Here is a 216315-nt window from a genome sequence, read left to right as displayed (position 1 = left end):
TGAAGTAAGTAAATAGGATCCACATCTTACAGATGGTTATGCTGAGAAGTGACACTGACACTAAATTCCCATCTTTTCATGTATTTATACCTGCTCCTGTATTTTCCACTCCATGCATCTGATGAAGTGGGTTCTAACCCAAGAAAACTTATGCCCAAATAGTCTCTAAGGTGCCAAAAGAAATCCTCATTGTTTTTTATGGTAAATTGTTGCATTCAGAGTTTTTTCTTGCTCCAGGTCACATACTGAGTTAGATATGGAGCTGTGAATAGCACCCAACTGCAGAACTACAAAGACACATTTGGTCACAGTATAGCAGTAGGTAGCGTACCATAAGCAAAATAGCTGCAGCTGGTAGCAAAGCAGGAGAACACAGTGAAGTTTTAGAGCTTTCTTACTCCAGATCTGTAAGATTCTTTTTTATATTTTCCACTTCACAAGTAGAAAAACACAGAGGATGGGGTGGGAAAGTGGGCATGAAACTCCTGAAGTTTCAGCTGGATTCTCTCCACAGCTTTGAGGTCCTACCAAGCAGGCATAAGACTTCGCTTCTAAACACTGTGGAGGCTGGCATTCATAGGACTATCTTAATGCCTCACCACAGGGTGTTAGCCACCTCTGCAGTTTTGTTGGGCCCCAGGTACTGCTCCTGGCCCCTTTTTTCTGCTATAGACCTCAGTGCACCTGTACAGAACTCTTCCGTTCAAGGAGTTTTAAGTGCAAGCATATGGTAATGTTGCAAGCAGCACTAGCACAGTGGCAGATACTGGCTCAAATATCTGCTAGTTTTGAATGGGAGCTGAATTCCAGCTCCTGCCTCTCCTGTCCCAGCACAGTCTCTGAAATATTGAAGAGTCCAAGAGGAGATAAAGATATGCTCCAAAATACAGCAGCTTACAGAGCTGAGCCTTTTGCAAAGCCCTGCCTGCAATGGCAAGCTGTAGCACAAAGAGAAAACCCACCCAAATAAGTAAAGGCTCCTGAACCAAGGAGTGGTGAAACGCATTGCCTAGTGTGTGGCTTAATACAACTATTAATACCTGTATTTGGCTCCTAGATACTATGGAGAGAGGTGCTTTAAGAAATACACAATTAGTTAATACAGATAAGCTTCTGAGCCGGAGGTATGTCATTTTGGTACCACTGTCACCTTCAGCATGTGTAGGACCCATTGTATTCTTGTTGCCATTCCTTTGCTCCCCAACACAGAGTGGAAAGGAGCATACAGCCCTGAAGATTAAGAAAACACGTTACCAGCTTCCTAGAGACCATGTTTAAACATAATTCTTGCTAGAAAGGTGTTACCATGATTTAAAATATTATTAAAGATGGAACTTAGTGGTTTTATATGGTGGTTTATGGAATTTATATCTCTAATACCCCATCTGCCCTGGGGAAAGTGTTTTTTGTTTGGGGATCCTTTTGCAGCAGAGTAGTCCTAACAAAATTAATATACAGTTTGGATTTCAGAGCAGACAGGACTGAATCATGTTTTAAATCTGTTCTTAAACCATGCTAAAGTCTGGCACTAAGCAGAGCTGTAACATGGCTCAAAAAGATAGTGAAAACATAATCCAGTACCATCCATACTGAAAGCATGGTGTGTCAACCATATCAGAGGATTATTGTTTTTTATCTGGTTCCCTGCACAGTAGAACGTACAGTGTCTGTGGGACTTGGATATGGTTTACAATGAGATTTGAAATAGTTCTAGCACCCAGTAACACCTGTGTTTAAACACTTCCAACATGTTTATCCTGGGCTAAAGCAATTTTTAAAATCTTGTTATAACACGGAAAATGTTCAGACCTTGTTTGTTGGCAAAACCATGTCATAACCTGTTTTCAACAAAACTCCCTTTAAACTGTGCTTAAGCAACATCTGACAGTTTGCTCTGAGAACAGTAGATGAGGTTTAATTAGCTTTACAGCCATCTACATTACAATCAAATCAAAGGATACAGTTGCAACACAGTTCCAATGTGTAGTGTAAATATGACCTTAACTGTGTTCCCTAACTATTCTAAAACCTGGGACATGTGCTGAGTATCCTGACTTGGTTGTAATTGTAATGGAGACAAAACCTTAGGCAATATTCTGGGAGAAGCTTCTTAGTCCCAAAACCATACTTGTACTTTGTAAATTGGTACTTTCAATTTTTTTAAGCTTACCATAATTAAGACAAGTTTACTTGTCTAGTGCCCTATGTGCTCGTTAATGATTGCATTTAATAGTCCTTTTCAAAAATCTTCTCTTTGAAAAGGAATTTGGATTACACAATTATGGAAAACAAACCTGTTGCCATCAAGCATGAGCTAACACGTTATAGGACTCTATAGCTTACAGTGACTAAGCAGCACCTAGTTTTGTGGACCAGAAAAAGTTTTCAGTGATCATCCATACACATAAATTATGGAACACTGAACATTCTAGTTTGCTTAATGTTACGTCTATTTCTACAGGTTTCGGGAATAACTGAAAATGTCTGCCTTTTTTTAATCCTTGAATAAAAGCTTGTAAAATCAAAAAAGTTTTAGCATTTGAGACTGATTATAGTGGTGAATTCTAGCTTCCACTTATGGTTGTGTCACCACTTCTATTATAAACCCCATTTTTCATGCTTTTATAGAAATTGTATAGAAATTTGCTTCAGGGTGGATATTAATTTGACACAGAGACTTAGGACAGAAGCAAATACTTTTCCTAAGTAGTTTTGAGGTGGATTTTTTTTAACATCAGTTAGGATATTCTTAGGATATTCTAGCACAATTAGAAATTTACTATTGTAATTTTTTAAGTTTATATAATCCAAAATTGGCATTCATTAAAACAAAAAAGTTCATGTTTTTTAGTGAATTTACTGCTCTTGAAATTACTGGTTTGACAACTCTGGAGATCCAAATCCATAATGTATCCATATAACAAGGCAACAGTAGTGAAAACCTAAATAAAAGTGACATGATTTTCAGAGGTGCTGAACACCTGCATCTCAGCACATTTCAGCAAAGAATGTATAAGCATGTGCTTAAGTTCCATGGAAGTAAATGAGACAAGCACATGCCTAAAGGTAAGCATAAAGATGGACTACTGAATCAGGGGCTAAGTCTAAGGGAACACTTCTGAAAATCAGTCTCTTATTTAGGCACCTAAATATGTATTTAGGCATGTAACTTTGGGCACCCACATTTGAAAATATTGATCTACAACCACTCTCTGAGCCATCCAGTCCCTGAAAATAGCAAAGAACTGATACCAAGAGACCTGAATTTATTCTTGGTGCTGTCAAAGACTTTGACACCTACATATTGCTTATCTGTAAAATGGAGATAATACCCATCTAGTTTATAAGATTGTTATAAGGCTCAATTCATCCATGCTTTTAAGGCTCTTTAAAATTAGCAGATAGAAGTATAGAAATATAAATATCAGCTTTGTCTTCATTTATGTTTGTAGAGCACCTAGTATAAGGGAGTCCTGATTCAGACTGGATTTTATGGCAACTACAATAATATAAATATTAAATAATTATAGTTTTTCTTTTCATTAGTGATTAATTCAGAATATGATCATATGGTTTTCCTGGTATGTAATAAAGCTATGTTAGAATGTTGAGAGACTGAGATTTTAAAATTGGCTATTATATGTGCTTCACCTCTTCAATTTTCACAAAACGTTAAATACTGTCAGTATGTGACCAATTCGCCTTCATACCATTCAGAGTCATTGCAATCTATCTGGTCAATGGTTCATGAACTAAGAATGATTTAATCAATAGTTTGTAATGGACATCAGGCCAAAAAATGCATTTCTAAATAGCCCCTATAATTTAGAGTTTCAATTCACAGAGACATGATTCCAATAAATACAAGTGACAAGTGTATTGAATAAGTGATACCATTTGTCAAAATGGTGAAGTGTGATTTAGAGAACTGGTAGTGGGATTTAAATCCTTTTACCTCATGATCAGTGATTTGATTCTTGACCCAAATTGTTGTTAGTGACTGAGGGCTTGGCTACACTGGAGAGTTGCAGCGCTGGTGAGGGTGTTACAGCACTGCAACTCAGGATGTGGCCACACTTACAAAGCACAGCCAGCGCTGCAACTCCCTGCAACATTCATCAGCAAGGTCCTCAGCAGCTCGGGCTCCATTTGTAACAGAAATCGCACTTGTTGCATGCCTGGATGCTCTGCAAGGACGAGGCCCACACACACAGGTGAATTAATTGGCTTTAATGAAGGTTAAGTGACACACCCGCAACGGGAACTCCACACGTTGCTGCCACTAGCTTGGGGAGTCCAACGTCCGAACAGCTCGGTCAGGTGCGAAGTTCAATGCGCAAGCTCTAGCCCTTAGCAATTATAGCATCATGCTAATAGCATGCAAACTAACCTTTACATATGCAATAAGGGACTTTCCATCAGCAATGGCCGCCTCCCCTGGCCTCGGGCCAGGGACTTTCTGCAGACTTTCTGCAGTTCCCCAAAACACTAAGACTTCCCACACAGGGCAGTTTTAACCGGTTAGAAGCAGCAGCTGCTAGCAACTTCTGTCCGCTAATAACCTCTCCTTGAGAAAGCGCAAGCCCTAGCTTAAACCGTAACAATGTCTTCCGGGGTCCCCTACAGCTCTGCAGACTCACAATGCTGCCAAACTGCTCGGAATGTGTAGCAAAGCACCACGGGGCGTTGGAACAGGAAGCGGAAAGACCCGCACCCTTCCGTCCCCTTCCCACAAGCCACAGCGCCAAAATGGGACGAGGTGCTCTGTGGGATAGCTGCCCACAATGCACCACTCCCAACAGCGCTGCAAGTGCTGCAAATGTGGCCACACTGCAGCGCTGGTAGCTGTCAGTGTGGCCACACTGCAGCGCTGGCCCTACACAGCTGTACGAACACAGCTGTAACTACCAGCGCTGCAGAACTGTAAGTGTAGGCATGGCCTGAAAGTTGTTACTGTCTGATGGCTCTTTTTATCTGGGGCCTGAGTCCACTTCTCAGTGGACAGATTTCCACATTACGGTTGGCCAGTTTGCTGGCAGTCTTAGCAGAAAGGCCAGTTAAGACTAGGTGGATTTTCAGTCTGACTCACCCTTAGATTCCTAGATGTGGTCTGATAAAGAACAGCATTGAGGTACATTAATGGAGCTGTGCAAGGAACTTTGCAACTGCCTACAGTAGATAGGTTATTTCAGTTTCCAGCTGTGAAGAATCAGGCATCTTTCATGATCATTAAATTGATTTTAAAAATTGCATAGCAACATCCAGATCAAACCAACACCTTTTACAGATCTACTATATATTTTTAAAATAAATACACTATATATTTAGAGTTTGGGCTGAACTTCTGACTTGATCTCATCCTAAGCACTAACCTGTCCCACCAGTGTTACATGGTATATCAGGGGTGGTCAAACAGACTTGCCCACCGAGTCCCATCCAACAATCTTCAGAAGTTCACAAGCCAGGGCACACCTGCTGGGGACTGGGGCTCAGGTCTTCAGCCTCGCTCCTGCTGAAGCCTCAAGCCCCAGGAAGTATGTCCAACAGGCTGAAGCCCTGAGACTCCCCACCCTGCTGCTCCTGAGCTCCCCTCCTTCCCAGTCTAATAGGTGGAGAATGGGGGAGGGCCACCCCGTACTATACTATAACTTACACAATGCCTGGATAGGCTATAGCAGGGGTTCTCAGCTTTTTGTACTGGTGACCCCTTTCACATAGCAAGCCTCTGAGTGCGACCTCCTTATAAATTAACATTAAAAACACTTTTTTATGTATTTAACACCATTATAAATGCTGGATGTAAAGCAGGGCTTGGGGTGGAGGCTGACAGTTTGCAACCACCCATATAATAACCTCGTGAACCCCTGAGGGGTCCCAACCCCCAATTTGAGAACCCCTGCGCTATAGCAAATTAAGGTAAATGTTAAAGTGTAGTGTTTATAGCTATGAAAGTGTTATGCCTTGTGTGACAGAGTGACAATATGCTATAATATCCTCATAGACTCATAGACTCTAGGACTGGAAGGGACCTCGAGAGGTCATTGAGTCCAGTCCCCTGCCCTCATGGCAGGACCAAATACTGTCTAGACCATCCCTAATAGACATTTATCTAACCTACTCTTAAATATCTTCAGAGATGGAGATTCCACAACTTCCCTAGGCAATCTATTCCAGTGTTTAACTACCCTGACAGTTAGGAACTTTTTCCTAATGTCCAACCTAAATCTTTTCCTAAATCCAACCCTTGCTGCAGTTTAAGCCCATTGCTTCTTGTTCTATCATTGGAGGCTAAGGGCTTGTCTACATCAGAAAGTTGCAGCGCTGGTGAGGGAGTTACAGCGCTGCAACTTTGAAGGTGTACACATCTGCAGGGCACCACCAGCGCTGCAACTCCCTGTTTGCAGCGCTGGCCGTACTCCCGTTTTGTCTCGGGTGTAGAGGATCCAGCGCTGGTGATCCAGCGCTGGTAATCCAATGTAGACACTTACCAGCGCTTTTCTTGACCTCCGTGGAAGGAGGAAGCCTCTGGTAATCAAGCTGGTCTCCTTTCCCGGTTTGCTCTCTCGTTCCCGGAGCCCAGAGCAAGCAGGTCTCCTTCCCTGCGGTTTGCTGGGTGGCTCCGGGAACGCGAGAGCAAACCGCGGCGAAGCGGGTCTCCTTTCCCGGTTTGCTCTCTCGTTCCCAGAGCCCAGAGCAAGCAGGTCTCCTTCCCTGCGGTTTGCTGGGTGGCTCCGGGAACGAGAGAGCAAACCGCGGCGAAGCGGGTCTCCTTTCCCGGTTTGCTCTCTCGTTCCCAGAGCCCCGAGCAAGCAGGTCTCCTTCCCTGCGGTTTGCTGGGTGGCTCCGGGAACGCGAGAGCAAACCGCGGCGAAGCGGGTCTCCTTTCCCGGTTTGCTCTCTCGTTCCCAGAGCCCCGAGCAAGCAGGTCTCCTTCCCTGCGGTTTGCTGGGTGGCTCCGGGAACGCGAGAGCAAACCGCGGCGAAGCGGGTCTCCTTTCCCGGTTTGCTCTCGCGTTCCCGGAGCCCAGAGCAAGCAGGTCTCCTTCCCTGCGGTTTGCTGGGTGGCTCCGGGAACGAGAGAGCAAACCGCGGCGAAGCGGGTCTCCTTTCCCGGTTTGCTCTCTCGTTCCCAGAGCCCAGAGCAAGCAGGTCTCCTTCCCTGCGGTTTGCTGGGTGGCTCCGGGAACGAGAGAGCAAACCGCGGCGAAGCGGGTCTCCTTTCCCGGTTTGCTCTCTCGTTCCCAGAGCCCCGAGCAAGCAGGTCTCCTTCCCTGCGGTTTGCTGGGTGGCTCCGGGAACGCGAGAGCAAACCGCGGCGAAGCGGGTCTCCTTTCCCGGTTTGCTCTCGCGTTCCCGGAGCCCAGAGCAAGCAGGTCTCCTTCCCTGCGGTTTGCTGGGTGGCTCCGGGAACGAGAGAGCAAACCGCGGCGAAGCGGGTCTCCTTTCCCGGTTTGCTCTCTCGTTCCCAGAGCCCAGAGCAAGCAGGTCTCCTTCCCTGCGGTTTGCTGGGTGGCTCCGGGAACGAGAGAGCAAACCGCGGCGAAGCGGGTCTCCTTTCCCGGTTTGCTCTCTCGTTCCCCGAGCCCCGAGCAAGCAGGTCTCCTTCCCTGCGGTTTGCTGGGTGGCTCCGGGAACGCGAGAGCAAACCGCGGCGAAGCGGGTCTCCTTTCCCGGTTTGCTCTCTCGTTCCCAGAGCCCCGAGCAAGCAGGTCTCCTTCCCTGCGGTTTGCTGGGTGGCTCCGGGAACGAGAGAGCAAACCGCGGCGAAGCGGGTCTCCTTTCCCGGTTTGCTCTCTCGTTCCCGGAGCCCCGAGCAAGCAGGTCTCCTTCCCTGCGGTTTGCTGGGTGGCTCCGGGAACGAGAGAGCAAACCGCGGCGAAGCGGGTCTCCTTTCCCGGTTTGCTCTCTCGTTCCCAGAGCCCAGAGCAAGCAGGTCTCCTTCCCTGCGGTTTGCTGGGTGGCTCCGGGAACGCGAGAGCAAACCGCGGCGAAGCGGGTCTCCTTTCCCGGTTTGCTCTCTCGTTCCCGGAGCCCCGAGCAAGCAGGTCTCCTTCCCTGCGGTTTGCTGGGTGGCTCCGGGAACGCGAGAGCAAACCGCGGCGAAGCGGGTCTCCTTTCCCGGTTTGCTCTCTCGTTCCCGGAGCCCCGAGCAAGCAGGTCTCCTTCCCTGCGGTTTGCTGGGTGGCTCCGGGAACGCGAGAGCAAACCGCGGCGAAGCGGGTCTCCTTTCCCGGTTTGCTCTCTCGTTCCCGGAGCCCCGAGCAAGCAGGTCTCCTTCCCTGCGGTTTGCTGGGTGGCTCCGGGAACGCGAGAGCAAACCGCGGCGAAGCGGGTCTCCTTTCCCGGTTTGCTCTCGCGTTCCCGGAACCCCCCTTGAAGCCGCCCAACAGCGCTGCAGTGTGGCCACATCTAACACCACTTGCAGCGCTGGTTGCTGTAAGTGTGGCCACTCTGCAGCGCTGGCCCTATACAGCTGTACTAATACAGCTGTAACAACCAGCGCTGCAAAACTTTAGATGTAGACATGGCCTAAGATGAACAAGTTTTCTCCCTCCTCCTGATGACACCCTTTTAGATACCTGAAAACTGCTATCATGTCCCCTCTCAGTCTTCTCTTTTCCAAACTAAACAAACCCAATCCTGAACAAACCTGATGGAATCAAGATCAACTTTATTGAATTAAGTTATTGAATATATATTATTTTGAATAATAACTTTGGTTTACATTGTATTAAAAATGCAATTGTGGATGTGTTATTGTGGCATTGTATGTACCTTCTCCAGTAGGGAGGAGGATGCTAATGTAATTCCTTCATTATCAGCCTTTTAAAGCCACGCCCCTGGAAAGGTCCAAATATACTAATTCAAATTGTATTCTCCAGGGACTAACATACAAAGAAAGGATTGTTCGATAAATAGCCTGGCTCAGGGCCTTCTTCCTCATCCAGAAAATGAACATAACTCTTGATCCATGGAGGGCCCCAATCCATAGGGTAGGCTTGGAAGGATTGAACCGACTGAGTACTTGTTCTCAGCTGAAGCCATGATGAACTTGTGACCACAAAGAAAATTCCTTGGGTGCAGTGTTGAAGGATTACTCCTGCTAGAACCCCTGTTAAAGCTGGGGTGACATCTGGTGAGCTTATTAGCAAGCGTGTAGGGTTTTTAATTGTATTTAATATGTTTTCTCTGTAGTGCTTTTACCCTAATAATAAAATTAGTCTTGCATAAAAAGAGCTGTGTGATGCCTTATAAATGTAGCAATTACGTCTCTAAACCATCTCTGAGGAGAAAGCGAGCAAGTGTCCGTGGGCAACCTGTCTGTGCTGGGACTAACAGTGAAGCCAAGGAACTGTGCAGCCTAGAGGTACCCCAGTCAAAAGGGAGAGAGATGTGGGTCTCCACTCAAGAAAGGCAATGGCTGGGGAGCAGGAAGCCTAGAAGTGGGTGCCTTTGCCGGACCACTTAGGGGAAATACAGGTGCAGTTGCCCTGAAATATAACACTTTGTAGTGCACTAGTAAATTTCTGACCCACTCTTCCTGTGTTCAGAGTTTAGTTGCTAGTTTGTTGCTGGAGCTGAGCTCCTTATGGATTGTCAGATAATGTACATGCTGTTTGTTCTCATGGAGACTTTTCTTTCTTGTTTAGCTTTTCACTTAAACTAAAAGTCATTCATACCAAATGTCTCTACTTGCTCTTTGACTGGAGCCCACACAAAGGAACCAGAATCTGCTTCACTTTACATCTGTCACCACATTGACTTTTGTGTGGTTGTAAGTGGGCCCTAATTCTGCAACTCACAGCCTGATCCAGTCTCCTCTACTGGGAGTGGATTGGAGCAGGAGACAACTCATAGTTGTTCCCTACCCCAGCAGCTAGCAGGCTTGAATGTTATAAGGTGTGTATTACAGTTTTTCCTTTATCTTAAATATCATTGACACCATTACATAGAGTGCAGCTCTTATTGATACTGATTATTTTAGAATTCACAAAAAAATACAGTATGGGCCTAATAAAAATTATAACAGATTCTTAAATACAGTATCTTTTTTTTTTACACTAAAATTCCAACTTTATGTGCAGCTCAGGCATTAGTAATTTATAGCCGTACAAAAGAACTGAAGACTTAGCTTTATAATGTCATAATGTAACTGTCATAATTATTTATAATTTCTTTCTCATACTAAATCCATGAGCATTATGCTAACAGAGGTATTCATAGCCTCACTCCACTGGAACTCATTTATAGTAACTATGAACAGCATAAATAGAATATCTTTGTGGGTTTGCTCTTATTGCAATCACAGCATTGCTGTGGCCATGTAACTTGCCAAACTCCCCTTCTGACTGACGGTACTTCTAAAAAACATTGCTGTTCGAGCATTATTACTTTCTTTCCAGGCCTAGGGAATCACCTAGTGGGAGCAGTAGAAAATTTTCATGAGCTAGTTCATGTTACTAACATTAAATTATTGAGTTGCATTTATGTAATATATTACTGACAATCAAATAGAAATGCTAAGATTTTAGCAGGAGTTTTGGGATAATACAATATTAATTTTAACTAAAAGTTACATTAAAGTTACAAGGGAATATTTTCCTATGTTCATAACTAAGGTTGTAAGTCTTTCACGGAGGTCATAGAAGTCACAGATTCTGTGACTTTCCAGGACCTCTGTGACTTCTGCAGCAGCCGGTGAGTCTGACACCAGGACCACTGGGGCGATCCCAGGGCCAGCTGCACCAGCCACTGCTCAGGTGACCCTGGGCAGCTGGTCCGAGGTGCTGCCCCGGAGCAGCGGTCTAGGAGTAGTAGCAGGGGCAGGGCCCCGGGCCACCCCCTACCCTCAGCAGGATCCTGCCCCCCACAGCAGCAGTGGTGGCACGTCAGAGCCTCCCTCCTCCTCTGCCTCCAGAGCAGCAGCAGCCACTGGAGATCCCTCCCCTGAGTACCTAAGTTTTAGCCGGGGTATTTATATAGTACAAGTCATGGACAGGTCACAGGGCAGACCATGTCTTTTTGTTTACTGCCCATGACTTGTTCATGACTTTTACTAAAAATACCCATGACTAAATTGTAGCCTTATTCATAGCTATTCACAGTAATTTTACCTAAAAGTTATCAGATTTTTCCATACTTTTTTAAGGTGAAAGCAGGAACCATAAGACATTATATAACACGCTAAATGGAAAGTTCCAAAACAAAGAAATACATGTTAGCCCACATAACAAAGTTAAAAGATTAATCAAATCACCCACTATCACAGCGGTTCTCAGCCAGGGGCCCGGAGCCCCCGGGGAACCGCAAGCAGGTTTCAGGGGTCTGCCAAAATAAACCAGAGAGCAGGATCAGCGTTAGACTCCCTGGGGGTTAGGGTACAAAGCCGAAGCCCAAGCCATGTGGGGCTGAAGCCAAAGCCCAAGCAGCTCAGCTTTGCACGGCTTCCTGTGATGTGGGGCCACATACAATTGCCCTGTTTGCTACCCCTTAACGCCAGCCCTGTCTGTTAATCTACCAGCTATGCAGAAAAACACAGGTGGGCCACAGAGGTTTTTATGGCATGTTGTGGGGCTTTAGAAAGAAAAAGCTTGAGAACCCCTGCACTATCATACATACTGGCTAGATCACAGGCTTAGTTTCTAGTCCCACTGCTACACAATTCACTATATGACCTTAGACAAGTCATGTAACCTCACTAACCTCTATACAGTAGAACCTCAGAGTTATGAACACCTGGGAAATGGAGGTTATTTGTAATTCTGCAATGTTCATAACTCTGAACAAAACGTTATGGTTGTTCTTTCAAACGTTTACAACTGAACATTGACTTAATACAATTTTGAAACTTCTATACAGAAGAAAAATGCTGCTCTTAATCATCTTAATTTAAGTGAAACAAGCACAGAAAGAGTTTCCTTACCCAGGGGTGGCAGGTTTGTATAATTCATGGTGGTTCCAGAACAGGTTCAAGTCCCGTCCCGTCCCCCGCCACCCCACCACCACACACACCTGCCTAAGGCTCTGAGAGGGAGTTTGGAGGAAGTTTAGGTGCAGGCTCTGAGAGGAAGTTTGAGTGCAGGAGGGGTGTGGGCTCTGGGAGGGTGTTTGGGTGCTGGGTGCAGGCTCCGGGCTGGGACAGGGGATTGGGGTGCGGGAGGGGTGTTAGGGTGCTGGATGTGGGCTCTGGGCTGGGACAGAGGGCTAGGATATGAGAGGGGTTGTAGGGCATGGGGCTCAGCTGAAGATGATGAGGTTTGGGTGCAGCAGGCAGGCTGCCTTGGGGTTGGGGCAGGGAGCCAGAGAGGAGGATTCCCCCAGACCTCTCCCTGCTGGCAGCAGCGAGCTCTGAGGGTGATGGGGGCCCCTCCCCAGCTCCCCCAGCATGATACTCACCCAAGTCCCCCCAGGCTGTTGCTCAGGATGTCCAGCCAGGATAAGCCCCCACTGGAGTCAACTCGGAGTCTCCTGCTGGGCAGTGGCCATGCGCCTCCTCCCTCCACAGGTGCAGCAGCCGCCTCAATTTGCCCCCGGCACCACTCCCTTGTAGCCTGCTGCAGCAGCAGCCAGTGAGGTAGCACAGCGTGGAACTGCAGGGGGCAACCACCCGCTGCCCAGGGCAGGTAGAGATGCTCTGGGGAAGGGGCACAGGGGGGGCAGCAGGCAGGGCCGGGGGAGAGACCCGGCCCCAAACATTGAAAAAGCTGGGTCCCCTGGGCCCTGAATTTGCTGGAGCCGGGGCACCATGGGCCCATACTACTCACTGCCCCGTCCTTACTTTGTCAATTTTTTTTTAAAACTTTCCCTTTATTTTTTAGTAGTTTACATATAACACACTACTGTACTGTACAGTATTTGCCTTTTTTTTTTTTTTTTTGGTCTCTGCTGCCTGATTGCGTTCTTCCTATTCCAAATGAGGTGTGTGGTTGTCAGTCAGTTTGTAACTCTGGTGTTTGTAACGCTGAGGTTCTATTGTGCTAGGAAATTTTACTAATGCTGTCCAGTAGGTTGTTCTCAATGGTGCTAGGACTGAACTAAATACTACAATATAACAGATGTGCACATTTTTACTACTTAATGTGCGCACACAGTCTATATTAATACCTCCATTAGTGTTAGCACCAGTGCTGTTTGGGAATACTAGGTGAGAAATTTGCTGACTGAGATGCACCCAAAGGGTGCAAACAAACCAGGATTCAGAATTATTTAACTGCAAGTGCACACTGGACCTAGTCATGTTCAGAACCATTTCTGAAACTTATGGTTGACCTTTGCTTGAACCAAGTCTTTTGGATACAGTGTTGGAAACAGTTTGTTTCTGTCTATCATCATTGATTAAGGTAGCTCCCAGAGGCCTCAAACAGGATCAGCCCCCTGATGTACTAAACCAGAGGTGGGCAAACTACGGCCCGTGGACCACATCCTGCCCGCGGGACCCTCCTGCCTGACCCCTGAACTCCTGGCCCAGGAGGCTAGCCCCTGGCCCCTCGGCCCACTGTACCCTCTCCCCCACGGCCTCAGCTCACCTGCCACAGGCACAATGCTCTGGGCAGTGGGGCTGCAAGCTCCTGGGGCAACGCAGCTGCAGAGCCCAGCCTGACCCAGTTCTCTGTGCTGCACTGTGGCATGGCTGGTGCCAGCCAGGCAGCGCGGCTGTACTGCTGCCAGCCACCGGCGCTCCAGACAGCGCGGTAAGGGGGCAGGGAGCAAGGGGGGGTTGGATAGAGGGCAGGGGAGTTCAGGGTGGTGGTCAGGGGGCGGGGATGCAGATAGGGGTTGGGGCAGTGAAGAGAGTGGGGAACAGGGCTTGAATGGGGGCAGGGGTCCCAGGGGATCAATCAGGAATGAGAGGAGAGGTTGGATGGGGTGGCAGGGGGGAAGTCAGAGGCAGGGGTTCTGGGGGCTATCAAGGGACAGGGATATACAATAACCTGTAGGAGAGCACTTCAACCTCCCTGGCCACACTATAGAAGACCTTAAGGTGGCCATCCTGCAGCAAAAAAACTTCAGGACCAGACTTCAAAGAGAAACTGCTGAGCTTGAGTTCATCTGCAAATTTGACACCATCAGCTCAGGATTGAACAAAGACTGTGAATGGCTTGCCAACTACAGAACCAGTTTCTCCTCTCTTGGTTTTCACACCTCAACTGCTTGAACAAGGCCTCATCCTTCCTGACTGAACTGACCTCGTTATCTCTAGCTTGCTTGCTAGCATATATATACCTGCCCCTGGATATTTCCACCACATGCATCTGAAGAAGTGGGTATTCACCCACGAAAGCTCATGCTCCAAAACGTCTGTTAGTCTATAAGGTGCCACAGGATTCTTTGCTGCTTTTAAGGGACAGGGAGTGGATGAGGCAGGAGTCCCAGGGGGGTAATCAGGGAACGGGGGGATTGGATGGGGTAAGAGTCCAGGGGGAGTGTCAGGGGGTGAGAAGCGGGGGGGCGGTGGATAGGGGGTGGGGCCAGGACATGCCTGGCCATTTGGGGAGGCACAGCCTCCCCTAACTGGCCCTCCATACAATTTCCGAAACCCGATGTGGCCCTCAGGCCAAAAAGTTTGCCTGCCCCTGCACTGCACAAACAGAGAAAGATGTGGTTCCTGCTGCAGAGGGAGATTACGCTAGCACAGGGGTTCTCAAACTGGGGGTCGGGACCCCTCAGGGGGTCGTGAGGTCATTATATGGGGGGGGTCGTAAGCTGTCAACCTCCACCCCAAACCCTGCTTGCCTCCAGCATTTATAATGGTGTTAAATATATTAAAAAGTGTGTTTAATTTATTGGGGGGGGGTCGCACTCAGAGGCTTGCAATGCGAAAGGGGTCACCAGTAAAAAAAGTTTGAGACCCGTTGCACTAGCACTTAAACTGTTAACATCAGTGCAGCTGACCTAGCTGCTGATGAATGCAGAGTGCGCCAGTGTAAACAAGGCGTCTATGACTCAGATTCCACATCTGTAAAAGACAGATAACATTTATCCACTTTTGTAAAGTGCTTTTGAGAAAAGTGCTATACAAATGCAAAGTATTAGGCTTTGTCAACACAGGAAATGTTTTCAGTGTAGCCTAAGGTGTGAATGTAAACAAATATTGTTATAGCTGTACAACACCCTGTAGATGCTCTTATTCCAGTGTGTGTGCCTTTTTCAGCTCAGCTCACCCTGACCCCTTGCCCTGAGCCCCCCTGCTGCACCCTGCACCCCTTCCCAGAACCCACCGCACCCCAACCCCCTGCCCTGAGCCCTCCCCGCACCCCTCACCCCCCCATACCCCTCACCCCAACTCCCTGCCCTGAGCCCCCACCACACTGCACACCCCTCCTGCACCCCCTGGGGGCGGTGAGGGAGTGGAGTTGGGGTGGGCATTGCTGGGAAGGGGTTGGAATGGGAGCAGGGAAGGCATGGGAAGAGGCAGGGCAGGGATGGGACCAAGGATGGCAAGGTGGGGGTGTCAGTAAATGCAGTGCTTGGCCCAATGTACTAGTCCTCACGTGGCCCTTGTGGTCATTTGAGTTTGAGACCCCTGATGTAAAGTATAGTGAAGAGTCAGCACAGCTTTCTTAGTAACTTGTATTGTGGGGATGTGTTTCCCCCCCATTAAACAGGCATTAGAGGAAGGAAAGAAAGACGTAAGGAAAGGAAAGGAATAGGCACAGCTTCTCACCTGTCTAGCCAAGATCAGCAGGCTTTGTAGGCACCATGCTAGATAGCTGATCTTTATGCAAGAGTCTCATTGAGATAAGTAGGAGTCCAACTGCAGGATTAACCCTGGTTGTGTGGTGTGGTGTGAAGTGGGGGAGGAATGTGCACAGTTAGAATAGACGCATCGCTCACTACCCTGTACCATAACATTTCCATGCTGCCTTTCCTCTGCCTGCCGCCCCACAGAACACAGCGCTGGTTCGCTGAGCGATCTACCATCCCATTAGCCACACTGGGTGACGTGTTGCTTCCGAACCTCCCTAATAAACCAGTAACTCCCCCTTCCATTGCTACTACTGCTGCTGCTTTTTCATTTGTGTCTGCAGCCTGCGGGCAGCATCGGAGCCAATCACACGCCACCCTCCTCCCACAACAGCCAATGGAGTTTGAATAATTCCGAATTCACCAATCTAAGGAGTTCGGCGCTGCTGTTTGAGCCCATTGGTCCAACGGGGAGGGCTGGTTCGTGAGAGGCTGCGCTAGTGACCAATCAGCGCTATCCTGGGGGGTGTGTGTGTGTGTGTGTGTGTAAGTGTAACTGACTGTGTGGCGGCGGTTGTTCGAACCTCAGCGCTGGGGAAGGGATCGGGAGCTGGGACTTGGCAGCCCCGGGCGCTGTGGTGAGTGTGAGGCGGGGAGGGACAATGGCCCCGCTCTCCCGGCGCGGGAAGCCGCTGGTCCCTTCCCTGGAGCCCTGCCGCGCGCAGCGCTCTGGGATCCGTGGCTGCGCGCTTCTGTGGGGCAGCGCCTCTGCGCGGAGCGGAACATGTTGCTAGGAGCCTCATGGTGAGGGGGCCGTGGAGGTGGTTGGATAAGGGGGGGCAGTCAGGGGACAGGGAGCAGGATGGGGGTGGTGGTTAGAGGCAGGGGGTCTCGGGGGGGCAGTCAGAGAGCGGGGGGGTTGGATGGGGCATGGAAGTCCGGGGATCTGTCAGGGGGCGGGGGGTGGATAGCGGACAGGGAGCAAGGAGAGTCCGGAGGGGAGCAATCGGGGGGGGGGCCCTCTGGAGGGGGTGGTCCGGTGACAAGGAGCTGGGGTGTGTGTGGATAAGTTGGGAGTTGTGGGGGTGGCCTGTCAGGAGGCAGGGGTGTGGAGAGGGGTTGTGGCAGGCAGGGAACAAGGGGGGTTGTACGCGTCGGGAGTTTGGGGGGGGGGTTCCTGTCAGGGGAAGGGAAGCAGCTGGATAGGCATGGGAGTCCTGGGGGTCTGGCTGGGAGCAGGGGTGTGGATAAGGGTTGGGGCAGTCAGGGGACAGGTAGGGGTTAGGGTCCTATGGAGGCAGTCGGGTTAAGGAGCAGGGAGGCTTAGATGGGGGTGGGGTCCCAGGAGGGGGTAGTCAGGACAAGGAGTGGGGGGGTTGGGGATTCGGAGGGGGGCGGGAAGGAGGAGGGAGTGGATGGGGGCGGGGCTAGGGCAGGGCTCCCTGGGTGCACACCCTAATGAAATGTGCTCCGCACCCCTATCTGACCATGTGGCGGCAGCTTTTCGAACCTCAGTGCTGGGGAAGGGAGTGGAGTCAGGGACCCAGCAGTCCCAGGCGCTGCAGTGACTGTGGGGTGGGGAGGGGAGACAGGCGCTGTCTCCTGTTGGGGTTTGGAGAGGGACGGGAGCATGGGGGGAGGGGTGAAGGAGCAGGCACTGGTCCCCATGCAGGCAGCAGGGCTGGTGGGCGCCTCAGCCTGGCCCTTCTCCTCCTGTCTGGGTCACCCAATGTGGCTCTGGCTGCTCACCTGTGGGCACCGCTAGGTCTCTGGCCTGTTCTCCCCAGGTGCTCAGAGGTAACTTCCTACCCCTCCCCCTGTCTCTGGGCTATGCTTTAGGCTTTGTCCCTAAAGACAACGGGTGGGGGTGTTTGCCCAGCATCAGCTTGGCTCTGCCAAGCACCAGCTGTGTATAAATCAATCTCCCTGAGACACCCTCTGCAGCCCTGGCTTCAGCTGTGTGTGTAAATGTGGCCCATAGCAGGCCACCTGTGCTCACAGGAAGTGTGCTGTGCTGGGCCAGCCTGCACGGGGCACTGGCCAGTAGGAGCAGATTTGCAGCAGACACTCCATAGCAAGTGCCAGCAGGTCACTGTTTCTCAAGCCCCCTTGTGTACACTGCTGCTTGAAAAACTGTTTGTGTGCAGATCTCTTTGTTTAGCATCTTCTGATGCCTGTTGCACTGTGTTTTCTTGTGACTGCTGTCAACTGTTGTAAGGAAACTTCTTTATTTGCAGCAAATGGTGAGCATTTTGGCCTGCTGATAGGATGTTAACCTTTTTTTTTCTGCTGCCACCTTGGATAACTTGTCCAGAGTCTTTACAAGTTTGTATGCTTAGGGTCAGGGTGCGGTTTATTAAATTGTTGAGGATTTCACTTTAGATCTTCATGGAAACCCTCCCGGAATGTCTGGATGTTCTGGGATAAGGCTCACTGGTAGAGCTGAGGAGACAGCTAATCTAGAGCAAGTCTTTGCTAGGGTTTTATAACACATGTAACCCCAGCCCTGAGGCATTGCTTAAGACTTCTCTCTGTTGCTTGCCTCTTGGAATGGCTTCTCACCTCAAGAGTATGAGTCTTGTGGGCTCGTCTGCCGGCCCCACACCGCAGCTTAGCTGTGACTCCACTCTCACCCCCAGCCTCTGCCCCTGGCTGTGGCACTGCTTCTGGCGCCAGACCCTGCCCTCCAGCTGCAGCCCCAGCCTCAGCCACCTTACCCCTGTACACATCCCCTCTCCCTGCCTCCCCGCCCCCCCCCCCCCCCAATCAGAGCTGCAGCTCCATGCCTGGCCCCAGCTCTGGGAGGATTGGGGGGCAGGGTGTGCAACCCTCAAAAGTTTGGGGACTGCTGCTCTATCCTATAATTTCAGTGTCTTTTTAAAGATTCTGCAAACTTGCATGATCCTCCTCACTGTCTGCTATCTCTGACAGAATCATGGAACCTGCACAGCTCTGCAGTATTGTCATAAGCATTGCAAGCACAGGATGCACAATCCTCCAGTATTTCCAGAGCCATAAGAAGAATCGAATCAGTGTGGAACATGACTTTCTTGGAGGACAGATTGCTGTGGGGCATAGTGAGAACCAATTTAAGGTGGTTGGTGGTGTGTTTGGAACACTGGTTCTGAGGCTGAGAAATGAACATTAACTGGTGAGATTGTATTGTAATTCAGGTTTGGGATGACTAGCAGTGGCTGCAGAACTTTTGGATGTGCAAGGCCACATTGCTGGATCTATGGGCTGAGCTCATCTCAGCCCTCCAGTGCAAGGAGACCAAAATTAGAGCTGTACTGACAGTGGAGAAATGAGTGGTGATTGTGCTGTGGAAACTTGTAACACTGGATTGTTGTTGGCCAGTGGGAAATCATTTTGGAGTCGGAAAATCCATTGTTGAGGCCCTTGTCATGTAAGTATAGAGGGCCATTTGTCATCTCCTGTGCTGGACTATGACTCTTGGCAATGTGCAGGACGTAGTGGATGGATTTGCAGCAGTGGGGTTCCCAATCTATGGTGAGATGATAGATGGCACGCATATCCTTGCCACAGAGTATATCAACAGAAAGGGCTACCTTTGTATGGTTGTGCAAGCATTGGTGGGTCATCAGAAATGCTTCACCGACATCAGTGTTGCCTGGTCAGGGAAGATACATGATGCTTGCATTGTTAAGAACACAGGACTGTTAAAAGTTACGATCAGGGACTTTCTTGACTGGCAGATTACTATTGGCAATATTGAAATGTGAATAGTGATATTGGGGGGGACCCAACCTACCCCTTGCTCCCTTGGCTCATGAAGCCATCCACCTGGACAGCATCCAGGAAAGATTCAGCTACTAGGTCAGCATGTGCAGAATGACAGTTGAATGGGGGCTTGTCTACATCACAAAGTTGCAGCGCTGGTGAGGGAGTTACAGCGCTGCAACTTAGGAGGTGTACACATCTGCAGGGCATCACCAGCGCTGCAACTCCCTGTTTGCAGCGCTGGCCGTACTCCCGTTTTTTCTTGGGTGTAGAGGATCCAGCGCTGGTGATCCAGCGCTGGTAATCAAGTGTAGACACTTACCAGCGCTTTTCTTGACCTCCGTGGAATAAGCAGGTATCCCAGCATACCTGAGGAAGCCTCTGGTAATCAAGCTGGTCTCCTTCCCCCGTTTGCTCTCGCGTTCCCCGAACCCCCGAGCAAGCAGGTCTCCTTCCCTGCGGTTTGCAGGGTGGTTCGGGGAACGCGAGAGCAAACCGCGGCGAAGCTGGTCTCCTTCCCCGGTTTGCTCTCGCGTTCCCCGAACCCCCGAGCAAGCAGGTCTCCTTCCCTGCGGTTTGCAGGGTGGTTCGGGGAACGCGAGAGCAAACCGCGGCGAAGCTGGTCTCCTTCCCCGGTTTGCTCTCGCGTTCCCCGAACCCCCCTTGAAGCCGCCAACAGCGCTGCAGTGTGGCCACATCTAACACCACTTGCAGCGCTGGTTGCTGTAAGTGTGGCCACTCTGCAGCGCAGGCCCTATACAGCTGTACTAATACAGCTGTAACAACCAGCGCTGCAAAATTGTAGATGTAGACATACCCTGGGTTTTGGTAGATAGAAGGGGTGCTGGTGCTGGGTAATCACAAGATTGGATCTCGGTGTGTGTGTGGGGGAGGGGGTCAGTCCTAGTGATTTAGCTGACTGCTGTGTCTTGCATAATATCCATGAAGCAAAGAGGGGAAAGTTGCTACTAGGATGGTGCTGGAGTGGCTGATTGAGTTTGAATAGCTAGACACAAAGGCTTTTAGCATTCAGAGTGAAGCTGTATGGATCAGGGAGGCTTTCAAAGAGCACTTTAACAGTGAGCCATAGTAATACGTTGTGTACTGTGCTCTATCTGGTCCTGCTATTTTGGAGCCTGTTGGGAATTATGTGGTGCTTGCTGTACATCTATAAATATTACACTATCAGTGCACTTCTTAATTTTGCAGTGCTTGCTGTACACTTATGATTTTTACACTGTCACTGATCCTATTAACTGTCACTCTGTACACTAACAAATAAGCTACTCAGGTGTTCTATGGGTGTGGAGGGGAAACCTCTCAATGCTGCAACAGCAGCAGCTTCAGATAAAACACACAGGTACCATTGTTGATATACAATAGAATCTTAGAGTTATGAACTGACCAGGCAACCACACGCCTCATTTGAAACTGGAAGTTCACAATCGGGCAGCAACAGAGACAAAAATAAAAGGCAAATACAGTTAAGTAGTGTGTTAAATGTAAACTAAAAAAAAAAAAGGAAAGCAGCATTTTAATCCCGCATAATAAAATTTCAAAGCTGTATTAGTCAATGTTCAGCTGTAAACTTCTGAAAGAACAAGCGTAACATTTTGTTCAGCATTAAACATTTCAGAGTTACAGACAACCTCCATTCCTGAGGTGTTATACCTCTGAGGTTCTACTGTAATCACAATGGAAAGTTCAAGTTCTAATTCAGAACTCCCTTCCCATGCTCCCCTAAAGTTTTAAACAAGATGTACTTATTTAGAGAGCTTGTGCACGGCGTCGCTCAGTGCAACAGGCATGATGACTACAGCTTACTTTGGTTAGGGAATTGCTCGGTTGCATGAAACTGAGTTTATGGTGATGCTATTGAATACTGGCACCATTTTCTACAGGTGGTGGTGATTTTTAGGTGATCTCACTCCTGAGGATAACAAATAGAAAGCACAGCTGCTGCTGGTGTTCTGGAGCTGTCCATGTGTTCCTAGCCTGGGTACTGCAATGATGCCTGCCAAAGTTATCACTGACTGGCATGGGAAAGCATGAGGAAGAAATAAGACTTCCATCCCAAACTTTCAGCAGAGGATTAAAACTTTAACTGAGAAACTCTTCACTGTGCTGTCTCAGGAGGACACAAAGAACTGTCCCTTTGTACATGCACAACTAGGTCGACAGAAGACAGCTTGCATCAGCCTAACTTTTTAGTGTACACCAGACCCAAGAGTGTGTTTTCATTTGGTAGTACAATAGCTTCTCATCTGATTTCCTGGCAATTATTTGCAGTGCTTCATAACTGGTACACTTTTCTCTCTCTCAAAATACAGTTCTGCTTGAAGAAACAGGTCATCCTACAGTTGCGTCAATATATGCAGCCGTGGAATGCATGTTTACATTTGAGTGTTTGCCCCATGCTGGCAGAAACAGTGCTTGCAAAATCAGCTATTTTGCTTTCTGAAAACTGTAAAACTTGTAAAGAGAAAAGCACAGCAGACACCTAAAATGAAGGTATAATTTTTCTCAGCAGAGAAAACGAGGCTTTCAGAGTGAACACGTGTGTGTTAGTGTTTCGCATGGATAGCAACACATCAATGGAATGATCTTTAACAAACTGTTTTTGTGTGATCATAAAAATAACATAGTAGGAGGCATCTTTCTGAAATGCCTCAAGTGTTGGACCAGTAGAGTAAAAATTATCCCTGTTAGAGATGGAAGTCACTTGCCTTTCTCCAACTTATTTTAATAAGGCTATGTCTGCACTAGCACTTTTGTCAATAAAACTTTTGTTGGTCAGGGATATGAGGAAAACATACCCCTGACCAAGATACGTTTCACCGACAAAAGTGCCGATGTGGACCGCGCTATGTCGGTGGGATACACACTCCCACTGACCTAGCTACTACTGCTTATTGGGGGTGTTTTAATTATCCTGACAGGAGAATTCTTTGCTGTCTGCATAGAGCAGCTGCATGGGAGATCTTATAAGGTTTCTAGTATGGATATTGCTTATGGAAGCAGAAAGTCAAATTAGAAGTTATGCTCCAGATAGAAATTGCTAACCATGATTCAAGATGCCGGAATGTGATCCAACATTACAACAGTTTCATAGAGTAAAATTCTTTCTAGCCCTGTCTGAATTATTATGAAAGTGAGGAGTAATTTTTAAATACATATTCTTTACTGCATTCAACTAATAAAAATAAAAAATTTGAATCCTAAGCCTTTTAAAAATCAGTTGTAGTAATGTTCTCCTTGTGTTTCAGGTTCAGTGATATACACTTTGTATTAAGGAAAAAAGCAGATATAAAATGAGCTGGGTTGTAGAGGAGTGGAAAGAAGGCCTTTCCCCAAGGGCCCTTCAGAAGATTCAAGAGCTTGAAAGTCAACTAGACAAGCTGAAAAAAGAACGACAGCAAAGACAGTTTCAGCTTGAATCGCTGGAAGCAGCTTTGCAAAAGCAAAAGCAGAAGGTAATAGTCTTAATGCACCATGTAACTTTTAATGCATTTTTGTTCTACTCGTATCTATTCAGAGTGCTGCTGCAAAGATTCTCCTACCTGTCATTTTGACCATGTCACCTCTCTTGGCACCCTTCCATTCTGTATTGCAATAAACAAGCTGCCTGTCTTCATTTCCAAGCTCCTTCATGGCCTACTTCATCCTAGGTATCCTTTTTTTAATTCACTGCTGAAATGTCAACTTCAGCCTCCTATCGGCCTATAACACATCTATTTGTTAAATTTTTCAACAAGCATCTTTGTGCTTTCTCCCATGCTGACTGTCAACTTATGCTTGGGAGGAGCTCCCCATAGCCATCTGCAAAGTCCACTCATCTTCTTTCAAAGCTCTCCTTACAACTCTCCTTTGCTGTGATCCCTACAAAAAACTTGACAACAGTTAGGCCAGAAGTTGGCAACCTTTTAGAAGTGGTGTGCTGAGTCTTCATTTATTCACTCTAATTTAAGGTTTCGCATGCCACTAATACATTTTAACGTTTTTAGAAGGTCTCTTTCTATGTCTATAATATATAACTAAACTATTATGGTATGTAAAGTAAATAAAGTTCTTAAAATGTTTAAGAAGCTTCATTTAAAATTAAATTAAAATGCAGATCTTATCAGTTTAGTGTGATCCTTGCCCTTCCTTTTCCTTGCTGTGTTTTCCAATATCTGGCACATATTTTGATATTTTAAGCTGCGCATAGGTTTCTGAGTGATCAGTTGTTAACGGGCTCCGAGAAGGACAGATTGCATGTGTGAAAATACTTGTTCATACAGGTATGTGGTTCCAAGTGCTGAAAGCACTGCAAACACAATTTTCTTCAAACAGTTAAATTTCACTGGTAGGGATGTCCAGCAGGTCAGAATAAAGGCCCCATGATCTCTCTTGGTAGCTTCAAGTACATTCCTCAGATCTGCAAACTTTGATGCCCACAATTCTGAGCTTTTTAACTAAATCAGCTGCATTTCAAAATTTTCAACACCCATCCACTGAAATACAGACAAATCCAAGTCACTTTTGTTGAACTTTTCAGGTTTAATTAGAAAAGAAAGCATTGGGCCAAATCGCTGGAAATCTTGACATCTGTCAGAAAATTCTGATTCCTGTTCTTGCATGTACATTCTAATCTCAACGTCAAATGCAGTGCGCTGTTCCACATGGTATGATAGTGATGTAAGCAGCAAATCAGGACTTAAAAATATTCCAGCACAGTGGCGCTGGAACAATTTAAGGTGGAGGTGATGAGCTGTGCCCCTTCTTGCCCTGTCTGCACCCCTCACTACCCCAGGCTGGGGCCAGTGGGCCACAGCTGGAGGCGGCTGCAGAGCCCCGAACTGGTGGCTGGGGCCCCAGCCTGGTAGTAGAGCCCCCCGGACTGGTGGCCAGGACCCGGAGCCAGCAGCAGACTGAGCAGGGCTGGCGGCTGGTACCCAAAGCCAGCAGCAGAGCCCCTGGGACTGGTGGCCAGGACCCGGTCAATGTCAGTGCCAATGAAAATCCGCTTGCTTGCTGCCTTTGGAACGCGTGCCATAGGTTGCCTACCCCTGAGTTAGGCTGTATTCTCAGTACACAAGCCACCTATGCTAGTGACCAATGTTGTCTCATTGTTTCCTTGTACTCTCCCCTTTTTCCTTGTCTTGTACTTAAATTGTAAGCTCTTTTGGGTAGGGACCGTCTTTTAATTTTATCTGTGCAGCTCCTGAAATGGTGGGGTCTTGGTCCATGACGAGGGCTCCTAGGTGCTATGGTAATAGCAAACAGTCATTTATACAATGTGTGTAGAATGCTGTGCAAACATTAATTTTATGAGGCACAGTGGGGGGAGGCAAAAAAATTTAATACCTTTTTATGGAAATTGTTTTGATAAATTGATTGTACAAGGTGCTTTATAAAACAAATTATTTCTACAAATGAACATGTGTGAACATGTCACTTTGTGTAAAATGTAATTTTTATAAACATACCAAAATTGTCATGCTGATAATTTACACCCAGTTTCTCATATCAGATGTTCATTGGTATTTTGTGAAGGATTAGCTCAACTTTGTTTGTACCCAGCAAAAGGCTCATTCAGATTGACACAAACTTGTCTGTATGGGCATGGTGGTTTCAAAGTACTGCAGTACACTCTGTTGCAATGGCCTATTAAAAATTGCTGCTTTTATTTTTGTAGGTTCCTAGGCCGGAAGGGACCACTGTGATCATCCATTCTGATCTTTTTATATAACAAAAATAACAGAACCTCCTAGAAATAATTCCTAGAGCAGATCTTTTAGAGAAACATCCAATCTCAACTTGAAAATTTAAAATTATGTACCACAGTAATAATTCCCCACTTATGCATCAGCATAGTTTGAACCCCAAATATTCATCATTGTAGCACAGACTGCTCTTGCTTGAGCTAAAAGGACTAACTCTTAGGTGAAGAACCTACAATTTAATCAGGGCTTTAGTCACAAAAAAGCCATAACACCTAGGTTTTTAGCTGATAAGATTAATATCTGCATAACGTCTTTGCTGCCATCAGAAATTGCCATACCATTAAAATGTAGAGTACCTACTAGCAGTTTTTTATGCTAATACTTACACTGTGAGCAGTGAATTGACACCTGTGTAAGGTAGTGAAGGAAAATTACACTAGCCCACTATCCAGGCCTTGCTGTGTATTCGGTCTTAAACTGTCACTGGCCTCTTGTTCTGGTAGTGCTTTTTTGGGACAATTCTAAGTCTAGTATCTCAAACTATCAGGGATAGGAATGTATGCTGTATACCTTGCAAAGGCTGGGAATATCAAATCTGTTTTCCAATGCTACATAACACAACACAGATCATGAGAGAGAGGATCTTGAAATTGTATTATTCTGATTACTATCTTACATCCGTGCTTCAAATCAGACATGGCTATTCTAGATGCTATCTTGAGGAAATGCAACTTGAGCATTGATCTCTAACTCTAGTCATTCAGGAAATACTGGTTGCTAACACTGACTGATCACCATCTTGCTCCTCTCCCTTCAAATCTGAGTCATGTGGCTTTTAAGTTTAACTCTTCTGAATGATGTGCAAGGGCTGTAAGCACTTTATTGGTCTGGATAGGTGCTTTTTATAACCAATACACTCTTCGAAGAACAGATGTGGGGCCACTTGTTAGAGAAATTAGATGACTTGTGGTGACTATGTATTTTGATTTTAAATGTTATACAGGGAAGGCGTCTTTTCAAAAATGTAATATGGGCATTGATAGAATAGCAAAATAGTTTTGTGCGTAACTGAAATTTTCAGTGCTGTCTGGCGTCTGAAATGTAGTGAATAAAAATATTCAAATACCACTTTTTTTTTATAGAGCAGAATTTGTTTCTTTTGTAAGTGCTCTCCACACTGCACTTTGAATAAAGATGTTTATTCCTAGGCTTGATCAAAATCTAAAAATAAGATTTTTTTTTAAAATTGACCGATCAAATTAGGTTGAAAATGAAAAAAATGAAGGCGCAACACTAAAAAGAGAAAACCAGAGCTTGATGGAATTGTGTGATAATCTTGAGAAAACAAAGCAGAAAATTTCACATGATCTTCAAGTAAAAGAATCACAAGTTAATTATCAAGCGGGACAACTAACTTCAAGCAAGAAACAAATTGAAAGACTAGAACAGGAACTTAAACGGTGAGACCTTACTGTTGTCCTTTAACTTTAAGTGTGACTGTTATCCCATTTAAGTATTATTTTGCTTAGACATGTAAATAACTGTCAAATTACTGTCTTTGTCCACTTTATCTTATTTTAATTTAACTATATTCCATATTTTAAAGAAGTTTGTGTTTGTGGCCAAAATTTTCAAACCTGGGTGCCTAAAACAAGGCTCCTAAGTCCCATGTTTAGGCCTCTAAATAAAGTGGTTTGATTATCTGACATAATGCACACCTGAAACTCCCACTAAGCCCCGTGGAATTCATAGGTACTCAGCACATTTCAGTATTTGGTCTTTTCTTTGTTGGGCTAAGAAGTTGTTTTTCAAACCTGTTAGCTTAACAGGATTGAAAAAAATATATGTACTTTTTGCCTGTCAAGATAAGACCTTTCATATAAGTGCCTAAATATGGACTTAGAAGCCTAAGGCCTTGCTTACACTTGAAAGTTGTCTTAGATAAATTTTGCTTTCTTCTTCTTCGAGTCCTTGTTTACGGCCATTCTGTGTTAGGTGTGCACATGACACGTACACAAGTGTCGGAAACTTTTTTTCCTTTAGCGGCTCCAGGCTGGTCCCCCGCTGGCCCGATCCCCTCCAGTTCCTTACCGTCCATGGTGTCGTTGGAAAAACCTCTTGCTCTCTTAGGAGAAGCAATCCCGTAGCCTTAGAAGTACATAGCTGTTATCAGTTGGTTAGCATTTCATTGTTGTTGGACACTAATAGATTAGGTGCTTGGAGGATTCCAGCACCTGCCCCAGGCCATGGGGCATGCCATAGGCCCAAGGATTTAAGGCTTGCGCCACGTGCCGCAAGCCTATGCCAGTTAGTGACCCCCACGACTCCTGTCCATATTGCCTAGGGGAAGCTCACCAAACAGAGAAGTGTAAGATCTGCAAGGCCTTTAAGCTGAGAACAGAGAAAGAGACTTTCGCTTAAAGCAGTTGCTGATGAGGGCCGCGCTGCAGCTATCGGACCTGAAACACCCAAAGTTGGTCCCAACCTCCTTGGTGCGGAGCGCTCCGGAGTCATTAAGAGACCCAATACCAGCCAAGCACCATAAGCCATCGGCCTTGGGACACCATAGTAGGCCCCAGCAGCGCTCATCTTCCCTGGTGTAGCCCAAGGCAAGATCAAAGGAGGGGCGCGGACACTCCCCGCAAAGGAGGCCAGCGCCATATCAGGCCCCGGGTACCGGGAAGAGCGAGATGGACACTGCACTGACTTTGGCACTGATGCCGCAAGTCCCTCAGTCCAGCCAGATGTGAACTCAGTGCCGATGAAGGGCTTGAGGGCGTAATAGATGAGCCCTCCACACCTGACACCTGTGAGACTGCAAAAGACCTCATCAAATTGTTGAAGGCGAGCCCCTTCCTGGCCAGGGAGAAGTCTCCGGCAGCTGGGCCCAGGGTGCCGTTGAAGGGAAAGCCGGCAATGGTGCACCCCTTGAGGTCACCATCCTGGCACCGCTCCCAGTGTTGGTCCCAGTTGAGCTCAGAGTTGGTAGATTCCCAGTTACCCTTGACTGCCAGAGGCGAGTCAACGCGTGCATTTAGTGCAGGACACATGGCGCTTCCTGGCACACCCCATCCTCGGGACTGGCACCAGGAGGAGAGGAGCCGGGAGTCGCTGAGGGCTCCCAGAAGGCACCTGTCTCGGTCCAGAGAGCAGCAGTACGGGTCCTGCTCCTGATCAGCAAGAAGCGGATTGTCAGCTTTCTGCCAACACAGATTGACAGCACCGCTATGGCCTTCGCACTCCGGCATCACCGGAGTCTGGTGCCGACTTGGGCCGATACAGCTACCCACAATGGGCTCCAGAAAGCAGGGTGGTAACAACAATGGGGACCACCAGGGCACTGGCCCTTCTGGACCATTTGGGCCTACTACCCAGCGTTAAGGTGCTCCCTCTAAGGCCAGCTACTCAGTACTGTGGTCCCGGTCCCTGCACCAACGCTCTTCTGTAATGGAAGCTACCATGTCCAAGCCATCTGCAGCCTCGCCGAGTGAGAAACTGGAGAGCCCGGCACCATGCCCAGTGCCGCCCCCTGGCCACCAGCCCCAGCCGGAACCCCTTCCCTTGAGGGAGAGGGACCAGGGTGACCAGCTGGAGGAAGCTGAGCAACTGCCAACTTCCTCGTCATCCCCGGATGAAGCGGTAGCAGGCACGGCGGTAACAGGACCTCCGCCAATAGATCATAAAGCCCACGAAGAGCTGCTAGTTAAGGTGGTCCATAACTTGGAATTGCAAGCCGAGGAGACGGTTGAGCAGGAGGACCCCATGGTGGACATTCTGAACCCAGAAGATCCATCCAGAATAGCACTCCTGCTCATTAAGACCATTCAGTCTAATTACATGACTATATGGCAGACCCTGGCATCCAGCGCACCAATAGCCAAGGGTGTGGAGCACAGATACTTCATCCCATCAAAAGGATACAACTTATTAATCTGCCACCCAAGCCCATGTTCCCTGGTAGTCTCGACGGTAAACGAGAGAGTGCCATGGGCAAAAGGCTCTGGCCTCCAAGGCCAAGGAGGCAAAATGCCTTGACCTGTTTTGGCAGGAAGGTGTATTTGTCAGGGGGCCTTCAGTTGAGGATTGCTAACCGCCAGGCTATCCTCAACAGGCATAACTTCAACTCCTGGATGGCAGTGGGGAAGTTTAGGGACAACTTCCCACAGGGCTCCCACCAGGAGTTCACGGCCCTAGTGGAGAAAGGCAGGGCCGTAGCGAAAACCTCCCTCCAAGCTTCCTTGGGCTCAGTGGCTGCGGCTGCCAGGACAGTCGTGTCTGGCATGGTCATGCGGTGCTCAGCGTGGCTTCAGGAGTCAGGTCTCCTGCCAGAGGTCCAGAATTCGGTCCAGGACCTTCCCTTCGAAGGGTCTGGACTCTTTTCGGACCAGACGGACACAAAGCTGCATAGCCTGAAGGACTCTAGAGCTACACTCAAGTTGCTGGGTATGCACACCCCGGTGACTCAGAGGAAGCCCTTTAAGCCATAGCCTCCTCCCCAGCGCCAGTACCAGCCTCATCCTCCACAGGAGCCTTACCTCAGGCGAGGCAGACTCAACAGGAGGCGGCGCAATAATAACAATAACTCCAATAGGCCAGAGCCAAGGCCAGCGTAAATCTCAGCCGGGCTCTAAGCCAGGCTTTTGAAGGTGCGCTTGAGGAAAGCATATCAGATCAACTACTGGATCCATCCCCTTGTTTCCTCATCCACCAGTCCCGCTTCTCCCGTGAGTGGTCCAGCATTATGTTGGACCGTTGGGTGTTACACATGGTGTGAAGCGAGTACACACTACAGGTTTTCCTTCCTGCCGACCCCCCCACCCCCCTTCCCTATCCCTGTTCAAAGACCCTTCTCACAAGTATCTCCAAGATAATAAGGAGGTTCACTCGCTCCTAGAGGTAGAGGCAGTACAGATAGTACCCTTAGCCCTAAGAGAGAGAGGTTTCTGCTTCTGCTATTTCCTCATCCCCAAGGCCAAAGGGGGCCTTCGACCCATTCTAGACCTGTGTGGGCTCAACAGGTTCCTAGTCAAGGTCCAGTTCTGCATGGTCTCTCTGGGCACCATCATCTCTTCCCTGGATCCAGGAGACTGGTACGCTGCCCTCAACATGAAGAATGCGTATTTTCATATCACCATCCACCCAGCACATCGCCAATTTCTGCTCTTCACCATAAACCAAGAACATTATCAGTTTGCTGTTTTACCGTTTGGCCTAGCTGCGGCCCCACAGGCATTCACAAAAGGTGTGGTGATGGTGGTGGCATTCTTTCGGAGGCAGAGGATTCGAGTTTACCCGTACCTCGACGAATGGCTCCTGGTGGGTCAGTCCAAAGAAGAGGTTCGGTCCCATGTGCAGATGGCCCTGAGTCTATTCTGCAAGCTTGGGCTTCTGGTCAACGTTTCCAGGTCCACTCTCGTGCCAAAGCAGAGAGTGGAGTTCATAGGGGCAGTCCTGGACATGGTACAGGAAAGGACGAGCCTTCCAGAATCGCAAATCCAGGCCATCCAACAAGCAGTGAACTCTGTGTCAGTTCCCCACTACAACGGGGATGTTGCCTGTGGCTTCTAAGCCACATGGCAGCTTGCACACATGTGGTCAAGCATGCCAGACTGAGAATCAGGACTCTGCAGGCTTGGCTCGCCTGTGTATACCACCCAGGCAGGGACCCTCTAGACTTGATAGTGACAGCCTCGGGGGACATTCTGGACTACCTGATGTGGTGGCAGTCCCAGACCGCGGTTTACGAAGGCATTCCCTTTGCCGCACAACAGCCAGACTTGATGCTGGTAACAGATGCATGAGACCTCGGATGGGGGGCTCACTTGGGGGACCTCAGGAACTAGGGCATGTGGTTGGGGGCAGAGCAATCGCTCCATATCAACGTGAAGGAGCTCAGGGTAGTTCGTTTAGCGTGCCAGACCTTTCACACCACTCTGAGTGGTCACTGCATGACAGTCCTGACAGACAACATGACCGCCATGTTTTACATAAACAAGCAGGGCAGAGCCTGTTCCTCCCTGCTCTGCCACGAGGCTCTCCTCCTCTGGAACTTTTTGCATAGCTCACACAATTAACCTACAGGCAGTGTATCTCCTGGGGGAGCAAAACAGGATGGAGGACCACCTCAGCAGGTCTTACTGCATGCACGAGTGGACGCTCAGAGCAGACATCGTGCTATCGCTCTTCCAGAAGTGGGGTTTTTCCCCGGGTGGACCTGTTCGCTACCGAGGGTAACACCCAGTGCCTGCAGTTCTGCTTGTTCCATGGTTGCAGCCCGGGCTCAATAGCCAATGCATTCGCAATTCCTTCCCCTGGTGCACAAGGTACTGCTCGAGGTGCGCAGGGACAGGGTTTCGATCATTCTCATTGCCCCGGCCTGGGCCTGCCAGCACTGGTTCACCACACTCCTGGAGTTGTCGGTGGAGGCCCCAATAACCCTGCCCCTATGCCAGGACCTCGTTACAGAGGGAGGCTTCTCCACCTCGACCTGTAATTGCTGCTTCTGACAGCATGGAAGCTATGTGGTTAAATGCTTTGGAGAGCCAGTGCTGCCTGTGCAGCAGGTTCTGTTTGGTAGTAGGAAGCCCTCTATCAGGGCGACTTACTTGGCTAAGTAGAAGTGGTTCTCGTGCTGGTGTGGATCACAACAGGTGCAGCCGCACCAGGCCCCAGTGCCGGCCATTCTAGAATACCTACTGCACCTCAAGCAGCAAGGGCTGGCCCTGTCCTCTATTAAGGTGCACCTGGTGGCTATCTCAGCCTTCCTTCCAGGGTTTTCAGGCAGCTTGGTTTTCTCCCGCCAAATGGTGGGGCGATTCCTCAAAGGTCTGGAAAGGATGTTCCCTTACTTGCACCCCCCAGTCCCTCCATGGAATCTCAGCTTAGCCCTTTCTGAGCTCATGGGGTCCCCTGTTCGAGCCCCTGGCTACCTGCTCCCTCCTCCACCTTTCCTGGAAGGTGGCATTCCTGGTGACCATCAGCTCGGCCAGAAGGGTATCTGAGCTGAGGGCTCTCACTTCAGAGCCGCCATACACTGTGTTTCACAAACACAAGATGCAGCTCCACCCACACCCTAAGTTCCTCCCAAAGGTGGTTTCACAATTCCATCTGGGCCAGGACATTTGTCTGCTGGTGTTTTTTCCCAAACCCCATGCGGACCTGAGTCACCGCAGCCTGCACATCCTGGATGTCCACCGAGCATTGGCATTCTACTTGGAGCGTACCAAGTCCTTTTGTAAATCTATGCAGCTGTTCGTAGTCGTAGCTGAGCAGATGCGAGGCCTTCTGGTGTTGGCGCAGCGAATCTCGTCATGGAGTACGAACTGCATTCGGGTGTGTTTATGACCTCGCTGGTGTCCCGGCTCCGGCAGTCACGGCCCACTAGACCAGAGTGCAGGCAGCTTCCGTGGCTTTCCTGGCACAGGTCCCTATCCAGGAGATCTGCAGGACAGCCACCTGGTCATTGGTGCACACCTTACGACCCACTATGCAGTCAACAGCAGGCACGAGAGCATGCGGCAGTTGACAAGGTGGTCCTCCGATCGATTGTCTCGTGACTCCTACCCTTACAAGGTAAGCTTGTAATTCACCTAATGTGGAATGGACATGAACAAGCACTCAAAGAAAGAATGGTTACTTTACCTTTTCGTGACTGTTGTTCTTCGAGATGTGTTGTTCACATCCATTCCACCACCCACTCTCCTACCCCTCTGTCAGAGTCTCTGGCAAGAAAGAACTGGAAGGGGTTGGGCCACCGGGGGTATATATACACAGTGCAGTGGAACCATTCTGGCGAGGCCCCACTGGCCCGCTAGGAGCTGCTAAGGCAAAAAATTTCCGACACTCGTGCACACGACGCACACATACCTAATGTGGAATGTACGTGAATAACACATCTCCTCCAAGAACAACAGTTACAAAAGGGTAAGTAACCATTCTTGTTTTATAGCATAGCTTGGTGTGTGTCCACTTTTAATTTTCTCTAATCCAACAAAACAACCTGCTTTTTTCCAGCATTAATTATTTCTCTTTTCAGAATGACATAAGTCCCCTGCAAGTATAGTTCTCATGGATGCATACATATCAGTATAAGCAATCCTCTAGCTTCAATCCCACAATGCAACTTTCCATTCCAGAGTGACTGTGTGTCTGGTAGTACTCTTGAACTCCACTGTCCAGGGTACAGAGACCTGGAAGTTGTCCTTACCTCGCTTTTAAATGTTTCTTCGCAGCAACATCTGTTCCTGTTCCCTGTTGCATTTTCACTGAATATAGCTTCCTAGGTCAGTCTCATGTTACTGTCTATTCCAAGAGGGCAGTGTTCAGTTTCCCTGCACTATGGGGGAAGGAGCATGTGTAGGCACAGCCACAGCACTCTTGAGGGAACAAGAATATTTACAGCAATTTGGTGAAGGCTGTATCAGAACTCAACCACCACACAAAGGAAAAGGAGTTGAGGCAGTGGTACCAGAAGGTGAAGAACAGATGAATTTTGGAGCCACCTGCATGACCTGTCTCATAGTGAGCTATATTCTGGAGGGACCCACCTCCTCTCTAACCCTGTGGGCACTCTGCGTCCTGGTGACGACAAGGAAATCCCTTCCCTGGAGTAATGGATGAGCGAGAGGTATCTGGCCCTCACCAGGAAGGTGGGGACAAAGAGGGATACAGCAAGTTGAGTGACAACCAGGAGCTGTTTCATACCTAGCCATGACGTGTATCAATGTTTCCTGTGTGGGCAAAGGCAGACTGTGATAGGTGAAAGTGGTTAATATCCCATTAAATAAACTATTGTCTGCTGATATGCATTAACTTTTGGCAAATGCATACTTGTGTGCTTACATTGTCAGTTCTTGCCAGAAGTGAAGTGGTATTTCCCACATATCCTCTGCATACCCCCCACTGTGGCTGCAACAATCAACCATTACTCCACATTCCCCACTTTGTCTGTCGCCCATAAGAGATGCTCTGGTGCAGGTTTTTACATTCTCAACCCTCCCAAATTGAACTGCCCCTCACCTAGTTTTTGTCAGAAGCTGTACCCAAATCTAGATCTAGTGCTCATATTATAATCAAATCTTCCTCTCAGAAAGACAGACTAGCATACAGTGTACTGAAAACATCTCTTTAAATCATTATTTTTACTGCAAAGATTCTAACTGCACTAGCAGCACGTGGCAGAATTGTTTGTAGCAAAGTCAATGAGGCAGAATTGACAATAACTGGCTTGATAAAGTTGATATCCTAGGATTACAAGTATGTACAGAATCTGTACACACACATAGTTATCTAATAGCACTTAAAGGCATTACATGTAGCTTGGCAAGGTACTATAACCCATGAATAGAAACATAGTGCACTCAAGGCTTAGAAAATTGATACAGCACTGCAAGGGTACTGATCTGATGGCAGTATCTACAGTGTGGAAAGTCAGCCTGAATTGCAAGTGCATACATACCACTTGGATCAGATAGACCTACCACAAAGGGGAGACACCTTGAATTTTAAACGTTTCAAGGAACACTATGGTCAGAGACAAAGAAAAGAAGCAAGTAAACGCATGTCAGTTGGTACGCCATCAGTTGGTGTCTTGCTGTAATTTGAGATACAAACAGAGCAGCCTGTTAATTTTTACACACAAAGCTTTCTGGGCACAATTTCACAGAAGACTTGCCCAAACATTATGTTGAAGGTACGCTTTGGTCAGCCCACCATGATATGGCACATTCCCCATGCCACTTTGCCAGGCCCTCTGAGGGGAATTATTGCAGAAAACAGCGTGGCTGCATACTTCCATGGGCAGATTAAGACTTTTTCTTAAACAGCTCTTTCTTTGCCACTTTGGGATCATCAAGGAGCATGACTTCCTGAAATAAGTGCCGTTATCTTTATTGAATACTATCCTTTTTATATATCTGAATGAACCCCCTCCCCTTCCCAAGGCATTGGGATAAGAAACCCTGATCTACTCTCCATGTAAGGTCTAGCACTCATTATGCTTTAGTAGTTTGGAGGCAATCCACATAGGTATGCTGTTCAGGGTGGGCAAATCTGAGTAGCTGCAATGTTATGTCAGGAAAGGATGCCTCCCTTCCTCTCTACCTAACAGCTCTCTGTTTATCCCTAAGGGTATGTCTACACTGTGGGATTATTCCAATTTTACAGAAACCAGTTTTTTAAAACAGAGTGTATAAAGTCGAGTGCACTTAGCCACACTAAGCACATTAATTCAGTGGTGTGCGTCCATGTACTGAGGCTAGCGTTGATTTCTGGAGCATTGCACTGTGGGAAGCTATCTCATAGTTCCTGCAGTCTCCCCTGCCCATTGGAATTCTGGGTTGAGATCACAATGCATGATGGAGCAAAAACAGTGTCGCGGGTGATTCTGGGTAAATGTCATTACTCAATCCTTCCTCCATGAAAGCAACGACAGACAATCATTTCACGCACTTTTTCTCTGGATTGCCCTGGCAGATGCCATAGCATGGTAACCATGGAGTCCATTTAGCCTTTTTTCACTGTCACTGTATGTCTACTGGATGCTGCTGACAGATGCGGTACTGCAGTGCTACACAGCAGCATTCATTTGCCTTTGCCAGGTAGCAGAGACGGTTACCAGCCCTATTGCACCGTCTGCTGCTTTGGAAATTGGCAATGATGGTTACCAGTTATATTGTACCGTCTGCTTCTGTCATGGGTGCTTCTAGCTGGCCTCGCTGAGGTCAGCCGGGGGCACGTGGACAAAAATGAGAATGACACCTCAGGTCATTCCCTTCTTTATGTTTTGTCTAAAAATAGAGTCAGTCCTGCCTAGAATATGGGGCAAGTCTACTAGAGAACCAGAGAGCACAGCTGCTTCAGGTCAGAGCCCCAGATATCCCGCAGAAATGATGAGCTGCATGCCATTCTCAGGGGTGCCCCTGCAACAACCCCACCCGTTGCTTCCCTCCTCCCACACCCGTCCTGGGCTACCATGGCAGTTAGTCCCCCATTTGTGTGATGAAGTAATAAAGAATGCAGGAATACGAAACACTGACTTTTTAGTGAGATGAAATGAGGGGGAGGCAGCCTCCAGCTGCTATGATATTCCAGGCAGGACATCTCCATTACTCATTAAAAGGTGGTGAGGAGAGGAGCACAGCCTCCCACTGCTATGATAGTCCAGAATTTCCATTAGATATGAAGGGGGGGGAGGGAGAGGAGAAGGGCTCAGCCTTCAGCTCCTATAATGAGAACGGTTACCAGCCCTATTGCACCATCTGCCAGGACTGAATCTCCAGGACACGAAGCTTAAAGCCATTTTTGCCCAGGCGCTCCCGGCCGACCTTACCAAGGCCAGCCAGGAGCACTCACAGGATGATGACGAGGACAGCTATCAGTCATATTGTACCGTACCATCTGCCACCGGGGCGGGGAGAGGATGCTGCTGTTTAGCGCTGCAGCACCCCGTCTACCAGCAGCATCCAGTAGACATATGGTAACATTGAAAAGAGGCGAGGAACGATTTTTTCCCTTTTCTTTGAGGGGGGAAGGGAGGGTAAATTGGTGACATATTCCCTGAACCACTGGTGACAATGTTTTTGACTCTTCAGGCATTGGGAGCTTAGCCAAGAATGCAAATACTTTTCGGAGACTGCAGGAACTGTGGGATAGCTCGAGTCCTCGGTCCCTCCTCCCTCCCTCCATGAGCGTCCATTTGATTCTTTGGCTTTCCGTTACGCTTGTCACACAGCACTGTGTTGAGTCCCTGCTGTAGCCTCTGTCTATCATAGCCTGGAGTTTTTTTCAAATGCTTTGGCATTTTGTCTTCTGGAACGGAGCTCTGATAGAACAGATTTGTCTCCCCATACAGTGATCAGATCCAGTATTTCCCGTACGGTCCATGCTGGAGCTCTTTTTGGATTTGGGACTGCATGGCCACCTGTGCTGATCAGCGCTCCACGCTGGGCAAACAGGAAATGAAATTCAAAAATTCGCGAGGCTTTTCTTGTCTACTTGCCCAGTGCATCCGAGTTCAGATCACTTTCCAGAGCAGTCACAATGGTGCACTGTGGGATACCGCCTGGAGGCCAATACTGTCGAATTGCAGCCACACTAACCCTAATCTGATATGTCAATACTGATTTCAGCACTACTCCCCTCGTCGGGGAAGAGTACGGAAATCGGTTTTAAGAGCCCTTTATATCAACATAAAGGGCTTCGTTGTGTGGACAGGTGCAGGGTTAAATCGGTTTAACGCTGCTAAATTCGGTATAAACATGTAGTGTAGACCAGGCCTAAGCTTGAGAGTGAGGCTCTCCTCAAGATTCTCCCTAATACCTGCACAGCTGTCTGGTCACTGTCAGAGCCAAGAGGAAGTACACAGAGAGAGACATTCTCTGTGAGGTTCTGCAGGTCTAAAAGTGAAATGCAAGGGCAGTAAGGCAGTGGTGTGAACAGCAGCTGAAGGAGTAGAGGGAGGACAAAGATGCAAAAAGAAATGCTGCTGCTGATCCAGCTGCTCAAATGAATTGTTGATCAATTATTGATTAAGAATCTCACTGCATTAGTTCACCCACTCCAAAGCATGGATAAATATGGGGTGTTGGCAGGGATCGTAGACACCTCATCCCCTTGTGCCAGTTCCCGCTGTACTCTACTCCCATGGACAACGTCTCAGGGAACAAAGAACTTTGATTACACATACAGTCATCTGTGATGCACTGACATCCAGTCTGCATATTGTACCTGTACCTAGGCAAGGTATATAGCTAGTAAAGTCAATTATCAGTTATCTTTTTTTTGTATGTCAAGCTTGCCATAGTGGTAGTAAAGTACATACTTGAAAGCTGGTGCAACTTTATTTTGACTTTTTGGTATTGCAGTGCTAGAAAATAATACAACTAGAAAGTCTTCCGTACTTCTGTAATTTACATGCACTGACTTTTTTTAGAAGTGCCTTTATTTAATCTACATATACACCACCTGTACTACACTGATGGTCATAGAAAAATTGAAAGTCTTCCATACTTCAATAACAAATTCTTTAAAAGTCGTGAATGTCACAAATTCCACACTTGTTCTATTAATAGTTTCATAGAAACAGGGTTAGGCTATTAGCTACTGTCGAAGTCAGCTTTTAAAGCTTCCTTTACCTGAACCGCATTAGCAATGCAACTGTTAGCTAGCCTATTTCAGATCCAGCCTGTCCACCTCACTCATCCACCCTGGCAAGAGGGTCTCTCAGAGAGTGCTGCATGCTGGGCATTGCATAAGAACAGAATGTTTTACTTGTTGATATGGAGCTTTAACATAAGACCCCTCCACTTATCTTGTTCTCTTCCAGCTGTGCCCACTTCACATTCCTTCTTCAGTTGCATAAGTGAGAGTCAAATCTTTCCTTGCTTCTGTCCAGCTTGCTAGTGTGTGGTTTCTTGAGGCAGAGAATTAACGGTAGGCAGTTTCCATAAACTGATTGACATGGAAATGTCATTAATTCCAGTTGGATGGAGTGGGGAGTCTGCTTTCAATATGTAATATAAAACCATGGGTGTCCTGAATTTCTCTGAACCAGCCAGTGTTTGTCAGTAACGTGTCCCTTGTGATCTACCACGGCATGCATAAATTTTGACGGTTTCGTTGTTTAGATGCTTATACGTTGGGCAGGGGGAGTACATAATGTGGATATTTCCCACCTATAACCCCAGCACATTGAGGGAAACCCAGCTTATTGAATTTTTTTCTTTTTTGCACGATTGTCTAGCCTAACTACCCTGTACAGTAGGGTATGCATTATTGTCTTGCATACCTCAGTGATGAGTGTCCTTACCATTGATTTTTTTTTTTTGTAACACCAAATTGATTACCCCACTAATTGATAGCAAACTGGTGGTGTAAGATTCCATAAGGCAGTCACCATTTGTTTCCCCACTGTAGGGTAACTCACTTTGCTGTTCCTGTGCTGGGGGAGTGGGCCAAGCTGAGCATGTAATTCTAGGAATGAACTTCTGCATCTTAAAGTACTAGAACCACTGATTGTCCCACCACCCATTAGACAGGCTCAAACCTGCCACTCCACCAAATGTGGTGGTTCCATGAATAGCCTCTGCATTTGTTTTCCAGTTATTCTCAATTGAGTCTTTGAATGCTGAGTCTTTGGGAATATAGCACTAGAGTACTTAGCCAGAGTGCAGCACGTTTTTTGCCAATACAACGCAATGCTATGTAGACATCATGCCACCAGAAGTGGCAGAGTGTAAAATGCACTTTACCAAAATAGTTTTGGCAGTGTCACCATGACAACAGGATTTTTATCACTGCAACTTTCTAGTGCAACTTTTTAGAGAGACAGGCTTGAAAATGTTGACCTAACACTAACTTTATCACTTATTAATAGAATATAATGAGTTTGGAGCTTATATGACCGTTAGGGGGATTGTTGTGCGTATAGCAGTAGCTTCATAAAATGAAATCTTAATAAAGCAATTTAATTATGAACATTGGGGGAGTCTGCCTACATACAGTTTACAAATTGTTTGATATTGGGGATCCTATGTCAGACTGCAAACTCCATTTTGAATGTGGGTCTTTTAGCCTCTGTCTTTTTACCTCCATCTTGGACTAAAATTCCAAGTGATGAGGGCATGGGGCTATCTATGATAGGCTGTTAAACTTTGATGATCATTTAAATGGAGCACCCTGGGACAAACCAAGGGCTACCATCTAGGCCAAACTAGTTTTTCAAAATCTGATTTCTAGGAGTTCTGATAACTAAGCAACAGAATCTGTGGTAAGGTACTTTAATTAGCTGATGAGGCTGATTGGGAGTCACCTGACAAAGGGGAGGAAGGAGGTAATAAAAGAGAGTCTCTACATGGGAAAAGGGGGCAAGGAGAGAAAAGACCACAGATACTCCATGATTCAGGGTAGAAACCATGTGCAGGAGGGCAGAGCAAGAGGAAGAATCCTGAACTAGAGGACTCTGATCTCAGTCCAAAGAATGCTCTAAGAGTGATGAGGAAATTGCGGCAGGGAATTGTGTATATGATTTTTTTTTTTTTTTGTCCAGGTAGTATACTTGCTGTGCTTGCTAATAGAGAGTGTTTTTTGGGAACCCTTGTAAAGTCTGTGTTCGACTATCACAGAGGTTCTCAAACTATTGTTCTGGTGACCCTTTTCACATAGCAAGCCTCTGAGTGCAACCCCCACCCACCATAAATTAAAAACACTTAATATATTTAACACTATTATAAATGCTGGAGGCAAAGCGGGTTTTGAGGTGGAGGCTTACAGCTCACGCCTGTAATAATCTCGCAGCCCCCTGATAAGTCCCAAACTCCAGTTTGAGAACCCCTGAACTACCACATGTCACTGGAGCTGTGAACTGTGTACCCAGAGTGCCCACAATGTTGGAGCTCTGGGAAAAGGGTGTGTTTAAGTCTGCAGGGTCAGTGCTGGCCTGGGTGCCTAAGACAGCTAGGTTGTGTGGTCCTAATTCTGTCAAGTGGAACTGAGAGCCTGTGCCCTGGAAGTGTACCAGAGAAGCCAAGGGCAAAAACAGTTGCTGCAGCCTATTCAGGCCAAGGAAAGCTTAAGAGCACAAATCAAGCATATTGGGACCCAAACACAGCAGTCTTGCGAATGTCCAGCAGAGGGAGCTTTATTAGAACTGTGACCCATCTTATTATAATCATTGTAATTGCTTTTCATCCATGTGTCCTTTTTGTGTATAATTTTTAGTTTTGAGTCTTCTGAAATATTAAGCCTTGAGTGTATATAACACAATTGTCTCTCTCATATAAGAGAAAATTTAAATAAACAAATATCACTAGAAGTGAAAGTAGATTCCAATATTTATTTGAAGGTGTCATTATAATCTAGAATTGATCTATAAATGTTTTAGTGATATCTTTATTGTACCAAATTTTGTATTTCTTGAATAACCAAAATTGCCATTCAATGTTCATTTTGGGCTCTTAATGTGTGATCGGGCCCTGTTTCTTTCTGTAACTAATTCCTTGCACTTCTAATTCTCTTTTAAACAGGTACAAATCTGAACTTGAGAGAAGTCAGCAAACATTGATTACAGGAGACTTATCACTCAGTAGTACACCACAGAAGAACTTTACTGCTCCTTTAACACCAAATCAAAATCACAATGGTAATTTTCCCCCCTTATCTAATAAGCAATTGAATAAAATGTAAATTCCTTTGAAACTACATGTCATTCCAGAAGCATAAAAGAAAACAAAAGGTGAATGAAGAAAACAGCTGACCTTGTGTTTCTCTTATAATCTATAATTTTCCAATATTTGAAAATTAATTCCCATGATTGAATATGTAGGAGTTCAAGTGAGCATGGTTTGTGAGTCCAAGACTATGCTTTGTCTTGATTCAGGGGAGGGTACAAATGCGGATACTAATATGGACATAACACGTACATCCTAACTAATTATGTTCTATAACAAAATATTCAGGTGAAGTTTTCATTCAAAATAATTGAAATGCAGTTTTACGGGCTGGTGAATCGGGGGCTTGAGGGATTTAGTAGTAAGTGCTCAGAGTTCAAAATGCTTACCAGAGACAATGTACCATCACACAATTTCCTTGAGTTTAGGGTTGTGAAATTCAGAATCGGCAATACAAAACAGAAAAATTTCATGGACACCAAAACAAGATTTTGCCAAAAACTTCAATTTGGCAACCTGCCTAACGAGTTGGAGATCAGTTCTTGTTCTCCTTTGAAAGCTGAGATTTCAGATGCTTTCTGAAGATGCAAAGCATTTTGGCTATGGTGTTGCTTGAGAAAGTGGCTGCTACAGTTATGTAGGAATTAAAGTGGAGAGAAGCAAGATGTGACTTTAGGCTGAGTTTTCAAATGTGTAGTGATTCCCATTATCAAGAAGTTAGGTGTCCAACTCCCACTGATTTTTCTTTTGAAGCTCCTTTGAATATCTGAATCTCAGTGCCTGATATTTTAGTCATGCTACAAATGAATATTAATGCCAGGGAAATGATGGGGAAAAAAACTTCATTAAGGTGATATTACAATATACATTTGTACCCCTGGTATTGGTCCCTGAGTCTTGTGCTTCATTTTCATTGTGGCCCTGAGTTCTAGATCTCAGTTTTCAGTCCCTGAACTATTCAGTTTTATTGGTTTTAGAAGAACTCCCCTTGAATCGTTGTCTTAATATATCACTATATATAGAGATTAATGAGGGCTGTTGCTTTTACCACCCTTGTCTAATATTAGGTATAAGAAATGGAATAGGGAAGATATTGTGTATGAAATGAGCCAGATTATTAGCAAATATTCACTGTCAATTTGTAGATTCTAAATTTGAAGAACTCCAAGAAAAATACAGTAAAGAAGTTGAAGAAAGAAAAAGGCTGGAGGCAGAACTGAGAAATATCCAGGTTAAAGTAAGTATACATTTGAAATGGGGTATATAGGATCTCAATCTCCTTTAATGTGTGAAATGGAGAAAGGTGCAGTTCTTCAAAATTAGCCATATGATTTTTCAGAGGAAGTGGTAATATTAAATTTGTTCAGTGTTCATGCCATTGAGATTAAAGTGTATATTTAAAAAGAGTAAGCAGTGGATGTGGTTAATTTTCCGACAGCATTTTCCAAAAGTTAGTGCTAATTAGAATACACAAAAAGGACTTTTTAAACATATTGTTTTCGTGTAAATAATCACACATGACTGAGAATTTCTCATTACCCACAGTTATAAAGAGGGATAGAATTTATGCAGAATGTATATGTTTTTGCATTTAAAGTCTGAAAATGATCTTGTAGGTTTTCTGTTTTAAAAACAAAACAAACAAAAAACCTAACCTACTCAAGTTGGGCATAGTTCTGTTTTACCACCTTAAGAATATACTACTTCATCATACTTAAATCCTTTTTTAGTAAACTTGTACTGATAACCTACAAACAAAATGAATAAAATACATGTAAAATCACTTTCTAGTAAATTTAAAAGTTTACTTACACAATAAACTCAGTGTAAATATCCAGGAATATTCCCATTACAGTTTTTCAGTTGGTGCTTGCTTTTTGGCAGTTTTAAAGACTTATAGTGCTCCCACTGAAGTCAGGGATTAAATTCTTGTTAATTTTGGGGAGCAGTATGGAGCCCTTAGTGCTTTAGTGTCAAACTCCATTCAAATGTTAGACATATTGGAAAACCAGGTTCAGTAAGTACCAATACCAGCTTCTTCGTATTTTTAGAATGTAAGAACGGCCCTACTGGATCAACCCAATGGTCCATCTAGCCCAGTATCCTGCTTTCTGGATGGTGCCAGATGCTTCAGAGGGAATGAACAGAATAGGGCAATTTATTGAGTGACCCATCACCTGTTATCTAATCCCAGCTTCTGGCAGTCAGAGGTTTAGGGACACAGAGATTGTCCAGTGAAAAAAATTTCTGATATTGGAGCCAAAACATGTTTTTTGAGTACAGGTATTTTGTAAAAATAAGTGCAAATAAATGAGTCTCTCTTGTGTGTGGAATGATTTACATGTAGAATTCTTGCTAATGTGATCACACATTTGGAGATTAATAGAGTCCTGTAACAGGTCAAGACTCATCTCTGTCGTCCTGGAAATTGGCTCCTGCTGTCGTCCTGGAAATTGGCTCTTTCACTGCCTTGGAGCGCTCTCTGCAAGCCCCTGTCTCGCCTTCCCAGGCCCCCATGTCCCTCTCGGACCCCAGTGCCTTTTTCCACTGGGGTTCTGCCCCTTGCAGTACCCCCAAAGTCTTGGTGGATCTCCCCTCCCCAGAGAACCCCTATGCCTACCTTACCTCAGTCTTGGCTACTGCCAGTCCCCATCTAGTCCCCATTCACTGGGGCAGACTGCAATATGATGGCCACTCATCAATAGCAAAGAGGGTTTGGGCCTGCTGCCTCTGCCTACCCATGGGCTGCCCTCTGCAACCCCAGTACCTTTTGGCCTTGCACTAGGCCAGGAGCCTGGGGGGTTTCCAGACCGGAGCTCCCCAGCTCCTCTTGGCGTCCCCCAGCCCTGCTTCACTTTAGGTACGCTCCCTAGCAGCCAGGCCCTTCTCCATCTAAAGGCAGAGAGGTAGTCTCAAAGCCCCTGGCTCACAGCCCTTTTATAAGGGCCATCTGTGTTCTGTTTGGGGCATGGCCCCAGCTGAGGCTGCTTCCCCAATCGCAGCGTGTCCCTCCCGCCCCCGGCTCTAAGTCCTTTAAGGCAGGAGTAGGGCAACCACCCTGCTACAAGCCCTTAGTCTAAAATGGAGCTATATTTGTCCACAGAACACAAATAAGTATCAGATCTAATTTACAGTAAGTCTAGAACTAAATACATAAATGAATGTTGTACATGTCAACAGCTAGCTTTACAAAAGTGATCCGATTGTGAGGAATGTGGAGGGAAGGTACCTCAGTGTTAACTGATAGGATACCTCTCTTAAAAAACAAAACGAACTTGATATACTAAATATAAGGAACCAGAAGTCAAACTTCTTGTCATTGAGATGCTGGCCAGCTTAGATATATTTGAACTGAACCCTATTCAGTTGCCTGTGATGTTAGTCGGCAAAGTATTCCAGTCAGTTGACTGTTGGGGGTGTAAAAGCAGGCTGATGTGAATTGTATAGTCCTTTACGCTGATGGATGATATGTCACTGACTCTGTTAACAAAAATTGTCACTGACAGCTTGACCTATTGCCCTACCTTATTTCCACCATGCAGTAGTGAATGAATTCTCTTATAAATTGTCAGATATAGAGCTGTGTAAGGTAGATATGCTTTTTTTTTCTCTCTTTTTTTTTTTAAAAATAGAAAATAAATCATTCTCATCCTCAAAGTACTAAGAGTCACAGAGAGATTGCTCGGCATCAGGCTTCTTCAACAGTGTTCTCATGGCAACAAGAAAAGACATCAAACTGTCCTTCATCCAGCAATCAAGAAACCCCTTTAAAGAGAAGTTTTACTTCATCCCATTTTCCATGGGAACAAGAAGCAACTCCTAGCCACAATGGCTTAAGATCAAAGAAGACAGATTTCAACAACAGTTTCTCTGACAATTTTGGTAATTCTTCTGTCATTGAGCAATTAAAAACACAGAACCAAGGTATCTTGCAAGTGTAGTTATGACTTTAAATCTATTTTATAAATAAGGTCTTTTTTTAAAGATAATAAAAACCCTCTATGTTTAAGGACTTCACTGAAGACTGTTTGTATATAAAATGGGGGTAAAATACATACTCAGCTTGTGAGACTTTTTGAGATCTCTGGGTAAAAAACACTATTTAAGTGTTTATAAATCAATAAAATAATTAATAAAGTTCTTCCAGTATGAAAAAATTAACTGAGTTAAGAAATTGGCTTGTTTTATTGTGTTTTGAATGTAATTCTTTGGAAGATTCTGTAGAGTAATCTGCTCTATCAAGAAGCCATTTTTTCATGGAGATCCTTGCCTGGTTAAACTAAAACCACAGTAGAATAAGCATCTGGAACTTCTTCAATTGAGAATCTTTTTCTCTCTTTCTCTCTTTCTTTCTACCCCAGCTCTGGCTATACTAGAGAGCTTACAACTGCATCGGTGCAGCTGTGCTGCTGTAAGCTCTGTAGTGTAGCCACTCTAAGCCGATGGGATAGAGGTCTCCCGTCGGCTTATTTAGTTCAGGCCCCCACAAGTGGTGGTTACTATGTCGACGGGACAAGCACTCCTGCCGACATAGTGCTGTCCACATTGGCACTTAAGTCTGTGTAAGTTATGTCGCTCAGGTGGGTGACTAATTCACACCGCTGAACAACATAACGTATATCGACTTGAACTGTAGCGTAGCCATAGTCTCAGTGCGGCTGTGCAGGATATCCACTTGGAAGTCTTTGTAAACATTTAATAAACACTATAGGATGAACTTTATCCTAAGCATATAAGGTGACAAGTGATTTAGGGCCATTTCATGTCTTGTGCTCTGTCATTCTATCTTTGGTCTTCAGATTTTCTGTCAGTTAATTTTGTTACATTGTTGCAAGTGTTTGGAGCAGAGTCTGTAGCCTCCATTTTTTGAGTGAGTGGATGGGTCTCCTTTCTTAGATTTCTACTTTAATCCAATTAAGCCAAAATTGTTGGCAGGTGGTCTTCAGAAAAGATAATTTTTAAAATGGTAATGCTGTTCTGCAGGGTAGTTTTATCAATTCAAACACTCACCCTTTGCTTACGGTTAGTTAAAATGCGTAGAGTTTTCATTCAAGGTTTAATTTATAGGCACGGTCACATCGTAAAGTTCATTGCAAACTTAAGCTGAAGTTTCAGCTTTGGAAGAATGAAGGGTTTTTTTTGGGAGAGTGGGGCAGGGAGAAGAGTCATTGACCAAAAAAAAGGGAAAATTCTCTACTGCTATTGGCTGCCATCTGTTCGTTTGCAGCTAGAGTATCAGTGGAATAGATCCCCATGAAAGAATGATCAGATCATTTATTTCACATGCTAATACTCTCAAATTGCTGACTAGTATTCTTCATGTACAAAATTCCATTGAAGTGTGTGGAAAAGGTTCTGACCCGCCCCAAACACAGATGTATCATGACAAAAGCAGTTTTTATTTGTAGATGCGCAGTGTTTTAGTGATGTGAAAAAGACCACATTTACTAAAGGCCCATAGATGGTATTTACTGAAGGGCCCTTCCAAAAAGTGAGACATATTGAATAAGATAAATGAACACTATTTACTTAAATTTGGCCCAAAAAATAGGTTTGTAATAGCTTTTCTTAAGAAGCAACTTTTCCAAAACTTAAGACCAAATAGAAATGTTTCAATAACTTTTTAGAAAATTCCAGTGGAGGTAGTTCTTAAACAAAGAGCCTCTGCAAAATTGGTGGCCAAAACACCGTAACATTGTGCATAAGAATCAGAAAATGAAGCTAGTAAAAAACAAAGTGAAACTGATCTACAGTCATTATCCTAGCTCAAAAACTAAACATAAATTTTGCCAACTAGACTTTTAAAGGCCTTTCAATTTTCCTAATTTGATAATAGATTTCAATTTTTTTATATTGCTATAAATTTAACCCGATAAGCAGTTATTAAATAGTTTTTATTTTGTATTCGCATTTGATAGCTGCCTGAAGTGTTATCAAGTGCACAGAATATGTCTAATTAGAATGTGTAGGCTGCTTTAAAGTACTAGTACAGTAAGTACCTTTTTAAGTAGATGACATCATAGTAATCATTTTTCTTTTAAATTAAGAATTACGCTCCAGAGTTGAAGAACTAGAGCATCAGCTACAAGATCAAGAAAAAGAAAAGAAATTCCATATGAACAAACTTCAAGAAACTCAACTCCAGCTGGAGAAAACAAAACTGGAATTCACAGAAAAAGATTCTGTTTTGCACAAAATTAGAGATGAATTGAATAGAATGACAGCACAATGTGATCAAACTGCTGCCCAGGTACCATGTTGCATCAGGCCTCTTCTGGCTGCTTTTATCATTATTATTAGCAGTAGTGTGTGTCAAACATTCAGTCATATTTACAGGATTCAAGATACTTGAATAATGTTTCTTAGAACATCCTGAGGATAATGAATTGAAAGTATGTATTATGTTGGACAGCCTAAAATTCTTAATTAGCTTGTCATTTTCTGCAAGGTTCCAAGCACTTCTTAGCAGATATGTAGCATCTTGCAGCCTCATGCCTTTGGGCATTATTCACTGGAGATCTGGAACATCTCCAATAAATAGGGCCCTGCCAAATTCACAGCCATAAAAAACGCATCACGAACTGTGAAATCCAGTCTTATTTGTACTTTTACCATATTCTATACAGATTTCACGGGGGAGATCAGCATTTCTCAAATTAGGGGTCCTTCTGCACTGCCTTCAGAGCTGGGCGACCGGAGAGCGGTGGCTGTTGGTCGGGCACCCAGTTCTGAAGGAAGTGCCCTGCCTACAGCCTCACAGAAGTAAGGGTGGCAATATCATACCATGACATCCTTACTTCTGTGCTGCTGCTGGTGGTAGCTCTGCCTTCAGAGCTGGGCTCCCGGCCAGCAACTGCCACTCTCCAGCCATCCAGCTCTGAGCAGTGCCACCACCAGCAGCAGCACAGTGGAAAGGGTAGCAGCACTGCAACCTGCTCCACAATAACCTTGCGACACCTCTTTACCCCCCCTAACTCCTTTTTGGATCAGGACCCCTACAATTACAACACCATGAAATTTCAGATTTAAATAGCTGAAATCAAGAAATGTATGATATTTAAAATTCTATGACCGTGAAATTGAACAAAATGTACCGTGAGGCTCTACGAATAAGGTTGCATGGAGCAAGAATGACACCTGGTGGCCAATTGTGACCTTAAAGGGACACTGTCATATAGTTTAACATTTTCAACCTAAACTATCATAAATTCAAGGGAGAATTACTTGGATTCTAAACTATCCCATGCTAAATACTTCTGTAAACTCAAGTTAAGGATGAAAATAAATTTAATTACTACAATAAATTTGTAGTAATTAAAAATAACAAGTATTAAAAAATACAGGAAATTCACAGTTAAGTTAAACGTAACGTGCAACCCAACATTTTAAAATTTGGAAATGTATAATTAAGGCTCTCAAACAACCTCAACTCTGCCTCTTCAGTGACTCTAGCCTCTAATCTTTCTTCCTGGAAAATGTGCTGTTTTCAAGTCCTTCACATTAGGTCTCTATATTGAACTGGTGTTTTGATCAAGAGATTTTTGTACTAGTTCTGGGACAATTTGTAAAAGCCATTGTATTCTTGGGTTAGTGAACAGACCACTGCTATCCCTTTGTAACTTTTTTCCCTTCGAATGATTGTCCATATGTGCAGTTTGCTGACAGTGTGCAATGCACCCCACTCACCCATGTTAAGTTTCATGCACCTGGAGCATTCTCATGTCCTGCACCGAGAGCATAAAAGGGTGGAGAAGGCCTGCCACCACTCAGTTCCTCTCATGCCTCCTGGCTTTGAGATGAACATGGGCAGTGAGCAGTGCTAACAAAACAGCTGGCTCTTTTCAAATTTGTGCATAGCATAGATAGGGATAGTTAGTTGTTGCCCATTGGCATTTTGGTTTTTCTTAGGAATAGGTTTCATTTTTTAACCAGAATAGCTATTTCTTTCTGGTTCCAGGATGCCGCCTTCTAAGTCCTCTGGATTTACATACTGTCTATCAAACAAGGGCACTATACCCTTTAATGTTTGGCATTTAAAATATTTATTTTGTTTGGGAGCATATCCCTGGAAAATGTACTATTTGCAAGTTCTTCATTTACAGGACCTGCAAATCTAGAGAAGCCCTGCTCCAGATGTAGTTAATGAGTAAAGCAATGAGACTAGCTTCAGGCCCTGGGTCTTATAACCGTCCTGTAAATGCCTTCTCTGCTCCTTAGAGTGCTAGTACTGGGTCCCTAACTTCCTGGGCCTCATCAGCAACATCCTGTTTCAAAATCTGGCATGTTGGGCAAGAAGCTTTCTGTGAAAAATGTACAGGGTATGGAATAGTCCAGAGATGATCACAAACTAAGAGTTCCTGAAAGAGAAGGGAGGAGAAGTCTAAGCTTTTATGCAGACCCAACTTATGCTATCTTTTGTCCGGACAAAGTGTCTTTAGGACATATTCTGTGTTCCTACTGACAGTTGTCACAGACTTAAATCTAAACCAGCGGATTCATCTTCCATATTTTTCTTTGAACCACCCGCTTCTAAGGCTGATGCTATGCTCCATATGTTGAATATCAGACGTGCTTTGGCATGTTAATTTGCAAAGGATGAAATCTTTTATATTTTCATCCAGTTAGGTGCTTATACAACTGTGTGAGGCCTGTTTAATAAGTGGTTAATATGAATTCTCCTGCTTCATTCAGCATTTATTCTACCAGAGCTCAGGCATCATCGGTGATATATTTCTAGGTGGAAATAGGTAAAGCAGCTACCTAGGGAATCTAATCACATGCTTATGACAGATTACGCTATCACTGAACCCTTCAGATAAGATTCTGTGATTGGAAAAGGTATGTATAATCCCTGTTCTATGAAGACAGAGGTGGGCAAACTACGGCCTGCGGACCACATCCGGCCTGCGAGGGACCCTCCTGCCTGGCTCCTAAGCTCCTGGTCTGAGAGGCTAGCCCCCAGCTCCTTCCCTGCTGTTTCCCTTCCCCGCAGCTTCAGCTCACTGCTCCACTGGCGCAGTGCTCTGGGCAGCGGGACTGCAAGCTCTTACCTGGCAGCGCAGCTGCAGAGCCCGGCCTGACCCAGTGCTCTAGGTGGCATGGCTTGTAGCGCTGCCAGCCACCCGTGCTCCAGGCAGCGCAATAAGGGGGCAGGGAGCGGGGGCGGTGGGGGGATTTGGATAGAGAGCAAGGGAGTTTGGGGTGGTGAGGGGGCAGGGATGTGCATAGGGGTAGGGATGGTCAGAGGGCAGGGAACAGGAGGGTTGAACAGGAGCAGAGGTCCCAGAGGAGGCAGTCAGGAAAGAGAGGGGGTTGGATGGGGAGTCTGGGAGGCAGTCGGGCAGAGGTTCTGGGGGCGGTCAGGGAGAAGGGGTGGTTGAATGGGGCAGGGGTTGGATAGGTTGTTTGTTTTCTGCTTTAAAAGCATCCAGCCATGAAGATGATTTAAATCTTATAAACTGTTCAATTTTTTGTTACCTTTGTTACCTTGCCTTAAAGAAAAGATTTCAGAAATGAAAAATGTGTTCTGTAGAGAGAAAAACATTTACTCTGCTACGACAGCTTTCTGGTAAATTGGTTGTAAATCTCCCTAACATGCTGTGAACACAATGAAACTGTAAGAGGCAAAGGAGCAGTAGCATTACAGATGTAGCATTGTGTACTGAGAAAATGTGCTTTGGGCAACTTTCAGACTTATATCAGCAGATTGTTTGTTTTCACAATAGAAATTACACTGGGAATTTATTAAATAGGTTTTCAGTGTACTCTGGTTCTTTATAAACCACCAAAATTACAAGCAATATATTAGTTTAATAAAATGACAGATAAAAAACTGAAACACTTCTAATAGGAGAATTTCCTCTAGAAATCCTCTCTAGAGGAAATTCTCCTAGCATATTGATTTTCAGTTTAAAATTTCAGTCTAGCCTACTTTAAACAATGAAAATTGTTCTGTTCAAAGTAGTTGCTGGACTAAAATAGTTCAATTTTTTTTTCTGTTGAATCAACGTGCTGATACATTGTAAATTGAAAGTTGCATTGAATTTATCTCCTGTGCCTAAACACTTCTAGTTTTTTAGTTTTTGCTCCTCACTTATTGAAACTTAGCACACTATACTTGTACTATAGCACACTTGTATTATAGCAAAGTGTAATCTGTTATCAGTTTGGTGTTGGATAGTTGTGTGGGTGTCCACTGCATCATGGACGACTGTAAGCAGTTTTGGGGCAGAGACCATGACTTCATCATATGTATGTGTTTTTTGTTTTTCTTTTATTACAGTGGCTACTAAAGTGAGGTTTCAATCCTGATTGTGGGGGCAGGATTGCTATTGTAGTACAAATAATAAATATTCCTGTTTACATCACTGTGATTTATGATTAAATTTTTGTAGTATGAAATGGTGGAGCAAAAGATGAAAAAACTGTCAGAAGAACTGAATTGTCAAAGACAAAATGCTGAAAGTGCTCTTCGCTCATTAGAACAGAAAGTAAAAGAAAAGGAAAAGGAATATCAAAAGGTAAGGCAAGACCCATTTTTTCACAAGTTTAAAGATGCCTCCAGACTGCTATTACCAGAGTGAACAAGTTGTTCATTTGAGTATTTGTCCGTGTAGATCCCACTCTAGGTGCATAAGTGCCTCAGGCACACAAAATTGGATTCTTCTTTGAGTGATTGCTCATGTCAATTCCATGTTTGTGTGCGTACCCACATGCATGGCTGTCAGAAATTTCCCCCCTAGTGGTATCCCTAGAGTTGACTCTGGCAATCTCTGGAGCCCTGTGCTTATGCGCCGGTACATTGGGCACTGATGGCCCCACACCATCTCAGTTCCTTCTTTCCACCAGAGACAGTTGTTGGGAATGCTCCTTCTTTGCACAAGTCCGATAGTGGTTTCTCTGAAATTGACTCTCTGAGTTATTCTTGTACATAGTTACTGTAGTGTTAGTATTATAGTTAGTAGTAGTTAGCATTTGGAGCGGAGTCCCATTAGGAACATAGCCCTAAGGACAGCGTAGGCGCCAGTCCCTGGGGTTTAAGCCGTTGCTGGGTGCAGCAAACCTATGCCTATTAGCGACATGCACAGAAGCTGCCTTAAGTGTCTCAGAGAGGCACATACTAAAGAGAAGTGCAGGAGCTGCAAAAACTTCAGACCTCGCGCTGTTAAAGATAGGGATATCCGATTAAATTCCCTGTTGATGGAAGCTGCCCTGTGCCCCACGTCAGAATCGTGCCGCTCCAACTCTGCATCGAGTACCCCGGCATCAGTGCATCAGTGCCCCTCCGACACTGGGACGGTCCTGGTGCCGCTCCCCTTCTCCCATGCCTAAGAAGAGGCAAAAGAAGTCACAGTAGGAACAATGCCATTCTCCGGCACCACGCACAGCTACCCGGGAGCCCAGACACAAGTTGAGATGTGCACAGGGCTGCTCGATTTCCCCAGAGCCACAACTGGAAGCGGCCACACCACTTGGGGCACTGAGCCCGAATTGGGAACCACCACCTACTCTTGGGAGCTGTTGGAGCCCAAAACATTTCCTGGCACCTTCAACGTTGGAGGCATTCTGAGCAGCAAGAGACTTGAGTCTCTCCATGTGCCACCCATGCCTCGGGACCTAGGCCCATCTTTGGCAGACCCCTCGAAGACAGTTCTCTCTAAACAGAAACCTGTGATGAGGCCACCTTGTGGGCCTCCGACATGGCACCCATGGCTTCCCAGGGCAACGCCCCCCATCACCACATCATTGCTTGCCACTTCTCTGCTCTCCACCTTCCTGGCACTAGTCCTCGGTATCGCGAAGCATATCTCCATCTCTGAGACACCGGTCATCTTCCCCGTGGTGCCACTCCCTGGTGCAATGGTGATCCCCAACAAGCCATGGCTATCAGCACAAGGCCACCTCAGCTCCACCCTAGTCTCCTAGGGAGGAATCTTCCATAGGGTCTGAGAGTGAACTCTCCCCACACCAGAGGCATCATCAGCACTGGTCTTACAGGCTGGAGCCCTCAGCAGGCCTGCCATCGCGTCCCTGGCCATCCACCCAATGGCCACCCCAGTGGCTGTACTGGACACTTTGGGGGTTCCCTCCCATGCCATGCTCACATTCTCTCCAGGGACCTGTGGTAGTTTCTGAGAGCCCGGTCTTGGATACGGCACCACCGGAATCAGAACCAGACCTTAGCACCAAGGCTCTGGTGGCCCCTGTGCAGTCAGCACTGGTGGTTGAGGATGAACCAGCTGCACCGCCCATGGCTGCCTCCTTCCCTGACAAGGTGGTGGCTGGACCTCCCAAACTTTGCCACCCGATGATTTCTGTGTCCACCAGGAGCTGCTTATAAGAGTGGCCTCCAACTTGGGGCTGGAGATTGTGGTGCTCAAGGAGCCGACTGACAACCTGTTCAATGTCTTGGCCATAGCAACTAAACTTCCCCAAGTTAGGGACCTTCCTAGTACCAAAGTGTTGTATTCCTGGACTTAATGATCTCCCACCTGTCCCTGTTAGAGCCTTTATCACCTCTCTATCAAGATAGGATTTTTGGTGTCTGTTATCTCCGCTCAAAGGATAAGCTAGATTTAGGTGTTGATGGCAGGACGTCTTTTACTATATTTCACAAAGACAAGATGACTCTTCTTTGATCTCCTCCTGCATTCTTATTCAGAGTGGCCTCAGGCTTTTGTTTGCATCAACGTATACACCAGGGGTTGGCAACCTTTCAGAAGTGGTGTGCCGAGGCTTCATTTATTTACTCTGATTTAAGGTTTCGTGTGTCGGTAATACATTTTAACATTTTTAGAAAGTCTCTTTCTATAATATATAATTAAACTATTGTTGTATATAAAGTAAATAAAGTTTATAAAATGTTTAAGAAGCTTCATTTAAAATTAAATTAAAATGCAGAGACCCCTGGACTAGTGGCCAGGACCAGGCAGTGTGAGTGCCGCTGAAAATCAGCTTGCATGCCGCCTTTGGCACCTGTGCCATAGGTTGCCTACCCCTGGTATACACCTTAAGTGTTTTTCCCCCAAACCTCATTTGACTCCTGGAGAGGTAAAACTTCATATGAGTGGTGTCTTTGGGGAACTTTTCTACCATCTCCATAGAACCAAGCCTTTCCATAACTGGCCTAGAACTTTTTTTGTAATATTTGGGACAGGTGTACAGGGCTCGTTATTTCAACCCAGAGATTCTTGAAATGGATATTTCACTGCATAAAGATCTTCTGTGAACTAAATAAATTAGCTCCACCTTCTCATACTAAAGCAAACTATACTAGGCCCCAAGTGACACAGGCAGGCTTGAGTAATGTTTCTCTGTCAGAAATTTGCTAGGGAGCCACTTGGAGCTCTTTGCATACTCTTATTCAGCACTACTCGGTAATTGCAACTACTGGATCTGATGCCCAGTTTGTTAGGGCAGCTCTGCAGTCTTTTTATGTAAATTGGACTCTTGACATCCTCCTCCATAGGGAGATAACTGCTAGTCACCTAAAATGAGATCCGTGTTAACAGGTACTGGGAAACAAAAGCCCAATTACTTACCTTACAGTAATTCTGGTTCTTCAGGCTATTCTGCCTGCATGAAGCCCACGACCAGTCCTCTTTCTCCATTGTTGTGAAATCCATTAGTTTTGGGATTTCGTATTGGCAAAGAAACTGAGAAGTGGCTGGCCCTCCTCTGCCCACAGGTGTGTGTGGCGGGATGTGTGTGTGCATATTAAGATATCTACTGATACTACATGTGCACACTGTCAACCAAAGAACCCAATCTCATGCACATGGGGCACATGCACACCTAGAGCTGGATCTATGTAGAGAAAACATCTCAAAAGAAACCAGTGTAAGATAAATAACTGTTTTTGTAACATGATATTCTAGTTTTGCTACTAAGGAGCAAATTGTAGTAGCTCATATGCACATTGAGAGAAAGTTAGAGAGAAAATATTTTAAATATCTCTACTCTGACCTTCCCCCTTTCATTTTTTCTCTGTTGTCACTCTCTCCCTTGCTACTTTTATTTGGATTTTTTCTTTTATTTTAGCTTGGTAGCTGAATGGATCTGCTTTTGTTATTGAAACAATTTATTGGTCTACCACGAATTAAATTGACTAAAGCCATGTTCCCTAGCTGTTGATAATACTAGTCTGGTGTTTATAACTTGGTAAGAAGAAGTGAATCCATATTTCTTCAAGGTAGGCTGGGCAGGCAGGCTACCAATTTGTTCACCTCTAATTTACAGTTAGATGATAAAAAAAAATATCAAAAATGTTTGAACATTTTGCTAGTAATTTGCTCACTTTTTCTTGCGTTTGACCCTCCCCACCTGCATTCTTCTGCTCCTGGCAGGCCAACCCAGGGTAGGAGTGGGTCTTTGGAAAGGGTATGAGGGCAGAGAGGCTGGGTATAATAAGGGGGGGAGACACAAAGATTTGGGGAAATGGATCACTGGGATCCAAGAGGGTTGGGGATTTCATAGGATGGGTCTCTGGCTGGCAATGAGAGTGGGAACAGGCTGTGGGGGAACTTGAGGACATGGGATGGAGCAGGTGTCTTCCTGGAGGATAGGAGGGTGCTTAGGAGAAAGCAGAGGGGAAGCACTAGCACTTCACTATCTTCTCCAGCTGACAAACCTGTTATGATTTGTTAGAGGGGAGTCCTGCAGCAGCTGCCAAGAGAAGTTTGGCAGAGAGGATTATTGCCAGGAGAAGCCACTAGTGGTTTCCCTCCCCTATCTTCCTCTGATATCTGCTCCCTCACTTAGCCCTCTCTTTCCCTTACCAACCCCAGCACCTCCTACTAAAAGTCCCATGCCCCTCATAGCCCATAAATCCACTCTCAAATTCATGGAGAGCCCCAACTGTAAGGACTGTGGGGCTGGGAAGAAGCCTCAGAAAATAATTATACCTGGATGGATATCTACTTTGCATCTTCTAATGATTGCAGGAGATGGGCTAGATTCCTAAGGATTTTAGGAGGTGTGCATTAGTGAAGTTCTGCTTCCCCAGACTTCTGTTGCTGCCCAGTCTTGTGTTAAGTCAAATTGAAAAAAACCAAGGCATTTTCCTCATGAAAAACATTGTTAAAGCAATAAGTTAAACATGTAATCATAAAGAAGGGAATTTTTTTCCCCAAAGGACCATGGTTATTTAGGATTAGTCTGGTTGCTTAGTTGTAATGCTCAGTGTTACTATATGGAGATCTATTTTTGAATCAATATAAGCTTCATTCCATTATTTTCTAGTGGTTGTTTTTTTTTTTTTTTAATCCTACTGTATTGATGTAACAAATTAAGTAGGCTACTCTGATCGGCCACACTGAGTCAGGACCATTAGTGGCTATAACAGAATTTATGCTATACTTAAGAATGGTTTTTAAACTCTTTTTCCTTCTGTTAGAGAGAGCTTTAGTGTAATTAATAACTATTTACAGGGACTATTTACAGTCCCTCCCCTGCGTTTTCCAATGCTAATAGTTACAGTAACTTGACTAGAAACATGTAACAGGAGCGTGTTTCTCTCCCTTACCCCACCTCCCCCAACTTCTAAATTTCTAGGAACTGTTTCGTCAGCAACATTCCTTACAGACAGCGGATCAGCAGTGCAACCAGATAAAAGCCAAATTAAACCAGGACTTGCAACAAGCCAAGAATGACTACAATGCTGTACGAGCAGAACTCGACAAAGTAGGATTTTTAATATCTGAACTATTCAAATGGAAGTGGTGATGCTGAGTTTTTATTTTATGTAAAATTTAACTGTTCTCTTTTTTGTGTTTGAAGATCTATACATGACTAATATTTAAGGGCAATTAAATACATCACAGGTCAGAGCAAGCTGCGGTACGTTCCTGTCACAGGGTGAGCTGGTCCTTTAAAAGACTGGGGCACATCTGCACCTTTTGTCAGATTTAGCCCATCTCTCTTTATGATGAGAATGAATACAAGGGCCATGTGACAGAAGCATGCATCTAAAGCAGGCCTGTTGGCAGGTAAAAAGGCAGCCTGTGGTCATTCAAGAGAGAGACACCCCCCTGCGCCCCAAAAGTTCAGAGAGAGACTCTGTCTCATTAATGCCCAGGCAGAGAGCCTGTGAAGAGGACAGGTGACTGTTTTCCAGAACTCCAAGGCAGAAGCCTTTTGGGGGAAGAGATTTACAAGGAACTGGAAACTGTGCAGGGATAAGCTTCCATTAATGGACCTGCAGGATGCAGAAGTCCCGGCTGGGAGAGGGGTTGGACTACAAGGATGGGCATGATCTGATCAAGACCTGGAAAAACTTACGAGGTATTATAAACTGAAAGAAATAATTGAGGCTGGTAAAGGTATGTTGGAGTGTTATGATAATAAACCAACCTGGAAGAGAACACTACTGTAAAATCGCCACATGTGATAGCTGGTTTGATGCAAGATAGAAGGTAAACTGAGGTAACAGGTGTACCCAAAGGCAGTTTCGGGGTAATGCCCTGCAACAGTTCCCTTTAGCCTTGTTCTGATTTGAGCACTGCTTCTTCTTGACACACACTCTTTAATAGAAAACTGCTTTTTTATTTATGATACACATGGTCTACCCTGACTTAATACAGAGGTTCTAAATTTGTCCACGATAGCTGTCCGCCATAGCTATGTGTCATCCTAGCAATGTGAGCACATTAATCAAACCTTTTCTACAGAGGTGGTTAGTATTTTCTCTACACATACTCTTCTTTCCAGGTTTACTCTTGAAACACTGGATTCATACTGAAACTTGCATGTTTATAGGTTTTTATCCAGAAAAGCTTACTCCTTTCTAGAATGGAACTAGATTATTTCTATGACGAGTTGGATCACAGAAACCCCCTTGGGAGCTGCCAACCGATGTGCCAAGACTACTTCTATCCCTGTTTTCCGTGCCAGCTTAGGACTTCAGCATCCTGTCTTGCTGAGCCGGACACTCTTGTCTACTTCAACGAAGACTCTGAATCTGAATTACCTGCCTCAAAGCTGCAGGTTTACCTGAAAACAGCTCACAGAAGTGTGCTTGTCTTTAGCACCCAGGTGCCCAACTCCCAACGGGGTCTAAACCCAAATAAATCCATTTTACCCTGTATAAAGCTTATGCAGGGTAAACTCATAAATTGTTCGCCCTCTATAACACTGATAGAGAGATATGCACAGCTGTTTGCTCCCCCAGGTGTTAATACATACTCTGAATTAACTAATAAGTAAAAAGTGATTTTATTAAATACAGAAAGTAGGATTTAAGTGGTTCCAAGTAGTAACAGACAGAACAAAGCAAGTTACCAAGCAAAATAAAATAAAATGCGCAAATCTATGTCTAATCAAACTGGATACAGATAAGATCCTCACCAGTTCCAGAATGCTCCCTTTTACAGGCTAATCTCCTTTTAGCCTGGGTCCAGCAATCACTCACACCCCCTGTAGTTACTGTTCTTTGTTTCAGTTTCCTTTAGGTATCCTGGGATAGTGGAGAGGCTCCTCCTTTAGCCATCTGAAGACAAAATGGAGGGTTCTCCCAGGGGTTTAAATAGACTTACTCTTGTGCGTGGAGACCACCTCCTCACTGTGTGCAGAATTCAGTCACAAAATGGAGATTTGGAATCACAAGGGCACATCACATGCCCATGCATGACTCAGGACCTGCAGGCAGCAGTCATTACCCACATGCTACCTTGAATGTCCTCAGGTAGACTTCTTATGTGGATTGGAGTCTTCCAAGCTCTTTTGTCTGTTAAGTGCTTCTGGATTGAGCACTTAATTTGCACATTCCTTTCCCAAGAAGTGACCAAAAGGGCTACTTAGAAATCAAGCAATTATACAGCCAATGTTCATAACTCTGAACACACAAATGGTGCCTGCATACAAGTAGGATGAACATAACCAGTAGATCATAACCTTTACTTGTAGCAAAACCCTATTCCAGTTATATCATACATACATTTATGAGCACCCCCATCCCATAAAGCCTTATGGGGTACACTGTCACAATTTCATTCTCATTTTTTTTCTCTTGATGTTGGTAATTTACTTCCTTTTTAATTTGGAGCACTATAGAGCTATTATGACAGATATAAAACAGATTAAAAAGGTTGAAAACCAGTTAGAATTTGGTAGTGTTACAGTTATGATCTTGTTAACTTTCTGGCTTAGATAGCGTTATAAAGTCAGGTGATAAACTTAAGATAGAGGATAGCACTACACTAATTTCCCTTACCCCCGAAGAATGTAGTTATAGAGACAGAGGTTCAAGCTGAATGTCTTTGTTGGTCCATAAGGTGTACAGATATTGGTTTTTAAGAACATGTAAACTATTCCTTAAATATATAGTAAGTGGAAAAGGTAGAGTAATTTGTCAGTCTCTTGGTATTTGGATTGTACAGAATTAAGTCTAGTTTGGTATTGATCCTTTCCCTTATTGGCTGTTCAATTGCATATTTGGTGATAGCTGATCATCAGTCCAACACCTAAATGTTACCTCTCAAATGAGCAGTTGAGGACTGAGTGGGAATGGGGAAGGATCTTCTAAACCAGTGTTTCCCAAACTTGGGACGCCGCTTGTGTAGGGAAAGCCCTGGCAGGGTGGGCCAGCTTGTTTACCTGTCGCGTCCGCAGGTCCGGCCGATCATGGCTCCCACCGGCCATTGGCCTGGAGCAGCGAACCACGGCCAGTGGGAGCCGCGATCAGCTGGACTTGCAGACGCGGCAGGTAAACAAATCAGCCCGGCCCTCCAGGGCTTTCCCTGCACAAATGGCGTCCCAAGTTTAGGAAACATTATTCTAAACCTAATAGGTGTTTGCTTTGACAAAGTATGTTACTTTAAAAAAATTGAGAGCAAGTGTTAAATCTGCTGCCCTTATGTTTGAGCTTAAAAGAAAACACTGGTTGGGATTCCCAATGATTAACAGACTGTACTATAACTATTGCTTAAATTATGTTTCTGAAAATATTTTTCATAACCTTTTCCAGTCTTGAGTTAAAGATTTGTGTTACCTTAACCTGTACTGTTTTTTGGTATGATACAGAATCTAGAATCCAGGACTGGACAGTGAAAGGAAGATGGATTTTTCAGATATATGAGCTATTTTTAATTGCACGTTTTTAAAGCCATCATGCTGAGTTTCAAGGTTTAGGGCCAAATTCTACTCTTAGTTATATAACACAGAAGTCAACAGTTACTCGAAATTTCTCTTTGTGTAGGAGGAAGCATAACATAGCTTATTCTTTTTGCTTTGTTTTATAACATATCTTTGGAGCTCATCATTTAAAGGGACATCAGGAATTTTTTATTTTTTAAAATAGATTAAATATGACTACAAATAAAATGTGATGTGTTTTCTTCATAGGCAGTAGCAGTGAAACAACATTTGGAAAATGACTCCAGTGAGCTTAAACAGAAGCTGTGCAGAGCAGAACAGGCTTTACTAGCAAATCAGTCAAAGGAGAATGACTTGAGGAGAAACTTTGAGGTAAATAAATCAGAGGGGCAAGTGGTATAATTAATCATTTAAACTGGAAATCAGTAAGAACTGGTGCCATTTATGCCTTACTGACTCCCAGGGGAACTCTGCAAGTTCTGTGTTTCCACCAGAAGTTGTGATACTGTCTTATTCTGGCTGTATCTTTTGGGACCATCTTAAAAGACCTATAGCTGTGATACAAAATAAAGCCCTGACCTTGCAGTTTTTGCAATTGATTCCATGTGGACTGACCCCGTGCGCAAAATTGGTTCTATGGTGAGGGTTAAAAAAATTATTTTGCACCAGCATACTACAGATAGGTTTACAGTTCATATGGAATTTTGTCTAATCTAATTATGTAATATGGTTCAAGAGACTTTTTGTTTAGTCCTAAAAAATAAAATATTTTAAATCTATTTGACTTTGTTTGGAAATTCTAGAATCATTAGCTGCTTTCTAAGTATGAGTGTGTTTTGCCTAATTCCAAGATTTCATGGAGGAATGGGTACTTTTTTGGGCACACAATCAATTTAAAGGAAGAGAAAATCACCAAAATGATTTGTATAAATAAACAAGGATCCCTGGGAAGTACTGGCAAACTGTGCCTCTTAGCGTTTACATCTTTAAGTCTCCCCCTCCAGTATAATGTTCTATTACATGTCTTTTTAGTTATATTTGCTTTGTTAACAACCAAAACAAGTACATTTTTACTTTTGAAAGCGCTGTAGACCAGAATTATCAACAAATTTCTAGCTATGAAGCCAGATCCTAACTTGCCATATATCAACATAGCTCCATTGAAATCAATAAAGTTATTCCAATTTACACTAGAAGGATCTGGCTGTACATTTTGATTTTAAAAAACCTTGATTGCTGATCACAAGATTTTTCCTTTAATTTGTAGTTAGAAGGAAAATGAAAGGGAAGAGAACTCAGAATTGTCATAGAAGCAACATCAGAGATTGGTTTGTTTTTTTTTTTGAGTTCCTATATTGTGCCAATTGCTGTTCTATCTGAATGCTTTCCAGTGTCAAGAATAATTCAGACGACTAGCATCTATCATTTGAGTTTTGTATTTCTCCCATATCCCCCAGAGCACTGTTTTTCAACCTGTGGTACACAGACCCCTGAGAGTTCTTAAACTGTCTAAGGGGTCCTAAAAAGGTTGTCAGAACAGTGGTTTTCAACCTGTGGACCACTGAGGGTCTACAGACTATGTCCAAGATTTCCAAAGGGGTCTGCACCTCCATTTGAAATTTTCTAGGGTCCGCAAATGGAGAAGAGATTGAAAAACCTCTGTCCCAAAGGGTGTGTGTGGGGGGGGGTGGGTGGAGGGGAGTGGGAGTGTAAATAAGAAAAATGTTGATGTTAGTTGTCGCTTTCCAGGAGTGAATTTCATAGTATTGGGCCAGCTCCTGAAAAAGCCCTGTCTCCTGCATCTGCTAGTTTACTTCTGATGTGTAGACAGTTCCTGAGGAACACAGCTACTAAAGTCTGAGAGAGTAAGATGGTATTTTGGGCGCATGTTGTTTATAGCTTCGAAAATTTAGACTGAGATTTGATTCAGTGTTCTGTTGGGGAATCAGCGGAGTGAGTGAAACAGGACTGATGTACTCAAGTGAACCCGTATTACTGAGGAGGTGTGCTGCTGTGTTCTGTAACTCTTGCAGATTTTTCAGGGTAGATGCATTCGAGTATAAATACATTGGATTTTGTTTATTCAATCAGGAATTAATGATGGCTTATGTGATTGAGGCCAAATTGTAATTGCAAATGATGCGATGTAGCCTTACCCGATTAAGGTGGGAGAATGCATTTCTTGTAAATGGTTTTGTGAAAGTCCAGCATCAGAGCATGGGATTTTTTTTTTGCAGCTATGTTAGGTTGTTGGTTCCAGGTTTTTGTTGAATGCGTATTAATCAGATCGACTGTGCTGAGTCACAGCAAGAGGGATGGGCATATCAGCCATTTAAAGCCCTTGAATTTCATTGGTATTTTGAACATAAGAAGCTGAGAATTCATACAGCTTTGAAACATTTGTCATACATCAGCATTGCCTGAAAATGTTGTTTCTTGACACCTGTGTGTTTTAGAATGATTGATAGCAGAATGTGTGTGTGTGTGTGTGTTTGTTTCGGTACAACGGTTGGATATTTTGGACTAGGAAGTTGTGAGCCAAAAAGAAAATAACCAGAAGCATCAACAGTTTTATTTATGTTCTTTGGATGACTTGTTTAAATAGATGAAAATACAGACTTGCTGTGTCGGCAAGGTTTTAATTTGATTTCCCTCCCTCTTCTTGAATTTGGCTTCTTGAATTTGGCTTCTGTGCACTGGTGCCCATCAGCTCGTAGGAAGTAGATGAATAAATGATGGCTTGCTTCCAATAGAGTCCCACCAGTGCCATGCCATCTGTTACCCAGCAATGCAGGAATTTGGGTGGAAGGAGTTAGTTTTTTAGAAATAATTTTATTTAAGTTCCCAGTTAGGACATGGTTGTATGGGGCATTTTAACTTTTCTTAATTTATTTGGAAAAAAGATACTTAGAAAATATACTATCCCAAAGTCCCAGGTATTACAGACTAATAATACTTTACATCTAATGCTATCTTTCTACCAAGAGCAACTTCATATATTTGACTCATCCACACTGAGAGATGGGTGATCTGAGAACAGGAGCTGGAACGGGAAACTTCTCCTGAATTCTGATACTGGCAGTGAAATTGTCTCCCCTCTGTGGCTTTGGGCAAGTCACTTAACTTCACTGACTCTCAGTTTTTGTGGGCTGGATTCTATCCTGTGTCAAGATTTGCTATGGGCAGGCAACAGAGAACTGGTTGCAGCTCCCTGGTTCCATATCCTGAGCCACCTAAGTACTGCTGTGATCTTTGCCAGCTGGGAGATGTCCCCAAAGGATTGTTTTCCCTCTGAGGACTGCCAAGAGTGCAGTTTGTGTTCCTAACGCATGTATGTTGTTAGAAACCAAGGCTCAACTTTCCAGAGTCTTCATGGGACTCAGATGGGTAGTATACCACATCACACTACTCTCAGTTTATTGACTTAATCAATTGTTTTGTAACTAGTGTTTTGTTGTAGGAAATGAAGAAAGAAAAAAACCTTCTTCGCTGCCAGTCTGATCAAAAATCGCGAGAAATCCATCAGCTGGAAGAAGAACTAAAAACAACCAAACAGTTTCTAAAGGAGACCCAGAATTATGCGGAAGAGATGAAAAGTGAGATACACCTTTCTACCTATTTAAATCATGTTACAAACTATTACTTCAGTGTGGAGTATCTGTAAACCTCATTATAAATGGTGATTTCATAGAATATCAAGGTTGGAAGGGATCTCAGGAGGTCATCCAGTCCAACCCCCTGCTCAAAGCAGGACCAATCCCCAGAAAGATTTTTTTCTTATTCCAGTTTCCTAAATGGCCCCCTTGCGGACTGAACTCACAAGCCTGGATTTAGCAGGCCAATGCTAAAACTACTGAGCTATCCCTCCCCGCATACCCAAGAAAAAAAATTTTCCATTGTGTGATATAGTTAAATTAACTTTTAGCTAATACACGCAGTTCTCTTTCAAAACTGAGATGGAACTATTTATACAAATCTACTTACTCATAAAATTATATGGTTTTGAAGCTATTTAAAATAAAGAATAAATATGTCCGCAAAAACACTATATGGTCAGCAAATTAAATACTACAATGTGCTCCTGTATTTTAAAATCCCAGGCAAATAAATATACCTCAAACTATTATCCTTTAGCTTGTATATGGACTCCATCAAGCTAAAATGTGATGAAATGTTACCTTCTGAGCCCTAATTTGACTTTTCCCTACATTTGTCTATTTGTTTGGGAAAATGCATTTTGCAGACTGAGGTTTAAAAGAACAAGTAATTCTGCAAAGAAGGAGATTGCTCCCACTTATCCCTCTACAAGTCTAACCTCACTTAATTAGATTTCAAAATTAAATTTATGAACCTAGTCCTGCTCCTGTTTTAATAAGTATTTCTGCATGCTCAAATCCATGAGGGCATCCAAATAAGTGCTTTGTGTTTTGATCTTATTTTTGGCAAGTGGCAGCACTTTCAGCTAGCTAATAAAATGTAATGCCTTCTAAGTCCATTTTCTTGCTTTCGCTATCTTCTATCTGTGATTCTTAAGGTGTCAAATGGTAGCATTATCTCCATTTTCTGGATTATGAACAAAAAATAAATCAGAAGATGTTTGTGCTGCAGCTCTGCACTGCAACCAACAATAACTTGTCTTAATTGAAACATAACTGAATGTGGGTTTCCAGAGCCCTACGCTGTCACCCTTAACCCTGGATAGTTCTTTCTCTCTAATTAGTCTCTGTTTATCCTCTCTAGTTATACCTTCCCCCCACTTTGAATCACCACCCTAAATAATCCTTCTCCATCCTTTGTGTTGACATATTTCAAATAACTGTAGATTGCTATCATTTCCCTTCCCCTCCCTCTGTCACTGTTTCTCGCCAAGTTCTGGGGTCTTAGAGACACTGAATTTTACTTATCCTGTAGAGGGAATGCTTAGTCTTGTTTTTTATGATAAGTTGGTGGTGTTCAATAGAATTCTCTTTGCAATTCAGGAAATCTCTTGTATTCTCTGCATCTCTTAATTTTACTCTATAAAATCAGTCCATCAAACACCTTGATCATTTTTATATATTTTGGATCTTGAAAACAGGAAAATGGACAAATAAGGCACCAAAATTCTTCATTTAACCTTTGGTACTGTTACCTGTCAACCTTGAGTTTCATAGTACAAGCCGTCAGACCTCAGTGAAAATGGGCTGTAGAAACATAAGAACATAAGAACGGCCGTACCGGCTCAGACCAAAGGTCCATCTAGCCCAGTATCTGTCTACCGACAGTGGCTAGGGACACCATTCTTTACCCTTCCTGGCTATTAGCCATTTATGGACTTAGCCACCATGAGTTTATCCATTTCCCTTTTAAACATTGTTATAGTCCTAGCCTTCACAACCTCCTCAGGTAAGGAGTTCCACAAGTTGACTGTGCACTGTGTGAAGAAGAACTTCCTTTTATTTGTTTTAAACCTGCTACCTATTAATTTCATTTGGTGACCCCTAGCTCTTGTATTATGGGAATAAGTAAGTAACTTTTCCTTATCCACTTTCTCCACATCACTCATGATTTTATATACCTCTATCATATCCCCTCTTAGTCTCCTCTTTTTCAAGCTGAAGAGGCCTAGCCTCTTTCATCTTTTTTCATATGGGACCCCCTCCAAACCCCTAATCATTTTAGTTGCCCTTTTCTGAACCTTTTCTAGTGCTAGAATATCTTTTTTGAGGTGAGAAAACCACATCTATACACAGTATTCGAGATGTGGGCGTACCATGAATTTATATAAGGGCAATAATATATTCTCAGTCTTATTCTTTATCCCCTTTTTAATGATTCCTAACATCCTGTTTGCTTTTTTGACCGCTTGTGCGCACTGCGTGGACATCTTCAGAGAACTATCCACGATGACGCCAAGATCATTTTCCTGACTCGTTGTAGCTAAATTCGCCCCCATCATATTGTATGTATAGTTGGGGTTATTTTTTCCAATGTGCATTACTTTACATTTATCCACACTAAATCCTATCCCCAAAGTTTCCCCAGTTCCTAATGAACGTAAATCCCTCCTCTCTACACCATTGTCTCATCCACACATTGAGACTCTGAAGCTCTGCCTGCCTACCTGGCCCTGAGCGTGGAACTGGGAGCATTTCTGAGAATGCCACCATAGAGGTCCTGGATTTCAGTCTCTTCCCTAGCAGCTTAAATCTGACTTCCAGGACATCTCTCCTACCCTTCCCTATGTCATTGGTACCTACATGTACCACGATCACCGGCTCCTCCCCAGCACTACACATAAGTCTGTCTAGATGCCTCGAGAGATCCCCAACCTTCGCACCAGGCCAGCAAGTCACCATACGGTTCTCCCGGTCATCAAAAACCCAGCTGTCTACGTTTCTAATGATCAAATCTCCCATTACTAACATCTGCCTTTTCCTAGCAACTGGAGTTCCCTCCCCCGGAGAGGTAACCTCAGTGCGAGAGGCAACCCCAGCACCATCTGGAAGGAGGGTCCCAACTATGGGAAGGTTTCCCTCTGCTCCCATTGACTGATCTGCTTCCCTGGGCCTTTCTTCCTCCTCAGCAGCACAGAGGCTGTCTGAGCGGAGGTGGGACAATTCTACAGTGTCCCGGAAAGCCTCATCAACATACCTCTCTGCCTCTCTTAGCTCCTCCAGTTCCGCCACCCTGGCCTCCAAAGTCCATACGTGGTCTGAGGGCCAGGAGCTCCTTGCACCAACTGCACACATACGCCACCCGCCCACAAGGCAGGTAATCATACATGCTACACTCAGTGCAATAAACTGGATAGCCCCCACTCTGCTGCTGGGCTTCTGCCTGCATTGTCTCTTAGTTAATGGAAGGGTGGTTTAAAGAAAGGGGTTTTGGAATATGGTTTGGATTATAGGTTTTAAGGGGACTACAGGGGAACAGGTAGGACCGACAAGGGACGCCCCCTCCCTTCCCACTCCCCAACTCCCTTGCAAAAATCCCTGTTAGCAGCCCCTGTTCGCAAGCTCCCTGGTCGCTGGTGCGCAGCTTTATAAAGCCCTGGCCTGAATTAATGCCCTGCCCACTGATTAAGGCTCAGCCAATTACCAGAGGCTTTGAGCTTTCAAACCTTCCTTTGAAGCTCACGACCTCCAACTGCTAACCACAGCACACAGTCCTTCAAACAAACAGATTGCCAAACATAAGCTCAGCACACCGCACTCAGCAAGTAACCCCCAAACACAAACACACACACACACACACACACACACACACACACTACAGACAGTCACTTACCCCACAGATGCTGTATTTGCTCCTCCTTCACCTGGAGAACACCCTTGCAAAACTCCCTGTTAGCAGCCCCAGTTAGAACTGTAAAGCATAGAGTGATTTGACTAACAGTAGTATGTCCTTTCTGCAAAACTGAATTCTGACAATGCTAAAATGATCTCAGCTATACAATTTCATGGTTTGGAAATAAAGGCAGTTTTTGAACACAATGTGATATATGTAATTATATTCGGAAATACTAAGAACATTTATTGCTAGATGAAAAATTGAAACATGTCAATATTGCCATTTTATAGTATTACCCATAAAAGCTAATATTGCATATCTGACATAGTTTGCTTTCACAAATTAAACCACTTAATTGTTATTATTACTATAGATAAGAGTTTGTCTCAGGAAGAAAACCTAAAGATACTTCAAGAGAAACTCAAACAACAAGATGCCTCTCTCACTTTGGAGAAATTGAAATTATCTATAGCTGATCTGGAAAAGCAACGAGACTCCATTCAGCATCTGCTGAAGCAAAGAGAAAACCATACTGAGGAACTAAACAGTAAGATAAGTAAAATGGAGAAGGAATCAGAAGCCTTGCTGAAAGTCCTCAGATTAAAGGAGAGAGAATGTGAAGAACTAAAAAAGGAGTTTACTATTCTTTTTCAATGGAAGAATGAAAATGAACAACTTGTGAATAAACTTGAGTCTGAAAAGGAAGAATTGCTGAGCAAAATTAATAACTTGGAGAGTTCTCTCAAGATTCAACAAGTTAAAAGTGATGAAAATAGTGAGACTGTTCGAATAATGGTAAATGAGAAGGAAAAATATTGTTTGGAGATTAAAAATCTCAGAGACATGGTGGAATATAAAAGTGCAAAACTAGAGACACAGAAAAAAGCTTATGATGAACTTCAACAGGAAGCGGAATGTTCAGATCAAAAATATAGGAAAGAAATAGAAAATATGACTTGGAAAATATCTCAGTTCACCATCCAAGTTGAAATTCTAGAACAAAAACTACAGTTAGCAGCAAATGCAGTACAGGAGAAGGATCAATGTTATCATGAGTTGCATGGTGAACATGAGAAAATTTGCTGTCTTGTAAAATCAAAAGAGATTTCTGAAGTAAGAGAAGATAGAGAATTTCATTTACAGAATAATCATTACAAGATTGATGACCAACAACTTCCAGTGAAAAATTGCATCACAGATGTATTAATGAGAGAACCTGGAACAGTCACTGAGGATTGGGAAGATCATTGTGCAAAACCTGTCCTAGAAACAGATAAAAATGAGCAACAAGATATGTCAGTCCTACAAGATCAGGTCTCTTCTCCTGAGATTTCATTAATGGCTCAATCGCAGTTTAAGTCACATTTGCAGAAACCCTTTGAAAAGTTGGTTCAAATCAAAGGCGAGACAGAAAAAAGGCTAATTGAAGCAGAACAGATGCATGAAAGTTTTGTGACAGAGACTAAAAACCATATCAGTAACTTGCAAGGGGATACTTCTGCTCAGCAAGATTGTGTTGATAAAACATTAGCTGCCCTTGAGGAAAAGGAAAAGCAACTGCAAACTTTGAACAAAGAATTAGAAACTCAACAAGCAGAGATTCGGGATTTAAAAAGCAATAATAAATTGCTTGAGGATTCAGTAAAGCAGCTACAACTTGTGCTTGATACGTGGAATTTAGAGAAAAAAGACATGTCTACAATGCTTTCCTTACATGAAAAAGAAATTGAGGACCTTACTGAAGAAAACGTAACCCTTAAGGGCATTAACAAGGCTTTAGAACAAGAAAAAGTAGACTTACTAGAAACAAACATAATTTTTTCTAATAGATTAAAGGAAAGAGAGGAAAGCATTTCTGAGTTGTCCAGAAGACATAAGGAGGAAAGACTGTCACTCATAGAAGGATATGAAGAAATTGAAAAAGAACTTGTAGAACTACAAGGAAAATACAAATCAATGGAAGGAAAAAGTGCCAACACAGAATGCATTTTAAGACAGCAAAAAAGTCACTTTCAGAAGAGTAAAGCACAATCAGAACGACAAGAGAAACAACTTAGGGATGAGCATAATGAATTCTTCTCTAAACTAGTGTCCTTAGAGGGAAAAAATAAAGATTTGATTCAAGAACTTGAGAAAGTACAGTCAGAATTGCAATTTAAACAATCTGAGATTGCTCATATCCAAAATGTATCTTCAGCTGAGCTGGATTGTTTAAGACAGGAAATGTTAAATGTCAGGGCAGAACAAAACAAAATGCAAGAACAACATAACGTCTTGCTTCAAGAAAATGAGCAACTGAGGAAGGTAATGAAAACAGAGACTGAATGTCTAACATGTGACTTAGTTCATGACAGAGGGCCTACATCAGAACAGTTAAGAGTGTCCATGGAAGAAAAAGAGAATGAGCTGAATAAATATCAAGTTAAACTTGAGCTACTTCAGATGGATCTTGAGGACAGAGAAGTCTCTGTAGAAAACTATAGCACACAGGTAATACAGTTGGAGGCTGCTTTAAAAAGGGTGGAAAGAAAACTTGAGGAAAGTGAAAAGGAAAAAGAGAGGTTGCAGCAAGAATTACAAACTATTAAAGAGGATTTGGAAACTCCAGATCCTAAGCTTATAATAATGGATAAGAATGACCAAACAATGGAGTCTGTTGTTGATGCTGTTTCCGAGGTCAGCTCTAAAAGAGCAATAGATGAGCGGTATTCTTTAGTTCCTCATGAGCTGACGCCAAGCCAGAATGATGATGTCCAGCTGATATCCTCTTTACAGATGACAGTGAACAGACTAAATGAATTGGAGAAAATGTGTGAAATTTTGCAGATTGAAAAGTTAGCATTAACATCTGAACTTAATGACTCAAAAACTGAATGCACCACTACTGATAAAATGACAGAAGAGGTAATAAAAGTAGTGAGTGAAGTTAAAATATTAAAAGATGAAAAAGCTATTTTTCTTGATGAATTAATGGATCAGAGTGTTGAAAATGAAGTGGGAATACACTTTGATAATGAGCAAATGTCTTTCAAATCCCTGGAGTGTAGTGCTGAACCTAACTATAGCTATGAAGATTTAAAACTGACCAACAAAGAAGTTAAAATGCGCTTTGCTGAGGTAAAAGAGAAAATTTTCTCTTTACAAAAAGAGCATAAAATCTTACATGAGCAACACTGTAGTATGCTCTTCAAAGTGTCTGAGCTACAGTCCTGTATTGAAACTCTTAAGGCAGAAAATTCTGCATTGTCAACAAGTCTGAATAAAGTTAGCGCTGATTCAGTGGAAGTGCAGGTGACTTCTCGCCAAAAAGATGGAGAATTTAAATTAGAGGAAACCAAGTCCACATTTTCTCCATCGTGTCTTAATGAGATGCCATATTTTGCAGAAGCAAATCTTTTGGAATTGTCCTTTGACAATGATCTGTGGAAATGGAGAGAAAAAAGTATTCGGCTGAATATTTCTCAAGAATCTGTTCTAGGAGATACAACAGAAATTAGTTTAGTAGAAGAGCCCCAAAATGATCAGGCATTGGACTTCATTGCAAAGAGAGAGAGCGTTATACAAAGAAAATCTAATCTTGAGAGTAATATTAAAGAACTTCAGATATTATGTCAGACATACGAAAAGTCCATCAAGAGATTTGAAGAGCAATTCCAGTCTCGTGAAAATATGAAAGATGAGATACAAGAGCTAAAACAACTAATTATTTCTGAAAGGAAAGAATTGGATGATCTCAGAAAGCAAAATGTATCTGACAATGAACAGTGGCAACAAAAACTGAGTAATGTGACCATGGAAATGGAATATAAGCTGGCAGCAGAGAAGAAACAGGTTGAACACTTGTCTCTGGAGCTAGAAGTAGCAAGACTCCAGCTGCAAGGCCTTGATTTAAGTTCACGTTCCCTGCTATGCACAGATGTTGAAGATGTAAGTAATGAATTTTGTGTACGTCATTGTTTTCATTTATTTTATAGTAAAACCAAAACCAGGTTCCCTTAGGTAAAATGGAAACGATTTAAAATGATTTGTCCTATATCTTAGTTGAAATGGTACAGTACAGAAACTAACAAAGCCATATTATTTTCAGTCTCTGTTATCAATGCCAGATAAGAGCAATATCAATATCCTTTGCTGACAATTAATAAAGCATTTTATACTTAAGCTTTTAAGAGTATTATAAACAGCAAAAATATTAAATTGTGTCCTTTTTAAAATCTATTCTCTATTCTAACAGTAGCATGGAAATCTGATTAAATCTGTTATTTTACAAACTTCTGACTATCAAAGATGCAGGAGGTCTTTAGCGGGACACCTGAAAACATGATAAAATGTGCACATTTTGTTTGTTCTGCGGCCCAGCTTTTCTCCTAATTCATAACAAAGTGGTGATGCCTCTCGTGTAGAACTGGGAGGTGGACCAGTGTTGTTCCTGGATACTCCAGCACTAAGCGCCACCCTTCAACTCAGGCCACCAGAAATTTTGTCCAGCAGCAGAACAAGTTGGCAGTTTAGTTTCTCCCAACAACTTTGTTTTATAACTAATTTTAATTAATTTTTCTGCAATACTGATTTCATTTCAACTTCTTGCTCTTCTCTTCATCTCCTCAAGTAAGTTCTCTGGATCTGCAAACACAACACTTCTCAGTAACTCTTTGACTGCTGTTGCGAGCCCTGCAAGATCAAGCTAAGTCCAAGTAGTGCAGTGGGCAACTTTTTAGGAGTCTTAGAGGGTGACCTATGTCCTGCTGCTACCTACAAGCCACAAATCCTTGCTGTGTGAGGGGATGGGGCTTTGTTGGACCAGCGCACTTGTGCCATGCATGCACACGTAAACACACCCATTTGAAGCCCTGACTTCATTGTGAGAAGGCTTGATCAGGAGCATGAGGATTCTTAAGGAGATGAGAACCCCACATAGCTGGCACAGGCATAACGCTTGGAAACTCCATATGCTCTGGGTCCCAAAAAAGACAAAAGGAATTGTCCCCTTTGTAAAGAAGTAATAATGAGCAGATTGTATAAACATCAGGCTTTAAACCTTTTCTCTTGCCCTCCCAGTTTTAGGATGTGTTTGCTGGGCTTTTCTCCTATATACGGGTCTCCAGGAGTGCTCTGTATCAGGCTCCCTGCCCTCTCCCACCCTGGAGTATATCTGGGTGTGCAGAGACGTGCTACTTCTGTGAAGCCGTCTCAGGTGACAGGGTAATGTAAATTGTTCATCTCTGCTTTTCATCCTGGGACCCTCTTTCAACCATGGAAGAGGGTTCAAATTTTAGGTGCAATGGTGTGGACAGATGGGATCAAACCAGTGGTCCATTGAGTCCACTATGTCATCTGACAGTGGCCAGTACGTCTGCAGAAAAAAACAGATCTCTTGAAGTATGGGCCCCTATTTCATCTGTACCTGAGCTGCCTACAATTAACAGCCTGGGTGTCAAAAGAAAAGTGTAGTTCAGCAGAGATTATCCATTCCCCTAACCGATACATTTTGGTATCCAGACAGAATTCAATCATATATATATAATTGGTGCCCAGCACAATGGGGTCCAGGTATATAATTAGTACAAAAAATTAATAATCACAACATTTTGATGTTCTTTATTCAGGTACGTCAAATTCCCAATTGAGCACCAAATGTTAAGATTCATCAGACTGACCAGCAGTTGGTTTTTCTAGTTGCTATTTGTTCCTAAAATCAGATTTTGGAATTAGTTCCTCAAGCTGTACAAGAACTACACTTGGTTGGTTGTAAAGAAAAGGTTATTCTTACAGCCCAGAAACCTTTCTGCCCAAAGTAAATTCCTCTTTCCACAATTCTAGGAAATTAGTTTGTTTCAACTTTAACTTTGGAAGTGTTGTGGCATTAGCAGGGATTGCTAGAGCTCTAAAAGTGTATCTTAAGCATATAAAAATATATATGCCAGTCATATACTCATCTCTTTCCATCCAAAATACGGGACCTGGGCATTTCAAAGTTGCTACAGACAAGATGTTAAAATCCTTCACTAGTTGGCATGCTAGGCCTTTGAGCAACCATTCACTGAGTGAATCAAGGCTGTCTCCATAAGGTCCCTAGTGGTATTGTGGGGCAGAAGTATCTGAGCCTCATTTGAGGAAGATTTGCACAGTAGGTTCCTATTTCTCTGCAGAGGCATCCTTTGTAGTGTGACAAAGTTTGTCCTCTACCTTAGTGGGTCCTGCGCTTGTTGGCGGATTTTACTCTCCTCACAGATTCACCCTGTGGGTCAGAAAATAGCCCAGAGACCTTCCCCTCTGGTAGAAGCCACAGTCCTGGTCAATTTCTCCTGTGTTTGATCAGGAAATGGGAAGTTTGTGGGGAACCCAGGTCTGCCCTCTACTCCAGGTTCCAGTCCAGGGCCCTGTGGATTGCAGCTGCAGCTACTTCCCCATGTCCTCCTCCCAACACCTTCTTTGTCTTCACCACCAGATCTTCCTCCTGATGTCTGATAATGCTTGTACTTTTCAGTCCTACAGCCATAAGCTTACTCACTCTCAGCTTCTTGCATGCCTCTTGCTCCCAGTTCCTTGCACACACTTCCTCTCCTCTGGCTCCCCATTGGCCTGACTGGAGTGAACCCTTTCATAACATCAGAGGGCTTTAATTAAAGTCAGGTGCTTAACAGCCTCACCTGACTCTTAGCAAGTTAATTGGAGTCAGGTGTTCTCGTTAGCCTGGAGCAGCCCCTGCTCTGGTCACTCAGGGAACAGAAAACTGCTAATCCAGTGCCCAATATATCTCCCTTCTACTACTCTATTGTTCCCAACTGGCCTGGGTCTATCACAGTAGGTTGCTACTTGGTTGGTTCCCAAATAATTCCTTCAATACCAAGCTTTTGCTCTATATGGCGGGATCTCCTAATTCTGTCCTGTTCTATGAAAAACTAAAATTCTCATTTGTCCTTTTTCTCTCCCACACACACTTCTGTGACTCACTGCTTCCTGTTTCCCATTTGTGATGAATGAAGAGAAGCTCTTTAGCATAATGAGAAATTTCTAGGGCTGTCAAGCGATTAAAAAAATTAATTGTGATTATTCTCACTGTTAACAGAATACCATTTATTTAAATATTTTTGGATGTTTTCTGTATATTCGGTTACAACACAACACAGTGTACAGTGCTCACTTTATATTTATTATTACAAATATTTGTGCTGTAAAAAACAAAAGAAATATTTTTCAATTCATCTCATACAAGTACTATAATGCAATCTCTTTGTCACGAAAGTTGAACTTAAAAATGTAGAATTATGTACAAAAAACCCTGCATTCAAAAACAAAACAATGTCAAACTTTAGTGCCTGCAAGTCCATTCAGTCCTACTTCTTCAGCCAGTCACTCAGACAAACAAGTTTGTTTACATTTCCAGGAGATAATGCCCACTTCTTGTTTACAATGTCACCTGAAAGTAAGAACAGGCATTCGCATGGCACTGTAGTAGCCAGTATTGCAAAGTATTTATGTACCATATATGCTGAAGATTCAGATGTCCCTTTATTCTTCAACCACCATTCCAGAGGACTTTCGTCTGTGCTGATAGGTTCTGCTCAATAATGATCCATCGCATGTTCATTTTCATCATCTGAGTTAGATGCCACCAGCAGAAGGCTGATTTTCTTTTTTGGTGGTTTGGGTTCTATGGTTTCCACATCAGTGTGTTGCTCATTTAAGACTTCTGAAAGCATGCTCCACACCTTGATCCTCTCAGATTTTGGACGGCACTTCAGATTCTTAAACCTTCGGTCAAGTGCTGTAGCTATTTTTAGAAATCTCACATTGGTACCTTCTTTGCATTTTGTCAAATCTGCAGAGACTGTTTATAAATCAAACAACATGTGCTGGGTCATTATCCGAGACTGCTATAGCATGAAATATATGGCAGAATGCGGGTAAAACAGAGCAGGGGACATACAATTCTCCCCCAGGAGTTCAGTTACAAAGTAAATTAACGCACTGTATTTTTAACGAACATCATCAGCATGGAAGCATGTCCTCCGGAATGGTGGCTGAAGCATGAAGGGGCACATGAATGTTTAGCATATCTGGCACGTAAATACCTTGTAAGGCCAGCTACAAAAGTGCCATGCGAACGCCTGTTCTCACTTTCAGGTGACACTGTAAATAAGAAGCAGGCAGCAGTATCTCCCATAAATATAAACAAAATTGTTTGTCTTAGCAATTGGCTGAACAAGAAGTAGGACTGAGTGGACTTGCAGGCTCTAAAGTTTTGCATTGTTTTGTTTTTAAGTGCAGCTATGTAACAAAAAAAATCTACATTTGTAAGTTGCACTTTCACGATAAAGAGATGGCATTACAGTACTTGTATGAAGTGAATTGAAAAATACTGTTTCTTTTGTTTATCACTTATGCAGTGCAAATATCTGTAATAAAAATAATGTAAAGTGAGCACTGTACACTTCATATTCTGGGTTGTAACTGAAATCAATACATTTGAAAATGTAGAAAAAAATCCAAAAATATTTAATAAACAATAGAACAGCAATTGAATTTTAACCATGCAATTAAAACTGCGATTGATTGCGATTAATTTTTTTGAGTTAACTGTGATTAATCCACAGCACTAAAAATTTCTCACCTGATAATTTTCTTTCAGCTAGTAGTATCTCTTAATTCAGTGCACCGTTCTTATCTGATAAATGACCATGGTACAATTTGTAGAAAAAATATATAGATTTAAATATATAATTGTCTTACCGTCTTAACGTTAGTTTTTATAATTTCAGGTTGTCTTAAGGTTAGTAATAGTTTGCTAGAGTGTTCCTATAGCTTTGGAATAATTCTTCTAATGGCCTGAGTTGAAGGGCAAGGCTTAGTCCTGTAGCCTCCAGCAACAACACTGGATCACACTGCACAGGTGAGTGACATTACCCATTTGTTATGAATGAGAGAAGCTGCTAGTGGAAAATTACCAGGTAAGAAATTTTTCAGTCTTCCTTGTAGACTCACTCTTGTCTTTCCTTGACTTCTACCAATTGCAGACTTCTCTTACTGCACAAGAAAATAATGGCATGTATCAGTTGCAAGTGCATAGTTTACCTAATGAAAACTTGGCTTCCAAGCGAGAGAAATCTGAGATAAAACTATGTGAACAAATTACTATAGAAGAAAACTCTGAATGTGAAAATGTAGCTGAGGTCACAGAAGCAAGATCTGCAGAAGAATGTCCAGCAAAACTGATGTCAGAGACTGAATATAGAAATACATTGGAGAAAAAGATAGACTGCCACAATGAATTGTCATTTTCCAATAACAGCATCTCTACAACACCTCTGGATTTCATGGAAAATCAAGTAACAGTTGAAACTCTTCAGCTACAGATTAAGCAGACATCTAGTGAAGACCTGAAGCTACTCCTTGGCATAGAGGAAAGCAATACAAAAGTTGATGCTCTTCTCATAGAAATCAAAGAATTAAACTCAAGGTTGGATTTGCAGCATACAGAACTAACTGCAAAGATAACTGCTTATGCAGAATTAGAAAAAACAGTTCTAGTACTTAAAAAAGAAAACTCAGACTTAAATGAGAAACTTGAATCTGTTTCTTTTGATAAACAGCAGATATCTTACAAAATTATGATTCTAGAAAAAGAACTTGACAAGGCAAAGTCTGACCTGGATGTGTACAAAGTTAGATTATCTGATGTAACAGATATGCTGGAGGACTTGGAAGTGAGCAAAGGAGACTGGCACGAGAAGTTCCTCGTAACTGAAAACGAACTGAGGAGGACAAAATCTGAGAAAGAGAATGTTGAGAACCATGCCCTATCCATAGAAGGTGACATAGAGGAACTTCAGAGAAAAAATCAGAAGTTAGAAAAAGACATTGAAAATAAACTGAAAATGGTTTCAACTCTTCAAGAACAACTTGCTGTAATCACAACGGAGAGGAACCAACTCAGTCAAGAACTGAGTATTTTGTCAGAGAAAAAAGAGGAATTGGATCAACTGTATCAGAAACTGCAGGAGAAAATAAAAGAACTAGAGTCAAACAAAGTGGATGCTACTGAATTTATTGGGATATTAGAGGCTGAAGCTAAGACACAAACCAAACTGCTTCAGACCACAAAATCTGATGTAGATCATTTATCAAGGGAAAAAGACTATCTTGTGCAGCAGTTGCAGAATGTGGAGAAGGAAGCAGAGATTCTGACATTAGAAAAAGAAAAGTTTCAAAACCAGATGCAGGATCTGGAGGAGGAAAAAAAATTGATTCTAAGGGAGTCTGAAATGTTGCAGACTAAGTTAAGTGAATCAGAAATGGAAAACTCTAAGCTTTCCAAAACTTTGGAAGGCTCATTAATTGAAAAAGGCGAACTTGCTGCTAGGCTGAACTCAACACAAGAAGAGGTGGATCAGCTGCGGTATGGAATTGAGAAGTTGAAAATAAAAATAGAATCAGATGAGAAGAAAAAGCGCCGCAGAGTTGAAAAACTGAAAGAGAGTGAACGGAAAGCAGATTTTCTTCAGGACAAAATTGAGAAGCTTGAAAGAGAATTGCAGATGTCAGAAGAAAATCTAGAAGATGCAATTCTTCAGGCAGAGACTGCTAAAACAGAGGCAGAAACATTAAAAACTGAGATGGAAGAGATGGCAGAAAGGGTGAAAAGTTTAGAATTCGCAGTTAATGCCTTCAGGTCAGAAAAAGAAGGTTTGAATAAAGAACTACAGGACAAGCAAGAAAAGATATCTGAATTAGAATCTTCTAACGCTGATGTTGTAAGACTGCTGGAAGAAAAGGAGAAAGAAAATATGCAAATTAAAGAAGAGTCTGAAAATGTGACGGTATTGATAAAATCTCAGCTGAAAAATGCAAGTGAGGAAATAAAGCTTTTTTTCAATGAGCTAGAAATTTGTAAGGCAAAAGAACAAGACTTAATTCATCAAGTGGGTTGTCTTGAACACGATAAAACACAACTGTTACTGGATCTTCAGGAAGCAAGAAACATCAGTACCAAACTAGAACAATCACTAGGAGCACTTGTACAGGAACTTGCAGACTGTAAACAAACCCGGGACGAGACGATCCAAGAAAATGGTGCACTACAAAAGATTAAAGATGTAGAGCAGCTCTCTGTACAGCTGTCACATGTGGAAAGTGAACATAAATGCTGGATGCAGGAAAAAGAAGGGCTGCAGAATATGATAGCTGAATTGAAGCAGAAGGTTCAACAGCTATCTAATAATGAAATTTTGAAGGCTACCCTAGAAAATCTAAAAGCATCCCCTAAAGATCTTGAGAAGGAGTCCACACAGTCTGAAAAATCTGCTCTTGTTGAAAAGGTAATTCAATTTAAGCTATTGTACAGTCCTCTTTGTAAGTATGGGGATAGAATGTCCTCTGGGCTGACCTCTTCCTTGCCCAATTAAAGTCCAAAGGAGTTTAAACTGAGGGTTGTACAGTAATCACTAACAAAAATTTGTGGTGCTGTGGAAAGAATAGATCTGATTTTCAGTGAACGTTTGTCACATGGACTTGTTCTATAATAGCTATTTGTGATTAACTCCCTGTGTGGATACTCATACTCTGGAATAAGATCATCCATGCAGGGAGTTAATCAGGAATAACTATGCCACTTTATATTCATACCTTACTTTAATCCGAATTAACTTCTCAGTGTAGAAAAGCCATAAGATTGTATGTTTGCACTTGCAAGTCTACAAAGATTTTGGTGTATGAACTAACAGATATGCATTTGTTCACCTGGTAAGGTGTATGCAATGTAGCTATTTGTTTGCCTATACCCACAGGCCTACTGAAAGCTCTGTGTGTGTTTTGTATTTTCAATTTTTGTATCTGTGGTACTGTTGGCATGTTTAGGGCCCAAGTCAGAGCCCTTGGGAAGACTCCCATTGACCTCATTGGGTTTTGAATCAGATTCTTATTGCCTATTTAACATGGCTCTTTAAAATGTATCCTGGATCAAGGTGTTCCAGGAGGGTGTGCCACGGTTATAGAGCTGGAGACTGCACTAGGGCGTGGAGAGATTGCGCAAGCAAGAGTAAGTGTAATGCCAGAATCTTTCTCTTTCCTGAGAAGGGAAGAGGAGAAAGGACAATGAAATTAACATGGGGAGAAATAAAGGTAGTTTGGGGAAAAAGCAGTCAGAAAGATGAATAATCTCCAGAAACAGAGAGAAAACAGCCTAGTTACTGTATGAGAAACTGACTTTTCCAGGTTTGAGGGCCAGATCCTCAGCTAGTGTAAATCTGTGTATCTTCATTGAAGTCCATGGATCTCTGCCAGTTTAAAGCAACTGAGATTCTGGCTCCAACATTTTAGGAATTTTAATACTCTGTTAATATTCTTCTCTAAGACAGAAAGAAGATGAGCTCACTGTTCTTTTCCTTTCCTTCATACTTTGTATTTGAAAACTGTTTCACTGGGGATGAGGGGCCTCAGGATGTCAGCCTGGAAAGGCTGCTATGACAAAGGGCTCGTCTCTATTTCAGGCATTTACGTGTCTTCCATCAGCGGAGTATCTGAGATAATTAGATAACAAGTATAATGTTCCTCAAGTATTTATTTTTTAAAAATAAACTTTTTGACAACTCTTTCTAGGGTAGATAAAACGTAGTTTCATATTTAAGCTGCTTATTCTAAAAGTCCTCATATTTCATTCTCCAGGTTTGATGTCTTACAAATCATATGACGTGCAGCCTTGCTTTCATTTATGTAAAATATTAACCATTGCTTCTAATTTAAATAGGCATGTTAGCTGCAGAAATTGTGTGCAAAACTACACGACTGTGGGCCTGTTCCTGGATGTCAATAGATATTTTGCTATGAATTTCAGTATGACTTTTAGGAATCATACCCAGAAGTAACTCTCTATATCCTAATATGTCCACAGAATAGTCACAAAAATAGACAACTTAAATACTTCAGAATGTTGCAACATCTTTGTCATGGTGAGACTAATAACCCTGAACCTCTCAGAACACCCTCAGTAGGAACAATTACAGTATACGTTGTGAGGTTAGCTTTGGCTTTATTACTAACATCATTGGTGGGATGAAGCTTCTTGTACAACTCAGAGCTAAAATGCCTTTGTATATGACAGAGAGGCCCATCTTCTCTGTAATCTTGTATGCTATTGTTTTATGTTAAAAAGTTCAAGTCTGGGACTACAGCACTGTAGCTATACAGCCATTAGATCATTTTCTTTTACCTTGTCAGTTTTTGACATTTAAAGATTTTTCCAGATGCAAAGCCAAATTGTCTAATATGTCAGCTATTTCCTCATCTATAAAAATGTAATTACCAAAGACTGAGCAACTTTTGTTTGTAGATTCAACTGGATCTAACTACTTCAGGAAAAAATGAACCAAATAAGAGTTTGGATGGGGTTCAGAAAGAGCTGGAGAAAAAGGAGAGAGAAATGAAAAAAGAAATATCAGAATATCAAAGCAGATTTCATCAAATAGAGAAAAACCATCAGGCTCTTCTGGCAGAAGCAAACAGAAAGGTAAAGCAAACAAGAAAAGGGCACGGGGGATCTTAAGGAAGATTTGAATATTCAGCAAACAACTTGTGTATATAATATCCCCAAAGAAGAGGTTGTCTTAGCTATAGTATTTCAAAGCACTTACTTCCGATAATTATTATGGGGAAAAATGGATGTGTAGAGTATTTCATAAACTTAATACTTTGAATGTTGTGTTCACACATCTTCACTGGGACTACTCCTGGGAGGAAGGGCTTGGTAGAGTGGGTCTAACCGTCTGGTAATCTAGGCATAAAGATAAATGTTACAGCATTGGAGATTGTGAGGAAAGACTGAATTGTGATTACATTAAAAGGAGGATGTGGAAGAATTTGAGAAGAAACTGAATATGAGAGAGAGAAAAGAGTTGAAGGTGACAGGATAGAGGTGTAATAATCATACTAGTCCTTCTATCCCAGGATGTCATTGTTTCACAAAAAATTTAAGCCAAAAAATATCCCTGTGAAGTAGATGTCTGATTATATCAGAGGTGATAGAGGTGGAATGTGGTGGAGATTAATTAATAGCAAAGATATAAAGGGCCAGATTCTCTTTTGTGCTGTATTGTGTGGTAGTCATCTACACAAGTGTAAAGTAACTTTGAGTGGGGTAAATGACAATACATGGTGCAGGGCAGCAGAATCTGATCCAAGAACTTCAGATATGAAGAGACTGAGCTGGAGCCTGTGTGGCATCCAAGAAGATGATTTGAGAGGCAGGTGGAGAATTGAGCACAAATAGAAGGGAGAACCTTAGGAAGTAGTATTTCTACATTTAGGTTAGTAAGAATTGGAGGCTTTTAGTAGAAATGCTAACAGAACTTTTAACTGTTTGGTCTTACAGAGAGCTCACATAGATCCCATACAGAAAAGCTAGTAAAATATGAACTATCGGTCTGAACCTATGAAAACAGGAAAAAGCATGATCTGTTAGATCTGCCGCTGTTGTGCAACACTTTAATCTGATTTGTTTAAGAATCTCTTCTCATCTTCAAGTGTAATGTTTGGCTTTAGGGAGCTTAACTCACACTGAATGTTACTGTAACTTAGTTCTGTAGATTTTTTCTAAATCGTTATTATACTTTACAAATTGTACTGAAAAATACAAGGCTTACGACACTTCAAAATATATATTTATTCAATAGTCATAAAAAGTCCTCCTCCCTCCTCTTGAAAGAGTTGTCTGTACAGATGTGTACCTACATGCTTTTCAGGTATTAAGTGCCCTAGTTCTGATAATAAATGACCACCCCATTTGAAATTACTTGTGTCTTTTTATTCTTTTCATTCCTATGAATTAAAAAAGAGGGTTTTTTAAAACAAGATTTCTAGTAAACTACCTTTTTAAACAGGGGTAGGCAACGTATGGCACACATGCCGAAGGCGGCATGCAAGCTGATTTTCAGTGGCAGTAACACTGCCCAGGTCCTGGCTACTGGTCCGGGGCGCTCTGCATTTTAATTTAATTTTAAATGAAGCTTCTTAAACATTTTAAAAACCTTATTTACTTTACATACAATAATAGTTTAGTTATATATTATAGACTTATAGAAAGAGAACTTCTAAAAACATTAAAATCTATTACTGGCACGCGAAACCTTAAATTAGAGTGAATAAATGAAGACTTGGCACACCACTTCTGAAAGGTTGCCGACCGCTGTTTTAAAATATTGCAGAATTCTTCTAGGCACAGTTCTTGTATACAAAGTTTTACACTTAAAGCAAATTGGTCTTTCACGTTTTAAATTCAAAACAAAGCATTTATATTATGCAAGCTTACTGCAAAGCTCCTGCAAACGATAAGGGCATTTTCTGTGTAGCATTCTGTAGAGGGCCTTTTCAAAACTGTACTAGTTATCTATTTTTTTGCCTATAGAATGAAGTAGAAATTCAGGCCTGTCAAGAGAAATTCAATTCATTGGAGCAGTGTCTGGGTGAACAAAAGTTGGAAATGGAGCTCTTGAAGTCAAGTAAAGAACAATTAAATAATTCTCTGAACGATGCTAACCAGACAATAGAAGAACTTAAGAAAGTTCAGGTATGTATTTTCCCTACACGCTGTTTAATTTTTGACTTTCAAACTAAATTGCAACGTGGTATCTAGAAAGAGGCATTGTATAATGGTATAAGCACAGAACTGGAAGTAAAGAGCTCCTGAGCTGACCTCTGGCTTTGACTCTGCCTTAATTTCACCAACTAAAATGAAGATAATACCTACTTTGCTAGGGTCTGTACTTGAAAATTAAACCATGTTTAAACATGTCTTTTCACTCTGCCCCTAAGGTTAATCATAACTGACTGATGTGATATTTAACATAACAGGGCAGTGTCTACACTGCATGTTGTAACATCATGTTAATGAACACATTAATTAATACCTTGTGAAACTTTCCAGTATAGACATGCCCTTATTGTCTTTAAATTGCTTCTACTGCCTGATTATGTCACACTCAGCTTGTGAGAGCATATCAGTTCTGATGTATGCAGAATTTCCATCTAAATTTATCAACAGATTCTTCTTATGACAGCACTATTCTTGCTAATAATTTACATAGGCGTGTGAACAATTCCACATGACATTGCAAAACATTTCTGGAAATGACTGTATGAAGTTTTACTTGTTACGTACATTGTTTGAGTGTTTACTGCCAAACAGAAGGGGCAAAGTTTTTAAACCTGTCCATCTAGCTGAATTTTGTCTTATCAATTCCCTCTGCATTTTCTAACCTGCAGTCTTCTTCTACTTCTGTTTGTGGTGAATGACTGACTGTAGTTCTGTGCTCTCGCTTCAGAAATAAACAAACATTGAAAAGCACTCATGTAGCACAGTATGGAGCCGGTATTGTGGCAAGCAGGCACTGAATTACAGCACTCACTCCATGCCCAGCTGATGGAGCACTGTGCTTGATATTTACCTTATCCTGTAGTGCTTTTTATAAGGCTGCCAGATATCCACCATCCATTTATTTTGGCACCCCAATGCACATAGGGTGGACGAACGTGTCTGGACCACATGCTTTTCAGCTGGGTTTTGTCAACTGGTTATTTCAAATATCATATTTAGATTATTATTTCTCTATCAAGGAAATCTACACACATGTAGCTTTCCAATAAACATGACTTGAATGTTTCTCTGTTGGAATTAGAAGCTGCTATAATTCAATTGTATATTACTAAGTGAACTCTACTACACAAATGCATATTATAACATTTGGTTGTTTAGTTACACTTAACTTTTACTGACAGGTGAGATACCATTAGTGAGAATATAATGCTTAGACAGAAGAATAAAGTTTCCTATTAGCAACTAAAAATATATATTTTTATTTTGTAGGTGGACAATCTAAAGCATATAGTTCAACTGAAGAAGCAAAATGCATTTGCTCGTAGAAAAATGGAGATGTCGATGAAATCCTGTAAGCAGCTAGAGAAGGAAAAAGAAATGTTGCAGAAACAAATTGCTGAACATGATGCTCTATTAAAGAAGCAAAAGCCAAGTATGTGGTAGCTTAATAAGGAAATGCAGTACTAGAGTATTGTTATAAATGAATCACAATTAAGTTTGTGAATGTGACTTTCCGTGACCTCCATGAATTTTGCAGCACTGGTGCAGCTGGGGAAACCCAGGGGTGAGCCGCACTGGCCGCTGCTCTGGCAGCCCCAGGCAGCTGGTCTCCAGTGCTGCCCTGGAGCAGCAGTCCGGGACCAGTGGCGGCGGGGCCCCGGGCTGCCCCCCCTCCAGTGGCAGGGGGCTCCTCCCCCACATAGGGCCCTGGTCCAACTCGGACTGAAGTGGGGCCCCAGGCTGCCCCCTCCCACAGACATGCTTGAGACATGTACTACTCACAGAGTGTAAAATGTTGGAGTGTGTCTGTTCTTTCCACTGCTGGCCATCACAATAAAGAAAATTCACATTCTGGGTATAGATGGCTAATAGTTCAGCATCCACCATGGAGAAATTTATACCTTTTAGAGTTTATACATATGTCCTTCCAAACAGCTTTTGGTGTCCTCCTGGACTGTAGACAGGGAGAGAGGAGCACTTCTTAAAGTGTTATGCTTCAGACAGTACCTCCATTTTCTAAATATCATCAGCCTGGTACTAGTTGCAGCTTTCTGGGACCAGGAAGTGCTGGAGTTTATTAACTTTAATAAATGTTTTTTAAGACACATACATTGGGGTTTTATTGATCACAAGCTTCAGTCATTTCTAGAGTTGTCAGGAACTAAGTATAGAGGTAATAGGACAACAATTTAAAGTGGTTTCCACAATGTGTAAAATACTACAACTTCTCTGCCGTTAGCTAGGGTAAGTTAGGCTAGCAAATATTCATGTGTGTCCAGTAAGCAGAAAGAATCACTACTGATATAAAAAGAGATCCATATTTCTGAGACAAGCGGTATTCAATTATATAAACTAAAACTGTTAAAAAATGATAAGGTGGTAATGTTAAGCACTTAAAAGTTAGGAAATGCCAGAATTAATGTTGCCCGTGCACTGTGTGTCAGGGGCAGATTCCAAAGAATCAGGGTACATGTCATCCTGACAGTAAATATGGTATCAACAGAAATCTCTTCTGTAAAGTAACTCTTACAGGATGTCTCTTGTTTTATTTTGTGTAGTGTATTGTGGTTGCACAAGCACACACCTTATGTACTTAATTAACAAATGAATAACTGAGATCATTGCATTCTAAACTCATCTTTCTTCTTCGAGTGGTTGTTCATGTCCATTCAAAGTAGGTGTGCGTGCGCTGTGTGCACGCCAGCCGGAACACTTTCCCCTAGCAGCGTCCGTAGGGTCTGCCCGGGCGCCCCTGGTGTGGCATCACTACAGCACCCTATAAAGGGACCCGACATCCCTCCACCCCCTCAGTTCCTTCTTACTGCCGATGATGGCTAGCTGGAACTTCTCTTGCGCATAGCAAGTTAGCAATGTCCTATCCTTGTGTATAGTCCGTGTATATAGTTACGTTATAGTTAGTTTACTTAGGTCATTGTATATAGTTCTGGGTAGTTGGGGGGTCCTCCTCCAAGTGTTCGTCACCCGCTAGGGCATGCTTGGGTCCCCCGGGTTTAAACTCTGCAAGGACTGCGGGAAATTCATGCCCAAGAGTGACCCGCACTCTGCTTGTTTGAGGTGCCTTGGAGAGAGCCACCAAAAGGACTGGTGCTCTATCTGCAGAGGCTTCCACCCGAGAGCTCTCAAAGACAGAGCTCAAAGACTTAGAGTCCTCCTAATGGATGCTGCCCTGCAGCCACCCTCGGACCCGGAACCATCCGAGGCGGTGCCCAGCACGTCTTCCTTGGTGCGGAGCGCCCCGGCACCGGCATCAGGACTTAGGGCCCAGCCCAAGTCGTCTAAAACCTGGCACTGGACGGAATCGGGTCATAGGAAGTCGGCCTCAGTGCAGCACCGCTCACCGTTGCCGGTGCCCGCTAAGAAGAGAAAGCCGGTGAGGAAACGGTCACCCCACCAGGATCCGAGGCTGATGCCGTCCCTGGATGCAAGCGGACAGGCTGGGCTACAGCCCTCGGCTGCTCCATCGACTCCCACACCGCAGAGAGGGCGATCAAGTCCGGACTGGCCTAGATCCCCAGACCTCAGCGGAGACTTGCGCCTCCCTTCAACACCGGAGGCGTTCGAGGCGGCCTCAGACTTAATGGGACTCCCAGCGTCGGCCTCCCGCCTGTAGGGAGTGGCCTACCATGGCCCATCCCCTAGTACAATCGAGGGGCAAGCCGGCCATGCTGTCGCCTCCCTCCTCGCACCGCGCCGCTAAGGCGGCACCGGACCAGATAAGAGGCTCCCCGCTGCCTCAGCACCGTTCTCCAATGGCATCAGGTGCTGCTCCCCCCAGGTGCTCATACTCAGAGACTTCAGACTCAGAGGCAGACTCCTACCGCTCCAGCCGGTTGCGGAGCAGGAGATCAGTTTCCGGGGCTAGCCACCAGCGTTACCCAGAGTGGCAGCAGCAATGGCATCCTCCCTCACAGTGGCCGTTTTGGACCCCCTGGGCCTACCACCAGTCGGTAGGCCAGGCGTTTGGTCCTCAATCAGGGTCGGCCTCGGTCTCCTTGGCGTCGGTGTCTCTGGCGCAGCTGCCTCCTCCACCAGCACCATCACTGGGCAGGGGTGTGCCATATCCAAGTTCGGCAGTGGCTACAGTTTGGGCTCAGCAGGCACCGCCCAATACGCCAAGCCGCTCACTGGCGACCCCGGTACCGGTCGCGATGCCGCATTTAGAATCGGAACTGGCCCCACAACCACAGTACCATGTGCCACAGGACCCCAAAGGACTGCACGCACAGGAGGAAGGGCCGATCCATGTAATTTCCTCATCTTCCTCCCCAGACGAAGCGGTCTCGGGCACGGCTGCGGCACTGGCCCTGGAGGACACTCGAATCTTCCAACAACTGCTCCGGCGAGCAGCTCAGAGCCTCGCAATCCAAGCTGAGGAAATCGAGGTGGACGCGGACCCTGTAGTAGACATTCTGGCTTCCTCAGGGCCATCCAGGGTGGCTTTCCCGCTGATAAAGACCATAGCGGATACGTCCCGCACCTTATGGCAAACGGCAACCTCACTGGCCCCTACTGCCAAGAGAATGGAGCGGCGCTATTTCGTCCCCTCTAAAGGGCATGAACACTTGTACATTCCCCCACCTCGGTCTTCCTAGTGGTGAATGCAGCCAACCAACAGGAGCATCAAAGGTTTCAGGGGTCAACACCAAAGAGCAGGGACGCTAAAAGACTCAACCTCTTTGGCAGAAAAGTGTACTCCACGGCAAGCCTACAACTCCGCATTGCCAACCAACAGGCAATTGTAAGCCGATATGGTCATAACACGTGTTCAGCCATGTCGAAGTTTACGGAACTCCTTTCCCCAGGACTCGAGGTCAGAGTTTTCAGCCCTGGTGGAGAAGGGAAAGCTGATCTCTCGAACCTCTCTCCAGGCTGCCCTAGATGCGGCGGACTCAGCCTTGTGCACCCTGGCCACAGGCCTGGTCATGCGGCGGGGAGCCTGACTCCAGGTCTCGGGCCTGCCCTATGAGGTCCAGCAGACCATTCAAGACCTCCCCTTCGAGGGGCAGATGTTGTTTTCAGAAAAGACGGACAAGCGTCTGCATAGCCTAAAGGACTTGTGGGCCACGCTCCGCTCGCTGGGCTTGCATACCCCTGCTACCCAGCGCAGGGAGTTTAGGCCGCAGACAGCCCCACGCCCCTACCAACCTCAGACTCGCCAGGAGCTGGGGCGCAGGTGGGGCAGAAATGGCAGGAGGCATCACCAATGCCACCCCTCCAGCCAGGCGTCCGGTCAATCGAGACCACTATCGGGGCCTACACCCCCTATTTGATGGTACGGTCGAAGGTGACCTACCTGTCGAGACTCTGGATCCTTCTACCCCTACCTTTGGGTCACATCTGTCCCTCTTCTACAGTGCCTGGTCCCAAATCACGTCGGACAGCTGGGTGCTCCGCACGGTAGAGAGGGGATATTCTATCCAGTTCTCCTCCCTCCTGCCCCACCAGCCCCCCCACACCTTGGTCCTCTTCAGGGACCCATCTCACGAGCAACTTCTAAGTCAAGAAGTGAAGTCCCTCATGGAGGCGGGGATAGTGGAGGAAGTCCTTCGGGAGCTCAGAGGCAAAGGCTTCTACTCCCGGTATTTCCTAATACCGAAGGCAAAAGGGGGCCTGAGACCCATCCTAGACTTGCGGCGGCTGAACAAGTTTGTATGAAAGCTCAAGTTCCTCATAGTCTCCCTGTCCTTGATTATTCCCTCCCTGGATCCAGGAGATTGGTACACCACCCTCGACTTAAAGTGCGCTTATTTCCACATTGCCATAATTCCCCGACACCGTCGGTACCTCAGGTTTGTCGTGGCTGACGCCTATCTGCAGTTCACGGTGCTCCCGTTCGGCCTGTCAGCTGCTCCAAGGGTCTTCACGAAGTGCATGGCAGTCGTGGTGGCCTTCCTGCACGGGCGGGGCATCCAGGCATTCCCGTACCTGGACGACTGGCTCATAAAGGTCTGCCTAATGAATGACACCTGGATCTCCACCGGCTCCTTGGAGCGGCCTCCTCTTGAATGAAGCCAAGTCCATCCTGCCTCCAGGAGCAGTTCTGGACTCCACCCACGCCAGAGCGTACCTGCCGGAATCCAGGTTCCATGCGATTTCCGAGCTCATCCTTGAACTGCACCGCGCCCCGATTACCATGGCACGAGTTTGCCTTCAGCTGTTGGGTCACATGGTGGCGTGCACCTATGTGGTAAACCATGCCAGACTCCGGCTTTGCCCACTACAGTCCCGGTTAGCGACAGTATATCGCCCGGCCAGGGACCCCTTGGACTCATTGGTGTCCATTCCCCACTTGGTGCTAAGCTCGCTGCAGTGGTGGCTCGACCCACAGAAAGTGTGCATGGGTATCCCCTTCGCTGCCCCTCACCCTTCCCTCTCCCTGGTAACGGATGCCTCAGATCAGGGTTGAGGAGCACACCTGGGACACCTCAGGACGCAGGGCTTGTGGTCGCCGGAGGACCTTGAGTTGCATATCAACGTCAGGGAGCTGAGAGCGGTTTGCCTGGCTTGTTTGACCTTCCGGTCCCACCTGGCCAGCAGATGTGTTTCAGTCCTCTCGGACAACACGTCAGCAGTCTTTTATATCAACAAACAGGGGGGTGCACGCTCCTCTCCCCTTTGCAGGGAAGCCCTCGCGCTGTGGGATTTCTGCGTCCACAATGCTACCCACCTGACGGCGTTCTACCTTCCGGGGGAGCAGAACAGTTTGGCAGACACCCTCAGCCTCTCGTTCTGGGGTCACGAGTGGTCCCTCCGATGGGACGTGGTACGCTCAATTTTCCAGCTCTCAGGCTTTCCCTGGTTAGACCTGTTCGCCTCGAGGGAAAGCAGAAAGTACCGGTGGTTCTGCTCCCTCCTGGGCCGCAGTCAGGGGTCTCTGTCGGACACCTTCCTACAGTCTTGGGGGGGTCGATCTGCTCTACGCTTTTCCTCCGATCCCTCTGATACACAGGGTGATTTTGAAGATTTGCAGGGACCACGCATGGGTAATCCTGATAGCTCCGGCCTGGCCGCGGCCAACATTGGTACACGTCACTCCTGAACATGTCCATTCAGGCGCCCCTGACGCTGCCCCTGCTCCCAGAGCTGATAACGCAGGACCAAGGCTCCCTCCGCCACCCGAACCTGGAGCCCCTTCATCTCACAGCATGAATGCTCCATGGCTGAAGCCAATGGAGATGCAGTGCTCCCAGCAGGTCAGACAAGTGCTGCTCGGTACTAGGAAACGGTCAACTAGGGCCACCTACCTGGCCAAATGGAAGCGCTTCTCCATATGGTCAGGTCAGCGAGGTCATGATCCGCTGGGGGTCCCAATCCCCATTGTCCTAGACTATTTGCTCCACCTCAGACAACTGGGCCTCTCCCTCTCCTCAATTCGTGTTCTCTTGGCGGCCATTTCGGCTTTCCATCAGGGAGAGGGGGGTACCTCGGTGTTTGCGAACCCACTGGTCGTGCATTTCCTCAAACGTATGGAGAGGCTATTTCCACATGTTAGTCAGCCGGCCCCTGCTTGGGACCTGAATCTGGTCCTCTCCGCCCTCTCGGGACCTCCCTTTGAACTTCTGGCTTCATTCTCCCTGTTGTACTTGTCGTATAAGACCGCCTTCCTGGTGGCAATCACCTCGGCCAGGAGGGTGTCAGAGCTCGGGCATTAACATCTGAGCCCCCGTACACTGTCTTCTATAAGGACAATGTCCAACTTAGACCCCACCCGGCTTTCCTACCCAAGGTCGTCTCACAGTTCCACATGGGTCAAGGTATTTTTCTCCCAGTGTTTTATCCAAAACCACACTGTTCCAATGAGGAGTGGAGGTTACATTCCCTGGATGTCCGCAGGGCCTTGGCTTTTTACATCGAGCATACCAAGCCATTCAGACGCTCGACTCAGCTCTTCATCGCAGTGGCGAATAGGATGAAGGGGCTCCCGGTCTCCTCTCAGCGAATCTCTTCGTGGATCATGACCTGCATTCGGGATACTGCATAGCTAAGACCCCTGTCCCTCTGGTCACGGCCCACTCCACTCCACTAGGCCTCCTCTGCGGTGTTCCTGGCTCAGATCCCGACTCAGGAGATTTGTAGAGCGGCCATGTGGCCCTCCATCCACACTTTCTCGTCACACTATGCCATCACACACCAGGCTAGGATTGATGCAGCCTTCGGTCGTGCAGTTCTCCAGTCAGCAGTGATCTCCGACCCCGCCACCTAAGGTTAGGCTTGTGAGTCACCTACTTTGAATGGACATGAACAACCACTAGAAGAAGAAAAAACGGTTACCCACGTTTTAGTAACTGTTCTTCGAGATGTGTTGTTCATGTCCATTCCAATATCCACCCTCCTGCCCCTCTGTCGGAGTGCTGGCAAGAAGGAACTGAGGGGATGGAGGGTCGGTGGGTCCCTTTATAGGGCGCCAGGGCCGACCCTACGGACGCTGCTAGGGGAAAATCTTCCGGCTGGCATGCACGTGGCGCGCGCACACCTACTTTGAATGAACATGAACAACACATCTCGAAGAACAGTTACTAAAAGGTGGGTAACCGTTTTTTCCAGACTCTCCTTAAAGTTATTTGTACAGGTAATGACTCTTTCCTTTGATCAGGTGCTGATGAGGTTTCCAGTGCAGAAAAAATGAGGTTGAAGCTGGAAGAACTAAAGGAATCTGTAGAAGAGAAAACCAAGGAAGCAGAAGAGAACCTGGAGAAGTACTGCACTCTGATTATTAATTACTATAAACTAGAGGAAGCAAATGAGATGTTAAAAACACAGGTCTCTCTGTTGAATGCTCTGCTGAAACAGCCAGCAAATGCAGTTAATTCTCCTTCACAAAATTCAGATAATCCAGTAACACTTAACAATCAGTCAGTTACAGAGAAGAGGTCAGATGAAGATCCTACTAAGCTTTCAGGTAAAAGACAAAGATGCCAAGAAACCAAGGAAGTTGATGGGGAACCAAAATCCCCTATACCAGAGACTTTATCTAAAAAAATTAAAAAGGGAGCCATCTACCAACATTCACTGACCCATGAGAATAAGGAGTATGAACCAGACGGACTCCCAGAGACGGTCAAAAAAGGTAATTGTTACTTCTTCTTCGAGTGATTGCTCACATCCATTCCAGTTAGGTGTGTGCGCCGTGCGTGCACGTTCGTCGGAAACTTTTTACCCTAGCAACTCCAGTGGGCCGGCAGGTCGCCCCCTGGAGTGGCGCCGCCATGGCGCCCAATATATATCCCTGCCGGCCCACCCGCTCCTCAGTTCCTTCTTACCGCCGTGTCGGTCGTTGGAACTGTGGAGCGCGGCATAGCTGTCCTCCACGTCCCTAGCTCTCCTTGTTTTTCTATCGTTATCTCTATTGTAGTGTTAATTAGACTGTTAAGTAGATGGTAGTAGTTAAGTGTTAAGTAGTTGTAAATAGTTTTTCGCCGGGGGCTTAGCCCTTCCCGGCACCCGGCACCGGGCTCATGCCTGGTTCGCCGGGCTTCAAGCAGTGTGCGGCCTGCAAGAAGCCTATGCCCACGAGCGACCCCCACGACGCGTGCCTGAAGTGCCTGGGGGAATCGCATAGATCCGACAAGTGCCGCATCTGCAGGGCTTTTAAGCCAAGGACTAAGAAGGAGAGGGATCAAAGGCTCCGGACTCTCCTCATGGAGGCGGCACTTGACCCGGCGGCTTCGCAGGCCGTGATGTCGGCGCCGGCACCGGATCGCACCGGCACCGAGAAGACTCCCCGGCACCGACCTTCTCCGGCACCGGGGACAGAGCCTAGGCCGTCGAAGTCCATTACTCCGGCCAGGCACACCCGAGTGGAGCGCCCGGCCTCAGCATCGGCCGCGGCGCCGCCGGCACCGTCGACTCCGGGCCCGGCGGGTCCGTCGAGTCCGGTGCCGCCAAGCTCCCCCATGACATCTGGGGTCGAGATAGTGGTGCCATCTACACCAGAGACCTTCGCCTCGGCACGGGACCTCATAGCCATGACCGAGCCCACTCAGCTGCCACCCCCGGTACCTCCGGTGCGGGTTGTGTCCAGAGGCAAGCCTATGATGTCGGCACCGTCCCGGGACTCTCGCTCTCGCTCCAGGTCCCGACGTCAGGGTCGCTCCAGATCCCGCCGCCGCTCGCAGTCCCGGCACCGCTCCCCTCAGCGGTACCGGTCGCACTCGCGGCGCCGGTCGACACCGAGACGATCGCGGTCAGACTCCAGCCGTCGTTACTGGCACCGCGAGTCCAGGAGCCGATCCAGACGTTCGCCGCACCGGTCGACCTCCCGGTGCCGAGCTGGTGGCAGGTCCCGGTCTCGGTCGACCTCCCGGTACCGAACCGGTGGCAGGTCCCGATCCCGGCACCGAAGCGGCGCCCGGTACCGATCCAGATCCCGGCACCGTGGCAGAACTCGGTCCCGCTCCCGGCACCGTTACGACTCCCGGCACCGGTCCCCGGCACCGAGACGATCGCCCGTGCCGGCCCGCGCGGACCCTTACCATCCAGGGTCCGCCCCGCCATGGCCCTCGAGGCAGCCGTCCGTGTCTTCGCTGGCGGACAGTGGGTACGTGCTCGGCACCGACCGGCAGGCGGCGCTGTTCAGCGAGCCTCCACAGCAGGACGCAGCCCCACAGCAATGGGGTTTCTGGACACCCTGGGCGTATCATCAGGCCCAGGGCCCCCAACAGCTCCCTGCTAGGCCGGCGATTGCAGAGCGCAGGGCACCTGAGGCCTCGTTGTCTCGCCCCCCTCCCTCCCCGGATGGGGAGGAAGGATCCAAGCAACAGGACTCCACTTTGGCTCCTGAGGCAGAGGCGAGGGCCGAGGGAGACCCCCCTTTAGACACCCTCTTGCCGGGGGTCTCCTCATCTTCTTCCCCTGATGAAGCGGTGGCTGGGACCTCCTCCAACAGCCCCCCCCCCCGCTGGACCTCAGGGCGCACCAGGACCTCCTCCGGCGAGTAGCCCAAAACCTGAGTCTACAAGCCGAGGAGGTCTCGGAGGTAGAGGACCCTATTGTCACCATCCTCTCGGCAGACGCTCCCACCAGGGTCGCCCTGCCGTTCATACGGACCATCCAGGCCAATGCCAACACCATCTGGCAGTCTCCGGCCTCCATTCCTCCCACTGCGAAGGGCGTCGAGAGGAAGTACATGGCTCCTTCTAAGGGCTACGAGTACCTCCACGTACACCCGACTCCGTGTTCCCTGGTGGTCCAATCCGTCAATGATAAGGAGCGTCATGGTCAGGAGGCTCCAGCCCCCAAATCCAGGGAGGCTAGGCGGATGGATCTCCTCGGCCGTAAGGTGTACTCGGCGGGGGCGCTGCAACTCAGGGTCTCCAACCAACAGGCCCTGTTAAGTAGATACGCCTTTAACTCCTGGGTGGCAGCAGACAAATTCAAGGAGCTGTTGCCACAAGACGCTCGTCAGGAGTTTGCGGCCATCCTAGAGGAAGGCAAGAAGGTCGCACGCACGTCCTTGCAAGCCTCTCTGGACGCTGCGGATTCGGCTGCCCGTACCCTCGCGTCGGGTGTAACGATGCGTCGCCTCTCCTGGCTGCAGGTTTCCGGCCTTCCGCCGGAGCTCCAGCACACAATACAGGACCTTCCTTTTGAAGGCCAAGGGCTGTTCTCGGATAAGACAGACCCTAGACTCAAGAGTCTAAAAGACAACCGAGTCATCATGAGGTCACTGGGGATGCACACTCCAGTGACGCAGCGTAGACCCTTCCGGCCGCAGCAACAACAACAACAGCGAAGGCCGTATCTCCAGTTCCGCCAGCGGCAGGACCTTAACAGGCGCCGCGGCAGGAACGGAAGGCGCAGGCACTCGGGGAACCAAGGGGGCCAAAACCAAGGCTCCTCTAAGCCCCCGCCTGGTCCCAAGCCTTCATTTTGAAGGTGCGCCCGAGGGCGCAGTAACAGTTTCCCCATTGGATCCTTTCCCCCCGTTTTCCAACCGCCTTTCTTTTTTCCTCCCGGCGTGGTCCCTAATAACATCAGACCGCTGGGTCTTACGCACGGTGCAGTCGGGATACCGCCTGCAGTTTGTTTCATTTCCTCCTCCCCGCCCCCCTTCCTCGTCCCTCTTCAGGGACCCCTCTCACGAGCAATTCCTTCGGCAGGAGGTGCAGACGCTCCTCGGCAAAGGAGCTATAGAGGCGGTGCCGGAGAACGAGAAAGGCAAGGGGTTTTATTCCCGCTACTTTCTGATCCCCAAGGCCAAGGGAGGCCTCAGGCCCATCCTCGACCTGCGAGAGCTCAACAAGTACCTGGTGAAGTTGAAGTTCCGCATGGTTTCCTTGGGGACCATTATCCCATCCCTGGATCCGGGAGACTGGTACGCCGCCCTCGACATGCAGGACGCGTATTTCCACATTGCTATCTGGCCACCCCACAGACGTTTCCTTCGCTTCGTTGTGGGGTCTCTGCATTACCAATTTGCAGTCCTCCCATTTGGCTTGTCCACGGCCCCGAGAGTGTTTACGAAATGCATGGCAGTTGTTGTGGCGCAGCTTCGGCGCAGTCGTATCCACGTGTTCCCGTATCTGGACGATTGGTTGATTCGGGGCACGTCGGAACAACAAGTCTGCAGCCATGTCCGTGTGATCACCGACATGTTCGCCACTCTGGGCCTCTTGGTGAACACAGACAAGTCCACCCTGGCCCCCACACAAAGGGTGGAATTCATCGGGGCCGTCCTGGACGCCACTGTGGGCAGGGCCTTGCTGCCATTGCAGCGGTTCCAGGCCTTGTCGGCAATCGTGCAACGACTACAGACAGCCCCCCTGACGTCAGTGAGGACGTGTCTAACCCTGTTAGGCCACATGGCGGCCTGTACTTTCGTGACCAATTACGCTCGGCTCCGCATGAGGCCACTCCAGTTGTGGCTCATCAGTCATTACAGGCCGACAAGACAGCCACTAGATATGTTAATCACGATCCCCCAGAGGGTCTTAGATTCTCTCGGCTGGTGGCTGGACCAGTCAGTGTTGTGTGCGGGTCTCCCCTTCCACCCATCTCAGCCCTCGGTGTCCCTAACAACAGATGCCTCAGATCTCGGCTGGGGGGCCCACGCAGGGACCCTGAGGACGCAGGGCCTGTGGTCCCAGGAGGAGGTGGGGCTACACATCAACATGCGGGAGTTGAGAGCGGTCCGTCTTGCTTGTCAAACGTTCTGTCATCAGCTCCAGGGTCGTTGTGTCGCGGTGTTCACCGACAACACGACGACCATGTATTATATCAACAAGCAGGGCGGCACCAGATCCTCCTCCCTGTGCCACGAGGCGATACGACTCTGGGACTTTTGTGTAGCCCACTCCATTCACCTCATGGCTTCCTTCCTCCCCGGAGTACGGAACACGCTGGCGGATCGATTGAGCAGATCCTTCCTGTCACACGAGTGGTCCCTTCGCCCGGACGTCGCCCTCTCCATCTTCCGGAGGTGGGGTTATCCCCGGGTGGACCTCTTCGCGGCCAAGGGGAACAGGAAGTGCCAAGCGTTCTGCTCCTTTCAGGGCAGGGAACCCGGGTCGATAGCGGATGCCTTCCTCATCCAGTGGTCGACCCACCTGTACTATGCATTTCCCCCATTTCCGTTGGTCCACAGGGTCCTTCTAAAGGTGCGCAGGGACAGGGCTCACGTGATCATGGTAGCCCCGGCGTGGCCCAGACAGCACTGGTACCCCATGCTGCTGGACCTGACCATAGCCGACCCAGTTCCCCTGCCCCTTCATCCGGACCTGATTACCCAGGAGCACGGGACCCTCTGTCACCCGGACCTGCAGTCGCTGCACCTAGCGGCGTGGCTCCTGCGTGGCTGACTGGCTCTGAGCTGCGCTGTTCCACGCCGGTGAGGGAAGTGCTCTTGGGCAGCAGGAAGCCGTCCACAAGAGCGACATATTTGGCCAAATGGAAGCGATTCTCCTATTGGTGCGTGGAGAGAAATCTCCGCCCTATGGAAGTTTCAGTAGCCAACATCTTAGACTACATTTGGTCCCTCAAAGGGCAAGGTCTGGCCATATCGTCGTTACGAGTCCACCTAGCGGCTATCTCCACCTTTCACCCGGGTGCGGATGGTCACTCTGTTTTTTCCCACCCGACGGTGTCTAGATTCCTTAAGGGGCTGGAACGTTTATACCCTAACGTCCGTCCCCCTGCTCCAACCTGGGATCTTAACCTGGTGTTGTCCCGACTCATGGGGCCCCCCTTTGAGCCGTTAGCTACTTGCTCCCTGCTTTACCTCTCTTGGAAGACGGCCTTTCTAGTAGCTATCACCTCAGCTAGACGGGTGTCGGAACTCCGGGCTCTTGTGGTAGACCCCCCATACACGGTCTTCCACAAGGACAAGGTGCAGCTGAGACCACACCCTGCTTTTCTCCCCAAGGTGGTCTCAGCTTTCCACGTCAACCAAGAGATATTTCTCCCGGTTTTTTTTTTCCCGAAACCTCACTCCTCAGGCAGGGAGCAGCAGCTCCACTCGCTTGATGTCCGTAGGGCTCTCGCGTTTTACGTGGAGAGGACCAAGCCCTTCCGCAAATCCCCCCAGCTTTTTGTAGCAGTAGCGGACCGCATGAAAGGGCTTCCTATCTCCTCCCAGAGGCTATCCTCTTGGGTAACGTCCTGCATCAGGACCTGCTATGACTTGGCCCACGTCCCTACGGGCCGTGTGACTGCGCATTCTACCAGGGCGCAGGCGTCGTCGCTGGCTTTCCTCGCCCGTGTGCCCATCCAGGAGATCTGTCGGGCAGCGACCTGGTCATCGGTCCACACCTTTGCTTCCCACTACGCCCTGGTCCAGCAGTCTAGAGAGGATGCGGCCCTCGGATCTGCTGTGCTCCATGCCGCGACTTCTCACTCCGACCCCACCGCCTAGGTATGGCTTGGGATTCACCTAACTGGAATGGATGTGAGCAATCACTCGAAGAAGAAAAGACGGTTACTCACCTTTGTAACTGTTGTTCTTCGAGATGTGTTGCTCACATCCATTCCACACCCGCCCTCCTTCCCCACTGTCGGAGTCGCCGGCAAGAAGGAACTGAGGAGCGGGTGGGCCGGCAGGGATATATATTGGGCGCCATGGCGGCGCCACTCCAGGGGGCGACCTGCCGGCCCACTGGAGTTGCTAGGGTAAAAAGTTTCCGACGAACGTGCACGCGCGGCGCGCACACCTAACTGGAATGGATGTGAGCAACACATCTCGAAGAACAACAGTTACAAAGGTGAGTAACCGTCTTTTCTTTAGACAACTGTCCACATTGGTGGGAAGTGTGTGCGTGCACACTTGTCTAAATAATCGTGTTGTCATACATGTGACTTGGAAGCACTGTAAAAACTTGGACATCATTGTCCAAATTCAGCCCTGGTATAGGTTGCATAATTCCATTTAACTCAACTGCTTGTCAGAGCTGAGTTCAGCTCCATGTGCTTAAAAAAAAAAAAAAAGCCCTATTATACAATTAAGGCTATAAGGGGACAATATTTTTTGTTGTAGGTGTATGTAATTTCTAGTGGTTTTGTCTTTTGGTCTGTGTGATGTCTTCCCATCTGTACAGTTTTGTAGTATTTTGATGACAAAAACAAAACAGCCAAAAATTCTGAAAACCAGAGTCATAATATCAGGTTGTAGTTTTGAAAATCAGTCTAGATACATTTTGTTGACTTTGAGGCGCCTCCAAAAACTTTGCAAAAGCCCTCTGGCAAAAGAGAGGGATTCTAGGCCCAGCCATTCCCAATATAAAACACCTTTTTCTTCTGGTTAATAGGCAGGTGGAATATTTTTGATTAAACATTTTTGACTAAATGTTTTTTCATTGAAATGTGCTGTATTGTCAAAGCGAAAATGTTTCACAGAGATGTATTGATTCTGACAAAGTTTTTGCTAGGAAAGTTTCTCAGATACAAAGTGGAGTCTTGCAGGGAGGAAGGCACCCAAATTGAAAACCTGTCATTTTTTATACAATTTCATTTTGTGAAAGTATTTGAAAGGCTTATGTTTTCATTCCGATCCAGAATAAAAACAAATTCTGAAACCTTGAAAGATTTTGGAAATTGGAATTGTCACCCTCTGACCATCTCTATTTAGAACAACGAAAGAGATATCATTTTGAGATGGAAATGATTTTCCAGTTAATGGTGTCCCTCTAAAGGAAAAAGATAATATTTTCTTGGGGAAAACTCTTTCTGCCATTTTAGTACAGGAGTTGTTGCACAGATCCACACCTTTGCCTGAGTTCACATATAAAATTCTGGGAATTCAAGATAATCCTAATAATTCCCCCAGTATATTTTATTCAGGTGAGTAAATCTCATTTTACCTTCCTATATTATTATCTGTTGTCATCTCCATCTTGAAATAAGTAAGATCAGGTTGATTAGAACAATAAAGTAATTTAATCAGCTGTGGTTAATGGAAGCTGTTTATTTTTCAGGGTTTGCTGATATTCCTATTGAGAAAATCAGCCCTTATGTTTTGCGTAGAACAACTCTAAACCTAAGGACCAGTCCCCATCTTGCTGCCCAAAGCCAAAGATTGTCACCATGTGCCCAAAGTTTACAAAAAGGCAGGTCAGATAACCTTGAGGAGATCTCTAAACTGACAGCTGGTGGCAGCAAATCACCAAAGGTAACTGATCTTAAAAATGTATCTGAATGTGCAGGGCATGGGAAGTCCACATAATGTATTTATCTATCCAAGTGAGTTTGAAGATATGCCGTGTTATTCATACCTCCTTTATATCTGCTATGAATATACTGAAGACAAAGTCATAAATGTAAATATAATGAATAAAGCTTGGCATAACAAAGGTCTGGGTATAATGGTAAACTTAAAATTGTTGGTATGATCAAATCTATGATCTCATGCCAAGTGCTCATTAACTTGGGAAATGGAAATGAGGTAAATCTTCCCACTTTAATGCTCATCACAAATATGTGATTGTTTCTTGAAAGGCCTGGATACCTAGAGCAGGGTGTGTGTGCGCGTGCATGTATGTATTACACACAAAAGCATTCAGATGTTTGGATATGCCGGAATTAAGGCTGCTTGTCCCAGTCTCTCTGCTCAGCCAGTCCCAGTTCTTCTCTCCTCCCATTAGCTCTGTCTCTGTGTCTCCTCCACATTTCTCTCCCCCCCGTCTTGTCTCACAACCTTCCAGTCCCAGTCTTGCCATACTCCTTGTCTCAGTCACCCTCCCCCTCCCTGCCCCCATTTGCCTTTTGGCCCCTCCACATTTGAGTCAAGTATCTTCCTCCACCACCGTGCTTGTGCACCAGCTTGGAGGGGTCACTGGGAGTTTATTGAGAAAAGGTTCCTTCTCTCAGTTCTGGTGCCTGGACCAAAGCAGCTGGGAAGAACCGTTGCAGGGAAGCTCTGGCTTTGATCCCTGTAGCCTGGGCTGGAGCATATCAATTGCTCTGTGGGGATGGCACAGTGTGCCGTGTTTTCACATCCAGGAGCTGTGGGGAAATGGCACATGTGCAGTTGCTCTGTGGGAAATAGCTCGTGCACAGTTTGGTTAGCACTAAGAGCTGTGCAAGATTCACGTATACACAGCGAGGATGAAATCTTCAGATATTTTAGCTGCTAAAAATCTAAGAATCCTCTCTGACCATCTGTGAACTGTGATTTTTTTCAAAGGCTTATAACTTGGCCAAATTTGAGCAGGTTTTCATGGGGATGACAAAAGGTACATTCCCTGACACAAAGGCCACTCCTTCCAAGTCCCTGCTCCAGAGCATGGGTGCAGTTAGAGCTTTTCAAAGAAAAGCTGCCAGAATATTTTATTATGAGAAAATGTATATTTCCCTAGCCTTGATCTTGGGAATGGCTTAACCATTTTGGCTGAAATTCTGCCTCTGGCCCCCATCCTCGAAGAAAAAGAGCATGAGGCAGACATATAGCATGGAAAATTTCAACCCAAACAACAACAGAAAACAGGGTCTTGTAATGAGAGGAGTACCTTAATAGTAAGTGATGCTACTAGCTTCACCTGTCCCTCTTATTGGTGGTAACAATTTTGGTTTTGCTGTTGTATTGCTGTGAACTTAGCCAATTTAAACAACACACAAAATCATTCTTTAAATAACAATCTCTACAAAAACAATCATACTTCAACAAATTGTTTGAAGAGATATTCTGTTCCCAGAATTTTCATTTTTAGGGCCTGACTCTGAAGTCTTTTCTCAGTCCTTATGCAAACTTCATTTGATTTTTTTCCTTTGCTTTTTATTATTGAGGACATTGAAATGAAAATTGATCTCTTTTTTTAGAAGTTCTGGTACAGAACGTTGTCTTAATGCTTGTATTGTGATAGCCTCAACCAGACACTGGTCACTGCATGTCTGCAATCTGAGATTTTGCCCACTGCTAGAAAAACACTGTTAGAGTGAAGGAACAATTAGAGAGGTGGCACACTATCTCTACAACTCTTGGGTCTAAAAAGGAATGCTTCCACATTCTCTGCTTTCAGTGGTAAAAATCATTTATTTTTAGACTTAGCCTTATATTTCTCAAGCTACTATTACAATGACAGAAGTGTAAGGACTGTCTTCCCTTTTTCCACTTGACATCAACATTTTAACAGCTTTTATTTTGATAAGTATTGGCGCGAGAAGGATACGTCCTGATGCTCACCTCTCACACAGGACCCACATCAGTGTAAGTGGGATCAGAATTGGGGCCAATTACCTATACTCTCAGAAGCTTTGGCATTCAGGATTTCAATTGTCATGAAGCACACATTTATAACTACTGAAGTTTTAGCTAACTGATGCTAAAATCATGTCAGAATTTGGTGGGGAGTACAGGGGAGACAAGGAAAGGTAGTAAGGACTGGAATTTGAGATAACCAAAAGTATATATATTGTGAAATTTTTCAAGAGTTTTACAAAGCTAGCGTTGAACATGTTGGATCATGCCCCGATATTAGTAAATTAATAGTTTAAAGTATAGTAGTATTAAAGAATAAGAGCAGATAAAAGGAAAAGTAATATAGTTGTTTAAGGAAACTTCTGCCTTATGATAAATAAGCATTTGTGTTGAATGAATTTTTTTCTGATCTGCTGAACCTTGTTGAATGAATCTCTGTAACAAGCGCAAGGCCAAAATACCAATTATCTAAGGCATGTACGGGGATTGAATATGCAAGTAACCAATTAAGAATGCTGTTCTGGGACAGAATGTCTGTACCAAAGAATGATAAGAACGATGGGAAAACAATGATGTTTTCTTAAACCAGACCCACTGATCTTCTCATCCCTTGGGAGCCTGATTATGCCTATGTAAATCTTTTAGCAATGGAAAGAGGGAAAAAAGAATTAAATCAAACCTGTTAAGTCTGGATGTAAGAATGCTGAGTGCATGCGAATGAGTGTTTGGGACAGGTAGATAATTGATCAGAAACGAGTACCACCACTATCAGTGGGCTGAAGATAATGCATGGCAGAGGCAACCAGATGACCTCCGGAGGGCATGCCGGCTACCCAAATGCATCAAGGAGAGATAGAAGACTCGAAGATAATATATACCCATCACAGATGTACCATCTGCTGATCAAGCTGATTAATGGTTATCCCAATCACAAATTCAGCATGATGTGGCAACTTCTATAGACATACACTGAACCAAAGTTCTGTAAGAACTGAACTAGGGGACTGAGTTCTTTGAGTCTGGTTATGTGACCACCCTCCAGGAGCATCGGATACGCATCTGACACGACTTGTCTCCACTTTCATGTCCAGGCCACCTGGCCAGTGACTTGGCACGAGCAACTCTTAGGCTGGTAACTATCACTGTCTTTGCAGAACCTGTGTGAATGCTTGTGTGAGTGAATGGTTATAATAACTGTCAAGATTATATCGTTGTATTTGCAATAAATGTGTTTTGCCATATCCCTCTTATTGGTATTATTTTATTAGTATAACAAACAGTGTAACCAAAAATATTGTAAAGATTATGTTAAAAATGTAGAATGACATGATGTTCTATTGAATATTTCATAATGCATCTGGACAAGATATCTTCTGCAGGCCAGCGTAAATGCTTCAGGACTAAACAACTTATTCAAGTGCTATTATAGTTATGGAATAAACTACAGGACATTTACAAATTCATTATGAAATATTGATAATTAAACTTAAATTGCATATCTCAAAATACAATTCTGCAGATTAGTGACTGAGCAAGAAGAGACTAGACAAAGAACTAGTATGTACTACTCCTTAGCTTTGCCTATAACTTGTTATATCATGCATGTGACTTGCCATTTGTAAAACATGGATGATAATGCCCGTTCTAAACTTGAACGTGGTGAGGAGTAAATAGTTCTGTGTAGCACTGTTGTTTTTTCAAAGTGATCAATATAAACACTGAAGATTCTTGCTTTTAGTATATGTCTGCTAATTCATTTTATTCAGTCGCTTGGAATGGGTCTTTCACTTCCTGCTGGTAATTAACAAGGTTCTCCAATACCACTAAAGCATGAGAATTTTTTTGTTTGTATTGCAGGAAGATGATACTCAACAGTGCCAAGCAGAAACAACTATTGAACCCATGGAATCTCTTTCAAGATCTCCTCTTCGCATGAATAAGCAACCCCCAAAAGCTGTTGCTGAAACCTGTAGGGAGAATCTGAACACACACAAAGGCAGATGTTCCTTCAGCAGAAAAACATTACCTGATCAAAATGAACAAGAAGAAAACTGTATGGTACAGTAAACCTGCAGTTATCACTTCAGATCAAAATAACCGTTGGAAGATAAATAGTTTTCATGACTAGGTGTGAAAACTATATGCCTACTATTTTTTGTCAAACTAATTTGTATAATTCTTGGAACACTAAATTATTTTTACAGATCTTGTTGTTAAACACTTACTGAAACCTATGTCAGTAAAGCTATGTTGAAAGAATAGACATCCATTTTTATTTCTCAATATGTTGGTTATATAGGTGATCGTTGTACAGGGTTCTGTAAATAATTCTATAGAAACTTGTTTGAAATAGAGTTTAATAGAAATGCAGTTAAATACCAAACCACACATTACATTAGCAGTATTCTTTCTATATATAGATGTTTCATTAAATTTCCAAAACACATTTTTGAGACTGTGTTAATAGTTCACCTTGATCAATCGGTCCTTCAGCCATCGTATAGATTGTGCCGGATCACAACATGTCTTCCATTCTTCTCATATCATGGCCTTCCTTCTCTATGTGTGACCATGTCTTTTCACAATAAAATCTTCCCATCTCTTCGGAGGTCGGCCAAGTGGTCATTTTAGTTCCCGTGGGTACAACTCGGTGGCAGCTACAGTCCCTCAATTGTCAGTGAGCCTCACTATATGCCCAGCCTATCGCATTTTACTATTCCTGTTCTCAACAACGACGACGTGCACTCAACTCTGCTCTCTGATCACTTCATTGGGGTCTCGGTCACAGATTCAAATTCCCAGACTACTTCTTTCCATTGCCCTCTCCATGACAGACAGTTGCTGCTCCTCTGTCAGCGACCATGTTTCGCTGCTGTACAACATTGCTGGCAGTACTGTTGAGTTGAAGAGGCTGGCGCATGTTGCCTTGTTGATTTTGTCCTTAGAAGACATCTTTGATAGATTTGAATGCTCACCAATGTGCTTTCTTTCTTCGCGAGAGTTCACCTTCCTGATCATGGCGCATGTTAATTTTTTGACCCAAATAGACATATTGCTCAACTTCTATTTGTTCTCCCTTGATTGTTATTTCAGCTTTTGGCAAGGTATCAGACCGCATAAATTTAGTTTTGGAGCAGTTAATTTTCAATCCGACTTGGCTGCTTTTTGTGTTTAGTTCTCGCAGCAGTTTCTGTAGTTTGACAGTATTGTTGGCGATCAACACAATATAGCATGCAAATCCAAAATGGTTAAACTGCTCTCTGTTGATGCTGATTCCACCCTTCCAATTCATCTACCTCATTACCATTTTGAGGCAGGCTGTGAAGAGTTTTGGTGAAACCATGTCTCCTTGTTTCACACTGTTCTTAACTGGGACACGAAGGGGAGTATCAAATAAGGCAGGGGTCGGCAACCTTTCAGAAGTGGTGTGCCACGTCTTCATTTATTCACTTTAATTTAAGATTTCACGTACCAGTAATACATTTTAACATTTTTTAGAAGGTCTCTCTCTATAAGTCTATATATTATATAACTAAACTAATGTTGTATGTAAAGTAAACAAGGTTTTCAAAATGTTTAAGAAGCTTGTGTGGGGAGTGCAGGCTGGCAGCGGGCTGAGTGGGGCCGATGGCCAGGACCCCAGCTGGCGTGGGGCTGGTGGCCAGGACCTTGCTGCCGGTCTGGGGTTCTGTCCGCTGGCTCCTGCCAGCCGGAGTCCCAGCTGTCGGCCCCGCTCAGCCTGCTGCCGCTCTGGGGTCCCAGCCCTGCCCACATAGAGTGGCTACCTACCTTCTCCCTGGTTCTGGCCTATTCTCTTCCTCTCTTTCTGCACTGAGCTGAGGGTGGGGTGCGCTGATCACAGGGCTGAGGGTGAAGGAGCAGCTTGGGGTGCAGGGTCTGGCCAGAAGCTAGAATGAGGGAGAGGGCTCAGGGTTGGGGCAGGAGGTTTGGTGTGGAGCACTTACCTGGGCAGCTTCCATTTGGTGTGAGGGGTGCAGGTGGGAATGTGGTGGGGGGGTGCAGGAGCTCCCATTTGGTGTGAGGGGTGGAGGTAGAGATATGAGGGGTGCAAGAGTTAGAGCATGGCGTGTGGGGGGGCTGGGTATGTATGGGGAGTGCAGGAGTCAAGGCAAAGTGTGTTTAAGGAGGGTGCAGGAGTCGGCAGAGGGCTGGGGGCATGTGAGGGGGGTGCAGGAGTCAGCATAGAGTGGGGGGGGCTGGGTGTATGTGGGGAGGGCTGGGTATGTGTGGGAAATGCAGGAGTCAGGGCAGGTTGTGTGTGAAGAGGGTGCAGGAGTCAGGGCAGAGGGCTGCTGTGTGAGGGGGTGCAGGAGTCAGGGCATGGGGTCATGGGGGGGCTGGGGGATGGGCTGGGATGGGGGGGTGCTCCCAGCCCCCTGCCCTGCGTGACTTACGGCAGGGAGAGGGAGAGAGATGCCCTGATTCCCTCCACTTCCCCAAGGCCCTGCTCTTGACTCTTCTCTGCCTCCTTCCCGGTCTGAGCAGTGAAGGTGCTGGGACTCCTCTTCTCCCTTCCCTCACAAGGGACATCAGTGGCAGGGAGTGAGAGAAGGCTGGGTGCGACGCGCATGCTGGGGGAAGAGGTGGGGGAGGGGAAGCTTGCTTCTGCCCCCGCCAGATAGCAGTAGGCGGAGTGAGGAGAAGAGCGAGCTGGGCCAGGCAGGATTTTTAATGGCACACTGCTGCCCGCAGGGGTCCCAGCCGTCGGCCCCGCTCAGCTCGTTGCCGGGGCCAGCAGCGGCCACAGCGTGCCATTACAAATCAGCTCGCGTGCCGTCTTTGGCATGCGTGCCATGGGTTTCTGACTCCTGGTCTACACCTAGCTGGAGGCTGAGCAAGCAACACTTAGCTGGAGAGTGAGCAAACAGTGACTTCTCCCCCCTCTGCCCCAGTGATTCTAGTTTCTGAATGAGAAGGACTCTGAATTGTCTTTGATTTTTGGTGTTGCTGTGCCAATGCTTTCCTGATGCCATACGTGGCGCTGTCACTTTAGTGTTAATGTTTATAATTATGTAAATTAGACTGAACATATTTTCTGGAGCTAAAGATCATTGCTATCCCTCTGTCTCGGGAACATCTCCTAGGGGATTCTTCACTACAAGTTCTTGGGGGAACAAATATTTCTTTGAGTGATTGCACGTGTTTATTCCAGTGTAGCTGTGAGCATGACTCATGCGCAGTTGTCAGAGTACTTCTTCACTGAGCAGTACCTGTCAGGGTGGCTCAGTTGTCCTCTGCCGTTGTGTGCCACTGCGTGCTGGTATAAGAGGTTGGCACCTCCCCCAACTCCTCTCAGTTCAGGGGCAGCTTTTTGGTTTTTGCCGCCCCAAGCACGGCAGTCATGCAGATTCGGTGGCGTTTCTGTGGGTGATCTGCCGGTCCCGTGCCTTCGGCATGCCCTCCACCAAATTGCCGCCAAAGCTGCAGGATCGGCGGACCTCCCGCAGGCATGCCGCCAAAGGCGGCCTGACTGCTGCCCTCACAGCCATCGGCAGGCCACCTCCCGCGGCTTGCTGCCCAAGGCATGCGCTTGCTGTGCTGGTGCCTGGAGCCACCCCTGCCTCGGTTTCTTCTTGTCATGAGTGATTACTGTTTGGAGTGCTCCCAGGCTTGCTATCACTTTTTTAGCCCACCAGCTATGCTTCTTTCATGGCAGGACATGATAGTGGAATCCTTATGGTGGGAGGACTGATGCTTAACATTAAACATCAATCAGTTCCCATCACAGACCCTACTGCCCGTGCTCCCCGCTTTGCGACGTTGTCAGTGGGCCCTTCTTAACTGATTCCAGACTGGGCAAGGCCGCTGTGCAGCCAACCAGCATTGTTGGGGTTTTCGAGACAATCCAAGCTGCAGCTGCGGAGCAGATCAAACAATGATACATGGTGTCGAGGAGTGCCCGCTAGCCAAATTTAGAGACGGGCTCCGAGAACTCCACTTGACCACTAAGAATGCTATTTCTTGGCTCAGCGAATATGCAAATACTAAATAAATAAGTCAAGTTTATTTCCCTCATTCTTTTTGTATATAGTCTGTTTTGTCATTTAGTGGCTAGTAGTTAGATATAATGTACAGTTAGTGATAGGCTTCAGTTTTTAGGTCCTTTTTGGACCAAATTTGATTCATGGTACCTGGACTTGTGCTGGAGGCATACCTCGCTCTCTGGGGTTCAAGGCCCATTGGTCATGTGCCAGGCCATTGTCAGTCAGTGACCCATATTCCAACTACCTAAAATATTTGGAGGAGCTCCATATCAGTGACAAGTGTCACACTTTTGTAGAGGGTTTAAGCCTTGCTTTAAAAGAGCAATGAGACTTAAGTGTCTCCTTATGGGGGTGGCCCTTTGCCCTTCAGTGGAGCCATCAGGTTCAGAGAGTACTCTGAGTGTGGCACCATCAGTACAGAGTGCACCTCCCGAGAAAGACCGACTCAGGATGCGAGTTCATGCTGATGGCAGAGGAGGGCAAGCTCATGGCAAGGACAGCTCTCCAGGACAGCCTGGATGTGGCAGACTCAGCAGCTTGATACATGGCATCTGCCATATCTATGAGGAGATATCTGTGGCTGCAGTCTTCTTGTCCTTTGAGGGGGTCTCCTTCCTTTTTGGAAAACATGGACAATAGGCTGCATAGTCTAAAACATTCCAGGACAATACTGAAGTTGCTTGGAATTAACATCGGTGACAACTAGGAAGCAGTTCTGGCCCCAGCTGGTTCCCAGCTATCAGAATTTTATATCACTGTCCTCCAAGAAAAAGAGGCAGGAATTACAGGATGCAACCGCTGCACTATGCCCCTCCACCACCCCCCATCATCTGCAACAGCAGGTTCTTCTGAACCAACAGCCCAGTCTAACCATGCATTTAGCTGGGTTTGTCAAGGATCGCATACCAATATTAAAGACCAATTTGTTCCTACCCCTATCTTTGCCAAACATCTATTCACACTTTTTTCATGTGTGGACTCAGACTGTTGGCATTTCCTACACCCCATTGCGCTCAGGGCCGGCTTTAGGAAGTGCGGGGCCCAATTCAAACAGTTTCGACGGTGCACCAGCAGGGATGACTTAAAAAAAAACACGTAAAAAACCGGGCTTGTACTCTCCGGGAGGTGCGCCAAGTCTTCGGCTGCACTTTGGCAGCAGGTCCTTCACTCGCTCCAGGTCTTCAGTGGCACTGAAGGACCAGCCGCCAAAGACCTAGAGCACCGCCAGGTGAATAAAAATTAAAAAGGCGCCTCTAGCCAGGGAAGGGATTCTCACTGGGTGCGGGGCCCTCTTAGGCACGGGGCCAGATTCAGGGGAATTGGTGGAATAGGCCTAAAGCCGGCCCAGATTGCGCTCCCCCGGTAGCTCCAAATCAGTGCCCATCAGTTTGGGAGTTATCTTTCCTAGGCGGACCTCTTCCCTTAACCTCCTTCTCCCCCCCTTCATCCCTGCAGCATCTGCCTGAGCCTGGTTCTTGCACTGTCAAGCGAAGGGGCTGGGTAGAAATGCCGAGCAGCTCACCAAGATGAGGGTGCAGCTGCCTCTGGCGCTGGAGCGGCGTAGAGAGAGGGAGGGGGAGATGCACCCAGCGGCTGGGATACACCAGGGGAACAGAATGAGAAGAGGAGCAGGCACCCACACACACAAGCAGAGAGCAAGGAAACACACACACAGTTCTCGAGGCACTCAGCTGCACCCAGAGTCAGGCACCCTACATCCAGTGCCTGAGACAAAGTGACGGAGCAGGGGGCCACGTGAGAAGCAGGCACCGGTGTTGAGATGCACATGGGAGAAAGACGGGCCGAGAGGAGACAGGCCCCCGCCCACACTGACAGAGGGAGGGATGGGGATACACACACACACACACACACAAAGACACAAACACACTGAGATTGTGACAGACACACCTCAGGGACTGGCAGCCACAGACTGAAAGAGGCTGATACCCTTGGTGCCTGAGCGAGTCACACATACAGGGTGATGACACACAGATGGTGATCACACACACACGGTGATCTCGCACACAGATGGGGTGATCTTACTGTAAGATCTATAAGATTCTTACACACACAGCCAGGGCCATCACACAAAGAGACAGGATGATCTCACACACGCACACACACACACACACCCGTGACTGTTCACAGGGAGAACGCCAAGCTCCGCTTGGAATCTGAGTGTAGCAGCAGCAAACCCGCCCTGGGTCTGGGACTTTTCTCTCTCTCTCTTTCTTTTTACATTTGGTCAAGCAGCACCTACCTAAGCCCTGAAAAAATGCCTGCCCATGAAGCGAGGAGAGGGCGCCGGGTCTGTAAATAAGAAGTGAGTACTGGCACAATGGCGTGTGTTTCTAGATCACAGTCTGTCTGAATGCTGCATGCTCCCTTGCTTTCCCAGTGCCCCCTCGCAGGAGGGACCCAGGGCTGCTCAGTCCCCCTCTTCGCCCCTTTCCTTCCTGCGCCTCCGTCCCGGATTTTGCAGGCTCGGTTAAACACCCGCCTGGCTTTTGTTTCTATCACTTCTCCTTTGTCAAAGGAGGGGGTAGCTCTCCCTGTCCGGGAGGGTCGGGCTGGGCTCCTACCCGGACCATTTCTCCAACCAAACCCTGCTCTGCAAGGATGCCTTTTGCAAACGCTTTAAACCCAGCGCATCTTTGCGAGCTGGCTGCTGGGGAGAGGGGCAGAGGAAAGGGGCCAGGGCTCGTTCTGGCTGGAGCGTCCACGTTTTGCTCCTCTCAGGGGTGTGAAAATGTCCTTGTCAACTGCGTTATTCCGTCTCCTGGCAAGGTGGATGTGTGTCAGTAGGGGGCTGGGGAAGTTGATGGGAGGTTTGCGGAGCATCACTGGGTGGATCAGTTTAGGGTTCCTCACAGCCATCCAGTTCTCCTTTGTTAGCTGCATTCAGCGGGCTGTAGAGAGAGTGTAGTAGAAGAACTGGCTGGGGTGGGCAGGTCTGCCCTTCTTCATGGTGCTGGGATGCGTGTGTGTCTGCAAGTGTCGAAGCCAAGCAGAAAGAGGAGCAGTTTCCTAGTCTACAGCACAAGACTTGGTGTAGCCTGAGATGCCCCCAGTTTTGGGTTTGGAGACAGAGGGTCATGATAATATAATACGAAAAATTCCAACTGGCAAGGGGAGCTCTGACTGAAAGGAAAATGTGATGGCGCTCCATCCCACCCCCCCCCCCGGCCCCGCCCCATCACAAATCATGTCAACCCGAGGAGAGAGCGCAGCTGGAAGGAGCAGTTATTAAATCAGGTGTCCTTCCCAAACTTAGCTACACACACATCGATTTTTGTCCTAGGGCATATTAATAGCCTCATACGATGTTCCATGCCCACTACACTCCAAGGGTATTTACATGCTGGTCTGGTGCTCCCGGTTAGTTAGAACCAGATTCTCGTTTTCTAGTAGCTGAACAGTAACTATATCACAGCTGTGCACCGAGACACGAGCGGAGCTTTTTCATTTAGGGGCTGCCTTTTCATCCTCTAACCCACGCCCCCGGGGTTCAGGTCCAGTGTATTAATCTCCTAGGTCTGCCTTTCTTCTGACCTGTATTGCCCGATTCTGTTCAAATGTGAGCTCCTCTAACCCTGTAGGTTAACCTCCAGCGGGTGCTCGAGAGAAGATCCTATCCCTGTGGAAAATGACACTCCCTTCCACCTCTGGGGGCATGCTCAGCTTCCAGAGACCTGGGGGAGAGACTTTGCAATCTACATTTGAATCTACATTCCCATAACAGCTGAAAGTGGTGTTGCAGCCATTCAAAATATATTAATAATTTTAAATATTGTATTGTTGTTGCAATCTTCCCTCAGGAGACCTTGAAGTGTACTTGGTGTGGATTATTCTTATATAATTACTAGTATAGTTACTTGTAATCACATGCATTATGGGGCTACTTGATAACACACTCAGGTGATCATTACTGTCCCAGTGGGTTTCTTGTAGCAGTAAAAAATCAAATATCCTATAATAAGATGATTGACTTTTCCAATGGACATGCCCATGTGTTCCTGGTATTTCCTAAAAGGGTTTAGCCAACACTTTCAAACTGTTAGGATTAAGAATGAATCATTTTTATAGTTACTTGTGTGGGGAATTTGAAAGTGAACTGCAAATATTCTGAGTGTCTGAATGCAGAGTTAAGGGTATGTAAGACTTAAGGAAAGAGTCCTGTTTTTTTGATACTTTTTTAATGCTGAACTAAAATGTAGTCTGAGAAGCATATTAGCAATGCCTAAGCTTCTTCAAGATGTGAGGATGCTCTACAGAAAAATACCTTTTTATACTGATTCAAAGGAATACAAGAAAATAGGGAAAACACTGCATGTTAGAATTACACTTGCAGAGTATTTATAGAGGTCATATATCTATAGTAAACACAGTGCGAGTGTGTGTATGCATGTGTGTACATATAAATAGCATGTTATTAGTCCTAGCAGTAACTGAAACCAATCATTCTGTAGTAATATAACACAATGTAAAAGTGAAATGCATTTAAAGACAACTATCTATGAACTCTATTTTGAATTAGTAGGATCTCTGTAACCTTCTCACAAGAAGGATCCACAGCTAAATACACCTCTAACCAACGCTGTGGATGTTAACATTCTTTTTCTGTGTTATTAGTGGCGGCACCTGACTTGCTAGATTCCAAATCTGCCACTCAGAACTCCAAACCACGCCTATCATTTTCTTCAAAACCCGCAGTGCTCTCGTCATGAGAGGAATGTGATTTGGCTATTAATGTTATGAAATAGAAGACGGTCTCAATGATTTTTCTGGTGGTTGTTGTATATTTAATAGTTGGAGCTACTGTCTTCAAAGCCCTGGAGCAGTCACATGAAACTTCCCAAAGAGACACCATTGTGATTCAGAAGCAGATGTTTTTATCTGAGCATTCCTGTGCGAATGCATTGGAGCTCGATGAAGTAATTCAGGTCATTCATGCAAAAAAGGAACTTTGTTCCTATGTTTTAGAAGGATGAATTCTTCTTTGAGTGCTTGCTCATATCCATTCCAGTTACGTGTGCGCGCGCCCCGTGCACATTTGTTGGAGATTTTTACTCTAGCAACACTCGGTGGGCCGGTAGGGCACCCCCTTGGCACCACTATGGTGCCAGATATATACCCTTGCCAGCCCCTCCGCTCCTCAGTTTCTTCTTACCGTCCATGTTGGTCATTGGAACAGTGGAGCGCAGCTTAGCTGATCTCTACCTCCCTAGCAATTCGCTCGTTTCTATTGTAATTGTGTATATAGTTCGATTTCTTCAAGTATAGTTAGTATTTAGTTATTAGTTCTGTAGTAGTTATTGTAGATAGTTAAGAGGGATCGGGGGTTAGCCCCTTCCCCTCCCCCGGTACCGGGGCCCATGCCCGGTTCACCGGGCTTCAAACCGTGCTCGGCCTGTCATAGGCCGATGCCCACAGGAGACCCTCACGACTCCTGCCTTAAGTGCTTGGGTGAATCCCATCTTACGGACAAGTGCCGCATCTGTAAGACGTTCAAGCCCCGGGCTAAAAAAGAGCGAGACATTCACCAAAAACAACTGCTGATGGAGGCAGCATTGACTCCCCAGTCCTCGGCACCGTCAGTGGCACCGGGAACAAGTGCCTCCTTGGCACCGGAGCGCACGCCAACAGTGAAGGCTCCTCAACATCAGCCATCACCCGCTCAAGCTTCCACCCAGCGCCGTTTGCTCTCACCACGGAGCAGGAAGCACAAGCTCCTGCAGCTGCTAGACCTACACCGCAGTCCGAGCTCTTAGCCAAGTCGGACCACCTGGCACCATCAACTGCTGCGGCACCGACGTCCTCCGCACCGTTGATTCCGGCATTGCAAGAGCCGTCGAGTCCGATGCTTACCAGCTCCCCGGCACGTGCCGTGGTTGAGCTTATTGTGCCCTCCACTCCAGAGACGTTCTCCATGGCACAGGACTTGATTGCCTTAATGGAGCCTGAGCTGCCTCAACCCCTGGTGCCGCCGGTGCAGGTTCCTCAGTCCATAGGAAAGCCGGCCCTCATGAGACCTTCTTCGCCCGGTACCATGGAACGTCACTGGTCTCGATCCAGGTCCCACAGGCACTCCCGGTCCCACCATCGATCCTGGTCTTGCGGCTGCTCGCAGTCCCGGTACCGTTCCCCATCGAGGTACCGGTCGTACTCGCGGCACCGTTTGAGGTCCCAGTCACCATCCAGATCTCGGCACCACTCACGGCACCGTGCTTCTTGCAGCCAATCTCGGCACAGCGATTCCAGGCACTGGTCAACCTCCCGGTACCGCGCTGATCGCAGGTCCTGGTCCCACTCCCGGCACCATCATGACTCTAGGTACCGTTCTCCGGCACCGCGTAGGGACGATTCGAGTGGATGCAGAGACCCACATCAAAAGGTCTTCGCCCCCCCGTGGCCGTCTCGTCATCCGTCGATCTCCCCCCATGCAGACACTGCATCATATGGGGATTCAGATAACCACCAGGGACCTCATCAGTGGCCCTTTTGGACACCTTGGGCCTACCACCAAACCCAAGGTGATCCTCATATACCACCGCGCTCCGGCCCTTCTGAACATCGGGCACCAGAGACCACTGTGAGCAGACCTCCCCTGGCAGGTACGGAGTAATCTCCAACCCACGTGCCAGACCCACAACATCCGCCGCCTCAGGACATCCCCCAGGACCAGGAGTCGATCCAAGACCCGCTGGTCCCTGGGGTTTCATCCTCTTCCCCGGATGAAGTGGTGGCGGGGACGTCTACATCTGGACCGTCCCCAATAGACCTCAGGTCACACCAGGACCTTCTGCGCCGCTTCGCCCTCAATATCAACTTGCCCGTAGAGGAAGTTCCTGAGGTGGACGACCCGGTTGTCAGTATACTGTCAGCGTAGGCTCCAACCAGGGTGGCCCTCCCTTTCATCCGCTCGATCCAGGCTAGAGCGGATACCATCTGGCAATCCCCGGCATCCATACTGCCCACAGCCAGAGGGGCTGAACGTAAATACATGGTACCATCCAAAGGGTACGAGTACCTGTATGTACACCCTCCTCCTTGTTCATTGGTGGTACAGTCCATCAATGAACAGGAGCGCCATGGCCAGCAAGCCCTTGCACCTAAATCAAGGGAGGCCAGGCGAATGGATTTGTTGGGGAGAAAGATCTATTCCATGGGAGGCCTCCAACTCAGGGTGGCAAACCAGCAAGCCCTCCTGAGTAGGTACAGCTATAACACCTGGGAGGCAGTAGGGAAGTTTGTAGAGTTCGTCCCGCAGGACTCCCACCAGGAATTCACAGCTCTCCTGGAGGAAGGGAAAAAAGTTGCTCGGACCTCCCTCCAGGCCTCGCTGGATGCCGCTGATTCGGCAGCTAGAACCGTCACCTCTAGGATTGCCATGCGGCGTATATCTTGGCTGCAAGTGTCAGGCCTGCCACCTGAACTTCAGTATACTATACAGGACCTACACTTTGATGGCCAGGGGCTCTTCTCCCAGAAGACGGACCCTCGGCTACAGAGTCTGAAGGACAATCATGTAATTATGCGTTTGCTGGGAATGCATACGCCGCAGACTCAAAGACGATCTTTCTGGTCGCAACCTCAGCGCCCCTACCCCCCGCTTCGACCAAGGCAGGACTTCACCAGAAGGCGAGGTCGTACCTCTCACAGACGACAGTCTGGACCTCAGGGAGGTAACAATTCTGGTCCCACCAAGCCACCGGCGGGACCGAAGCCAAACTTTTGAGGGTGCGCCCGAGAGCACTGTACCAATTACCTCCCAGGATCCTTTTCAGTTCGCCAACCGCCTTGCCGCGTTCCTCCCTGCGTGGTCCCAGCTAACTTCGGACCGTTGGGTCCTCCACATGGTGGAGTTTGGCTACCGTCTTCAGTTTGTTTCAACCCCACCTTCCCACCCTCCTTCCTCATCCCTCTTCAGGGACCCCTCTCACGAGCAACTCCTTCTGCAGGAGGTTTTGAGGCTCCTTGCAATGGGAGCTATAGAGGAGGTTCCAGAGAAATTAAGGGGCAAGGGGTTCTATTCCAGATATTTCCTAATTCCCAAAGCAAAATGGGGCCTCTGGCCTATCCTGGACCTGCGAGGACTGAACAAATTCATGAGAAAGTTCAAGTTCTTCTTTGAGTGATTGCTCATATCCATTCCAGTTAGGTGTGCGCGCCATGCGTGCATGTTCGTCGGAAGATTTTTACTCTAGCACCTCCGGTGGGCCGGCAGGTCACCCCCTAGAGTGGCGCCGGTATGGCGCCTGATATATACCCCTGCTGGCCCGCCCACTCCTCAGTTCCTTCTTACCGCCATGTCGGTCGTTGGAACTGTGGAGCGCGGCATAGCTGTCCTCCACGTCCCTAGCTCTCCATTGTCTCGTGTTCTAATAGTTGTATATAGTTATAGTTATAGTTAGAGTTTTTAGTATTAGTTGTTAGTTGTAGTACTTGTTGTATATAGTTAGCGGGCTTGGGCTCTCGCCCTCCCCCGCGCCCAGCGCCGGGCCCATGCCCGGTTCGCCAGGTTTTAAACAGTGCTCGGCCTACAAGAAGCCGATACCAATGAGCGATCCCACGACGCCTGCCTGAAGTGCCTTGGGGAATCGCACATCTCTGAAAAGTGCCACATTTGTAAGGCGTTTAAGCCAAGAACAAAAAAGGAGAGGGATCAGCCCTTAAAGACCCTCTTAATGGAAGCAGCGCTTAACCCTCCAGCCTCGACGCAGAGCGCCGGCTCCGTTCCGGCACCGGGAAAGCGCCGCGGCACCGGCCTTCCCCAGCACTGGGCCCCGAAGCAAGGCCTTCGACGTCTGCCACTCCAGCCAAGCAGACGTGGACGGACCGTCCAGCACCATCTTCTGCCGTGGCACCGATGCCAGGGATTCCGTCGACTCCGGGCCCGGGAGGTCCGTCGAGTCCGGTCCCTCACAGCTCCCCCATAAGATCCGGGGTCGAGCTAGTGGTTCCCTCGACGCCGGAGACATTTGCTTCGGCTCAGGACCTGATTGCTTTGACTGAGCCTATGCTACCTCAAACCCCGGTGCCTCCGGTGCAGGTTCTGCAGTCAAAGGGCAAGCCTACGGCCATGTGAGCTCCATCTCCGGGTTCACCGAGCAGGCACCGATCCCCATCAAGAACCCGGCACCGTGGACGATCTCGGTCGGGACGCCGCTCGCAGTCCCGGCATCACTCTCCGCGGCGGTACCAGTCGTACTCGCGGCGCCGGTCCTCTTCACGGCGGTCTCAATACTCCCGGCACTGCTCTGGCTCGAGCCACTGCTACCGGCACCGAGATTCCAGAAGCCGCTCCCATCATCGGTGTTTGACATCCTGGTCGACCTCCCGGCACCGCGCTGGTGGTAGGTCCCGGTCTCGATCCCGGCACCGGTATGACTCCCAGCACCGGTCCCGCGCACCGAGGAGGTCGCCGTTGTCTAGACTGAGGGACCCATATCAGTCCCGTTCGGCTCCACCTTGGCCATCCCGACAGCCGTCTGTCTCCTCTCAAACAGACAGCACGTACGCTATGGACGCTGACAGGCCTGCTGCTCTCTTCCAGGATCCCCCTCCTCAGGAGCATGGACCACAGCAGTGGGGCTTCTGGACCCCCTGGGCATATCATCAAGCCCAAGGGCCGCAGCAGGGTCCCCCGCGTCCAACAACATCAGAGCACAGGGCTCCGGAGGCCACATTGTCTCGTCCTCCCCCATCCCCTGCAGAGGAGGGATTGTCTCACCAGGGAGATCCTGACCTCCCTCCAGAGACAGAAGCATTGCTCCAGACAGAGCATCCTGCAGATCCGCTCCTGCCGGGTGTCTCCTCATCATCCTCCCCGGATGAGGCAGTGGCTGGAACAACATCCACCAGCCCTCCTTCGCTCGACCTCAGAGCGCATCAAGACCTCCTCCGGCGCGTGGCTCAAAACACGAATTTACAGGCTGAGGAGGTCTCAGAAATTGAGGATCCGGTGGTGAGCATATTGTCTGTAGATGCTCCCACTCGTGTCGCCCTTCCCTTTATACGGACCATTCAGGCCAATGCCACTACCATCTGGCAGTCGCCAGCATCAGTTCCCCCCATGGCACGAGGCGTGGAACGCAAATACATGGTGCCCTCGAAAGGGTACAAGTATCTCTATGTCCACCCACCCCCATGCTCCCTCGTCGTACAATCTGTGAACGAGAGGGAGCATCACGGTCAACAGGCCCCGGCACCGAAGTCTAAAGAAGTGAGGCGCATGGACCTGTTTGGCCGAAAGGTCTATTCTGCGGGCGCTCTCCAACTTCGAGTGACCAATCAACAAGCTCTCCTTAGCCACTACACTTACAACACCTGGGCGGCAGCGGACAAATTTAAGGAGTTGCTTCCACAAGATGCACGTCAGGAATTTGTGGCGATCCTTGACGAGGGCAAGAAGGTGGCACAAACTTCCCTGCAAGCATCTCTCCCCGCCAGGACCCTGGCTTCTGGCGTGACCACGCACCAAATTTCCTGGCTACAGGTCTCTGGTCTTCCTCCGGAGCTCCAATACACCATACAGGACCTCCTGTTTGAAGGCCAGGGCCTGTTTTCGGACAAGACTGACCCCAGGCTGCAAAGCCTTAAAGACAGTAGGGTCATTATGCGCTCTTTGGGGATGCATACACCAGTCACCCAGCGCAGACCCTTCCGGCCTCAACAGCAGCGTCGGCCCTACCCTCAACCTCGCCAGAGGAAGGACTTCGCCAGACGCCGAAGTAGGAACGGCTGGCGTAGACAATCGGGCAACCAAGGGGGGCAAAACCAGAGCTCCTCCAAGGCTCCCTCTGGCCCAAAGCCTTCATTTTGAAGGTGCGTCCGAGGGCGCTGCACCAGTTTCCCTCCTGGATCCGTTCCCGCCCTTCTCCAACCGTCTTTCGTTTTTCCTCCCGGCGTGGTCCCGACTGACATCAGACCGTTGGGTCTTATCCACATTACAAGCTGGATACCATCTGCAGTTTGTTTCGCGTCCTCCCTCCCGCCCCCCTCCTTCGTCCCTCTTCAGGGACCCCTCTCACGAGCAACTCCTCCTTCAGGAGGTGCGGACGCTCCTCGACAAAGGAGCCGTAGAGGAGGTTCCAGAAACCGAGCGGGGCAAGGGGTTTTACTCCCGTTACTTTCTGATCCCCAAAGCCAAAGGAGGCCTCAGGCCTATCCTCGGCCTGCGCGAACTCAACAAATACGTTGTGAAGTTGAAGTTCCGTATGGTATCCTTGGGGACCATTATCCCATCCTTGGATCCTGGAGACTGGTAAGTCGCCCTCGACATGCAAGACGCATACTTTCATATAGCCATCTTCCCACCACACAGACGGTTCCTTCGGTTCGTGATCAACCACTGCCACTATCAGTTCGCAGTCCTCCCATTCGGCCTCTCCATGGCCCCAAGGGTGTTCACCAAATGTATGGCTGTAGTCGTCGCCCACCTCCGTCGCAGCCGCATACATGTATTTCCGTACCTCGATGACTGGCTGATTCGGGGGTCATCAGAGGCACAAGTCCTCAGCCATGTCCGCATGGTCAGCAGTCTCTTAGAGAACTTGGGTCTCATCCTCAATATAGAAAAGTCAACGCTAATCCCCACTCAGAGGATAGAATTTATCGGAGCCCTTCTGGACTCGACTCTGGCCAGAGCCGTTCTTCCTCTATCAAGGTTCCAGATCTTGACGGCCATTATACGACGACTGCAGACAGCACCCTTGACCTCTATACGCACGTGCCTAACTCTATTGGGCCACATGGTGGCTTGCACGTTTGTCACGCGGTATGCGCGGCTTCGCATGAGGCCCCTCCAGTCCTAGCTCATCAGTCAGTACTGTCCGGCCCGGCACCTTCTGGACGCGGTTGTTACCATTCCCCGGGACATATTAGGTTCCCTGAGGTGGTGGCTGGACCAGTCCGTGGTATGTGCGGGGCTGCCATTCCATCCACCCCAGCCTTCAGTGTCCCTGACAACAGACGCCTCAGATCTAGGTTGGGGGGCCCATCTCAGAACCCTACGAACACTAGGTCGGTGGTCTCCTCACAAATTAGCCGTCCACATCAACGTACGGGAACTGAGGGCAGTCCGCCTTGCTTGCCAAACATTCCATCTTCAACTTCAAGGTCGCTGCGTCTCGGTATTCACCGACAACACAACGACCATGTATTACATCAACAAGCAGGGCGGCATGAGGTCTTCTGCCCTGTGTCAGGAGACCGTGAGGCTCTGGGACTTCTGCATAGCCCATTCCATTCACCTCATCGCATCCTACCTTCCCGGGGTTCGGAACACGCTGGCGGATCATTTGAGCAGATCCTTCCTTTCCCAGGAGTGATCCCTTCGCCCGGACGTTGCCCTTTCGCTCTTCCAGAGGTGGGGATGTCCCCGGATGGACCTCTTCGCGTCCCGAGGGAACAGGAAATGCCAGATGTTCTGCTCCTTTCAAGGCCGGGAACCAGGTTCGGTAGCAGATGCCTTCCTTATCCCCTGGATGACGCATCTGTTCTACGCATTCCCTCCGTTCCTACTCATCCACAAGGTCCTTCTGAAGGTGCACAGGGACAGGGCTCGCTTGATCATGATAGCTCCAGCGTGGCCCAGGCAACATTGGTACTCCATGTTGCTGGACCTGTCTCTAACCGACCCTGTCCCCCTGCCCCTTCACCTGGACCTGATCACCCAGGACCACGGCAGGCTACGTCACCCAGACCTGCAATCCCTGCACTTCACGGCGTGGCTCCTGAGTGGCTGACCCAGTCCGAGCTCCATTGCTCTACCCCAATGTGGCAGGTGCTCCTGGGCAGCAGGAAGCCTTCCACCAGAGCGACTTATTCAGCGAAATGAAAGTGCTTCACCTGCTGGTGTGCGGAACGCAGTTTCCTTCCCGCTGAGGTCTCTGTTGCCATTATCTTAGACTACATCTGGTCCCTTAAGGAGCAAGGCCTGGCGATATCATCTCTTCGGGTTCATCTGGCGGCCATCTCCACCTTTCACCCAGGGGAGGATGGCCAATCGGTGTTCTCTCACCCTATGGTGACGAGATTCCTTAAAGGATTGGAGCGTCTCTACCCCCAGGTGCGACGCCCTATCCCTACCTGGGACCTGAACCTAGTTCTCACCCGGCTCATGTCCCCTCCGTTTGAGCCATTAGCGACTTGCTCCCTTCTCTATGTCTCCTGGAAGACTGCCTTCCTGGTGGCCATCTCCTCAGCCAGATGGGTGTCGGAGCTCCGGGCTCTCACCGTAGATCCCCCCTATACGGTGTTCCACAAGGACAAGGTCCAGCTGAGACCGCACCCAGCCTTTCTCCCCAAGGTGAGACCAAGGTGGTCTCAACCAGGACATCTTTTTCCCTGTCTTTTTCCCAAAACCCCACTCCTTCCGCAGGGAGCAGCAGCTTCACTCGCTGGACGTCCATCGAGCGCTTGCTTTTTATATAGAGAGAACCAAGCCGTTCCGCAAAACCCCCAACTCTTTGTGGCGGTAGCGGAATGGGCCAAGGGATTACCTGTTTCCTCTCAAAGAATCTCCTCATGGGTAACGTCCTGTATCCGAGCCTGCTATGACTTGGCTCGTACTCCTCCGGGTCACGTGACTGCGCACTCTACCAGGGCTCAAGCGTCAGACAGCTTTCGTTGCCCACGTGCCCATCCAGGAGATCTGTAGGGCAGCGACCTGGTCCTCCGTTCATACCTTCGCTTCCCATTATGCCCTGGTCCGGCAGTCCAGAGATGACGCGGCCTTTGGCTCCGCAGTGCTACACGCTGCGACCTCTCGCTCCAACCCCACCGCCTAGGTAAGGCTTGGGATTCACCTAACTGGAATGGATATGAGCAATCACTCGAAGAAGAAAAGACGGTTACTCACCTTTGTAACTGTTGTTCTTCGAGATGTGTTGCTCATATCCATTCCACACCCGCCCTCCTTCCCCACTGTCGGAGTAGCCGGCAAGAAGGAACTGAGTAGTGGGCGGGCCGGCAGGGGTATATATCAGGTGCCATGCCAGCGCCACTCTAGGGGGTGACCTGCCGGCCTACCGGAGTTGCTAGGGTAAAAATCTTCCGACAAACGTGCACGCGCGGCGCGCACACCTAACTGGAATGGATATGAGCAACACATCTCAAAGAACAACAGTTACAAAGGTGAGTAACCGTCTTTTCCGCATGGTGTCCCTGGGAACCATCATCCCTTCCCTGGATCCCGGAGATTGGTACTCTGCTCTTGACATGAGGGACGCATATTTCCACATCACGATTTACCCTCCACACAGAAGGTACCTACGCTTTGTGGTGAATCGTCAACATTACCAATTTGCGGTCCTTCCCTCTGGCCTCTCCTCAGCCCCTCGGGTATTCACGAAGTGTATGGCGGTAGTCGCTGCCTCCCTCTGCCGTCATCGAATACATGTCTTCCCATACCTTGACGACTGGCTTATTCAAGGGACCTCCGAGGCTCAGGTCACCGCTCATGTAAACGTCATCAAGGACCTATTCACCCGTCTAGGCCTGATTATTAATCTGGACAAATCCATTCTGTTTCCTATGCAGAGGATAGAATTCATAGGGGCCATGCTGGACTCCAATCTTGCAACGGCCAGCTTGCCCCCACAGCGGTTTCAGGCTATAGTCTCCCTCATACAGCGACTACAAAGCTTTCCAACAACCTCTGTCCGCACCTGCCTTGGCCTCCTCGGTCACATGGCTGCATGCACTTTCGTTACAAAGCACGCGAGACTGCGCATGCGTCCTCTTCAGACTTGGCTCGCCTCAGTCTATCGTCCACGCAGGGATGCCATAGACATGATAATCACGGTTCCACCAAGTGTTCTGGGCTCCCTCGACTGGTGGCTGACACCCTCCCTGGTGTGTGCCGGTCGTCCGTTCCATCCGGCACAGCCTTCGGTGTCTCTGACAACAGACGCTTCCTCTCTCGGCTGGGGTGCTCACTTAGGGCACCTTCGCACCCAGGGCCTTTGGTCCTTTCAGGAGCTGGAGCTTCACATCAATGTCCGCGAACTGAGAGTGGTCCGACTGGCATGCCAGACCTTCCAGCAGCACCTACAGGGCCGTTTTCTTGCAGTTTTCACAGACAACACAATGGCCATGTATTACATAAACAAGCAGGGAGGGATAGGATCATCCCCCCTTTGTCAAGAGGCGATGCGACTGTGGGACTTCTGCATAGCCCACTCGATAGACCTGGTAGCCTCCTTTCTCCCGGGAGTCCGGAACTCTCTCGCGGATCACCTGAGCAGGTCCTTCCTGTCCCACGAGTGGTCCATCCGTCCGGACATCCTCCTTTCAGTATTCCGGAAGTGGGGCTTTCCCCAGATAGACCTTTTTGCCTCCCGAGAGAACAGGAAATGCCAGGTGTTCTGCTCCCTGCAGAGTCGCTCCCCAGGCTCCCTCTCGGACGCGTTCCTAATTCCCTGGGAAGGTCGTCTATTTTATGCCTTTCCACCCTTTCCCCTAGTCCACAGAGTCCTGCTCAAGCTCCGCAGGGACAGGGACAGGCTAATCCTGATCGCTCTGTCGTGGCCGAGGCAGCACTGGTATACCATGCTGCTCTACCTATCTCTAGCGGACCCAATACCTCTGCCACTCTGCCCGGACCTTATAACACAGGACTTCGGCAGACTTCACCACCCAGACCTGCAGTCCCTCCACCTGACAGCATGGCTGCTGTCTGGCTAAACCAATCCAAATTGCGCTGTTCCACCCCGGTGCAACAGGTCCTCTTGGGAAACAGAAAGCCTTCCACGTGGGCGACATATCTCGCCAAGTGGAAGCGATTATCCCATTGGTGCGCCCAGCGTAACCTTATTCCCGAAGGCGTATCAGTCCCCATTATCTTGGACTACTTATGGTACCTCAAGGAGCAGGGCCTGGCGCTCTCTTCGATAAGGGTACATCTGGCCGCGATTTCCACCTTCCGTCCTGGGGAATCTGGCAGTTCGACCTTCTCTCACCCTATAGTTTCCAGGTTCCTTAAGGGCTTGGAGCGACTCCACCCTCCGGTTAAGCGCCCTTCCCCTAGCTGGGATCTCAACCTTGTATTAGCTAGGCTCACGGGCCCTCCCTTTGAGCCGTTAGCCACATGCTTGCTGCTGTACCTGTCCTGGAAGACAGCCTTCCTTGTCGCTATCACCTCAGCCAGACAAGTATCGGAGCTTCGTGCTTTGATGGTAGACCCCCCGTATACGATCTTCCACAAGGACAAGGTACAGCTGTGACCGCACCCAGCTTTACTTCCCAAGGTGGTCTTTGCCTTCCACATTAATCAAGACATTTTTCTACCGGTCTTCTTCCTGAAGCAGCAAGCATCGGCCCGGGAACAACAGCTATATACCCTGGATGTTCGCCGGGCCCTCGCCTTTTACATTCAGAGGAGCAAACCTTTCAGACGTTTGCCTCAGCTATTTGTAGTTGTCGCGGAGCGCATGAAAGGCATGCCTATCTCTTCCCAGAGGCTCTCATCATGGGTGATGTCCTGTATCTGGACATGCTACGACTTGGCCCACGTCCCGACTGGCCATCTTACCGCCCAGTCTACTCGGGCTCAAGCCTCGTCCGCCGCTTTCCTGGCCCATGTTCCCATCCAGGAAATATGTCGCGCAGCTACCTGGTCTTCCGTCCATACTTTTGCATCCCACTATGCACTGGTCGAGCAGTGTAGAGACGATGCTGCCTTTGGCTCAGCGATCTTACATTCCGCAACGTCTTGCTCCAACCCCACCGCCTAGGTAAGGCTTGGGAATCACCTAACTGGAATGGATATGAGCAATCACTCGAAGAAGAAAAGACGGTTACTCACCTTTGTAACTGTTGTTCTTTGAGATGTGTTGCTCATATCCATTCCACACCCGCTCTTCTTCCCCACTGTCAGAGTAGCCAGCACGAAGGAACCTTGGAGCGGAGGGGCCGGCAGGGGTATATATCCGGCACTATAGCGGCTCCACTCCAGGGGGCGCCCTGCCGGCCCACCAAGTGTTGCTAGGGTAAAAAATCTCCGACGAACATGCACGCGTCTTGCGCACACCTAACTGGAATGGATATGAGCAACACATCTCAAAGAACAACAGTTACAAAGGTGAGTAACCGTCTTTTCTTCTATAGCAATGGTTCTGTAATAAATGGGACACCGTTGTATTGGCATTTGAGCTGCAAATGTAGCAAGAAGGCTAACTTAAGACAGAAAAGTTGGCAATAGCATTTTTCAACGAGGCTTCAGAAAAGTCATTGCTAATTTTTTTATGTTCAGTGTGCATTATGGACAACTTTTAAACTGAATGCTCCTGTGCCAATTAAATTACTATTGATTATCAATATGTATAATTTAATACATAGGAATGGGTGTATTGGTTGAGCCTTCCTTGCTTTGACGACATTGGGAAAGCAGAGCATGGCCAACCATTACCTTAAGAAAGTTTCAGATTTATCATTACTTTGCCAAACAATTCTCTCTTTTAGCTGGATATTTATTTCCACAGTTTTTTGTTTTAAATACAGCAAAATATTATTAGCTAGCTATTTCCATTACAAATTTTGATTGATTTATTTATTTTTTCTCCCAACATCAAAAGGCTAAATCCTCAGCTGGTATAGATCAGCGTCACTCTATTGAAGTCAGCTTATACCACCTGATGATCTGGCTCATCATATTCTCAGATGTTTCAAGTGACACTGTGAACTCAGGGGTTGTATGTTATGACTGGAGAATTGCAAATTTAATACTTCTCTTTTAGAAAGGGGGGAAAAAGGTGATCTGGGAAAGTACAGGCCCATTAGTTTGGCCTCAATTATATGCAAGGTCTTAGAACAAATTTTGAAAGTAGTTAAAAACATAGAGGTAAAAAAGGCAATTGGAGTAAAATACATGTTTTTACAAAAAGTAGATTGCTGAGAAGATAACTGATTTTCTAGACAAAGGAAATGCATTAGATGTAATCTACCTGGATTTCAGTAAGGCATTTGATCCAGTTCCACATGGGAAATGATTAGTTAAATTGGAGAAGATGGGGATTAATACAAGAATCAAAAGGTGGGTAAGGAACCAGGTAAAAGGAGACAACTGGTCATACCGAAAGATGAACTGTCAAGCTGGAGGAGGTTACTAGTTGAGTTCCTCAGGAATCATTCTTGGAACCAATCTTATTTAACATTTTTGTTAATGACCTTGGCACAAAAAGTGGAAATGAGCTAGTATAATTCGTGGATAACACAAAATTGGGATGTATTGCCAATACAGAGAGGACTGGAATGTCATACAAGAAAATTTGGATGACTTTGAAAATTGGAGTAATAGAAATGGGATGAAATGTAATAGTACAAAGTGCAAGGTCATACACTTAGGGAGTAACAGCTAGAATTTTTCTTATAAATTGGGGATGTATCAGTTGGAAACAACAGAAGAGGAGAAAGACAGGGGTGACTATGTGCTGTCAATATGATGCAGCTGTAAAAAAGGCTAATGCAATTCTGGGCTGCATCAGGAGAGGTATTTCCAGTAGAGTTGAAGAAGAACTGACACTTTCCTGAGTGGTTGTTCATGTCCATTCAAAGTAGGTGTGCGTGCGCCGCTTGCATGCCAGCCGGAAGATTTTCCCCTAGCAGCGCCCGTAGGGTCGGCCGTGGCGCCCCTGGAGTGGCGCCACTACGGCGCCCTATAAAGGGGCCCGCCGACCCTCCACCCCCTCAGTTCCTCCTTACCGCCGGTGACGGCTAGCTGGAACTTCGCTTGCTGATAGCAAGTTTAGCAGTGTCCATAAATCTCGTGTATATAGTTACTGTATATAGTTAGTCTATCTAACTTAGTTGTATATAGTCCTTTGCTATTGGGGGTTCCCCCCAACACCTACTTGTCGCCCCACCGGGGCAAGCTCGGGTCTCCCGGGTTTAAACTCTGCAAGGACTGCTGAAAGTTCATGCCAAAGAGTGATCCGCACTCTGCTTGTCTGTGGTGCCTCGGGGAAAGCCACCAAAGAGACTGGTGCACTATTTGCAGGGGCTTCCATCCCAGAACTCTTAAAGACAGAGCTCAAAAACTTTGAGTTCTTCTGATGGAGGCTGCTTTGCGGCCACCTTCGGACCCGGAGCCTCCCGACACAGTGCCCAGCATGTCATCGTCAGTGCGGAGTGCCCCGGAACCAGCATCAGGACTTAGGGCCCAGCCCAAATCCTCTAAAACCCCGGCACCGGAGGCAGTCGGGTCATAAGAAGTCGGCCTCAGTGCGGCACCGCTCGCCCTCCCCGGTGCCCACTCAGAAGAAGAGGTCGATGAGGGAGCGATCGTCCCGCCAGGACCTCCACGGGCCGGCGCCGTCCGCTGGTACAAGTGAACAGGCTGGGCTACAGCCCCCAGCTGCTCCATCGACTCCCGCATTGGAGAGAGGGCAGTCGAGTCCAGAGCGACCATCATCCCTGGGCCTTAGCGGAGACATGGTCCCCCTTCAACGCCAGAGGCATTTGAGGAGGCCTCAGACCTTCTGAGATTTCCGGTACCGGCCTCCCTGCATTGTGGCAGGGAGTTGCCGACCATAGCTCGTCCCCTATTACAGTCTAGGGACAAGCCGGCTATGCTGTCGCCTCCCTCTCAGTCCCACACCACCCAGGTGGCACCGGACCAGAGAGACAGCTCCGTGCCGCTCCCCAGTGATGATGGGTGCCGCTCCGCCCAGGTCCTCTTATTCAGAGACCTCAGACTCAGAGGTGGACTCCTATCGCTCCAGCCGGTCGCGGAGCGGGAAATCGACTTCGGGGGTGAGCCACCAGCAGCACCCACCGCAGTGGCAGCAGCAATGGCAACCGCCCTCTCAGTGGCCATTTTGGACCCCCTGGGCCTACCACCAGTTGGTGGGCCAGGCATTTCGTCCTCGCTCCAAGTCGGCCTCGGTCTCCTTGGCATCGATGGCCCTGGCGCTGTTGCCTCCTCCACCGACGCCATCGCCGGGTAGCGGTGTGCCGCATCTAAGTTCAGCATCCCCTAGCCAGGCATCGGCACTGGTGGCTACCACGGTTCATGCTCAACAGGTGCCACCAGACACACCAAGCCGTTCATTGGCGACCTAGGTACTGGCCACGGTGCCACATTTGGAACCGGCACTGGCCCCGCAACCTCGGTACCATATGCCGTCAGACCTTGAAGGGCTGGAAGCACCAGAGGACGGGCCAATTCAAGTGATTTCCTCCTCTTCTTCCCCGGATGAGGTGGTCGCGGGTATGGCAATGGCACCAACCCTGGAAGACACCAGGGTCCTTCAGCAACTACTCAGGTGAACAGCTCAGAGCCTCGCAATCCAGGCTGAGGAAATTGAGATGGACGTAGATCCGGTAGTGGACATCCTGGCTCCATCAGGACCATCCAGGATGGCCCTACTGTTGATCAAGACCATAGAGAACATGTCCCGCACCTTATGGCAAACGCCAGCCTCATCGGCCCCTACTGCTAAGAAAACAGAGGCGTTGTTTTGTGCCCTCAAAGGGGCATGAGCATTTGTACACTTACCCTTCCCCGGACTCACTGGTGGTAGACGCGGCCAATCAAAGGGCGTGTCAGGGGTTTCAAGGATCAACGCCAAAAGGCTCGACCTCTTTGGTAGAAAGATGTACTCCACGGCAGGCCTTCAACTACGAATAGCCAACCAACAGGCTGTCGTAAGCTGATATGGTCATAACACATGTTCGGCCATGTCGAAGTTTACCGAGCTCCTTCCCCAGGATTCGAGGGCAGAGTTTTCGGCCTTGGTAGAAGAGGGAAAGCTCATCTCCTGAGCCTCCCTTCAGACTGCCCTAGATGCAGCGGACTCAGCCTCACGCTCCATGGCAACAGGTCTGGTCATGAGGCGGGGAGCCTGGCTCCAGGTCTCGGGCCTCCCCTCTGCGGTCCAGGACCTCCCTTTCGAAGGGCAGATGCCGTTTTCGGACAAAACGGATAAATGTCTGCATAGTCTAAAGGACCCGAGAGCTACTCTTTGCTCGCTAGGCCTGCATACCCTGGCAACCCAAGGTAGGCAGTTTAGGCCGCAAGCGGCCCCGCGCCCTTACCAGCCTCAGAATCGTCCAGAGGTTGGGCTCAGATGGGGCAGGAACAGACAGAGGCGCCACCAGCATCACCCCTTCGGCCAGGCATCCGGCCAACTGAGACCGTTATTGGGGCCTAGGCTGCCAATTTGATGGTACGGTCAAGGACGGCCTACCGATCAGGGCTCCGGATCCTTCTTTCCCTACCTTTGAGTCATGTCTGTCCCCCTTCTGCTATGCCTGGTCCCGAATCACGTCGGACAGTTGGGTGCTTCACATGGTACAGAGGGGATTTTCTGTCCAGTTCTCTTCCCTCTCGCCCCACCAGCCCCCCTTCCTGTCTCTCTTCAGGGACTCCTCTCACGAGCAACTTCTAATTCAGGAAGTGCGGTCCCTCCTCACAGCGGGGGCGGTGGAGGAAGTTCCTCAGGAGCTCAGGGGCAGAGGCGTCTACTCTTGGTATTTTCTAATACCGAAGGCAAAAGGGGGCCTCAGACCCATACTGGACTTGCGGCGGCTGAACAAGTTCATGAAAAAGCTCAGGTTTCGCATAGTCTCCCTGTCTTCGATCATTCTCTCCTTGGTTCCAGGAGATTGGTATGCCGCCTTCGACTTAAAGGAAGCATATTTCCCTGTTGCCATAATCCCCCGACACTGTCGGTACCTCAAGTTTGTCATGGCCGATGCCCATCTGCAGTTCACAGTGCTCCCGTTTGGCCTATCGGTGGCACCAAGGGTCTTCATGAAGTGCATGGCAGTCATGGCATCCTTTCTATGCAAGTGGGGTATCCAGGTATTCCTCTACTTGGACGATTGGCTCCACTCCAAGGAGCAGGTGGAAGCTCAGGTGCTTTTCATCAGGCAGACCTTCCTCAAGCTCAGCCTCCTTTTAAACGAGGCCAAGTCCACCCTATCTCCTACCCAAAGGATAGAATTTATAGGGGCGGTTCTGGACTCAACACACGCCAGAGCGTATCTTCCAGAGTCCAGGTTCTGGTCCATGTCTGAAATCATTCTCGGTCTGCACCGCGCCCCGACCACCACGGCAAGAAACTGCCTCAAGCTGTTGGGCCACATGGCGGCGTGCACCTATGTGGTGAGCCATGCCAGACTCCAGCTCCGCCCACTACAATCCTGGCTAGCGACGGTATTCCACCCGGCCAGGGATCCCCTGGACTCAGTGGTGACTCTTCCCTAGGTGGTGCTAAGCTCTCTCCAATGGTGGCTTGACCCACAGAAGGTGTGCTTGGGTGTCCCCTTCGCCACCCCTCAACCCTCCCTCTCCCTGGTGACGGATGCCTAGGGTCGGGGATGGGGAGCGCACTTGGGGGAGCTCAGGACGCAGGGCTTGTGGTCGCAGGAGGACCTCAAGTTACATATCATTGTCAGGGAGCTGAGAGCTGTTCACCTGGCTTGTCTTACCTTCCAATGCCACCTGGCTGGCAGATGTGTCTCAGTCCTCATGGACAACACGTCAGCGGTCTTCTATATCAACAAAAGGGGGTGCACGCTCCTCTCCCCTGTGCAAGGAAGCCCTTGCGCTGTGGGACTTCTGTGTTCAGATTGCTACCAACCTGATGGCATTCTACTTCCCGGGGGAACAGAACGGCCTGGCAGATGCCCTCAGCCGCCCTTTCTGGGGCCACGAGTGGTCCCTTCATCGGGACGTAGTGCACTCAATCTTCTGGCTCTGAGGTCGTCACCAGTTAGACCTGTTTGCTTCAAAGGAAAACAGGAAGTGACGGTGGTTTTGGTCTTTCCGAGGCCACAGCCCAGGGTCTCGGTCGGACGCCTTCCTCCTGTCATGGAAGGAAGGGCTGCTCTACGCTTTTCCTCCATTTCCCTTGATACACAGGGTAATTCTCAAGATCCGCAGGGATCACGCCCATGTAATCCTGACAGCACTGGCGTGGCCGTGCCAACATTGGTACACGTTGCTCCTGCACATGTCTGCTTGAGCGCTCCTGACGCTGCCCCTGCTGCCGGACCTGATCACGCAGGACCAGGGCTGCCTTCGCCACCTGAACTTGCAATCTCTCCACCTCACAGCCTGGTTGCTCCATGGTTGAACCCGGTGGAGATGCAATGCTCCCAACAGATCAGACAAGAGCTGCTCAGTAACAGAAAACCCTCCACCAGGGCCACCTACCTGGCCAAATGGAAATGCTTCTCCATCTGGTCCAGTCAGCGAGGGCAGGAACCGTTGCGGGCCCCGATTCCCATTATCTTGGACTATCTGCTCCACCTGAGACAGTTGGGTCTTTCCCTCTCCTCGGTTTGAGTTCACTTAGCGGCCATCTCGACTTTCCACCCTGGAGAAGGGAGTACCTTGGTGTTTGGAAACCCATTGGTTGGTCGTTTCCTTAAGGGCATGGACAGGCTATTACCACATGTCCGCCAACCAACTCCTACCTGGGATCTGAACCTGGTCTTCTCTGCCCTCACGGGTCCTCCCTTCAAGCCCCTGGCTTCATGCTCTCTGCTGTACCTGTCATACGAGATCGCTTTTCTTGTAGCGATCACCTCAGCACAGAGGGTATCAGAGCTCAGAGAACTGACATCCGAACCCCCATACACTGTCTTCTGTAAGGACAAGGTCAAACTTAGACCTCACCTGGCTTTCCTTCCCAAGGTCATCTCCCAATTCCACATGGGACAAGATATCTTCCTACTGGTGTTTTATCCAATGCCACACTCTTCCGGTAAGGAGCGGAGGCTGCATTCCCTGGATGTCCGCAGGGCCCTAGGCTTTTATGTTGAACAGACAAAGCCGTTTAGACGGTCAACCTAGCTCTTCATCACAGTGGCAGATAGAATGAAGGGGCTCCCAGTCTACTCTCAGAGGATCTCTTCGTGTGTCGCGGCCTGCATACAGGAATGCTATCGTATAGCCAAACCCCCTATTCCTCCGGTTTCGGCCCACTCTAGCAGGGCACAGGCCTCCTCCATGGCGTTCCTGGCTCAGATCCCAACTCAGGAGATTTGTAGAGCTGCCACGTGGTCCTCCATCCACACGTTCACGTCGCACTATGCCATCACGCACCAGGCTAGGGATGATGCCACCTTCAGTAGTGCAGTACTCCAGTCAGCAGTGACCTCCAACCCACCACCTAAGGTTACGCTTGTGAGACACCCAATTTGAATGGACATGAACAACCACTCAAAGAAGAAAAAATGGTTACCCACCTTTTAATAACTTTGTTCTTCGAGATGTGTTGTTCATGCTCATTCCAATACCCACCCTCCTGCCCCTCTGTCGGAGTGCCAGCAAGAAGAAACTGAGAGGGTGGAGCGTCAGTGGGCCCCTTTATACGGGCACTACTAGGGGAAAATCTTCCAGCTGGCGTGCACGCGGCGCGCGCACACCTACTTTGAATGGACATGAACAACACATCTCGAAGAACAACAGTTACTAAAAGGTGGGTAACCGTTTTTTCTATTATACAAGGCACTGATGAGACCACATCTGGAATCCTATGTGCAGTTTTAGTCTCCCATGTTTAAGAAAGATGAAATCAAAGTGGCACAGGTGCAGAGAAGAGTTACTAGGATGACCAGAAGCCTGGAGAAGCTACCTTACAAGAAGAGACTTAAGGAGCTTGGCTTGTGTAACCTAACCAAATGAAGACCGAGGGGAGATCCAATTGCTCTCTATTAATAAATGAGGGGATAAACACCCGGGAGGGAGAGCCGTTATTTAAGTTAAGGGCAATATTGGCACAAGAACAAATAAGTATAAACTGACCATCAATAAGTTTAGGTTTGAAATTAGATGAAGGTTTCTAACCATCAAAGTAGAGCCCTGCAGTGGGACTGGGATCCCGTAGGGATGGAAAGAGATTAATGTCTATTATAAGAGGAGTTAAAAAGGTTTTTTTACATAGTGAAAGCAAGATTTGTTTTATTCTTTGAGTGGTAAAAATTGTGTCTGAATTCCATTCATATATATAACATATTAACCAACTGTGCAGGGGGTTTTTTTCTGATAGCCCGAGGGAAACTGTCTCTTATGTGGGATATGCAGAATCTACATTTTTTGCAGATGGGAGTGGGATAAATATAAAAGGAACAATGCAGGAGCAGGTGGGAGTAGATATTGCAGGGCAGAATGGGAGTGGGATTAAACGAATAGTCCCACATAGGGCTTTACATGAGATGAGTGAAGTTTTGGAACATCTTTCTAAGGGGAGTAGGGGGGACAAAAATCCTGATTTGTTTCAAGACTGAGCTTGCTGAATTCATGGAGGAGATGGTATGATGCGATTGCCTACAATGGCATACGGCCCATCCGCAATGGCTATTAGGAAATATCTCCAACACCACTAGATGGGGAGGGCTATGAGTAACTAGAGAGAATTCTTTCCCAGGTGTCTAGCTCAGGGGTGGGCAAACTTTTTGGCCCAAGGGCCACATCGGGGTTCAAAATTGTATGGAGGGCTGGATAGGGAAGGTTGTGCCTCCCCAAATAGCATGGCCTCTGCCCCTATCCACCCCCTCCCACATCCCACCCCCTGCCTACCCCCCTCAGAATCCCTGACCCATCCACCACCCCCCCACTCCTAGTCCCCCAACCTCCTGCTTCAGAGATTCCCCACCCCAACCACCCTCCCGTGACCCCCCATTTACCCCCCCACTCCTTGTCCCCTGACCTCCCGCTTGAGAGATTCCCCACCCCAACCACCCCCCCAAGACCCCCCATCTACTGCCCCCTGCTCCTTGTCCCCTGACCTCCATCTCTAGTGACCCCCCCAACTGCCCCCCCAGGACTCCATCGCCTTTCTAACCTCCCCTACTCCCTCTCCCCTGCCCCCTATCCACACCCCTGCCCCCTGACAGGCCCCCCGGGACGCCCACGCCCTATCCAATCACTCCCGGTCCTCTGACTGCCCTGACCCACATCCACACCTGTCATAAACAGATAGTTAAGGGTTAATGTCTCTTTCACTTGTAAAGGGTTAAGAAACAGTGAACCTGGAACAGAGGACCAATCAGGAGACAAAATACTTTCAAATCTTGGTGGAGGGAAGCCTTTGTTTGTTTTTTGGGTGGTTTTGCTTTGTTCTCTCTGGGTTCTGAGAGTGACCAGACGTGCAACCAGGTTTCCTTCCAATCTCTCTGATACAGTCTCTTATATGTTCAGAATAGTAAGTACTAAGTAGATAAGGCAGTTTTAGTCTTTTGATTGTTTCCTTCGTTTGCAAATGTGTATTTTGCTGGAAGGATTTTAATTTGTATTGTGCTTGGGGGAGGCTTCTCTCTAGTGTCTGTAAGCTGAAAGACCCTGTAACATTTTCCAACTTGATTTTACAGAGAAAATTTTTATTTTTTTTTCTTTTATTAAAAGCTTTTCTTTTTTAAAAGACCTGATTGATTTTTCCCCTTGTTAAGGCTCAAGGGAATTGAGTCTGTACTCACCAGGGAATTGGTGGGAGAAAGGAGGGAAGGGAGAGGGGAAGGTGGAATTCCTCTGTGTTTTAGATTCACGGGGCTTGAATCTGTATTACCTCTTGGTGAGGGGAAAAGAGGAGGAGGGAAGATGACATTCCTCTCTGTTTTAAGATTCAAGGAGTTTGAATCACAGTGATCTCCTAGTGTACCCAGGGAGGGGAGGATCTGGGAGGAAGAAAGTAAGGGAGGGGGAATTTTTTATTTCCCTTTGTTGTGAGACCCAAGGAGTTTGGGGTCCCCAGAGAAGGTTTTGGGGGGACCAGAGTGTACCAGGCACTGCAAGTCCTGGTTGGTGGCAGCACTACAAGATCTAACCTGGTAATTAAGCTTAGAGGAATTCATGCTAGTACCCCATCTTTTGGACGCTAAGGTTCAGAGTGGGAGTTATACCATGACAACACCCCTGCCCCAACTGCCCCCCATTTCTCCTGACGTCTTCACCCATCTAACTCCCTCTGCTCCCTGACTGCCCCCCCAACCCCCTGCCCCTTATCCAATACCATGCCCCCCGGCTCGCCACAGCCAGTCACGCTGCTGCAATGCTCCCCAGCAGGAGCAGCGGGCCAGAGCGCTAGGGACGTGGCTGTGGGGGGAGGGGAGCAGGGATTGGACAAGATGGTCCCATGGGCCATAGTTTGCCCACCCCCCGGTCTAGCTGATAAGTCTTGTCCACATGCTCAGGGCCTAACCAATCACTGTATTTGGGCTTGGAAAGGAATTTTCCCCCGTATCAGATTGGCAGAGCCCCTGGGTTTTTTTTTTCCCCTTCCTCTGCAGCATGGGGCCTGGTTCATCTGCTGATTCAAACTAGAATAAATGATGGATTCTCTGTAACAAGAAGTCTTTAGATCATGATTTCAAGACTTCATTCAGTAACTCAGCCAAAGTTTATGGGTTTATTGGAGGAGCGGGTGGGTGAGATTTTGTGACCTGTGATGTACTGGAGGTCAGACTAGATGATCATGATGATCTCTTTTGGCTTTAAAGTCTATGAGACACTTGTTTTTCTGCAAATCTTTAAGGCGGAGGTCTGATTTACCAAAGTTGTTTTCAGAGTGTTATTTTTTTAAGTTCAATTGGTAAAACATGGAAAGTTCTTATAGTTTGGGAATTTTATTTTTTAGTCAAGTTAGGTTCCAAAAATGGTGACCTTTTAAAGTTATTGAAGCTATTCCTTTCTCTCTGCACCCTACAATATTTTTTAACTTTAGAGCAAGCTCTTGTTGTGAAGTGTCTTGGTGCTGAACTGTCACTCATAGCTAGAGATAGTCCTTTCAGAACACAGCTCAGGTATGTTTGGCCTAAAACTTGTGGGCAGATAATGCTATGCATCTTGTTAGGGTAAATGAAAGACTTCGTACCCCACCGCTATCAAGATGGCAGTTTTGAACAGATAGTAAACTACTGAAGAAAATAACCTGGCTGTTCTGAGTGTGTCTGATTCTGAATACAATTTTTACATAGCATTTCTTCTTCAGTTCTGATTAGTTTATGTGAATACTCCAGGGGGCCAGAGAGGGTAGACAGGTGGGCGGTGGGGGAGGATTAGACAGGACGATCCCATGGGCCATAGTTTGCCCATGTCCTATCTGGCCTGTGTGAGCTTCTGGCCGGGGAGGCGAGCCCAGGCCCCTCCTCCGCTATCTCCCTTCCCCTGCAGCCATGCTGCTAGCGCTTAAACCTGCTGCTCCTGCCAGGGAGCGTTGGAGTATTGTGACCGGGTATGGTGAACGGCGGGGCGGGGGACAGTCAGGGAAGAGTTGGATGGGGCGGAGACTCAGGGGGAGAGCAGTCAGGGGAGGGGGAGCAGGGAAACGGCTGGGGCTCACCTTCCCAGCCGGGATCCCAGGCGAGTAGGACAGGACGGTCTTGTGGGCTGGATGTGGCTGCAGGCTGTAGTTTGCCCAATCCTGGTAGAGCTCAGCCTCCCTGAGCCACCTGCTGCAGCCCTCGCTTCAGCTGCGTTTATAAGCCTGGCCCATAGCAGGCCACCTGTGCTCACAGGGAGTGTGCTATGCTGGGCCACCCCGGACAGGGCACTGGACAGTGGAAGCTGATTTGCAGCAGACACTCCATACTAACTGCCAGCAGGTCACTATTTCTCAAGCCCCCTTGTGTACACTCCCCCTTGAAAAACTGTTTGTTTGTGTGCAGATCTCTTCATTTAGCATCTTCTGACTCCTGTTGCACTGTTTTTCTTGTGACTGCTGTCAACTGTTGTAAGAAAATTTCTTTCTTTGTAGCAAATGGCGAGCAATTTGTCCTGCTGATAGGATGTTACCTCTTTTTCTGGTGCCACCTTGGATGACTTGTCCAGAGTCTTTACAAGTTTGTATGATTAGGGTCAGGGTGCTGTTTATTAAATTGTTGAGGATTTCACTTTAGATCTTCATGGAAACCCTTCGAGAATGTCTAGATGTTCTGGGATAAGACTCACTGGTAGAGCTGAGGAGACAGCTAATCTAGGGCTTGTCTTCACTAGGGTTTTATAACACACGTAACCCCAGCCCTGAGGTGTGGCTTAAGACTTCTCTCTGTTGCTTGCTGCTTGGAGTGGCTTCTTACCTCAAAGGTATGGGTCCTTTGGGCTCGGCTGCCAGCCCCCACCGCAGCTCGGCTGTGGCTCCTTTCCCATCCCCTGCCTCTGCCCCATCCCCGCTTCTGGCCCCAGAGCTGTACAGGGAGGTTTTGAAAGATCACTTTAACAGTGAGCCACAGTAATACATTGTGTACTGTGCTCTACTTGGTGCTGCTGTTCTGGGGCCTGTTGGGAATTGTGTGGTGCTTGGTGTACATCTAGAAATACTACACAGTCACCGATCCTATTAGTTGTCAGGCTGTACAGTAACAAATAGGTAACTCAGGTGTTCTATGGGTGCTGCAACAGCAGCAGATTCAGCTAACACAGACAGTTACCATGGTTGATATACACTAGAACCTCAGAGTTATGAACACCAGAGTTATGAACTGACCAGGCAACTCGAAGTACACAATCCAGCAGCAGCAGAGACAAAAAAAAAAAGGCAAATACAGTACAGTAGTGTGATAAACATAAACTATTTAACTCCCTCCCCCTCCCCAAAAGGGAAAGCAGCACTTTTTCTTCCACATAGTGAAGTTTCAAAGCTGTATTAAGTCAATGTTCAGCTGTAAACTTTTGAAAGAACAACCGTAATGTTTTGTTCAGAGTTACAAACATTTTGGAGTTATGAACAACCTCCATTCCCAAGGTGCTCATAATGCTGAGGTTTTACTGTAGTCACATTGGAAAGTGCAAGTTAAAATTCAGAAATCCCTTCCCTTGCTCCCCTAAAGGTTTAAACATGAAGAACTTACTGACTCTTCTTCAGCATGCTTGTGCACAGCATCACTCAGAGCAACAGCCATGGTGAGTATAGCCTGCTAGGGGTGAGGGAATTGCTCGGTTGCATGAAACTGAGTTAATGGTGATGCTACTGAATACTGGCACCGTTTTCTACAGGTGGTGGTGATTTTTAGGTGATATCTCACTCCTGAGGGTAACAAAGGTATAGAGAGCACAGCTGCTGCTGGCGTTCTGAAGCTGCCAATGTGTTGCTAGCCTGGATACTGCAATGATGTCTGCCAAAGTTATTGCTGACTGTTATGAGAAAGCATCCTACTACGGAGGAAGAAATAAGGCTTCCATCCCAAACCTTCGGCAGAGGATTAAAACTTTCATTGCGCTGTCTCAGGAGGATATGGAACCATCCCTGTGTACATAAACAAACTGCTCCACCTAGCCCTTCTTGCCTAATTCTACAAGGGGAATGAAAAGCAGATAATGCTACCTCTTGGTTGTACTGCATACTTTTCCAATATAAGTGAATTAATGAAAAGTTGATAGCTGTGCCCTGTTAAATTGGGGGCACCATAAGTACACCATTGTAATAGGAAAAACAAACACTTACCTAAGGTTCCTTACCCTGCATCAGGCTTGCCTGTGCTCAACTGCTGGAACTGACTGGGCTGCGGTGGAATCTCAAACCGGTCTTGGTTCATGGGCATAGCTGGATCCCCCGGTTGCATGTTCTTCATCTTTCACTTCCCCTCCACCTCCTCGTCCTCACTGTTCACACCAGGGACCTGCGGCTTGGGCTCCTCTGAGTTATCCACAGTGGGGTGTGGGGTTGTCATGGCAGATTGACTGTTCGCCTCTCTGGCCTTCTGAGTTTCTTTGCTTTCACATGGCACTGCTGCTAGTTCCTGTCACCCCTCTTCTTCTGCATCCTCCAGGCAATCTGCTCAGAGGTGTCCACGTTTCTGTGGCTGGTCCATAGCTGTGCTTGCACAGCCTCTTCTTCCCAGAGGCCTAGGAGATTCATTATCTCCAGTTTACTCCAAACTGGAGCACATCTGACCAGCATGTTCGGCTGGGCAGTTGCACACAGGAAAGGAGAAATGCTAGGGAGACAGTCAAGAAAGAGGCATTTCAAGAAGTTGTGAGACTTTAATGGAGAAGGGGGCGTTCTGGTCTCAGTGGTCCCTGGACGATGGAATTTGCAGTTGTGACTAGAGCAGTCAGTGTCAGGCACTGTGGGACAGCTGCTGGAGGATTGTTAGGGTTGACAAAGGTAATGCAGCATCTATACTTGTGCAGCATTGACCTGGGTACATTGACCATTGTTCAACGCCGCTTGGGGAGGTGGTGTTACTGTGTTGCTGTAATGGGGTGCTTACATCAGTGGGAGAGACATGTAAGTGTAAACACATGGACAACTAGGTCAACACAAGACAGCTTACATCAGCCTAACTTTTTAGTGTATGCCAGACCTAAGCGCTTATTTTCATTTGGTAGTACAATAGCTTCTCAACAAAGAAAAATCTATATCTGATTTCCTGGCAATTATTTGCAGTGCTTCATAACTAATACACTTTTTCTCTCTTAATAATCTCAAAAATCCGATTACTTTATTTGCCATTACATCTAAATATAGTTCTGCTTGAAGAAACAAGTCATCCTACAGTTGTGTCAATATGCACAGCAGTTGAATTCATGTTTACATTTGAGTGCTTGCCCATGCTGGCAGAAACAGTGCTTACACACTCAGCTATTTTGCTTTCCGAAAACTGTAAAACTTTTAAAGAGAAAAGCATAGCAGACACCTAAAATGAAGGTATAATTTTTCTCAGCAGAGAAAGTGAGGCTTTCAGAGCGAACACGTGTTAATGTTTTGCATGCATAGCAACACATCAATGGAAAGATCTTTAACAAATTGTTTTTGCATGATCATAAAAATAACATAGTAAGAGGCATCTTTCTGAAATGCATCTCAAGTGTGGGACCAGTAGGGTAAAAATTATTCCTGTAGGAGATGGAAGTCACTTGCCTGTGTCTACACTAGCACTTTTGTCAGTAAAACTTCTGTTGGTCATGGGTGTGAGGGAAAACACACCCCTGACCAACATAAGTTTTGCTGACAAAACTGCCAATGTGGATTGCTCTGCAGTGGTACAGCTGTGCTGCTGTAAGGTCTCTGGTGTAGATAGACACAGCTTAAGGAATCAGAATGTCAAATTAGAAGTTCTTCTTCGAGTGCTTGCTCATATCCATTTCAAGTAGGTGTGTGCGCGCTGCGTGCACGTCTGTCAGAAGATTTTTACCCTAGCAACACTTGGTGGGTCGGCTGGGCGCCCCCTGGCATGGCGCCGCTATGGCACCGAATATATACCCCTTCTGACCCGTCCGCTCCTCAGTTCTTTCTTACCGCCCGTGTCGGTCATTGGAACAGTGGAGCATAGCTTAGCTGATCTCCACCTCCCTAGCTTTTCGCTCGTTCTAATACTTACTGTGTATATAGTTTATTTTCTGTAGTTCTAGTTAATAGATTTTTGTAAACGTAGTTAGTGTATATAGTTCAGAGGGTCGGGGATTAGCCCTTTCCCTCTCCTGCTGCCCAGGCCCATGCCTGGCTCACCGGGTTTCAAACCGTGCTTGGTCTGCCGCCGGCCGATGCCCATGGGAGACCCCCACGACTCTTGCCTCAAGTGCTTGGGGGAATCCCACCTTGCAGCCAAGTGCCAGAACTGCAAATCGTTCAAGCCGCGGACGAAAAAGGAGCAAGACTTTCGCCTTAAGCAGCTTCTGATGGAGGCAGCCCTCACTCCTCCACCTTCGGCACCGCCTGCCAGACAGTCCGCGCTGGGGAGAAGTGCCTCGTCGGCACTGGAGAGCGCCGGCACTGCGAAGACAGCTCAGCACCAGCCGTCACAGAAACCGGCCCGGCACCGCTCCCTCTCCCCACGTGCCAAGAAGCTTAAAGCTCCTGTGGCCTCACTATCTGCACCGCAGTCCGAGCAACAATCTAAGTCAAGCCGCCCGGCACCACCAACTGCCGTGGCACCGACAACCTCCACACCGTTGATTCCAGCAGTGCAAGAGCCGTCGAGTCCGGTGCGTGACAGCTCCCCGGCACATGCCTCGGTAGAGCTTCTAGTTCCCACTACGCCAGAGACATTTGCTATGGCGAGGGAACTTATTGCCTTAATGGAGCCCGCTCTGCCTCAACCCCCAGTACCGCTGGTGCGGGTTATTCAATCGACAGGCAAGCCAGCCATGGTAAGACCACCTTCCATCGGCACCTCAGGCAGACAGCACTCAAGATCGAGATCCTGTCAGCGCTCTCGATCTCGCCATCGCTCCAGATCCAGGCGCCGTTCGCAGTCCCGGTACCGATCTCCTGCCCGGCACTGGTCACACTTGCGGCATCCCACTCTCCGGACCGATATTCCAGGCACTCGTCCAGCTCCTGGCACTGTTCGCACTGCAGCCGCTCTCATCACAGAGCATCCAGATTCCAGTCGACCTTCCAGCACCGCGCCTGTTGCAGGTCCCGATCATGCTCTCAGTACCGATACGGATCCCGGTACCGCTCCCCGGTGCGGCACGACATACGGTACCCTAGAGACAGGTCTTACCCTCAAACAGCCTCCGCTCCGCCATGGCCATCGAGGCACGCATCTGAGTCATTGCACTCGGATAGTGCTGCCTATCCTGATTCAGAGGCGCACAGCCGGGTTCTCCATGAGGCTCAAGGTCCAGACCAAGATCCTCATCAGTGGTCCTTTTGGACGCCTTGGGCATATCACCAGGCCCAAGGCAAGCCCACGGTACCGTCACGTTCCGCCGTGTCGGAACATCGCACACCAGAGGCCACTGTTAGCCGCCCCCCTCCAGCGGGTACAGATCACTTCCTTCAGGTACCGGACCCTCAGGCCCTCCCGGACCCTGATGTACCTCCTGACCAAGAGTCCCTCCAGGAACCACTGGTACCGGGTCTGTCGTCCTCCTCTTCACCCGACGAGGCAGTGGCCAGTACATCCTCCTCGGGCCCGCCTCCTATTGACCTCTGAGCTCACCAGGATCTTTTGAGGCGAGTCGCCTTAAATATCAATCTCCAGGTGGAGGAGGTCTCTGAGGTTGAGGACCTGGTGATAGACATACTGTCGGCGGATGCCCCAACCCGCGTAGCTTTGCTGTTTATACGCTCTATCCAAGCCAAAGCAGACACAATCTGGCAATCCCCGGCATCTATCCCTCCTATGGCCATAGGGGTGGAAAGAAAGTATATGGTACCCTCCAAGGGTGTGAATACCTATATACCCATCCTCCTCCATGCTCCCTGGTGGTTCAATCCGTCAATGAGCGAGAATGCCATGGCCAGCAAGCCCCCGCCCCAAAATCACGGGAGGCTAGGCAGATGGACCTGTTGGGACGTAAAGTCTACTCTGCATGTGGCCTCCAACTCAGGGTGGAGAACCAACAGGCCCTGCTCAGCAGATATAACTATAACACCTGGCAGTCGGTGGGTAAGTTCAGTGACCTGGTCCCACCAGACTCCCGCCAGGAATTCCAAACCCTTTTTGAGGTAGGAAAGAAGGTGGCGCGGACGTCCCTGCAGGCCTCCCTCGACGCTGTGGATTTGGCAGCCAGAACCGTGGCCTCAGGAATTACTATGAGGAGGATCTCGTGGCTGCAAGTGTCAGGTCTACCTCCTGAACTGCAACACACCTTCCAGGACCTGCCGTTTGAAGGCCAGGGCCTTTTCTCCCACAAGACGGACCCTAGGCTACAGAGTCTTAAAGACAATCGGGTGATCATGCATTCCCTCTGGATGCACACCCCACAGACCCAACGCAGGTCCTTCCATAGCCAACCCCAGCACCCTTACCCTCCACCCAGACCGCGTCAAGACTTTGGCAGGAGGCGCGGTGGCGGAAATTGCAGGCGACAATCTGGGTCCCAAGGCGGACACAATACCGGTCCCGACAAACCAGCTCCGGGCCCGAAAGCAAACTTTTGAAGGTGCGCCCGAGAGCAGAGCACCAGTCCTTTCCCAGGATCCCCTTCAGTTTTCCAACCGCCTTTCCTCCTTCCTCCCTGCATGGTCACAGTTAACCTCGGATCGCTGGGTCCTACGCACGGTGAAATTTGGATACCACTTCCAATTTATTTCGCCCCCTCCCTCTCACCCCTCCCCCTTCCCTCTTCAGGGACCCCTCTCACGAGCAATTCCTCTGGCAAGAGGTTCGCACGCTTCTCTCAATTGGAGCTATAGAGGAGGTACCGGAGGAATTAAGGGGCAGGGGATTTTACTCCCGATATTTCCTAATTCCCAAAGCAAAGGGATGGCTTCGACCCATCCTGGACCTGCGAGGACTCAACATGTTTCTGAAGAAGTTGAAGTTCCGCATGGTATCCCTGGGGACCATTATCCCTTCCTTTGCTCCAGGAGACTGGTACGCTGCTCTTGACATGAAGGACGCATATTTCCATATTGCTATTTACCCCCTGCACAGACAGTACCTACGGTTTAGGGTGCACCGCCAACATTTCCAGTTTGCGGTCCTTCCGTTTGGCCTCTCCATGGCCCCTCACGTCCTTACAAAGTGCATGGCGGTAGTGGCCGCCTTCCTCCATCGTCGGCGAATACATGTGTTTCCTTACCTCGACGACTGGCTTATTCGAGGGACCTCTGAGACCCAGGTCACCCAGCACGTAGCCCTCATCATGGACCTATTCGAGAGACTGGGCCTGATGATCAGTCGAGAGAAGTCCACTCTCGTACCCATTCAAAGAATAGAATTCATTGGGGCCATTCTGGACTCCAAACTCACAAGAGCCTGCCTGCCACCGCCCCGGTTTCAGGCACTAGTCTCCGTTATAAAAAGCCTCCAAACCTTTCTGACGACCTCGGCTCGCACCTGTCTGAGCCTCCTTGATCATGTGGCCGCATGTACCTTTGTAACCAAGCATGCAAAACTACGCATGCGTCCCCTTCAAACCTGGCTCACCTCAGTGTACCGTCCAGCCAGAGATACCATAGACATGGTGGTCACCATTCCTCAGAGCATCTTAGACTCCCTCAACTGGGGGCTAACACCCTCCCTGGTTTGTGCAGGACTGCCGTTCCATCCGAGGCAGCCTCGGTGTCCCTAGCGATGGATGCGTCGTCTCTCGGCTGGGGGGCTCATCTAGACCATCGTCGCACGCAAGGCCTCTGGTCACCTCAAGAGCTAGCGTTGCACATAAACATCCGGGAGCTGAGAGCAGTCCACCTGGCGTGCCAAACATTCCTACAACACCTGCAAGGTCATTGTGTTTCGGTTCTTACCGACAACACAACGGCCATGCACTACATCAACATGCAGGGTGGGACTCGATCCTCCCCTCTTTGTCAGGAGGAGATCCAAGTGTGGGAATTTTGCATAGCCCACTCGATAGACCTTGTAGCATCATTCCTCCCAGGAGTTCGGAACACCCTGGCAGACCATCTCAGCAGATCCTTTCGGTCTCATGAGTAGTCGCTTCGCCCAGACGTCCTATATTCCATCTTCCAGAAGTTGGGCTTTCCCCATATAGACTTCTTTGCTTTCCGCGACAACAGGAAGTGCCAGAAGTTCTGCTCCTTCCAAGGTCTAGCCCCGGGCTCGATATCGGACTCCTTCCTAATCTCATGGAAGGACCAGCTGCTGTACGCCTTTCCACCCTTCCCACTGGTGTACAAGGTTCTCTTAAAACTCCGCAGGGACAGGGCTCGCCTGATCCTGATCGCCCCTGCATGGCCCCGACAGCACTGGTACACCACATTGCTAGGCCACTTGATAGCCAACCTGATCCCTCTGCCCCCGCATCAGGATCTTATAATGCAGGACCACGGCAGGCTTCACCACCCGGTCCTGCAATCCCTCCATCTCACAGCATGGATCCTGCATGGTTAACCCAGCTGGAGTTACGTTGCTCTGCCCCAGTGCAAGAAGTACTCCTGGGCAGCAGGAAACTTTCCACCCGATCTATGTACTTGGCCAAGTGGAAGCATTTTTCTTGCTAGTGTCAAGCACAAAATACATCACCCACGGAGGTTCCCATTCCCACTATATTGGACTACCTCTGGTACCTTAAACAACAAGGCCTCGCTATCTCATCATTGCGAGTGCACTTGGCGGCTATTTCTACTTTCCATCCCGGAGAAGGTACTTACTCTGCCTTCTCCCACCCTATAGTCTCGAGGTTCCTCAAAGGTTTGGAGCATCTATACCCCCTAGTACTATGCCCCGCCCCTTCCTGGGACCTCAACTTGGTCCTGACGAGACTTATGACTCCTCCATTCGAGCCACTGGTGACCTGCTCTCTCCTGTATTTGTCAAGGAAAACAGCCTTCTTTGTAGCCATCACATCGGCTAGGAGAGTCTCTGAGCTTCGGGCTCTGATGGTGGACCCGCCATACACGGTGTTGCACAAAGACAAGATGCAGTTACGTCCGCATCCGGTGTTCCTCCCTAAAGTAGTCTCGGCCTTCCATCTCAACCAGGACATATTCCTCCCGGTCTTCTTTCCCAAACCGCATACATCTTGTAGAGAACAGCAGTTGCATTCCCTCAACATCCGTAGGGCTCTCGCCTTCTACATTGACCGGACGAGACCCTTCTGCAAAACGCCCCAACTTTTTGTGGCAGTGGCAGATCGGATGAAAGGCCTACCTGTCTCTTCTCAGAGAATTTCATCATGGGTAACGGCGTGCATCCGTACTTGCTATGACCTAGCTCATGCCTCTCTGAGGCATATTGCTGCCCATTCCACCAGGGCTCAGGCCTCTTCGGCCGCCTTCCTAGCTCGAGTTCCCATCCAGGAGATATGTTGAGCAGCTACGTGGTCCTCAGTACATGCCTTCACTTCCCATTATGCCCTGGTGCAACAATCCAGAGAGGACGCAGCCTTCGGCTCTGCTGTTCTACATGCTGCAGTATCTCACTCCGACCCCACCGCCTAAGTAAGGCTTCGGATTCACCTACTTGGAATGGATATGCGCAATCACTCGAAGAAGAGAAGACGGTTACTCACCTTTCTAACTGTTGTTCTTCGAGATGTGTTGCTCATATCAGTTCCAAACCCACCCTCCTTCCTCACTGTTGGAGTAGCCGGCAAGAAGGAACTGAGGAGTGGACAGATCACCAGGGGTATATATTCAGTGCCATATCGGCGCCACGCCAGGGGGCGCCCAGCCGACCCACCGAGTGTTGCTAGGGTAAAAATCTTTCGACGGACATGCACGTGGCGCGCACACACCTACTTGGAATGGATATGAGCAACACATCTCGAAGAACAACAGTTACAAAGGTGAGTAACCGTCTTTTATGCTCCAGATAGAAATTGCTAATCATGGTTCCAGAGACCTGAATGTGATTCAACATTGTAACAGTTTCATAGAGTAAAATTCTTTCTAGCCCTGTCTGAATTATTATGAAAGTGAGGAGTAATTTTTAAATGCATAGTCTTTATTGCATTCAACTAATAAAAATCAAAATTTTGAATCCTAAGCCTTTTAAAAATCAGTTGTAGTAATGTTCCCTTATGTTTCAGGTTCAGTGATATACACTTTGTATCAAGGAAAAAAGCAGATATAAAATGAGCTGGGTTGTGGAAGAATGGAAAGAAGGCCTTTCCACAAGGGCCTTCAGAAGATTCAAGAGTTTCAAAGTCAACTAGGCAAGCTTAAAAAAGAATGACAGCAAAGACAGTTTCAGCTTGAATTGCTGGAGGCAGCTTTGCAAAAGCAGAAGCAGAAGGTAATAGTCTTAATGCACCATGTAACTTTTAATACAATTTTGTTCTGCTCATATCCATTCAGAGTGCTGCTGCAAAGATTCCTCTGCCTGCCACTTTGACCATGTCACTTCTCTCAGCGCCCCTCCATTCTCTAGTGCAACAAACAAGCTGCTTGTCTTCACGTCCTAGCTCCTTCATGGCCCACCCCAACCTAAGCATCCTTTTTTCATTCACTGTTGAAATGTCAACTCCAGCCTCTGATTGGCCCATAACACATCCATTTGTTAAATTTTTAAACAAGCACCTTTGTGGGTTTTCTCCCATGCTGATCGTCGACTTATGCTTGGGAAGAGTCCCCCATAACCATCTGCAAAGTCCCCTCATCTTCTTTCAAAGCCCTCCTTACAACTCTCCTTTGCTGTGATGCCTACAAAAAACTTGACAACAGTTAAGCAGTGGTCTCAGTACACAAGCTGCCTATCCTAGTGACCAATGTTGTCTAATTATTTCCTTGTACTCTCCCTTTTTTCATTGTCTTGTACATAAATTGTAAGCTCTTTGGGGTAGGGATCGTCTTTTTACTCTATTTCTACAGCGCCTAACACAGTGAGGTGCTAGTCCATGATGAGGGCTCCTAGGTGCTACGGTAATAGCAAACAGTCACCTATACTATGTGTCTAGAATGCTGTGCAAACGTTAAACTTATGAGGCACAGTGGAAAAAGTAAAACATTTAAAAAATATCTTTATGTAAATTGTTTTGATAAATTGATTGTACAGGGTGCTTTGTAAAACAAATTATTTCTACGAATGGATATCTGTGAACACTCATCACTTCACATAAAATATAATTTTTATAAACATACTGAAATTGTCATGTTGATAATTTGCGCCCAGTTTCTCATATCAGATACTCATTGGCACTTTGTGAAGGATTAGCTCAACTTTTTTTTGTATCCAACAACAGGCTTGTACAGAATTTACACCAACTTGTCTATATGAACGTGGTGGTTTTAAAATACTGGAATACGCTCTTTTGTAATGGCCTATTAAAAATTGCTGCTTTTATTTTCATAGATTCTTAGGCCAGAAGGGACCACTGTGATCATCTGTTCTGATCTTTTATACAAGTCACAGAACCTCCCAGAAGTAATTTCTAGAGCAGATCTTTTAGAGAAATCTTGACTTAAAGATATAAAAATATTCTGTACAACAATAATTCCCCACTTATGCATCATCAGCATAGTCTGAACCCCAAACCGTCGTCATTGTAGCACAGATGGCTATCGCTTGAGCTAAAAGGATTTAACTCTTCGGTACAGAGCCTCCAATTTAATCAGGGCTTTAGTCACAAAAAAGCCATAACGCTTAGGTTTATAGCTGATAAGATTAATATCTGCATAACATCATTGCTGCCTTCAAACAATTGACATGCCAGTAAAATGTAGACTACTCACTAAAAGTTTTTTGGTGCTAATACTCACTCTGTGAGCAGTGATTGACACCTGTATAAAGTAGTGAAGGAAAATTACACTAGCCCACTACCCAGGCCTTGCTGTGTATTCAGTCTTAAACTGTCACTGGCCTCTTGCTCTGGTAGCACTTTTCTGGGACCATTCTAAGTCCAATATCTGATAAACTGTCAGGGATAGGAATGTATGCCATATACCTTGCAAAGTCCAATGCTACATAACGCAACACAGGTCATGAGATCCTATCTTGCATCCCTACTTCAAATCAGACATGGCTGTTCCAGCTGCTATCTTGAGGAAACACAACTTGAGCATTGATCTGTAACACTAGTCATTCAGGAAATACTGGTTGCTAACACTGACAGGTTTGAAGGGAGAGGAGCAAGATGATGATCAGAGTCATATGGCTTTTAAGTTTAGCTCTTCTGATGATGTGCAAGGGCTGTAAGAACTTTACTGGTCTGGATAGGTGCTTTTCATAACCAATAAAATCAAATTAGGTTGAAAATGAAAAAAATGAAGGAGCAACACTAAAAAGAGAAAACCAGAGCTTGGTGGAATTGTGTGATAATCTTGAGAAAACGAAGCAGAAAATTTTACATGATCTTCAAGTAAAAGAATCATAAATTAATTATCAGGCAGGACAACTAACTTCAAGCAAGAAACAAATTGAAAGACTAGAACGGAAACTTAAAAGGTGAGACTGTACTGTTCTGCTTTAACTTAAGTGTGGCTGTTATCCCATATAAGTATTATTTTGCTTAGACATGTAAATGACTCTCGAATTACTGTCTTTGTCCACTTAATCTTACTTTAACCGTACTCCATATTTAAATAGACATTTGAGTTTGTGGCCAAAATTTTCAAACCTGGGTGCCTAAAACAAGGTTCCTGAGTCCCATGTTGTTATACTTATAAGAAGCACAAGGGATCTTTATAATGAAGAAGGCAGCGTGCCACATTTATTGAGAATACTACAGATAGCATATGCTTTTCAATCTCTCTTACACACACACACACACACACACACACACACACACACACACACACACACACACACACACACACAGAGTCCTGCCAGTTGATGTTTATAGTTACCAGTCCAGCATCTGGATCAATCTAATGGCCAGCCAGGTTGGTCGCAGAGGGCAGCAGGGCTTTGTCGGTCATGATCTGATGCTCTGGGAGTGTAGCAAGACAAACCCTCGAAGTCTCATGGCCAAGCACCCTGTTCTCAGAGTCCTTTTTCTTTGTTGAAGTCTATGGATTTTGCTGTGTCAGTTTGTGACTGGGTTACACCAATTAAGAAGTATCTTTTGATGTAACCATTCCAATACACCTCCGAGAGGGGCATCCTGTGCTGGTTCCGATTTAATCAGTTGCCCTTAGGGGTGCCAGCCTTCACCTCAGGGTTGTCAGTTTGCCCTTCCTCAATCATGGTTACGCGTTGATGGTTCTTTGGAGTCAACAAATCTTGATAAGTGTCTTCGCTTCTCCTTTCTTGACCATCTGGTTAACAATGGCCTTTACACCTTATCTTTTCCTGATGCGTACATTCCTTACTCACACAAACAGATTGACAATACAAACAGTAGTATTTTATATCCAGCAAAAACGCATTGCAAATTAAACCTTGCTAAGTTTTACAATCAATAACCAAGACAATTTACACTGAGACCCAGGCCTTCAAGGTTCCTCTAATCTACTTAAGATAGACACAATACAGAATCCTGTCTCTTACTAACTAAATCTGAAAACAAAGAGTAAAGAGGGCCCCATTTGTAATGCATAGGGAAATCAGAATCTCATGGTCCCAGAGGGTCATTTCTTTCTACTATTCAAAGAGGGTGGCTAGCAGGATGAAAGCGAATCAAACATTAATTCTTCTAGTGCTATATACAATCCTGTCCCTACAATGGTTAGGCTTCTGAATAAAGTAGTTTAGATTATCTGATGTGATGCACACCTGAAACTCCCACTAAGCTCAGTGCAATTCATAGGTACTCAGCACATTTGAATATTTGGCTCTTTCTTTGTTGGGCAAAAAAGTTGTGTTTCAAACCCGTTACTTTGTGCCTGTCAAGATAAGGCCTTTTATGTAAGGCCCTTGCTTACACTTAAATTTTGCCAAGACAACTTTCATTTTTCTTTATACCACAGCTTGGTGTATGTCCACATTTAATGTTCTCTAGTCCAACAAAGTCTTCTGCTTTTTTACGGAAAAGGATAAATGGACACAAATCAGATATTAGCAATGGCAATGTTCAAAAACCTGTAGGAGAGCACTTCAACTTCCCTGCCACACAATAACAGATCTTAAGGTGGCCATACTGCAGCAAAAAAACTTCAGGACCAGACTTCAAAGAGAAACTGCTGAGCTTCAGTTCATCTGCAAATTTGACACCATCAGCTCAGGATTAGACAAAGACTGTGAATGGCTTGCCAACTACAAAACCTGTTTCTCCTCCCTTGGTTTTCACAGCTCAACTGCTAGAAGAGGGCCTCATCCTCCCTGATTAACAAACCTCGTTATCTCTAGCTTGCTTCTTGCTTGCATATATATACCTGCCCCTGGAAATTTCCACTACTTGCATCTGACGAAGCGGGTATTTACCCACGAAAGCTCATGCTCCAAAACGTCTGTTAGTCTATAAGGTGCCACAGGATTCTTTGCTCTGGAAAATGTTGAAGCTCTGGAAAAAGGGTATGTTTAAGTCTGCGGGGTCAGTGCTGGCCTGGTGGCTTAAGAGAGCTAGGTTGTGTGGTCCTGTTTCTGGGAAGTGAAACTAGGAGCCTGTGCCCTGGAAGAGAAGCCAAGGGAAAAGGCAGTTGCTGCAGCCTTTTCAGGCCAAGGGAAGCTTAAGAGCACAAATCAAGCATATTGAGACCCAAACATAGCTGTCTTGTGAATGTCCAGCAGAGGGAGCCTTATCAGAGCTGTGACTGATTTTAAGAGGGGATAATCGTTGTAATTGCTTTTCATCTCTGTGTCCTTTTTGTGTATAATTCTTTTAGTTAAGAGTCTTCTGAAATATTAAACCTTGAGTGTATATATAAAATATAATATAATTGTTTCTTTCATAGAAGAAAGAATTGAAATAACAACCCAATATCCCTAGAAGTGAAAGTACAGATTCCAATATTTATTTGAAGGTGTCGTGCTGTCATCTAGAATCACATTTTTAGTGCTATATCTTTATTATGCCTAATTTTATATTCCTTGAGCAACCAAAATTGCCATTCAATGTGCATTTGGGGCCTCTTAAAAATGTAGGATTGGGCCCTATTTTTTTCTGTAACTAATTCCTTGTACTTCTAATTCTCTTTTAAACAGGTACAAATCTGAACTTGAGAGAAGTCAGCAAACATTGATTACAGAAGACTTATCACTCAGGAGTACACCACAGAAGAACTTTACTGCTCTTTTAACACCGAATCAAAATCACAATGGTCACTCCCCCACTCCCCCTCTAGTATGCAATTGAATAAAATGTGAATTCCTTTGAAAGTACGGATCACTCCAGAAAGCATAAAAGAAAACAAAAGGTGAATGAAGAAAACAGGTGACCATGTGTTTGGCTTATAATCTGTTAATGTCTATAATTTTCCAATATTTGAAAATTAATTCCCATTAGTGAATATGTAGGAATTTAAGTGAGCATGCTTTGTAAGTCCAAGACTATGGTTTGCCTTGATTCAGGGGAGGGTACAAATGCAGATACTAATATGGACATAGCATACGTACATCCTGATTATCTTCTATAACAAAATATTCAGGTGAAGTTTTCATTCAAAATAACTGAAATTCAGTTTTGCTGGCTGGCGAATTGGGAGCTTGAGGGATTTAGTAGTAAGCGCTCAGAGTTCAAAATGCTTACCAGTGGCAATGTACCATCACACAATTTGCTTGAGTTTAGGGTTGTGAAATTCAGACTCTACAATACAAAACAAAACACACAGATTTCATGGACACCAAAAGAAGGTACTGCCAAAAACTTGCATTTGGCTACCTGACTAACTGGAGTTGGAGATCCCCAGTCCTTGTTCTCATTTGAAAGCTGAGATTTCAGATGCTTTTGAAAGAGGCAGAGCATTCTGATTATAGTGTTCCTTGAGAAAGTGGCTGCTACAGTTATGAAGGAATTAAAGTGGAGAGAAGCAAGATGTGACTTTAGGCTGAGATTTTCAAATGTGTGGTGAGTCCCATTAGCAAGAAGTTAGGTATCCAACTCCCACTGATTTTTCTTTTGAAGCTCCTTTGAAAGTTAATGCTTGATTTTTTAATCATGCTACAAATGAATGTTAATGCCAGGGGAGCGATGGGAAAAAATTCTTCATTCAGGTGATATTACAATATACATTTGTACCCCAGTATTGTACCCCTTGTATTGTACCCCTGGTACCCCTGGTCTAGTGGTTGCAATTTCATTGTGGCACTGAGTTCCAGATCTCAGTTTTCAGTTCCTGAACTGTTCGGTTTTAGAAGAACTCCCGTTGAGTTATCGTCTTAATATATCAGTAGAGATTTATGAGGGCTGTTGCTTTTATCACCCTTGTCTAATATTAGGCCTAAGAAATGGAATGGGAAGATTATGTATGAAATGAGCCAGATTATTAGTAAATATTCACTGTCAATTTGTAGATTTTAAGTTTGAAGAACTCCAAGAAAAATACAATAAAGAAGTTGAAGAAAGAAAAAAGCTGAGCAATATCCAGATTAAAGTATGGGGCTAGAGTATCTCAGCATTAGAATCTCATTTAATGTGTGAAATGGAGAAAGGTGCAGTTCTTCAAAATTAGCCATAGAATTTTTCAGGGAAAGTGGTTAAATTAAATTTGCTCATTGTTCATACCATTGAGATTAAAGTGTAGATTTAAGAAGAGTAAGCAATGGGTATGGTTAATTTCCTGACAGCATTTTGAAAAGTTAGTACTAATTAGAATACACAAAAAGGACTTTTTAAACATATTGTTTTCACGTAAATAATCACACGTCTGATAATTTCTCAATACTTACAGTTATAAAGAGGGATAGAATTTATGCGGAATGTATATTTTTTTTGCATTTAAAATCTGAAAATGACCACTTATGTTTTCTATTTTAAAAACAAAACAAACAAAAACCCCTAACCTACTCAAGTTGGGCACATTTGTTTTACCACCTTAAGAATATTTATACTACTTCAACATGCTTAAATCCTCTTTTTAGGAAATGTGTACTGAAAACCTAGAAACAAAATTAATCAAATACATGTACAATCACTTTCTAGTAAATTTAGAAGTTTATTGACACAATAAACTCAGTGTAAATATCCAGGAATATTCCCATTACTGTTTTTCAGTTGGTGCTTCCTTTGTAGCACTTTTAAAGACAGATAGCGCTCTGTAGCGAGGCGAAGACTCACCGCCCTGGCACCTCTTGCTGTTCGTCTTGGGAATTAGCTCTTCCCAGCCTTTGGAGCACTCTCTACCGGCAGATGTCTTGCCAGCCTCAGGCCCTGTGTCCCTCCCAGACCTCGGTGCCCTTTTCCTCGGGGTTCTGCCCCAGCAATACCCCCACTCTCTCTGGGTCTCCCCTCCCAGGGGAGCCCCCAACCCTCTAAAACCACCTTGCCTCAGTGGCTACTGCCAGTCATCATCTTGGCCCTGCTCACTAAGGCAGACTGCAGTCTGTAATGACCACTCATTGTTGGCAAGGGGCTAGGGCCAGCTGCCTCTGCCTATTCCTGGGCTGCCCCTCTGCAGCACGAGTACCTCAATAGGCCTCCATCAATACCTGCAGCCTGGGGAGTTGCCAAGCTAGAGCTCTCCAGCTCCCCTTGCCCTTTCCCTCAGCTCTGCTCAGCTTCGGGTACCTTGCTTGCAGATAGCTCACCCTTCTCCCTCCAGGGTTGAAGAGAGACTCCTTCAGGTGCTGGTTCACAGCCGTCTTATCGGGGCCAGCTGTGGCTGCTTCCCCAGTCAGCTTAGCTTGGCTGTTTTTAAGCCCTGCTTTACCTGAGTGAGGAAGCTGCTCCACTACATGTTCCCAGTGATGTCAGGGATTACATTCTTGTTAATCTTGGGGAGCAGTATTGGGGCCCTTAGTGCTTTAGTCAAAAACCCCATTCTAATGTTAGACGTATTGGAAAACCAAGTTCAGTAAGTACCAATAGCAGCTTTCTTGTATTTTTAGAACATAAGAGTGGTCTGAGACAGCAGGGCCAATGGTCTATCTAGTCCATTATCCTGGCTTCTGGATGGTGCCAGATGCTTAAGAGGGAATGAACAGAACAAGGCAATTTATTTATTGAGTGATCCCTCCCCTGTCATCCAGTCCCGGCCTCTGGCAGTCAGAGGTTTAAGGAAGAAAAATATGTGATATTAGAGCCAGAGCATGTTTTCTGAGTCCAGGGATTTTGTAAAAGTAAGTGCAAATAAATGAGTCTCTCTCTCTTGTGTGTGGAACGATTTACATGTAGAATTCTTGCTAATGGGATCACCACACATTTGGAGATGACTAGAGCCCACAGTCTAAAATGTAGCTATATTTGTCCACAGAACACAAATGAGGATCAGTTCTAATGTACAGTAAGTCTAGAACGAAATACAAAAATGAATATTATGCATGTCAACAGCTAGCTTTAGAAAACTGATCTGATTGTGAGGAATGTGCAGGGAAGGTACCTCAATGTTAATTGATAGGATGCCTCTCTTAAAAAACAAAACAAAAAACTTGATATACTAAATATAAGGAACCACAGGTCAAACTTCTTGTCATTGAGATGCTGGCCAGCTTAGATATATACTTCATCCCATTTTCCATGGGGACAAGAGGCAATTCCTAGTCACAGTGGCTTAAGATCAAAGAAGACAGATTTCAACAATAAGTTCCCTGAAAATTGTAGTAATTCTTCTGTCATCGAACAGTTAAAAACACAGAACCAAGGTATCTTGCAAGTGTAGTTCTTCTTCGAGTGATTGCTCATATCCATTCCAGTTAGGTGTGTGCGTGCTGCGTGCACGTTCGTCGGAAGACTTTTTACCCTAGCAACACTTAGTGGGTCGGCTGGGCACCGCCTGGAGTGGCGCCGCTATGGCACCGGATATATACCCCAGCCGACCCAGCCACCCTTCAGTTCCTTCTTACTGCCCGTGTCGGTCGTTGGAACAGTGGAGCGCGGCTTAGCTGACTTCCACTTCCCTAGCTTCTCGTAGTTCTCGTTCATTATCATGTATATAGTTATAATCCTTTATATATATATATAGTTATACTTTTTTTCTTTACTAGAATAGTTAGTTTATTAATAGTTAGCAGAGTTTGGGGAGTAGCCCCTTCCCCGCACCCAGTGCCGGAGCCCATGCCCGGCTCACCGGGTTTCAAACTGTGCTCGGCCTGCCACAAGCCGATGCCGACAGGAGATCCGCACGACTCCTGTCTGAAGTGCCTTGGGGAATCGCACTTGACAGCTAAGTGCCCCATTTGCAAGGCTTTCAAGCTGAGAACAAAAAAGGAGAGGGACATCAGGCTTAAACAGCTCCTCATGGAGGCGGCCCTCACCCCTCCACTTTCGGCACCGAGCGCTGGTCAGTCGGTGAGCAGAAGCGCCTCCGTGGCACCGGACCGCACTGGTACGCCTAAGGACTCACGGCACCGGACGTCGCAGGCACCGAAGCCGGCTCAACGACGCTCCCTCTCCCCGAGGTTGAGGAAGGCCAAGACTCCTGCTGCTTTGGCACCGACTGCACCGCAGCCAGAATGAACGCCTAAGTCGGATCGCCCGGCGCCGACACCCGCTGTGGCACTGACTAAATTGAAACCGTCAATTCCGGTCCCACAAAGGCCGTCGAGTCCGGCACCTGTTAGCTCCCTGGCGCGTGCCACGGTAGAGCTCACGATGCCGTCCACGCCAGAGGCATTCTCAGCGGCGAGGGACCTGATCGCTCTGATGGACTCGGCACTGCCTCTACCCCCAGCACCGCCAGTGAGTGTAATCCAATCCATAGGCAAGCCAACCTTGATTAGACCACCCTCTGTCGGTGCAGTTGACAGGCACCGCTTACGATCGCGTTCCCACAGACGCTCCAGGTCCAGATGGCGCTCCCGCTCTCGACGCCGTTCGCAGTCCTGGCACAGTTCTACTACACGGCACCGGTCAGAATCACAGCACCGGTTGGACTCTTGTTCACCAGCTCATTACCCGTGGCACCACTCCAGTTCTCGGCACCGCTCCAGGCACCGTGCCTCCCAAAGCCATTCACGACGCCGGGATTTGAGATCTCAGCTGATCTCCTGGCACCGATCTGGTCGCAGGTCCCGCTCTCGATCTCGGTACCAATATGCATCCCGGCACCGGTCCCTGATACCGAGGGGAGCCAGGTCTGATGGAACATCTGCATAAGGCTTCTCCGCTCCTCCATGGCCATCCAGGCATACGTCGGTGTCCTCCCACGCGGACAGCTACTATGGCCAAGACCGTGATTCCGATGTGCCCACTGGAGTGTTTCAAGAAGCCCGGTTTCAGGACCCAGGACCTCACCAGTGGTCCTTTTGGACACCTTGGGTGTACCACCAGGCCCAAGGTGCTCTGCTAGTTCTGGCCCGCTCCACTTCATCAGAGCACCGAGCACCAGAGGTCACAGTTAGTCGTCGTCCTCCACCCAGGACAGAGGAGCCACTAGTCCATCCACCGGGTTCCCCGGTGCCACTGGAGCAGGAACCGGCGCAGGAGCAAGAGGCCATACAGGACCCGCTTGTCCCCGGTTTTCATCTTCTTCCTCTCCAGATGAGGCAGTGGCAGGGACTTCCTCCTTGGGACCGCCTCCAATAGACCTAAGAGCCCATCAGGACCTCCTCAGGAGAGTGGCGCTCAACATGAACCTCCAGGTGGAGGAGGTCCTGGAGGTCGAGGACCCTGTAGTGAGCATCCTGTCGGCAGATGCCCCTACTAGAGTGGCTTTGCCCTTTATCAGGACCATCCAGGCTAATGCAGACACCTTATGGTAGTCCCGAGCCTCCATCCCCCCTACGGCGAAGGGGGTCGAGCGCAAATACATGGTACCCTCTCGGGGGTATGAGTATCTATATGTCCACCCTCCTCCCTCCTCACTGGTTGTCCAATCGGTTGAGAAGGAGCACCATGGCCAACAGGCGCCAGCCCCAAAGTCAAAGGAGGCTAGGCGAATGGACCTACTCGGCTGCAAAGTGTATTCAGCAGGCACCCTAGAGCTCCAGGTGGCAAATCAGCAGGTTCTACTGAGCCCATTATAGCTACAACACCTGGGCAGAGGTGGGTAGATATACAGAGCTACTCCCCTCGGACTCCCAACAGGAATTCGCTGCATTCCTAGAGGAGGGGAAAAAGGTGGCCAGAACCTCCCTCCAGGCTTCTCTAGATGCGGCCGACTTGGCAGCCAGAAATCTGGCCTCTGGTATCACCATGAGATGCATCTCATGGCTACAGGTGTCCAACGTACCGCCTGAATTGCAATATACCATCCAGGATTTACCCTTCGACGGTAAGGGTCTGTTCTCGGAGAAGACTGACCCCAGGCTACAAAGCTTGAAATACAACAGGGTCATCATGCCCTCCTTGGGCGTGCATACACCTGTGACTCAACGCAGACCTTTCCGTCCCCAGACGCACCGCCCATACTTTGTGCCCAGACACAGGCAAGACTTCAGCAGACGGTGCGGGCGAGGTGGCCGTAGACGCTAGTCCAGACCCCAAGGGGCCCAAAACCACGGCTCCTCAAAACCACCAGCGGGGCCTAAGTCTGCCTTTTGAAGGTATGCCCGAGGACAGCGTACCAGTTTCAGGACAGGATCCTTTTCCTCCCTTCTCCAACTGCCTCTCCTACTTCCTCCTGGCATGGTCCCAATTGACCTCAGACCTATGGGTCCTACACACTGTGAAACAAGGATACCACCTCCAATTTGTTTCATCCCCGCCTTCCCACCCTCCCACCCAGTCCCTCTTCAGGGACCCCTCTCACGAGCAGTTCCTCCTACAAGAGGTGCAGACACTCCTCGCAATAGGAGCAACAGAGGCGGTGCCGCAAAACAAGAAGGGCAAAGGGTTTTACTCCCGGTACTTTCTGATCCCCAAGTCAAAAGGAGGCCTCAGGTCCATCCTAGACCTGCGAGGCCTCAACAAGTTCATGATAAAGTTGAAATTCCGCATAGTCTCCCTAGGGACCATTATCCCGTCCTTGGATCCTGGAGACTGGTATGCTGCCCTCGATATGAAGGACGAGTACTTTCACATCGCCATTTTTCCTCCACACAGGAGGTACCTTCTCTTTGTAGCCAACCACCAGCACTTCCAGTTCACGGTCCTCCCCTTTGGCCTCTCCACGGCCCCAAGGGTGTTTACAAAGTGCATGGCCGTAGTCGCCCCCACCTCCGCTGACGTCAGATACATGTATTCCCGTATCTGGATGACTGGCTCATCAGAGGGAGCTCCGAGACACAGGTCAGACAGCAGATAGACATTGTCAGGGACCTATTCACATGCTTAGGCCTGATGCTCAATGTGGAGAAATCTACACTGGTCCCCACACAAAGGCTAAACTTCGTAGGAGCTACCCTGGACTCCAATCTAGCCAAGGCCTACCTACCCCAGCCGTGATTCCAGGCAATGGCAATGATCATTTGAGGTCTGCAGAACTTCCCGACGACCTTGGCTCGCACCTGTCTCGGTCTCCTAGGTCACATGGCTGCCTGTACTTATGTGACCAAATATGCCAGGCTCAGCCTCCGACCCCTCCAAATGTGGCTCAACTCGGTCTACTGTCCAGGTAAGAACCCGATAGACACAATAGTCACCATTCCCCCGAGCATCCTACGCTCCCTCGACTGGTGGCTAACACCCTCCCTGATATGTGCAGGGTTACCGTTCCATCCGCCACAACCCTCACTGTCCCTGACGATGGACGCGTCATCTCTCGGATGGGGGGCTCACCTCGGACACCTTCGTACCCAGGGCTTTTGGTCACCACAGAAGCTGATGCTTCACATAAATGTCCGAGAGCTGAGAGCGGTCCGCCTGGCGTGCCAGACATTCCAGCAGCATCTACACGGCTGTTGTGTCTCAGTGTTTACAGACAACACAACGGCCATGTATTATATCAACAAACAGGGAGGGACTCGATCCTACCCCCTCTGTCAGGAGACCATCCGACTCTGGGACTTCTGCATAGCTCACTCGATAGACCTGGTAGCGTTCTTTCTCCAGGGGGTTCAGAACACTCTAGCGGATCAGCTGAGCAGATCCTTCCTCTGCCACGAATGGTCGATAAGAACAGATGTTATTCATTCGGTCTTCCAGAAGTGAGGCTTTCCTCACATAGACCTGTTCGCCTCTCGCACGAACAGGAAATGCCAAGCGTTCTGCTCCTTCCAGGGTCTTTCACTGGGATCAATCTCGGACGCATTCCTCATGTCGTGGAAGCACTGGCTGCTCTATGCCTTCCCTCCGTTCCCACTGGTTCACAAGGTCCTGATAAAACTCAGCAGGGACAGAGCAAGCGCACCTAATCATGATCGTGCCAGTGTGGCCCAGACAGCACTGGTACACCACACTGCTCAACCTGTCCTTAGCCAGCCCAATTACCCTGCCTCTCCACCCGGACCTCATAGCGCAGGACCACGGCAATCTTCGCCACCTGGACCTGCACGCCCTCCACCTCACGGCCTGGCTCCTGCGTGGCTAAACAGGTCAGAGTTACGCTGCTCCTCTCCAGTACAACATATATTCCTGAGTAGCAGAAAGCCTTCCATTCTGTCAACATATCTGGCCAAGTAGAAATGTTTCTCCTGCTGGTGTGAAACGCAGAATACTACTCCCTCTCAGGTCTCGATCCCCACTATCTTTGACTACCTCTGGTCCCTTAAGCAGCAGGGCCTGGCCATATCGTCTCTGAGGGTGCACTTGGCGGACATCTCCACGTTCCATCCAGGGGAGAGTAGACACTCCGTGTTTTCCCATCCTTTAGTACTAGGTTTCTCAAGGGCCTGAAGCACCTCTACCCCCAAGTACGCCACCCTGCCCCTACCTGGGACATCAATCTAGTCCTAAGCAGGCTTATGCTTCCACCATTCGAGCCGTTGGCACCTTGCCCGCTGCTATACCTGTCCTGGAAGACAGTTTTCTTAGTAGTCATTACATTGGCCAGACGAGTCTCCGAGCTTCGAGTGCTAACGGTGGACCCACCGTATACTGTCTTTCACAAGGACAAGGTACAGTTGCGATCGCATCCGGTGTTCCTCCCTAAGGTAGTGTCGGCCTTCCATACCAACAGGACATCTTCCTTCTGGTCTTCTTCCCGAAGCCTCACTCATCTCGGCGGGAACAGCAGTTACACTCCTTAGATGTCCGTAGGGCGCTCACTTTTTATATCGATCGGACGAAGCCCTTCCAGAAATCGCCCCAACTCTTCATTGCTGTGGCTGACCGGATGAAGGCCTACCTGTCTTCTCCCAGAGGATCTCCTCTTGGGTGACGGCGTGCATCCGCACGTGCTATGACCTGGCTCATGTTCCCTCGGGCCATTTCACTGCACATTCTACCAGAGCTCAGGCTTCATCAGCCGCCTTCCTTGCCCATGTACCAATCCAGGAGATATGTCGCGCAGCTACCTGGTCCTTGGTCCACACCTTTGCTTCGCACTATGCTCTGATCCAACAGTGTAGAGATGATGCAGCCTTTGGCTCAACGGTTTTGCACTCTGCCACATCTCACTCCGACCCTTCCACCTAGGTAAGGCTTGGGAATCACCTCACTGGAATGGATATGAGCAATCACTCGAAGAAGAAAAGATGGTTACTCACCTTTGTAACTGTTGTTCTTCGAAATGTGCTGCTCATATCCATTCCAAACCCACCCTCCTTCCCCACTGTCTGAGTAACCGGCAAGAAGGAACTGAAGGGTGGCTGAGTCGGCTGGGGTATATATCTGGTGCCATGGCGGCGCCACTCCAGGGGGCGTCCAGCCGACCCACCGAGTGTTGCTAGGGTAGAAAGTCTTCCGATGAACATGCATGTGGCGCGCGGACACCTAACTGGAATGGATATGAGCAACACATATCGAAGAACAATAGTTACAAAGGTGAGTAACCGTCTTTTATGACTTTAAATCTATTTTGTAAATAAGAACATCTTTTTTTTTAAAGATAATTAAAACCCTCTGTGTTTAAGGACTTCATTTAAGACTATTTGGTATATAAAATGGAGGTAAAATACCTACTCAACGTGTAAGAATTTTTGAGATCTCTGGGTAAAAAACACTATATACATGTTTATTAATTATTTTCTTGGTTTATAAAGTTTTTCCAGTAGGAAAAAATTAACTGAGCTAAGAAACTGAGTTGTTTTATTGTGTTTTTGAATTTAATTCTTTGGATCTTTCTGCAGAGTAATCTGTTCTATCAAGAAGTCATTTTTCATGGCGATCCTTGCCTGCTTAAACTAAAACCATAGTAGAATGAGCATCTGGAGCTTCTTCAACTGAGCAGTCTTGTGAGCTTAAGCTCTCTAGTGTAGCCACTCTAAGCCGATGGGATAGAGGTCTCCCGTTGGCTTAATTACTCCGGGCCCCGCAAGCGGTGGCAGCTATGTCTCCTGCCGACACAGTGCTGTCCGCACCGATGCTTAACTCTGTGTAAGTTATGTCACTCAGGTGGGTGACTAGTGTTGGGAGGGGAGGAAGGGGATGAGGCAGGGAGAAGGATCAGTGACCAAAAAAAGAAAAATTCTCAACTGCCATTTGCTGCCATCTGTTTGTTCGCAGATAGAGTACTAGTGGAATAGGTCCTCATAAAAGAATGATCAGATCATCTATTTCACGTGCTAATAATCTGAAATTGATGATTACTGTTCTTCATGTGCAAAATTCCATTGAAGTCTGTGGAAGAGAAACTATAGATTCTGAGCCTCCCCAAACACACACACGTGTATCATGAGAAAAGCAGTTTTGATTTTTAGATCGCAGTGTTTTAGTGATGTGAACAAAAAAAGACCCTATATGATATTTACTAAAGGCCCCTTCCAAAAAGGGAGACATGCATTGAATAAGTTAAATGAACACTATTGGGTTAAATTTGGCCCAAAATATAGGTTTCTAATGGTTTTCTTCAGAAGCAGCTTTTTCAAAACTTAAGACCAAGTAGAAATGTTTCAATAATGTTTTAGAAAATTCCAGTGGAGGTAGTTCTTATAAACAAAGAGCAGTGATTCTCAAACTTTGGTACTGGTGACCCCTTTCACATAGCAAGCCCCCCCCCCCCCCCGCGGTTAAATTAAAAACACTTTTAAATATATTTAACACTATTATAAATGCTGGAGGCAAAGCAGGGTTTGCGGTGAAGGCTGACAGCTTGAGACTCCCCCACATAATAGCCTCAGGACCCCCTAAGGGGTCGCAACCCCTAGTTTGAGAACTCCTGACAAAGAACCTCTGCAAAATTTGTGGCCTAAATACTGCGGTGTTGTGCCAATGCATAAGAATCAGAAAATGAAGCTAGTAAAAAACAAAGTGAAACTGATCTACAGCCACTATCCAAGCTGAAAAAAATATATAAATTGTGCCAACCAGACTTTTAAAGACCTTTGAATTTTCCTAATTTGATAATAGATTTTTAAAATGTTTTATATTGCTACATATTTAACCTGATAAGCAGTTTTTAAATAGATTTTTTTCTAATTTGCATCTTATCAAGTGTCTAATTAGAACGTGTAGGCTGCTTTAAAGTACTAATACAGTAAGTACAGTGAAACCCCGTTATAACGCGATGTTTGGGGTCTAAAAAATTCAATCGTGATAAATGTGGGGTCGCAATATCGTGGGGTTTCAAGCCGGTCAGTTTAAGTCATTGGCCCCCAATGCGGTGCATAGATGTGTGCCGCCTAGTGCCCCTAGTGCCTGAGCAGGGGAGAGAAGCCGCGGCCCCGTGCCTGCCGGGGACAGAGAGCACCGGCACCCACAGCCCTGGAGTTCTCTATCCCCAGCAGGTGCGGGGCCGCGGCTTCTCTCCAAATGGACCATGAAATCTGGTCTTTTGTGTTCTTTTACCCTATTCTATACAGATTTCATGGGGGAGACCAGGGTTTCTCAAATTGAGGGTCCTTCTGTGCTGCCTTCAGAGCTGGGCAGCCGGAGAGCAGTGCCTGTTGGCCAGGCACCCAGTTCTGAAGGCAGTGCCCCACCTGCAGCAGCGCAGAAATAAGAGTGACAATACCATACTACGCCATCTTTCTGTGCTGCTGCTGACACTAGCTCTGCCTTCAGAGCTGGGCTTTCAGCTAGCAGCTGCCACTCTCCAGCCTCCCAGCTTGAAGGTGGCACCGCCACCAGCAGCAGCAAGTGGTAAGGGTAGCAGCACTGCAACCCCCCATAACATTGTGACATCCCCCTCCCAATACACACACACAATACCTTTTTGGAGCAGGACCCCTACAATTACAACACTGTGACATTTCAGATTGAAATAGCTGAAATCATGAAATCTATGGTTTTTAAAATCTTATAGCCGTAAAATTGCCCAGAATGGACCGTAGGTCTCTACCAATAATATTATATAGAGCAAGATTGACACCGGGTGGCCAGTTGTGACCTTAAAGAGACCCTGTCATATAGTTTAACATTTTCAGCCTAAACTGCCATAAATTCAGGGGAAAGTTACTTGGATTCTAAACTATTGCAGGCTAAATACTTGGGTAAATTCGAGTTAAGGATGAGAGTGCCTTACAATAAATTTGTAGTAATTAAAAAGAAGTCTTAAAAATATGGGAAATTCAAAGTTAAGTTAAACGTAAATCGCAACCCAACATTTATAAGTTTGGAAATGTATAATTCAGGCCCTCAAACAACCTCAACTCTGCCTCTGCAGTGACTTTAGCCTCTAATCTTTCTTCCTGGAAAATGTGCTGTTTTCAAGTCCTTCACATAAGAGTTTGCGAGATAAGGTCTCCATACAGAACTGGTGTTTTGATCAAGCGCTTTTTGTACTGGCTCCAGGACAATTTGTAAAAGCCAATGTATTACTAGTTTAATGAATAAACCACTGCTATCCCTGTGTAACTTTTTTCCCTTCGAGTGGTTATTCATTTGCAGTTTGCTGACGGTGTGCAATGTACCCCACTCACCCATGTTCAGAATCTCATGCACCTTGAGCGTCCTTATATCCTGCACCGAGGGCATAAAAGGGTGGAGCAGGCCAGCTACCACTCAGTTCCTCTCGTGCCTCCTGGCTTTGAGATGAATATGGGCAGTGAGCAGTGCTAACAAAATACCTGGCTCTTTTCAAATCTGTGCAGAGTGTAGATAGAGATAGTTAGTTGTTGCACATTGGCATTTTGGTTTTTTAACCAGAATAGCTATTTCTTTCTGGTGTCAGGATGGTTTCTTTTAAGTCCCCTGGATTAACATACTACCCATCAAACAAGGGCACTATACCCTGTAATGTTTGGCATTTAAAATATGTATTTTGTCTGGGGGAATGTTCCTGGAAAATGTCCTATTTGCAAGTCCTTCACTTGCAGGACCTGCAAATCTAGAGAAGCCCTGCTCCAGATGTACTTAATGGGTAAAGCAACGAGAGTAGCTTCAGGCCCTGGGTCATATAATCATCCTGTAAATGCCTTCTCTGCTCCTTAGAGTGCTAATACTGGGTCCCTAACTTCCTGGGCCTCATCAGCAACATCCTGTTTTAAAATCTGGCATGTTGGACAAGAAGTTTTCTATGAAAAAGGTACAGGGCATGGAAGAGTCCAGAGATGATCCCAGACTAAGATCTCCTCAAAGAGAAGGATGGAGAAATCCAAGCTTTTATGCAGACCCAACTTATGCTTCTGCTTATCTTATGTCCGGACAAAGTGTCTTTTGGACACATCCTGTGTTCCTACTGACAGTTGTCACAGACTTGCATCTGAAGCAGGGCTGGCTCTAGCATTTTTGCAGCCCCAAGCAGCAAAAAATAATAATAAAAAAAGCCATGTTTGCGATTGGTGGCAGCTCTACCGCCACTTCTTCTACGGTGGCAATTCTGCGGCAGGTCCTTCGCTCCGAGAGGGAGTGACGGCCCCACCGTCGAATTGCCGCTGAATTGCTGCATGTGCCACTGCTCTCTTCATTGGCTGCCCCAGGCACCTGCTTCCTAGCCTCGTGCCTGGAGAAGGCCCTGATCTTGCCTACTTTTCAAATGTTAGGCTGTCTTTTATTTTGATCTTAACTCTGAATTACCTTGGTTTCTAATGCTTCATTTTGTTTGTTTTTAATAACTACAGCATAATGAATTTTTTAAAAAAACAACACTTACATGTACTGTCAACTTTACTCACAGAGTTTAATGATTTGTTTTGTTTGGTTTCTGGCTGGGGATTTTCTTGATTATTTTTTTAAGACATTTTGAAATCTTTCCCATGCAAAAAAAGAAAGCTGGCAGAAGCCCCCTGTGTTATGCAAAGAACAATGGAGGAGCTAAGAAACAGGGAACATTGTAGTACTTAGAAGTACGATAGGGGTCCCTCAGGTTCTGTGGTTACCAGGAGGATTGGAGGTTCTGGTGGAGCTACTGAACTTTGCAGGCACTCTGAGCTGAGTTTTGTGGAGAAACTCTGAGGGGCTACAGGACTGCCTGAGAACATGGGGAAGTTAGTCCAGCTGAATGCTTTGGCCTCTGCCAATTGCTGCAGCTCCACAATTTTCCTGTTCATTGGGTAGAACATTGTAACTCATGCAAGTCATGGAGTCCACAATTCTTCATATTTATCTTTAGCTTAACTCTTTTCTCATCCCTTTTCTGCCCCTCCATACACACTTAGATTAAAGAAGTTATGTTGCCATGGGGAAAGGCACCACCACATATGTCTTCTGTAGGTGTGATGGTTGTCACCTACCCTTTGCTGTCAGGGATTTTATCTATGCATGCAGATTCTGCTGCCTACTTAAGAATGTTAGAAAATTCTGCTGCTTGTTAAAAAATTCTGCGGCTTCCTACAACCTATATACAGGATGCTGAAGATTATGCCATCTTATGAACAGGGGTTAAGAATTTGCCTCTGGAGAGGTAGGGTAATGGCGGTTCTTTGCCATCTCTGTGAGGACCCCATTGAGAGAAGGTTTTGGCTAGGAGTAGGTTGAGGCCAGGGACAATGAGTCAATCCAGGGTTATTACCAAGTTTGTATACAGATGTTCAAGTAATTTAACAATGAGAACTTTTGAGCTGTGAATAGGCCCCCTCCACTTCACTGACTGATAGCAAAGTGCAGAGGAAAGATTGATTGGCTGGTTCTTCTGATGTCACAATGATGCTACTTATGAATCACCTGAGTTACTGAGCAAATTGCAGAGGAAAGATTGATTGGTTGGTACTTCTGATGTCACAATGATGCTACTTGTAAATCACCTGAGTTACTGGTATAGCTCTGTCACCATAAGCTCTAGAGGTGACTGTTGAGAGCTTTTCTTATTATACTCTAGCTTCTTTACGTAAGTTTGAAATCCCATTGAATTGCAAATTATATGAGTAACTATGGAATATATGAAGAGTCTGGGGTGTTCTGTCATTGAAATAATCAAAGCCAAGAATAAGGTGAGAGAACAAGCAGTGAATTTTATTAATATTGTGATTTAAAAAAAAACTTGTTAGCTTGTTGAATGGATGGTGGGGGGATGATGGATTGTACCTGACTTACTGAAAGCTAACGGCTCTCTTCTCTACCCTGCTATCTGCTTGGTCAAGAACTTTATATATGAGACACAAATACCAGTTTTCTGATTTACAGACTGTTTCAGCAAAATCTGATGATCTAAAGCAGCAGAACTACATACAAAAAGCAAACAGTCCTATTTTCTTCTAGAATTATGTATAATAATTTCTCTAACATTACTTAGTACATATTTCACTAACACAATTCATTACACAGTTCTCCAACAAAGCTTAACTATGTATGTGCTTGCTAATGGTGGCTCCATAATTTACAGTAGAGCTTCAGGGTTACAAACACCAGAGTTACAAAGTGATCAGTCAACTACACAAATCTCATTTGCAACCGGAAGAACATAATTAGGCAGCAGCAGAGACACATCCCTTCCACCACCACCCGCACGCAAAAAAAGGCAAACACAGTACTGTACTGTGTTACATGATTAAAAAATGAAGGGAAAGCAGCATTTTTTCTTCTGCATAGTTAAGTTTGAGAGCTATATTAAGACAATGTTCAGTTGTAAACTTTTGAAAGAACAACCATAATATTTTGTTCAGAGTTATGAACAACGTCCATTCCCGAGTTCGTAACTCTGAGGTTCTATTGTATATTTAAATCCACCATTTCTCTGTGCCTTTAAAAGATTTAAATAGCTTTACATGAGCTAAAACATCTCGTGCTTTTGCTTATGCAGCACCAGCACAGGCAAAAGTTAATACAGGTGATTATTAGAACTGTATTGCAGTTTGTGAGGCTGGTATATAAACAAGAAAACTTAGAGTCACAGACCTGCACGATGCAGGACAGAATTTTTTTATATCCTTTGGACCCTCTAAATTCTGGTCGTAGCTCTGGATCCCTTCCATGACGGGAAAGAATTCACACACTATACTGAAGAGTTTTAAAGTGCTCAGAATGCAAGATCTTGGGTCCTTCCAAGACCTCTCTGTTTTGCTGCAGAAGAATCAAGAGGGAAAAGGCCCTCTTGTATTCAGTGCAAGGAAGCCAAGAAATTTCTGTGGCTATAGTACTGATATAATGGAAATGTCGAAATAATTTGTATTAGTGGAGCAAATGTGTGTGAATCATATAAAATGGATTTTTTTGGCTAGCTAAAACAGATGCCAAACAGGTGTACACTGATAAGAGTAAAGAAATAAAGCCATTCAAACCCAACCTTTCATTAAGAGGCAAATCCTTAGTTGGCCCCATCTTTCCATACCCGTGAAGGGACCTACATTTTGCTATACGGGATAGGGTGGGCAAGATTTCAGCAGCCTGCACAGCACTTCCTTTCTCTGAGGGAGCTTCCTTGCCACTGCATGCCGTGGTTGTTTGGTTTAGTGGGTCAACCACTGCACTGATATACTGGACAACATAGCAGGAGAACTATGGAAACTAGTGGATCATCTGCTGCTCTATGACTTTTGGGATTAGTGATTGGTTCCTTTTTTCCCCTATCATTTTTTTTTAAATACCAGTTAAGTGGGTGTGTGCTGTGGGGAAGGTCTGCACAAGGGAACTTTTCCTTTATGGATAAGTTGCTTTGATACACTGAACAAATAGCAGGCCAGCTCTCTAATGAGGCAGCCAGCAATGCAGTATTGTTATTGCGGTAGAGTGAATAACGATAACAAATATCTAAGAAACACAGATATTGTATATATACTAAAACCATTTGAAAGTGTCATAAAAATATGTTTTAACAGCACCACTGTCTCCTTTGAAAATCATTGACTTTTCACCATATTTAACATGGGGAATATAGTCCAGCTGAATGTTTTGGCCTCTGCCAATTGTTGCAGCTCCACAGTTTCCATGTGCATTGGGTAGAACATTGTAGCTCATGCAAGTCATGGACTCCACGATTCTTCATATTTATCTTTAGCTTAACTCTTTTCCCATCTCCTTTCTGCCCCTCCATACACACTTAGATTAAAGAAATTATGTTGCCGTGGGGAAAGGCACCACCACATATGTCTTCTCTAGGTGTGATGGTTGTCACCTACCCTTTGCTGGCATGCAGATTCTGCTGCCTACTTAAGAATGTTAGAAAATTCTGCTGCTTCCTACATCCTATATACAGGATGCTGAAGATTATACCATCATATGAACAGGGGTTAAGAATTTGCCTCTGGAGAGGTAGGGTAATCGCGGTTCTTTGCTACCTCTGTGAGGATCCCATTGAGAGAAGGTCTTGGCTGGGAGTAGGTTGAGGTCAGGGACATTGAGTCAATCCAGGGTTATTATCATGTTTGTATACAGATGTTCAAGTAATTTAACAATGAGAACTTTTGAGCTGTGAATAGGCGCTCTCCACTTCACTGACTGATAGCAAAGTGCAGAGGAAAGATTGATTGGTTGCTACTTCTGATGTCACAATGATGCTACTTGTAAATCACCTGAGTTACTGGCAGAGCTCTGTCACCATAACCTCTAGGTGTGACTGTTGAGAGCTTTTCTTATTATAATCTAGCTTCTTTACATGAGTTTGAAATCTGATTGGATGGCAAATTATATTAGTAAATACGTTCAAAATAGTTCAGTAATTTTTTTCTGTTCAATCAATTATAGCCAAGTGTAATCTGTTCTCAGTTCAGTATGGGATACCTGTGTGAGTATTCACTAAGTCATGGAACACTGTAAGCAGTTTTGGGGCAGAGACCATGACTTCCTCGTATGTATGTCTTTTTTGTTTGTTTGTTTGTTTGTTAACAGTGCCTACTAAAGTGGGATTTCAATCCTGATTGTGAGGGCAGGATTGCTATTGTAGTACAAATAATAAATATTCCCCTTGCATCACTGTGATTTATGATTAAACTTTGTATAGTATGAAATGTTGGAGCGAAAAGTGGATGTCCTACTGAGTCATCAGAGACAATTTGTCGAAAAGAATCGTCTGTCCTTAGAACAGAAAATAAAAGAAAAGGAAAAAGTAAGACGAGACCTATATTTTCACAAGTTTAAAGTTGCCTCCAGACTGCTATTACCGGAGCGAACAACTTGTTAATTTAGTATTTGTCCATGTAGATCCCACTCTAGGTGCATATGTGCTTCAGGCACGCAAGATTGGATTCTTCTTCTTTGAGTGCATGCTCATGACGATTCCATATTTGATGTGTGTGTGCCCACGTACACGCTGTCAGATTTTTTTCCCCCTAATGGTATCCCTAGGGCCTGCTTTGGCAACCTCCGGAGCCCTGTGCTTATGCGTCAGTACATAGGGCCCTGGTGGTCCCACACCCTCTCAGTTCCTTCTTTCCACCAGTGATGGTTGTTGGAACGCTCCTTGTTTTCGCAAGTCCGACAGTGGTTTCTCTAACTTTAGACTCTGAGTTTTTCTTGTATCTCGTTACTGTTACTCGTCGTGTTAGTATTTAGGAGTGGAGTCCCATTAGAGATATAGCCCCTAGGATGGGGTATGTCCCAGTCCCTAGGGTTCAAGCCATGTTCTGGGTGCAGCAAACCTATGCCTATTAGTGACCTGAACACGAGCTGCCTTAAGTGCCTCAGAGAGGCTCATATTAAAGAGAAATGCAGAATCTGCAACAACTTCAGGCCTCACACTCTTAAAGACAGGGATATCCAATTAAAAACCATGTTGATGGAGGCTGCCCTGCGCCCCACATTGGAACCATGCCGCTCCGACTCTGAATTGAGCACCTCGGCTTCGGTGCGGAGTGCCCCTCCGACACCAGGATCTTCTTGGTGCTGCTCCCCTTCTCCCATGCCTAAGAAGAGGCATAAGAAGTCACGGCTGGAACAAGGTCATTCTCCGGCACCACGCACAGCTAACTGGGAGTTCCCACACGAGTCGAGACCTGCACAGGGCTGCTCGATTTCCCCAAGAGCCACATCTGGCAGCGGCCACACCACTTGTTCAACATCTTGGCTACAGCAACTACACTTCCCCAAGTGAGGGACCTTCCTGGGACCAAAGTATTGGATTGTTAGAGCCTTTATCACCTCTCTATCAAGATAGGATTTTTGGTGGCTGTTTTTTTTACTATATTTTACTCTATTTTACAAAGACAAGATGACTCTTCTTTGATCTTGCCCTAGGTTCTTATTCAGAGTGGTCTCATGCTTTTGTTTGCATCAGTGCATACACCCTCAGTATTTTCCCCCAAACCTCATTTGACTCCTGGAGAGGAAAAACTTCATATGAGTGGTGTGTTTAGGGCACTTTTCTACCACCTCCATAGAACAAAGCCTTTCCACAACTGGCCTAGAACTTTTTTTGTAATATTTGAGACAGGTCTAGAGGGCTCGTTGTTTCAGTCCAGGGACTCTTGAAATGGAGATTTGACTGCATAAAGATCTTCTGTGAACTAAATAAATTAGCTCCACCTTCTCATATTAAAGCAAACTATACTAGGCCCCAAGTGACACGGGCAGGCTTGAGGAATGTTCCTATGTCAGAAATATGCTAGGGAGCCACTTGGAGCTCATTGCGTACTTTTATTCAGCACTACTCGGTAGTTGCAACTACTAGATCTGACGCCAAGTTTGTCAGGGCAGTCCTGCAGTCTTCATGTAAATTAGACTCTTGACATCCCCCTCCATAGGGAGATAGTTGCTAGTCACCTAAAGTGAGATCCATGTTAACAGATACTGAGAGACAAAACCCCAGTTACTTACCTTACAGTAATTCTGGTTCTTCTGTCTGTTCTGCTCACATGAAGCCCCCGACCACTCCTCTTTCTCTACTACTGTGAAATCCATTAGTTTGGGGATTGTGTATTGGCAAAGAAACTGAGAAGTGGCTGGGCCTGCTTTGCCCGCAGGTGTTATGTGTGTGTGGGGGGGGGCATGTGTGCGCGCGTGCATATTAAGATACCTGCTGATGCTACACCTGTGCACTGTCGACCCAAAAGAACCCAATCTCATGCACATGGGGCACATGCACACCTAGAGCAGGATCCATGTAGAGAAAACATCTCAAAAGAAACCAGTTAGGGTAAGGAAAATAACTTTTTTGTAACATGATATTCTGATTTTGCTACTAAGGGGCAAATTTTAGTAGCTCATATGCAAATTGAGGGAAAGTTAATGGGAAAATATTTTAAGTATTTCCACTTTGACCTTCCCCCTTTCATTTTTTTTCTCCTTTGTCACTCTCTTCCTTGCTATTTTTATTTGGATTTTTCTTTTATTTTAGTTTGTCAGCTGAATGGATCTGCATTTGTTAATGAAACAATTTACGAGCCTACCACGAATTAAGTTGACTAAAGCCATGTTCCCTAGCTGTTGATAATAGTAGTCTGGTGGTTATAACTTGGTAAGAGGAAGTGAATCCGTATTTGTTCAAGGTAGGCTGGGCAGGCAGGCTACCAATCTTGTCATGGTATAATTCCCCACTCTGAACCTTAGCGTCCAAAAGATGGGGTACCAACCAGCATGAATTCCCCTAGGCTTGATTACCAGCTTAGTACTTGTAGCGCTGCCGCCAACCAGGAATTCCAGTGCCTGGTACACTCTGCTCCCCCCAAAACCTTGCCCGGGGACCCCCAAGACCCAGTCCCTCTTGATCTTAACACAAGGAAAGTAAACCCTTTCCCTCTCCATTGCCTCTCCCAGGCTTCCCCTCCTGGGTTACCCTGAAAGATCACTGAGATTCAAACTCCTTGAATCTTAAAACAGAGAAGAAAATCCACCTTCCCCCCTCCTTCTCTCTCCCCCTCCCAGACTCTCCCTGAGAGAGAAAGTAATCCTAACACAGAGAGAAATTAACCTTTCTCTCCCCTTTCCCTCCTTTCTCCACACCAATTCCCTGGTGAATCTAGACCCTGTCCCCTGGGATCTCTCACCAGAATAAAAAAGCAATCAGGTTCCTAAACAAGAAAAGCTTTTAATTAAAGAAAGAAAAATAGTAAAAATTATCTTTGTAAATTTAAGATGGAATATGTTACAGGGCCTTTCAGCTATAGACACTGGGAATACTGTCCCAGCCTAAGTACACAAGTACAAATTAAAACCCTTTCAGCAAAATAAAAATTTGAGCTCCTTCCGGCTAAATATACATTTGCAAATAAAGAAAACAAACATAAGCCTAACTCGCCTTATCTACCTAGTACTCACTATTCTGGACATATAACAGACTATATCAAAGAGATTGGCAAGAAACCTGATTGCATGTCTGCTCCCTCTGCGCCCCCAGAGTGAACAACAACCAAACACTAACAGTACACCCAAAAACTTCCCTAACTCAAGATTTGAAAGTATCCTGTCCCCTGATTGGTCCTCTGGTCAGGTGACTGCCAGGCTTACTGAACTTGTTAACCCTTTACAGTCAAAAGAGACATGAAGTACTCCTGTTCTATTAACCCTTAACTATCTGTTTATGACACCTCTAATTTATAGTTAGATGATAAAAATAAAATCAGAAAAAAGTTTGAACATTTTGCTAATAATTTGCTCACTTATTCCTGAGTTTGACTCTCCCCGCCTGCATTCTTCTGCTCCTGGCAGGCCAACGCAGGATAGGAGTGGGTCTTTGGAAAGGGTATGAGGGCAGAGAGGCTGGGTATAATAAGGGGAGGAGACATAAAGATTTGGGGAAGTGGATCACTGGGATCCAAGAGGGCTGGGGACTTCATAGGATGGCTGGCAATGAGAGTGGGAACAGGCTGTGGGGGTACTTGAGGACATGGGATGGAGCAGGTGTCTTACTGGAGGATAGGAGGGAGCTTAGGAGACAGCAGAGGGGAAGCACTAGCACTTCACTACTTTCTCCAGCCGACAAACCTGCTATGATTTGTTAAAGGGGAGTCCTGCAGCTGTTGCCAAGAGAAGTTTGGCAGAGAGCTTTGTTGCCAGGAGACGCCACTGGTGCTTTCTCTCCCTATCTTCCTCCGCTTTCTGCTCCCCTACTTAGCCCTCTCTCTTCCTTACCAACCCCAACACTCCCTACTAAAAGTCCCATGCCCCTCATAGCCCTATTCCCCCATATAAATCCCCTCCCAAATTCATGTAGAGCCCCAACCATAAGGACCGTGGGGCTGGGAAGAAGCCTCAAAAAATAATTATACCTGGATGGATATCTACTTTTCATCTCCTAAAGATTGCAGGAGATGGGCTAGATTCCTAAGGATCTTAGGAGATGTGCATAAGTGAAGTTCTGCTCCCCAAGACCTGAGGTGGGAGGAGTTAATGCCCCTCTACCAAACTTCTGTTGCTGCTCAATCTTGTGTTAAGTCAAATTGAAAATAAATAAGGCATTTTCCTCATGAAAAACATTTTTACAGCACTAAGTGAAACATGTCATCATAGCAAAGAAGGAAATTCCCCCCACCCCAAAGGATCATGATTATTGGGGATTAGTCTGGTTGCTTAGTTGTAATGCTCAATGTTGTTATGGAGATCTACTTTTGAATCGATATAGAAGCTTCATTCCATGATTTGCTAGTATTTTTTTGATCCACCTGTATTGGCGTAGCAGATGAAGTAGGCTACTCTGATTGGTCAAAGTGAGTCATGGCCATTAATGGCCATAACAGAATTTATGCTTTACTTAAAAATGGTTTTTAAACTCTTTTTGCTTCTGTCAGAGAGCACTTTAGTGTAATTAGTAACTATTTACAGAGGTGATTTACAGTCCCTCTCCCGCGTTTTCCAGTTTTAATAGTTATAGTAACTTGACTAGAAACATGTAACAGGAGTGTGTTTCTCTCCCCTACCTGCTCTTCCCCCCAAATCTTCTACATTTCTAGGAAGTGTTTCGTCAGCTACATGACTTACTGACAGAAGATCTGCAGTGCGAACAGATAAACCAGGACTTGCAGCAAGCCAATAATGCTCTACAGGCAGAACTCGACAAAGTAAGATTTTTAATATCTGAACTATTCAAATGGAAGTGGTGATGCTGAGTTTTTATTTTATGTAAAATTTAACTGTCCTCTTTATTGTGTTTGATGATCTATATATGACAAATATTTAAGTGCAACTAAATATATCACAGGTCAGAGCAAGCTGCGGTATGTTCCTGTCACAGGGTGAGCTGGTCCATTAAAAGATTGGGGCACAGCTGCACCTTTTGTCAGGTTTAGCCCATCTCCCTGTATGATGGAAATAAATACAAGGGTTATGTGACAGAAGTATGCATCTAAACCAAGCCTGCTGGCAGGTAAAAGGGCAGCCTGTGGTCATTCAAGAGAAAGACACCTCCCCCATCCACCCCAAAAGTTCAGAGACAGACTCTGTCTCATTAGCGCCCAGGCAGAGAGTCTGTGAAGAGGACAGGTGACAATTTTCCAGAACTCCAAGACAGAAGCCTTTTGGGGGAAGAGATTTACAAGGAACTGGAAACTGTGCAGGGATAAGCCTCCATTGATGGACCTGCAGGATGCAGAAGTCTCAGTTAGGAGATGGGTTGGAATACAAGGATGTGCATGCTCTGGTCAAGACCTGGAAAAACTTGAGGCATTATAAGCAGAAAGGAATAATTGAGGTTGGTAAGGATATGTTTGAGTGTTGTGTTATGCTAATAAACAAACCTGGAAGAGAACACTACTGTAAAATCACCACGTGACAGCTGGTTTGATGTAAGATTGAAGGTAAACTGAGGTAGCAGATGGGCCCAAAGGCAATCTGGGGTTAATGCCCTACAACCGTTCCCTTTAGCATCATTCTGATATGAGCACTGCCTCTTTTCTACCCACACTCTCTAATAGAAAACTGCTTTTTTATTTATGATACACATGGTCTACACTGACTTAATACAGAGGTTGTAAATTTGTCCACGATAGCTGTCTGCCATAGCGATGTGTCATCCTAGCTGTGTGAGCACATTAATCAATCATTTTCTACAGAGGTGGTTAGTATTTTCTCTACACATACTCTTCTTTCCAGGTTTACTCTTGAAACACTCGATTCATACTGAAACTTGGATGTCTATAGGTTTTTATTGAGAAAAGCCTACTCCTTTCTAGAATGGAACTAGGTTATTTCATTCTCATTTTTTTCTCTCTTGATGTTGGTAATAAATTTACTTCCTTTTTAATTTGGAGTACTATAGAGCTATTATGACCAATATAAAACAGATTAAAAAGGTTGAAAAGCAGTTAGAATTTGGTGGTGTTACAGTTATGATCTTGTTAACTTCCTGGTTTAGCTAGCGATATAACAGGGGTGGGCAACCTTTCAGAAGTGGTGGTGCCAAGCAGGGGCGGCTCCAGGCCTCAGCATGCCAAGCAGGTGCTTGGGGTGGCATGCCACGGGGGTCACTCTGCCGGTCGCCGGGAGGGCGTCAGGTGGCTCCGGTGGACCTCCGGTAGGCGTGCCAGCGGAAGATCCACCAAAGCCGCGGGACCAGCGGACCCTCCACAGGCACGCCTGCGGGAGGTCCACCGGAGCTGCCTGACGCCCTCCCGGCGACCGACAGGGCGCCCCCCGCTGCATGCCGCCCTGCTTGGAGCGGCGAATTCTCTAGATTTGCCCTTGGTGCCAACTCTTCATTTATTCTCTCTAATTTAAGGTTTCGCGTGCCAGTAATTCATTTTAATGTTTTTAGAAGGTCTCTTTCTATAAGTCTATAATATATAACTAAACTATTGTTGTATGTTAAGTAAATAAGGTTTTTAAAATGTTTAAGAAGCTTCATTTAAAATTAAATTAAAATGCAGAGGCTCTGGACCAGTGGCCAGGAACCGGGAAGTGTGAGTGCCACTGAAATCAGCTCGTGTGCTGCCTTCGGCACACGTGCCATAGGTTGCCTACCCCTGTGATATAAAGACAGGTGATAAATTTAAGATAGAAGATAGCATGACACTAATTTCCCTTACCCCCAAAGGATGTGGTTATGGAGACAGAGGTGGAAGCTGAATGTCTTTGTTGCTCCATAAATATGGGGAATTAAGATGTACAAATACTGTTTTTTCCCAACATGTAACCTATTCCTTAAGTATATAGTAAGTGGAAAAAGTAGAGTAATTTGTCAATTTCTTGGTATTTGGATTGTACCGAATTAAGTCTAGTTTGGTATTGATCCTTTCTGTTTGTTGGCTGTTCAATGGCATATTTGGTGATAGCTGATCATCAGTCCAACACCTAAATGTTACCTCTCAAATGAGCAGTTGAGGACTGAGTGGGAATGGGGAAGGATCTTCTAAACCTGATAGGTGCTCCCTTTGACCAAATATGTTACGTTTAAAAAATGGAGAGCAAGTGTTAAATCTGCTGCCCTTATGACTGAGCTTAAAAGAAAGCACTAGTTAGCATTCCCAATGATTAACAGACTGTACTATAACTATTCCTTAAATTATGAATAAATTTATACATTACAACTCTATACTTGAAAATGTGCCTGAAAATATTTTTCACAACCTTTCCCAGTCTTGAGTTAAAGATTTGTGTTACCTTAACCTGTTCTGGTTTTGGTATGATACAGAGTCTAGAACCCAGGACAGGACAGTGAGAGGAGGATGGATTTTTCAGATATCTGGGCTATTTTTAATAGCACTTTTTTAAAGCCATCATGCTGAGTTTCAAGGTTTAGGGCCAAATTCTGCTCTTTATTATAGAACATAGAAGTCAACAGTTACTCCAAACTTCCCTTTCTGCAGGAGGAAGTAGAACATAGCTTATCCTTTTTGCTCTGTTTTCTAAGGTATCTTTGGAGCTCATCATTTAAAGGGACATCAGGAATTTTTAATTTTTTAAAATAGATTAAATATGACTACAAATAAAATGTGATGTGTTTTCCTCATAGGCAATAGCAGTGAAACACCGTTTGGAAAACGACTGCATTGAGCTTAACACAGAAGCTGTGCAGAGCAGAACAGGCTTTACTTGCAAACCAGTCAAAGGAACTGGAATAATTAATAATTTAAACTGGAAATCAGTAAGAACTGGTTCCATTTATGCCTTACTGACTCACAGGGGAACTCTGCAAGCTCTGTGTTGGAGAATAGTGTATTTCCACCAGAAGTTGTGTTTCGATAATGTCTTATTCTGGCTGTCCTATTTTGGACCATCTTAAACGACTGTGACAAAGTTCCTCTTCTGCCTTGATGGGTCCTGAACTTATTGGCAGATTTGCTCACCTCAGAGATTCATGGCAGCCCTCAGTTTGGCCATTTTTTTGGCTCAAACCTGCCATTCACTCAGCTAACCTCATCACTGAGCAGCATGGGGAAAAGGAAGGAGAACAATCCCCACAGGCTCTCCTGACCTACCTTGTGAGTCACGTGGACAGGCCAGGGACTTTCCCCTCTGGTGGGACCCACAGTCCAAGTCAACTCCTCTTATATCCAGTAAAGGGGAGGGGAATGGGGGGAAACCCAGACCCACCCTCTACTCTGGATTTCAGCCCAGGGCCCTGTGCATCACAGCTGTCTACAGTATTACGTGTAACACCTGCGTGACAGCTACAACTCCCTGGGCTACTTCCCCATAGCCTCCTCCCAACATCTTCTTTATCCTCACTACAGGACCTTTCTCCTGATGCCAGATAGCGTATGTACTTCTCAGTCCTCCAGCCGCAGGCCCTCTCACTCTCAGCGCCTTGCACACCCTTCACTGACTGAAGTGAGGTCCTTTTTAAACCAGGTGTCCTAATTAGCCTGCCTGCCTTAATTGGTTCCGGCAAGTTCCTGATTTTTCTGGAACTGCCCCTGTTATCTTACCCAGGGAAAAGGGACCTGCTTAATGTGAGGTTAATATATTTGCCTTCTCTCACTCTCCTGTAGCGGGCCCCTACCCCATGAATCCAACTGGCCTTCCTGCCCCTTCACCATAAGCTGTCCGCATGACTTAAAGCTGGTTCATTTCCAGACCGCGTCAAGGAAACATCTATTCCTCACCTTCGCGTCCCACCCAGACACAAAGTGAAGGGACCTCCTGCCACCTCTAGAGGGTGGGGAGCCCCAGTGGGCCAGCTTATACACCACCCTGCTCCCAAGGCTCACCAGGGATGTCAGTTGGCGGCTCCTTCACGAGGCTGTGAGCACGGGCATGTAATTGGCGCAGTTCACCCCCATCCTGGACACCTGACCTTTCTGCGGCGTAAGGGAGACTCTGGTGCATGTTTACCTGGAGTGCGCCAGGCTGCATCCTCAATTCTGTCTCCTCACAGATAGCCTGTTGCATTTCTAGCTGCACTTTTCCCCTCATTTCCTTATTTATGCACTCCCTATCGGTGAATCCACAAAGTCACGGGACCTCCTGGTCAACCTCCTCCTGGCCATGGCTAAAATGGGCATCTATAAAAGCAGGGAGAGGAGGTTGGCCAATGGAGTCTCCTGTAACTGTGGGACCTCTTTCCGGTCCTCCATCCATTCACACATCTGGGCAGAATTCCTCTGGGCGGCGTCCACTGACTCCCTTGGTGCCTTCGAGGAGCAGTGGGCACTGTCCGGGGTTCTCTGCTCGGTGTCCCATCAGGTTCCCTTTGTTTGACCCTTTGACAGCACTTCTGTCCCTGTTATTTCATTAGCTGTCCCCTGAAACAACTTAGTTTCCAGGCCTTGTTGATCCCCCCTTACGACTAGGGGGATCTTTAAGCAGTGGGCTCCCCCACTTCCTGGATCCCAATAGGATCACTCTCCTGTAGCCCTGTAGCCCGACCCTGTCACAAGACCTATAGCTATGATACAAGATAAGGCCCCGATCTTGCAGTTTTTGCAATTGATTCTATGTGGACTGAGCCCAGGCAAAAAATTGGTTGTATGGTCAGGGTTTAAAAAAATGATTTTGCACCAGCATACTACAGATAGGGTTACAGTTCATATGGAATTATTTGTCTAATCTAATTCTGTAGTATGGTTCAAGAGACTCTTTCTTCAGTCCTAAAAAATAAAATACATGAAATATCTGTTTGAGTTCATTTGGAACTTCTACAATCATTAGCTGCTTCCTAAGTATAAATGTGTGTTGCCTAGTTCTAAGATTTCATGGAGGAATGGGTACTATTTTGGTCACACAATCAATTTAAAGCAAGAGAAAATCCCCCAAATGATTTCTACATTTTTACTTTTTCAAGCACTATAGACCAGCATTATCAACAAAATTCTAACTAGGAAGCCAGATCCTGATCTGCCATATATCAGCATAGCTCCGTTGAAATCAGTAAAGTTATTCTAATTTACACAAAAAGGATCTGACTGTAAATTTTGATTTTTAGAAAATCTTAATTGTAGATTCAAAGATTTTTCCTTTAATTTGGAGTTAGAAGGAAAATGAAAGGAAAGAGAACTCAGAATAGTCATAGAAGCAACATCAGCCATTGGATTTTTTTAAGTTCTTCAGTTGTGCCAATTGCTGTTGTATCTAAATGCTTTCCAGAGTTAAGAATAATTAAGGTGACTAGCATCTGTTGTTTGAGGTTTCTATTTCTCCCATATCCCCCAGAGCAGTGGTTTTCAACCTGTGGTGCCCAGACCTGTGGGAGTTTGCAGACTGTCTAAGGGGTTCTTGAAAGGTTATCTTTAAAAAGGAACAGTGGTTTTCAAGCCGTTGCCTGTGGGGGTCCACAGACTATGTCTAAGATTTCCAAAGAGGTCTGCACCTCCTTTTGAAATTTTCTAGGGTCTGCAAATGGAAAAGAGATTGAAAACCACTTTCCCAGAGGGCAAAGGGAGTGTGTGTGTGTGTGTGTGTGTGTGGGGGGGTGTAAATATGAAAAATGGTGATGTTAGTTGTCATTCTAAGTTTTTGCAGGAGTGAATTTCATAGTATTGGGCCAGCTCCTGAAAAGGCCCTGTCTCCTGCATCTTTTAGTTTTACATGTGATGTGTAGACAGTTGTTCCTGAGGAAAACAGCTACTGAAGTCTGAGAGAGTAAGATGGTATATTGGGCGCATTTCCTTTATAGCTTTGAAAATAAAGACTGAGATTCGATTCAGTGTTCTGTTGGGGAATCAGCAGAGTGAGTGAAACATAGGACTGATGTACTCAAGTGAACCTGTATTACTGAGGAGGTGTGCTGCTGTGTTCTGTAACTCTTGCAGATTTTGCAGGGCAGATGCATTCAAGTCTAAATACATTGGATTTTGATGATTCAAGCAAGAGTTAATGATGGCCTATGTGATTGAGGGCAAATTGTAATTGCAAATGATGGGATGTAGCCTTACCAGACTAAGGTGGGAGAATGCATTTCTTGTAAACAGTTTTGTGAAAGTCCAGCATCAGAGCATGGGATTTTTTTTGCAGCTATGTTAGGTTGTTGGTTCCAGATTTTTGTTGAATGCTTCTTAATCAGAGCCACTTGTGCTGAGTCACAGCAAGAGGGGTGGGCATTTCAGCCATTTAAACCCTTGAATTTCGTTGGTATTTTGAACACAGGAAGTGAGAATTCATACAGCTTTGAAACATTTGTCATACATCAGCATTGTCTGAAAATTTTGTCTCGACACCTGTGATTGATTGATTGATTGATTGATAGCAGAGTGTGTGTGTGTGTGTGTGTGTGTGTGTGTTGTGACAGACCCAGGCCAGTGGGGTGCAGGAGTCTGGTAGAGGGCAAATATACTGGTCCTATTGGCATCCAGCGGGGGTGGGCGGGCGAAGCCGCCCACTTCTAAAGGGCCTCCCCCCCAGCCTAAGGGGAGGACCCACAGGTCTGGGACACCAAATAATTACGGGGGACAACTAATGAAAAAAAAACAGGATCGGGAGTGAGGTCATAGGGCTAAACGAAGGGAACCCGATGGGGACACCGAGCAGAGAACCCCGGACAATGCCCACTGCTCCTCAAAGGCGTCAAGGGAACCAGTGGACGCCACCCAGAGGAACTCTGCCCGGATGCGTGAGCAGACGGAGGAACGGAAATAGGCCCTACAGTCGCAGGAAATCCCGTCGGCCAACCTGCTCTCCCTGGTGTTGTAGATGGTCAGTTTGGCCAGGGCCAAGAGGAGGTTGAGAAGGAGATCCCGCGACTTCGTGGGGCCACGGATGGGGAGCGTGTAGATAAAAAGGTGAGGGGAAAAGCGCAACCAAAAACGCAGGAAAATATTCAGGAGGAGCCGGAACAGGGGCTGCAACCTGGCGCACTCCAAATAAACGTGCACCAAAGTCTCCTTCTCACCACAGAAAGGGCAGGTGCTAGGGACAGATGTGAACCACGCCAAGTACACGCCCGTGCTCACGGCTCCGTGAAGGAGCCGCCAACTGATATCCCCGGCGGGCCTTGGGACCAGGGCAGAGTACAAGCTGGCCCACCGGGGCTCCTCACCCTCGAGAGGCGGCAGGAGGTCCCGCCATTTGGTATCGGGGCGGGACGCGAGGGTGAGATAGTGAAGGGTATGGAGCACGAGCGAGTACAGATGTTTCCGAGGCGCGGTCTGGAACAAAACCGGCTGCAGATCATGCAGCCGGCTGGCAGTGAAAGGGTGAGGGGGCCGATTGGGTCCACGGGGCAGGGGCCCGATAAAAACGTCCACGGGGCCTGGGGTGGAGGGTGGGCGGGGCGTGCCCTCTCGCAGGACCCGGTCGAGGTAAGCCCGAGCAGCGGGCAGTAAAGCGGCCTTCACCTCCTGAAGTACGCGCTGGGGAGTACGAGGTCTGGAGAGCCCCATGCGCTGAGCGAGCGTCAGGGGATCCAGCCAGTCTTCCCGGTCGTAGTCCAGGAGGTCTCCGACCCTGGTGACTCCCGCCGAGACCAACCTCTGGCACACCGTGGGGGACTCCGCCACCTGCACACGAAGCTGGGGATTGTGTAGCAGGGGCTCCGCGAGGAGGTCAACCCCCACGGTGGCCGCCACAGACCTGGTCGTTGAAAAGAGCTTCCAGGTCCGGAGGAGGTCTTGGTAGAAGACCGGCAGCCCGGAGAGGTCTCGCGGAAGACCTCTCGGATGGAGGTAAAAGAGCTGCCGGTCGTATCGGAACCCTCGGAAGCGGCGGAGGAAGGCGTGCGCCAATACGCTCCACGCCGGACTACCCGCACCAAACAGGAGCCTCTGCAGGGCCTGGAGGCGGAAGACATGGACCTGAGAGCGTAAGCACTTCAGGCCCTGCCCCCCCTCCTCCAGGGGCAGGTGGAGGACCCCTGCAGACCCAGTGCGTCCCTGGCCAAAAGAACTCCAGAATCACCGTCCGGAGGTTGGCCAGGAAACCCGGGGCCGGGACCAGGGTGTTGAGTCGGTACCAGAGCATGGACAGGACCAGTTGATTAAGCACCAGTGCCCTCCCCCGAAGGGAGAGGCACTGGAGTAGTCCTGTCCATTTCCGGAGCCGCTCCGTCACCCTGCCCTGCAAATCCTGCCAGTTCTCCGGCGGAGATGGATGCGTGGCAGAAAGGTAAACGCCGAGATAGAGCAGCGGACCCGCGCTCCACCGGATGGCCTGAAGCGCAGGTGGGAGGGAGCTCGCCTGCCACCCGTCCGCGACCACCAGGCCAGAGCTCTTGACCCAGTTGACCCGGGCGGAGGAGGCCGCCGAGTACACAGCCTGGCAAGCCTCCACCCGCGCCAAGTCGTCCGGGTCCTGGACCACGAGGAGCACATCGTCGGCGTATGCCGACAGGACCAGCCACAGCCCCAGCTCCTGAAGCACCAACCCCGTCAACCTCTTGCGGAGGAGACAGAGGAAGGGCTCGATCGCCAAAGCGTACAGCTGGCCCGAGAGGGGGCACCCCTGCCGCACTCCCCGCCCGAAGCTGACCGGCTCGGTCAGGGTCCAGTTGAGCCTGACCAGACACTCCGCAGAAGCGTACAGCACCTGGAGAAAACCCACAAACAGGGGTCCGAAGCTGAACGCTCGCAGAGTGCCCAGGAGATACCCGTGATCCATCCGGTCGAACGCCTTCTCCTGATCCAGGGACAAGAGGAGCGAGACAAGACGCCAATTCCGTAAGTCGCGGAGGTCCCCCCTCTTCGGTAATAAGGCCAGCACGGCTCGCCTGCACGAGAGAGGGAGGACCCCGCTCTGCAAAGCCTCGGCCCAGACGGTGACCAGGTCTGGGCCGAGGACATCCCAGAACACGCGGTAGAACTCCACGGTCAGCCCGTCCAAGCCCAGAGATTTATTGGTGGGCATGTGACGGAGGGCCTCCGAGAACTCGGCCAGAGTGAGAGGCAGCTCTAGCCGGTCCCGGTCACCCGTGCTGAACATCGGGAGCCCGTCCCAGAGCACTCTGCAAGCGTTAAGATCGGTCGGATCCAGGGAGAAAAGAGTGGCATAGAAGGCCCTGGCCCTCTGGCACATCTCCGCCGGATCCGTGAGGAGGGTGCCGTCCTCCGCCAGGAGGCAGGTGACGTGCCTCTTGGCCCCCCTCCTTTTCTCCAGGGCGTAGAAGAAGCGGGAGCCGCGATCCATCTCCCGAAGGAGGTGGATGCGGGATCGAACAAAAGCACCCCGGGCCCGATGGTCTTCGAGGGCCCGGAGCTCCTCCCGCTTCTCCCGGCACGCTCCGCAGAGGGATGGATCCTCGGGATTGACGGCCAGACGCCTCTCCAGCTCCAAGACCTCCCGCTCCAACTGCCCTATCACCGCATCCCTCCGTCGGCTGGCACCCCGAGTGTAGTCACGGCAGAAGAGCCGGGCGCGCACCTTCCCCAGATCCCACCACCGCCACGCCGAGGAAAAGGCGTGCCTCTGCCCCCGCCAGGCCAGCCAGAACTCCCGGAAGGACGCCACGAAGCCCGCATCCTCCAGCAAACTATTATTAAAGTGCCAATAGGCCGGCCCCGGCCTCTCCGCGCAGAGAGAGGCCGTCACAGTGGCAAGGTGGTGATCCGAAAAGGGGGCCGGCCGAACGCTGGAGGAGTGGGCCCGTGAAAGGTGGAAACGTGACAGGTAAATACGGTCCAGCCGGGAGTGGCATGACCGATGGGCCTCCACCCGGACGAAGGTGAATGTCGAGACGTCGTCTGGGTGGTGGTCGCGCCAGACGTTCACCAGGGAGTGGCGGTCGACAATCTCCCGGAGGACGTCCGCAGCTACCGGGCACTGCTCGGTCCCCGAGCGGTCCCGTTCCTCGAGGGTGGTGTTAAAATCCCCTCCCAGGACCACGCACTCACGAGGATCCAGGGAGCCGAGGAAGGCGGACGCCTGCAGATAAAAACGTAGCCTCTCTGGGGCCGATGTCGGGGCGTAAACGTTGACGAGATTAACCACAAGCCCCTCCATGCGGACCCGGAGGTGCAGCAGGCGACCCGGCACAGCCTCGGCGACCCCTAGCACCTCGGGCTGTAGGTCGGGGGAGTACAGGGTCGCCACTCCAGCCGCGCAGACAGAGAAGTGGCTAAAGTAGGCCCCGTCCCCCCACTCCAGCCACCAGCTAGCTTCAGCGGCCGGATCCGTATGGGTCTCCTGCAGGAAAACCACAGAGTACCCCCCCTCCCGGAGGAAGGAGAGCACCTGGCTCCTGCGGAGACCCATCCTACAGCCTCGGGTATTTAAGGTGGCAAGGATGATCGGCGCCATGAGGAGGGCTGGGGGGGATCCTCGCTGGCAGACACGCCCACGGCCTCCGGCAGGCCGCGCAGCAATCTGTGACCAACCCCGAAGGTGAGTAAGGAGTCACGGAAGACACGGACCCGCTGGTAGGCCGCGGCGGCCTGCTTCCCGGTCCTCTTACCCTCCCCCATGAGGGCCCTCGCGGCCCGGAGGACCTGATGGAAATCCCCCCACCGCTGGAGCGCAAGATGGACTTTGTTCCGGGAGCCACGGACATCCTCGAGGAACTCCCGCAGCTCCTCCCTCAGCGCATGGGGGGGTGGGGTCACTGATCGATGACTGGCCCCCAGTGGGGCCCCTGTCACAGCCCCGTGGCCCACCAAGGTGGGTAGGGAGGGGGCAGATCCCCAACGTGGCAGCAGATGGACCGACGCCACATGACCCGCCCCGCTCCCAGAGTCAAGAAGGGGCAGTGGAAGGAGAACAGCGGCCCCTGGGGGGTTGGGACAGGAAAGAACTAGTGAACCCGCTCCCTGGGAGGTATTGCCAGGGGCGGCACTGGCATCACAGGAAGTGGGGGGGACAAGGACAGAGCCAACAGGAGTAGGGTGGGGATCAGGGAGAGAATCCAGGAAGGAGGTACAGGCAGGATCCGGAGCCTCCATAGGTGAGACATCGGAAGGTGGCTCCTCCTGGCCAGGCTCAAGGATCTGGGAAGTGGGCAGGGGACCCCTAACAATGCCGGGCTCAGCCACTGTGGCACGTGCGGCAGCCTCGGCATCCAGAGAGAGATGGTGGTCAATGGGGTCCCCGCTGAGGAAGGAGGGCGGGTCCTCCACACCCAAGAGGGACATCCCCTGGGAAGTGGGTCTCGGCAGCGGGGCACTGGTCATCGCCCCAAGGGGCTCGGCGGCCGTCAACAGAGTGCCACCCGCAGCCAGGTCGATAGAAGATTCCAGGGGACCCTCAGAGGTGGGAGCAGAAACAGCGGGTAGGGGAAGGGAACCCAGGGACAGGGGGGATGTAGGGAGGTCGCCCAGATCGAGGCCCGCCGGCTGAGGGTCGTCCTCCCCCTGCGTGACCGGGGTCAAACCCAGGGCCTCGATCTCCGCGTAGATGGGAGGGAGATCACCGTCCACCACCCCAGGGCCCTCCCCGCCAGCACCCGAGGTGATACCCACCGCGGCGCTCTCAGAGGCGTCAAGTGGGAAGGGGGCGAGAGAGGCTCCCTCGGGGGCTTCCACGGGAAGGGACCCTGGAGGAGGGGCGGTGTTACCTTCCGGTGCTGCCACAGCATCCCCAGCCAGCTCCACACAATGGGAGTCATTAGGGGGCAAGGCAGAAGACTCGTCATCAGTGCCCCCCTTCCTGCTCTTCCGGGGGGCCTCCGAATCCGAAGGATGTAAGCAAACTCGAGCCTTCCGCTTGCCCTGCTTCCCCTGCACTAAGGACCAGCCCTCCATGGCATCATCCGGGGGCCGGCTAACAGGGGTCGGCTCAGGGGGCAAGGGCAATGGCTCAGGGACTCGGGGAGGCAGTGGTGGGACAGCAGAAACTGGGGAGGATTCCCCCTGGGATGAGCCCTCTCCCACGTCCGGCGGTAGCCCCGCCACACCCTCCTCCACAGAGGTGGATCGAGAAGGAGGAGGAGGGGCAGCTTCGGGTGCTGGGCAGCCAGGGGCACCGGCGATGACAGGGCCGGCGCCTTGCCAGGGCCCAGGGGTCCCGGACGCTCCTCCGTGCTGGGACAAGGGACAGTCCCTCCGGACGTGCCCCATCGCCCTGCAGAGGTAGCACCGGGCCTCCCCCGTTGAGTAATGCACCCGGTAGTGGGCTCCCTGGTAGGGGACCAGAAAGGACCCCTCGAGTGCCTCTCCGCCACGAGCCACCGGCGGCAGTTGAAGCTGCACTTGCCGGCGGAACGAGAGAACATGATGGAGGGCGGGGTCCTTGCAGCCCAGGGGGAGAGGGCTGATGACGGAGATGGGGCACCCCAGGGCAGAAAGGGCGGGCAGCAGGGCGGCATTGGGCAGGAAGGGAGGGACGGAGGTCAAGATTAAGCGGACCCCCAGGTCTTCCAACGGCTCCAGGGGGACGAACGCCCCCCACTGCCAGGCCCGTCTCTACCGCTTCCTGGGCGGCGGCCTCCGATGCCAGGAAGAAGACCACCTTCCCGTACATTTTGGAGGCCGCCACGATGGCCGTGGGCCCCACCACCCTCGCCAACGCCCGCACGTAGATCTCCACGTGGGGCGAGGCGGGCACCAGGAGGCAACGGACGCCGTGCTTCCTGGTCAAAGTGGGAAAGGGGCCCCGGCCGCTGTAGATGTTGGCGGAAGCAGCGGTCGGAGGAGCAGCAGCAGGCGGGGGGGGCCGCCGCCACCTGGGCCCACGCCCTGGGGGCTGGGGGAGGGACACCTGCAGAGCTGGTGAAGGGAATAGCGGGGAGGGATGCCGCAGCCGGTAGCGGGGCTGCGGCAGCAGGGGCAGTCTCCGCCATGGAGGGCCTGGCCTTTCTAGCAGGGCCCTTACCCTTCTTCCCACCCCGACCCTTCCCACCGGCTGGGGGGGCTCCCCCCAAATCAGAAGGGGCGAGAGACGTGGCAGCAACGGAGGTCTCCCCAGTACTCGCCGCCGCCGGTGCCCCAGCAGGGGTGGTGGTAGGTGGATCGGCAGCGGCGGTCGAGGTAGAGGCTTGGGCAGTGGACACGGGGGCAGGTGGAGGAGGGGCAGTGGGAGCATCGCGAGGGGTCTCCCCTGCCGCATCCCCCGCCATAACGAGAGTGGGGAGGGGGACAAACAGCGAGGGGAGGGGAAGGAGAGAAGGCGGCCACCCTTCCCCGCTAGGCTGCAGGCAGGGGTGGAGGGCGCCAGAAGGGGAAGGCTAAAGGGGCATAGGAGCAACCAAGGACTAAAGGTGGGATTGTTGCAGGGCACCAACGCAGAGGGGGGTTCCGGCTCCTCCAGTTGCACTAGGGGAGTGGGGGGGGGGCAACGGCAGAGGGGGGAGTGCAGTGAACAATGGAAAACCAAATGGGGAAGGGCACAAGCGCCTGAGAGGGGGCGTGAGCACATGGGGGGGGACCGATCAGGGCTGGGGGAGCACAGGGTGGGGGGAAAGGGCGAGCCGAGATTGGGGTAGAGGGACCACGGGGACAGCTACAGGGCTGGGGCAGAACTATCAGGCAGCAGAGGGAAATAGGTGGGGTGGACAAATGTGGCAAAGGGGAGGGGGTCAGTCCAGTATGAGGGGGGAGGTGGTGCACCCACAGGCACTTGTGCCAAAAAGGCAATGGTTGGCTGCTGCTGCTGCTGCTGCTGCTGCAGGCCCAAATGGTGGAAGTGGGCGTGGTGAGCCAGGCGAGCAGCTCAGACCCAGAGGCAGGAGTCCAAAGCAGAAGGAAAACAGCCAGCGGGGTGGTGGAGGGGGCAACGATGGTGGTGGGGGCGAAGGGTGACACGGATGGACCGGGGGCAGGCTCCACGCCACACCCCCAGTGCCCCAGCAGACACAGTCCAAACCCCCACCACAAGAGCACAGTTCAAAAAAGACTCAGTCCAGAAAAGCCCCCTCCACAGTGGTCTTTATACGGTCTCCAGCAGCAGGTGGCCGACTTCTCCTTCTTCTCCTCCTCCGGGCACCAACAGCTCCCCAGCAACAGCCTCAGCAGCCCCAGGTTGTGGTGGTCTGGCGTCCAGGCAGGAGGGACCCCGCTCAGAGGGCGGTGGTCTCAGCAACAAGAGCTGGGGTCCCTCACTCCCCTCCTCTCTGGGAAGCAGGCCAGCAGCCCCCCCCCCCAAGGGGCTGTAGGTGGAATAACAGCAGTAACTGAGGTGGGAGGAACCACCAGCCAGCCAGCAAACAGACAGCAGAGAGAGGGGTGGATGGTGGTGTCCAGCCCAGCCAGGGAAGCAGCAGGAGCAGGAACAGCAGCAGCGAGGGCCCAGCGCCCAGCAGGAACAGCAGCAGCAGTAGCAGCAGCCCTCTCCCTCCTTCCTCTACAGCAGAGTGGTCAAAGGAAGAGTCAGTACTGGCCCCAGGAGAAGCAGGCTTCTGCTCCCTGAGTGACCAGAGCAGGGTCTGCGCTAAAGTAGTCAGGAAATTGCTACAACCAATTAAGGCAGACAGGCTGATTAGAACACCTGCAGCCAATCAAGGCAGGCTAATCAGGGCACCTGGGTTTTTAAAGGAGCTCTCTCCAATCAGATGGGGAGGAGCTAGAGGAGAGGAAGTGCGTGTGAGGAGCTGGGAGTAAAAGACACAAGGAGCTGAGACTGAGAGGCTGTCCTGCTAGAGGACTAAGGAGCACAAGCATTATCAGACACCAGGAGGAAGGTCCTGTGGTGAGGATAAAGAAGGTGTTTGGAGGAAGCCTTGGAGAAGTAGCCCAGGGAGATGTAGCTGTCACACAGCTGATACAAGAAGCACTATAGATGGCTGCAAATCCATAGGGCCCTGGGCTGGAACCCGGAGTAGAGGATAGGCCCGGGTTCCCCCAAACCTCCCAACTCCTGATCAGACACAGGAGGGGCTGATCCAGACTATGGAGGAGATCACTGAGGTGAGCAAATCTGCCAATAAGCGCAGGAGCCACCAAGGTAGAGGAGGAACTTTGTCACAATGTGTTTGTTTCGGTACAGCAGTTGGATATTTTGGACTAGGAGATTGTGAGACAAAAGGAAAATAACTAGAAGCATCAACGGTTTTAGTTATGTTCTTTGGGTGACTTGTTTAAATAGATGAAAATACAGACCTGCTGTGCTAGCAAGGTTTAAATTTGTTTTCCATCCAGACTCTCCGTTTTCTTGAATTTGGCTTCTGTGCACTGGTGCCCATCTGCTTGTAGTAAGTAGATGAATAAATGATGGCTTGCTTCCAATAGAGTCCCACCAGTGCCATGCCATCTGTTACCCAGCAATGCAGGAGTTGGGTGGAAGGAGTTAGTTTCTTAGAAATAACTTTTATTTCAGTTCCCAGGTAGGACATAGTTCTATGGGGTATTTTAACTTTTCTTAACTTATTTGGAAAAAAAGATGCTTAGAAAATGTACTATCCCGAACCCCCAGGTATTACTTGACTAATAATACTTTACATCTAATGCTATCTTGCGAACAAGAGCAACTTCATATATTTGACTGATCCACACGGACAGATGGGTGATCTGAGAACAGGAGCTAGAACTGGAAAGTTCTCCTGTGTTCTGATACTGACTCCCCTCTGTGGCTATGGGCAAGTCACTTAACTTCACTGACTCTCAGTTTTTGTGGGCTGGATTCTATCCTGTGTCAAGATCTGCTAGAGGCAGGCAACAGAGAATTGGTTGCAGTTCCCTGGTTCCATATCCTGAGCCACCTAAGTACTGCTGTGATCTGTGCCAGCTGGGAGACATCCCAAAAGGATTGTCTGCCCTCTGAGGACTGCCAAGAGTGCAATTCGTGTTCCTAACTCATGCATGTGTTTAGAAACCAAGGCTCAACTTTCCAGAGTCTTCATGGGACTCAGATGGGTAGTATACCACATCATAGACTCATAGAGTCATAGACTTTAAGGTCAGAAGGGACCATTTGATCATCTAGTCTGACCTCCTGCACAATGCAGGCCACAGAATCTCACCCACCCAGTCCTGTAACAAACCCCCAACCTATGTCTGGGCCATTGAAGGCCTCATATTGTGGTTTAAGGACTTCAAGGTGCAGAGAATCCTGCAGCAAGTGACCCATGCCCCATGATGCAGAGGAAGGCAAAGCGCCTCCAGGGCCTCTGCCAATCTGCCCTGGAGGAAAATTCCTTCCCGACCCCAAATATAGTGATCTGCTAAACCCTGAGCATGTGGGCCGGATGTTTGGCGTTTTTAAAAGGTACCTAAACAAACACATGGGGGCAATAATTAAAAAGCCCTTTAAAATGCAGCAGCTCAGCTGCACATAGTCATTTATGTATGTGCAAAGTGAATGCAGAGTGCATTTGCTGGCACTGTATACCTCCTTTGTATGACACAAGGACCAAAGTGGTGGAGAATCAAGACAAGTATAGTTCCCTGCTTTCTCTATGCTCATGTAAACAGAATGAGCTCTAACTAGCCTAGACCCATTTTTTAAAGATTTTTTTTTTGCCTCAATTGTATTTAAATACATTTTTAACTTCCGTGTTTTCAGTTTTTTAACTAATGAATTTCAGAGCCTAGTGGAGAATATAATTTGCTTCCTCTGGCATGTCTAAGACTTTTCCCTCTAAATTAGTCTTGTACTGAAGCTGGCTGAACAGCTCCTGCTCTAGTTGTTTGAGGCTGACTTATTCTGTAGTAAAAGCAGAGTGATTTTTGAGTAATGTCCAGGCTATTTTTAAATACTCAACCTGTCCTACACTAGGCTCTAATCAATATTGGTAGATCTCACCTTTGCAGTGATGTGCAGGAGAGTGATGAGAGTGACACTACTCTCAGTTTATTGACTTAATCAACTGTTTTGTAACTAATGTTTTGTTGTAGGAAATGAAGGAAAAAAACCTTCTTTCCTTCCAGTCTGCTCAAAAGTCAGAAAAAATCCATCTTCTGGAAGAAGAACTGAAAACAGTCAGACACTTTCTGAAGGAGACGCAGAATTATGCGGAAGAGACGAAAAGTGAGTTACACATTTCTACCTATTTAAATCCCGTTACTAACTATTACTTCAGTGTAGAGGATCCGTAAACTTCATTATCAATGGTGGTTTGAAGAATATCCAAGAAAAAAAAGTTCTCACTGTGTGAATAGTTAAATTAACTTTCAGCTAATACACACAATTCTCTTTCCAAACTCAGATGGAACTTCTTCATACAAATATATAGTACTAACTCATAAAATTATATGGTTTTAAAGCAATTTAAAATGAGGAATAAATATGTCCCAAACAGAACTATCTGGTCAGCAAATTAAATACTACAATGTGCTCCTGTGTTTTAAAATCCCAAGCAAACAAATATACCTCAAACTATTATCCTTTAGCTAGTATGTGGACTCCATCAAGCCTAAACGTGATGAAGTGTTACCTGCCGAGCTCTAATTTGACTTTTCCCTTGAGAAAATGCATTTTGCAGACTGAGGTTTAGGAGAACAGGTAATACTGCTAAATAGCCATTGTAAAGAAGGAGACTGCTCCCTCTTATCCCTGTGGAAGTCTAACCTTACTTAATGAGATTTCAAAATTAAATGTATGGACCCAGGCCTGCTCCCATTTTAATCAATAGTTTGCACACTCCAATCCATGAGGACATCCAAATAAGTGCTTTGTGTTTTGATCTTATTCTTGGCAAGTGGCAGCACTTTCGGCTAGCTAATAAAATGTAATGCTTTCTAAGTCTATTTTCTTGCTTTCGCTATCTTCTATCTGTGGTTCTTAAGGTGTAAAATGGTAGCATTATCTCCATTTTCTGGAGGGAATAATTATGAACAAAAAATAAGTCAGAAGCTGCTTGTGCTGTAGCTCTGCACTGCAACTGACAAAAACTTTTCCTAACTGAAACATAACTGAATGTGGGTGCCCAGAGTCCTAGGCTGTCACCCTTAACTTCCGGATAGTTCTTCCTCTCTAACAAGTCTCTGATTATCCTCTCACCCCTGCGGGGCTTCTTCTGGTCATCCAGGGACTGAGCTCATTTCTAGCCGGAGCGTTCTCTCCTGGTCACTATCCCTCTCCTCACTGGCCCCCATGTCCCTCCCAGACCCCGGTACCCTCCCCCGTCAGAGTCTTGCCCCCAGCAGTAGCCCACTCTCTGGGTCTCCCAACCCTGGGGAATCCCCACCCCTATTCTCCACCTTCCCTCAGTGGCTACTTCCAGTCACCATCTAGCCCCCTTTCACTGGGGCTGACTGCAGTCCATAATGGCCACTCATCACTGGCCAGGGGATTTGGACCTGCTGCCTTTCCCTGCAACTCAGTACCTCTGTGGGCCTTGGACAAGGCCCTGCAGCCTGGGGAGTTGCCAGTCTGGAGCTCCTCAGCTCCTCTGGCCTTTCCCTAGCCCTGCTTCACTCTAGTGCCCTTAGCTTCCCCAGCAGCTAAGTACCTCTCCCTTCAGAGCTAGAGGGAGACTAAGTGCCTGCCAGCTGTGGCCTGATTGGGACGTGGCCCAGCAGTAGCTGCCTCCCCAATCAGCCCAGGCTTGCTGCTTTCCCCAGCCACAGCCCTCTGCAGGGCTGTTCCAACCCCTTCAGGGCTAGAGCGGCCAACCGGCCCGCTACACCCCCCTTTGAATCACCACCCTAACTAATCCTTCTCCATCCTAGGTGTTGACATATTTCAAATAACTGTTGATTGCTATCATTTCCCTTCCCCTCTCTCTGCTCCTGTTTCTCGCCAAGTTCTGGGTCTTGGAGACACTGAATTTTCCTAGTCCTGTAGGAAGGGAATGCTTAGTCTTGTTTTATATGGTACGTTGGTGTTGTTCAATAGAATTCTCTTTGCAATACAGGAAATCTCTTGTATGGTCTGTGTCTCTTAATTTTACTCCATACATCAGTTCATCAAACACCTTGATCATTTTTATATATTCTGGATTTTGAAGAGAGGAAAACGGACAAATAGGGCACCAAAATTCTTGATCTAGCCATTGGTACTGTTACCTGTCAACCATGGGTTTCAGAGTACAAGCAATGAGATCTCAGTGAAGATGGGCTATAGAAACAGTTACAACTGTGAAGCACAGAGCGATTTGACTAGCAGTATGTTCTTTCTGCAAAACTGAATTCTGGCAATGCTCAAATTGTCTCAGCTATACAAAGTCATGGTTTGGAAATAAAGGCAGTTTTAGAACACATAAGTAATTATATTCTGAAATGTTAAGAAAATTTATTGCTAGGTGAAAAATTGAAAATTGTCTATGTTGCCTTTTTATCGTGTTACCCATAAAAGCTAATATTGCATATTTGACATAGTTTGCTTTCACAAATTAAGTACTTAATTGTTTTTATTACTATAGATAAGACTTTGTCTCAGGAAATACAATTAAAAAAGAAACAAGCAGAGATTCGAGATTTAGAGGGGAAAAATCAAGATTTGATCCAGCAACTTGAGAAAGTGCAGTCAGACTTGCAATTTAAACAAGCTGAGATTGCCTATCTGCAAAATCTATCTTCAGCTGAGTTGCCTTGTTTAAAACAGGAAATGTTAAACATCAAGGCAGAGCAAAAGAAACTGCAAGAACAACATAACATCTTGCTTCAAGAAAATGAGCAACTGAGCAAGGTAATAAAAAGAGATAATGAATCAGTAGCACGTTACTTAGTTTCCATTTTACCTGTCATGAACTATTTAAAATGATTTGTCCTATATCTTAGTTGAAATGGTACAATACAGAAGCCAACAAAGCCATGTTATTTTCAGTCTCTGTTATCAATGGCGGATAAGAGCAATATCAATATCCTTTGCTGACAGTTAATAAGGCATTTTCTACTTAAACTTTTAGGAGCCAAAATATTAAATTGTGTCCTTTTTAATATCTATTCTCTATTCTAATATAACATTTGCTATAACTTCTCCATTAGTAGCATGGAAATGTGATTAAATCTGTTATCTTATAAACTTCTGGCTATCAAAGATACAGGAGGTCTTTAGCGGGACACCTCAAAACGTGATAAAATGTGCACGTTTTGTCTATTCTGTGGCCCAGGTTTTCTTCTCATTCGTAACAAAGAGGTGATTCCTCTCACCTGTAGAACTGGGAGGTGGGCCAGTGTTGTTGCTGAAGGCCCCAGGAGTAAGCACCATCCTTCACTTCAGGCCACCAGAAAGTGTGTCCACCAGCGGAACAAGTTGGCGGTTCAGTTTCTCCCAACAACTTTGTTTTCTAATTAATTATTGTGCATTTTTCTGCAATACTGATTTCATTTCAACTTCTTACTCCTCTTTCCCTTTCCTCAAGTAAGTTCTCTGGATCCGCAAACACAGCACCTCTCAGTAACTCCCTTTGACTGCTAGAAAAGCCCTGCAAGATCAAGTTAAGTCCAAGTAGTTCAGCAGGCAGCTTTTTAGGGGTCTTAGAGGGTAACCTATGTCTTGCTGCTACAAGCCACCAACCCTTGCTCTGTGAGGGGACGGGGCTTTGTTGGATCAGCGCACTAGTGCCATGCATGTGCACATAAACACACCCATTTGAAGCCCTGACTCCATTGTGAGAAGGCTTGATCAGGAGCATGAGGATTCTCCAAGGGTTGAGAACCCGACATAGTCTGCTCAGGAATGATACTTGGAAACTCCATATGCTCTGGGTCCCGAAAAGACAAAAGGAATTGTCCCCTTTGTAAGGAAGTAATACGTACAATTAATGAGCTGGTTGTATAAACATCAGGCTTTAAATCTTTTCTCTTGCCTTCCCAGTCTTAGGGCTGATGAATAGCATAGCTGAAGTCCAAGTATCTTAGATCGATTTACCTCGGGTCCTCACGGCACGGGATTGATGTCCACGGCTCCCCCATGGAGTCCGCTACCGCCGCTAGCTCCGGTGGAGTTCCGGAGTCGATGGGGAGCGCGTTCAGGGATCGATATATCGCATCTAGATGAGACACGATATATCAATCCCCGATAAATTGATCGCTACCCGCCGATAGGGGGAGTAGTCTGGACATACTCTTAGGATGTGTTTGCTGTGATTTTCTCCTATATATGGGTCTCCTGGAGTGCTCTGTATCAGACTCACTGCCTCCCCTCTGCCCATCCTCCCCCCCACCCCCGAATATATCTGGGTGTGCAGAGACATGTATTACTTCTGTGAAGCCCTGTCTCAGGTGGCAGGATAATGTAAATTGTTCATCTCTGCTTTTCAGCCAGGGATCCTCTTTCAAGTAGGGAAGAGGACCTAAATTTTAGGCACAATGGAGTGAGAATTCTCCCTGTCCATTTATCAGGTCAAGGACCCAGGCGTTACCAGGGAAAGGAGTTTGGAGTCTCCTCCCCTTCTCCATAGGCTTGCTCAGCATTGAAGGATTAAAGAGCACTTTAGACAGTGTGTGCCCAGAACAGAGGCACAAGAGAATTCCATTCATTTCCGATTAAATCTAGATATTAAACTAAAATGTTTTGTAAAAATATAAGGAAAACTTGTAAGTTTGGGGAACCTAAGTGCAGCAGTAGTCCTACCAGAGAAAGACATGGCCAGGCCTCTGGAAGGGGGTTCCTTCCAAAAGATTCCATTGACCAAAAGAGTGAGGATACTACAGCAAATTTCAAAACTCCAACTGTGACCATTTCTTATACTTAGTAAGGAAAATCTAGTTGGTGGCAGGCAAGTAGGCCATAGTCTCTAGGGTATGATCCTCAGTTTGAGTGTGAGAGTTCTCTGGATGACATTCTTGTCAAATCCTAGAAGTGTTGTGTAAGATACTCTTTCATGGCAACTTTTTCTCTTTCTTGATGTGATTCGTGGCAAAGCGTTCTTACTCTCTGGCTATAAGGAAACCGTTTACACTCATGAACGTGAAAAAAAATCACCCATCCCGTGCATCCACTTTCACAAGCGCAAGGCTGTTTGGGGAACCAGTGAAATTAGTAGCTGAGACAACAAAAGCCTGAACCCTCCTTGTCAAAGCCGGCATAGTAATCCATTGGTCACTGCCAACACCAAAGGTATTCATGAAGGGAATGTTTGCCTAGCAGAGGGGAAAGTATGAAGCAGAAGCTCACATGGAAGACTTAAATATTTTTCTTCTCAAACAATTAAATCTTCAGCATCACAAAGACAAAATGAACATTTGTGTGTGAAGAGTTTACAATTCCTATACAAGACTCTTTGTTTTGACCTACCTTCTGTGTCGAGAAGTTTAAATGGCTGGTAGTATCACAGCAAGGCTGAGGTCTCAAGTTACACAACCCTGTCCATTTACAGACAACATGACTGTTTGTGCCCTGTCCAGAGAAACAGATCCATTCACAATTTGCCAGCTGCTAGAAAGGATTCTAACCCCCCTAGATTTCAAAATCAGAATATTCTGAATCTAGGGCAGGACATTGTTCAACCAGGCTAAAATAGGCATGGCTTTGACTCTAAATTTACCACTATGGTAAAGATTTACAAAGACCCAAAACTTCATCTCATCAATTGTATCCTGGCAGCATACACTCACCCTGTAGCTAGTCTTCCCCAGTGGCCAGGGTGCTGATGCCATGCATTGGTACTGTCCTCCAAGGGGGATTTCACAATGTGCCTCCAGAAATTCCTTTTGTGGACACGTCATTCTCGGATCCTGTCCAAATGTCTCTTTTGGGGCAGGTAAGTAGCAGGAACATACTTTAAGCCAACCCAGTTTTCACTTTGGCCCTTGTATGATTGCTACAGGAACACACCTCACTTGGTGAAAAGCATACCTGGAAGACACGATGCCCCCAGGGTTATGGTGGGTCACTCAGAAAAAAGAGCATCCAGCTTTCTAAACAGCTGTACAGTTTTTCAATATGTCAGGGTATACTTCCTTTTAGTTTATTTCTACAGAATTCAGTAGTGTTGGAACAAAAACATAGGAATGGACACTGCCTGGGCTGCCTGCAGAGTGGTGTCCCCAGGCAGAGTGAGGCCCTACGCGGCTGCCTATTCTGCCTATGCCTAAGGACGGCCCTGGGGACCGGAATTTGAGAGAACCCCAAAGGTATACGTATTGTGAAAATTTTCAACAGTTTTACAAAGCTAGTGTTGAACATCACAACAACCATATTGTGAAGATGATGTTAAACATTTAGAATGACATGACATTCTCCTGAATATTTCACAATACATCTGGACAAGATATCCTCTGCAGGCCAATGTAAATGCTTCGGGACTAAACAACTTTTTCAAGTGCTATCATATTTACAGAATAAACTATAGGACATTTACAAATTCATTATGAAATATCAGTAATTAATCTTAAATTACATCTCTCAAATACAGTTCTGCAGTGATTGAGCAAGAAGAGATTAGACAAGGAATTACTGTGTACTACTCCTTAGTTTTGCCTATACCTTGTTAAATTATGTGACTTGTGATTTGTAAAGCATGGATGATAATGCCCATTCTAATCTTGAACATGGTGAGGAGTAGGTAGTTACTGTAAAGCATTCTGCATAGCGCTGTTGTATTTTCAAAGTGATAACTGTAAACATTGAAGAGTCTTGCTTTTACCGTGTGTCTGCTAATTCATATTATTCAGTTGCTTGGAATGGATCTTTCACTTCCTGCTGGTAATTAACAAGGTTCTCCAATACCACTAAAGCATGAGAATTTTTTTGTTTGTATTGCAGGTAGATGATACTCAGCAGTGCCAAGCAGAAACAACTATTGAACCCGTGGAATCTCGTTCAAGATCTCCTCTTTGCATGAATAAGCAACCCCTAAAAGCTGTTGCTGAGAACTCTAGGGAGAATCTCAACACACTCTAAGGCAGATGTTCCCTGAGCACACAAAAACTACCTGATCAAAGTGAACAAAATAAAAACTGTATAGTACAGTAAACCTGAGTAGTATAAGAGCCTGTTGGGATTTGGTGGTTCCCAGTGAGTCTGATGCTGGGTAGAAATCATGGGACTTCGATCCAATGCGATTCAATTCAATAAAGCTTTATTCAACATGTGCACAGAGACACACCTGGTACAAAGAATCAGGCAGAGTCCCTCCAGCAAGGAGCCCCTCCCCTCGCTACTTTATAGCACATGGTGCTTATATAACAAGTTATATAACAACTTACATAACATGAACCTTTAACCAATCAGAGTTAAACAAACTCATATATGGGTTTGTTTATCACATGCTCATAGTGCTCCAGTCCACATGCCGAGCTCACACCCCTCCCCATGGCCTTCTCCAGCATGTTGCTAGGCCGGTGAGCCACAGCATGCTTCCCTATGCATAAGCACCCTGTAAACCACATTTTATTTAAAATAAACACAACCATACCCTTCAGCTCCCCCATTTGGTTTTGGGGCTAAGAACAATTTTTAGACCCCATTAACACCACTTCCTTGAATTTATTAGGAGCAATAATTAGCTTTATTAACACTTAACTATAATTTTAGGAACAAATAAACTAATACGTAATATTTACAATAAAATAATAAGTCCTTATGCCATTGCGAGAACACAACCCAAATCCATTTTCATTTGTTTTTGTTTTTACAATGGCAAACCCTTTTATTCACTGAATCAGTGTAAGTGCCCTACAACTTCTTTCAATATTTCTTTTAAAAGGCTTAAAACAATAGGAAGAACTAGTTATTTAAGCAAGGCTTGCCTGCCAAAGTTAACCACTTACTTTCACACCAAATAGTGGAGTCCTTCCTCACTGCTATATCATCCATTAACTTACATTACATGCATCATTAAGTCAGGTCCCAACATTTGAGATAAGGCTTGTCCTGACTTCAGGTTTCCCATACACAAAACCCATCCTCCTAGGATGGAACGTTGGTCCCGTGGGAAAACCATGTAGTTATCTCCGGCCCTTATGTTACACAGGTGTCTGTGACATGCAAAAGGAAGTGGGTGCCCTGGCTGAGCCTCCAATTCAGGAATTAACATCCCTTCAAGGATGCAATGACCATCTCAACATACCCCTGTTATCGATAGGGACCACTCCCCTGCCACCATTCAAGGTGAAGACGTTCAGTTCTCAAGAACCACAGCTGTCACCCAACATGGCACTTGTGGCACAAGTGAGTCTCCTAGCAGGGCTGCAACTTTCATGTTGAACACCAGGATGTTACCATGCCAGGAAGATAACACAATTTTTCCACATGCCTAGACCAATGCTTGCTCATACATTTTAGAAGTTCTTAATAGATGGCTGAGTACAGCAGTGAGGACCTGACCAACTGTTGCTGAGTTAAGGTAATATCTAACTTGATTAGACGTGAACCCCACTTTTACCACAGTAAACTGTCATTCCTGCTACTAACAAATTTTAACCCAGTCCCTAGTATTATATTTGAGTGATGGCATTTACAACTGATCCAGTGACTCCTCCCCAGGTAATTACATTAATATTTTAGCTACATCAGCTGCAGTGGCCTTGGCCACTGGGAAAGCTTCTACCCATTTAGTAAAGTGATCCATGATCACCAGAACATATTCTTTCCCTCTGCACCTTGGCAGGGGACCAATGAAATCTATTGGTAACTGCTCGAAGGGCTGTGTGGGTCTTGGCTGATGTCGCATTCTCACGTTCACTGTGGGAGCAGAATTACATTGAGCACACATTACACACCTTCTCACATAATCATGCACGTTTGCATTAAGCTTAGGGTGCCACCAGGTGTTTGACATACGGTGAATCACCCTCCGTGCTCCATCATGTCCCAACATGTGATACACTTGTATCATAGTTCCCATTAGCACATTTGGTAACACTAATGTGTTCCCTGGACCTCTCCAAGTGTTATCATCACACAGTTTGCCCCCATTATCCATCCATAACCACTTCTCTGCCCTTGGTGCAGCGTGATGAATGTCCTGTAATTCAAAAAAGTTTGGGGTTTTTATGAGAGGCTGTGTTGCAGCTATTAATTGGGTCTCTTTACTTTCCACTGCTGCTTGTTTAGCTAGTTCATCTGCCCTTCGGTTCCCCTTGCTATGAGGATCTGTCCCTTTTGTATGGGCCTTTACTTTTATTACTGCTACTTCAGTAGGTTTCTGCATGGTTGCATGAAGTTTCTGCACTATCCCCCCATTTTGTATTGGGGATCCTGTACTTGTCAGGAATCCTCGATTTACCCACAAGTTAACGTAATCATGTACAACCCCAAATGCGTATCTAGAATCAGTATATATGTTTATAGCATGACCTTCCACAGCTTCACATGCTGCAATTCATGCTTGTAGTTCTGCTACTTGGGCCGATGGTCCAGGTAAACTGCCATGCGCCACCAGCTGCCCATCTTGAGTACAAACAGCCCATCCTGTGTGTCGCTTGCCGTTGACATAGAAGGAAGAACCATCCACGTATAGGCAAGGAGCATCAGGTATTTTAGTTTCTTTTACCAATGGAAGGTCCATGGGCTCTACCTTAAGGCAACCATGATGCAGGTGTCCCTCATCTGGGCTAGGAATGAGGGTGGCAGGGTTTAGCGATGATGCTCGTTGCAGATGTACTGAAGGCATTAGCAAGCTTATTTCCCATCGAGTCCATCTTGCCACATGGACTGCCGAAGATTTCTTTCCTGATAAAATAGCAAGGACAGCGTGAGGCACAACAATATTTACATCCTGTGCACCAATAAGTGGTAAGGCCTGATTTAGGGCCATAGAAGCTCCTTCCACTGCCTGGAGGCACAGTGGCATTGCTTGAGCGACAGCATCTAGTTTAGAAGAGTAGTATGCTACTAGGTGCTGTTTATCCCCATGTTTTTGTGTTAACACTGCTGCCATATGTCCCTCACTGACATGCGTGTACAATGTAAAAGGCATTAATGGATTAGGAAGTCCCAACCCTGGGGCAGTACTTAGCCTCTGTTTCAATGTGGTAAATGCCTGTTCACATTCAATATCCACTTAATTGCATTATGTGGTCCACCAGCACCCTTTAGGAGATTATTAAGGGGCTGGACAATCCTTGAATAACTTGGGATTTGAGTTTGGCAGAAATTGAATAGCCCCAACTCTTTCCTAACTCCCCTGACCGTAATTGGTTGTGGGCATGCATTAATAGCCTCAATGAGGTCAACAGTTAAACACTTGTACCCCTTGGATCTTAGATACCCCAGGTATGATACTTCCTCCTTTGCGATCTGAGCCTTTTTAGCATTACATTTTACCCCACTGTCTGCCAAGTGCTGCAGGATCACTTCTAAGTCTTTCATGTGCGTTTGGCCATCTGGTGAGGAGACAAGATCATCAACATACTGTACAACACAAAAAGTCATGTCTGGCAGCTTTGCCAGCACATCAGCTAACACTCTATGAAACAAACTAGGTGAGTTATGAAAACCCTGGTTTAGGCGAGTAAAGGTATATTGCTTCCTTTTAACAGTGAATGCAAACCAAAATTGACTGTCAGGGTGCACAGGAACAGACCAAAAGCCACTGCTAATGTCCAAGGCTAAAAACACTATGTGATCATCGAAAGCATATAAGCCTCCCACTACCATCCACTCCTGTACCTTCCCCCAGAAGGGTAGGTTTGGGTTATTAAGCTGCAAAGATGGCAATTCTTTTAACATGCTCCGCAAATCAGATGGGCTTATAGGAGTATGCTCTAGACGACTAACAATAGCAGGGTTCCCTTCCCCTTGATTAGGATTAGGGACAGTATGCACTCTCACTGGAGCCATGAAACTAGACTGATAGCCCCATGTTCCATATGTAGGGTCCAAAGGTGCTGAGGGACAAGATCTCTTTCCCTGCAAGTCTGCTTCTTTATACTTTTTTGTTTCTCCTTGCAGTTTTTCTACCTCTGCTTCTAACTCTTCTACCCTTCCTTTTATCATATTACTCTTTCTAACCAGCTGTTCATAATCAACAATTAAACACATACCAGCCATTTCATCCTTCTCTTTGCTGTTTTTTAACCTTGTACACCAACAAGCAATATAATAGGGATGTTTAGTTGGATAATCATCATGTGTTGGATATCCTTGTTTCAATGCCTTGTCATACTGAGACAGGACAGATTTCACAGCCAGCAACCTTACATCTACACTGAGGACATCATCTTCCTCAGATAAATATTGTGGTTTATGCACAAAATCAATGTTGCCTGCTTGTAATGGGGGGTGGTCATCCTTTATTTTAACCATACAGCCAAAATATCTCCACAAGAAAGCTAATAAACTTACAACTACAATAGTTATAAAAGCACTAACCATATACTCTTCATATTGTGGATCATTATATCTACAATTCTGTTTACAGACTAACAACAATTTATTCCAATAAAACACACCAGACTGAAATGCTCAATCAGCAGATTAATCCTTTCTCCAATTTATTTGATCTGCACAATTACAGTGTCCAATTAGGAGATCTGGGCCTGCCAACACATCAGCTAGAGGTACTTATGGCTATACCTGCCCCTACACTAACTGTTGGTCCTTACAGCCTCTATGATTTCCCACTTCAACAGCACTTAGTCAGAGGAACTTACAGCTTGGCCAGCCCCCACACTAAGTACAATGCCTTAAGACTGCAACAAATTTCAGTTAGGAGATCTGGGCCTGCCAGCACATCAGCTAGAGGCACTAATGGCTATACCTGCCCCTACACTAATTGTTGGTCCTTACAGCCTCTATGATTTCCCACTTCAACAGCACTTAGTCAGAGGAACTTACAGCTTGGCCAGCCCCCACACTAAGTACAATGCCTTAAGACTGCAACAAATTCCAGTTAGGAGATCTGAGCCTGCCAACACATCAGCTAGAGGTACTTATGGCTATACCTGCCCCTACACTAACTGTTGGTCCCTACAGCCTCTATGATTTCCCACTTCAACAGCACTTAGTCAGAGGAACTTATAGCTTGGCCAGCCCCCACACTAAGTACAATGCCTTAAGACTGCAACAAACCCCCTGAATTCCCCAGCACCTAGACTTGCTTACTACAAAAGGTATGAGAGTCACCAGTGAGGTCAGAGACACACAACCAAATAAAAAATGAACAATCTCACTCTCTAATTTGATTGTAGGTCGTGATCCTGAAGGATATTTCAAACCCTGCTCGCTGCGCCAAGACACTGTTGGGTTTTGGTGGTTCCCAGTAAGTCTAATGCTGGGTAGAAATCATGGGACTTCGATCCAATGCGATTCAATTCAATAAAGCTTTATTCAACATGTGCACAGAGAGACACCTGGTACAAAGAATCAGGCAGAGTCCCTCCAGCAAGGAGCCCCTCCCCTCGCTACTTTATAGCACATGGTGCTTATATAACAAGTTATATAACAACTTACATAACATGAACCTTAACCAATCAGAGTTAAACAAACCCATATATGGGTTTGTTTATCACATGCTCATAGTGCTCCAGTCCACATGCCCAGCTCACACCCCTCCCCATGGCCTTCTCCAGCATGTTGCTAGGCCGGTGAGCCACAGCATGCTTCCCTATGCATAAGCACCCTGTAAACCACATTTTATTTAAAATAAACACAACCATACCCTTCAGGCCCTACCATGAATCAAACCCTAACCCCACCCCTTGATGCCTTAAACTCTGCCCCTTGACCCCTTAAACCCTGCTCACCTGTCACCAGAAGTCTTTCTCCAGGGGGTTTTACTTTCGGGGTCAAGATGGCCACATGACCGGAAGCAAGGTGTGTCATGTGACCATCCTCTACCAATCAGGAAGGGTTGCAGCCGCTGGGGACCTCCCCGAGAGGAGATTTGACCAATCAGGGCAAGTTCCGGGGCAGAGTGACCCATCTGAAAGTGGGTCATGTGACCCCTCTAAGAACTCCACCTACTTCCCTCTCCCAATCAGGATGGGGTTCACCCCGATAGACTGTCCTGAGAGGAGATTTGACCAATCAGAGTGAGTTCTGGGGTAGGGTGACCTCTTCGGAAGTGGGTCGTGTGACCATTCTAAGAACTCCTCCAAACACCCTCTGCCAATCAGAGAGCAGCACTATTACCCCAGAAGTCCCAGCTCCGGGCAGAGGAGGCCATCTCTGACCAAGGACATGTGTTTTAGAAATTGTGGAAAGGCTACTGACAGGAAACGTGTACTCCTTTACCACTCCCACGAGAACTTTGGACTTTGTTTTCACCACGAGCACCTTTAGACTTGTGTGGAGAAAGCGCTACCTCAGTGACAGTTCCAGGGAGGACCCTTTGAATCAACTGTTGATGGATACATTGGAATCCGACCCCGAAACCCTTGCTAGGCACCACGATGAGTGTGACGGCCTCTCATTCATCTCCCTAGAGGTGGAAAGTGATCGTGGCTTAGGGGAGTCACAGGCAGACACAGTGAGCGGAAAAGATGTCACTCAGGTAAATGAATGATTAAAAAGCAGTGGTCGAGGAGAGGGTGTAATGGGGCAAAAAAACAGGGATTGCATAAATTAAAAACAAGCAATGGGGTTCTTACACTGTTTGTTTTCTGAAAATCTCTCAACAGCTTGACGATGCTGTGACAGTAACTCACATAACTCAAATAATGCTTAGAATGTGTTTTATGCTATACATGCCATGTAACATATTTCCATAAAGGTTATGATCTATTGAATGCATTAATCCTATTCGTATGCATGTATCATTTTTGAATTCAAAGTTATGAATGTTGGCTGTGTACTGGCTTGATTTCCAAATAACTGTAGTAGAGCATTTGGTCAGTTCCTGGGGAAAGGAATGTTGAAATTAAGTACCTAATCAAGAAACACTTAAAGGACAATGGATCTTGAAATGCTCCAATCCACATAAGAAGTCTTTTGAGGAAGTTCAAGATAGCATGTAAACAAAGGATGCTCCCTGTAAAAACTGTGAGTCATGCATGGACATGTGACTTGCCCAAGTGACTTCAAAACTCCATCTTGGAGCTGGACTTTACACAGGAGTGAGGAGTGGATCTCCACCCACAAGAAAAAGTCTATTTTAACCCTTGGAAGAGCCCTCTATTTTGTCTTCAGCTGTCTAAAGAGAGAGCCCTCCCTCCCTCTCCCCGAGATACTTGAAAGAAATGGGAACAAAGGACAATGACTGCAAGGGATGTGAGTGATTGCTGGACCCAGGCTAAAAGGAGATTAATCTGTAAAAGGGAGCATTCTGGAATTGGTGAGGATCTTATCTGTATTCAGTTTGATTAGATATAGATTTACACATTTTGTTTTATTTTGCTTGGCTACTTCCTTTGTTTTGTCTTTTACTACTTGGATCCACTTAAATCCTACTTTCTGTCTTTCATAAAATCACTTTTTACTTATGAATTAAGTCAGAGTATGTATTAATACCTAGGGGAGCAAACAACTGTGCCTATCTCTCTCTCAGTGTTATAGAGGGCAAACAATTTATGAGTTTACCCTGTATGAGCTTTATACAGAGTAAAAGGGATTTATTTGGGTTTAGACCCCATTGGGAGTTGGGCATCTGAGAGTTGAAGACAGGAACACTTCTGTTAGCTGCTTTCAGGTAAACCTGCACTTTGGGGCAAGTAATTCAGACCCTGGGTCTGTGCTGGAGCAGACGGGAGTGTCTGGCTCAGCAAAACAGGGTGCTGGGGTCCTGAGCTGGCAGGGAAAGCAGGGGTAGAAGTAATCTGGGCACATCAGGTGGCAGCTCCCAGTGGGTTTCTGTGATCCAACCTGTCACAGTGGCGTAGTTGGCAGGATTTGTGCACCTCTGATTGCTTTGAGGTCCGGGTAGTGATGTTAAGTGAGTTTTGAGGGTGGTGGCTGGAGAACAGACCAAGTGGTTACTGGTTTGTTATTTTCTGTTTGCTTATTTTGGATAAGGAAAGTAGGGACAGAAAAGGAAGCAAACTAAGTAAGAAAGGAGCTCTGAAGGTGCTAAAACTGCACAGGGTGCAAATTGCCCAGAAAGGCTGAACACTGGGAACTGTGAAAGTCTCTGTTAACTAAGAATCCCCTGAGCTGAGTGCATCCCAGTTTCAGTGAACTGCAGAGGGGGTGTTGCCCAGAAGAAGAAAGCAGGAAAATGATTACCAGTGAAGCAGCTAACAAACTAGAGCTGGCTAGACTGGAAGCAAAAGAGAAAGAAAATGAACATAAAAGAGTAATGGAGAGGGAGGAGGGTGCCCACGAGAGAGCTATGGAGGCAGAGACAGCAAGGGTGGAGGCAGAAAAAGCCAGGGAAGAGGCTGCCCACAAGAGAGCTATGGAGGCCCAGAAGCATGAACTGGCTGTAATGGAGTTGAAGAGACAAAACTCTCCACCTGCTGGCTCCACTTCCCCAAAAAGCCCTAAATGGGAGCAACTGTGTCCATAGTATGAGGAATCCAGCGATATTGCCGAATATTTCCTCACCTTCAAGAGACTGGGCACCCTGCATACCATCCCTGAAGATCAAAAGATGACCACATTGATAGCAAAATGGACTGGTAGAGCTCTGGACATATTCAGTAAGATGCCTATTGATGATGCTTCAAACTATGGTAAATTTGAGGATCTGGTTTTGAAAGAGTTTCAGATTATACCTGAAACCTACAGGGTTAAATTCAGAAGTCTTAATAGGGGATGTGGATTGAGTAATGTGGCTTATGGCAATGAAATGAGAGATTTGGTAGACAAGTGGGTGCAGGGAAAAGGCATTACAAGCTTCGAAGGGATGTGCGATCTGGTTACACAGGAACACTTCCTGAATATGTGCAGTGATGATGTAAAACAGTATTTGTGAGACAAAAAGGTAAATGCAGGGGCTGAATTATCTGGGTGTGCAGACTCTTATGAGCAAGCACAAGCTGCAATCAAACATAAACCACTGGGAGAGGGGTACAGGGTTGTGGGAAAGCAGAATCACCGTTTTACCCCTGGGGAAAAAGGAGGCTGGGCAGTCAGCTCCCCATTCCCTTGGTACTCGTCCCAAATTTCCTATGCAAGCAGAGGAGCCCAAGAGGTGCTATGATTGTAAGTCAGCTGAGCACCTGAGGACTAAGTGTCCCTTTCTGAGTAGAAACAAGCAACAAGTAACACATGAAGCTGCGGCTTCTCAGAGCCAGGCTGTGGCCTCTTTCCACACAGGATTTGTGAAGCTTGCTTCCACGCAACCAAGCAATGAGCATATGCATGCTCTTAAAATGAATGGTGCAGTGCTTCTTGGATTGAGGGACACAGGTGCTGAGATTTCTGTGGTCAGGAGGGACCTTATCCAGAAGAAAGATTTGTTGCCAGGTAAAATGGCAGAATTAGAGTTGTTAGCGGGTTACAAAGTCTTTGCACCTTTAGCGAAAGTACACATGCAAACTAAGGATTTGCAGGCCGAACTGACTGTTGCAATGGTGGCACACAATTTTGCAGCGTTTCTACTGGGAAACGATTTCTTTAGTGTGGCAGAATGTGTCCCAGGGCTGGTTAGCAGTGAGAAGGAATCCTGAGGTAAAAGCCCCGGGGGGGAGAGGTCGGTGCGGGGTGAAGTCACATGGACTGCTGGGGGAATAGGAGAGTGTCTCTTAGATTGCTCTGCGGCAGTAAAGAATGCAGCTTTAGGGGCAGGGATGGTTGTGGCTAGTTCCTGTAGTCCTGGGGCTGAAGGAAAGTTCCAGAGGGAGGGGCTGGTCGAAGCCAGCTCCTGTCTCGTAATCATCTCCCTGGGCAAGGAGGATGTGCCACCTTGTAACGAGGGCCACCACAGCTGCTGACTGCCAGGAAGTTGCAGGTCAGCAGGGGTGGGGTGCATAGAGAGGTGTCCCAAAGGTGGAAGTTGGGGTCCTGGTGACCTCTGTGGTGGAAACAGACCCCAAGATCTCAGTAGCTGGAAGCAAACCCAACCTGAGTGAAAAGGGGGGAATTTTGCTGGCCAGTGAAGAGTCTGCCATAGCTGGTAGCTGTGAGCCCACAGTTGGACCAAGGATCACCTTCCCTTTCGGGGGACACAGGAGTGTCTGACTCAGAGGGGAGTCCAGAGATTGAAGTCAAGATGGAAGGGGGGGGCAGAGAGTCCGCCCACCTTTTGTGGGAAGGGACTTTCCCAGAAGGAGGGTGAAAAGTTTGCATTTCAAATGCCAGCCCCTTCTTCTGTTGATCAGTTTTAAGGGAAACCTGGGGGTCAGATCTCCTGAAAGGGGGAGTCCATCCAGCTGACCTATTGGGAATAGAAAGTGGGGTGCCCAAAGGGGTCCAGAGTACCCCTTTGAAAGATGTTATTTTTCTTACACCTGTAAGAGATAAAACTCTCTTTCCAAGAGGAGTGGGGGGGGGGGGATAATCTCTGCATGGGTGGTACTTCCCAATGGAGTGAGGTCCAGCCCAGAGAAATTCCAGAGGGAGGGGCCGAGGGCAGGCATGATTGCAGTACACCCTCTCCTTGCCAAAGCCTCAGTAACATGCCTGAATTAAAAGCCTTCTCCAAAGAGGCAGAGTGCCTACCAGAGGGTACAAAGAACTGGGAAAATGCAATAGACACTAAATGAGTCAAACTGAGTGAACGAAGCCCGTGCACCGTAGATTTGCTATTAACCTTGTGTCTTTTGCTAATTCACCTATGGGATAAAACAAAGGAATTTATACTAGTGTTAAAGCCTTTAAAGATGTGGGACATCCCGGCTTTGTGGAAGAAACTGTTGTACATGCTAGGGAGGGTGACAGAAGAGCCCCACAGGCATGTTACTTTTCAGCCTATTCCTGTAAACAGTCTGGAAGCTTGGCACAGCAGCAAAAGCATAACAGGCCCATGCTGCTGTGTAGAAGGGGAAACTGAGGCACACCGCCTCATGGCATTGGTAGCTAAATGCCAAAACACCTCCACCATAAAAGATATTGCTGTCTGTATTCTGTTAACAATACTACAGCCCAACCTGTTTTCCGGCATCTGGGGACCAGGAACCCCAAAACTGGCTAGGACCTTTAGGAATGACATCATATAGTTTAAAGGTACTTGAAAGAAGTGTGACCAAAGACAAACAGGGATTTTCCATGTACTGCCTCCGCCATGGACAGTGTCCAAGTCTCTGAGAGTAAGCTCAGGGGGAGGGTGTGACGGTACCTCCCTTAAGGCTTTATGGAAATATGCTTAGAATGTGTTTTATGCTACACATGCCATGTAACATATCTCCATAAAGGTTATCATCTACTGAATGTATCAATCCTATTCATATGCATGCATCATTTTTGTATTCAAAGTTATGAATGTTGGCTGTGTACCGGCTTGATTTCTAAATAACCGTAGTAGAGCATTTGGTCAGTTCCTGGGGAAAGGAATCTTGAAATTAAGTACCTAATCAAGAAACACTTAAAGGACAATGAATCTTGGAATGCTCCAATCCACATAAGAAGTCTACTTGAGGAAGTTCAAGGTAGCATGTAAACAGTGGATGCTCCCTTTAAAAACTGTGAGTCATGCATGGACATGTGACTTGCCCAGGTGACTCCAACTCTCCACCTTGAAGCTGGACTTTGCATAAGAGTGAGGAGTGGATCTCCACCTACAAGAAAAAGTCTATTTAAACCCTTGGAAGAGCCCTCCATTTTGTCTTCAGCTGGCTAAAGAGAGAGCCTCTCCAGCCCCACCCCCACCCCCACCTCAGGATACCTGAAAGAAATGGGAACAAAGGACAGCGACTGCAAGGGGTGTGAGTGATTGCTGGACCCAGGCTAAAAGGAGATTGGTCTGTAAAAGGAGCGTTCTGGAACTGGTGAGGATCTTATCTGTATTCAGTTTGATTAGATATAGATTTGCACATTTGAAGCTTTATACTGGGTAAAAGGGATTTATTTGAGTTTAGACCCCATTGGGAGTTGGGCATCTGGTTGTTAAAGACAGGAACACTTATGTTAGCCTCTTTCGGTAAACCTGCATCTTTGGGGCAAGTAATTCAGACCCTGGGTCTGTGTTGGAGCAGACGGGAGTGTCTGGCTCAGCCAGACAGGTTGCTGGGGTCCTGAGCTGGCAGGGAAAGCAGGGGTAGAAGTAGTCTGGGCTCATCAGGTGGCAGCTCCCAGGGGGTTTATGTGATCCAACCAGTCACAGATGCCTTTCTAGAGGCCTTTGAGAACTTACACGTCGGTAACCCTGTGGGAGTAAGTCTATGATGCATCAGCTGTTTTTGCTCATGTCTGAGACACAGATCTCAAGAGGAAAATCTGGAAAAGGACAAAATGGAAGAATGAACAGGCTCAGACTTCCTTATGGTAGGAGTCACCCCACCAAAGCTCCTAACTTCCGGGGGAATGTAATGTAGTTATTTAACAGAGCCGTCTGTGGAGACATGTCATTAGGGCCGGCTCCAGGCCACAGCGCGCCAAGCGTGTGCTTGGGGCGGCATGCCGCGGGGGGCGCTTTGCTGGTTGCTGGGAGGGCGGCAAGCGGCTCTGGTGAACCTCCCTCAGGTGTGCCTGTGGAAGGTCCGCTGGTCCTGCAGCTTCGGTGAAGCATCCGCAGGCACGCCTGTGGGAGGTCCACTGGAGCCGTGGGACCGACGAGCGGCAGAGCGCCCCCCGCGCCGTACCGTGCTTGGGGCGGCGAAATGGCTAGAGCCGGCCCTGCATGTCATGTACCATGTTTTACTAATACAAGTATGGAGGGGGGGACACATTCGTACTGACACATTTAAATGTTTTATTAATCGCCTGCTTTAACACAACCTTTTACAGCCGCCTGTAAAAATGGACGCCATGACCCCTACCATAAGGGAGTCTGAGCTGGTTCCTGTTGTCAGTAATTACTGGTGTGGTGCTCCCTGACAATGGACACAGCTCAGTCAGTGGTGGGGTTTTCCACTGCATCCTAGGCCGAACAAAGATGTGCTCTCCGCTACGTATTCTTATACACAGGTGCAGAACAGATTTCTCAACACTCCTGATGCATTGAGGTGCAGCCCCTTTACGCATTTCTGCCTTTCTCCTGGCACAGGTCATTTCGAATAAATCTGTCCATCATACTCTCTGTCCATTGTATTGTCCTTTCATATTGTCTATTCATCATATTGTCCTTTTACACTGTCATTAGGCTGGGTCTGCCTGTTCCTTGTTATCTGTGTGCCATTTGTTCGTACCCAGCTGTTCTGGTGCCGTCTTGGCACACGTTCCTGTTCTAGCAGGCCTCTTTTTGCCAATTTCTGTAAGCAGGGCCTGCCTCTGGCTCACAGCCTAACTTTGCTTAGCAACATTCTGACTCTTACTTCAGATCAGGCCTCAGGCCTCATCTTACTACAGTTCAATCTTCCATTTTGTCCTTTTCCAGATTTTCCTCTTGAGATCTGTGTCTCAGACACGAGCAAAAACAGCTGATGCACGATATATTTACGTCCACAGGGCTACCGATGTGTAAGTTCTCAAAGGCCTCTAGAAAGGCATCTTCGAGCTGTTGAGAGATTTTCAGAAAAGAAACAGTGTAAGCACTCTAGTGCTTGTTGTTAATTTATGCAATCCCTGGTTCCGAGCCCCATTACACCCCATTGCGACCGTCGCTTCTTAATCATTCATTTAACTGAGCGACGTCTTTTCCATTAATCTTGTCTGCTGGTGACTCCCCCAAGCCATTGTTACCAAAATGTCGGGTCCGCCTAGCTGAGAGCCAATGACAGCCAGACAGGGATAAGGAAAGGTTGCTTTATTCTGCAGAAGAAAAGAGAGTTCTGTACCTAGGTACAAAAAACTCTACTCCATACAAAAACCAAGAATCTTTTATACACACTCACACACAGGCTTCGGTCATGTTAGCATTTGATTGGCGGTTAGCAAACCCTGCACTTCTGCAATCTGCTCAGCAAAAACCAGCTTAGGACCAGCTCCAACTGCCTCAAGACTGATAAGGAAAGACAGTTCAAAAGTTCAGGCTACTGTGTCCATCACTCACTCACTCATGCCCGTCACCCCAATCGGGGTATGGGCCGCCAACAACAGATCTCCAGAGTCCTCTGTCCTGGGCCATTCGTTCTAACTGGTTCCAGGGATAGCCTATTTTTTTGCTATCAGCCTGAAGGTCACATTGCCAGGTGTTTAGAAAACATGACCTATGTGAAAAGGTTGAAATAATTGGGCATGTTTAGTTTAGTTTAGGACGGCCTCTTTTCCGCTTGCCTTGGGGGTTCCACCGCAGTGCCCGTCTGGTGATGTTAGTTGGCTGCTTGCTTAGTGTATGTCCTATCCAACCCCACGTTCTCCTTCTGATTTCTTCCTCTGCTGGGAGTTGACAGGTCTCTCCAAGAGGTAGATGTTACTGGTGGTATCTGGCCAGCGGATCTGGAGAATCCTTCTGAGGCAGCTATTTATGAAGGTCTGGATCTTCCTGATGGTTGTTTTGGTTGTCCTCCAGGTTTCAGCTCCATACAGTAGGACTGATTTCACATTGGAGTTGAACAGTCGGATTTTTATTGCCAAAGACAGCTCTCTAGAGCTCCAGATGTTCTTGAGCTGTAAGAAGGCTGCTCTTGCCTTACCAATCCTTACTTTGATGTCTGCGTCTGTGCCACCCTGCTGGTCGACGATGCTACCTAGGTAGGTGAAGGACTGCGCTTCTACCAGGGGGCTTCCATTCAGTGTGACTGGGTCATTGCTGGTGGAGTTAATCCTAAGGATCTTGGTCTTGTCCTTGTGAATGTTGAGGCCAACCTGTGATGACGTGGCTGCCATTACGTTGATCTTCTCTTGCATCTGCTGTTTACTGTGCGAAAGGAGTGCAAGGTCGTCAGCAAAGTCCAGGTCACCAAGCTGGGTCCACAACGTCCACTGGATTCCGTTCCTACGCTCGTAGGTGGATGTCTTCATAATCCAATCGATGACGAGGAGAAAGAGCAATGGTGACAACAAGCCTCCTTGCCTGACTCCAGTTTGCACCTGGAAGCTGTTAGTAAGCTGCCCTCCATGGATCACTTTCCAGACAGTCGCTTGGTAGTATCATACAGCTGTTTCATATTACCGCTGTATGCTGCCTGCTCCGCTTCTGCTGCCAGTTCATCCACATACTCTCTCTTGTCCTTCCTGATATTCCTCTTCACTGCTCTGTGGGCTTCAGCATACTCTTTTTGAGCTTTGGCCTTTGCTGCTCTAGTCCTGCTGATGTTGACTGCTGCCTCATTCTTCTTTCTGTCTTCTATGTTGATCAAGGTCTCTGCTGTGATCCACTCTTTCTGCTGGTGTTTCTTAATTCCAAGCACTTCCTGGCATACTGACCTAAGTGTCTCTCTCACTTTCTGCCATCTGTTTAGTACACTGTCTTCCTCTTCCTCAGACCGATCCTGTAATACTGAAAACTTATTCTTCAGCCTCAGTCCAAAATCTTCCTTGGTCTTATGGTCCTTCAGAAGGCTGACGTTGTACTTCTCTCTTCTGTCTGACGTGTCTGTCCAGTTCTTTCTCAGCTTCAGCTTCAGCTTCAATCTGGCCACCACTAAGTGATGGTCGGACGCCGCGTCTGCTCCTCTTCTAACTCTAATGTCCTGCAAGGATCTTCTAAACTTCTTGCTAATGCAGACATGATCGATCTGATTTTCTGCCGTGCCTGCTTGTGATACCCAGGTACTCTTGTGGATCCGCTTGTGAGAAAAGATGCTACCTCCTATGACCAGGTTGTTAAGTGCACACAAATCTCTCTCCATTCTCACTCATCTCTTCCAGAGTGTGGGTCCCCATGACTTGTTCGTATCCTGTGTTATCAGGTCCATTTTTGGCATTAAAGTCTCCCATAAGGATGATGATGACGTCTTTGTATGGGAGAATCTCTAATATTTTCTGGAGTCTGTTGTAAAAATAATCTTTGTCCTCCTCTTCGCTGTCATTAGTTGGAACATAGCACTGAACAACATTCATCTTAATCCTCTTCATTTTAGTTCTGAAGGATGCTGTTATGATCCTGGGACCATGTGCCTCCCAACCAATCAGTGCTCTCTGTGCCTGCTTGGACAACATGAAGCCTACTCCCTGTGTGTGCGGTGCGTCACTCTCTTCATGTCCTGAATACAGCAACAGCTCTCCTGTCAACAGTCGTCTCTGTCCCGCTTGCGTCCATCTTGTCTTGCTAATGCCTAATAGGGTCAGGTTGTTGCTCCTCATCTCTGCTGCAACCTGCGCTGTCTTTCCTGACTCGTACATAGTCCTCACGTTCCATGTGCCTATGGTAATCCTCCTGGTTGCAAGAAGGGTAATCGGCTTAGTTGCTTCCTCACGGCTTTTACCACCAAGCGTCATGCATCTTTGAATTGAAGACCCTTCTTTTTCCAGGGTAAAAGTCTCTGTTGTCTCTATTGTTGGCGTTTCCGTAGCAGGTTGATTTTTACAGGGTGGAGTTGCTAGCCCCACGCCCAACCCTCCTCCTTTATCCTGACTTGAGACAGGCAGATGGCCCCAAAAGACCTCTCTGGTGGAGTTACTGTGTCCATGAGATATCCAATTTCTTCTAATGGTTGCCAGCTATTATAAGGCTACTAACTGTTAGGGGATCACTGCTAATTGTCACACCATGATCGCCTTCCACCTCGAGGGGGGTGGACGATGAGAGGCCTTCACACTAATCGGGATGCCTAACAAGGGTTTTGGAGTCGGATTCCAACGTATCCATCAACGTTGATTCACAGGGTCCTCCTCGAAACTGTCACTGATGTAGCGCTTTCTCCACACAAGTCCAAAGGTGCTCAGAGCTAAAACAAAGTCCAACGTTCTCACCGGGATGGTACAGGAGTCCATGTTTCCTCTCAGCAGCCTTTCCACAATTTCTAAAACACGTGTCTTTGGTCAGAGCTGGCCTCCTCTGCCCAGAGCTGCGACTTCTAGGGTAATGGTGCTGCTTTCTGATTGGCAGAGGGCATTGGGAGGAGTTCTTAGAGCGGTCACACGACTCACTTCCGAACAGGTCACCCTGCCCCAGAACTCACTCTGATTGGTCAAATCTCCTCTCAGGGCAGTCCTATTGGGGCAAACCCCATCCTGATTGGTAGAAGGAAGTAGGTGGAGTTCTTAGAGGGGTCACAGAACCCACTTCCAGATGGGTCATTCCACTCTGGAACTTGCCTTGATTGGTCAATTCTCCTCTCAGGGTGGTCCTCAGCAGCTGAAACCCTTCCTGATTGGTAAAGGATGGTGGGAGGAGTTCTTAGAGGGGTCACACGATCCACTTCCGGACAGCTCACCCCACCCCGGAACTCACCCTGATTGGACAAATCTCCTCTCAGGGCGGTGCTAATGGGGAAACCCCATCTTGATGGGTAGAGGGCAGTGGAAGGAATTCTTAGAGGGGTCACATGGCATACTTGCTTCTGGTCATGTGGCTGCCTTGACCCCAGAAGTGATATCCTCTGGGGCGGGACTTCTGGTGACAGGTGGGCGGTGTTTAAGCGGTCAAGGGACAGGTTAAGGGGTCAAGGAGCGGGGTTAGGGTCTGATTGATGGTAGGGCCCTTATATTACTAGCCTGCAGTTATATCACTTCAGATCAAAAGAACCTTTGGATGATGAATAGTTTTCAGGACTATGTATGAAAACTATATGCTCACTACTTTTTCTCAAAATAATTTGTATAATATTTTGAACACTAAATCATTTTCACATGTCTTGTTGTTAAACATTTACTGATAACTATGTCAGTCAAGCTATGAATGGACGGATCCATTTTTATTTCTCAACATGTTATTAATATAGGTGATTGTTTTACAATGTTCTGTAAATAATTCTGTAGAAACTTGTTTGAAATAAAATTTAATAGAAATGCAGTTCAGTACCAAACCACACATTACATTAGCAGTATTCCTTCTGTATATCACCATTTCATTAAATTTCCAAAACACATTTTTGAGACTCTTTTATTACTAGAAGTTCACCTTGCTCAATCGGTCCTTCAGCCCTTGTCTTGATTGCGCCAATCACAACACATCTTCCATTC

General features: G+C 47.0%; 2 protein-coding genes and 1 pseudogene across 4 annotated transcripts; all 3 read left to right on the top strand.

Annotated features, from left to right (window-relative positions):
• The first annotated feature begins 16241 nt into the window (after positions 1–16241).
• LOC127049447 (centromere protein F-like) lies at positions 16242–104332 on the top strand. 3 transcript variants are annotated; one of them, XM_050950208.1, is made up of 20 exons: positions 16242–16322; positions 21756–21936; positions 22692–22898; positions 26394–26590; positions 41153–41268; positions 42442–42533; positions 44929–45220; positions 47344–47546; positions 51691–51816; positions 56849–56977; positions 60635–60757; positions 63846–63981; positions 68031–71584; positions 76675–78975; positions 80985–81161; positions 83055–83216; positions 84513–84675; positions 91858–92331; positions 99668–99861; positions 103744–104332. In XM_050950208.1, exons 3-20 carry the CDS (start codon positions 22737–22739, stop codon positions 103951–103953), a joined length of 8811 nt encoding a protein of 2936 aa, XP_050806165.1. In that variant the 5' UTR covers positions 16242–16322; positions 21756–21936; positions 22692–22736; the 3' UTR covers positions 103954–104332. The 3 variants fall into 3 exon arrangements, with proteins under 3 accessions (XP_050806165.1, XP_050806166.1, XP_050806164.1); XM_050950209.1 differs by lacking the exon at positions 21756–21936 and having other exon boundaries at positions 44929–45178; XM_050950207.1 differs by lacking the exon at positions 21756–21936.
• A 5752-nt stretch (positions 104333–110084) lies between these two features.
• On the top strand, positions 110085–178028 carry LOC127049832 (centromere protein F-like). The gene is made up of 5 exons (XM_050951102.1): positions 110085–110214; positions 169406–169510; positions 174288–174395; positions 177284–177415; positions 178005–178028. Exons 2-5 carry the CDS (start codon positions 169412–169414, stop codon positions 178026–178028), a joined length of 363 nt encoding a protein of 120 aa, XP_050807059.1. The 5' UTR covers positions 110085–110214; positions 169406–169411.
• LOC127049833 (centromere protein F-like) lies at positions 146254–152623 on the top strand (annotated as a pseudogene).
• Positions 178029–216315: the final 38287 nt, after the last annotated feature.

The sequence above is a fragment of the Gopherus flavomarginatus genome, chromosome 4 (assembly GCF_025201925.1).
Source record: "Gopherus flavomarginatus isolate rGopFla2 chromosome 4, rGopFla2.mat.asm, whole genome shotgun sequence".
NCBI lineage: Eukaryota > Metazoa > Chordata > Testudines > Testudinidae > Gopherus > Gopherus flavomarginatus.
Note: the sequence above shows the minus strand (reverse complement) of the source record. Positions and strands in the feature narration are given on the sequence as shown.

Excerpts from the sequence above, each read along its gene's own strand:
- LOC127049447 (XM_050950207.1), top strand. The coding sequence starts at position 22,737 with ATGAGCTGGGTTGTAGAGGAGTGGAAAGAAGGCCTTTCCCCAAGGGCC. Across the intron at positions 41,269-42,441 it reads ACCAAATCAAAATCACAATG|ATTCTAAATTTGAAGAACTC; the intron begins GTAATTTTCCCC and ends GTCAATTTGTAG. Across the intron at positions 83,217-84,512 it reads AAGAACTTAAGAAAGTTCAG|GTGGACAATCTAAAGCATAT; the intron begins GTATGTATTTTC and ends TTTATTTTGTAG.
- LOC127049832 (XM_050951102.1), top strand. The coding sequence starts at position 169,412 with ATGTTGGAGCGAAAAGTGGATGTCCTACTGAGTCATCAGAGACAATTT. Across the intron at positions 174,396-177,283 it reads TACAGGCAGAACTCGACAAA|GCAATAGCAGTGAAACACCG; the intron begins GTAAGATTTTTA and ends TTTTCCTCATAG. Across the intron at positions 177,416-178,004 it reads ATAATTTAAACTGGAAATCA|GACCTTTCTCCTGATGCCAG; the intron begins GTAAGAACTGGT and ends TCCTCACTACAG.